Below are 241,026 nucleotides of genomic sequence, written 5' to 3'. Positions count from 1 at the left end.
ACCAATTGTACAAAGCTGTAATAGAAGTACAGTTGTTAATTTATAAAAACAAACGATAGCAGGAACCGCAGCCTGCCTAGAAGCTGCAGGTCCTAAGGGATGGGGCTTGGTTTTTGTGTTATGAGGGAAAAAATGCTCACTGCACATGCTCCAAAGTTCTCTTGCATTCCACTGCCAAGGTTTATTTTTGGCAATAAGAAACTGGTTTCAGGACTGAGACTGGCTCAGATTAAACCCTGCTAGAAGCCTTATTCAGTGTATACAAGCAACAAAATGTATAATTCTGTAGTTTGTGATGTAGGGCATGTAGGGGGTGGGGGGTTCTTGCTTCCCTGCTCCCATCTTCGATGGAGGCTTCTTTGCCCCCTGACCCCAAATTAATTATGTTTTCTGCCTGAAAAGTCATGAAGCACTCGGAGATCTCTCCCTCTCTGCGATCAGGGTCCCCTAAAGCGATTCAGCCCAGCTGGCTGTAAAAAGGCCATGCGATGGGAAGGGGAGAGTTTGCGAAGCGGGGAGCGGGCGGGGAGGAAGCTGATGCTAGACCCAGCCAGCCTCCTCTCGGCAGTGGGAGTCAAAAGGCGCTCATTTGTAGCCAGCAGAAATGGAGCCCAGCTGAGAAGCAGCCAAGGAGACAAGGATTTGGGGGCGGCGAGGAGTCTCAATTCAGCTCCCGAGATAATGAGCGAATAGACAGGAGAAGGAAGCTGGGTTTGTGTGTCTCTGTGTGTGGCAGCGTTGGGCTTGCACTCAGTCACACACAGTGCACGGTCTGTCTGTGATGAGATGACTGTGCAAAGCTTGGTGTACTGCCGGGGCCAGATAGCTGCAGCTGCAACAGCACACCCACTCATCTCCCTGCTGCCAAGGCAGGCTCTCAGAGCCCACCCACTCCCGGCTGCCTAGCACACCCACGCTCGGCGACGAGCGGCGGCACGTACACACAACCAGTTGCTGGTCGTGCCTCTCCGAAGGGTTTGCCACTCAGCAAAGCAGCTGTGCAACAAATGTGCTCATCAACGGGGGGACGGGGACTATTAACTAACAGCTGTAGCTCTGTGAGGAAATTAGCAGCATTAGCACTTATTTGCAACATCACAACAGTAGCGAGATAGTAGTTGAAGTTATTTGCATGATAGCAGGGGCGTTCCAGGGTCAGATCCCCGCACAGCCATCATGCTGCGCCTCTTAGCCTACCTCACAGGGTTGCATAGCTGTCAACTTTTCCCTTTTCTTGCGAGGAATCCTATTTGGAATAAGGGAATTTCCCTTTAAAAAAGGGAAACGTTGACAGCTATGTTCCAGGATAAAATGGGTGGGGCAGAGATCTAGGGATGCAGCCATGACCTCCTTGTAGGAAAATGTGGTATATACAGTGGTACCTCAGGTTACAGACGCTTCAGGTTACAGGCGCTTGAGGTTACAGACTCCGCTAACCCAGAAATAGTACCTCGGGCTAAGAACTTTGCTTCAGGATGAGAACAGAAATCGTGCTCCGGCGGCGCGGCGGCAGCGGGAGGCCTCATTAGCTAAAGTGGTCCTTCAGGTTAAGAACAGTTTCAGGTTAAGAATGGACCTCCGGAACGAATTAAGTTCTTAACCAGAGGTACCACTGTAAATGCAATCATTCTCAATATTTATTATTATTTATTTATTGCGTTTAGAGCCCGCCTTTTCTCCAAGGAGGTGTACATAGTTCTCCTTCTCATTTAATCCCCACAACAACCCAGTGATGTGTGGGAGCACCTGCTGTGGTGGTGGCCTAAAGGGCCATAATGAATGTAATAATGTAAACCACTATAAATCCTTGAATATGCTTCTAATAGAGAAGTTATGGTAACTTGTTGCTTTAAGAAACTGATGATTTTGCAAGATGCCGTCCCCCACTGGGAGAGAAGGACAGCTAATACAGTGGACGCTCAGGTTGCGAACGTGATCCGTGCGGGAGGCACGTTCACAACCTGCAGCCCAGTGTCTGTGCACACGTGGGTTGTGATTCAGCGCTTCTGCGCATGCGCAAAGCGCAATTTCTGCACATGAGCGACTGCCGAAACCTGGAAGTAACCCGTTCCGGTACTTCCAGGTTTCGGCGTGTCTGTAACCCAAAAAACGCAATCTGCAGCATCTGTAACCTGAGGTATGACTGTATTTAAATCACAAAGATACAGCTCATAAGCTAGAACATAAGTTGATACATGGTGCAAATGGCTACACGTAACACAGGTTCCCAACATGCATACTAACACTATGTAACTGATCACTGTGAGAATCAAAGTTTAGTTAGCAATGCTTATTATGCATGTGTATTAAACATGAAATGAGGTAATGATGTATATGATTGGTGGAAATACATCTTGAGGTGAAAGGCAACACGGCCGAAGATAATTCCAGCCTATGCCTCGTGAACCTGTAGTTCACACATATACCCTGTCTGTTCCACCAACACCCCCCCCCTAATATACCAACGTACCTGTTACTGTAGTTTTAGTTACCTCAGGCAACAAGCAACTGGGAGATTGCATATTTACTAAGCTAAGGGCCCCTGATCGTCCAATTGGATTAAATCAGCTCCAAGGTGCCCACAGATCCCTAGAATAATGCTTATTATAATCCTGTGTGTGCTTTTGAATCTTTCTTTCCAGGGTTACTCAAAGGACTCAGATATAGTGCTGGCAGGTCTCCAGTTCAATGAACAGGTGTTTAAACTAGAGGAACAGGTAAACCAACTCCTAAGCTTCTTGAAAAGGGCAAAATGTGGCAATTAGAGACCTGCAGCTAATCTTGCATTTCCTCTTGTGCCTCTGTACACATAAACATGCCACATACGCACCACCCCCCTCAACACAAAGAATACAAATTCACAACATATACAGGACCTTCAGGTTTGAAGGGAGGGAGATATGATTCAGTTTGCATTTAAAATTGAATCTATGAAATCTGCACCCTCTGAAATGAGACCCAAATCGCACACTTCTGAATTTTGTGATGCAGTTCTCCAAACAAAGAATGTTTACTAAGATGCATATTTTAGGGGAAAGAGTGCATAAAAAAACATATTAGCAAAAATAACATACAAAAATGCATCATATTGTGAAAAACTGCTTCGATTTCTCCAAACTGCATACACAAATGTGTTTATCCGGAGAAATTCACACTGAAATGCTGAAGAGATTTCACAAGGATTTTTTTTTAAGGCAACCACAAATGGTTGAAGAAATATGGAGAACTGAATTTGTGACTGGAAAAATAGGAATCAGAGAACAAACTGACAGATTCTACCATCCCTCACTGGGCAATAGGTATAGGTCACAATATAGATTTTAACATCTGGGGAAAACTCTAGAAAAGTGACTTGAAGTTTGCAGCATGCTATTCTTTGAATAACTACTTGAAAATGATTTACAGATGGCATTTAACTCTGAGTAGGCTTGCTAAGATGTATAAGACTGAATCAGATAAGTGCTGGAGATGCAAAGAGGTGTAGGGAACATTCTTTCATATGTAGTGGACTTGTAAAAGGGTAAAAGATTATTGGGAAATGATCCATAATGAATTGGGGGGGGGGAATGTTTAAAAGTACTTTCCCCCAAAAAAGTGTCTTTTCTGTTGAGGATAATTCAGACTGAAATTCCCAGGTGTCAAAAAAGGTTATTTATGTATGCCACTACTGCAGCCCATGTTTTGTTAGACCCAAAATAGAAAATGAGCAAGGTCCTAACCAAAGAAGAATGGCAACTTAAGTTGACAGAATATGCGCAGCTTGCAGACTTAACATATAGAATAAGCAAACAAGAAGAACATACGTTTAGAGAAGATTGGAAAACGTTTATTGAATATACAGGAAGTAATTGTGTACAGTTGAAAATGCTGGCAGCATTAAGATGAATTCAACAGTGTAAATAAGTTTTGATGGATGCTATAATGGGAGACTGAATGGTATAGTTTTTGTAAAATATGCAGGGATTTATGATATGTAAAATGAACCATGGAAAGAGAAGAAGGGAAGACATTGATATCTTAAGGTTGTGAAAATGAGTACATACAGGAAGGAAAGGCATTCCCGTCTGCTCCAGTGTTTCACAATTGGAACAGATCAAAGTCCTGTTTCCAGAGTGCTTTGCTGAGCTCTCTCAACAGTGACAGCTTGGTCAGGTGAAACTCACAATAAAATGGGGGGGGGGTTGCCAGGGAGCTGACAGCCCATTAACAATGGCTTGCAGGCTGGCTCTAGTGCACAGGCCAGAGGTTCACTGCCCCAGTTGAAAAGGTTATGTCCAGATTAATGGGTTTACAAGTTTTTGGCACTCTCATTAAGAATATTGATAAATAGCAAGCCATATGTTTAGGAGGAGTTTCTCTTTGTTGGTCCATATGGATAAGCCTGGAAGACAAAGCTAGCAGGTGGACTTGTTTGTGACTCTAAACTCCAACAACAACAAGAACCTCTTTTAATAAAGTAATTCTGGTTGCCCATAATATGCGGTGATAATTTGGATGGTTTATGAGTATGCTTCCATTTTTCAATAACCCATTATTGGCCTAGCTTCCTGTTTCAGTTCAGCACAATGTTTGAAATGTAAATGCTGTGCCAAACTCTGTTTTCTCAATTCTCAGGGCACTTTGGAACTTCTTTAGTATTTTGTTACCATTTTGCTGGGTGTGAGGAGTTTGAGAGCTGCTTATTGTGGCAAGTTGGCCAAAGGTGTTTCTTCCCAGTAAATATTTGTCTGGCCCTCTGCAGCCTCCCTGGCTACCTGACCTCCGTTATCTGGATAAATCCCCATGGGAAGAGTTGTCTCAGGACATTTTCCCCGGGCCTTAATTGAAGCCCAGGCACCTGGGAAGGCTGCAAAGAGCAGACCATTAGTAAGACTATTTCTGCAATGAAGGGTACTCACAGATACCCCTGACCACCTCAAAAGTAGCGTAAGCACAAGAAAAACCCCTGCACCTGACCCATGAAAATTTCACAGAAATTTTCTCTGCATTGATAATTTTTGAATACAATTTCTTTTCTCATTAGTTGATGGAGAATGGGGTGGGAGGAGCACAGGAGAAATATTAAACACAGCACTTAATAAGAAAAAAACCTGGCTTGACGCCCTCAGAGATTACGTTTAGAACTTCTTCTCAATATAGGCTAATTTTGATATATAGTTATTAGGATTCAGAGCCACACTAGATGATTTCCGAAATAAATGAATGCATTTCACATGAATGGTTTTTAAAAAAACTTAGGTCTCTGCTGAGGTGGGAGGGGAGGAATCAGGACTGGAACAATGACATTTGGGGAGGAGAAATTTAACCCTTTTCTTTCACGTCATTGACTTAGTAAAATTCTCTCCCCGACTACCTGTTCTTGCCACCAAAACATGCACAAAAAGCACCCACCCATTTTACAAGTTGTCTAGCTTGACCCTCAAGCGTTAAGATTATACTATTTTGTTCCAGTTAATGAAGTAATTAATGTAGGGCTGCTGTCCAATTAAAGCTTTCTTAGTCAATTAATCAGTTGAATGAATCAGTTAAAACGATGTAGATTTGCATACAAAATTACTTTTTTATTTTTCCTAATTGCTCATGTTATTTCAGTATTAGCTGCCTTGAAGAACCTTGGGTGAGTGGAATATCAATATATCTTTTTAAAACAAGGCCCATTTGGCGTGTTAATGCTGTTAAATTCTCCATCACGTGCTCATATATGTCTAAATAAACCATATATCATAAAGTCACCACAGTCTCCGCTGACCCTCAGTCTGAAAGGAAACATGATCCTTGCTCAGAGATTGGGGTGATGTGCCACATTATTTTAGCTGTTTTTAAGGATACGTCTGGGCATCACAGCTTAAGAAGGACATTGACAAGCTGGAATGTGTGCAGGGAAAAGAAGAAGAAGAAGAAGAGGAGGAGGAGGAGGAGTTTGGACTTGGTATCCTGCCTTTCACTTCCCTTAAGGAGTCTCAAAGCAGCTTACAATCTCCTTTCCCTTCCTCCTTCACAACAAACACTCTGTGAGGTGAGTGAGGCTGAGAGACTTCAGAGAAGTGTGACTAGCCCAAGGTCACCCAGCAGCTGCATGTGGAGGAGCGGGGAAGCGAACCCGGTTCACCAGATTATGAGTCCACCGCTCTTAACCACTACACCACGCTGGCTTTCAAGGGACCAGGGTGATGAAAAAAGGGGTCTGGAAGCCATTACTCTGAGGGACGTTTGAGGGAGTTTGGTATGTTTAGTCTGGAGAAGAGAAGACTGAGAGGTGATAGGATATATGTCTTTTAATATCTGAAGGGCTGTTGCATGGAAGATGGAGCGAGCTTCTTTTCTGCTGCTCCAGAGAGTAGGACCTGAACCAACGAATTCAAATTGCAAGAAAGGAGATTCTGACTAAATATTAGGATACCTATTTCTGACAGTTCAAGCTGCCTGACAATAGAATGTGATTCTTTAGCAGTGATTCCTGTGTTGCAGGGGGTTGGACTAGATGATTCTGAGTGTACCAACCCTCTGGTTCTCTGATTCTAAATCACCTTAGGATCTACAGAAGGCAGGCATTTTGCTGTTAAAACCATGCTGCTCACTTTTGCAGTTCATTTTCTCTTCACACTGGAGCGGGAATCAGAATTAGGAGGCCTTTCTCTTTTCACGCTGAATTTTTTCCTCAGGCTGCAGCCCTAGCTCCTACGTTGTGGTTTTATTTTCTGTTCCCCGCAAAAGTAAAAGTAGTCATTTGTTAGGAAACTTCTGGGTTTTTTTAATGTGTCAAATGGAAGAAGTCGACAAAGCCTGGCTTTTCTGTGCAGCTAAGGCAGGCTAATAAAGGCCACGTGCTGCTTCTTAAATAGGAAACGGAGAGCCTAGCATAAGCCTGGTTCCATAATACATTTCCCTCCCAGCTCCTGAAGAAATTAGATGGTAAAATAGGAAGAGAGGTAAGAGAGAAGAGATAACCCAGGCAGGCAGGCAGGCAAGCAGGCAGGGGATCCTCCTTCACTGGGTGTGTGAGATAACCTATCACTTTCTTTACATGTTGGTGGGGAAGCCTTCAGAATTCAATAAAAGCTAGAAATGTCAAAGGGTGGACCTGCTTCCCGGTGTGGTGTAGTGGTAAGAGTGCTGGACTAGGATCTGGGAGAACAGGGTTCGAATCCCCACTCAGCCCTAAAGCTTACTGGGTGATGGGGGGGGTCACTGTCACTCAGCCTAACCTACCTGACAGGGTTGTTGTGAGGATAAAAGCAGGAGGAGACAAACTTTGTATGCCACCTTACGCTTCATGGATGATATAAAAGGTGAGATAGAAATGCAATAATAAACAAACCATGAATACAGATTGTGTCAAGGCCAGATAGGCAGGGTATAAATAATAAATTATTATTATTATTATTATTATTATTATTATTATTATTATTATTATTACTACTACTACTACTACTACTACTACTACTACTACTACTACTAAAACAAGGGTATCTAACCTCTGGGTCTTCCAGCACCAGCCTTCAATAAAGGTTCTTGCTGTTTTCTCTGTGTCTTGCCTTGTGGGAACCCACCTACACTTCAACAGCCTCATAAGATGAATTCCAAAACCAATTCTGTTTGTTTTTTAAAAAAATAATTCAGGCATGGGAGATTGTCTTTAATTTTCACCATGGAGGGCCTACCTGGCTCAGGCCAAATATCAATCCAGCCCACCATCTTGCTTACTGCAGTGACCAAGCAAATGACCCCCTGAGAAGGCTACAAGCTTGGCATGAAGGCAACGACAGTCTTCCAGTGCTGCTTCCCAGTAGCTGATATCCATTGATGGACTGCCTCTGAGCATAGAAGTTTCATGCAGCCATCTTGACTAATAGCCAGTGGTTACCCTCTTCCTCCATGGAATGATCCAATCACTTTAGATAGGGGACATTGCCACATCTTCCTGTACAGAATTACATTGGATTAAGCCGGCATTCTGTCAGGGATGGGGAATCTGTGGTCCTACAGATGTTCTCAGGCTACAATGTCCACCTGTCCCATCCGGCACGGTCAACAGTCAGGGAGGATGGGAGCTGCAGTTCAGCAACATCAGGGGTCCTGTAGGTGCGAAAGGTTTCCCAACCCTGCATTGTCTGAGGAAATGCTTTATTGTTGTCTGTCCTGCAACTGCTGCAAACCAGCTTCATTGGATGACCCCAACCTGTCGACCTGTCATTTCTCTCTGCAAGCTTCTCTTTTCTATTTGAGAGCCTTCCTGGGTCCCTCTTGTACATGGCTTTTATTCTTAGCAATCTCTCTCCCTGCAGTGCTTGGCAGTCTGTGTGTGTTAGTCTAAAAGGCATGCTTCTGTTTCTGCCCTAAGATTCTAGTGAACCAAAGTAATTTGTTATCAGCTGGCATGGTTGCAAGAGTCTGGGAGGTCAGGAGCAGAGCTTGAGCGGATCACAATGCACTGAGATGATTTTAATTGGACATGATTCCGCCCAAGAAAGGTCTGAGCGACTGGTGTCCTGCTGGTCTCATCGGCTACCAGCTTTCCTGCTCCGCTAATGCCTAGCTGAAGGAGGCAATCAAAAGGCAGCTGCATTTTAGTGTTCCTCGCTTATTTCTTCCCTCAGCAACATCTCCAGAAGCGCCTAAATTATGGATGCTGCTCTTGCCCGCCTTGCCAGTGCCTGTCGTTCTACTCCTGTCCTGACCCACTTGCTTGTGAGAATCTTAGCTGTGTGCGTTGTGGGGCAGGCGTGAGAAGTGGTGCAGCTATATCTGTACAGAAACTGTGCTGCCGATGGTATAAAATCGAGTTAGTTTGCGGAGGTGTTTAAGGAGCCCTTACTATGGGGGCTTATCCATGTTCAAATGCGGCCCCTTATCTCTGCCACAATTATGGCCTCCGTGCCTCTGCGCCACTTACTCTTCATCATTTATAAACCAGGCAAATAGAAGTTTCCAGCTTTATAGAGTGATGTTGAGTGGATAACTGTGTTAAAGATTACGAGGCATTCTGATGCTATGGATACAGTGCCAGTAGGAGACAGATGGAGGGGTCGGGCCTGTCAAGAGTGTGTTGTGAGAGAATTCGTGCATGCCTAGGTACAGCTATGGGAAGATTTCCTGATTAAAACCTCTTTGTTTTTCTGTTGATGAGTGTTGGCAACTACACCTACAGAAATCACTCCCAGCTGGTTTCTTCTCCACACAACAGTCTCTAGTCATGCATGTCCTTGTAAGTGACTGTATGGATCCGTTTCTCAGTATATACCGCCCTTAGCAAGTCAGTGTTCTCCGGAGACCTTGGCATCCTGCATTTTTTTCTTCCTCTCTTTCTTTGGACTAGGTTATCTGCACAGACCCACGCAACAACAAACAACAACACCCCCTTCTGCCGTGCCAACACACACATAATATGAAACGAGACAGTGGTTTTTGTCTCCACCGCGCTCTCTTTTAGCAAACAGAGAGGTGCTCAGCTGGAGCGAGCAAGAGGCAGCATGCACCCCTCTGCGCAAGCAGCATGTCTCAGCCTGCGAGCGCATTGTCAGGAAATCAAAGCAACCTGCTATTATTTCTGGAGCCCAGGATATACTCAAATCAAGTTTGCCAAACACTCAAATAGCACTGTCCCTGATTTGAAAGAGCTCACAGGTGAGAGAGAAGAAACAAGGAGTTCCTTCTTGGGTAGCCAAGAGAATTTACAAGCTTAAGGAATTGAGGAGACTCATGAGAATTTATGAGCTTCTGAGGGGGAAATGCCGTATGCAAAAGGCAACAGTTTCTATGGTGCCAAAACAGAACATTGGCACAGAACTGCTGCGAAACAAACCGCTAAGAGAGCTGGTATGTTGCCCACAACCACAAGCTCCACTGGTCACTGGTTCCTACATCATTCTGCTCACTGCTGGTTCATTTCCTCCTGCATCAAAATCCAGACGCATAACTTCCAACATGGGGGACAGATGGAAGTAGCCCCTCATAATGTGGTACATCACAAAATGCAACCAGGGGCCATTTCTGTCATCTGACACACCCACCAAAGAAGTGTGAAAACCTAAAATATAGAGCTCCCTACCAGCAAATATTAGAGCCTATTATTCTAGGCTCTAACTTCTATATTTTGTTGTTGTTGTTGTTTTAAAACTTAATATACAGCACACTAAATTGCAGGTCACATAGCAAAGTAGAGGGGCAGCTGTTATTTTCTGTACAAGAGGACACAGCATGTACACCACAGTACAATGTGCAGATGTGGTGTATACCAGGTTCCCCCAGATGTCCCTGGGCCACAGCTTCCACCAGTCTGGCCCAGCATAGTCAATGGTCAGCTGTAATGGGAGCCATAGTCGAAAATATCTGGAAACCAGGCACCAGCACCAGGATTTTGTTTTGTTTGGTACAGATTTAAAAACCAGAGCAGCAGCAAATGATAATGCATTTGGATGTTCTTTATTGTACATGACTTTGAGGTAGTAGGTGGGCTACCAATGGGTGGATTGACTGGCGGATTTAGACAGGAGGAGCCCGAAGCACTTTCAAAGCTTTCCAGAAAAACTGCCTGCCATATTTTCCTCAGACCCACCCATGAGGCAAGGTGCAGTGATCACCACAGGTGGCAGGATTCATAGGGGCAGCAGACCCCAATACTGACTTTTATTGACCTTGGACAATGTCATCAATTCCAGGCTACCTGGGTGGCTTCTCACTTGTGTTGATGGATGGATGAAGTGCTAGTGGGTCATCGTCTTTCTTTCTGCAAGCTTCTTCTTCCCTTGAGGTCTTTCAAGTGTACTGTGGGCCAGCCATCCCAAGTGTGCTGGCTGGAGCTAATGGGAGTCATCATCCAAAGAATCTGGAGGGCACCAGGTTGGGGAAGGTCACTACAGGTCAAGTTGTTTCCTTCCTCCTTTCTTTTCTCAGGCTGTTGCTTCCCCGTGGGGTTTTTAGAGCATGCTATGGAGGCTGCGCCGTCTCCTTTTTTATTTTGTGCTTCCTTCCACTGGTGATAGTGATAAATTATAATTAGACCTGACTGGAGCATAAAATTAACTGCATGGTTTTTGTAGTTTTCAAAAGCTGTATATTATTTTTTTTTTTGCAAATAAAGGCAGAGCAGTGTGTTTCCTGGAGTCATGTGCATTCTTAGTCATGTTTGTTTGGACAAATGCAGATTAATTATGAAAATTCCTTATGATTCCTTGTCTCTCTCACATTTCTGCTTATGTGCACAAGTGCTGCCTGCTGAGTTGTTTTTAGGTTGCCTTAGTAACTTGCTTCCACTCTCTCCTTACCCCCCACAACCTCTCTCCACTCGGTGCTGTTCAATTCATGATGAGTTTTGAGAACCCTTGGTCTGGGTTAAAACACAGTCACTGAAACTGAAGAATAAGACAGCAGTGGGCCATGTCCTCCACAATCAAGGTATGACTCCTGTGATTGCAAAGTTGAAAACATCCAGGTTTTAAAGACCTAATCTGAGGAGTGGTATTTGGGATGCCATTACCCATTTGACTTTGCTTCATCCACGCCTACAGCATCGGTGCCCCTGATCCAGCTATGAAGGTCAACATGTTTAAGGCTTCCTAAGGCTTCATAATACCAATTTCTTGCTGGATGAGGAAGCACCGGTATAACTCTGGTGTGCATGCAAACATGGATGTCACGTGTGTGCATGCCGTGTTGGTTTCAAAGGCTTGCATGTACTGATTCACATTCCCAAGTGGGCTTCAAAGGGATGTACGTGTATTCTAAATGTTCACTCAAATAATCAAACCCATTCACATGTGGGCACAACAAGTAAATCCCTTTTAAAGAGTTACTAGACCTTGAATCATAGAATCTTAGCGTTGGAAGGGACCTTGAGAATCATCTAGTCCAACCCCCTGCAATGCAGGAATCTCAACTAAAGCATCCATAACAGATGACCATCCAACCTCTGTTTAAAAACCTCCACGGAAGGGGAGTCCACCACCTCTTGTGGGGGTCTGTTCCACTGCCAAACAGCTCTTACTGTCAGAAAGTTTTTCTGAACGTTTAGTCGGAATCTCCTTTCTTGCAACCTGAAGCCTGTGGCTCGAGTCCTACCCTCCAGAGCAGGAGAAAACAAGCATGCTCCCTCCTCCATGTGACAGCCCATGAGATATTTGAAGATGGCTATCATATCTCTTCTCAGTCTCCTCTTTTACAGGCTAAACATACCTAGCTCCTTCAAGCGCTCCTCATAAGGCTTGGTTTCCAGGCCCTTGATCATCTTGGTCACCTTCCTTTGCACACGTTCCAGCTTGTCAACATCCTTCTTAAACTGTGGTGCCCAGAAATGGACACAGTATTCCAAGTGTGGTCTGACGAAGCAGTTCTCATGACGGAGGGCCTCTTTTGACACCAGCACATTCTGGATGCTGGGGGGAAGTCACAACCCATCCCAACACGGAGCCACGTCAGTCCTTGACAGGCAACCATGTGTCCTGCTATTGCATACTGAACTTAGTTCAGGTTGGCTTTTGCAAATGAATGAGCACCTAGAATTGTAACCGCATGCTGAAAATTCCCCCAGGACAAATGGCAGCATGTGGTGATGGAACGTGCATGATCACCATGTTGCACAATAAAGGGCTTGGGAGACAGAGCATTTGGGGAGTATTCATACAGACATCCACACACCGAGATGATTATTGGGAAAGAACCATAGAAGAGTAATAGAACATCTGCCTTTCGTGTAGAAGCTTGATCACCATGCATGATCACCATGTTGCACAATAAAGGGCTTGGGAGACAGAGCATTTGGGGAGTATTCATACAGACATCCACACACCGAGATGATTATTGGGAAAGAACCATAGAAGAGTAATAGAACATCTGCCTTTCGTGTAGAAGCTTCCAGTTTCAATTGCCCACAGCTCCAGGGAGGGCGGACAGAGAGCCACTGTCTGCAAACCATGGAGAGCCACTGACAGTCAGGCCTGGTGTGGTGAACCTTTGACCCTCCAGATGTTGCTGAAGGACAGCTCCCATCATCCCCAACCACTAACCATTCTGACTGGGGCTGATGAGAGTTGTTGTTCAGGAGCATCTGGAGGGGCAAAGGTTCCCGTACATCTGGCAAACATAGTACTGAACTAGTGGCCTGGCCTGGGGTTAGGCAGCTTCCTGTGGGAATATGACAAAGTGCTTTACATGCAGACTGTACATAAACAAACTTGGTGTACCAGTCATGTGAAACCAAGTGCATACAAGGTAAGTTTTCTTATCCAAACAATGGTGTAGCGATTAGTGTGTGGAACTGGATGAAAGTCAAATTTCCTGATAGCCATATAGCTCAGTGGGTGACCTTGGGCCTGTTATGCACATCTGATCTATCTCACAGAATTGTTGTGTGCATAAATTGGAGCGGAATTGCGTATGCCATCCTGAGCTTCGTGGAGAAAGGGTGGCTGACATCCCTCTGTCTTGGGAGACAATGGGGGAGTGTGCTTTTGGGGGTGAAGTCAAGCTGTTGGACAGTTGCCTGCTGTGGCTGTAGAGACTGATACGGGAGACAGACGTTTTGTTGAAGCTGGGGTAGACGAAGGTTGTGCTGCTGCAGATGCACTATGGCGTTTCATTTCAGTCTGGTCTGATTGGCAGCAGCTCTGTAGGGACCCAGGCAGGGGTCTTCGCCATGAAGCAGTTACCTGATTGGTTTAATAACTGGAGACATGAAGGAAGCCTAAGCCAGCTTCCTTCTGCATGTAAAGCATGCATGCTGCCACTGAGCTATAGCATCTTCCCATCATAAGCTATAAGCACTATTGATTTTAATTTAGTTGCTCCTCTAACTCTGTTGTTAAATTTGGCTGACTTAACAAGTGCCTTTGGAAGCCTGATCTGATTCTAAAAAGGGTTCTGGGTCCCTCCTACTTTGCTTGGTCAAAAAAAGAACTTCCTTTTTAGATTCAAACAGCTTTGAGAGGTTAGATTTCACCCACTATTTAAGAAACAACAAGAAGCTGTGCCAATGGGTAGTTTTTTAGCAGTGGGTTGCTAAAGATTGTGTGCCTTTTGCTGTGAAATAGATTTTCAGGAGAGGAAACACAATTCATGGGAATTAATATGCAGTTTGTTCTTGCTTGAAATTTTCGTGTGTCTCCCAGCATTCTTGTGTCAGTTTATAAATATTAATAAATAACCATTAGTTTTGTCTGACAGATGCAATTAATTAGTGGCTTGTTTTTTCGAAAGTATTTGAGCAAACACACCCAGACTGTTTGGTGAATTTCATGTGCTCATCTGCTTTCTTTGCCATATATATTAGGTTAACATTTCAAAACTTCCCTTTCCGTTCCTTATGTCTTCCTCACTTTCTTCCTCTGCCAAACTGTGGAACAAAGTACAGGCCGGATGTTATCTTCCCATGATTAATGTAACTAAAATAAACTTATGTCATGGATAAATGTGAGTGATTCTGTCCCATCAACATCTACAAAATGAATCATTCCAGCAGAACTGGCATTATTATTATTAATGATTTGCTATTTGAATTGCTTATTAGAAAAAAGGTTTGAAGAGAGTCTCTCACACTACTGGCACTACTCAAGCTCCTGTTAAGACCAGTGGCAGTCAGTAGCAATGGCGGTTCACTAGGCCAAACTACAGCCAGCATAGCACAGAAATATGGATGGAAAGGATCTTGCTGCCATTGCCTTTAGGGACCAGGAGGCAGTGCTAGAGGTGGGGTGGCATAGCCAGCAACATATTGGCATCTGTCTGTCCATGAGGCAATGGAGTGCGCCTCTGGGGGTGGAGTCAAACCACGGTGTTAGCAGCACTGAAGTACCCTCTCCGAGGTGCAAGCCTGGGCAGTGTGTATGGAGGTCCTGGGCTGCCCAGATTACAAGACACCCCCACCCCCAATCTCGACCACACTGATGTGGTCGAAAGGAAAGCAGAGCAATCCATCTGGTACCAGCTTGGCTGCAGGAGTTGCCAGAAGGAGGAGTATAAGGTGCCATCAAACTATCTTAGGGCCTCCACTCCAGATATGTGTAGAGTTTATGCTTTAACTTTTCTTCTCCTGAAGCTATCGCACAAGGCAAGAGAGGTTTAGGATCTGAGTTTTCCTTTTCTTTTTGTTGATGTTGCTAATGTCATGTGTATTTTTTAAAAAAATATATTTATACTTTTCAAGTTTATTTATTTCACTAATTTTACAATCATTTTGACATTTCAAAACTTGACGTCCTTCCCCCTCTTTCTACGGTCCCTTAAATTTATTTTTAATATCTTCTGCATATCCAAATTAACTTAATTTACTCATTTATTCATCTTCTTTAAATATACAGTAGAATCTCTACTTACGACTGCCTCTACTTGGGCCCGATATAAGTCGAGACTGCGGCAAACCCGGAAGTAAATACTGGGTTTGCCGCAATTTGCGCACGCGCAGAAGCAGCTACCGCCGTCTGCACATGCGTACAATGGTGCTTCTACCAGCGACCCGTTTTGCCTAAAGGACAGGCTGCCAGAATGTTCCACTGTATACTCTTATGAAACTGCAGGTTAGTACAATACAGTGGTACCTCGGGTTACATACACTTCAGGTTACACACGCTTCAAGTTACAAACTCTGCTAACCCAGAAATAGTACCTCAGGTTAAGAAGTTTGCTTCAGGATGAGAACAGAAATAGGGCGGCACAGCGGCAGCAGCAGGCCCCATTAGCTAAAGTGGTGCTTCAGGTTAAGAACAGTTTCAGGTTAAGAACAGACCTCCAGAATGAATTAAGTTCTTAACCCAAGGTACCACTGTAATTCTGCCAGTGTTTTTATCTGTTTACAATATCTGTAAATATTCAATATGAGTTTTACTTTTCCTAGATGGGCTACCTTCCCAGGCTGACTAGCCACACCTGCCCCTCACTTCCTTCTACAGCATGTGCATGTGCCACCTTCTTGACCATTGGAGCCACTATTGGCTCAATCTGCCAGAGCCTGTCTTCACATGCAGCGGAAGTCCCTAACTCACTGAGGGCTTGGGACCCACTGGGCTGCCCTCACCCGGTTTAGCCGGCTAGTTGAAGCCGTTCCCGGGGTGTGGCTGCTGTCGCATGCTGACAGCTTCTAAGAGCCACAGGTGAAAGCTGAACGCAGGGGCCAAAGGGTCTTTCACTGTTGTCTGGGAAAGGGGATATTATTGCTGACTGGGGATGGGTTATTAAGAACAATAGACTCAGATAATGAATTGGCACAAGTACAGCCACTGTCTCCCACTGCACCAGAGTCACCTGCATTCCTTAGCCCCTCAGGTCATGTTCAAGAGGTGTCTCCTGTCCCTGGCAGAGACTGAGCTTAGATTTCTGAGGAAGTGCAAAAGTGGGCACTTTCTTTTAAACTGGGGCAGACTTTGCTTGCTGGAGGGAGGCCATCACTTGCAGAGGATAAATAATGGCTGGATTAGAGGCATCGCTTGCCCTGGATGTGATGCTGTGACTGGGATTTTTATTAAGGGAACAAAATCATGATGTCATTCACTGGGGGGAAATGTCTATTTACATGAGTCAGCCCTTGTAATTAGGCAACCTTTGGGGATTCCCATCAATATATGCAACATGGCTCAAGCTTCCTCCTATCACTTTCATTTCGCTCTTTGCTCACAAGTGAAGTCATAGTCTGGAACTGACACTCCCCTCTTTGGGTGCAGTTGTCCACTGTGAAAACAGGATGCTGGACAGGATGAGCTATGGGCCTGATCCAGCAGGCTCTTCAGCAGGTTCTAGGGACGTGGGTGGCACTGTGGTCTAAACCACTGAGCCTCTTGGGCTTGCTGATCGGAAGGTCGGCAGTTCAAATCCCCACGACAGGGTGAGCTCCCATTGCTGTCCCAGCTCCTGCCAACCTAGCAGTTCGAAAGCATGCCAGTGCAAGTAGATAAATAGGTACCGCTGCAGCGGGAAGGTAAACGGTGTTTCCGTGTGCTCTGGCACTCATTACAGTCCTCTCTGCACCAGTGGCGGTTTAGTCATGCTGGCCACATGACCCGGAAAGCTGTCTGTGGACAAACACCAGCTCCCTCGGCCTCAAAGCAAGATGAGTGCCGCAACCCCATAGTCACCTTTGACTGGACTTAACCATCCAGGGGACCTTTACCTTTTTACATTTACCTTCAGCAGGTTCTGATGGTTCTGATGGTCCCCCTTCTCACTGTCTCAGAATTCATGTACGGCCAATGTTCTGGTGGCCGCATGCCAAAAGTGGGTGTGGCTACCCCATATTTGTCTACACACTCCTGCATGCACACACAGCACACACACACACCCTCCCCTCCTCAGCTGATTTGTTGCCTGGCAATGGGAGAGGAGGGTTTTTTGAACCCCTTCAGGGTGCTTCCCCCACCCCAGTGTTATGTCTGTTTTATTTATTTTTCTTTTTGCTTCTACTACCAAAATCAAATGGGTCTTGAATTACCAGAAAAAAGACTGCTTTGTTGGGATCGATGAAGCCCCCTAACTATGTGTTGGCCACCCCTGTTCTATGTTTTCAAAAGCATATAAATCGGAGTCCTTAAGCCACTTGTCTGCTTATGTAATCCTCCTTCCTCCATTTTCTTTTGCATTGCTTCATTCAAAGCCTTTGAAATGCAGCTGACAAAGGAGGCTAAATAATATCTAATGCATAAATAAAGCATTTTCGATGAATCTAAAATTAGATCTAATGCACAAGAGAAAGAATGCTATGCAGTTGTAAAATACATAAAAACGCACATTTCTCCTCAGTTCGTAACATGCTGCGTTACTCCTTCAAGGGTCATTTCAAAAATGGCAGTCATAGAGGTCTCCCTTTTGACTTGCGCCTACTCAAGACAGATCGTATGCTAAGGTCAAAACATGAAGGGGAAGTGGGAATATCAACCACCAAGTTGTTAGGGCGGAGAACAAGACAGCTGGCAACGACCTTCACTGGGAGAAAAGTGGCTGGAAGGAGACCAAATGTATTTATTTATTTAAAATGTTTTTACCTAGCCTTTCCTCGAATAGGTCAAAGCAGCTTTAAAACCCACCACAACCATCAATTTTTAAAAACTGCAGTAAGAGGCATGATAAAACACAATAAAAAATGCATTTGTTGAAAATGGTGAGGATTGTCAATTGTTATGGCAGGCAAGCAATCATCCACTGAAGCCTCCTCCACAAGAGGCCCAGAGGGTGGCCTTTTCTGCAGTGGCTCTCCATTTGTGAAATGCTCTTCCTGGGGAAGCTTGCCTTGTCTGGTGTCTTCATTACATCTCTTCAAGTGCCCGGCAAAAAACATTTTTCTTTTCCCAGGCCTTGGGCTAATTAAACAATCTATGGATTTTGAAACTGTATGACGGGCGGGAGGCAGGAGGTGGGATTTTGTTTGTTTGCTTGTTATGTACTTTTGTGCTTTTGTATTGTAAACCCCCCTGTGAAACTCAGATGAAGGGCAGCATAGAAATTTAATACAGTCAGACCTCGGTTTCCAAATGCCTCTGTTTTGGAACCTTTTGGCTCCCGAACGCCAAAAACCCAGAAGTAACTGTAACGATTTTCAGAAGTCAAACGTGTTACACAGCTTGCGTTTTGAGTTTCCCTACAGTGGTGCCTCGGGTTAAGTACTTAATTCGTTCCGGAGGTCCGTTCTTAACCTGAAACTGTTCTTAACCTGAAGCACCACTTTAGCTAATGGGGCCTCCTGCTGCTGCCGTGCCGCCGGAGCACAATTTCTGTTCTCATCCTGAAGCAAAGTTCTTAACCCGAGGTAATATTTCTGGGTTAGCGGAGTCTGTAATCTGAAGCGTATGTAACCTGAGGTACCACTGTATTGTATTGAGGCTTCCGCTTTCAGTATTCGGTTGTCGAATGTTTCTACAACCGAGGTTTGACTGTAAATTACAATAATAATATGCAGCCTTTGAGGGCCAAGGGGCCATTCTTTATAAAAAGGTCTGAATGCTGCAGCAGAAGGCAGGCAAGGAGGGGTGGGCAATGGGAACCACCCTAGGTAGGCCGCTCTAATGTGTGGCTGCAGCATCAGAGTAGCACCACCCCGACCTTTCCCCCCTGTCCCAACCAAACATGGCCCTGGACCTGACGAGAGGTCCTCTGCAGATATATTGCAAGGGCCCTGTAGGAAGCAGGAGCAATGTGTGTCCCTTTGTGCAAATTCTATATTTATAATCAGAAGCTTCTTCAAAGCCCCGGTGCCAAGTATCACTGTTACTTCTTGTAATCCCTTCTTCAGTGAGCTTCCAGCAGTGCTTTCCTGCCACTTGCAGCTTGCGCAGAACGTGGCATCAGAGTTGTTTACTTTACTGTTTTTGACAACTGTGACCATATTTCTCCAGCTCCGTTCTCTGCATATGCTGCCTGGAGGTGACTGGATTAAAATCAGCATTGCAGAGTTTGTTTCCAAAGCCACAAACTGAATAGATCCTGGCTCTGTCTGAGCACAGACACCATACATGGTTCGGGGACCCTGCCATCATAGGATAGAATCATAGAATTGTGGAGTTGGAAGGGACCCCAATGCAATGCAGCAATCTCAACTAAAGCATCCACTACAGATCCATCATTACCTCTCAAGTCAGAGGCTTTTTAGGTTTCCCTTCTGTATACGCTGACCTGTGAGTAGGAATGGGTGAACTTGTCAGTATCTCCTATTTCCATTCTTATATTCAGTTATCTACATTTCCACACCAATCTAATGTCCTCATAAAAATTCATCAGCCTTTTTCGTGCAAATCTCTCCTAATGACACATTTTGTGTGCAATTTACACATTTTTGCAAAGCATATTCCCCGCCGCACTGCCAATTCAATGCATTTCTGTTCAATTTATTTTTCACTCATATATGCGGTTTTTAATGCAAACTTTACCCAAGTGTATGCTGTTTTGTACACATTACCTAGCTGGAGAACAGCATTTCAAAACTGGAAGAAGTGCAGTTTTTGAAGGAAGGCTGTGCTTCGGCTCCTTTATGGTTTCAGGAAGTATGAATTAGGAAGTAGGTTCACTGTTAAAGGGGACGCGGGTGGTGCTGTGGGTTAAACCACAGAGCCTAGGACTTGCTGATCAGAAGGTTGGCGGTTCGAATCCCCGCAATGGGGTGAGCTCCCGTTGCTCAGTCCCAGCTCCTGCCAACCTAGCAGTTCGAAAGCACGTTAAAGTGCAAGTAGATAAATAGGTACCACTCTGGCAGGAAGGTAAGCGGCATTTCCGTGTGGTGCTCTGGTTCGCCAGAAGCGGCTTAGTCATGCTGGCCACATGAACCGGAAGCTGTATGCCGGCTCCCTCGGCCAGTAAAGCGAGATGAGCGCCGCAACCCCAGAGTCAGCCACGATTGGACCTAATGGTCAGGGGCCCCTTTACCTTTACTCACTGTTAAATGTGAACTGAACAAAATCCCTCCCCCCAGATCATCTGCAGCATCAAGGTGGCAGGAAGAGGTGCCATACGGGCAGCAGAAGTGACCTCATGTGCCCCCCCCAAAAATGTGGTGGCAACTAGTAATACTAGAGGTTGCCATGTCATTAAAAAACCAAGAATTTGTCTTACCAAAATCCATACAATCCAGGATTAATATCTGTTGGGGATAATAATATAATCTACTTTACTTTTCCATACTAATTGAAGTTGGAAGTGGACATGAGTCCCCAGAGATTTATGCCATGACAAATTTCTTATTCTTCAAGATGCCAGAAAACACTTCAGTATTTTTGGTGCTGATGACGATAAAGGGTTTGAGCAGTAATTCGGACAAATACTGATCATGGCTCTTGTAAGATGAATCCTCTGTTTCTAAGGTACCATAATCTTGCTTCATAATTGTTTATTTTAATTTATTTATTATATATATATCCCACCCTTTTCTGTCTCCAAGGAGCTCAAGTTGGTTTACAAGGTTCTCCTCCTTCCCATTTTGTCCTCACAACAACCTTGTGGTGTAGGTTAGGCTAAGAAACGGTGACTAGACCAAGGTCACCAGTAAGTTTCATGGATGAGTGGAGATTCAAACCCTGGTCTCAGAGGTCATAGTCCAACACTTTCCCCGCCACATCACACTGGGTCTCTGGTTGCTTCATAAATGTTCACGTAGTTCTGAGGTGTCTCTTTTTGCAAGGAATACCTGCTCTTCTTGCTGAACTGAATGGTTTCTACTCTTTCAAATCCTGTTCTGCTGCTCGATGAAGCTGCTGTACGCACAACTCCGAAGGCTTTGGAGGAAAAAAACCTTGCAGACAGCCTATCCCTAGAAGGACCAGGGAGGGGGCATGAGGGAACCACTGCGAAGGAGAAAGAGCTACTGTGGGATTTGTCCCCTTTTAGGAACATAAGAAGGCAAAGGATCAAGCAAACAATGGGAGTGTTATCCCAGCTGGCAGACCCTGGAAAAAAGCTACTGCTTGTATCAGCCAACACTTCTCTTAACAGGCTCTTTGTGATTGCAGCAGATATGTAATATCCCTCTTCATAACAACTGGAACATTTCCAGCTATTCACAGAAAAGAGCTGGAAGAGCTGTGTGAAAAACATCGTTATTACAGGGTTTTCAGCTTTTCAACCCCCCCTTTTCCCCAATCATTTAATTATGCCTTTTACTCCTGCGTGTCTCTCTCTGATGTCTCATAGTCACTGTCCTAACCTAACCCCGTCAATTTTCCCCACCCTCTCTCATTACCATTCTCTTTCATACTCATTTAAAATCTTTTCTGCTGCACTCTGCTGCAGTTGCCATCGAAATAAACAGGAACTGCACCAATTTGTGCTTGGCTTTCGCTGTGTTGGCCGTGCATCCCTCCATTCCTTTCATTCAGGCTTTCCTTCCCCCTTCCTTTAAAAAGCTGCACCATTGCATCCCTTCTCTATCTCTCTCTCCCTCCAATCCACTGTTTTGGATCAGAGGAGGCTTTCTGTTCCTCAGATCAAAGTATCTTTTTCTGACTTCTGCCACCTTATTATTATTCATTCATATTGCACCAGATGTGCATGGCGTTTTACAAAGTATAAGAATGGTCTCTTCCCCAAGGGTCTTCTAATCTAAAATAGGAAGCAGGAAAGGCAATACTGGAAATGGAGGGAGATGGGTGTCAGGGATGTAGACAGAAAAAGAGCATGGCATACAGCAATATTCTTCAGCGATGGATCACCAGCAAGTTGTCAGGTTACAACTCCTGACCATTGGCTAAGTTTGCTAAGGATGATGGGAGCAGGAGTGTGGTGGCAAATTCAGAAGTGCAGGATCCCCCCCACAGCCACACCCCTTCTAAGATTATGTTGTAATCTCATCATTATACAAGGGGTGTATGGGATCTTCTTCTCTGGCGATCATTCATAGCCGAGTAAGATTATCTTCCATGAACATGGTCTTAACAGTGAGTCCATAAGTGACTGCGGAGGCCAATTCTGGATCCACACATCCTCCCACAGTGGGTTTTCCGGGTGGGAGTTGATCACGGTGAGGGTTTGCCAAACATGCCTTTCTCTTAGCACATTTCTCCCTTTCGCCCTGAGTTCGAGAGTCTTCAGAGTCCACGACACCTTTGATAAAGGCTGTTCTCCAATTGGAGCACTCGCAGGCCAGTTTTTCCCCAATTGTCGGTGTTTATACTACTTTTTTTAGATTTGCCTTGAGAGAGTCTTTGAACCTATTTTGTTGACCACCAGCATTACGCTTTCCATTTTTAAGTTTGGAATAGAGTAGTTGCTTTGGAAGACAATATTCAGGCATTCAAACAATATGACCAGTACAACAAAGTTGATGTTGAAGACCCAGCACTCAGCTCTCACATATGGCTCCTAGAAGCTGCCGGTATGCAGCAGTTCCCGCAAGCACCAGTGGACTGAACGGATAAGACCAATAGTGGGCCCAGTGGTCAAGGAGGTAGTTTCTGCATGTGCTATAGAGGGAAATGAAGGGCAGATGGGGTTCATGAACCTGGGAAGGTAGTCCATCTAGGCCAGGGGTCTGCAACCTTTAAGACAAAAAGAGCCACTTGGACCCGTTTCCGAAGAAAAAAAAACTGGGAGCCGCAAAACTTGTCATTATAAAAATAACTTTTTTGTCACTTTTTTATTATTTCTTTGTTTGACCCCTCAGAGTTACTCCTCCTCATAGAAATAAACGTTAAATTAACAAGTTACTTTTTTGTGTGTGTGTTCTTCACTCCCCTTCAAAACAGTGACCAGCGTACATGCCCCTTACAATGTAGCGGGCGGGCGGGTGGGCAGGAAGGTGACGTCGGGACGGTGCGTGACTAACGCAGGCACCGCCCCCATGCAACGTCACAGCCAGTACAGCACCCGCCACAGTGGGGAGTGTCGGGGCACACAATGCGCCTCCTCCCCTCACTAGTATCCGCCCTGGAGCCGCGGCAAAGGTGTAAAAGAGCCACATGCGGCTCCGGAGCCGCGGGTTGCAGACCCCTGATCTAGGAGAAGGAAAACTCTGATATTAAATCTCTGCTGTATTCCATGAGAAGAAAAGGCGAAGGAATAAACCCTATACAAATCCAGAATGAAGTCCCTAAGATGGTTGCATGACACCATTGTACACCTTCTTCTGGCAACTTCTGCAGCCAGCTGGTGCCAAACATTTTGCTCTGCTTTCCTTTGGATCACATCAGCAAGGCTGAGAGGGTTTTTTTTGTTATCTGGAGAGCACGGGATCTCCATATACACTGCCCAGGCTTGCACCCCGGGGAGGTCACTTTGGTGCTGCTAGTGTTAGAAGTCATTCTGCAAAGAAACAGAAAAGATGATTGTAACTTTAAGAACTGTTTCTGTGAGTTCTGGGTGCGGTTTTCTAGGCTGATTAGGTACAGCTGGTGATGACTACAAAAGGATGAAAAGTTGTAGTTTGAATTTGCCTGCAGAGAGAGAATACCCACATGCTTTGTTTTTGTGTATAACTGTAATAAAACCTTTGTTTGAGTGTTTTACACCGGTCTTGTGGTCCTGTCGTCTGCCACCAGAAGAAACCCCCCCCCCAACAGCTAGCACTACAGTTTCATTTCACCCCTGGAGGTGCACTCCATTGTCTCTCAAGACAGACGGATGCCAACAACATACAATAACAATAATTAGGGATGTATTGCAACATTCAATGCAGATCTCCATGTTTGGCCTTTCAGCTGGATCTACTGTTTTCTGCACATGCACCTGGGAAATGATTTGGAGTGCTCCAATATAATTTTTCAGAGTTGTCTTCTTTGTGAAGTTCCGTTGTGTGTAAGAGAACTTGCACACCATTCTTTTGAAGCTGAAGCACCTTCAGTGTTCTGAAATGCTTTGTTTTGCAGCCTATGGTGGCTAAAAAGAACCATTTCATGCCAACTGGATGGCTCTTGGATGCTGTAGACAGAGACCCTGCTGCAGAAATAGTCATGGGTCTTCAACCCCCTGAAACCCCAGAACACTGCACTCTTGGGTGGGATTTGTAATCCAACAACATCTGGGGACCCAAGGTTGAAGAACAATGATTTGAAGGAAGTGGTTGGAGGTTCTTCTCCCTCTCACATAATGCTAAAACTCATGTTGTTGAAAATAGCAACATATTGGGAAATGACCTTCAACAACTGAAGGAGAAACAATATAGTTGAGTGTGAATGATGCAGAACATCTCTCATTGTGGAATGTAGATCTGCAAGGGAAATGTCAATGTGACACATTGTAGAAAACAGCGAAGGGTTGTGAATATGGTTGGGAACAACAACAGAGCCTCGACAAACAGTGACAAGGGCAGGATTAGACAACAGATGGGATTAGAACAAGTCATGAATTGCTAACGTCAGCTGGGCGAGGGGATCAATTTGGTCATGATAGTTCTTCAGATGAATAAAGCCCTGGAAACAAAGCAACAGAAAAAGTCTGCTGGCAAAGGACAAATAGAATTAAATAATGGGTTGCAGCAGGGCAGGAGGGAAGAGACATGGAAGGAACGGAGCAATGGAACTCTCAGCAGAAGAGAGAACAGTAAACCTGAAGGTATAACTAGGTTCAAGAGCAAGCAGAAGTGGAGGCTGGTCCTTGAGGATGAATGGGGCACTGCCCCACCAACCTCTGTCTGCCCTCAGCCAGCCCCCACCATCATATTTACAAGCAATACGAGGGTGGCTCTGCCTGTCAGCTTCCTCCTCCTTAAATCCAGTGTTGCCCCTTGTAGAACTCAGCAAGGAGGAGGAGGGACAAAATTAGAATCAGGCCACCTTCACATTGCAGATTTAAAGCACTATGATGCCACTTTAAACAGAAATAGCTACGCCCAAAGAATTCTCGGAGCTGTAGTTCGTGATGAGTCCTGAAAGTTGTTAGGAGACCCCCCCATTCCCCTTAGAATTTCCAGAGTTCCCTGTGAAGAGGGTTCAAATGTTAAGCCACTCTGAAAATTGTAGCTTTGTGGGAGGAGCACTCAGCACCCCTAAGAAACTGCAGCCCCCAGAATTCTTTGAGGGAAGCCACAACTGTTTAAACTGGTATCACAGCAAGGTATGAATGTGGCCACAGCTGGCTCTGCCTGTCATTGGTTCTGGCTCCACCTACCAGCTCCAACAGCCGCCACTGAAAACAAACACCTGAGAAGGGAAAGAAAGGAAACACCTGCTTGCAAAAGAAAGGAGAAACGGGGATTGGTTTTTGAGAAACTGCATGGACTTATTTCCCCTCCTGGTCTGAAAACAAGGGAGTTGTTTTTGCCACATGCTTGCTCTGAAGCCATTACAGAGGCTTCTTAAAGTTGCAGCCTACTTCTCCATATTGCTCACCCGGCCACCAACAAGACCATCGCCACTGTCTCTGCTGAGCGTACAACTTGTGTTGTGCACTTGGAGGTGTCTGTCTTTGTGCCTTCTTTCTGTTTTTGCGCCTGTCTGAGGTATAGAGGACATCCAGTGCACTTTGTGTGCCACGTCTCACTCACAAATACCGGTTGCTAGGGAACAAGAGCTAGAAAGGTCTGTCATCCTCTGGTTCTGCTTGTGGGCTTCTTGGAGGAATGCTGGTGGTGACCACCATGAGAACAGAACACTGGAAGAGAAAGGCCTTTGGTCTGATCCAGTGGCGTAGCGTGGGGGGTGCAGGGGGGGCCGGCCGCACCGGGCGCAACATCTGGGGGTTAGGGTTAGGGGGCGCAAATCCACGGGTTAGGGGGCGCAAATTACTTGCCTTGCCCCGGGTGCTGACAACCCACGCTACGCCACTGGTCTGATCCAACAGGGTCTTTCTTGCATTCACAAAACCTGTGAATTGCTATTCTTGACTCCGACTCTTCCTCCATCTCCTTCTCTCTCTCACACACAAACTTTCCCTGTGGGGTATGTGAAGTAACTTAGACTCAAAGATTATGGCTCACTAAATGCCACCCCGGGATTTTCATGGCTGAGCAGGAATACAAAACCAGATCTAAGTCCAATATCACACTACACTATCTTCACAAGGGGACCCCTAAGTCTGTGCACCACAGAGGACTCAGGCACAGAATACACACAGTAACAACAAGGGTGATGGTGCCTCTGAGCATGTGCAGGGTGCCTTTCGTTTCCCATTCATTCCCCTACACAGGAGCATCAGGAAGTGAAGTTTTCAAGTGAAACAGCATTGCACTCAGCCTCTGCACTGATTTTTTTTTAAAAAAAGAACCATTGTTTCAGCAGCTAATTATTCCATCTGGAAAAAGTTATTTTTAATGCCATCAAAAATACAAGCAAACAGAATAATACGTATTGCAAGAATTGAGTCCCTGTCAGTCAGCAGATAGCCTGCCTATCTCATACTTCTGGCCAGCCAAATATAAATGAAAGACAAACCCTGATCTTTCGGCAGCAGCTGTATTTCAGTATGGGGTGAAAGGCACCAGTGAGTGGCATTCAGGGTTAACCTGGTCATCACTGGAAAACAGAAGTCTGTTTGTGTTTCATTTGTTTTCACATGCCCAAGAGGAACAGATAAGCAATGGCACCATTGTCTGCAATGTGTGTGTGCCCATCCAGTTGAAAACACAGGATGGCATGGTGAGAAAACAATTAACCCCTGATTAGATAATAATCCTGCTACGCAGGTTAGCCCTCCACTTCCATCCCATCAGCATGTTAAATGAACACACATGGAGCAGGCAGCTGTGAGGATAAGTATGGTAGCACCATCCTCCAATGCAATGGTATTCCCATCAACTTCCCTGAGCTGGAGGGCAACTTTGCAAAGCAAGGAGTCTCCCATGCTCATGGAACCTCCCAGCTCATTTTAGAACCCTGATTTTTCAGGATTCTAAAATGTGCAAGGAGCCTCCGTGAATACAGGAGGGGGGCTATTGGGTTGTTGTTTTTATTTTTATTATGTATTTTGTGGTTTTAGATCTTGATTTTATTCTGTGAACAACTCTGAGACCCCCGGGTATAGGGCAGTATAATAATAATAATAATAATAATAATAATAATAATAATAATAATAATGGAGACTCACTTTAACAGGCACTCCCCAACTCGCAGACAGTAATATGAATTGTGGGGCAGAACTTGCATGCTCAATCCAGGTCCTGCCTTAATCTGTTTCCTGAACAGGCTCACATAATTTCTGAAAATGCTACAGTCTGAAAGCAATGAAAGACGAAGGCTTAGAATATACAGCGATGGTTAAGAAATATACCTTTGAGAACTCATGGTGATTATTACCCCTTTTCAGTTAAATATAAAGTTGAACAGCATCCTGTAATTACTGGAGGTGCCAATGGTTTCTCACTAGTCCAAAATATATATTTGCCCAAATCCATCAGCTCAACATCTTTCTCTCACTTCAGAAGCAACTTGGGTACCTGCGTGCCATTTATGAATTAGGAGCAGAAAATCACCCACTTTGTCTTCCAGCAAAATTCTAATTTAGGCAATTATTATTTGTTGTTGCTTTTGTTGTTATTAATCCAAATTAATTGGAACAGATGGAATTTAGCAGCATTCGCTCCATCTCCAGAGTCAAAAATTGCTACATGTAAGTTGCTGAAAGGTTTGTAAGTCTCATGGGTAGACAAAGATCTGTCTGGTTTTATTATAGGTGTGATCAGTCAGTGCGCTGTTTCTCAGATATCAGTGGAGTTTTGTTGGTGCCTGAGGGTTTCCAGATATGGAAGAAGAGAGGAGCGATGAACATACAGGCCAAGAAATAAATAAGATGGAAGAGGCCAGAACAGATGAAAAAAAAAGATGTTAATGTTTCCCCTCACTTTTAAAACTGACTTTACTCCTTGCAGATTTCCCAGAGCATTTCTGTGGGAATACGCACCTACACAGACTGCAAGCCAAGGCTATTTTCCTTAAAAACTATGGCTGATGGGCCTAAATCCTCCCCCCCAGCCCCCTACCCACACCCCTTGCTAAAACAGGGAGTTCCCAAGAGGGGAACTTTTTTGTTGTTGTTGTTTAGTCGTTTAGTCGTGTCCGACTCTTCATGACCCCATGGACCAGAGCACGCCAGGCACTCCTGTCTTTCACTGCCTCCCACAGTTTGGTCAAACTCATGCTGGTAGCTTCGAGAACACTGTCCAACCATCTCGTCCTGTGTCGTCCCCTTCTCCTTGTGCCCTCCATCTTTCACAACATGAGGGTCTTTTCCAGGGAGTCTTCTCTTCTCATGAGGTGGCCAAAGTATTGGAGCCTCAGCTTCACGATCTGTCCTTCCAGTGAGCACTCAGGGCTGATTTCCTTCTGAAAGGATAGGTTTGATCTCCTTGCAGTCCGTGGGACTCTCAAGAGTCTCCTCCAGCACCATAATTAAAAGCATCAGTTCTTCGGCGATCAGCCTTCTTTATGGTCCAGCTCTCACTTCCATACATCACTACTACTTCCCAAAGCCCTCCCTTCCTTATCTACCACTGAGCAACTTCTGCAGGGGCAGCACAAGCCATGGAGGAAAGAAGCCCATGCAGAGAGGAGGACCCACTGAGAGCATCTTGCCTCAAACCTGGAATTGGCATGGGCTATGACAGTAACCCTGGTGAGGGGTTTGTTATGTATACAGTGGTACCTCGGGTTACATACGCTTCAGGTTACAGACCCCACTAACCCAGAAATACTACCTCGGGTTAAGAACTTTGCTTCAGGATGAGAACAGAAATCGTGCAACGACTGCGCAGCAGCATCAGCAGGAGGCCCCATTAGCTAAAGTGGTACCTCAGGTTAAGAACAGTTTCAGGTTAAGAACAGACCTCCGGAACGAATTAAGTACTTAACCCGAGGTACCACTGTAATTGGTTTAATTCACACTGAAATGTGAACGCCTGTGTGTATTGCAGAAAGGGTTTAGCTGGAAGATTCAATTGAAGCCAAATGAAAGCAAAAAGGGCTCTCTGAGCTGCCTTGATGGGTTGATAATTAACTGTTATTGTTCTCTGGTAGCTCTGATGTGGCTTTTAACCTTAGCTCACATGAGAGGTATTGAATTGCAAATTCACCACCTTGGAAGGGTGGTGGCAGAAGGTCTTTGTTCCCAGGCTCTGTGAGAGTAAGGATGTAAATTAAGATCTCCAGGTAAACTGCCTAAGGTAGGATGCAGGCTGGAATGCAGGCTGTCGGAAGAGAAGGACCTCTGCTTTTAGGTCTGTTGGAATTATTAAGAAGAAGAAGAGTTTGGATTTGATATCCCGCCTTTCACTCCCCTTCAGGAGTCTCAAAGTGGCTAACATTCTCCTTTCCCTTCCTCCCCCACAACAAACACTCTGTGAGGTGAGTGAGGCTGAGAGACTTCAGAGAAGTGTGACTGGCCCAAGGTCACCCAGCAGCTGCATGTGGAGGAGCGGGGAAGCGAACCCGGTTCATCAGATTATGAATCCAATGGTCTTAACCACTACACCTCACTGGCTCTCTCATTAAGATGCTGAGCCTATGCCTTGAACTGCCATATGTCTTATGGAACTGTTTGGATGTATTGTTTGATGTTTCCGTTCTGTTTTGAAGAAAGTTCTGCAAGTACAGTTTTGAAATAATCTCATGGGCCTTAACAATGTTTTATTTCCAAAAGGGCTCCGTTTTTATGTCTCCAGTCACTTCAAACTGTGCAATACTAATATCAGCAATTGCGTTTTCTGTGTGAATTAAGCAACACACCTTTCTAAACTAAAACAGTGCCTGGACCGTATGAATGGGATACAAAGAGAGCTCTTCTTACTGGCAGGCCAAACTCATTGACAGTCGTGTGAGCAATGCTAGTTCATTGAAACAAATGAAAACTGTGGCTTGGTATATGGATGCAGAAAGTGAGAGCTAGCCTGTTGCTGGCAGGAATTCCAGTACAGCAAGTGAAGTGCATTTTTCCCACTTATTAACACAGAATGGCCTCTTTATAGTATGCAGACCTTTTAAAACAGTCTTTAAATAACGGCGTTTTTAAAGCTCTTGGCAACATAGAGATGCTGTGAAAACACTAAGTACCCAAACAGAATAATCTTAAGAGGGAAAACTTATGGTGGCAGAGCAGCCAGGAACGAATAGCTTACCAGAAATTTCAGTTTTATTGCCAATCCATTGAAATGCCATAAAATTGTGCTGAATCAGCCCCCACAGAAGAGTAACTGAGGCTACTATATCATATTGGCCCCTCCATCCAGTCATGGCTGTGCTTGCTGAATAATAACATAAGACCCATGAGATTTACAAACCTTTCAGCAAGTTACATGTAACAGCAGTGGTGGACTTGGGTACTATGGAGCCTTGTAGAGGTTAAATTTGGCGCCCCCCATCCAGTCTTTGTGATTCCTTCCCAAAGGCAGCTAAGGAGATTCCAGAGAATCTAGACAATGTTCACCCCAAACTTTTGCATTCCTATATATTCTCCCATTTCTGCCCCTTTCCACACACACAACCCAAGCACAGAGTTTTAGGTTGTATTCAAGCTTAGGCTAATTTTCTGTAATTGGAAGGATTTATCCTTGCATAATGACACTCCACCCCACCCCACCCCACCCCTTGTTCCCAGCTCTTAAATATCTTCTGTAGTTTCCTCCAACCCCCTGGAACAGATTTGGTGGTAGTCATGCATGAGGAGCACTACTGGCAATCCTTTTGCACATTGAATGCCATCAATAATCTTACGTAACTGTAGCACAATCTTTTCTGGTGTCCACAAACTCTAGTGATATTGTCTTACCTAGGGACAGAGAAATGAGTTGTGTTCTTGCTGAGAGCACAGAATCCCACCTCTCCCGTTCTAGTAACCCCTGAATTTTCTTTTCCACTGCCATTTCCTTCAAAGCAGTGTTGCATCTGACAACAATCCCTCCCAACCCAGTTTCTAGCACTAGCTCAGGGGTGGCACTTATTTCCACTTCTGAAACAAAGAGTTCACAGGGAAGAGAGGGATCACATGGGAAACATGTACTAACCATAAGGCTCGTATATTTCTTTGGGAATTTCTCACATGGTTTGCCCCTCCTGTTTTTATATATTACCGGAGTACAGTGGTACCTCGGGTTACATATGCTTCAAGTTACATACGCTTCAGGTTACAGACTCCACTAACCCAGAAATAGTGTTTCAGGTTAAGAACTTTGCTTCAGGATGAGAACAGAAATTGTGCTCCTGTGGCGCGGCGGCAGCAGGAGGCCCCATTAGCTAAAGTGGTGCTTCAGGTTAAGAACAGTTTCAGGTTAAGTACGGACCTCTGGAACGAATTAAGTACTTAACCTGAGGTACCACTGTAGTATGGGGTGAATCATCTGGACGCTCTATCCATACTACCAAGATGCCATACTAATCCTTTTCCCAGCTGATGTCAATTGCTGGTCATAGTTTAGTGGTAGAACTCAGTGGCAGAGCACGAACTCTGCATGCAAAAGGTCCCAGGCTAAAGCCTCAGCATCTCCACATAGGTCTCAAAAAGACTCTTGTCCGTAAACCCGGGGCAGTCAGTATCAATAGTACTAAACTAGATAGACCAATAGTCTGACTCAGTTCAAGGCAACTTCCTATGTTTCTGAATGTTTTGAGTGTTACAGGCTCAGAATCAATAAGAGCATAAGTCCATTGAACTTGCGTGACATAATTGTTTTGAATTTGGAAAATAATTATGTAGCTCACCCCAACTGGAATTTTGCCCAGAACCAAGATAAAGTGAGTAACCTTTCAAAATTATAAATTATCTCATGCTTCAATGGTATTAAAATGGAACGAGATGCCAAAACACCCAAGATGTATGTGTGTGTGTGTGTGTGTGTGTGTGTGTGTTAGTTAATGACTAAGAAAACCGGTTTTGGTCTCTTTAGTGATCAGAAGCGATTTTTTTTTATTGAATTCAAAAGAGCTATTAGAGTCTATTCTCATAGGAAACAGCTGCAATCTCTCCATATTTTTCCATAGCAACTGCCCAGAGCTGACTGCATAGCTGTTCCAAGTCTATTAAGAGAATGAATTTTCAGATATCAAAAAACCTGCTTGTATCCGACTTGCATTTGATGAGCCTACTGGATTATGCTGGGCCTTGTAAACCATCCAGGAAAAAATTAAAGTTGTGGATATACCTGGAACCTATCACTGGAATCTGTATCACAAGCACTTGATTTTGAACTAGCCAAGGAAATAAATCTTCAAAAGGATAAAATTCAGTAAAAATCTTAACATTTAGCATATCTGGATCTGAAAGCTGATCATTTCAGCCTTGGAATTCTAAGATCATTTGAACAGTGGTCCACAGAGGTGACATCAGGACTGAGTTGTGGGGAAGACGTCTACCCATTGCCAGCATAATTAGTAGGAAGCTGTCCCACCCCACCCCCCGCCCCCCCATCCCCGGGCAGCAGGGCTCATTTACCAAATTGTGAAGAGATTCACATTACCATCTAAAGAGCTTTCTATTCCATAATAATAATGTTGAATGTCTAAAATTTCCTGACTGTACCATTGATGGCCAACATTGCTGGAAAGTTCCAGGAGATGGATTTTTGGACTGTACAAAATGATACGAGCCATAAACAAAAATCATAATTAAACTGATAAGAACAGAGGAATCTCTATATTAGAGGATACTTGGTTCCAAATCTATGTACAGGCAGTAAAGCAGCACACACCATTCTTGGGAAATGCAAGTGCACGCAAAAAATGGTTTTAGTGGGCAACAGTAGAAAATAGCACCTAATATGGTGTACAAGTCCTTCCCAGGGTTGAGGTCTGGAAGTGAAGGTCAAAGTCTGGTTTGCAAATGTCCCTAAAGGGAGTTTGGGGGCATGCCTGGGTTTGCTTTTTGTGTGGCTACACTAATCTTCTTTCCCCATATGGGTGCTTGGCAGCAAGAGTGTGTCTCCAGGTTAGGGGGTACTCTGAGGTGGCTCCTGGGAAGTCTGGCTTTGCCAGAGTCACAGTGACGTAAGGGATGTGGTATGGTGCACATAAACTGGGCTGGTTTATGCTTGTCATTGGAAATGCACTAGAAGTGGCGGCATTCCGTGAATCTTCAAATTCATTCAAACTTACAAATCAAATATGGAGGCCAGTGTTTCTATCAAGAACTATTTGTCACTGGGTTGGGACAGGTCTGAATGGTTTAAATCCCCCAAAGCAGGAAATATTCAGCCTACTGTAAATGTGTTTTGTCTTACCAAAATGTGCCTTGAGTATGGAGTGTATGTTTGATCTTCTGCGTGTTTTGATACTTGCATTAAATAAATTTAATTTTTAAAATGATACTAATAATTGGGCTCTTTGGTTCTATACTTTGTTCAGAGGACAGGAGTTAGAAAGCATCTGCCTACCATTAGATAAAAGAGGAAGGATGCTTAGTTCATATTGCCTTGGAAATCTATGTGGCAGTTTTCTCTTTCTTTGCTTACAGAACAACGTATTGTTCCTTGATCTGGAGTCATCATTACCTAAAGAGTCCAGCTATTGCACATCCCTGGTTGATCCGCCGGTTGACCCCTATATGGTGCAAGCAGAATGACAAACAATGAATGAGGCAGACTTGGGAAATCATTTGATTGCCAAATACTGCACTAATTGCACAATATCTGCTCAGATGTAAGTCCCACTGAGGACCTTTCACACGGGTATGATTAGCTCCCTGTAGTTTTTTTAATAAGCCGCTTATGTTCTTCCAGATATCTCTGTGTTTTCCTTAAGCTTTGATAGTATGTTTCTTTTCAGAAGCAGATCTATTCTTTCCCTTGAAAGTTTTGTCGCTTTCCTGGTGATTGACTGCGGTTTAGCGTTAGGGCGTTTTTCACACCTGGCCTTTCAAGTCGTTCTTGTCATGCCGGCGTTCAAGCTATATTAGCCAGCATGCTCATTTGAATTACAAATGTAACTTTTCCTGCTTTCTGTTCTGCATCAACAACAATCAGATGTTCACACAAATGAACACACTTTCAAAGGCTTGAAAGGCGTTTAAGTCTCTTGTATGAAAATGCTCTTCATCTTGAGATGGGGAACTCTTATCGAGTGTTGCCGGTCTAGACTCTCTTTCCTGTCTATATTGTTACAAAAGTTGCATGCCACCCCAACTTCTGCAGAGCGGTGCATGAGATTCCAGGGGGTTCCAGGCCTTCACCCAAGGTCAAGACACAGCAGAGACTGCAGTGCCTCTGAAATATACAGTAGTACCTTGGGTTACATACACTTCAGGTTACATTCGCTTCAGGTTACAGACTCTGCTAACCCAGAAATAGTACTTCAGGTTAAGAACTTTGCTTCAGGTTGAGAACAGAAATTGTGCTCCAGCGGCGTGGCGCGGCAGCAGCAGCGGCGGCAGCGGGAGGCCCCATTAGCTAAAGTGGTGCTTCAGGTTAAGAACAGTTTCAGGTTAAGTACAGACCTCGGGAACGAATTAAGTACTTAACCCGAGGTACCACTGTAGTTTATTAACACACTTAGGAATAGGCAAAGTGAGTTTACAGCATTCTCAGCTCAGCAGCAGCTTGTTCTTCATAGCAGCCCAGCATTGCAGAGACATTCTTCTTCTTTTTTTAATTAAAGATTTTCTTGATTTACAAAAGTGTGTGCAATGTCTCTCTCTCGTATTTTTTTCCTCCATGTAACATTTTTACAAATCAGTTTCATTTGTTGAGACATTAGGAGGAAAAGGGGGAAAGGGGAGGGGAGATGTGTGGGGGTGGGGTGATGATGTTTCTATTTTACTTACTATATGTGGGGTTTGGTGTCAGCATTGCTTGTGCAGGTTCTTTGCTGTTCACTTGTGTTCCTTTGGTGCTGAGAGAGGTTGGGGTTGGCCTAGGGTGTGGTTATTCATTTGTGGTTGGCTGTGGTAGTCTTTGTTTTCATGTGTGAGAGGGGTGTGTGTGCGTTTTGGATCAGGTTAGCCATATTGATTTGTATGCTGTTGGTGGATTTTTGTCGTTGTCTGGTTGGGCTGTGTATTTGATAAAGGGGAGCCATACCGGGGTGAAGGTGTCTTCTTCTATTTGTCCCCGTGCCAGTTTATTGGTTAATTTTTCTAGTAGGGCTGTTTCCCAAGACAGAGACATTCTAAGCACCACCCCTGCTTCCCAGCCAGCTATAATAGCTACAGCCCTTCAGCCCCCACCTAGTATCCTCCCTTTGCTCACCTTCTCCTTCCCAGAAAACCCCTGCCAAACACCGTCCCTTCTCTTTGGCCTCAGCCATTCCAAACCTGGTGCAAAAGGCCGGATTTTCCTGTGAGAGTCACGCCCCTTCCTGTCACCTTGGCAACCCCTGTTTTTCCCCCAGACCCCAGGATTCCTCTTGGAAGTGATGGTGACTTCCTGTGGTTAGGCTAATCACTTCCTGGTCCCAGGAAACTGGTCTCACCTATATTTTAGCACTTTGCTAAGTCCAACATCTGGCTCCAAGCATTTATGAAATTTACAAACTTTGGGGAATCTGCCCACCACCTCCAGAAACCTACACCACTTTATTCGGGAAGACTATGGCTGTGATATATTATAAACATCAGAGGTTAAAGAAACAACAACCCCAGGTCCTAATCTGGATCCTTGCAAATGGAGAAGATGCTGATGATACTAATCACTGCCACTGCCATCACAACTACTTCTTAAGGAGCACTTACCCAACCTCATGTTCTTACCTAAAATATTAGTTAAACGTGTTTTGAATTAGTTGTTGTTTAGTCGTTTAATTGTGTCCGACTCTTCGTGACCCCATGGACCAGAGCACGCCAGGCACTCCTGTCTTCCGCTGCCTCCCGCAGTTTGGTCAGACTCATGTTTGTAGCTTCGAGAACACTGTCCAACCATCTCGTCCTCTGTCGTCCCCTTCTCCTTGTGCCCTCCATCTTGCCCAACATCAGGGTCTTTTCCAGGGAGACTTCTCTTCTTTGAATTAGTATATGCTGTATATTGTTGCATGCCACCCCAGTCTCTGAGCAGTGCAAGATTTCAGGGTTTCCAGGCGATTTGGGATGAGGCACAGTGCAGACTGTGGTGTCTTAATAGATCATGTGTATATATGATATATATCTGAGCCTGCGATGGAGGGATTCCATCGTCTACACCCCAGGTGAGTCTTGCTTCTTCCTAGGCCACAGCTTTTGATTCCAACAGAAATCAAACATGGCTCTCTCTGTCTGTCACTCCAGCCTTCTGATTCTGCATCCAGCTTTTATCTCACATAAATCCAGCCTCCACTCTGGCCTTTTGACAGGTGGGGGGACAGACCCCTTTGCCCTCTAGCACAGATCCACTCCCTTGGTTACCTTAACAACCTATATTTAATAGGCCAGCTATTCCAGCAATGGTGGATCCAGGAATTAGAGGGGGTGGGGCTCGTGCATACAGTCTACCCCCCCGCAAATTCATAACAATACAGAGCATTTGGAAATGTCTAAGGCTCACTTAAGACTGCCACCCTCTCTGTATGCAGCACAAAGATAGATTGGATGACCCAGTATTGTCTGACTCTTCTTTCAAAAATCTCTGTAATTCTATTTCAATAAAGGTTTGAAAAAAAGCTTACATTTCATAACTCCATCTGAAGTTCAGGGGATAAAAACGCTTACAAGCAATTTACAAGAAAGCAGCAGCTACTCTTTTAGTGACCCAGCCGCAAAGTATTTTTCATGACTGGAGGCTTGTGGAGGTAAATTCATCCTGGGGTAAGAGTAAAATTATTCCAGCCACAGCAGGAATACCCAGTCAAAGCCTCAATAAAGTGTGTACCAAATAGTGTGTTCACAACAGTGAACAACACTCTCACAATTATAAGATTTCAGTGTGCATTAGCTGGTGTTTGGTACCATAAACAACACAATCTGTGGTAGCATCTGTTTTTGTTTTCTGTAAACTTGCTTGGGTCACATCTGTGCCATGCTTATAGTGACCTGGAAGACTTGTCATTTTAAATATTTTAATATGCATAGTTAATTTCAATATAATTTCACTCTGTTGGCACTGCCTTAATACTGTAAGTGTGAGGACAAGTGCATCCGATGGCAGCTTAGAATGGCATCCAAGATGCTCAGTCTTCAGATGGCTTTGCTTCCTCTTCCTTATCTTCTTGGAATAGATGGTTTCACAAGTTTTTAATAGTAATTGCAGACCCTCATATTCAAAAGCTGCAGTGGCTCCAGAGAAGGAAGGAACCAGAGGACTCTGTGCAACACAAATGGGACCTTCCGACAAACTGTGGTGGGAACTCAACAGTTAGAGAATTGCTTTGGAAAGAGTGACAGGCTGTTGACTGGAGCCCGATGGCAAGTACGTGATTCCCAGGTTACAGCAACTACACAAATCCAAGTGCTGGTTATGCCGTATAAACAGTGGCAAACTTCAGGCTCTCAAATTTCAACAATGCCCAGTGCGATGCTAAAATTTGGCACCCCTGTGTCTCGTGCTCCATTCCACAGCATTGTTTTAACACCCCCTGCAGTGTGGTGCCCAGTGTGGCCAAACTGCTCACACTACCTCAAACCTACTTCTGCTATGAAGTCCTAAACGGCTTGGACCAGGATATCTGAAGAATCACCTTCTCCCATACAAGCCTGACAGGATGATGAGCACTTTTGGAGAGTCCCTTCTCTTTCTCCCAATAACATCTGATGTGTGTGTTGGTGGGAACTTGATACAGCATTTTCTCAGTGGCTATGCCCAGACTTGGAAATTCCTTCGCAAAGCACCTTTCTTGATAGCCTTGGCTGTCATTCTTTTATTTATTTATTTCAGCTGCTCTTATCTGAACTTTACATTACTTTACATTATTTTATTGTGATTTATTCTGTTGTTGCTTAATATTTATCATGCACCAGGTTTATTGTTAGCTGCCTGGGGCACTTTTTCATGAAAAAGTGGGATATAAGTGTAAGAAATTCTCACTTTCTTTGGAGTGATTGACACTGGCCATCACAGTTTTTGAAATACAAGTCGCACACCAAGTACCATTCTTGAAGCAGAGACTTACAAAATACATACTGTCATCGCATAATATACATGTAACAAAAGTAATAATATTGCAATGCTATGTGCTGTGGCAGCGGCATAGCTTCATAAATATGAGATTGGATTTGGAAAATAAGCCGGTGCCAACTGAATACGTGGAATGATAAATAGGCAAGGACCCCCACTTTCTTTAACTCAAAACAGGAACTGCTAAAGAAAGGGTAAGTGCTGCTTTGTTTTGCTTTGAATGATGAACACTTAAATTACTCTGCATTCATCTTTTCATTTTCATTTAGTTATGTTGCAGGGACTCGCTGAAGAAAGAAAATAAAATGACAACTCTGATTTTTTTAAAAACAACAACAACAACAACAACCACGAGCCAAGACATTATGAAAATACCTCGTCCATATTTACTCAAAAGTAACTCCCATGTGTGCAATGGGACTTACTCCCAAGCAAGCATGCACAGTTCCCAGCCTAAATCATGACATTGCAAACAAAAGAGTAACTTCCTGTTGCACAACAATCTCTGACTTTTCCAGTTTGCAACAGACGCTTCTTCTTCTGAAGAGGTAATATAGATTAACTCTGTTGACCTCCCATAGAAGCCAAGATTTTCAGAAACCTTTTGTTTACGTTGAATAAGCCTCACGTTCCCCTGTGGGTTCATTAACCGGCTTACCTCTATGGGTATATAAATGCCCACAGATAGAGATAAATCGATACATTTCTGTCATGTCTGGCATGGTATGTGCCAAGTGTGAATAGCAAATGTATAAAGGGTATTGACTGAGGAAATGTAATTGATAAAGGAGGGTTTTAAGACATATTTATATATGTATGAAGTTGGCTTACACTGAGTCAGTCAGTTGACCCATCTAGCCCAAGTGTGGGGAACTTCAAGACTGGCTCTTCTTTGCATTCAATGTGTTTTCTTTTGCTGGAAAGTATCCTTGAACTCTGTCCTACTTGCCTAGATGGAGCCTAGAGAGGCCGGTGTGTGTACAAACCATCTTACCATACAAAGACTGCTCCGCCCATTTTTGCCCCTGGCCCTGCCCACCACTGGCACACGGCCCTCAGAAGTTTGCCTAGAAAGGAATGTGGCCCTTGGGCTAGAAAGGTTCTTCCCACCAGTGAACCGAAACACAGACATCCTTTGACATTCACGCTTCTCTGAATTTTGCAATATGGTTTGCCAGCTAAGTAAAAGGTAAAGGGACTCCTGACCATTAGGTCCAGTCGTGACTGACTCTGGGGTTGCGGCGCTCATCTTGCTTTATTGGCCGAGGGACCCAATAAAGAAGCTAGGCTATCCTTGTCCAGATAGGGTCACAGCTGGGACACCAACTAAAGATGATGAAGGTACTCTGCACAATTTGTGCCTCTAGTGATGGTAGTGGATCCAGAAGTATCCCCGAACTGAATACCTACTGTGGTGTAGGGACTGCAACTTCATCTAAAAGGTAAAGAGACCCCTGACCATTAGGTCCAGTCGTGGCCGACTCTGGGGTTGCAGCACTCATCTCGCTTTATTGGTTGAGGGAGCCGGTGTACAGCTTCCGGGTCATGTGGCCAGCATGATTAAGCCGCTTCTGGCGAACCAGAGCAGCGCATGGAAACGCCGTTTACCTTCCCACCGGAGTGGTACCTATTTATCTACTTGCACTTTGACGTGCTTTCGAACTGCTAGGTTGGCAGGAGCAGGGACCGAGCAACGGGAGCTCACTTTGTCTCAGGGATTCGAACCGCCAACCTTCTGATCGGCAAGTCCTAGGCTCTGTGGTTTAACCCACAGCACCACCCGCATCCCTATTGCCAGCTAAGTAGCATGTACCAAAATACATATTCAGAGGTAAACTTATGCACATAAATGCATACGTCAGAGGAAATAACTTACAAAAATGCATTAGATATGTGTCTATTGGGCAAATACATGTACAAATGTATTTCTGTTAGGAGCAATTCACACCCGAATGCTGATGAATTTTTATGAGGAGTGTGTCCATTGCAAATGAATACACGGAGAACTGAATTTACAAGTGGAAGAAGGAGAAAATGAGGGAATCCAAAATTAACAAATTAACCAATCCCACATAAAAGGAGACCTGCTTGATCAGACCAAGGACTTGTATAATAAAGGCTCAGGAAGCAGATGAAGTAAAATAACTTTGCCTGAGACCAAGGAGAGCTGTTGCCAGTCAGAAATGCCCCCAATTTGCATTTTGTGTGTATGCTTAATTCTAATCTTATTTCAGTCGTATTGTCTGTCCTTCTGCCCATCCTTTTCTGTCTATCTTGCATATGTCCTTTCTTTCTTTTTTAAAAAAGTAGCTTGGCGATGTTCTGATGTTAACAGGCTCCACGCTGTGCCTTTCTTCAGCTGCTAATTTCTTCCCCAAAAGATGCTCTGGAATGCTCAAGAGCAAACCAGGCCAGATTATTTTCTGCTTCGTTGACAATGCTCCTTTGTGCTGCACCTGTCACATTTCTATCTGTCACCCAGTAGTTAAAAATCAACAGCAGCCAACCCAAAATCGCAATATACAGGCACGGCCAGCTGAACAGACTTTCAGCCGAACGAGAACAATCCCCAGTCCCCCCCGCCCCCCTCCACCCACTTCAGTTCCTTTTAATACTAAATTATGCCATCCCTAGCCAGATTAAGGCCACCCCATTGTGCCTTAGGCTGAAAACGGAGTCTAAAGAGCAACAGCAGGTGGAGGTGGAGTGCAAAAATCGTTACTACTGATGGCTGGCCACCTGTGCAGCTGGAGGAATTTTAAAGATGAAAGGATTCTGGGAGGGAGGGAAGGAGAGAGAGAGAGAAAAAAATCTGGCTGTGAAAATGTGCAAGACTTGGACATGTTGAGGATTGATTCCCCCCTAGTGTGTGTGCGACAATACAGTTAAGTGCTTCCTCTGATGTCTTCCATTAGCTTCGGGCTGCAATCCTAAGCATATTTACTTGGAGACAAATCCCATGGAACTCAATGTGATGTATGTCTGAAGAAACGTGGTCAGGATCAGGCTATTAAAGAAATGGCAATCATGCATCTTTGGGACTGAGCTGCACCGAATACAGCCGGACTTACTTCAGGCTGAACACACAGAGGACTGAGCTGTCCTTCTTGCTTGTTTCATTCATTTATTTATAAGTCTCTATGCAGATTATAAAACTTCACTCTGCCCTTCTGATGCATATGCATTATTTGAGGCAATTTACATATGTTCGAATTGCAACCTCGCAACAGAACGTCGACATCAATAAAATATAACAAATAAAGTCATGAGATTTTTTTTAAAAAAATCAAATGTTATCTACACAGCAAGGATTTTTTAAAAAAATAATAATTATGGTAGGTGTTCTGAAGTTGGTTTCAGGACTTATTCCCACTGGCCCCATATTATTGACTGACTAAGCAAAACTTAAATAATAAAAAGATGGAGCCACACGTCTGATCAGTCTGAGGAACTTTTGAAACTTGGACTTCCTGACATTCTGCTGCAATCATTTCTCAGGAAATAACCTGAGCGGCTGTTGGGGATGCAATTACTGTGAGCGAAATACTTGTGACGAAAGGAATGCCTTGGGGATGTGTGACTTTGGGCGCAGGGCACTGGCAGCAAAAATGCTCCCCAGCTGCCAGAGCACAAGCGGATCGTCTCATAGTGTAACAGAGGACTGAAGTGTGTCATCTGTTCCTCCCTCCCTCCCTCCCTCCCTCCCTCCCTCCCTCCCTCCCTCTGTGTGTGTTTCTGCACTAACACACAGCTGCACAGAGAAGACAGCACAGCACTGACATACTGTGTAAGAAGTCAGAATTTAAACAAACAGCATCTTGCTTGCTTTTTTGTCAATTTTTTTTTAATAACCACATTTGTCAAATTTTGGCAATAGGACCCAGCTGTACAATAGAGATCTGGATTTCCCACAGTTGCAGTTTGGTTGGCGCAAAGGTTCGGTGATGCAGTGTGCAGCTGTTGCTCCTTGCATTTTGCAAATGGCAGCTTTCGTAACCGGCTAATCAGTGCACCAGGAAGAAGGCTAATCGAGTGGCATCACTTTCTCTGAGCTTATGCCCCCCTCCCTTTTGTTGCATCAAATGGTACATAGTGGCAAAATAATATTCCACAAGATGTGCCTTTGAGATACGTGACTTTCAACACAGGGGCACCGACAGTGTAATGCTTTACAGCTGCCAGAACACAAACAGGACTTCTCACAGCGTAGCAGAGGGCTGGAGTGTGCCGTATGTTCTGCGTGGCCAGGGCTGGCAGGGACCTTTCTGGGCAGCCAGCTTGGCATCAGCTCTGAATCAGAAGCGGAGTCATAGCACTTGGTAACAGAGGGCATCATGTTAACACATGCTGATGAGCAACCTCCTTCTATGTGGGCCTTTGGCAGACACACACACACACACACACACACACACACACACACACACACACACCATGAAGAGCAGCAGAGGGAAATCTGCAACTCCACTGGTGTGGGGGGTGAACAGATGGAATCAATACAGTTGCTGGGTGACTTGCACAGAATAGATGCTCTAATCCAATATATCTCGCCCCTGACAAAACCCTGTTCCAGAAAAAGAAGAAGGCCCTGCTGGCACTATTTGGTCTTCCTCTTGATTCACTTGATATTCAGTTATGGAAACCACTATTTAAAATGAGAGGAGTAATAGCTGCACAAGGCAGCATGTGCTCTCTGAGCCAAGGTCTCCCCCTAAGAGGCTATGGCCATATGAAATCTTCATCCGTTATGCACTGACAATTTGATAAGTAGAAAGCTAATGTGACTTTTAATCTGTGTTTAAAAGGTAAAGGGACCCCTGACCGTTAGGTCCAGTTGCGGATGACTCTAGGGTTGCAGCGCTCATCTCGCTTTACAGGCCGAGGGAGCCAGCGTTTGTCCGCAGACAATTTTTCCTGGTCATGTAGCCAGCATGACTAAGCTGCTTCTGGTGAACCAGAGCAGTGCACGGAAACGTCGTTTATCTTCCCGCCGGAGCGGTACCTATTTATCTACTTGCACTTTGATGTGCTTTCAAACTGCTAGGTTGGCAGGAGTAGGGACCGAGCAATGGGAGCTCACCCCGTCGTGGGGATTCAAACCGCCAACCTTCTGATCAGCAAGTCCTAGGCTCTGTGGTTTAACCTACAGCACCACCCGCGTCCCTTAATCTGTATTTACTCTACTGTTATTTTAACTTTTGGAAGGTCTTAAATTATAGCTGTTACAATTTCTTATTGATAACTTTACTGCTTTATCTTTTTCGCAAACCATTTTGAGGGTTTTATTTTTACAATCAGGTGGTATATAAATCTTAAGAAATAAATAAATTTATGAAATAGAAAGCAAGGATGCTCTTCCTTGTTTAAATCTATGTAACCCTGCCCACTGCTCGCCACACAAATTGCACATCTCAGGCCAACATAACTAACGCTTTATAGTTTTTTATCTTGAAAAACTTTACTGATTTTTATAATAAAGCAAAGATACATTTTTTGTACACAATAATACAAAAATGATGCAGGTGTGGATGGCAGGAAGGGAATAATAATAATAATAATAATAATAATAATAATAATAATAATAATTTTATTTATACCCCGCCCATCTGGCTGGGTTTCCCCAGCCACTCTGGGTGGCTTCCAACAAAAGATTAAAAATACATTAAAACATCAGTCATTAAAAACTTCCCTAAACAGGGCTGCCTTCAGATGTCTTCTAAATGTCTGATGGTGTAGAAAAGGAAAAGGGGGAGAACAGTAAATAAATAAATAAATAGGTGCAATGCATCTTTTGTAATGGAAGTCCAAATTAAGATAGAAAGCTTATGTCTTAGGTTATTAGCAACATACCTTCCCTACAGAACACATACCCAGACCACATCAGACTGAACCAGCAGAGGCCAATGGACTTTTGCTGCTGGCACCACTAACACTTATGAGGTATCACACCAATCATGCATCAGGTACACATGCCCAACTCCACTTTTCTTCTCACTGCTACCATCTTCTCCTTGGGCTGGAAGAACATCAGTGGGGAAAAGAACTTTGAATCCTAGCATGGCACTTTCATAATCCTAATAGCCTAACACAGGAAGAAACTAATGGGATTAAAAAGAACATCATTGTCAGATCATGCTTTTCAGCTCAGGGGTAAGTACAGAAGTCAACAGAGGTGGAGATGTCTCACATTGACACAGTTTCTAGTTTAGGACTCTGGAATTTTCAAGGTGACCCGCTGAATTCCTATTGGTTCATGCACATTTGTGTCATCCCATAGAATTATGGCATGTGGATGGTGCTAATCCAGTCCTAAGTTTTCCATGAGCAGAGATAGAATCATGTTGACCTGTTCTTGCCATACATGACATCTCCCTAGGGGTCACATACAGAAGTTGTCAGCATGGCCATCATAGGACCTTATCATGACTGTGACAGGCCTGTGACACAAACTCCTCTGCAGCCTCTCCAGTCTTCAGGAGCCAGGAAAGACTAACCTCTCTATTCTTAATCTGATGGAGTCCTGAAAAAGCAAGGCAGGAAGGCCCAGCACTATAAATAAGGGCTCTTGGAAATAAGAGGAAACAAGTGGAACTTGCAGCAAAGTATTGCAGCATGGAGTGCTCTTGTTAGTTAGTTATGCCTCCTTCACCACCACCCATCATTTTCCACTACAGCCACCACACATGCTCAGCCATCACTGGATTCCCCACCTCAAGGTATTTCTTCTGCTAAATATATTTTGGCACTGCTGCTACCCTGAGGATTCCTCAAAGCCAGTGTGGTGTAGTGGTTAAGAGCGGTAGACTCGTAATCTGGTGAACCGGGTTCGCGTCTCTGCTCCTCCACATGCAGCTGCTGGGTGACATTGGGCTAGTCACACTTCTTTGAAGTCTCTCAGCCCCACTCACCTCACAGAGTGTTTGTTGTGGGGGAGGAAGGGAAAGGAGAATGTTAGCCGCTTTGAGACTCCTTTGGGTAGTGATAAAGCGGGATATCAAATCCAAACTCTTCTTCTTCTTCTTCTTCCTTCCCCTTCTGTTGTGTTATTTTTTGTTAATAAGGAACAGCACTCAAAGTTCAAGCCCTGGATATGTATGAGATGTAGCTGATTGAGATAGCTATGTTCATCTCAAACATATTTCAAGGTCGCAGGAGCAGATTAGAGATCTTCACCCCACTTTGCCCCAGTTGAACCTAGTGCTGTTTCAGAAACCACCAGTTTCAGCAAACAGATGTGGTCAGCATATAAAATGCAGTTCTGCTCTTTCTTGGGGAACTTCCCGGTTGAAAAGCGAAGTTGGCATCAGTTCCGCTGGGCCCCAAGCACAGCTACTTCTGGTTGCCGTCACTAAAAACAGTAGAGATGGGAAGCCTGTAACAGCTTTGCAAGGACTGCAAATGAGCTGTTTTTCCCAAAATAGCAACACTGCCGTCCATGTGGCATCAGTCCAATTTACCGTACTGAAATCAGCTTGTATGGAGGAGAAAGCAAACATTTCTGCTGGCAAATAAGTTAGTTTCATTTTTAAAAAAGGAACAAGCCACCCTAACGTGTAACAAACATATGGAGAACTACAAGACATGTCCCACTGCTGCCTGGAACCCAGGTCCACTTGATCTAAAGACCTCCTGTTTCATCCAAGATGCATAAGAGTTGTCAGCGGCTGCTCAGGAGTAAGGAAAAGGTACACAGCTATTGAGAGGCAGTGCAAGCAACACTATGTGTTGAGAAAAACAATCCAAGCTAACAGGAAATACAGGACTTCCAGGATGACTATGTTAAACCACCAATGTTCTCTCCCACCCAACCTGCTTGGGATTGGGTTCTAGATTCCTGAGCTGCTGGATTCTAGATTCCAAAGCTTTCAGGTCAGGATAAACCAAACATACCGGCAACAGCACCCTGACTCTGTAGCAGGAACGGGGTAGCAGTGGTCCTCCAGCTGTTGCTCAACCACAATATTCATCATCCTTAACCACTGGCCATGCAGGAAGGAGATCATGCAAGTTGGAGTGCAACAACATTGGGGACAAGGGCCTGATCCGATGCATGTTTACTCAGGAAAGTCCACTGAATTCAGATTCCCAAGTAAATGGGCACAAGACTGCAGCCTCATCCTGCGCGTGTTTATTCAGAAGTGAGTCCCGCTGAATTCAGCCTGAAGCATTCATGAGTTCATCGCCAAGCAAGCCTGCCCAAGGGTTCGGCCTAAGACGGGCTTTCGCCACCCAGTTTCCCTAATAACACCAAATGCTCAGTGCATTATTTTCTTCTCCCATTTGTCTAGGTAATCTGAGCTGGATGATCACCTTATCCCACCAACATGCGGCCGCCTAGAATATTTCATTATTGCAGAGTGACAAAAATAGTTCTTAATTTTATTAATCATATGGATTGAATCCCTTCCCCTCAGACACAAGCACTGGGCATGAACTTAATCTGAAGTGACTGATTTAGCTTTAATGCTGCTTCTGTTTCCCACATTGATCCATCAGTGGAATAAATGACATGGATAATTGCTTTTTTAGAGCAGGCTTTTCTGCTGCTATGGCTGAGCCCACTGTTAAGCTTGTGCTTTTACAGAGCACTGTGTCTATTTGTTGGCTCAATAATGAGGAGGGGGGAAGACTCTGGTGCACCATTGTGCCATCTTACTGCTCTGTGGATGTGCAAAGCTATTTGCAAAGCCCGGATAGCAAATACAAAGTCATATACAGCTCTAGATGCAGCAGCAGTAATTACATCTATAGATCAAAGGCACAATAGGGCTCAGCTGTTTTATGGGCCTCGGCAATTACAAAATTGACAACAGTAGCAAGCAATTGTAGAGCTGCCTCTATTGATGAAATTACATTAAATGACACTTCCATATGAAATCTCACATAGACGGGCCTTGCACCTTAGTCCCAGTTAAGAGAATTCCTACCAGATGCCGGAAGAAGCTTTATATAGCATCCCCAGATCTGCTATAGCAGCCTTTACGAGGGAGAACATTTCCCTGCATCAACATCATAAAGGTGCATTTTCATGTTTTGTCAACTAGACTCCGTTGGCCTCTCTCTCATTATGAAACTGGCCCTGGGTCGCCTTACACAAAAGATTCCCACCGATTTCATCAAGTGCGAGCTCACAATGGCAGCCAATGGTAACAATTGGATGCAGGGCAGGGAAGCTGCTTCTCAGATGTTAAAAGTCTCCAGGGAGATAAACAGAGAAGGGCTCAAGACCTATGGAAAAAAGCTTGCCTGGCATTGATTGAGCTCTAAAGCGCCAAGTCAAACCTTTGCCACCAATTTATATTAGCAGTTTTCAAGGCCACTAAGGGCCCCCTCCATACTGGGCTTGTATTTTTTCCAGGGAGGGAGGTATTCTGCAACATGTCCTTGGTGCAGTTAGAGTGCCCCAGTGATTTATTCTGGACCATCCACACATCGTTCTGCTTTGTTGGTTGTGCACTGATGCTTCCCCAACGTTATCTCTTTACTGCCATCTGGAGGGGCACTCTTGCATTATAGCGCAACAAAAGAGGAATTGCAAATAAACGGGAACATTGTGGTATAAAAGGTTGCAGGATTTCAGCACCAGTTTACCAACTGGGATCAAAGCAGTAGGTCCGCCCTGAAACATTTGCAGGCGCAGGAAGTAGCGAAAGTGGGATCATGTATAACCTTCATGATACCATCATGAGTACATGTGTCATGAGTGCACAATGGAAAAGATATTTGGAAGGGCCTTTGCTATGTCAGCTTCTACAAAATGGGGACAATCATACTGACTGAGACAATATATGTGTAAAGCACTAGACATCTGCTAAATATTATTTTAAGTGGTCTGACTTTTCCAACATTCAGAGTATATTATTGTTAAAAAGACAAGACTGTGATTTAGCCTGCTCAGCCTTAGCAGAGGAACATAACTGTGTCCTATAATACAGGAGATGGCTGAAAGAGAAGGGAATGGCTCCACCCACTGTCTGCACAGGACCTCCGAGGGAACACCCCAAGGTTATGTAGCCCTTGATAGGAAAAAAAGCCCCCCACCCCTGGAATATAAGATCAGAAGTCTGGAGCAGCCTTCCCGGCTGGCATTTGATGCTCACATTTGACTCTTGCAACATATCACAGGCTTGGATCTTTCACCGCTTTCTGCTTTGAAAAATGTAGGTAGGCAACATTTCATTGCTATCTTGCCATTTCTCCACTGCTTGCCCATGCAATTTATTTAGTTAGCAAGATTTCTATACAGCATAATCAACAAAAAGAAAACTTTGAGGTGTTTGCATAATATAAAATATCAATTTTAAAAATATCAACAAAAGCAAATGTTAAAAACAGTAGACATAGTGTTATCAAAGTATAGATTTAAAACCATGCAAAATCAGATTACAGCCCTGTGCACACCATACATTAAAAGCACATGACATCCCCCAAAGAATTATGGGAAGTGTAGTTTACCTCTCACAGAGCTATGATTTCAAGCACCCTTAGCAAAATACTTCCCAGGGGAAGCTGTGTACTTTAAATGTATGGTGTGTGCACAGCCAAAATATATGGGTAGTCTTGCCTAATCAAAAAGGGTTTTAGCTCGAGTCAAACCCGAAACAATGAATAATTTCATCACATTGCCTAACAAATGTTATGCAATGTTAAGCTAAGCAGTGGTGGTATGGTGCAAGTCATTAAAAGTTATGTGTTCCAATAATTACCTCACATGCAAATCAATTTGAGCTGTGCACTTGGGAGAAAACTGTGCCAATGTCACAGAGCTGGAGGTGCAGCTGTCAAGTACCACCATTCAAGTGCTTAACATTTCCCTGAAGTGAAGCAACAGCTGTATGCTAGGAGGCCTATGCAGCTGTATAGCAGGACAGAGAAAACCTATGACTTTAAAATTTTAATATTTTAATCTTTCGAAAGCTTATTTCTATAGTAACCTGGTATTCGGGTTTGGTTTTTTTAACATAAAAGTAAGACTTGATATTTGCATTTTTGTAGGCTCAAAATGAGATACTTGCAAATGAAAAAACCTGTAGCTCTCCATTCTGCTACTGCCATTGTGTTCCGAAATACAGCTGACTTTGGGTTTTAGTACATTTAGTTTTAGGAAGATAGGAAATGGCTTTGTTGAAATCAGGTCTGAATATACATCCATCTAGCCAATTTCAGGGGTTCAGCCTGAGGGGGGGGGGCAGGACAACAGATGCATGCCCCACCCCAAACATCCTCACACATACGAGCTCAACTTCAGACTTACGGTACCTGTGCTGGGCATGAAAGCATGAAGGGGCCTTGTAAGTAAGTTCAACTCAACCCCCTTAGAAGTATTCTCTCACAGGGTTCCAAGTTACAGGAAGACTTCCAAGCATGAGCACACCTTTGGGCAATAAAGATTCTGTCTTACTTGTCAATTCCTAATCTGTGTTTGTTTTTTGCTTATGGCATCCAAAGTAGCCATAAGCCACCAGTCTCCATTCTCCAAATCTATACAGGGCAAATAGGCAGTTATTTCTATCTTTGCAAGAGCCGTTTTCTGTCATGCACAGGGTCATAACATTTGAGGGAGCTGGGTACGTTTAGCCTAGAGAAGATGAGACCACGAGGTGATGGAATAGCCACCCTCAAATATCTGAAGGGCTGTCAAATGGAAGGCAGAGCAGACTTGTTTCCTGCTGCTCCAGAGCGTAGGACCTGAACCAATGGATTCAAGTTATAGGAAAGGAGATTCCGACTAAACATCAGGATGAACTTTCTGACAGTAAGAGCTGTTAGACAGTGGAATGGACTCTCTCGGAAGGTGGTAGACTCTTCACCAGAGGCTTTGAAGCAGAGGCTGGATGGCCATCTGTCAAAGATCTGTAGCTGTGCTTCTTGCATTGCAGGAGGTGGGCCCTTGCGGTTCCTTCCAGCCCTACAGTTCTATGATTCTATATGTGCTCAGTATATTTAGACCCAAATAGAAGAGGTCAATGTCTCCCCTTCAGATGTTCTGTGGTCCAAGAGTTAACACTGATTTTGTGAAGGAAAGTCAAGGCTCTCCAATCTACAGCAAAATGTTTGGCTGCTTTCAGAACCTTGAGATAATCTCCCTCTATAACCAGTATCCACTCGCTGATAAGCTAGGTCTCAGAAGCACAGACCTTCTCATATCCAAAACAAATTATTTGAGAACAGTGCAGATAGAAATGAAATAATAACATTTCAAGAAGCCCCATTTCCATGCTAACTCTTTCATGCCGTACCTCATGAAGCAAATAAAAAATGCTGCACCTCATTGCACCTTCTCATTTTATGAAAATCAAGTGGCAAAACAAGACGCCCAATACACGCATGCCCTATCTGGAAATGTAGTGATAGCGAAAGAAGGAAAAAGGCCTATCTAGTTCAGCCCTGCTGTCTGAAGGCCAGTCACACATCTTGAGGAAGCTACAAGTAGGAAATGCATCACAATAGGCCTTTCTTGTGGTTGCCTCCCAGCATCAGGTATCCAGGGGCATATTACCTCTGAACTTAAAGATACAATATAGAAGTAAAATAAAATTATATGGTTATGGACCTAGTTAAGAGCTTGGAGACACCATATACCCATCATGAGCTGACAGCCTTATTCTTGTCAGATTCCGTTTCAAAGCTAAGCATGTCGGTGTCTGTCACCTTATTCTGTGGTAGCAAATTCCAGTTTGCTTGTTTATTTAATGGAGACGTATTTCCTTTGATCTAGTCTGAAACTTCAACCACTCAGCCACACTGGGTGACCCCGAGTTCTGCTATCACAACAAATGGGGAAAAAACCTCTTTAAAGTCAGCAGGGAACATTGTACATTTTTGTGCCATCATCAACACATACAATCGGCGGAGCTGCTTGCTTGTGGTCAACGCTGTCAAGTGCTTGTCCTTGTAGCCACACTGATGGGAATATTGCATTTCTTCACAGCCAGCGCTCATAACCTTCTACAGCACAGGTGGAGAGCTGTGTTTCTTTGGCTAAGAGCGTTGCCTCTGTGCTGTGCACAGACTCCAAGAACAGAGGTTGCCGACTGTGGAACAGTACCAAGACCAGGGAAAAGCAGGGGGAACTATGTCTATGCAAGTCGTAGGAACATAGGAAGCTGTCTTCTACCAAGACAGTTCTCTGGGGTCTATCTCCCTCGGTGTTTTCCAACCTTGGGTGCCCAGATGTACCTAAACTACAATTCCCATCATCCCTGGCAATTGGGTAAGCTCACTGGGGATGATGGCAGTTGCAGTCCAACAACATCTGGGGATCCAAGATTGAAGAACACTGATTCTTGCTCAGAAAAATTTTAGTAGTAGTAATAAGAAGTTACTACTTGTATTCCACCCATTGCCCCAATTATTCTTGGAGGCTTCCAACAACAATAATAATTAAAAACACAGCAAGACATTCATCATTAAAAGCTTCCCAGTACTTGCATAGGCTGGCAGCAGCTCTCCTGGAGATGCAATTCATTGAGTCTGCGGCCTTCTGCATGCAAGGCAGATGCTCTACCACTGAGCTGCAGCCCTTTGTCAAGTCATACTTGGGCACGGTAAGCCACACAAACGCCAGTGATGTTAGATCAAAGCTACACAATAACCCAGGGCTCAAGAAACGCAATGTGCTAGATGAGAAACAGAAAGCGGTAGCCATTTGTCACCGAAAGGCTCCAGCAAGAAAAGATCCAAATCATTTAAGGACAGATACATTCATGAAAAAGTGGGAGTATAAGAAACCAAAGATTCATTAATGCCCAGTTTACTCTTAGCCAGATCACATCATTAGATGTTAAGAGTCAAGCAGACCTGGAATCCTCTACCTCTGCAGCTGAATTCACATCTCCAGCACAGAATGGGGAAAAGCCCAAGTGTCATGTTTCATTATGAAAGACAACCATTATCATGTATATTTCAGATTATTTATGATGTACTTCACTTTGCACTTACATTAAGGCTCAAGTGTGTGCGCACATACGTTTTAATCTTCAATTTAGAACCCCAAGTGTGATTTGCGCTATATATACATTTGCCCACACAAGCTGTCCAAAATTCTACAAATGCACACTCAGACGGACTGACATAATGGATTAACTGGGGGCCAAATGAGACACAGCAGATTTATTAGGGGTTTTTTGTTTGTTTGTTTGTTTTACTAATTAGAATCTACAGGCTTTGAAAAACTGTGGAAGAGGCGCTCTGGGAGAAAGTGTTGAATCCTTTCCCTGGTGTAAATCTCCCACCGCCAGCTGCTACTAGCCCAACTGGGATGGATGAGAGAGACCAGAAAGAGCATATTTATCTGTCTTCCCTTCCTTTCCCCTCCTCTCCTCTCCCCAGAGGAGCGAACATGGAAAATCTGGATCACAGATTTGGGCTGGCTGTGCGCAGTCCACTTTTATAGTATGCAGCAATTCTGGTGATTTAGTCTGCTAAAGAATCTGCGGCTGCTTTTAACATAACCTTTTATGGACTTGTAAGCATAGCCTTGCAAAATACACAATGAATTGAACTGATCTGGTTAAGAAGGCACTTAATCATCCATGCAACACATGCTTGCAGGTTTTCTGCTCAAAATTCATTTTTTCTATATAGGGTGAGATTTGGTATTCAGAATACCTAAGCAATCACTAATAATATATAAGAATAAGAAGAATCATCATAATCTAGTACTAGTGATTAAGGAGAATGGCTGGAAACAGGTGCACAGCTGGTCTTAGAGCATCCAATGACTGCTAGGAAGTTACTCAGTATGTCATGGGGTGGAAATCACCAGAGACCCATCATCAGCTACTACTTCCCCCTAAGACTTGCCATTTAATTCTTGTTGCTCAACCAAGTTTGGGAATAGTAGTAGTAGTAGTAGTAGTAGTAGTACCCTGCCCATCTGATTGGGATGCTCTAGCCACTCTGGGCAGGGACCACTGAAACAAGCTATAGTTGGCTTTAGTTTAGAAAAATACACCATGATCCTTACATCAGCTATTAAGGTACCTTAGCTCTAGTTCATTCTATTGTGTAGAGATATTTTAAGCTTGGAGTGGTGCACCTCTGCACATTCAAGTACGGCAGAGGAAGGAGAGATGCTTCCTTACAAGGAACTTTTTTTAATCATCAGATGATTCTCCAAACTCATTAAGAAACTTCTTTCTGACAGTAAAATACAACCACATTTAATGCAGATACGTGACAGCAACATTAGTCTAAATACAACAATGGAGCTCAAGAGTGAACGTAATGAGCAAGTTTGTGTAATGAAAGTGGGAGGATTTAAGTAGGCAGCAAAAAAAGAAGTTTGAAAATTAATTCCTGAAATTAATTCAATTACTTAGCATGTATTGTGGTTTAATCCACAAAAGTTTTAATACAAGCAATGGAGGGGAGAGACTGAACGAAGGCACAAAAGCGGTAAATGACTTGCCAAGCAACACACACCCTGAATGGATGGATATGGCTGTGGCCCCACTGCATCCCAATTTAGGAAACAGCCCAAGACATTTAGATACCAAATCAGAAAATCACAATAGACCCTCTTATGTGGATGAAGATGTAGACTAAACCATTGTCAATCTGCTGCCCTTTAATGGTTTCCAAAATCTGTTGTTTGACACAGGCAGCCTGCCTGATGTTAAGGCCAGCCTTGCACCAATTGTGTTTGACCAGATGAGCTACTTGGCCATGTTAGGAACATCTGATGCACATGATTCACCACTTCACTGTCTATTGCCACAGAAGGAGTGAGGACATAGAGAGCCCACGCCCTGCAGTTCATACAAACTGTTTCATTGTAGGAAATGGCCTTCACATATGTTGCTTTTATCATTATGTGAAAGTATTATTGGGTGGGAAAGTTTGCATGCTGAGAACTCGCTTAATGATCACCAGAGAACTAGTCATGTGAATTCAGCCCCAAGTCATTGCTGACCTACACTTGGCACCATTTAAACTCTACTGAAGTCAGCTGAGCTACAATCCAAAGAGATGTGACCTAAGCACTGAAGCAAAGGATTGCTTGTAGTCCAGAAACTACCGGTACCTCTTTTTTAAGCGCTACATCAACAAGAATGCTTTCTTGCTTGAATCTCCAACCAATGATTGCTTAAAGGAACAGGACATGGTACTTTCAACTGAGCAACTATAAGAGACTAGGAAAATCAACAGCAGCTGGATGATGTCAGTTTTCCTGGAAACCTCGTGGTAAAAAAACAAACAAACCCAGACAGAGGAATGTGTTGGGGAAAACCCACTATATGAAAGGATCCAGGAAGCAAAATTATAAATGGCTAACAATGAAGCACATTGTTTCAGTGGACACACCTCACTGTTAGGCAAGTCACATGAATTTCAGTTACTTTGGAAGTGTTAATTTGTTCTGAACACTTGCAGCCGCTACACGACCTCCTACACCAATCCTAAAACTTTTCTTGCTGCAAGGATGTAATCTATATAAGTGAAATAGGTTTTCTAGAAAGCACACGCAGCACCCAGCCCAAATTGATTAAGGAAGCTATTGCAAGGTTAAGACAAGTTCCCAGCAATGTCAGAATTTGCATGCAGATAATCAAGAGAAATTTGAATTTTTTACTGTACATAAGGGTTTAAAAAGAAGCCTTTAGTGCATTAAAAAAGGCCTTTAAGATAGCAATGCTGAGCACACTTAGCTGGAAGCCCAACTGCAAAAATGTCTGACTACATTCAGGGCGGGGGGGCGGGGGATGACAGCAGCCTAAAATCACCAATAATATTACATTAATAAATCAAGTGCAAAATACATCACAAATCAGTATATTAGATAAATACATTGACAGAAATGACTCACCTCTCAGTGAAAGCTTGAGTTTTAATGGATGAGTTTTAAGCAAGTGTCTAAATGCTTATACCAGTGTTCTTCAACCTCAGGTCTCTGGGTGTTGGATTAAAACTCCCACCATATCCACCCATCGTAGCTGTGATGGCCTGGGACTCGGGTTCGGATTCGGAGCCAGAGGAGTCTCAGGCCGCACCGGATCCTTTGCCCCAGGCGCTATCTGAACCTAGTCTGGGGCCTGATTCTGAAGAGCCCCAGTCTGCACAGGTTCCCCTGCAACAAGCACCAGCTGGGCCGAGTCAGAGGCCTGAGCCTGCCCTGGTTCCAGATGCGAGGATTACCTCGTTTCCTTTAGCTGGGCAATCACTTACAGCTGCTCCACTACCAATTGGGTCAGGAGAGGCTGAGGTGGCCTCTGGGTCTAGTAACCCATCGACATCTCCCGAGCTGCAGAGACTGAGGTCTGAGAGAAGGAGAGACTTGAGTACTTGCAGGAGGACTGCTCGCCTTTGGGCGAGACAGGGAGGTGAGTCACTGGGGGATCAGGACCAGCCGTTACTCCGATAGAGATAAGACTGCTGGACCCCGCCCCAGGCTGCAGGAGCAACGTTGCTGTTTGCCAGAACCTGCCTGTGATCCTGTGCCTGACCTTGCCTGGTTTCCTGCCTTGTGAACTGCCTTGGCTCTGTCGGACTGACTCCTTGCGGAACCCTTGGACTCGGGACCGGACCTAGACCACATTAGTCGGGTTACCCCTGGGCCCTGCACAGTAGCCAAAGGTCAAGAACAAAGTGGGTTGAATTCCTGCAACATCTAAACACACTGGCCTATAATGTAGGCACCTTCCTAATGTTCATTGGGAGAATATTCCAAAAGGCAGGGGCCACCACACTAAAACTTCTAAACCAGGGGTTAGCAACCTTTTTCAGCTGTGGGCTGGTTCACTGTCCCTCAGACCATGTGGTGGGCCAGACTATATTTTGAAAAATAAATTTTAAAAAATAAACGAATTCCTATGCCCCACAAATAACCCAGAGATGCATTTTAAATAAAAGCACACATTCTACTCATGTAAAAACAGCAGGCAGGCCCCACAAATAACACAGAGATGCATTTTAAATAAAAGGACACATTCTACTCATGCAAAAACACGCTGATTCCTGGACCGTCCGCGGGCCTGATTGAAAAGGCAATCCGGCCCATGGGTCTTAGGTTGCGTACCCCTGTTCTAAACGGACACGTATAGGATTGCACTGTAAGTGTTAGGCGAGTTTGCCAAAGAATGTGTAGATTGATTCTGAGCACAATCCCTTCCCTGGTTGTAGCTCTCTAGGTTGCTTTCTGGCGCATGTAACCATGTTTAGAACAAAGGAACAATGTTAATCCACTTTTTAAAAACCTTTTTTTAAAAAAAGAAATAGGTCTGATCAGCCAAACTATCCTGATCTCACCAGCAACTAATAATCTTTCCTCCACTTTTACAGCCCATGCAACCTCAAATAAAGCACAGACAACCATGCAACAGGCTGGCCTGCCCCTCACTTCATGCAAGGCATCAAGACCTCCAGTTGCCAGGGCAAAAGGGCTGTATCACACCTTCACAACAATACTGGGCATTGGGCTCATTACTGGAGCAGTGGGTGGGTGCCAGGCATCTGCCATGGCCTGCCTTTTTCAGCCAGCTACTCTACAGCAGGTGAAACTGGGCAGCTGATGGGGGAACCAAAAGGGAGCAATCAACAGACCCCTCCTCACTGCTTTCAAACAAGCAGTGTGGACTCAGATAGGAGGAAAAACAGCAGCAAGCTCAAGTGAGTTTAATGACAGGTCTCTCTCACATAAGGACATACCCAAGATCGAAATGTTGCAACGCAACGCTCTGCATGTTTGTTGAAAATCAAATCCCACTGACTCCCAAGTGAGCTTCTGTAAGATTGCAGGTTTAATGTATGTTGCTGAAGAGCCAGCAAGGAGTTTCTCAACAGAGCCCAAGGTTATCTTGGACACAGCGGGAGGGATGCTACAGCGTTACATTCATTATCCTCCACAGCTACAGATGCACATTTCATGGTTCTGCTGACAAATCCCATACAAATCAGCCCAGGCATTGCTTCAGAGTCTCTACTTACGTGCCTATCTGTGAAGTCAATTTAGTTGACGAGCCCAAGAGACAGGGTCACTTTTGCAGCAGCTCCCCAGCTGTGGAACCCTCCCCCTCAAAGGTGTACATGGCTTTTATGCTGCAGATTAATAAGTGTTTAATAATAATAAGCAGCTTTTAAAACATCTTTTTCAAACTGTCTTTTGATCAATGGTTTTTCTACAGAACTGCATTACAAAATATAGTTTTTCAGTTGTTTTATTAGTCTCTGAGACTGTTTTAACTGACCTTTATAATAATTTTGATTTATTTTAAACCACTGTATTTACTGTTTTTTATTATATCATGAACTGCCCTGGGTGGGCTATGTCCAAAAATGCAACATATAAATTTTATGAAGAAAATGAGCAACATTCTTTATTAGTGTGCAAGGATGTTTCAACTTCGCTGACTACTGTTTGAAAAAGGATGCTACAATTAACTGGGCAGATTCCCAATTTTTTTTTGTAGAGATATGTGAGAACCTCAATCAAGAGGCACTACACCTTTGACTCTGCTTTATTTTTGTCCACTCACCCATTCAGTTTTTTGTTAGAACTATGTGGTTTTTTTCTCTCTCTCTGTATAGTTTATTGTCCTAATATTTTAGAAGCCGAACATACACGGCTTTCTTTTATCTTTTCTTAATACGCACAAAAATTAATATGTCTATTTTATTTACAAACCTACAATTCATTAGTAAGTGAATTTGAATGATTCTATCTACCAATTGACTAAGCATGACAATAAATTAAAATGTGTTTAATCAGGTTAACAGCTGCATTTAAAACCCATTAGACTAATGGGGCTTGTGCACAAAAGGCATGTCAGCTCAAGCTACAACCCCTTCACTCAGAACAGGAGAGATTTAGGATCTATTCTGTAGACAAGTTCCTGGGAATAGGCATTCAACTCAAGGCAGAATACAGTGTGCTTTAATTCTGAGCAGACTGCATAGGATTGCTCTGAGTTTATTAGTCACCTTTAAATCAATGAGATCTGAAAAATGCTTGACTGGACAGTGGCATAATTTCTGAGGGCTCATTGCTAAACCAGCTCCTTTAAACTAATTAGGTAACTAACCCTGAAGATAGCTCAGTACTCTGTGTAAAGTAGACTTCAGCAGGTCTCAAAAGGCTGAATACAGTCCCTGGGCCTTATAGTTTGATAGTCCTGATCTGAAGCCTATGAAAGAGAAAAGGCATCATCTGCCTAACTGATTGCTTAAAGTTTTGCAACAATGCATTTTCACCCCAGATTTTTGCTTTCCAATACATCCACCACATTCAATCCAAGTCCTTTGGCCTAACATACTAGAAGCTTGTGAATAATTTTTTATTAATACTTTTTATTTCTATTTTTTTTTTACAAAAAGTGTTGTGTAATAAATCTTAGACACAAAATGCAATATGACTGCATTTATACAGACAGAATTAACAGATCTGTAACATTCTATGCAACATGAGATACATAATGTAAAAAACAAAGTACAAAATCAGATTTGCCTAGAATAAAAAAGAAAATCAAATAAATTTAATAGGTACCAACAATGGAAGAATCTGGAATTATAGTAGCATGCATATCTCTAGTCATATTTGATTTTTCTTTCAGCTTTGACTGGAGTAACGTGTGTTCCACCACGCCAATTCGTATGTCCATCTGAATAGTTTCTTGCTTCAGTTTGGTTAAAGCTTGTTTAATTTTTACTAAGGGAGCTGTTAAAAAAGAAAATGCAAAACAGTAGAGTTTCCTGCTAGCTTTCCACACAAAGAAAGGTATTGTTTTTTCTTCCTAATTTGCTCTCTTTGTTAATCGGGAGAGAGACTTAAATGAACAAAAGAATGACAATACTCTGGAGGCATGACTTTATGGATTCATAATTTCACATGGAAGCTATATTAAAATAAGGTTATCAAATTTTTGACATTTTGGATCTCAAAATGTGCATTAAAGGGTACATACATTTTTTAAACACAGTTATAGTGACAGTATTACATTTTGCACTGGGGAAGGAATATATCTTCTACAGATTTATTTTTCTGCACACGCTAGTACAGATTCAATCAGTTTCTCAGAGTACCAGATGCAGCAACCTTACAAATCCTGAGGCTACAGCTACACACAATAAGTTTTTCCCCCAAGAATGTGATGCAAGCCCAGGTAAGGGTTTAGGCTTATGCGGATTTTAAAATGGAATTAAGCCACAACTGACAAGTCCTATATGCTTTATCTTTTTACCAGCTGTGAGCATACGTCTCCCCATATGAATGATAGAAAATGCTCAATTAATCACTCCACAAAGGCCCCAGCACAGGGTTTCATGGCCCAACAGGGCAGGAAATCTTTTGCAAACCTGCCATTCTGGTTTTGTTGCTCTGTATTAAGAGTTTTTGCTTACTAAGCTACTCAGAAGGTGGGAGCTTTGTCTGAGGAAGGACCTGAAAGGCGAGCTTACCTCCATCAGTCATACTGCTTCCCTTTTCTTCCATTTCCTGCTTTATCTTCTCTAATTCTTCGGTAATCTTAAGAGAAACGTAAGCAATGAATCATTTGCAAAATCTAGAACACTCTGAAACCAAAGATATCTCCACTGGTTTTACAAGGAACAACATGAATTTAAGCGCTCACAGACATAAAAAGGTGAGAGATGGGAGGGTTCATTGTTCTGTTTGTGGAATATGGGTTAAGACAGGCATAGGCAAACTCCGACCCTCCAGATGTTTTGAGACTACAATTCCCATCATCCCTGACCACTGGTCCTGTTAGCTAGGGATGATGGAAATTGTAGTTCCAAAACATCTGGAGCGCCGGAGTTTGCCTATGCTTGGGTTAAGATGTAATTGTGACAGAGGGCCTTTTATTCTTCTCTTCTTATGTTTCCATTTCTCTCCTTTCTTCCTTTTCTTCTTCCTGTCCCCCCCCCCCCTTATTTTTCTTCGCTAGATTATTTTGGCTTTTATTGTATTTTATGTTGAAAACTTTTAATAAAAATTGATAATATTTTTTAAAAAGGTTTCCTGTGATGCCACTACCCTAATTTTTTAGTCTCGTGGCTTTTGTAAAATGAAGGTACCCATGCAGATTTTAATACTATGAGCCTCAGAATAATTTAAATACAAGCCAAAAGTAAAGTGACCCAAGAGATGATAGCATCATTGTGCACAGATAGCTCAGTTGGCTAGAGTGTGGTGCTGATAATGCCAAGGTTTCAGGTTCAATCCCTGTATGAGGAAGCTGCATATTCATAGAATGCAGGGGGTGGACTAGATGATCCTCAGGGTCCCTGCCAACTCCACAATTCAATTATTATGATTGATTAATCTCTCTAGGCTACTAGTTGCTGATTGTTAAGTGCATGTCTGAAATGAAGAATGGCTAAACTCGATGTAGCCTCAGGATTAGTATCATTTTGCCATATTAATTATGTATCAAGGTTTGCATAACTGAAGTGGATCTATCCAGGAATCTGTAAAAGTGAACTAAACTTGGTGGAAGTTGCCCTCCCAGCCCTGCGAGAAGTGGAGAAGGGAGTGGGAGAGCACAATGTTTCTCCTGGGCTTGTCTGGGCCTGCCCTTCTATTGGAAAACACAGCCAAAGAGAGAAGGTTATTTGGCTTTCACAAGGCCATTTTGCTTTATCTTGAGACACAAAACACTAATAAATATTTGTCTGAACTGTGAAAAGTAAGGGTCATTTTCCATCCTCACATTTTGTGGAATAAACCTCAAGCACCCAGTCTCAATGTGTGCCCTAAGCTAAATGAACTAACAAATTATTATCAGCCCAGGCAGATCACTTTCAAAGATACTGTTGCCAGTGATGTGTGTTTACTCAATACAGTGGTACCTCGGGTTACAAACACCTCGGGTTACAAACTCTTCTGGTTACAGACTCCGCTAACCAGGATGTAGTACATTGGGTTAAGAACTTTGCCCCAGGATGAGAACAGAAATTGCGGCGCGGCAGCAGCGGGAGGCCCCATTAGCTAAAGTGGTACCTCAGGTTAAGAACGGTTTCAGGTTAAGAACGAACCTCCAGAATGAATTAAGTTTGTAATCAGAGATACCACTGTACTATCCCAGCTGGATTTGTTTCATATACAGCCAAGATTTTCATTTACTCATTCCATAATGGTTAAAGGCAAGAGCAGAAAAGAAAATATAAATGTTCACGAAATCATGACAGTAGTGCAACCAAACCACTATTTTGCAGTTTAACTGGAGGTCTTGAATTGGATTCTGTTACTTTAATTACCTGCTCTTACAGGAGCCCTGGTTAAATGAAGGCTTCATACCTATCATTTCTTTATTGTGCCAGGACTGGCATGCAGCCAAGATGAATATGCATGCTTATTCACTTTTCCATCCAGTATCATCAAGAATGCAAAATGGATTAAGGGAACAAATTCCATTAACTGTGATTTGGTGCAGATGAAAACACTCATCTGTGGCCCATCTTGTCATACAAAGTTATGCACTCCTGTCATTTAATATTAGTCATCTCATAAAAATAAAGATTAAAGCTTAGTGCTTATAAAAAAGTAATTTGGAAAGGAATGGTAACTCATTCAGCCTGAAAAACTTTACAGAAGTCAGCAAAGTAAACCACTTAACTAAGGAGTTAAGTGATATTACCTCAAATGAGAGAAATGCCTGATGAACTAGACTGATTAAGTCTTTGCTCTCAGTTTGTTTACGATTTCAAACATAAAACTTCTAAAATACCGAGTCTATGTCCTTACTTGGGAGTAAGCCTTAGAACTAATTGCATCACAAACGTACTAACACAGTAGATGAAGACTGAAATGCTTGTCTTGTCATTATTTTAAGATTTTAAGATTCTGGAGAGAAAACACACACAAAACATCTGGACTGTAAAATACCACCAAGAAAAGTTCTACCTCAGAAAGAACTCTAGCCCGCTCTGTTACTCCTCCACTTCCTTGTTGGTATTTCTCTTTGGCCTGTGAATAAAAGAAACAACTTTTTTACCTTGAGAGGAAAATGAAGAACCCCTGAGATATGTCCTATTCCACACAAGCAACTTAAATGAAAGACTTGTATGATCTGATCTATAATTAAAAGGCCATGAGAGCAACCTAGAGAATTCTTTATGTTTACATCATTAGTAGCACATGAGTAAAAGTCACAGCTTGAGCTTTAACAGTAGAAACCTAGAGTTAATGATGGAAGAGGCAACACTACAGCCTCTTAACAGCAATCCAAGACTACAGAAAAACAAAGAGACATTCAGCTTGTTACCTCACTCAGAAGTGCCTGTGCAGAACGATACTCTTGAACCAAATGCTCCAGCTGGTTGTTGATATACTTTTCTCGGCTGCTCACTTTTTCCAGAGTTCTGCTTATTTCATTGTGAAGTTTGTCGAGGTAACCCTGTCAGAGTTTGAAATGGGTCAGTTCTCACTGAAGGCTAGGCAAGGATCTAAAGACCTACTCAAGAGCTTGGGCATGCCCAGTAGGACTTCAGACTCTCTTTTCCATTGATCCCATATACAAGCAAACTTTTGGAAGTTCGCTCACTTTCAAAACCAGCTCGCATAGTTCTTTGGACCATGCCAATGCATTACTGAAGGAACATAGAGAGTTGGCGGGGAAAATATTTCAACTGCTCCTCCAAAACTAGATCCAAAGTTCTTAAGCAACAGCACTTCTGTTACAATTCAAGCTTGCATGTACCCCAAACTTCTACTGTATAAGAGGAGTGGCAGCTAACAGAGAAAGTCTAGCACAGGAGGAAACCAAATGCCTAGCAGCAGTTCATTTTACTAACTAGTGAATCAGAAGCACTTGAGACCGCACATACACACAAAGGGGAAGTTCTCCAATGAGAATCCCCTGAATGGTCACAAACTCATAACCACCTCCATTGTATGTGAATTACTTATATGTATCAGAGACTCACCCTGGTATCTTTTAAAGCATATTCAATTCCATCTTGGTGCTGGTGCATTTGATCTACATGGATTCGCCAGTCCTGCAAGTTAAATAAAAAGGCTTTATACAAGTGATATGCAAGCTTGTAATTTACTTCAGACCTGTCAAATCATGGCTTAGCAAGTTTGTGGCATACTTGTCTGCAGATTGTTGTTTGTGACGATTCTTGTTCCAGAAATAATTCTAGCCGAGTTCTCTGAACACTGACATTGATTCCACCTCCACTCCTTCTGATACAAGAGGTTGAGATTGCATTTACTATGCAATCAAAACCTTCATTACAGCCTTCACTACAGAATAGTTAAAGTTTAGCACTGGCAGAATTTTAATCACTTTAAAACAACATACTATTGTATGTTGTACCAGCACCAAGAGATCTCTGAAGGGGAAAGGACTGGCCAAGAGTAACACACAGCAGGCAGCATAAGAGAAGCTCTCCCAGGCATAGGAGATGGATGCATATGGACAATCGTCAGATCAAAATAACCAGATAGAACTATGCTGTGTTGGAGATATCTGAATGTACTAGCTAGAGAAGAAGTGAGAGAAGAAGAATAAAGGGGTTGCACAGCTTCTCTAAGAAGCCTCAATGTGTATTACAACACTTTAGTCTTACAACAAGTCATCACATTAAGATAGAGACAGACTGCTAGTGCCCTCCATAGCTCAGTGGAAATATGAACCTAGATTTCTTATCTCCAAGCTCAACACTCTAGTCATTGTGCCACAATAGATGAACTTGTGTGAAACACAAAAACAAGAAGCTTACACTTCTCTTAAACAGCAGATGAGGTGTATAAGTCTGTGTCAAAGCTGAATACTCCTTGACTGTAAAGAAAATTTCTCTATACTAAGGTAGAAGGCTAGGCTAAACCTAGAGATTTTTTGTATTTAGCAGCATTCAATCACGCTCACACACCCCTGTACACCAACCTGCACTCCTAAGTGGGACAGGTCAAACACAGGTTGACCACCTCATGTCCTGTTTATGAAAACAAGGTCTCTCAGGAGGAAGCGGAGACTGAGGGAAATAACTCAAGGTAAAAAGGAGTCATTTCAGGCTTAAGAGGAGGAATCTTTATAGCAACAGGGAAGCTACCAGATTTTAGCAGATGTACTTCGGAGAGAATGTGGAAGAAAGAAGAGCAAGACAAGAACTGTATTTGTTGAAAGAGTGAGGTGAAATTAGAGAATAATCCCTTTAAAATCTGAAATTTTTACTCTGCTGCTGTCATAGTTTTGTATAGACTGTGAGAAGATGTAAACTGATTTCAGCACTTTTAATTTGGTTATTTTAACTCTATTTTTTCTATCTACATTAGTTGCAGCAACCATGAAAACTGTAGAGGTGCGTGCTAAGAACTAAGCTTGTATTTTTATATGTTTGAGAAACAGTATCAGTCGCCTGGCATCATATGAGAGGAATATCTGAAGACAATCCCAAGGTTTTGATGCCTTCCAGACAGGATGTGGGGGAAAAGATGGAGGAAAACAATTTGGATATGAAGAAGAGCTCCAAATTCAGAATGTTCAGTTTGAAAAAACCCATCAAGGAATCATGAGTAAATGTTAGCAATACATTTAAACGTAGCTAGATAGAAGTGAAAAGTTACATGTAGGTGGATAAATGACGGTAATTATACTCATGTATATGGATGAATACAGCCAGAGTGTTCGTGTTGAAGAAGGAGAGTAGAGCCCTGACAGATTCCAATGAAGTCTTACAAGTGTGAACAGAAGAATACAGTCACATGTGTGTGTGTATAATACACAAACTGCAGAGCGATCAATACTACTAAAGACAGCTGAATCCAAAAAGAATACAGATGAAAAAGAGGCCCTAAGATTTGGCAGTAATAAAATCAACAGGAATACCTGATGGCTTACATTTTGCTTTAAGCAAAACAGATGCTATAAGCAGAGAACTAGATGGAGACTGGAGGGCTACACCGGGAGAAAGCTGATATAGCAAAATGGGGGCAGTAGAGCTCACCACAAAATGCAGAAGTCAAAGATGGTTTGATGCCAACTGTCCAACAGTGGGGCTAATTTGGAGACAGCATCATTAAAAGCTGCTCTCCTCAGGAGAGGCTTAACCAACATAAATCTGAACATCCAAAGCATGGGTAGTCAACGTTGTGCTCACCAGATGTGGAAAACTCCCTTCATCTCTGATTAGTGGCTATGCTGACTGAGATTAATGTGGTTTGTGGTCCACAACACCTGGAGGGCACTACATTAGCTCCCCAATCTAATGTTTAGGTAGTTGAGGGAGTCCATTTAATGCCCTCCTAAAAACTATTTGTTTATACATCTGCACCACTTTCAATAGGATCATTACATCTAAAAACTGTACAAACATGTTTATGCTGGGTTTCAAGTACTTTGCTTGTAGACACTAATCTATTTAAAGTGCTCAGATGTCAAGTAGCTTTAAAATAGCACTTCACATTGAACTGTGAAATTTTGCAGAAGAAAAGGCAACTAGGATCTCTAAATCAGATTTGGAAATGACTGTTTATAGTCATTTATAATGTGTTGATTACAGTCTTGGCCTTTAAAAACACACAAGGGAAGGTCATTCCAGGAATTTGGGTTACTGCATTAGCAGCAGCACTATAGATATTTATCTATCTATTGCATTTATATCCCACCTTTTCCTCCAACGAGTTCTCTCCACCCTTATTTAACCCCCACAACAACATGAAGTAAGTTAGGCTGAGAGGCAAGGTCACCCAGTGCGCTTCAAGGCTGAGAGGGGATTTAGCACTGGTCTTCCAAGTCCTAGTCTGGCACTCCAACCACTACAAAACACTGTCGTTACTCACCTTATTATCAGTTCTGATTGTGACTTTCAACTGTGGTAGTACCCGTTCCACTTCAAGGTTCCACTCAGCTGCATCTACTGTGGATTCTAAAATCTCTTCTTGCTTTGATTCAATCATATCCTATCAATAAGTTTACATTATGCACATCAGCAAATGATGAAACTGCAAAATGCAGTAATACCAGAGAGAACAAAAATTTCAAAACCTGCAGTGCCAGCGCAAACATTGAAGATGATGCATACCAACATTTAAATAACCACTAATTCACATTATCAATATTATTATTATTATTATTATTATTATTATTATTATTATTATTATTATTATCATCATCATCATTCCACCCATCTGACTGGGTTGCCCTGACCACTCTGGGTGGCTCCCAACAAAGTATTTCAAACACAATAAAACCTCAAACATTAAAAACCTCCCTGTACAGATGTCTCCTTTGCCACTGCTTGTAAAAGCCATCAAATAATTAACATGAGGAAACTCCTGAAATTAACTTTTGTATTACTTAAGCACAAATTATAATGCTAGTTTGTTAAGTTAGCATGTGTATACTTGATTTGTAAGAAAGTAAACATAAGAGTAATACTACAATGATGTCTTTAAAGACTCTATGCGATGCATAATTCATTGTGCATTCTATTATTATAGTCAAATTAAACATTGACTGAAATTGTTAACACAGTCAAGATGCAATTCATAACTACTACTGAGAAGTTGTAGAATTTATGGTACATAGAATTAATGGTATATTGTAGAATTTATGGTATATGGTAGATGGACTAAGCAGTCATGTGTGCTTCCAACGATGCATTAAGTGAAACTCAAATTGCATGCTGAGGCTTTCCACATCTGCTAACTCTTGTGCTACACACACACACACACACACACACACGCAAATGGCTTGAAGAGTGTGGACATCCTTCAAAGGATGGTGAAAAGCTGTACACAGCGATGCAGCAGCAATGGGCACCATGAATGAGCAGAAGTGTTTTTCACTTGCACAACAGCACAATGTGAACTGAAGAGCAAGAACGCTTACCGATTTGTAAGTTTGTGCCTTCAAAACGTTCAGATCAATGTAGTTTTCTTCATTATCTGTCTCTTCTTCCTTAAGAACATAAAAAATATTGTTCAGCAAGAAATGCAGGATTGTGTTTTAAAAACAGTTTCTGAACTGCATCACAACCGTTGCCAAAGGAAAAATGAAAAATGGTATTATGTACTGACCCTGGGATAGCTCAATCAGTACAGCATGAGACTTAATCACAGGGTTGTGGGGTCAAGCCCCACGTTGGGCAAAAAGATTCTTGCATTGCAGTGCACTAGATGACACTCATGGTCTCTTCCAACTCAACAATTCTGTGAGTCTACTACCCATGGAGCTTTTTAGGAGAACCATTCTTTTGGCAATAGCTACCACAACTGCATTGCCCCCCTTACGTTAAAACATCACTGGTGGTTGGCTCACACAATAAATTTTGCTCCATGTATGAGCAATTCTGGACACCCACCGTACATGTATTTACATGAACAAGGCAACATGGCAAGGAAACTGAGCAATCATGGAGGCAGCAGGAAGAAATTTCTATGATTATGACAGCTGGAAAATTGCTGCCACATTAACATGAACTGTTGCAAGCTGTATCAGTCCTTTTCATTCTATATACTAGCTTTTGGTTCATGCAAGCATGTGCCACAGAATGGTTTGGACTGCTAATATACAGTACAAAACATATAGCGCATTGAACCCTTTGATTTGCAGCAATTTAAACTAGAATTTTCACAATTGTTTAGGCAACAATTCTAGCCTACTCTGCTAGTTTCTAAAGGTTTCCACCCCCTCTGGGGCAACATGAAAAAAGGGGATCATCCAGAATGAACACTACTACCACACTCTGCTGCCATATGTAGACAAGCCTGATTGGCTTTTTAAGTGACAAATCTACTAAGCATATGTTATATCAACAAAATATCCAGACTACACCTCTACTTTCTCAGACTGACTATTTACACTTCTTAATTCAAGACAGTACTACAGAAAGAGCTAACAGTACTCATAAGCCTTTCATGTGGAACACAAAATTATTCCTTTACCTCATTTCCACTTCCTAAGAAAAGTGTCTTCACATTTAACAATAAAATTAATGTCAACAAAAAATTACCTATACCTACCGCAATTACTTCTTCCACTTTATTAAGGGTCAGTTCAGCATCATCTTCTGTTATTGCTTCTTCTTCTAGCTCCTCTGTTGGATATGTTGCTCTAAAACAATGAATGCAAGCCTCTGAGAATGTTACAAACAGATATAGACAGACAGCTAATGTAAAAATGCAGCTGTTTTGAAAGCAATGCTAGGCAGTGATATGGGATAGAAAAATCTTCTGCTGCTACATTTTTCTGTGGAAAGTTTCTAAAAATGCATTGTTTCATAAAATGAATTTGAAAAATATGATATCCATCAAATTGGGCAATTTAAAAGTTGTAATTAAGTTTTTCAGATGTTTATGCCTAGGAAGCATCTATGCAAATACAATAAACATAAATGTATAGCTCTTTTGAGTGTACTAAAATTAGTATGTTAATAGCTCCAGCGCTTTAATTTCTTTTACTTAGAAATCTAAATAATATAAGAAAAGTGTATGGTATTGAATGGCCATGCCTTAATTTTTTTACAAGCATTTCGGGGTGGGGGGTGGGGAAGGATTACCAAGCAAAGCATTGAGTTGGTTTGAATATAATGTTTAAACTAATTTGGTTTCTTCTCTTAATCAAATACTTCAGTTCAAATACGTTGGGCTATTGGAAAGCTCTCTGAGATATTTATGTAGCATGTAAAATTAACATAATATGTTATAGTTTTATATTAATTATAAGTCAAACACGCCAGCCGAGCAACGCTAACTCCCAATCCGCATTGCCAGAGGGTGTGTGGGTGTGTAGGTTTGCCCTTAGCTATCTCTGCTGGGCTCATGTGTGTGTGTGTGTGCACATGCTCCCCCAGTGAGCAGGGTCCCCTGCATTCATTAAAAGCACGGGCTGCTGACAGGCTAATACTGGTGCAAGGGCCTGAAACAGGCTGTGAGGGGGTAGAGCAGGGCCAGCCATGGATCTGCTGGATCCTAAGCTACTCCAGTCCTGTCTGCTGCGTCAGCCTGGACCTGGTGAAGCAAAATCTGGGTAAAATATTCCCCGCTTTGCACTCTGGTTGGCGGGAGCAATAGGGCTTTGGATGCAGCTGTGGGTCTGCCACTCCTTACAGCCCACTGTTCTCTGGTTAGGAGTTAGGATTGCTCCCTAAATCATATTCTGATTTAGAGCATTGGGAGGCCCAATTTTTTTAAAAAACATGCCTCCCTGCTGCTGGCATGCTTTGGGCCATGGTGTTGAACCAGGACCTTTCAAAGGCTGAGTCCTCCAACCACTGCAGTTCTGAGGAAGAGACTGATTTATTCCCATGTAGGTCTGTTGACACCAGAGCCTTCCTTAGCCCTGAGAAGAGACCTTTGCCACCAGATTTGGATGGCAAGACTGTAGATTCCCATGGGATCAAGAGAGTCTTGGGAGATCACCACAGCTGGAAATTCTGTTACCCCAAAGGAACAATCGGCTGCAGCAAAAGGCACCAATCTTTCAACTAGCCAGTAGGCAGCACTTGTGGGGGTGGAGCCTCCAGTCAATGACTACCTAGCCCTGCTGTAAAACCCAGCCAGTTGCTTCAGGATATCAGTGAAACAGCTTGGAGGTTTTGGTTTCACCAAAACCATGATCTTGAACCCAATATCCAATATCCATGATCTTGAACCCACACTTTGGACCAACTCCAAGGTGGCTTTGGAACAGGAGACTACTGAGCTTACCTTGCTTAGGCCATCACCTTAGTGGTGGGTTTCCCTTTTAGAATGACAGTGATTAACTTTTTGTGCTTCTGAAAGCTCACAGGGAAAAGGGAAACAAAAGCAGCTAGTTTGAAATCCGCATATAAATATTTCTATGCAATGCTCAACATTGCTCTTTTGCTATGAGTCATTGCTATTTTGAGAGGTGACAGAGACACCTGTTGTGGGGAAAAAAATCCAGCCCATGCCATGTTATTTTTCATCAAATTCAAGTAAAGGTAAAGGTACCCCTGACCATTAGGTCCAGTCGTGGACGACTCTGGGGTTGCGGCACTCATCTCGCTCTATAGGCCGAGGGAGCCGGCGTTTGTCCACAGACAGTCATGTGTCCACAGACAGTCATGTGGCCAGCATGACTAAGCCACTTCTGGCAAACCAGAGCAGCACACAGAAAAGCTGTTTACATTCCCGCCAGAGCGGTACCTATTTATCTACTTGCACTTGACGCGCTTTCGAACTGCTAGGTGGGCAGGAGCTAGGACCGAACAACGGGAGCTCACCCCATCGTGGGGATTCGAACCGCCGACCTTCTGATCGACAAGCCCTAGGCTCTGTGGTTTAAACCACAGCACCACCCGCGTCCCTAAATTCAAGTACAATCCATTAAAAACAACATTTGTGGGATATCTGTTAGCCAAAACCATCAACCAATCTACACGGTGGATCATGGGAATATCTGCTTCTTGGTTTTGGGGTTTATTTAAGTTTGCAGTACTTGCAGTTGCCAATAAAATCTTGACAATTTAAACCAATTTGTTCATGTTTCATATATTTGATTTCTTCTGCATGCATCTTTAAATGATACTTTGTTTTCTTTCTCTTTTTTAATGTGTACACCACTTTCACCATCTCTGCATGGCCTGGTATACATTGCCTGGTTTGTATTGCTGCAGCTTGCCTTTAACTATTATAGTATTGTAGCTATTTTGTATTTTAATGGCACTTGTACTGCAATCTTTTTGTAAATGGTTTTTTATACTGTAGTTTAAATGCTTTGTACATCATTTTTACTACCCTGGTATGAAAGAGGCAAAGAAACATATTAAATAAGATCTGGTGTGTGTGTGTATCTGTAACTGAATGAGGCTGACAAATGTTATCATTTCCCCAGAGAAGGAAGGGAGAAGACATTGAGAAACAGTGTGACCTGCCCAGTAAGCTTGGCACTGAGCAGAGATTTGAAATCGGAACCTACAACTCATGTTCTTAAGCACTGCCCTGCACCAGCACTTGTGATGCTATGAGCACTAGTTGTTTGTTTGCAGAGCTGTGGCTACAGTGTGTGTGGGTCTTGGGCATGGACATGCCAGATTCAAGTCTCTGCTCAATACTTCCACATGAAGGTATTGAAGCAAGCAAGTCTATCTCAGCCCTAACCTATCCCACAGGGTTATTGAGACAATAAAATGAGACAACCCAATATGCTCCACTTAAAGTTCCTTGAAGGAAGGGTGGGCTAAAAATTTGAGAGATAAGACAGTCGTGGAAATAGGTGTTCTTGCTAGGGAGAGCACTACAGTTTACCAGCATCAAAAATACTATGATTCACATGGTAGGAAAACAAAACATTTATGTAATAGAGCCTCCATCATGAGAAGGACATCTGGGTCTCACACAACAACTGAATAAAAAGTGCAGACTGACTGTGAAAACATACAAGAACAAAAACTAAAGTGGTGTGGAAACTTAGGCATGTATCTCAAAAGACAGCATTAGAAGATGATAGTTGGAAATGACCTGCTTGCATTGCTCTGGCTCTCTCATTTTATACAACTAATGCCTGAATTCCCGGAAAAGAAGAAATGTAAGAGATTATCTTGTTAGGATACCTTTTCCATGCAAAGGATGTGTATTTTAAGGCTTCTTCAGCTAAACAATCAAGAACATAGCATGCCTGCTCTCCATAACCTGCCTTTAACTTTGAAGGAGGAAAATCCACAGATCTGCCCTAAAACAAAGATAGATATCATTACCAGAAATGCAAAATCATTACATCTACTAACTACATTTCTTCATTCACAAAGGAGTTGTTTGAGTGTGTGTGTGTGGACACAGCACCAAGAAGCAAAAGTTTATGTGAGTGAGTCATCACATATGGAGCCAGTTCATACATTCAGCTGGAAATATCAGGTGATGAGAAATCAATTGTTGTACATATATGTGTGAACCAGACCTCTGATTGCTGCAATCATGATCCATACTGGCTTACGTCTGAGTTTTCTATTTGGATGTACTGTCTAAATGTGAGCATGACAGCCAAACATATAATAGTTTCTCATTGGCTTTTAAGAGACCTTTCCTGGCAATAATCCATAGCTACACTACTTGGAGTGGTGCTTATTCAGTTTCATCTTTGATTCCTGGAATTACTAAAATAGCAATTTATTCAGAAACTAGGTGAACATTTTTCTCCCAGTACTAGTCAATTTACATACCACATCAAACGGTAGTTAAATCAACTTAACTATGACTGGTAGGATGTCCAAGCTGAGAAATTATGGTTCTGAATTGGTTGGCAAACCAAAATTAGAAATAATAGTTTGCAGTGGGTTTCCAAACTACGGGTAGTGCTAACTATGATTTGGTGTGATGTCCGAATTGACAAGTCAAAGTTACGGCCATCACTGTGCCTCCAGAAGCTTGCTGCACCATGAAAGAAAATTAAAACATAGTTCTAAAGTATGTTTGTCTGCTGTACATTTGGAATTGCAACGCATGATCTCAGTTTCAAGCTATGGTTAATTCCAACCACATTTTGATATATTGTTTACATGTAGCCAGAGGTTCACTTAACACATGAAAAAGCGTCTGCTCGGGCTTTGTTTCGAAGAACTGAAAACAGCGTGAGAATAAAAAATTATATTCAGAACAAACTCCCCCACCCACTTATTAGAAGCAACACTGAAATGAACTGGTGTTAATCACTCCCATACAAAGCAACTGCTGTTGCATCCACCCACCTGCTCCAGCAGAGAGACAGAATCACTCTTGTTCAGGAGGAGGCGGATGACAAGGCCCTGTCACTTTTTCCACCCTGCAACTCTATGATATGACAAATTGCACCTGCTGAGGTTCCCTCTTCCACACAACTATTCAAGGAACAGGAACTAGTCCTGTCTTCCAACTGGTTGTCCTAACAGTAATAGTGTGGTTTGGGTCTATTTTCTAAGAAAACTTCTCATTTAGTCAAACTCTGTATCAGAACAAGCACACACATTAGTGGAAAAGCTTTCAAGAAACAAAGTAAGAGAAGAGAAGCTCAATTCTTAGTCACCTTCCCTTTAAAAATATAAATTCAACTGCAGTATACAAGCATCTCTGCCGTGTTTTCATTTCCACTTGATCCTTAAAAACAATTCCATTTTTCTCTCCTCTTTTTATTTCCAAAATCTTCAGTAATCCAAAATGCAGCCGACCCAATAGAAACTCAGCATGATTACTTCCAGGTAAGTGAAAAGATGGGAAATGGAGTGTCAATCACAGAGCACATATAGTATGACACTTGGGTTGTATTGATGAACTTGGGTGTTTGACAATCATGATTTAAAATCAGCCCAACCACACATGATAAGAGTGACAAAACATATCCCTGATCCTAGACCATGGTCTGCAAAACCATTGTAGCTGTTTAAAAATCAATATAGTTCTACTTAAGGATCAGTTAGAAAGAAGTAGCATATAAGTCACCTACAAAGTGATTATGATAGACCAAAAAATTTCAGATACACACAAAATATGATCCACTTACAAATGACCGCAGTTCTGATAGTATGCTAGATATTGTTGCATTTGGGTCATCGTATTCCTGTGGCTGCTCAAAAGGATGCCCTGCTTTATTAATTAGCCAGGCAGCAAGGGTGCAGAACATGTAGAATTGTTCACCTGGGTTAATGGGCAATGCAAAGTAGTGCCTGTTTTAAAAGGGAAAAAACAAAAAACAAAGATTAGCCTCCCTATCTTGAAAAATCTTGCTAGCTAATAGAACTTATCTGTATTACTATAACCCTCTATGCCCCCAAATTGCTTTTCTCAAGGATGACATTAGGGCTGGTATTTCACTGACAAGCAATTTCCCAGAAAGATGTGCTATTTTCTTTGCAGTACTTTCAAAATGTTATGCCATAACGAGCCATGACTTCCATTGTGTATGTACACCCTGCAGATAATTAATTTGAGTCAAAAGCTGTAAATGCAATTCTCAAGAGTATTAAAGCTGCACTTGAGAGTTCAAAAGGGATTTGATTATCAGGTAGTTTATAAAACTTTTTGCAGCTTGACCTTCTATGGAAGTACACAGCAGTTCAGACAAACGCACAATACTTCATATCGTCAATAAAACAGAAATTTACTTTAGAAATATTGTTACAAATAAGAAATGTTCAAATCGGGGCGTGAGGGGCACATTTGTTGGCTTCTGTCTGTCTTGAGAGACAGAGAATGTGCCCCTGGTAGTAAAGGCAAACCACTGTGTTAGAAGCACCAAAGTGACCTTCCTGGACAGTACTGTGTATGGAGGTCCTGGGCTGCCCCAATGACAAGACTCCCCTCTCAGCCTTGCCGATGTGGTCCAAAAGAAAGTAGAGTTATACATCTGGCACTAGCTTGATGGCAGAAGTTGCCAGAAGGTACAAGGTGCCATTCAACTGTCTTAGGGACTCCACTCAGATCTGTGTAGGGTCTATTCCTCAGCCTTTTCTTCTCCCGAAGATATCCCACAAGGCAGCAGAGGTTTAGGATGAGAATTTTCCTTCTCCTAGATGGGCTACACTCCCAGGCTGATGAGCCCCATCTGTCCAACATTTCCCTCTGCAGCACATGCAGAGACTGCCTTCTTGACCACTGGACCTACTATTGAGCTTATCCACTCGATCCACCAGAGGCCTGTGTTTGCATGCAGAGAAAAGTCCTAACTCACTGGGGGTTTGAGACAGATGACAGATTCTAAGAGCCACAAGTGAGAGCTGAGTGCAGGGTGGGGACCAAAGGTGGACAAACTATCCCCAAAGCAGCATTTTCTACCCTTCCCCTAACACCCCATACAGGTATCATTTCCTAAACTACAGTGTCCATAATTTACAAAGCAAAAAGAGAGATTAAACAAACAAACCCTCCTATCTTAAAATGAAGTTCTATCTGCTAAGTTCAAACAGCAGCTTTGGAAGTATTTTGAAAAACCTGTTATTTCAGCTCACTTATGGATTCCAAGGTGATGGACAGTTGATTATGTTAGTACTAGTGACTATTTAAGGTATTCATTTAATTTTAATTGAATTTTAACAGAGTATTTATATTTGTTTTAAAAATCTACTGTTACCAAGCCTAGGCCATCAACATGGAGTATCCTAGAAACTTAAGCAAGTAGAATGAAAAAAGAACAAAATATTAAAAACTCTTTAACAAAAATGAGGAAACAAGAGACACAGGGTACATTAATATTAACAGAAAGCCCTGCTAATGGAATGTTTGGAGACAGCATACCAGAGGCTACAGATCCACAGATCCAAAGCTCTCAGGTCCCCTGAGGTCCAATAATCAAACTCCTTAGCTGTGCCACCTTGGAACTTGCACAGCAAACAATTAAACCACCAAGTGACCTTCCACCATCTGCCCTGCCCTGCATGGTTTTGAATACGATAGTGCAGCTACTGCTTTTATTAAATAAAGTGTAGTCAATACAGTGGTACCTCGGGTTAAGAACTTAATTCGTTTTGGCGGTCCATTCTTAACCTGAAACTGTTCTTAACCTGAGGCGCCACTTTAGCTAATGGGGCCTCCTGCTGTCGCTGGGCTGCCGCTGCACGATTTCTGTTCTCATCCTGAAGCAAAATTCTTAACCTGAGGTACTATTTCTGGGATAGCGGAGTCTGTAACCTGAAGCATCTGTAACCTGAAGCGTCTGTAACCCGAGGTACCACTGTATCATATAATACAGTGGTACCTCGGTTCTCAAACGTCTATCTGTTCAGAAAGCCTGTTTGGCTTCTGAAACGTTTGAAAACCAAGGTGTGGCTTCCCATCAATTGCAAGAGCTTCTTGCACTCAGCGGAAGCCGCATCGTACGTTTGGGTTCCGAAAAACGTTCAAAAACAGAAGCATTTGCTTCTGGGTTTTTGGCGTTTGAGACCCGAAACGTATGACAACAGAGGTGTATTGTTGTTAGCCGCCCTGAACCCAGCTTCGGCTGGGGAGGGCGGGATATAAATAAAATTTATTATTATTATTATGATTAGGGAACCGAGGTACCACTGTATAAGCAAGTGACACCTTTCAACATGCCAGTGTTTTTCTTTTGGGGCAAGTATAAAGAGTTCTACCAACTATAATAACAATATGTACTTCTGCAGTGACATTCTTCCCAAGAAACAGAAACATTGACTTGTCTCTTTAGGCAATACTTTAAACTCCAAACTCCCAAATCCTGCCAGTATCTTGAGAACAGGATACTGTATAGCAATCAGTAGTATTAGGGGGCTGTATTACTTGAATCTGATTTATTCACATGCAACAATATTGATTCAATTCTCATATTCTGAGTGTCTTAAATCTGCAATAAAAATGGATTATAATTTATTTCAAAGAATATCCAATTCAGAAAAAGAAAGTGTTTAATAACTTTACCTTTTCATTAAAAGCATTTCCAAATTAATGCAAGTTTTCTATTTAAACTGAAGTAATGAAACTGTGAGACATATCTCAAAACTGTTAATTGGTAGATCTGCCATTTTTGCCCGCAACAAACCAAGTCTGCAAATCAGCTACACCAATATGCTAGTGAATAATATTCTTTTGAAAGTCTGCTAATTTTGGGCACAATCCAAACCCTGGTTTCTGCCTGGTGGGGCTTAATGGAGCAGCAGGGCCACCCATCCCTGCTGTGCAAGCTGGCTGGGGCAGAAAGGTAGGGGAGGGCAGGCACATATCTGTGCCAGCCTGGAGTTGGTGCAGCAATTAATCCCAGATGGGGGCTGATGCCATTACACAGACAGCAGTGAGGCTGCCTTGAGATCCAAGGAATCTGGCTCAGCCCCATGCCACCCCAACACCCTATAGGGGGAAACTTTCCAGTCACCCACCCATTAGACAGGCAGAAAGAGGAGCTCTGAGTCAGCTGAGTGACACTGGCATGACTCTGCAGGCAGAGGCTTGCAGGGCTGAACAGAGGGACACCTCTCCACAATTCAACCCCCTCCTATTCTGGGGGCCTGGACTGCCCCCTTGTGTGGATGTGTGCATGATGTGGTGCAACATCAATGCTGATGCGAAATCATATTTTCTTCTATGAGCCAGAATATTTTTTTTTATTTCACAGAAGAGAATAGATGATTTCATCTGGGTGTTATAACCTGGACTGAAGGGAGTGCATAAAGTGCAGTTTACTAGTTCAGACACCACAGGAAACTGTAGTCTTAAGAATCAAAGACAGCTTTGACAGAAGTGGACATGGGAGGGGAGGTGGGAAGGGGCAAAAGGAGGACTACACAGCTCATTTCAAAACAAACAACTATGGTTTGTTTATCAGGTGAAGGATAATGATGTCTGGAACAAGCCAGCATCTCATCTTGCATTTTCATCAACTATGCTTTGAAAAGCCGACATGTAAAGTGTAGTTGGAAGAATATAGCTCAGCAAGGTGAGAACAAAGGTTTTACCTTCCACAACATAGAAAACATTTTAATTATAGCTGAGAAGTCCTAGAAGTTGTAACTTTGATGCGGATTACACTGATGAACAAAAAAGGACTAAAATGTGCGCAACAATAATCAACTGATGCAACGAGGTGCTTTGAAGAGCTGTTCAAGATAAAGCATCGTCGTCTTCTTAACCTAAAACCTCATTCAGACAACAATTAGTTTCTGGCAGTGCAATTCCTTGTGTGTCTACACAGAAGTTCTGAGTTCAATGGGACACTCCTAGGTAAGTATGTATAAGTCAAGTGTACTACATATATTCCCAAGTATAAAGCCTAGGAACATTTAAAAAGAAATCATGAACACAGAAACTGCAAAAATTCTACTCTGCACAGCATTTGAGCAACATACACAAGTTCTCTGAACACAGCTTTCATCCAAACTGCAAAAGGATTGACACTAACAGTCAAGCTGGCAAAAAGCCTAATTGGCCACGCTTAAATTAAATTATTCCATGTTTACAGCCACTCTGCTAGAGTTACAAGAACAATATGAACAAATCAGGCTGATTAATGAATGAATACTATTTTGTATTTTCTTTTATCTGTAGATGAAAAGAGTGCTACAATTTGAGGATGAAAATAAAACCCCTAAAACATGACTTTGGTACTTCAAAGATGTAACAGACTCTAGTCAGAGCTAGAGCTTAAATTCCTGCAAAACTTTCACCAGTCACAGCACAAACAATTCTGAGCAACAATTACCCTTAAGGAGGAGTGATCAGCAAGCCACAGTCTGATAAGGTTCACCTTTTATAACTTAAGACAATTATTTGTGATTCATTAACAGTGTCTCCCACTAGGACCTACTATCTTTGGTGTATTATAGAGCACTAGAATTTATGGTGTATATCCAACGTTGTCTAAGGATCAGTCTTAGGGCTACAGATGAGGAAAGCGGAACAAAACAAATGGAAGCAGGGTACACCAAAGGTATAAGACTGCAATGAACAAGCAAGTTCCCTCCTCATAAATATGACCAATTCTGCTGACTCTCACAGAGAGAGAATCTGTGCCTGATGCACATCCAATGTACAACCTCAACACGACTCCCAAACACTAGGCAAATTTAGGTCACTGACATTACAGGATTGAGCACTGTAAATGGAACACCTCAATGTCTAAGAAACTACTTATTCACCTAATAAAAAAATGGCATTATTTATCAGTCTGAGAGGAAAGACCTTTCCTCACCAAGCAAAATCTCAAGAGTTCATCTAGAAAAGCCCCATCTTAATACTGGTTGGATCACAACCCCCTGCTGCACTAGATGGCACACTTTTATGAGCAGATTCCTCCATAGAAAAAGTTATTCGCCTTCTAAAATTTAGAAGGGCACTAATGTCCCAAAACGCATACGTATATAAATTCAATAAATAATAATAACAATAATACATCCAACATGTCAAAAACCAAAATCACCAACTCTTGCAGCATAACCACACGCATGTTCCATCAGAAGGAAGTTCCACCAAGTTTAACAACATTTTTAAAAAACGTGCAGCCGTCACAGTCCTAACTCATCCAAAATGAAAGTTTTTAATCACTTGGCTTCTCAGGGGCTGCAGAAGAAAACGCGTGCCCTGGAAAACGGACGAAGCATGCAGACATGCAGCACAAAGCCTATGCACGTTTTATCTGGCAGCGAGTTCTCCTCTGCTCCTGCGGAGTTGCTCACCCCGAAGTGAGCGCGGGCAGAGACGAAGCACTCGGCGGCCCCGTTCTCCAAACAACATTACTCGTCCAGCGCAAACTTCAGCGTGCGCCGCGGCCACCAACCGACTCACCTGCAGGGGGGAATCGCAAACCGCCAGCGTTCCCAAGAGACAAACTCAACTGCCAGCCACCAAGAGGAGACCAACCAGGGGCACGGCTGACCCAGCAGTGCGCGCGCACGTGGGAACCATCCCTTGCCGCGGACACGTGTACGCCTCGCGGGCAGGGCCGAGCCTTTCGCTCTTCGGCCGGGAGCTTCCTCACCACCCCTTCCGCGCCGCCGCCCGGGCTGCTGGACGGGAGTTAGGCCCGCTTTTACCTGGAGGGCGGCCTCATGTTGTGGCTCCGCAGCGCCGCCTCCTCCTCGTAGTTGAGCAGCTTCAGCTTCTCCAGGAGGTCCTCCATCATGACGAACATGTGGTAAACCGCGCCGGGGCCTCGCTCCACGGCCCCCGCCGCCGCCGCCGCGGCGTCGCCTTCCTCAGTGGCCGCCATGACCATCCCTCAGCCAGCCCGGAGTTGCCCAGCACAACAACACGCAAGCTGCAAGGCCGGCGGCGGCGTAGCCGGGGAAACAAACCCCGCCCATCCGAACACTCGCCTGCCAATCGCTTCTCCCCTGGTGCTTCGGACCCAATCGTTTCGTCGCCGCCTTAATGCGCGTGCGTAGAGCGGCACGGCGCTCCCCTCCCCCAGTTGCCTCGCGCGTACGTCTCCCTCCGCTTCGCCTCCTTACCGCCCTTTCACGTGTCGGCTGAGGTTCTATCGTTGCCAGTGATCGCGAAAGGGGCGTGTCCCCGGAGGCGGAGTCACGTGCGTTCAGGCCGCTTCGCCGACTCCCTGCAGAAGGAGAGGGAGGCTGCGATGTTCGCGGCCAAAGGGCAGCGCTGAGGCGGAGGCAGGCAGGGGCGCCGTGGTATTAAAGGGGCCGAAAGAAGGAGCCGTTTCTTTTCGGTCACGGCGGAAGGGAACTGGTTAAGCCCTTTGCACGTTTATAACGGCTGGTGACGTGTATACGCACCGCCTTAAAAAGAGGGAACGCATCAAGCACACACGAACCCCGCAAAAATTAAAAAGGGGTGCACAGATTTGATGTGCGGGGTAGAAATAAAATTATTATTATTACTTATTATTATTTGCACGAGCTGCATTTTATTCCCATATGCAGATTTAGAAGTCATGACTGTAATTTAAATAGATGTATTATATATTTCATTGTAATAGAGTGGTCAGCTGTCCAGGCAGGCACTGTTAGTGTGCAGCTTTCAAGGGCTCCTGCTCTCTCCTCCCTTCTTATTATGCTTCTCTCTCCGCATTTCCTTTCCGCCTATGGATGTTGCAACTGAAATGCCCTGTAGTTTTGAAGGGAGACTGACAGTTGAAATAAAAAGTTCAAGGTAGCTATTTTCTTATAATGCCTTTATGGGCACACTTAAACCATAGGAATATAATTTTACATGTTTTAGACTGCACTTAGACTGCACCGTGAGCTAGCCTGTAAGTTCCATTGAACAAAGTGGGGACTCCTTTCTGAGTAAACTAGATTGCACTATTAAAAATAGTCCCGATTTGCGGACAAAAATGGAGATACATCAAAATCAAGGCTTAAACCTATGCTTTTTAGTGAATCTCAACAGTCAGTAGGCTAATACAATTCAATTGGCATTGGACTGAATACCACTCCGACACTACCAGCATTGTTGTAATAAATGTCAATTAAAAACGCTAGTTGTACATTTTTCTCATCATTAGTGTCAGCGCCCAGAGAATTTTAGGAACTCTTCAGCCCAATTGAATGCCATTCTCGATTCTAAACATAAATTTCCATCTGGGACTTGGATGCGCATTCTTTCTGCAGTTGACTTGTCAGAACACGACAGTGCTGGTTGGCATGGTGTCAAATGACTTGGTCCAGTTTCTTCATTGCTGGAAAATGATGGACCACATCCCCTGCCAAATTTCTTCCTGGCCAAGTCAGTGACATTTGTTGGCCATCTGCATATGATAGCTAAACTGGCAGATAGCAAACTTCTGACTGCCTTCAAGAATAGTGTTCTGTTGTCAAGTCTCCATGAGCAAAGGATGCTTATCTAAGATCATATTATGAATATTGCTGAATACAAGCTGTCCATAGGTTTTGTTTTATATAGGAACATATATATAGGAACTTATACTAAGTCAGACCATTGTTCCATCTTGTTCTGACTGGCAGTGGCTCTCCAGGGTTTCAGACAGACATGTCTCCCAGCCCTGCCTGGAAATATTGGAGATTGAACTCACAACCTGCCCCCACAGCAGATGCTCTACCACTGAGCTATGGCCCTTGTTAAGGATACAACTTTTCTCAAGAAAACTAATGGCTTGGGATGGCTGGTAGATGTTTCACTAATGGGAGCTAATTGTTGTAAGATGGCTTAATGAGAAAGATGGCATTACAGAGAAAACTGTAATGAATCCCCCAGCAGCCATTCAAACAGGGCTGAGATCTTTATCAGAGCCAAGAATAGTCTTCTTCCAATGCCAGCCTGGGCAGAACTAACAGCTACAAACATCAGAAAGGAAAGTGAAACTAAATAAAAGTAGCTGCTTTGCCCCTATGGGATAATGTCAGCGCTATTAAACTGTTTAGTTAGGCTTAGAGAACATTCCCAGATGTCAAGGATATGTCAGGATGCAACGAAAGGCATCACTTTGGAGAAGGCGTCACCCGCTCCAACTAAAGGAAAGTATCCGTGGTTCAGTTCAGGGTAACAACAGAAGCAGTTTTCAAAGCAGAGCGAGCTAAAGTGTGAGAATAAACTGAAGGCACCTTGGGATGCAGGTACATCTCACATCCACACACTCATACAGGCAGATACACCTTTTTGTACACACTCCCCTCGTCCTTAGCTGTTTAGATCAGCTGGAGGGCACATCATCCCCTTAACACTCATTAAATGCTCAATCTAATGCACAGGGGTGCATTGCAGCCCTGGGCTCAGCCTACTCCAGTGCTCTGTGTACTTTACTTTTATTTAATTTCAACCTTTTCACTGCCACTGTTAAAACATGGTTGGGTCTTTCATGCCAGAAAGGTTTGCTTGGGGCATATTAGACCTCCAAACCACCCCTGTTCTACATACATATTTAGAAATAAATCAAATACTTTGAACATGTCTAAAGTCTCCAGCGATCTCCAAAAGGAAGTGAAGCCTTAGCACTGCTGCCCCTGGAACTTCTCCCAAATTTGGGAAAGTGGGAACTTTGGGGCAGAGGGGAGGCACAACATTTACTGATATTTCATCCCCTGTCCTGGGCAAACAAGAAACCAGGGCCAAACTGGACAAGACAATCTGAGATTTCTGATTTATTTGTTTTTTAAATGGTTGGGGCAGTGACTCGGGGCGAGACCTTGACCATACCTTTTCCTCATGCTATTTTCCACTTCAAAATACTGCTCTCCAGCACTTGTATGTTTCCATATATAGGTCAAGTAGCAGCAGCGGGGGCGGGCAATTTCGATTTGGAAAATGACATAGGGCGAAAGAGGTTTGAAAAACCCACCTCGCTTTGCGCTATGGCCTCCCGGGGCTGCTTTTTTTTTTTTTTTATAATATATTTATTAAAGTTTTCAAATAAAGCATATATTAGATAAGCACAACTTATCATTGTCCATTTAACATCTCTCAATTGTTACATGGGACTCCCCCACACCTCCCGCATACACTTACATCATTATTAAATTAATTTCAAACAAATTATCATTTAACTCATCTTAATTAATAATCTTAATTTGGTTTGACATATAATTCAGCCTTAAATCTAATTTAATGGTAGACAATTGTCTGCACTGGCATCCAATTCAACACTCAGCCAAATTACAATATTTTTGTAAATAAATCTTAAATTTCCTCCAGTCTTCTTCCATCCTTTCTTCTCCCTGGTCTCGAATTCTGCCGGTCATCTCGGCTAATTGCATATAGTCCATCAGTTGCTTCTGCCATTCTTCCACAGTGGGTAGCTCCTGAGTTTTCCAATTCTTGGCAATTAATATTCTTGCTGCTGTTGTTGCGTACAAAAAGAATGTTCTGTCCTTTTTTAACACGCTCTGGCCGACAATACCCAGGAGAAAGGCCTCTGGTTTCTTAGTAAAGGTGTATTTAAACACCTTTTTTAATTCATTATATATCTTCTCCCAAAAGGCCTTCACTCTAGGGCAGGTCCACCAGAGGTGAAAAAATGTTCCTTCATTTTCCTTACATTTCCAACATTTGCTATCAGACGAATGGTATATTTTAGCCAGTTTAACAGGGGTCATGTACCATCTATACATCATTTTCATCACATTTTCCTTCAACGCATTACATGCAGTGAAGTTCAGCCCAGAGGTCCACAACCTTTCCCAATCTTCAAACATAATATTATACCCAATATCCTGCGCCCATTTTATCATTGTTGATTTTACCATTTCGTCATGTGTGTTCCATTTCAGCAGCAAGTTATACATTCTTGAAAGTACCTTAGTCTTAGGTTCTAACAGTTCAGTTTCTAACTTTGACTTTTCCACTTGGAATCCTAACTTTTTGTCATTTTTAAACACTTCTTTAATCTGAGCATAGTGTAACCAGTCTCGCACTTTGTCTCTCATCTTTTCTAAACTCTGCAATTTCCAGTTGTCACCATCCTTTTCTATTATCTCCCAATATTTTGGCCAGTTGGCCTCCATATTGGCTCTTTTCCGAGCCTTAGCCTCCAGGGGTGACAGCCACCTCGGAGTTTTATTCTCCAGTAAGTCTTTATATTTTGTCCAGACATTAAAAACTGATTTTCTGACAATATGGTTCTTGAAGGCCTTATTTATCTTAGCTTTATCATACCATAAATATGCATGCCATCCAAACGCATTATTAAAACCTTCCAAATCCAAGACATCCGTATCTTCAAGAAGTAACCAATCTTTCAACCAGCAGAAAGCTGCAGCTTCATAATACAACTTTAAATCTGGCAGGGCAAAGCCCCCTCTTTCTTTCGCATCTGTTAATATTTTAAATTTGATTCTGGGCTTTTTGCCCTGCCAGACAAATTTAGAAATATCTTTCTGCCACTTCCGGAAACACTCTGTCTTGTCTACAATCTGCAGTGTCTGAAACAAAAATAACATTTTTGGCAATACATTCATCTTGATGGCAGCTATTCGGCCTAACAAAGAAAGTTTTAGTCTTGACCAACTATCCAAGTCTCTCTTAATCTCTGACCAACATTTTTCATAATTATCTTTAAATAAACTCAGATTTTTTGCTGTTATGTTTACCCCTAGGTATTTAACTTTTTTAACCACATTTAGTTCTGTCTCTTTCTGAAGCTGTTCCAACTCAATATCTGTCATGTTTTTCCCCAAAACTTTAGTTTTTTGCTTATTTAACTTAAATCCTGCCACTCGACCGAAGTTTTGAATCAGTTGTAGAACTCTTTTCAAACTAGACTCCGGCTCCTGTAATGTCAAAACTAGGTCATCTGCAAAAGCTTTAAGTTTATATTGTTTCGCTCCGACCTGAATCCCTTCCACCAACCGGTCCCCCCTAATCATATTCAGGAGCACTTCCAGAACCGAAATAAACAGTAATGGGGAAATCGGGCAGCCTTGTCGTGTACCTTTTTCAATTTTAAACTCTTCTGTAACCACATTGTTAACTATCAGTTTAGCCTTTTGTTCTGAATATATTGCCTCAATCCCGTTCTCAAACCCCCGTCCCACTCCCATTTCTTTTAAATTCCCCTTCATAAATTTCCAAGATATGTTGTCAAAGGCTTTCTCCGCGTCTATAAAAATTAAAACTGCTTTAGTGTTTATGTTTGTTTGTAAAAGTTCCAATATGTCTATGATGTTCCTTGTGTTAGTAAACATATGTCTGCCCGGGAGAAAGCCTGCCTGGTCTTTATGGATTATCTCACTTAAAACTTTTTTAAATCTTCGTGCCAAAACATCTGCAAATATTTTGTAATCCACATTTAAAAGGGAGATGGGACGGTAATTCTTGAGTTGTGTCTTTTCAGTTTCTGACTTTGGAATCAATGTGATAAATGCTTCTTTCCACGATTCAGGCGCCTTCTTCCCCTCCATTATTTCATTACTGACCTCCAACAAAGGTTGTATCAAATAATCCTTCAATGTCTTATAGTAGTTAGAGGTCAGTCCATCTGGCCCTGGTGATTTGCCCTGTTTCAGACTCAGGATGGCCTGTTCAATCTCTTGTCGTGTTATTTTGCCATTTAAAATTGTTCTATTTTCTTCTGACAGCTTTGCTAATCCATTTCTCTCCAAAAATTGTGTAATCTCTATTTCATCTTGTGGCCCTTGAGTATATAACTTTTTAAAATACCTCTGGAAGCACTTTCTAATCTCTCCCGGGTTCTGAATGTTCCTTCCTTCAACCTCTAAGTTTGTTACTGTATTTAATCTTTGTCTCCTTTTCAACTGCCAAGCTAGCAGTTTCCCACATTTATTTGCCGATTCAAAAGTTTTTTGTTTCATTGTTTTAATCTTCCATTCTATTTCCTGATTTATCAGCTTGGAATATTGCGCCTGATAAAGTTTAATTTCTCTCAGAATCGGTTGGGACTTCGGGTTAGATCTTAACTTCTTCTCCAACTCTTTGATACTTTCCAGAATTTTATCTTTCTTTTCATTTTGCAGTCTTTTCTTTAAGGAATTCTGTTGAATCAAGAACCCTCTCATCACAGCTTTACTTGCATCCCAGATAGTTCTTTTTTCCACCGTAGTGTTCAAATTAATCTCAAAATAATCCTTTAAGGTTTTTTGGGCCTTCTTTACAATTCTTTGGTCTCTAAACAGGCCATCATTCATCTTCCATCTAAAGGAGCCGATTGGGATCAATGTCATATCCATTCTCAAGGCGTTATGGTCGGAGCATGTTTTGGGGCAGATTTCCACCTTCCTCACCTTAGGTGCCAGACTTCTAGTTATCCATATTTGGTCGATTCGTGTCCAAGTCAGTTGAGCTTCAGAAAAGAATGTTCCTTCTCTTCCCAGGGGGTTTCTAACTCTCCAGATGTCAACCCAGTCCATATTGTCAGTCATTTCAAAAAAGGTCTTAGGTAGTCTTCCCTCTTTAGTAATGTTCTGGTTCTGTGACTTATCCATATTTGTTGATACGACCCCGTTCATGTCCCCCATCATGATGACGTTGTTGTAATCCAGATAATCCAGCATGGTCTCGTGCAACTTCTTATAAAAATCCGATTTTCCTTCATTTGGAGCATAAATTCCTAATATCAAAATTTTTTCTCCTTGATACTGTACTTCTATTGCGAGGATTCTTCCACTTTCATCTTTAAAGAGAAATTTTGGTGAAAGGCTCTCTTTTGCATAGATCACTACACCTCTCTTTTTAACTGTATCCGATGATATAAATTCTTGACCAAGCCTTTTATTTATTAACACCTTTCTATGGAGCCTAATCACATGTGTTTCTTGTAAGCATATAATGTCCAATTGTTCCTTTTTTAAAATATGAAAAATTTTAGACCTTTTTTCGGGACTGTTACAGCCATTTATGTTCCAGCTCAAAAGCTGCAGAGACATCCTGGATAGGTCTGGTTATTCTTTCTGGGGTGGTACCTTGTTCTCCGGTCCTTGAGGATCCGAGGGGGCGGGCTCCTCTGGAAGTTCTGGCGCTGGCAATCCAAGTCCTTTGTGGAGGTCTTCTCCGTGTGCTCCCAAAAACTTGTCTCTATCTTCCACTGTTTTGATTTTGATCTTTCTCCCTCTGTAGGTAAAGGATAATCCTTGTGGAAACTCCCACCTGAAGATAATTGCGTTGCTTCTCAACAGTCTTGCCAATTCCGTGTAGTTAGATCTAAGGTCCAGCAACTGCTTAGGAATGTCCTTGTAGATTTCAATTCTCTTGCCCAAAATGTCTAGTGACTTTTCGTAGTGCAGGCCCAAAATCTTGTCCCTTTCCTCCTTTGATCTCAGTGTTATCAAACAATCTCTGGGCTTCTCTGTCCTTCTGACTCTGCCAAGCCTGAAAGCAGATACAATTTTAAAGTCTTTTTCCTCTAACTTCCAAAACTTGGCAAATTCCTTAGTTAGAAATTCAATAAAATTATCTTCTTCCACCTCTGGTATTGACCGTATCCTCAAGTTGGTCTCCCTGTTTCGCAGTTCTGTCATCAAAAAGTAAATCTGATGTTCTCCAACTTGTTTGCTGAGTGGTCTTACTTCTTTCTCAAGTTCTTCCAATCTTTGACTAGTATCTTCAGCCAGTTTACGATTTTCACCTACAGCCTCCTTTAATTCTCCAATAGACTGGGCATTCTGTGCAACTTGTCCAGTCAGCTTATTCAAGCTTTCTGTGTTCTGTTCAATTTTAGCTGTATGCAAATCAGCCTTCTTGTCCAGAGCCTCCAGTTTCTCCAAAATTTTCTCCAAGACAGAGCTACTTGTCCCTGAAGCCATATCTCCCAGGTGCAGCTCCTCTGTCTCACCCTCCCCTGCCTGTATTAGGGAGGCCACCTCTATGTCTGGAGGATCCCGGGGCTGCTTTTAACTCAAAACAATTGATGGCAGGAGATTCAATCACAGATCTCTCACCATTTTGTCTAGTTGAGCCCTGAGAATGAGTATGTGATGCAACTGAAGCAAGGATGATGCAACTGCCCCTCTCTTCCCCTTAATAATGTATTTTTAAAAGATAGAACGAAAAACATTATCAGAGCACCAACATTTAAGCGAACAAACAGTTCTTCCTCTGCACCATCACATCCAGACGAATGGTTCTACTGGCAGGTTGCATTTGCAATTTAGGAAAGAAATGCACCATTTCTCTCTCTAAATATTTATATCTTTCTACATTGCCTTTTAAAGGCTGTAGAAAAGGAACAGGGCAATTGTCTGGAGACTATATCCAGCCTTGGTCTATTCTGGTAATGACAAAAGCAATTCACTGGAAGAAATGTGTGCCGCCACCATTACAAGCAAGATCAGCTCCTGGATCAAAACCCCAAGTACAAAAATTGAACAGCCCTTTTTTCATGCAGAAATCCCTGAGGAAATGTACGTGCAAGCACATTAAAATTGCATGGCCCTCGGCTGAGTGACAGCAGCTTGTACAGCTGTTATTGGAACACAATTCTGGATACAACAGAAGCAATGGTTAAGCCGGGAAAACTGATAGCAGGCTGAATACACCTTAACTGCATTATACGTGTTGGCAATCGCTGCCACACACCTTGGGCCATACATATCGCAGCATTTCAGGCATTCGGATAAAAGGAATGTAACTGTGGGGGTAGTGATACAGGAAGCACAGTGCATGGATTTTGGAAGGAATCCAGTCTGCAAGGAATCCAACCATGGACTTCCTGCTAGAATGTCATAGGTAGGGCTATTCTATGTAGAGAGTAGTCAAAATGTATGCAGAACTGCCTCACAGCCCTCTGCTGCAGCCATGTCTGTGGAATGAGTGTAGGTTGGAGCCCGCCAAGGTGCCTCTGAATGGATGCTAATTCATAAAAGAGCCCTGTTGGGTCAGCCCAAAGGCCCTTCTAGTCCAACATTACAGGGCCCAACCGGAAGCCTTTAGGGATTCTCCAAGCAAGACCTGTTGTAGTTCTCAGCCTCTGAATAAGGCTGGTAGCTGTTGATACTTATCTGCCACAAATTTGTCTAATCCTCTTAAAGCCATCCATATTGGTGACCATCTCGTGGGAGTGAATTTCATAATGCAACTCTGCACCATGCAAAGTACAGTGGTACCTTGGGTTACATACGCTTCAGGATACATACGCTTCAGGTTACATACGCTTCAGGTTACAGACTCTGCTAACCCAGAAATAGTACCTCAGTTTAAGAACTTTGCTTCAGGATGAGAACAGAAATCATGCTCTGGCAGCATGGCAGCAGCAGGAGGCCCCATTAGCTAAAGTGGTGCTTCAGGTTAAGAACGGACCTCCTGAATGAATTAAGTACTTAACCTGAGGTATCACTGTAGTGCTTTGTTTTGTTTCTTCCAGCATTCAGTTTCATTGGATGACCATGGGCTCTCAAGTATTATGAGAGAGGGAGAATAATCGTATGGACTTCTATTGTATTCTTCCTTACATTTTCTCCAATCTGAAAAACCTGAAACATCATGACTTTTCCTCATAGGGGAGTTGCTGCTCCAGATCCTTGATCATTTTGGTTGATCTTTCCCACACCATTTCCAGCTCTACGGTATCTTTTTGAAGTAAGGCGACCAGAATTGACCGCAGCATTCCAAGTGTGGTCTCACCATAGATTTGTACAATGATATTGCCAGTTTTATTTTCAATCTCACAGTAATATGGAATTCACCTTTCCACCGCTGGGTCAACATCTTCATCAAGCTGTTATCCACTGTGACCCCAATGGCCAGTTTTTGGTCAGTTACTGCCACTTCAAACCCCATGGACATAGATGTGAAATTTGGGGTTTGTTTGTTTACCCACTGTGCATCGCTTTAGACTTGTTTACATTGAATGGCTTTTCCCTTCCACTGCTTATTCACTTAGTTTGGAGAGAGCCTTTTGGAGCTCTTTGCGATCATTTTGTTTCGACCACCGTGAATGATTCGGTAACTCTGGGAAATGTGGTTACCACAGTGCTAACCCCTAGCTCTAAATCTAAACGAACAAGTTAAAAAGCACAGGTCTGGATACTAATCCTTGAGGGACTCCACTTAATGTGCATCTTAATTCACATTAATGTGTTTTAAATGTGCAACTCTTTACTACATTTTTCTTGGCGTTCATCCTAATGTGCATGCAGCAGAGCCTCTGTATCCTCCACTGGCAGATAGAAGGGCCACAGCTTAGCTTTCCATACAGACAATCCTAGATTTGATTCCTGGCAGGCAGGGCTCGAAGAGACCTTGGAGGGCCACCACCAGTTCATAAAACATTACTGTTCAATGGCCTGACTTGGTGTTCACATTGTATTTAATGCTTAGAATTAAGATGACCAGGAAAGTTCATTTCAAATAGGGATCTCTCACATGAAGAGGTGTGTGATAATTGCATGGATCTAATGCCAAAACTAATATTACTCAAAATCCTCTATTACAACATTTTAAACAAAATTGGCTTAAATATGTATTTATTTTAAAAAATATACCCCATGAGTTTTCCCCATACTTGTGCTTGCAAAGTTTGTTTCTTTTCCTTGTGCTGAACGCTGGCAATCTAGGTGTTTCTAAATGTAGAACAGGTGTTTCTAAATGTAAAAACATATATAGTGCAATTTTTGAGAAAAATAAACTGTGGTTGAATTTTTTTGAATGCAACCTTCATCCTCCAACCTCTGCTGTATTTGCCATATACTTTCTTTTTCGTTTTTGCCATTGATTTGCAATGAACTTTTATAGCTCAAGCACAGCTGGCTGAAATTTTTCGGAACATGCAGTACAGAAGTTTTCAATTAAAATGTCCCTGGGGGTATGTCCTATAGTACTAGCTCTAACAGCTCTTACTTTGTATTTGAGGGAAATGATCAGATGGAACAACATCCCTTGAATGAAAACAGGCAGGGAACTTCTTCAGGAAACAGAATGACATTTTGAAGCCATTGGGGGAAAACACATTGCTTTCCAATTGTCATAGACAAAAAAAAGAAAAGAAAAAGAAATGCAGTCAAACTTCACTCATCCTAATATAATAGAGATCGCTCCCACTTGTACATATCATATCATATCATATTGGCATTAATTATGTGGGATACTGAATATTAGATCATAGAATAGACTAACTGAAATCAATAGACCTACATAGCAAGGCATGGTCAGTAACCTTGTGGCCAGGCCCTAGTCTAGAGATTTCCCCTTGATTCTGGTAATTTGGTGGTATTATGCAACTTCCAGGTTCCCCTGAAGAAAAATCATCGGTCTTTATCAGAATAAGACAGATAACCCAGGCAGCACAGGTCACCAGTGCTCAGCCAAAGTTCAAATCCAACTCCGATCTACTTTTGCAAAAAAATGTTATCAGCTACCCTTTATACATTTACAAGGCACTATAGTGAGGCAGATTATTCTCTTGCCACAAGGATTCATAATATAGGGCTGCCATACATCTGGAATTTCCTGGATATAGCCGGGATTCATCTGTCAAAAATGGCGTTTGGGCAGAATTTTCAAAAAGCAGTTAAAATGTCTGGCCATATCGGAAGTGTTAGAAGTGTTGATTTTTTTTGCCTAATTTCCTTAAAAAATAGCTTAAAAACAACAACTTTTGTATCTGGTGTGGATGAGTGAACAACAGTTATAACTACCTATACAGAGGAATAGCCATGATTGATTTATGTACTTATTAGTCCCTTTACATGAAGGAAGATTGGTGCAAGTTCATATAAAACCTAAGAATTCCCTAGTCTTTCTGGAAGTAGGCACCCATTTTAACTCCCAAATCCTTAACTGCTTTGTCAGTCATTAAGAGCAGCCTTCCCAAACTAGATGTCTTCCATATTTTTTGGACTACAACTCCCATGATCCCCAGACTATGACTATGGCTGATGTAAGTTGTAACTGAAATCATCTGGAGGACACCAGTTTTGGGAATGCTAGTTAAGAGAACAAAGAGTTTAAATCTTTGCCATTGTGTGGACATGTGTGTGACAGAGTGCTAGTTGAGTGCTGGCTCATATTTCAATGCAAAGCTTTAAAATCCCTCGTGGCCATTAGATTATGCATTCAAGCCACTTTGTCTACTGTCAAGGAAGAATGGAACGCAGTGACAGAGGTACGCTTTCCAAAATTAAAGTCTATGCTTTCTGTTTTGTCACTCACTCTCCAAAGAATCCACTAATAGTCTGGAATCATTAGTACATAATTAGTTCCTCATGTCTTGTCAAAAGGCACGCCTGACTTATGTTTGACAAAGTGGGTGGAAGAGCATTGATGCTGTCAGGGCAAATCTGGCAAAACCAAAGAGGCTTCCACATCTTCGCCTTGGACCTAGTGGAAAGGATGGAGGCCTCCTTTTCCTTCTACTCTCTCCTCCAAACCCACCTTTTCTGTGGAGCATTTGGCACAACCACCTACTCCCCTTGCCCTACTGTTACGAAACCTAAATACATACACAGTCATACCTCGGAAGTCGAACGGAATCCATTCTGGAAATCCGTTCGACTTCCGAAAACCAGTGTGGCTTCTGATTAGCTGCAGGAAGCTCCTGCAGCCAATCGGAAGCTGCGGAAGCCCCGTCGGATGTTCAGCTTACAAAAGAACATTCGAAAACTGGAACACTCACTTCCAGTTTTCGATCGTTCAGGAGCCGGAACGTTCGACTCCCAATGCATCTAGGAGCCGAGGTACGACTTTACTATCTACATACATAATAATGCATATTCTCCCTGTTTACTGTGCTACCATTTCACCTTTCTTTCATCTGTCACCTCCCTTTGCAAAGTGAATTAAAAACCCTCTGGGCAAAGGCCTGTCCTTGACTATTAGTCATACTGACTGGGGCCAATGGAAGTCCAGCCACAATGGGGGTCTCAGGTTCCCTACCACTACTGTAAAGAGTCATGCACCCTGAAGCCACTATCTAAGATAAATAAGAAAAATAAATTAACCTTTTTTGTCCACCAGCTACTGGTGGCAGCCAGCTGTGATGGGAAGTTCCTTTGTAGGACTCCTGATATATGAATGATTATGCCTGAATATATACTATAGATCCAGGCTATGTCCTCTTTCAATGAAAATCTTCAGCGGAAAGGTCAATGGAAAGCAGAAAATATAGTGTGACAAAATTGGTAACATGTATAAGTCTAATAAGAGCTATATTTCCCTTGCTGCTTTTCATGGAGTTCCTGGCTCCTTTATCTGAATGCCTCAATCTCTCCATAAACTGGGTGACTGCTGAGTTATTACCTATCTCTAACGTCTTGTCATCTCACACACCTGCTCATGCGTCTCACATCTTTCCTCTGCAGCAGCTTCATATATAGAGGAGATCTGAAGCTCACAACATCAAGGAGGAGATGCTAGAAGATTTAGCCTGCTGGAATTTGAGATTGGTACAAGCCTTTGATTGGGAGTTAGGGCCATGTATGTGACAGACTGCTCTTGGCTAAGGTAACTCATTACAAAGTCTTCAAAGGGACTTCTTAAATAAAATAAAAAAACTATAGCTCACCTTTGAATTCCTTGCATTTCCAAAAACAGAAGCTTGGCATGGGAGCATTTAGTATGCTTTACTGTGTCTTTAAACCAGATGACAACCTCTAGATCATGAATAAGAGGCTATCTGACTCATAGGTCTAGGGCAGTGGTTGAAATCTGTCCTGTACAAGTCACATCAAAAGGCAGTCATTAAGCAATTTCCAGATATTTCAATGGGGATTCCACAAAACATGTTTTCTGTCAAATCTGCACTTTATCTTCCAACATCCTAAATACTAATAAAAAGTGCTGAAATTGTTTTTTTCACATCCAAATACCAAGCCTTGTGAAACATAACTGAAAACACATATAACAAGGGCATCAGCAGATTTTAATTTGATATTTGTTTATTTGTTAAGATGCCTGTTTTCTTCTGCTTCAGCGGTGGGCTGCTGGTTTCTATGTAAGAACCAGTCTAGCCAGCAGCTACTCAAGGCATAATAGGTTTACTCCTCATCGTGAACCTGAAATACATTATAAAATATGACAACACAGTTTAGGCTCAACAGAAATGACTGCATGGCTTTTTAAAGCAACAATCCTTTACACACTTCCTAGGAAAGATGGCCCACTGAATTCATCCTTAATTTCCTATGTGGAATGCATTTTTGTGTAGGAGGAATGTACAATATAGACAGAAAGTTCAACTAATTTATTCTTTACTCTGGTCTGCTGCTTTAGCTCCCCACTCCCCGCAATTGGCCAGTTCAAATGGAAATTTTGGTGGGCAATCCCACAAGCCCTTTCAGCCAGCCGGGGACGATTAAACTGGCCAGCCATGAGGAAAATAATGTTTTCCATTGTGCCCCAGGGAGCGCTGGGTTGAGCTGCAACCGCTGCCCCACCAGAATTGGGGTGAGTGCCCATTCTCTTCTGGTGTGCAAGTCAGGGGTGGAGCTTGCTATCCCTGCCCCACACATGTATGTTCTACCTGATTACATTACATGTAAGAGGGCCAAGTGTAGGAAGCAGATGTGTAGGTAACTGAGGGCTGCCACATGGAAGATGGAACAAGCTTGTTTTCTCCTGCTCCAGAGGGTAGGACTCAAACCAATGGATTCAAGTTATGATAAAGGGGATTCTGACTAAACTTCAGGAAGTACTTTCTGACAGTAAGAGCTGTTTGACAGCAGAACAGGCTCCCTTGGAAAGTGGAGGACTCTCCTTCCTTGAAGGTTTTTAAACAGAGGTTGAACGGCTGAGATTCCTGCATTACAGGGGGTTGGGCTAAGTAAACTGCACTATAGGGAATGAGGCTATGAAGGGGACTTTTTGAGCCAGTCTGTCCACATACCATGGGAGGTAGGAAAGGGAGATATTCTGGAAATATTTGGGCAGAAAGTTTTCCTGGCTTTAAAAGGGAATCTGTGTCTTTAAGAACTGTGTGGAATGGAGAGGCTGAGTAAGGGTCTAGTGTTGTGGTGATAAACAAAGTTGCAGCTTCCTCAACGTTATTAAAAAGCATAGCATGTTTCTTCAGATATTAGGTGCTGGCAGGATTAAAATGTAAGAATTATGAATAACCTCCATTTTCAAGATATCAATAAGTTGTTTTTTTTTAAATGTTGTGTTTTCTATTTGCATTTTATCTGCATGGATTTCTGCTGCCCAAACAAATGTGGAAAAGTAAAATGAAGGATAAATCTCTTTACTAAAACTTGGCTTTGGGTGTTTGGTGGAGTGTTGTTTTTCTTGTCGCCTGAAAAACTTCTGGAAGAATTCTATTAATATTTTTTGCATAATGATAAGCCTACCGTGCATGTGATTATTGTTTACTGTGTCACCTCTCTCTATTTGGGAACCCTAAAAGGCAAGAGCGTGATAATGACTTATAGCTACATACATTATGCTCATCCCACAGGATTTACTTCTAAGAGCAGAAGCAGGCAATGTCGAATCTTTTCATATGTTTGAATGATAGCATGTACACAGTCCCCCATCTATTAACCAGATCTTGCCCCCTGTCCAACACCTGCATTTAGCACTGCTTGACCTGCATGCGGAAATGCACTTCTACTTGTGAGTAGCATTCTTTTGGTAATGTTTGAAAAACAGGAAGAGGAGCTAAATGGTTTTGATTTGGGGGGGAAGTTATCCGCCTCCAAGTTTCCAAAAATTGCTAGGAACTGCCACCTCCACTGTGCATTACAAAATCACAACAGGGATTTATTATAGCGTTGTAACTGCTGGTAACAAGAAGCAACAGGCAATGTGGGCACTTTCCTCACCTGCAGTGGAAATGGTTGTGAGTCTCTGACTATTACAGACATCATGTGAAGGAGGAAGTTTTGCTGCTTCACTCAGGTTGAAAGCGATTATGTTTTCTACCTTAGTGTCACCCCGTGGAGCTCTCAGAATGGTGGCCATGACAACAGCATCATAGGATTATGCAATATGGATGTCGGCCAGAACAGGCTTCCTTCTTAGCCTCTACTGTTCTATGGGGACTTTCATTTATATTAGTGAATAAGATTTTTCTCAATACCCATCATTAGAGAAAATAATGTTGATATAACCAGAAACTATGAGTTGCAGCTGCCAAAATAATGCAAATAAACCAAGGTTGTTAACTGCTAGTTTTAGCTGGTTTTAGGATGTAATCCAAATCCTAACAAAATCATTGTCAACCCTCCACATTGATTTTAATAGATCTGGATTGCACCTTTGAGGATTAATTCTTATATTAATTACAGTAGCTCCAAAGGCATCATTACATGGGCAAAACATAGAGTTTGTGTGATTAATATGTGTTGGGCATTATCCGGTTTTGCCTAGACTAAATTAATATATTGATACCATGCAGTTTGGCTTGGAATAACAAGCATTCCACAACAGAATGGCTTCCTGGAGTCTGCAGTGTTTCATTCACAGCTGTGCCTTTGTAGTGTTATTTGCTGCATACCTTGCTCAGCTGTAAACTGTCAAGAAACATTCAGCCTTCAGTGCTTCTTGGCTGCATTTTGGGACCTCAGGAGTCAACCCATCAGGCTGGAATTGCTGCCCCTTCTCCCAAACTGGGCAGGCAGAGGAGAAATAGGAAAGACTATTCCAAGTATGCAGGCACATAGATGGGTTGTCTGAGATGCAGGCCCGCAAAATCCTCACCTCACTCCAATGTCCTGCCCTGCTTTTCTGAAGGTTCTACCAGAAACATTCTCCCCCGATTCGCTTGACATACCTTTTTTATGCCAATATCTCTTGACTTGGTCCTGAGCTTATTGACCTGGGATTCAGCTATTTCGGCTCGTTCTTCAGCATCATCCAACTCATGCTGCTGCTTCCTGTACTTTGCAAGGTACTGGTTGGCTTGAGCTTCCTGGTAGAAGGGAGAAAAGAACATCAAAAGTGCTTTGCCTCCATAATCTAGCAAGTAGTGGACCTTCCACTATTTGTGAAAAGCATTCGTGAGTCAGTGGTAAACATTTCATGGAACTTTGTGGGATTTGCTACACAGGAAAGGCAATTTCATCTTTAAAAGTCTATCTGGGAGGCCATCAGTGATCAGTCAGAGAGTTTTGTAGATGGCCGGTAGTGATTTCAAGCCTTTAATTGGAAAGCAAACAGCGTAGAAAAATTCCACATTCTGTGGTGAAGAAATAGCAAATTGCTCTAGACCAGCCTTTCTCAACTTGTGGGTCCCCAGATGTTGTTGAACTACAACTCCCACCACCCCTAGCTAGCAAGGCCAGAGCTCAGGGATGATGAGAGTTGTAGTCCAACAACATCTGGGGACCCACAAGTTGAGAACCACTGCTCTAGACCCTCAAGTTGTGCTATTATCACAAAGGCCTCCAAGACTAAATAAGGCAACCTTTGATGCCCTCTAGATGTTATTGGACTACAACTCCCATCATCTCCAGCCAGCAAGGCAAAAAGTTAGAGATAGGAATGGAAGAGAAATCTGATTCAGTTTACATTTAAAGATGAGCCTATGAATTTTTCACTTTCCAAAATAATGCATGAACTGAAACACTCATCCTTTGATATTTGCACATATCCAACTTTGGCAATGCAGTTCGCCAGCCACGTAATGTGAACAAAAAATGCATATAACTGTAGTAAAATGTCCATAAAAACAAATGCATTAGTAAACATAACATAACCATGCATTATATTAGGGGAAATTATTTTGCAAAAATGTGTATTTTAGACAAAATGGCTTATTAAAAAAAATGTAAATTAAGAGAAATTCACACTAAATGCTGGTGATCTTCCGCAAAGATTTTTTAAAAATTGCAGGCTGATGTGGAGATGTGGAACTCAAGAGAGAAATAAGAATTGATAGAGTCACCCATCTAAAGTCAGGGATAATGGAATTCAAGAACATTTAGAAGACACCAAGTTGGGAAAGACATATCCATAGACTCCATAAACAGTTCCATAATCATCCTTGTGACTTAATCCAGAAATGTAAGCATCTGAGTTTACAGGAATGCTCAGCAACAGATTTTACTGCTGTAAGTAGGCCTGCCTCGCCCTTTGAGAACTCTCATTCTAGGCAGAAAGCCATGTGAAAGTTGCTTGTACAGCCAGTGGCTGTGCTATGGAACTCCAAATATGTTGAGACACTTTTAGTAAACACATACTACTTTGTTTCAGATCTTTAGTGCATTAAGTCAAGATCTGTCTGTGATATTCGCTGAAGCGAAAACGGGAATACAGAGTGAAATGTTTTCTGACAGCAGCATCATTTTGTCAAGCACTGGAATGCCTAGACAAATGATTCTGTACCAAAGTATCGTTCATTTTCCATTCTGTGAGATGAAACTGTATTTAGATTTGTTGTAGATAATGGAATGCAGCAGAAACATCATCCTCTCTGTTTTTGGTAAGAGATGCAGCATGCGTGCTGTTGTGTATGAAGCCAAAACTTCACCACTCCCACGTAAGACGGCAGTATCAGCAGATGAGAAGGAATGTGCAAGGTTCCAGGAGTACAAAATAACTGGAGAAAGTAGCCTTAAAGGTTGTGAGAACCAATCAAGACGGCCTAGTCAGGACTGAGTGTGCCCAGTGACCATGAAATGCTGCCTAACCCTTTTTCCAAGGTAGGAGAGAGGTATACATAGAAAACTAGCAGGGAGGAAAATGGAATGAAGTCTGACAGAATGAGGCATGATTGACAGTGAATTGGGGTGCTTCACAGTACAGCAATTTGCTGAAGGTCTGCATCCTTATTTCTTAGGGGGAAGAGATGGGATTTAAAAAAAAAAAAATACAGCAAATATTCCAAAACTGAGAAGCTTCTGTGCTTTTTTTTTTTTTTTTAAAAAAAACTGTTTATGGAAACTGAACAAAATTATGTAACTGTGCCTAATTTATTTGTGCTTCCAATTCAAGTTTTTCTTGTTGTAAAGTTAGATCTTTTGGAAAGATCTGGTGTGGCTGAGGAAAAGAAACCATGTTAAAAATTGGAGTTTGGAAACATTCTGGACTTAGGATCAAAGCACAGCTCTCTGTGCCCCACAGTTTTCAAAATCATTAGTAGGAGATTTACATGTACTCTCTAAACTTTCCTCCATGCTTTTGAAGGTACAAGAAATGTACTTTTCAAAAAGGGAAGAGAAATTGCTGCAATGTTCAGGATTCTGAGGCGATTTGATGATACCATTTTGTGCGGCGTTGTTGTCACACATCAGCAGTTTCTTCCTTTCCCAGTTTGAATAATACAACTCCAGTCAGAAATTAGGTGAACTGCTGATTTGATAAGAGCCACACATTACACTGTACCAACTTACAGCTTCTTCTGCTTGATGCTTGTAGCTTTTCACTTTCACCTGCAGCTTATCAATCAGCTCCTGCATCCTTGTTAAGTTCTTCTTGTCTTCTTCTGCCTTTGTAGAACAAATAGGAAAAAAATAAGTTGAGTGTTAACTTGGTAACCATCCACTTCTCAGAGTTAGATAGCTTGTTTCACTGGAACTAAGAAACTCTATCTAATTTTTATCCTAGCCTTCCTCCAATGAGCTCTGGATGACTTAAATTGGGTCATTCCATTTTATCTCACAGAGATCCTCTTGAGATTTCTGCTGATAGTGAGTTGCACAGTGAACTTCACCCAGAAAAATGTGTGGTTGAACAAAGATTTCGAACCCAAATTTTGTAAGTCTGGTACTCAGCTGCAACTTTTGTAAGTCCGGTACTCAGCTGCAACATACTAGCTATAGGGATGCTTGGAGAATTCCATTGACCTCTCAGCTACCAGTCCTCATTCTCATTTCCTTGCTTCAGTGTTTCCTGGAATGAGTCAGAGGTTCAGGCAGAGGAAGAGACAGAAACTGAGGAGTGCTGGTGAGATAAGAACATTTCCTCCTTTGACTCAGACATCTCTCTGTCCTTCATCCCACAAAGCTATTTTAGTCAGCATGGAGATGAAAGAGCCAGAAGGAAAAGAAAAGTGGTAGAGAATCGCCTGCAGGCTGTTAGCTGCTGCCTATAACATATAAAGTCTTTGGTAATGCTGCTTTACATCAGAACAAGTTTCTGTGATTGGAAATTACGTGTATTTGTCCTAGCGCAATATTTCAGCTCACCCACTTTAGTTATTATTACCTGGTATGTCAACTCTTTGATGCGCCTTTCATATTTGCGGACTCCTTTCTGAGATTCCGTATTGCGGCGGGCTTCTGCCTCTAGTTCATTTTCCAGCTCGCGGACCTGCAGCAGAATCAAAAGCGTTTATGTGCTCCTGTTGGGCTCTGCCTCATAGGAATAGCTCAAAGAACTTAGGTCTTCAGAATGTGCTTTATAAATATCTATTCAAAAGCTTTTGGCACGTTTGTTGAGTGCTCCCTTTACATCATTCTCCAGCACTTAGCATTTCAAAATAAAACATTACTACTCTAGCCAGAACTGAGCTCCCGTTTTAAAAATGAACATGCCAACCATTTTCCAAGGAGGCTGACACAACAGGTTCTAAAGGTGGACTCTTAGAAGCCTACCCTGGATTCCAGTTTTTGAATCTGCTTCTTGCCCCCTTTTAGAGCAATTTGCTCTGCTTCGTCCAGTCTCTTCTGTAGATCTTTAATGGTCTGTTCCATGTTCTTTTTCATTCGCTCCAAGTGAGCACTGGTGTCTTGCTCTTTTTTCAGTTCTTCGGCCATCATTGCTGCCTATAATAACATAAATGTGTGAAACGCCACCCCAAACAAACAACGAGTCCCAATGATTTTGGCAATTTGAGACAACTACAAAATCCTGGGAAATATCTATAACAGGAGGAAGGGCTACAAATCCTATCATGCATGACCATTGTACATGCTGGCTGGGCCAATGGGAGTTGGAGTCCAACAGCATTTGGTGGATCACAGGTTCCCTCGATCTGGAGAAAGTAATGAACCATTTCTAGGACTTAGGGCTCATCCAGCCTTGCCTTTGCCCTACCACTCCCCCCCCCCAAAAAAAAACTGAATTGGAGCAAACATAAATAAAATTTTCTCAAGATTGATGTGGGCTCTGATTTATTGCCAAAGGGTGTGTTTCCCAGGGACAAAACCTCTTGGACCCATGCTTCTGAGGCATGGGACAAGCACAAGGCTGGATGAGCCCTTAGTCTAAAATTTTATTTATAACTTCATGTAGTATAATTAAGCACAATGTGAGTTGTTGTACACCTTGGTATTATGTACGGATATCACTTTATGATATCCCTACACTTGAGCCATCTTCTATTTAAGCTGTAACTGAACACATTTGTAATTATCACGAGAGGTGACAATAGGAAAAATCCAAAACAGACACAGTTAATATTTCAGAGAGGCAAATGCTTCTCCCACCCAATTTAGGAACACTGCTGTTATTCTACCAATTTTCACCAAATTTCACATCTGGGTTTTTGAAATACAGTGAAAGCCAATCTGCATGAAGATATATGGGGAGAAAAGGTCACTTTCACTATAAAAATGCCAAACATCCTTCTAAATTATGATAGATGTTCTAACATATATGACTTCTGATGACAACAGATCACCACTGCTAGTGAGTCTAAATAAATAAATTTTCACCATCCCTGACTTGCCAGCATGCAAAGCAGTACTTAATTCAGAAACGAAAACCATGGGCAACAAAAGATCAGCAAACCAGGAAGAATAAGACTGGACATCTGTGCAAGCAGGAATAAGCTGTCTACTTACATCAGTGATTGCTTTTTTGGCCTTTTCTTCGGCATTCCTGCACTCCTGGATGGCTTCCTCCACTTCATTTTGCATTTGAGAGATATCAGTCTCCAGCTTCTTCTTCTGGTTGATCAGGCTTGTATTCTTGAGTTTGAAAGGAAGAGGAGAAAGGAAGATCCTTCAGGGACACATGATCATCTTTATCACCTAGGACTAATGCTACACTGAGGCTATTCACACATTGTTCCTGGGGGTGGGTGGGTATAATTCACAAATTATACTTGGGTGCACAAGCGAATGTGTTTCATTAACTACCTTTGTAGTTCCTAGGCAGACAATAGAATTAGAAATATAGAACAGACCAAAAGTATCACTAATGCCACGTTTTTGATTTAAGATAGAATCAGAATATCTACCATTGGTCATACTCAGAACAGACCTAGTGAAATGTATGGACATGCAGCTTAAAGCCATTGATTTAAATTGTCTACTCTGAGCAAGATTAGTATTGAATATTACCCTCGGTTTTCAGCATCAGAATTTATGAGAAATTAATTCAGTAGTGTAGGTATGTCTTTTGCTTTTTACACCTGATGTGAAAAAAATGACATCTGAAAACATCCCTCATCAAAGTAACCCGAATATCACTTAACCCACTTCTCTGGGTAATTAAGCACACAATCAGTATTGAACAGATACTTTTATGCTAATCTGTGAAAGAGAGAGCTAGAGTGTGATTGAGCCAAAATGATGCATTTGTAAATCTCATTATTTCCATAAGAAAGATTTACAATTAACTGTTACCTGCTAAAATAATTGGATTTAAAGGTAGTTAATATTGGCTGGATCATGTCCTGATCTCAGTATGGTTGACGACAGCAATAAGGAACATAATGTCTGTGCCAAAACGGCTAATGTTTTATTATCAACTCAGCTGTTTCATATTGGAAAGTTCTCAGAAGTGGTGGTCGCTGTCATATTTTTGAAACTTGGACATTGAAAACATTTTTAGCAATAAAGAAAGGCTATATTTATTGAGAACAGTCCACTCTAAGGCACAGTTCACTCTGAACAATATAGGTAAGGCCAATTTTAAAACAATGGAACCTGGGTAAATACTCTAAACTCTCCCTTGACAAGGATGAGTCTTTAATGTTATTGTAGCAGAGACTGGGATAAGCGAAGAGTAAAATCATGAAAGAGATCATTTTGACAGAAAGAGAGCACAACGGGAGGCAAACTAGACAATTTTAAAAGGTGGTAGATGTCACAGAAATGTTCAGCAAAGCCATTTTTCTTTTATCTAGAGGCTTTCGAACTATAAATGTGTTAAAATTACTCTTTTCCGCTTTAATTTCTCCCCCCCCTCAAGAATGAACAGTCTTTGTGTACCCTTGTTAATGGGGTCATACTTTGTCTGAAACCTGCATTGCTCTGAATCACTACTCTATGTAAGAATGTCTGGTTTATGATCTAATGTGATGGGGGGTGAGGCAGGTTAGGGAAACAACATTTGATATAACAACCTGGGTGTGCAGAAGGTTCACACGTTCAGTGGCTTCCAGCAGCTCCTGCTCTGCCAATTTACGGCCACGTTCTGTCTGGTCCAGCAGAGCCCTGAGCTCATCCAACTCAGACTGGAGGAGAGTGTTACGTCGGTCAGTGACTGCCAGCTGCTCTTTGAAGTCTTCATTCAGGTGTGTTGAATCATCAAGTTGTACTTGCAGTTCCTGGAGAAAAACAGCAGCATGGTCACACACTGGGCCCAGTGAAGTCAGGCTTTACTCCTGTTATGCAGAGAAGGAATCTTATAGATGGAATCCCTCATATCGCTGTCTTTCAGCGTTAGGATCGACTGTATTGTAGTGCAGGGAATCCTATTCCTCAACCAAGGGGGCACTGTGCTTTGAAGCCCTGGAAGTCAGCCGATGGTTGGAGCTTCAAAGGCACCCCTGATCCAGGCCAGGAGTGCCTGGAACCCCCTTTCATTTTCCTACTGTGGTTTCACCTGTCCCATATGTGGTTTTCACCTTTACCATATATGATGTCAGGTGTAGGGCAGATGGTCATGGCTTGGCCAAAATGACCTGGTAGGCCAAATGGGTAGACCTGGCAGGACTAATCAGGCTGTGGAGGGAGGTTCCCTATCCCCACCTAGCACAATGAATCCATTTTTCTTTGCAATGGACTTTTTGCTGTTAGGAAAGTGATGGGGAACTGCATTGAAATGTATGAAATGGTTAACATGAAGGGATATAAACACCTTAGAAGCAAATAATGATGCTCATTGTTGTATAATTGCCTTGCAAACAACTCAGAATGAATGCTCAATAAAATCGGCATGGGGGAAAGGACAGGAAAAGGTTAAACACCTTCCCTCACATTCTCCCCAGGTTGCAAGTATTCCCCAGAAACCACTTTAGTACTACAAGGGAAAGGTAACTTCTTGTTTGCCTTCTAACCCTAAGTTTGAAGCTGAAGGAGCATCCCCATCCCCATCTTTCAGCCCGGACATTGAGGTCTAGCTCCGAGGGCCTTCTGGCAGTACCCTCACTGCAGGCATAGGCAAACTTGGCCCTCCAGATGTTTTGGGACTACAATTCCCACCATCCCTGACCACCGGTCCTGTTAGCTAGAGATCATGGTAGTTGTAGGCAAAAACATCTGGAGGGCCAAGTTTGCCTATGCCTGTCTCACTGCAAGAAGTGAGGTTAAAGGGAACCAGGCAGAGGGCCTTCTCAGTAGTGACACGTGCCCTGTGGAACGCCCTCCCGTCAGATGTCAAGGAAATAAACAACTATCTGACTTTTAGAAGACATCTGAAGGCAGCCCTGTTTAGGGAAGTTTTTAATGTTTGATGTTTTATCATGTTTTTAATATTATGTTGGGAGTCACCCAGAGTGGCTGGGGAAACCCAGCCAGATGGGTGGGGTATAAATATTATCATTATTATAATTATCATTATTTTGAGTGCAATCGCTCAGAATACTTTTTGTTAATGCCCAGGTCCCACAAGCAACAAGAAGTACCTTTATTTGAGCCTGAAGGATGCGTGTGGTCTTTGTTGCCTCAGAGGCATGCCGGTTAGCATGGCTGAGCTGGATTTCCATCTCATTGAGGTCTCCTTCCATCTTCTTCTTCAGTCGAATGGCCTCATTTCTACTCTTGGCTTCCGAATCCAAGGTGGACTGTAATGTGTCTATGGCACGTTGCTGGTTTCTCCTGATTTTGAAATCATGTTATGTAAGCAAATGTAGGCACAGGCTTCTCTTTTCCTAATTTTCGACTTCAAGCAATGCCCTGTGCTGCTAGTGAAGTCTACCTTTTCACATATAGGTTTTTAGCATAAAGAGTAAATAGGAAACTCCAGCATTCCCCTCCATTCCCATCTCCAGATCTTCTTACTTCTCTCTGTAAAATCATTTCATTTTGAATCTCTTCCCTGAAATACTCTCAACTGTGAAAGATTCCAGGTTTTTTTTTGTTTATTGCCTCTTGTTTATTAATGTATCTTTTGTCAACATATTGTGCAGACAGTAATTATCAATCAGCCTTAACAACATTCTTGCAAATTAAGACAGCATGTACAGATGGCAAAACAGATACATAAGCAGAAGAAAATTGCCCTCTTCTACATAATGTGTTACTGCCAGGACAAGTTTGAGAAATTCTGGTGATTGGTAAGAGACACACTGATCATTTGTGTCTAGTTCTTAAAAAGAAAAAAAAAAAACCTGTGTTGGAGCCAGACTACATTAGGTTCTATTGAATTCCATGGGGGAAGATATTCAGGATTCAAGTCCCATTAGTTTAAACTACATCTAAGTTCAGTTAACCTACTCTGGATGCTGAGAAATACTAAAACTAGAAATCTTGTTTTCTTTTAGATCCAACCCTGTTCTTTTTAAAAATCACACTTCATATATAACTTGGCTCTGTTAATTGCCTTGTGTGCATACTATACCTGAAATTATCAACTTCTTCATCTTTTTCTGCCAGTTTTCTTTCAAATTCTGCTTTAATTTGGGAAAGTTCCAGTTGAAAACGCAATGTCTTGCTTTCTTCATGTTCCAGAGCCCCCTAAAATATATATAATGCATATTAACAACACGGATATAATAACTTTGAAATATGCAGCCTAATCCTATGCTTCATTGTGCAATGGAACATACATAGGATCCAATTCTAGTGTCTAAGGAATGAAGCTTTCTGCAGCTGCATGGGTCTCTAGGAGTGAGAATCAAGGGATATCAACAGCTATGTTTATCACACCCTAACAGTGCAATCCTATGTATGTCTACTCAGAAGTAAGTCCCATTGTGCACAAAAGGACTTAGGCCTGCAATCCTATGTATGGTTACTTGGAAGGATCTCCCAATGAACTTGGTGAGACTTAACCCAGGTTAAGTCTATAGGATTGCACCGCATCTCTCAGGCAGGGTGTCAGGGACTGGTAGGACGCTCTTGAGTGTGCACCGGAGAAGTCTGACTCAGGAGAGGGGTACCGTGATGGCAAGAGTGAGAAGCAAGGGAAGTTTCAAGAGCTAGAGGAAAAGGAAGAACAGGTGGGTCAGGGAAGTGAAGCACTGGGCTCTTCCTCACCCTCTCCTGCACCACTGTCTCCCAGAATCAGGAGCGGGTGGAAGTGAGAAGAGCAGTGGCAGCTTCCACACAGGCGTAGTCTCTGGCTGTGTGTGCCCAGCCTGTTGGGGGAAGATACATAAGCTGGTGGAGGGGACATGGCTCCCTGTTGCTGCAACTGCTCCATAGAGCTCAGACCTGGGAATAGCTGCCTAGATGCTAAACCAGCCTGTGTGGTACTTGGAGCCTACTGTAAGTGTGAGCTTTGACAATATAGAGTTAACTATCTGCCGTGTGCATTCCTTTGGCCAGGGAGCACCCTTGTCTCAGGGCTGGCCCTAGCATTAGCTGTGTGGTTCAGGCGGCAGATGAAGCTGCCATTGCCGCTGTCACCACTGCAGTTGCCACCTAGTCACTAATCCACCATGAAGCACTTCTGCTTTTGCTTCTATAGCAAGCATTAAAAAGCATTTGCCACTGCAGGGAAGTGGAGCCCAGGCCTACATCTCCCCTTCCTAAGATTGAGGCAATGTGGGTGAGGTGGCCTAGGGTAGGAAAGACTCTTAAATTTTAAAGCAGCAATGGGAAGTCTGTGACCCCCAGATGCTATTGGACTACATCTTGGGCCATTGACTGTGCTGACTGGGGCTTGCTGAAGTCCAACAACACCTGGAGGACCACAGGTTTCTGTAAAGAGTAAAGGTAAAGGGACCCCTGACCATTAGGTCCAGTCGTGGCCGACTCTGGGGTGGGGCACTCATCTCGCTTTATTGGCGAACCAGAGCAGCGCACGGAAATGCCGTCTACCTTCCTGCCGGAGCAGTACCTATTTATCTACTTGCACTTTGATGTGCTTTCGAACTGCTAGGCTGGCAGGAGCAGGGACCGAGCAACGGGAGCTCACCCCGTTGCAGGGATTCGAACCGCCGACCTTCTGATCGGCAAGCCCTAGGCTCAGTGGTTTAACTCACAGCGCCACCCACGTCCGTAAACAGTATTCAGCTGTAATTTCCACCACTGCGGCAAAGCAGGGGCAGCACAAGCACTCTCTGGGGCCACCCAGCAAACAATGCTTTGCTCTGATGAAGGACCTCTTTCTTAGAGTTTGACACTGAGGTGTGTGGTGATCCTGGTTATCTTAGAAGTGATTCTTATGCTGCTGTCAGCAAGTGTTTGACTAGGTGAGCCTGCATGTTAATGTGGGACAGGAGGAGGCAGCTGCAGTGGAGGCAGAGGAGCAAGACAGTGGCAACAGCCCACCTCAGGCGGTGCAATGTATTGCACCAATGCTGTTCTCAGGTTAATGAGCATTGAGTAGCAACCAAAGTGATGTCAGAGCCACTTCATAAGTAGCACCAGCACAGCTTTGCTAAAGTATTTTCCTTTAGCAAAGGGTGCTCCGGGAGCTTGCCTCGTGTAAGACACTGCTTGTGTTGTTCTAGCCTCTACATCAGTGGACTCAGGCGGGGGACTCAAGATGTAAGTTACAGTCTTTCGTTTTATTCCTGCACAAATATCCTCTTTAGCTGACAAGACTTCTTATTGATCCCCTAAAATATCAATAAGAAGAAAGTCTGGTTTTGCTATCAGAAAAATTGATGTAATTTGCTCCGGTTTCAACTTCTATGATATGGGATGTTGTGGCAGGATCTTAAGAAGTGAGACTGGAAGGAGTAACCTTTCTCCACAGCTACTGTTGTTAAAGTTGGAGGGGGGGGGATTATATTAATGCATTCACACATTTCGCCTGCAATCCTTCTCATACATACCTGGGATCATTGCAATCAGTGAATATTGCAATCTTATACCTGAGTAGACAGGTATAAGATTGCACTGTCGTGTCTGTTTTGGCCATCGAGTTCATCTCTTTTCCCTCTTCTTGCATAATCTTTTTGCAGAGTTTATATTAAACATGCATAAGAGTTCTCCCCTCCATCAGCTGAGAAGCAAAGAGGCATGGAAGGTGATAAAAAAAGAAAAACTTAAGTGGTAAGGCTGGGGGTTTGGGGACTGACACTGAGATAAGTCAAGGAAGAACTTGGCATTTCTGCAGTCTAGAGACTGCAAAAGACATGGAGATTTGGCTGGACTGTGTGTGTTTGTGAATGTAAGAGCGTTGTGGAGCTAAATCTATTCGGTAAATAAGGTTAATGGGTTATAGGGGCTCTAAGGACTGTTTAATTCTCTCTCAACATCCATAAAAATGGAAATTTGTTCTTCTTTGTGTACAGTTTAGGCTACCATACTATGCACTAGATAATTCATTGCCCACAATATGAAGATCAGTTAGGGTCTGTGGAGTTCTTGACTATCCGGTCATCAGCAGACGCCATCCAGGAAATCTGTGCCATTCAGTTATTAGCAAAAGCAGTGCAAATGAAGCAACAAGTTCACCTGATTTAAACAATCTGACAGACAGAATCAAATAAGGTCTTTATATAGTTATTGGATATGGTTTGGTATCTACTACCTTTAGAAATAAAAGACAGAGGCAATATCTGGCTGAATGCTGTCCAATATTGCTTTTGGATTGTGACAAAAGTCAGAGAATTTTGAAATGTTCTATGAAGGATAGAGGGGTTTTTTTTTACTCCAGGATAATAGCCAACACACACACACACACAAATACATCATGCACTATTTGCATAAGTAATATTTCACGCATGCGCCTCCTAATAAAAACCCATTTGTGCAAGAGGGGAAAGGAGGGGTTTCTACTAAATTAGCATCAAAAGGCAGCCACTTAATATTGGCTGCCACATATCCTAAGCAAATAATTTGTTCTTGGTGGGTCTCAAATCATAGAAGCAATAAGGTACATAATTCCTGAACTGAAACTGTTGGTGATCTACAGCTGACTCAAGCTTTCTAATATTTGGGTAGTGCTCAGAAGCAATGGCTGTGAACTTCCCCCATTTTGAGTTAGCAAGGGGAAAGATGTATGGCTTAGCCGGGTGATTTCTGTACAATAACTACCACAGCAGAGTAATGGGGCTTTTGGAGAGGGAGAGCAGGGTGCTGGTAGAGTTTAGAGGATACGTGGCTGGACTGTATCAGGCCTTTGGAGCTGTTCTCTTTAGTGTGGATGGCCAGGAATACCAGACAACTGGAAAACAAACCCCCACCTTTGTAAATAATATTGAATGTTCCCAAATGGCTTGCAGCTTTTTTTGGTGTTTCCAAGCACCAGTCCCTGGCCCAGAACCACCACCACTACTAATGCACAGCCCCTGCCTAAGACACTTGAATCCCAATGCTGCCACAAAAGAAAAGCAGAAATTATGCATCAGCAAAGGCCAGGGGTTGGATGATACCATATGCAATCCAAAGAGCTAAAGGGCTGGGAGAATGCCTTGAAAGCATTTCTGCAGTTAATGGAGACCTATAGGATTCGTCTGTTAGTATGACACACTGCTTAAGAAGTGGGGAAGAGCAAAACACTTCCCCTTCCATTTTGTTTACAGATCTGTGGCTGTGCTGCTTTCAGCACTAATATGCCATGGCACATTCTAGGGTGATCTGTCAAGGTAAAGCTCTTGAACACACTACAAGCTGATGCATTATGACCAATCAGCTAGAGTATATTCGCAACATATATTATATATAAAAATATAATATATCTATCTATCTATCATGCTTAGCTATTCAAAGCAGTGGGATGAAACATGCTGTTCCTCTGCTCTGATAGCAACACCTTTTTATTTGGAGGGGAAATCCCTGCAAAGTACAAAACAGCCTGCAAGATGGAAAAAGAAAGAAAATATTTTGATAAAAATTAAATAGCTTAAGCTAAATCTTATTTTCAAGTATTCCAAACATTTCTAACAGATGAAGAAATGGAACTTTTAAAAAAAAACTAATTATGTGTGATTTTTTAAGGTTAATTCATGAAAATCCCCTTGGTGATGTTAAATTATTCCACAATATAAACAAATCATGTTCCAGTGCACTGAACAAACCTCCAGATATCACAGCAAATGCAGGTGCCAGGTGGGGAAGCCAAAATGTTTCAGGCGCTCATGAGAATAACTGATGGCTTTTAAGAATATATTCACTCTAGCTTCATAAAAATAAAAGTGATTTGGGGGGTATATTAGCTTTCCAGTCCTCACATTATCCTGATGGCATTGGCTGTATCGTAGTAGATATGAGCAGCCATTTTTCCTCCCTCCAAAAACACTCCTGGGAATGAGGCTGATGGATGACTGTAGTTAGCTTTGGACAGTGGCCAGGCATAAAAGAAAATTAAAAGAAAGGAGAAGAGAAATCCTAGGCTCTTATTTCAAGGTAAGCCCCTACTCTCCCCAAAAGGTGCTAGAATTTTGCCTGCATCAAGAGTCCTCAAATATTCAATCTCATCCTACTTGTGTAGGGAACCAATGATCTCGTGAAAGTCTTGGGGGTACATTCAGCGTATCTTTTTTAAATTCCATGACTGAGATTCTCATCTCTTTTTAACTAACAGCAGGAGAAGTTAAGTTAATTCTGATTGGGAACATGGTATCAGGGGGAGAAAGATTTAACAGTTCCATCAGCCCCATTCTGTTTTCCCAGTGAAATTGGCCCTTCATGCCACTTATTTGAGGCTAACCAGCAGCATTCAACAGTGTTTTGTTTTGTTTTGTTTTGTGGGGGGATTTCCAGCAGGCAAATGGCAGGGAGGGGAGATCAACGTCCCTACATCTGCTCTAAAAAGAGAAAGAGAATCTCAGTTATGAGATTCATATAATTTGATCCTCAAGATCACTTGATTCTCTAGACTGTGTCTGGAAACCAGGAATGGTCAGCACCATGGAGCTACAAAACCTTCACAGTTATGGAGAACGTACTGTACAGCCTCACATTACATCCAGATAGGTCCATTTCCATATTGCATTAAAATCCAAATGAGAGATGTGATATGAAGTGTAGAATCCCTCTTTCTTACATATGTGTTTGTTTATTATTGTTTAAAAAAGATTTTTTATTGTTTCTAATGTATTGTGCATGTGTGTGTATCTATATCTATCTATCTATCTATCATCTATCTATCTATCTATCTATCTATCTATCTATCATCTATCATCTATCTATATCTATCATCTATCTATACTATCTATATCTTAATTGCATTGTGCAGACACAGATAAATAAAACAACACTTGAACATGTTTTGGCAGGGTCACCAGGGACCAGAACCTTGCTTTGGGGTACTGCTGCCTACAAGCCATTACTTGTCCATCCCGGTCCAGGGTAATAGTCTCCGTTGATGCAGCACTCTGTACAGACTTGTAGTGCTTGCTCATCACCATATGCTAACCAAGGATAGGGTGCCTGTGGTGCTCAAAATGTTATGGGACTACAACTCCCATCATCATGGCCATTGACCATGTTGACTGGGGACAATGGAACTCGGGATTGGGCAATGTCTGGAGGGCTGCGAGTTTCCCATCGCTGTCCCAGAACATGCCCAACACTCCCCTATGGCTGTTTATTACAGGGTAAAATAGGTAATGGTGGAAAAGCTACCTTCAGGGAAACTTGTCTGCCATTCCTGATACGCCCAAAGATTTCTAGAGTCCATAGCTCAAATGTCTAATCTGACTGGGTTTTTTTCCCAAAACATTTTTTAAACCCACACTAAATTCAAACGGAAACTTCAAATCGTAAAAGTTGAAATCTTTTGAAAAGTGTACTGCAACAGCACTTGTACATAGCCTACCCTAGGATCCCTACGTAAAGAGAAGGGGAGGAAGAAATCTAAGTAACAATAATATTCCGTATAATAACTACTACATCATTTTACCACACTTTATTTTCCCCGCCTATGCACATGAAGCAAATCTTGCTTATCCTTTGTTTCCTCTGTTTTTCTTTTGGGTGGAAAACTGACAGCGATTCTAGACACCTCATTTCTTGTTCCAAACCTTTGTCCTACCTCAGCTTCTTCCAAGGCTAGCTGGACTTCCGATTTTTCTTGTTCAATCTGCTTCTTCATCTTCTCCACCTCATGAAGGTTCTTGTTTCCTTCACTGATCTGGTCAGTTAGATCTGAAATCTCCTCTATTTTAAAAAAAAAAAATTAGAAAGAAAGACCAAAGCGTCAGAAAGTCCTGAATGCACCAAGTTATCTTTTCACAACGGCAATTTAGTTTTTCCTATCTTGCTAAAAACTGAGAAATTTATGTTTATCTATTTATTTAAAAATTGGTGGGTGCGTGTCATATAGAATCATCAAATTTATTAAACAGGCTTATGGGGAAATGAAAGCTATCAACTGCATTTGAAGATCACATAGGTTAAAACACATTCATTGCCCTGCTTTTGTGACAGAATATTTATATGATTTTTTTTTTTTACGGATAATGTATTCTGCATGTACTTACTCTGAGGCTTATTTTTGCTTTGTGATGTGTGTATTGGTATGAGTGTGTGCATGCTCTAGGCTTAGTTGGTCAAAGAACAATGAAATATTTCTTATATTTATGATTGTTTTTTAATGATAAAAAGTGATAATGATAACAGTACAACCAGTCCTCTAGAACTGGGTTTTGATCTCCTTCCTCTGTGGTTCCCAGTTCCTGAAAACAGAGGTGAAAACTCTTATTTGACACAGCTGAAATCAGGGAAAGCTACATGGCTGCATTTTCATCCTGACAGAAGCGCTTGGAGCAAACATTGATTGGTTGGCTCCAGCTCTGGCAGTTCTGTTCACAGTTGCAGACAAAACAGGGTGCATGCCAATCGACTGGAGCAGGGTAATTGCGGTGCCAATCTTTAAAAGGGGGCTTAGAAATGATCCAGCCAATTCCTGCCAGTAAGTCTTCTTAGTACATTATAAGCTAAACACTTACACAATAAATGAATTGACTAGATAGAAGCACAAGGTATATTATTTAATGAAGGAGCTGTCTTTAGACAAGGCCAGTGTATCTTATATCATTGCTCTCTACTACCCCATTCAGTTGAGAAGTATATTCAAACAGGGGCCAATTGACCTGAAATCTGCTCTTGCCACAGTGGCCTGTGAAATTTAGTGGGATAAACGGACAGTTACCAGTACTCCACTCCAGGTGGGATAAACGGCCACCTTACCACTTCATCCAGCACTTATCAGGGACTCAGACAGGGGTGCACACTGGCACCAATTATTTTTAAAATGTGTTTATTAAGATCCAGTCTTTCCTCTTGCAGTTGTCGATTCTTATCCTCCTGATTTTGTTATATGCTGGCAATAATGTCTTGCTCTCAAAAACTCTGCTTAGTCCGGAAAGGCTGTTGCAAATCTTGTTAAGCTCATTATATTAATGAATGGCTTTTAATTATCATTAAGATAGATTCTATCTGGCAGAGGGCGAAAGATCCTCCAAGCTCAGTTCAAACGGCTTCCTTAAAGTTAGGGAATATTTTGAACAATCACATGCTATTTTATTATAAAATGGTCAATATGCAATTGTTATTAAAGAACATATTCTGTGGAAGGACAAAATATTAAATATATTGTGTCAAAGTGTTTCAGTTTAGTATATAAAACAGCATTAACATGGGTCATAGAAGAGGCAATGAGAAGACAGTCAGGTTTACTTATGCACATCCCTGTCCCATCCACATGTAAAGCATGGCTGGATATCTTAATGGATATTGAAATGGGCTCATGGGTGAGAACAGCTGTGCCTTCCATCCTACACTGCCTCACATTCTAATGTTCCATCACTTCAGGACCTTTTCTTCCCTGTCCACCTAACTTCTGGTATTGGGAGATAAGAGAGGCACATGCACATTTTCAACTCTTTTCACCTGTACATCCCTCTTTGTATTAAAACAAGACCCATGACTTTATATGTGAATGGGGCAGGCAAATGAACAGCATGGCCACATCTAGTTTGGCCCCTAGCTATAAGCAATCTTCAGAGGTGGTAGGGGTCTTTAAGTTCTGATAAGATTAGTTCATGCCCCTAGATTATTTTAGACTTTGCAGGAGATTTGTCCAAGTCCCATCTTATAGGGACAATATGATACTAAGCCCATACATTATTGGTAGCCTTGCTGTAGGAGAAGAAATAGGCAACTGCAGTGTTATTCCTATCCATTCCTCACTCCCATTCATCATTTCTATCATATCTGGTCACCACCCTCTCACCCACCAAGGAAAATTAAGGTTGCCCATGCCTGCTTCAAGTGAACCACTTCATATGCTTCTGAATACCAGTTGCTGGAAGCCACAGGGGAGGATAGTGCTGCAGTACTTGGGTCCTGCTTGTGGACATCCCACAGGCAACTGGTTGGTCACTTTGAGAACAGGATGCTGGAATAAATGGGCCATTGACCTCATTTTATGTTCTTACGATTACATCTATGTTGCCAGTCTTTGGAGTAGCAGGAGGATCTGATACCAGCTGGTTTCACTGGAGAAAAGCTAAGCTCTTAGACTAATGACAAAAGGCATCTGGCCCCAATATATCTCTCAGTCCTCAGAGCAAAAATATTTTATGATGTAGAGACTGTTTCCTTGTCTTGTTTGTCTTGTGCAATGGTGAAGCTAAACTGCTAGGACTCATGAGCTCTCTTTCTTTCACCATCTGGCTTCCCCCTCCACTCTCCGATTCAACTCGCTTGACTGTCCCACGTCTCAAGTGCAGGACTTACCTTGGAGATTCTTGTTTTCCCTCTTCAAGGTCTCCAGATTGTCCATGCTCTCTTCGTACGCATTCTTCAGCTTAAATAATTCCGTGCTGAGGCTTCGGGCTTCCTTCTGGGCACCTTCAAGCTCTGCTTGGGACTCCTCATACTTTTGTTTCCACTCATTAAGGATCCTGTCAAAATTGCGCTGCTTCTTGTCCAAGGACCCCGCTGCTGCGTTGGACTTTTCCAGATCAATCATCATGTCCTCCAGCTCATTCTGCAACCTGTGCTTTGTCTTCTCCAGAGAAGAGCATTTGGCATTGGCCGCCTCGATGGCTTCCTCAGCCTCTTGGAGACGAGCTGCCAACTTTTTCCTAACAGAACAGGTACATGGTAAAACGACCCACAGTGAAAAGGCTCTTAATATTACCAAATCAAAACAGCGTGAATTTCCCTTTGTGGCATTGTTATTTGCTACATTTAAGCAGTCAGAGTGGCTTACAATTTAAAATAGCAGCTTACAGCTTAAGATGCATGATACAAAAGGGGAAAGGAAGGGGTTGTAAAGGATGAAAATAAGCAAATTTGTTTCCGTATTTCATGTTGACTTTCTTTATTATTGAGCATTCTTATATACCGCTTTGTGTAAAACAGGATAACCACTTCCAAGCAGTGTACATTGAAACCAAGAGTACCAATAGGGACCACACACATGCACACACAAGATGAAGAATACAGTTAAAACCCACCAATAAAATAAAATCATGTTACATTATGAAGCTACATTGTGAAACTGCCAGAGACAGTTCTGGGTCAAGAGTAATCAGATGGCCATTGGCCCTAGCCAAGCCAACAGAGGGGGTCTTGCTGTCTCATCTGTGCCTCTCAGGCAGCCAAGAGGAATGAAAACTGGTAAGACATTTCAAGGAAGGGAGGAGCCAAAGGGCAAGCTGATGGAGAGGGTTTTGCTGTCTCATCTCTGCCTCCAATGCAGCCAAGCAGAAGAAGAATTGATGAGACGTTTCTGGGAAGAGAAGAGCCAAATAGCAGTTGGGCCTAGCTACCCTTCAAACGGGACTTCACACTTCAGCGGGAGTGTGTGCCACAGATCAGGAAAGGTGCCATGAGGATGTCACCTTGGTTAATGAGCAGAGTTAAAGAAACTATTAGAGGTGAGAAGGTTTCCTTGGAAAAAATAAATGGAAGCCTTGTCCAAATGAAGAGAACAAAAAGGATCATAAATTTTGGTGAAACAAAGTGCAAGTGGACAGTTGGGGATGCTAAGATATTGGGCACATTGCTAAAAAACATGGAATTTGACAACATAAAGTTCTTTAAATAAATTTGAATTGGAAGACTGTCTAAGGAGGCAGGTGAACCCTTGGATGACAAGGGAATCAAAGTTGTGCTAAAGGAGGATTAGGAGAGAAAATGAAATAATTATTTGCATCTGTCTTCACAATGGAAGATATAGGGTGATCCCAATGCCTAAACTAACTTTTGTTGGAAAGGAGTCTGAGGAACTGAGGTGGATAGAGGCGATGAGGGATGAAGCTCTTGGTCTAACAGACAAAATAGAAACTGACAAATTACCAGCTCCAGATGGCATCCACCTGAAAGTTTCCAAAGAACTCAAAGGTGAACTTGGTGATCTTCTAACAAAAACATGAAACTTGTCCCTCAGATCAACCTCCATACCTGAGGACTGGAAAGTAGTCAATGTAACATAATTTATTTTATTTTTTTTTAAAGGGATCTGGGGGGATCCTGGAAATTACAGGCCTGATAGCTTAATGTGTGCCCTGGGAAAACTGGTGGAAAGTATTGTGAAAGATAAAATAACCAAAAACAGCCAGCAAGTGTCAACAAGTGCATAGGTAGATGCAATCCAGTTGATATAGTGCACTTGGACTTTAAAAAGACTTCAACAAGGTACCTCACCAAAGATTCCTGAGTCAAAAAATAAGAGGAGAGATCCTCTTGTAGATCAGGGATTGGTTAAGCAGCAGGAGAGTAGGAATAAATGGGCAGTTGGAGAGATGTAGAAACTAGAGTCCCCCAATAATCAATATTGGGACCTGTGCTTTTCAACTTGTTCATAATCAGTCTAGAGTTAGGAGCAAGTTGTAAAGTGGCCAGGTTTGCTGAGGACATGAAATTGCTTAGGGTCATTAAAACAAGAAGAGACCATGAAGAGCTCCACAAGGACTTCTCCAAAATGAGTGAATGGGTGGTAAAAAGATAGCAGTGACAGGGCAAGGGAAAAATGTCTAGAGAGTGAGTTCTTTAACTGGGGCACCACACGCAGCCACCAGTCTTACCACCCAAGTCAGGGATGCCTTAGATCAGCCTTTCTCAACCTGTGGGCCCCCAGATGTTGTTGGACTACAACTCCCATCACCCTTAGCTAGCAAGGCCAGAGCTCAGGGATGATGGGAGTTGTAGTCCAACATCTGGGGACCCACAGGTTGAGAACCAATGCCTTAGATGAGTTTCTCAAGTAATGAGCAGGCTCACATTGGTTTTCCTGATCATCCTGGATTAGTGACATGATTGCAACAGGAAGCCATAAGAAATAAGACGTTGATATGTTTGGATTGTAATTTATAATCACATCTGATGTAGATGCTTTAGCCAAGGTTCCTGCATTGCGGGGGGTTGGAGTAAATGACCTTTGGGTCCCTTCCAGCTCTGAGATTCTATGATCTCACTGCATGGAACTGCATGCAGTCTGTGATCTAGAATGTAACAGTTTAAAACAAGAATACATGTGGAAACGTAGGATGGCATCTCTTGTATATCTTACTTGGCATCTTCTAGCTCCTCAGTCCTTTGAATAGCATCGGTTTCATATTTAGTTCTCCACTGTGCCACTTCCGCATTCCCCTTGGAGAGTGCCCTCTGAAGCTCTGCCTTGGCTTCTTGCTCCTCCTCAAATTGCTCCCGCAGGAGGTCACAGTCATGGCGGGCAGCTTGCAAAGCATGGGCGAGGGCATTCTTTGACTGTAGGAGAGGGGGGCGCTGTAGTTAGCACATTCAGCTGTGGACAAAGCAGCTACTACAAGCACTGAAACTCGTTCTGATGGTGGGTTCGCCACCTGGAAATTTCCCCTTTTCCAAACTCTGTACTCCTATTTCTTCCATCACACTGTCTCAATCCTTAATAGCAACCACAGCATTTCCCAGTCATACTGCGACTATTGTATCCCCAGCAGCCTGCATTTCACTAATATCTGCAGACTGAGGCACATCCTCAGCTTATGCACTTAAGTCCCATTCCACTGCACTTACTTGAGCGCATGTGGTTCCATACCTGCTTAAGGGCAATACCTTAAAACCGAGTCGTCGTTTCAAGCTGAGTCAGAATCATGTTGGGAGCCTCAATCAAAGCCTTACCTTGCTCTCTTCCTCCAGCTGCCTTTTAAGCTCTTCTATTTGTTGAGTGAAAGACAACTTCCCTCGGGAAAGTTGGTTTATAAGCGATTCTTTCTCTTCCAGCTGTCTTGTAAATTCACCTGCCGGAGGGGTAGCACAAAAAAAGATGATGAGCATCAGCTTTCCATGACAAGGGAGGAGGAGGGCAAGGAGAAGATATTCCCAGGAGTTCTGAATAATTGAAAGTAACCTGTGACCCTTTTGCCCTTCAGGCATACGGGGGTGGTTTGATGAGGTAGATTGGGGATTTTGTGGCATTGGACATAATTAGCTACGTCCACATTTTGCCTATGCCAGCATGACAGGAGACATCCTAAGAAGTCCTCTGGACACAGCCATAGGACCTGGGGAAACTGTAGTATTTGATGATGGACTTGAAACATGCATGGGAGAGTCCCACTGATCACAATATTAAAGTGCTCATATGCTATGCTGCACACTCTACTGTAACATGCTCTATGCAGGGCTGCCATTGAAAACCATTCAGAAACTTCATTTGGTGCAGAATGTCGCTGCTAAAATCTTGGCATCTGGGGTCATGTGATCCCCCCTTATTCTGTCAACTCCCAGTCAATCTTCTAGGGCCGTTTACTGTGCAGTCACTGTACCCCCTGTGCTGAGTCTTTAATCTGTGTTCACATGACTTTATCCAAAATGCATCCTGTACTTTGTTATAAAATACTACAGTTTGATGTGTTGTTTTCAAACCAGCTTCATGCTGACCGGAGTCTTTAAGCCATTCCTAATTCATCTCTAGCCAAGGGGTGAACACCTTTGCATAGGGTACAAACATCCCGGCCCCTCAATGTCTCCCAGTGTTTACACAAACAGAAATGAATCAGAAGCTAATGATGCATTCAGGTGGGGGGCAGGGGGGAGCTGGAAATGCACCAGAAAAAACAATAATGTGAACACATGATTCAAGGTGCTGGTTATTAGCTATAACAACCTAAGCAGCTGGGATCTAGCTTGTCCTGTGTGAATCTGGCTGTCCTTTGATTAGCTAGCACACCCATCTTCCCTGCCTTTGCCTTCTAAGGCAAGGGTAGAAACAACATGCAAGAGGGCATTTTCTATGGTGACACCCCATGTGCAGAAGTAACTTCCTCTTGATTTGTGATGCACCCCACTCCAGCAACTGAAAACATTTCTTTTTTTCAAACCAAGTTTTGTCTCCTCTGTTGCTGCTTGTTAGTGCTGTTCTTTGCATTTTTGCTTCTTGCCATGTTGTTAGATTTCTCAATTTGTGTTTTAATGATTGGGTCACTGTTGTTTTCATGTTTGCTTTTTATTTGTAAGCCACTTTGAGTGAGTCATGTCTGAACATGCCCAGGAATCTAATAAAATGATATCATCCCTTCAGGAAAAAGAAGTTGCCAATTGGGAAAAGATCACAGAAAGCTGTTATTGCAAGCTGAACCGGAATGAGTCCTTGGTGGGCAATGAATGGAGTGTTGTGGAAAGACAAGTGCATTTTGCATCAGGAAAACTTCTACTGAGCATCCAGCATAAATCAACAGCAGCAGTAAAGGTTGGGAGTCAATGTGATAAATGTTGTATAGCCATGAAGCTGGTCCTCCCTCCCTTCCCATGTTTCATCATGTGGACAGGTATATAAGGAGAGGACAGAAAACTAGATGGAAAGGAAGAAGCAATTGACCAGCAGATGAAAGGGATCTGTTCTTATGTAGGGGAAAGGGAGAAGAAAGAGACGTGAGTTCCTCATGAAAATATTGCACATGTGCAATTATGTGGGGATGGGCAGATCAGTGTATTTCTGATATACATATTTCTGATAAGTTTTAAAAAGAACAAAAAGGATGAAATTTAAAAATGTGTGTTCATCATATTTCTGGCAAATCTTTATGTATATTGTGTGTGTGTGTGTGTGTGTGTGTGTGTGTGTGTGTGGAGTAGAAAATTTCTCACAAAATTTGGAGAAATACAGTATCCAAATGATAATTGCACTTCATTCCACACAGTGGTTCAGTGAGTGCAAATCAGATTGTTCTGCAACCACATAAAGATGTGGACTGAATTAAATCTTCAAGCATCCCGCCTGACTCATGTAAGGTGTTGCCATGCTCACACTTCCTATGGCTATAACAGTGTTTGCCCAACCTACCATTTTCAGTTTGCAGCTTCCCTTTTTGGGCAGTGAGGTCATTCACCACACGAGTCATCTCGTCCACTTTAGTTTTTGCCTCATTGAGATGGTCTTCCAGAGTACGACAGAGTTTTTCTGCATTTGCCTAATGTGGTTAGAACAAAGGTAATCAAACACCCAATCCCAATCAAAGTGCATTGCTCATCTCATTTGTCCCATAAAAAGACCAATATCTGACAATTAAGAAAGATCATGACAATCTTTTTCTATGTAACAGAAAGATAAATCTTGGCATATGCCAATTAGTCTAGAAATTCAGGAGGCAAAACATAAACCATCCAACATTAGGGCCACAATTTCTGTGCAAAGTGTAAAATTTGGTTTACAAAATTTGCAAAAATGAAAAGGGCCCACCAACAATTATAATTAGAAAAAGAGCAATAGCTGCAATGATATATTTTAAAAAGTATTTTTATATGCATATACCAAAGATTCAGTTTACTGGAAGGAATAATAAAAACAGATTCTTTTAAAATAATTAATTGTGTCCAACAGTTTCAAAGTACAGTAAGACTTACATAATCTTGCACGCAAGACTACGATAACCTTTTGTCTTTATCACATACATACTCACCAGTTTGCTTCAGCTATATAATATATTTTGACAACAAGAAGAACATTATTTTTTGTTGTTAATATCTTACTGGAGTCATACAAAAGCAAAAGCAAAAGCAAACACACTGAGCTACTATATGATTGTTGTTTGCACTGAGTCTTGTGGCACCTTAAAGATGGATAAATTTATTATGACATAAACTTTTGTGGACCAGAGTTCACTTCATCAGCTGCAGTGTTCCCTGTAGGCCACAAAAGCTTATGCCATATGAAATTTGTTAGTGCTTAAGGTACCACAAAAATCTTTGTCATTTTTTGCTACAAAAGACTAGCACAGCTACTTCTCTAGTAGAAATCGTTACATGACAGTGTGTGGCAAATGGAAGGGAATCAATCATGTAATTAATAACAGCTCTGAATTATTGAACTGAATTGATGCGATAGAAAAAAGTTCACACTGAAAATTACACATCTGTGAGCCATAAACACATCCTTCTTAAGAGATGCCTTAAGAGTTGCTTGGGAGTTAAATATCCCCAGAGGAGTATTATTCAATTGTTCTGTATATCATTTATAAAACCTACGCAGGATGAGAGCTTTCCAAAGATCATAATGTGGAAAAAAACATACTCCACCTTCATTCCCCCTCCTGCCAAAATCAGAAAGTATACTAGTTTAGCATTCTGTATGAGAATAGTGTGATCTGCAAAGCCATCATAAATATATCAGAATATCTATGAATTATTAGAGGATGCAAAAGCTTGCATGCTATTTGGTGATATTTTGGTTGGCCTAATAAATATATTGCCCTAATATGGATTTTGACATTTATTAATAGCGATGCATTATGGTTTGCCAAAAAGCTAGTACCAAGTACGACTGGAGGAGTTTTAGAAATGATTACAGAATGATATGTGGAGAAAAATTTGGAAAACCCAGTGTCTGATTCAACATGGTGAATATCCTAGAGTTGTAAGGCATAGTAAGATGAGCAAAAGTAAATACAGTGGAACCTCGGGTTGCAGATGTAATCCTTGATGGAGGCACGTCCGCAACCCACAGCATTCGCATCCTGAAGTGCCGCGTCTGCGCAGGCACCGGTGCGATCTGGCGCTTCTGTACATAGCACAATTTAGCGCTTCTGCGCATGTGCGAGCAGAGAAACCCAGAAGTAACCCGTTCCGGTACTTCCGGGTTTCCTGCAGTCCACAACCCGAAAACACATAACCTGAAGCATCCGTAACATGAGGTATGACTGTATATAATTAATTTAAGAAGTTAAAATGGACACTTGAAGGCTAAGAAGTTAGGCAAGCATGATTCTCAGAGAAGGCAGGCACTCAAGGGAGAAATTGTTATGAGTTTGTGGTGGGATCAGACTCCCCTAAAAGGGTTGAGCAAAGGTTGGAAATAACGCTGGCCAGCTTCCTCATGAGGTAACCACTTGATAATGGCTGAGTCTTTAACCCAACCAAAGGTACCAGATGGATCATCTGGAGATTCAATGCCAGACAGCCAAATGGGTGAAGCCCCTCCCCAGGCTCTGATTTTAGTTAATAAGACAAAAAGCTAGTCTTAGTTTTTTAAGGATGGCAGTTAGTAAGGATGTACTGGCAAAACTGTGAAGGGAGACAGAGAACACGGCTGATTTCTGTTTAGATCCAAGGCTGTGGGAGAAGCAAAAGACTCTCTTGAAGTGTAATGCTGGGAACCTCTTCATTGTAGGCTCCAGTACTATATATGTGTAAATAAACCATATATCATAAAAACACTGCAGTGTCTGCTGTGCCTCATTTCCAAAAGGAAACATAAACCCTTGGTAAGTGCCTGGACCCCTGGAATCTCATACTGCTCGGAGATTGGCATGGGGCGTAACAATATTTTGTCATTGCATCTCCACACACACTGTACTTCCTCTCTTACTCCTTCCTGTGATTCTTGATTGCCTGCTTTACATTTGCAAATTCTTGGATTGAAAGGTTTCCCCTTCTGAGAGCAAAAGGTTCTTCTGCTTGTATCTGGGAGTTACTGATCCCCCAGGCTACAGCTCCCCTCGCCCCCCAGCAACCCCCTGAAAAGCTGTTCCAGCAGATCAAGAGACCCTCCGGTGTGTGACTGACACATAATGTGACGCAGGAGGGCTCAGCCAGGAAAGAAAATCAATGACATCCCCACAAGAACAGAGAGATTTTTGGATCCAACCATTTGTCATATTTTGCTCCATTGTTTAACCACTTGGCATTTCTGTGTGGCCTTTTCTATATGCATACCTGATGTATTGCATGAACATTGTTTGCAGCTATTCAAAGAATGCAACTCCCCTAAGAAATGAGTGAATGTGACTAACTTGGCTCTATTCATTTCAGCGAGCCTACTCCCAGCAGAACTTGGCTGGACAAAGCCTCCTATTTTTGATTCACTGATCTGACTTTGTGGAACTGAATGGTTTTAGTTTTGGTTGTAGCTAATCCAGGTTGGCTTGAAAATACCCCTATCTCCATCCGCTCTGTCTTCACAGTAAAACCCAGAGGCTTTACCTTTCCCTTGATCACTTGCTCCATAGTGGAAGACAGATCGTCCACTTCCAACTTCAGCTCACTCTTCTCTTTCTCCAGCTTTTGTTTGACCCGCTGCAGGTTGTCTGCTTGTTCCCCAAGCTCTGCCATGCTGTCTGCGTGCTTCTTCCTGAGTGTAGCTGCGGTTGCCTCGTAGTGCAGCGTGGCCTCTTCAAGGTCCCGCCGCAGCTTCAGAAACTCGGCCTCCCGCTTCTTGTTCATCTCCAGCTGTGCCGCAGTGGCGCCCCCAGCCTCTTCCAGCCGCTCACTCAGCTCTTCCAGCTCTCGGGCCAGGTCTGATCTTTGCTTCTCCACCTTTGCGCGGGCAGCTCGTTCTGCTTCTAGCTCTTCCTCAAGTTCCTCTATGCGGGCCTATCAGACAGAGAAGCATGTGAGCATAACAGCACAGCCCTAGACACCACAGTGCCTCCATCTTAAGACATTGGAAGTAACCTTTGTGGTAACTCTGAACCCTCAAATTCAGAGTGTTCTCTCACTCTGAATTTGGGTCAGAACTTTAAATCATGAATTGCAACTTGGTTAGATGTTTTTAATCATCTGGGGAAATGTTCTCTGCCATCTTTCCAAGACATCAGACACCCAGGCTGCAGTCCTACTTACACTTACCTCCATTGCCCACTGGGAACTACTTCCAACTAATATTGTGCAGGATTGCTCCAACAGTATGGCAAAATAGAAATTTTTAAAAGCAAGATAATATTGGAAGTGGAGTATTCCGTTACAAAGAGTGTCCCCTGCCACTTTAAAATTGTGAGTAGGGGGTGAAATATAGGGTAGCAGCAAGCATTTGTGGTCCCTTTCCGTAATTCACCTCTGTACTAGAACTGTCAAAACTGGTTAGTCACACATTCTGCCTCTGGGCAGCAAGCAAGTTGCAGAATTATTAATGCCACATCCCACCCCCTCCAGAGGGAAGAAAGAGCAACTTTGGCAGCTGCAAAACCAAGGAGGTCATAGAACCTCCATAGATCAGCAGCCAAAGGGACTGTTTTTATTCTTGACAGAGTTTCTTACTTCTGTGCAAACTTTGTTGCCAGTGTTAACACATCGCTGCAATTCACATTGTCTTCCTCTGAGGTGTATTCTGTTCTTTTACTGACTAGCAAGCCCCTAGGTGCTTGTAACTAAGGACAATACAGTCAGAGGCGAATGTTCCCTTTCCATTAAGGATATACTGCCTAGAAGCCAATTTCCCTGCTTCCATCCCTTTCTTCTTAAATATCTTTCCTTCAAATGTGTCTCTTATTATCGTTCCCAACCACCAACTCAACAAGGCACCTTCTGTTATTAGGATTCTTGTTGCTCAAGAACGGAATTTCATTTAAGCCTGCTTGTGATCAATGGTTTCACCCTCAAAATCCAGCACAACAAGCCCTGTGCTGGTGAACACACGCTGAGAAGGGAAGAAAGCAGACTCGTGCCCACTCTCAGCCTATAGACTAGGGATGGGAAATCTGAGGACCTCCAGATAATGTTTGGCCACAACTCCCCTCATCCCCAAGCCTGACTATGAACTGGGGCTAATAGGAGTTGGAATCTAACAATATCTGGGAGGACTTAGGCTCCACATCCTTGCTCTACATGTTCACTTGAAGGTCTGAAAAGAGCCAATATGCATAAACAATGCACACACATAGCCTCCAGCTGCTCTCCACAGAGCATCTTATAAATTTTATTTTCTGTGTTTGTGTAGATTTGGTTTTAATTTTTTTTCCCCTTAACTTTTATTTTGCTTTAAACAGGTACATGTAAACAGGTACATATAAATATAGACAACCAAAATTACAAAGAAAAATTCCTTAATAGTAATGGGGGGGGGACTACAAAAAAAAATCGAAGTACATGACACAGAACATAAGCAATTATGGGAAAGATAAAAGAAAAGAAAAAAGAAAAAGAAAAAAAGAAAAGGAAAGGAAAAAGGAAGATGAGCCAAAGCAGGAAAGCTCATCTATTGTACACTTCCGTCAAGCTCACAACAGATCATTATTCTTATCAATTAACTCTATCTGCATTCCAAAGGAATCCCTCATCTTGGTATCAGGGAACATTTCTCTATGCGGTATCATTCTAAACATAGCCAGATCTTTCTTGCTGAGCCCTTGTCCCCTAAATAATTATTTAAACATTCCCATTCTTCTTTCACCAATTTTTTAGGTTTATCTCTTATTGCATCTGTCAGCTTTGCGAGCTCCAAGTACTCGCACAATTTGACTACCCATTCCTCTTTAGTGGGTATATTTTTATCTTTCCAGTGTTTTGCCACTACATTGTGGCAAAACATTGGTTTTAATTGTTTAACCTTTTCTGAGCCTTCAAAATAGGTTAAGAAATCAAAAAATAGAAAAAGCCAAATCATATGTCCAAAAATCTTACTCCTCCTCCTCATTCTTTACTAACATAGCTCTTCACATGACACGTAACAAAGTTATAACATTTGCTAGTTTTTTAATCCTCATGAAAATTCATCAGAATATTGTTGTGAATTTCTCTGAATTAAACCCATTCTTGTATGCAGTTTTGACTGACCTACATCTTTTGCAAGGATTCCCCTAATAGAATGAATTGTTGTGTTTTATTTTCACTAATATATTCATGTTTATGCACACTTTCACCTAATAAGGCACATTTTTGTAAACACTGGTTGGTTGAAGAATTTCATCACAAAATTCAGAGAAGTGTGAATTTTGAAGGCTGACTGTGTTTCTGTTCTCATACTGCTTGGGAATATGCAAATTAGGTAGGTCCACCTTTCAATGCACAGTTAATTTAATTTCTCCGTCATCTATAGTCAATGGCTGTTGGTTCTGGTAGCTAAGTGATAGCTACAGGTTTGGTGGTAGTAGGCCACTGAATACCAGAGGCTGGGAAGGAGGAGGCCAAACAATGGGAGAAAGCTGTCACCTTCAATCCCTGCTTTCAAGATTTCCCAGAGCTGCCCACTCTGGAAAACAGGGTGATGAACGAGTTGGATGTCTAATTGGGCAGAATTAGACTGATCCCAGTATTGTATAAATATAAGTTTGTAGGGAGGTAAAAAGAAATTATACAAGAAATATGTAACTGTGTGGCATAAAGTAATGGATAGACAAAGTACAGTGAGATTAACTGGAAGTCAGTTTTAAATTTCTTTTCTATAAATTTTATAATTGTGTTCAATACCAGGAGTATATATGATGATAATTATATTAATCTTCTTATATCTTATAGTGTGGTGGTTTGTTTGATTTTTCTGTTATTTTTTTTTGTTTGATTGTATTTTTTTTACTTGTATGTGGGTCTGTTTTTCATAAATGTATTTATTTTAAATTAATAAAGATATATTAAAGAGAGAGAGAGAGGGGCGGATGTCTAATCTGATCCAGTAGAGCTTTTCTTGTGACCTTAAAAGATTTCTAATAACCTGGAATTCAGATCAAATAGGATTACAACCTGTACAAAACGCAAGGCTTTCTTATAATACAATGTCCAGTATATCCAGTACCGAGAGAAACTGAGCAGGAATAATTACCTGAAGCTCTTTTATCTTCTTTTGGAGCTGCATCACTATGGCCTGCTCATCCTCAATCTTGGAGCTCATCTGACTGATTTCAAATTCTTTCCTATTAATGCAATAGATTGGGTTTGAGTACAATGGAGTAATTAGTTGGTTGCTTTTAAGCTGAAATGCCATCTCAGAACAAACAATGACTATAGCCCTATTCAGGTGTTTGCATAGAGCAACACATGCATGCATGACTAACCTTTCCCCCCCCCCTTGCAGGAGGGGTGTTCATGTGTACAGCAGCACATATGAAGTCTTCTCCCCAACCACACAGAATTCCAGGTTGGATGGAAGACCAGCCACCACTGTACATTCACACTGTATGCAAGGATGCCAAGGACAGGACTAGTAGTCAGCACACACTACGAAAGGTGGACTGGCTACTTAGTGTGGCTCCATTCCTTACCCATCTGATGCTCCATACAGGAGCTATAAAGCCTGAATATGACTCATTCCTGCTACGTTTCAAGATCCTTAGGAAATTGCTGCCTGCAAATTTGCAATCTAAGTAACACAGAAATCTGGTACCTGTTAGAACTCTGTTGGAGGGAAAAGCTGGTTAAGTGAACTACATTTTGATCTGCCTGCCAAAGCCCAATCTGCTATGACGTGGAGCACAAAACCATACCAGATGGAAGGAAGAAAAGCAGACTGGAGCATGGGGAGTTGAATCTGGCTGGCTGGCCTCCACTTGGAGGTAGCAAATTTGGTCTACCTTTCTATTTTCTATGTTGTTACTGTTTTATGGAACTGTCTCACTAGGCAACCCTATTTCTAGTTGTGGGGTGTGTGTGTGTGTGTGTGTGTGTGTGTGTGTGTGTGTGTGTATAGCAGGCCTACAGAACCTTTGACCCATCAAGCTAAACACACCCACCAGTCACATATGGCAACTCACCAGGGACTAAACAAACCTGTTTTTGGCTGCTTTCCTGGGACTGAAAATATAGTGGCACTGCAAGATATTATTGTTACTCGCTTCTTGCGTTTTACACAGGGTACAAAGCATCATAGGGCAGTGAATGTTTTACAGTATAAAAACAGCCTCTGCCGCTAAGAAATCTAACACCACCTTACTTCTTTAACTTTTCATCCAACTGCAGCTTATCATTTTCCAAGTCCATGACACTTTCTTGAGTCAGCTTCAAGTCACCCTCCAGTTTGCGTTTGGCTCTTTCCAGATCCATCCTCACTTTCTTTTCTTGTTCAAGAGAGCCCTCGAGCTACAGAAATGAAAAGGGACAGATATGGGAGAAAATAGCCACTCAACTTTTCAAGTTCTTGGCAGACCAGACATTTGGCAGCATCTTCAGGTACTGTAAGCCGTACTGAAGTTTAGAGAAACTGAGTCCTCTTTTTATTGATGTAAGCAGACTGACCTCTTTCCCCATAAGGAACATGCTGAACAAAATACTAGAAAGGGGTGTGGAACTACCTCCCGCTCCCCACCATTCATAGGAACATATGAAGATACCATGCTGAGTCAGACCACTGATCTATCCAGCTGCAAATTGTCAACACTGACTGAGTCTGTTGGTGACTCTCCAGAGCTCCAGACAGGAGTCTTTTTCCAGCCCTACCTGGAGACCCAGGGATTATACTTTGGTGTGCTCTACCACTGAGCTATGGCCCCACCACAGCATCTCTATGTGAAACTTGGAATGCAAATGAATTCCTTGCCTTTACCTTCTATTCAGAAATTGAACAACAGATCGACTTTCATTGTCACCTATTTCAATAATAGGTCCAACATTTATAACGGGACAACCAAAGCCACTTGAATGTCCAACCCCGACCCCCAAACAACCTAGGTGAACGAACAGCAGTGCAAACATACATCATCAACTTGCTGCTCCAGTTTCACTTTAGCCTTGCTCAGTGTGTTGACTTTGTCCTCCTCTGCTTGCAGGTCATCCAAGGCCTGCTGGTGAGCTTCCTGCAATGACTTCTTTTCCTTCGTCAGCTTGCTGATAGTCTCATCAAGTGCTGCCATTTCTTCTGTCAGATTTTTAACCTGTTGGGGAAGGAAGACACAGGCCAGAAGTTTTTGCAAAGAAATCTTAGCTCAAAGGTTTCTCTTCCCTGCCCGCGCTGTGGTTGAAGTGGACCGAGTGCTATGTATGAATGTGGGACTGATTCCCACAAATAATTTTTCATCCATGCAAGTGATGCTTGGTTTTCTTGGATTATCTGGTCATGTGAACTGAATTCCAGATATCAGGTGGGGAAGCAAGGAAAGCAAGTAGCATACATCAGGTGTCTAATGTGGTACTGTTCAATTCCCAGTTCTTAAAACATGAAAATTCGGGCACCGAATATAGGGCCAGAAATACCTTGCACAACAACTTTCTAGTCTAAGGGACATGATGTAGCCACCTTGTGAAAGGTCCGGGTCTAGTCAGTACCTAAAAGGAGATCTGGGAACCACATGTACACTGTCTTGAGTTCCATTGTAAGAGAAAGACAAAATATAAATATATTAAATAGACCAGGCAGAAGGTTGCTGATAGCAAGATCACAGATCTCCTGGTTCATAAATTGCATCAGTCTTTATAGGTACTTTCAAAGAATCCCTAGACTGTTCCCATGGGCAAAAACATAGCTGTCTTCTTATTAGCCTGACATAGTACAGACGGAGCATGTAGCCAGATCTTTTCCCAGCCAAGAGTTTTGGAAAATTATAGACTTGCGTATTGATCACTGCCATAAAGCTGCTCTGAGGGTGGATTTTTTTTAATGGCCAAGTATTAAAGCTACCTTATTTTCAGTGGCATGTTTTTCTTTCTCCACTTTTGCCAGTGTTATTTCAAGGTCATCAATGTCCTTCTTCAGCTCAGAGCATTCATCTTCCAGCTTCCTCTTCTTGGATGTCAGCTCAGAGTTCATCTCCTCTTCATCTTCCACCCGCTCAGTCAGCTCTTTGACTTTGGCCTCCAGCTGGATCTTAGATTTAATCAGCAAGTCACATCGTTCTTCTGCATCTGCCAGGGTGTCTTGCTCCTGTCAGGATTTGCAAGGGACTGCGTTAGTGGTTAGGGAGAAAACTTATGTACCAAACGACTTCTCATCCACGAATTTTCTCTCTCTTGAGGATGAGTGTGCTCTCACACATTGCGAGATTGATATATCAATCTTACGCACAGATGAACGATCAGATATGAACAGCTTGGGAGATAATTGACATTAATTGTTCAGCGCATTAATTCTGGGCACCTTCATAACCCTGTAGATAGATAACAGGCCTGAATGACTGGTATTCATTTCTGCCCCCTCACCAAATGTACCCATTATGAGTCCTCTTGGTAAAGGTTAACAATGAAACACACCATTGGAAGATAATGTAACAGCTGAGCAGAGACTATACAGTGGGATTACATCTGTGGCAATCCAGATGTTGTTAGGCTGCAGTTTGCATCAGACCCAGTCAGCATGGCCAATGGTCTGGCATGATGGGAGCTACAGTCCCATAACTTGTGAAGAACCACAGATTCCCCATCTCTGTTATGCAGCAAAATAAGAGATGTTGGGCCAAGATAGGACCCATATCACTGCCTCTATCAACCCTGCAGGTGACAGAAAGGTTCTTCTGAACATAACTGTTTTCCCTAACCCCCTGAAAAAGCCAAAGGATTGCTAAGCAAGCCTTCTGAGGCAAGACGTTCCTCCTGGTGAAAAAGACCTGCTTTAAATAACAGCAACAACATCTCTGCGTATGCATAGACATGAATGAATATATTAGTGACATAGGGGATGCTTCCAGATGGGGGCCTTGGATCTAATTTTCCTCTGTGTGCATTTGCTTCCACACATTCTCATTTTTCAGTCATAGCTATTCACTGCTATTTTGTCACTTGCCATCCAAACCAGTGGGCAGAGCTGGATGGAATTTATCTGGATGTTTGTTTGCTGTCCCTTCCCTCAGTTGCTCTTCCTTTGCACTCCACTACTTCCCCCACCCTTCTGTACTGCCTACACATGCAAATATTTCTACATGAAGAATGAAGTCTACAAGAGCAAATGTTATCAGCCTTAGTCACCATGTTTCACAACAGGCAAAACGGAAAGTTGCCCTTTGGGTGGAGGGGCAATATCCATTTCCATTTGTTTTGTTAATATTGATGTTTTGTGCTAGAGGGCTATTTTATTTTTAGCTAAGTCTTTAGCTAAGACTGACACTAGAATAATCTCATGTAAGACCTCTGCATTATTTAAATAATAATATTTTAAAGACCATTTCAGTTACAGTCTCCGACAGAATCCCACACGTTCTGTGTGGAGATCTTGAGAGAAGAGCTCCTTCTGGCTTGGTTGCTGAAATCTGAAAGTGCCTTCAGCATGCAGCAATTAGGGGAAATAAGCACACTCAGACTGTGTGGGTTGTCGCAAACAACATAGCTAGGTGGTTCACAGGTGAGGAGCAAATGGCAGTAGGGGTTTGCATTAGAGGCCACTGACTGAAATGTCACCACCTATGTGACAAACTTCTCACCACAAAAAACACGCAATCGAGTTTACACCCTAGTAGTGACTGCAGATATACAGTATAATGGGTTATTTTTATGGATTTTCTATGGTAGGGGGAAAACTGATTATTATTAAGGTATGGCCTGGCATTCTGATGACAGCATTGTCATGTAGATGTTGAAAAAGACTTGTGTACATGAGTAACACTGATTGCACAATAAGCTGCCATCTGGAAACAATTCAATTGACTGTTTCAGCCACAGTTCCTCGTCTTTTGAATGAAAATAATAGTGTCCCACAAGGGATTTAGGAAGATGAACATGATAGTGATTACAAACCACTTTATGTGTTAAAAACATTCTGTGTACTAATAATAAACAGTCACTCAGTTTGGAATGTGCTGTAAGCTCTCAAAAATTTAAAATCTGCATTCTTTGTCATCTTTTCAAATAATTTCTTTGCTAGTTCAACAGCATGCTTGCAAATTGCATGTAAAATGCCACATCTCCAAGTTTAACATCTCCTTGCTTCAGTGGTTTGCCATGGTAACCAACTCAACTGATTGGAATATAGATGAAAAACATTAGTATTTATATCCAAGCCTTTTAAGTATTGCAGTTCTTTTATTTGCATGTAAAGTAATGTAAACTAATGCAAAGCAAAACTAAGACACCAGTCCTTAGTTGAACAAATTATGGAAAGCAATTGTTATTTTCTTTTAATGTACTTATTTAGAGATAAAGATTCCCGAGAAGTCTAAATTTAATACAAAATATACACGCTGACATCTCACAACTGAATATGAATGTTCCTAATGTCTGTCTTTTACTGTGAGGAAGAAACTTTCTGAATATTTAATTATGAACTGCAATACTGTAATATAAAAAGAACTTCTTTATTCCAGATTTTGTAGATCAAAAGATTGACAGTGCCCCTTTGTTAATTTCTACATATTATCATGGTTTTGCTAGGTAGTTTGTACATCTCTCATTGCACATGTCCACAGTTTTAAAGAGACTTTCCAATATGATTGCTCTGAATATAATAAATGAAAGCATATTGCTTGTTTCTTTGCAGGAGAATTGGAGTTTATGTTTCAAGACAGCACATCTATTGCAGAAAATCACATTCTCTCAACATTCCTATTGCAATATTTAGTCACTAGAAAAACTGCTATTCTTTCCTAAATATTGAGATCGTAATGTGATGGTTGTCTGTCTGTCACAAGGACCTATGGAGCAATCCCTGTTACACCACCAATGAGAAGTGGCATAATTGACAGTGCCCCTTTGTTAATTTGTGTAATTGTGTGTGTGTGTGTAATATAATATAATCACTGGGGAATTATAAATATATCAACTTTTTTGAAATAAAATAAAATTATGGTCTTTATTACAGCAAGTCTACTTCTACTGCAATGCCCCATCGTTTTGTTAAGTTTTAGGGGGTTTTTTATTTGGAGTTCCATGAAGAAGCTAGGTAAATTTAACTATGCACCTAGACTTGGGGCTGGTTCACACATGTATGTGATCTCTTGATTTTGCCTCACTTGATTACTCTAAACAGATGCCTCCTGGTGGAATGTGTGAACCAACTCTAACAATAATAATTATTTATTTTTTGTACCCCGCCCATCTAGCTGGGTTGCCCAGGTCACTCTAGGTGTCTTCCAACAAGGTATACAACACAACAGAACATCACACATTGAAAGATTCCTGATACAGGGCTTCCTTCAGATGTCTATGGAAGGTTGTGTAATTGCTTATCTCTTTGACGACTGACGGGAGAGCGTTCCACAGGGTGGGCACCACCACCAAGAAGGCCCTCTTCACTCCTTGCAGTGAGGGAACTGCCAGAAGGCCCTCGGAGCTGGATCTCAGTGTCCAGGCTGAATGATAAAGGCGTTCCATGTCAATTCTACTTCTCCACTTTGGGCAGAAAAAGTGAAATTGATAAAGAGTTCATATGAAGGAACTCAAACTGTTTTTTTTTAAGGTTAATATTTGGGAATCCTGATTCTGTTGCTGGAGCCATCCTTAATCTGGAAGCTGGCCTGAGCTCTTCAAAGTGCCTAGTGCAGGTTTATTCTATCCATTTGGGGCTCCTTTGCTATCTTGCATTAATTCCTTGGTATTTAAAAAGCAATGTTCAATTCTATTCCTGGATCCAGCAAGGATTAACATATAATGGAGGATCCCACTGTTGAATGAAGCAGCCAAGGGCCCATAAATATGGGGTTTTTTACCATAAGAAAGTGGCTTTGTGCCAGAGGGCAAATGAGTGGGCCCCCCTCCCTCACCTGGCTGGTAGTGAGAAGCACAAGAGTTGTGTGTGAGAGCTGGACTAGAAGCAAGCTTAAATTCAAGGCTCTGGCTAGGGGGAAAGCTATGGGGTGTTGATGTTGTAAGTTAATGCTGTGTAAAGAAACCATATATCATAAAAACACCACAGTCTCCACTGTCCCTCATTGCACAGAACCCCTGGAATCCTGCATTGCTTGGAGATTTGGGAGGCGTGCAACACTTTATTTATCCCTAGTGAATTCAGTATGGTGCTGCTGGTGCTGCTGCTGTTAACATTATGGGGTGATATTCTGCCTACTTGTTACAACCTTCTGATTTGACACCTCATCGGGGAACAAAGGGTCCTTGGAGGGAAATTGCCCTCTGAGCCAACCTTGGAAGTCCCCACTGCCCTGGAAGTTCAAGCAGAGGAGGAGTCCATTCTGTCAACACCAATCAGACCTGAAGAGGACCTTTGTCACCCTATGACTCCGATGCCTCCAGCCCAGAAGTCCTAGCAAAACCACAGTCTTGAAAACAGGGAAGCCCCTTTGAACTAAAAAAGCTTCCATTATTTATTCATTTCATCTATGAATTCCTTGCTACAAGGCATTCAAAATAAATTTGTAATAACCTGGGGCAGAGCTAGCCTCCCAAACTGTGTAATATTTCTATTTAAGATTCAGTCTGAGGTTACCTGTTGGCAACCCCTCCCTTGCTTTCTACTGGAGCCATCATCACCTACAGCATGCGGACCACTGCCCCGGGCCACCAGCAAACGAGTCAAATCAAACAGAAAGTGTTTGTATTCCCCTTGGCATATCTGGAAAGGTTCGAGTTATCTTCTCTGTTCCATCCTCCCCCCCCCTCCCCAAATGCGGAAATGTTTGGCAATCTGTTCTCAGTCAGAGCCAGTTCTTGTAAACAACACGAGTGCCTGTAGATTCTATTTTTACTAGATACTGAGCAGCATATTAATAATTGCTCGGGCTAAGTCTTTAGAGCTCTGTTTCACTATTCATTCCACTTCATGATTCATAGCAAGTGCCATGCAATAAAATGTTATATGAATTGTATTCACCACGTTGTTGTTTTTTTTAAAAAAGTGTGATTTTTCAGCTTTAAAGTGAGGCTCGCACTGTGCGTCTGATGCTGCTGCCCCCAAACGGGTCTATATTCCAACAACAAAATAATTTTGGTCCACTTACTGCCTGCAGCTGAAGAAGCAGGTCATTCTTCTCCTGCACCAGAGATACTTGCTTTTCTTCAAGCTCCTTCCTCCTGGCTTCAGATTTTTCCAGGGCCTCCTTTAATTTCAGGAACTCTTCTTTCATATTGGCCATTTCTTTTTCAGTTTCTGCAGATTTCAGCAGAGGCTTGATCTTAAAGAAAAGCTTCATCCAAGGCCAGTTTTTCACAACCATAAAAGCTCGGATATTCCACTGGATCACAAGCAGGGCATCCCTGGTTTAAGAAGAATAAGACACTCCCCTGAGCATGCTTCATAGGATCTCTGTAATGGGGCAAATTTATCTATGGTCCTTTGACTTCCCCACATCACAATACCATTTTTTATTGTTATTTTTATTTTTTCCAACAAGTACACACTTGTTACCCATTTGTTTCCTCTTAGGTTACATCCACCCAATACATATAAAGCACGATTATACTACTTTAGCAGTCATGGAGAATCCTGAGAACTGTAGCTTGTTAAGGGTGCCAAACTCACAGAGCTACAATATCCAGCATACTTAACAACTACAGTTCCTAGAATCTCCATGGCTGTTAAAGTGGTATAAGAGTGCATTACACGTATGCTGTGGATGAGACCTTACTAAATCTTACAATTTTTGAAAATATTTTCATGGTTCTCATTTGTAGTTGGTCTAGCCCATGCTGGAACTGTCTGTTTCTTTTCTACATTTTTTTCATTTTTAAAGCAATGACTGCATGGTTACTTATTTCGTCTCCTGGATCCGAAACAGCTTCAGTCATAATAATGATAATTGTCGCTGGTTAGCAAGCTACCTGTATTCTCCTTTAATCAATATTTATCATATCATGAGTTGCCTTGTCCTTCAAGGTGAGAAAGACAGGAGATAAATGGAACAGGACTGGCAAGTGTCTAATGCTTTCTGTTCTTCTCCATCTGTGCAAAATCCTTTTCATCCCACCGTGTAAGGAAAGGCAAAAACTGCCCCCACACTTCCCCATCTCCCTTCTGAGGGTTATGCCAGAAGATCAATTTCTAGAGAGATGTGCATGTGAAGAATCAGGAAGCATAAAACACTCACATTTCCTTTTCTCTTCACATCATTATAACATCCAAAAGCCTTGTCAGAGTTTTCCCTCAAAGTACCACTTATGCTACAAGGACATAGTCCCTTCCCAGCAAACTTCTACTGTTTCATCACTTGGATTTTCCCCGATCTTAAGGAAGAACTTGGAAAGGCATTATCAATTATAGAAAACATTATGATTTTGTGTCCAAATATGTATCTGTCTACTATGGGAAACGCGGGTGGCGCTGTGATCTAAACCACTGAGCCTAGGGCTTGCCAATCGGAAAGTTGGCGGTTCGAATCCCCATGATGGGGTGAGCCCATGACAGGGCGGCAAATACATCCCAGCAGCTCTAGAAGTTTTTCAAGCCAAATCTGTGATGCAGATACTTTACGGGGCCCAAATTTGGACGGGTAATCATTGTAGCATTCTTGAAACTGTCCAAATCCAAATTTTTAAGGACAGGGTGAGCTCCCGTTGCTTGGTCTCAGCTCCTGCCAACCTAGCAGTTTGAAAGCATGTCAAAGTGCAAATAGATAAATAGGTACCGCTCTGGCGGGAAGGCAAATGGTGTTTCCGTGTGCTGCTCTGGTTTCACCAGAAGCGGCTTAGTCATGCTGGGCACATGACCCGGAAAAACTGTCGGCGGACAAACGCCGGCTCCCTTGGCCAGTAAAGCGAGATGAGCGCCACAATCCCAGAGTTGTTTGTGACTGGACTTAACTTTCAGGGGTCCTTTACCTTTACCTTTACTATGACATAAGCAGTCCATACATAAATACCTTCGCTCTACAATCTTCTGGAACTCAATGCGCATCAATCTGCCTCGGGCTCTTGCTTGAATTAGTGTTAAAATCTTGGCTAATCTTTCATCCCGCATTTCTTCCAAATGTCCCAGAAGACCAGCCTTAAAGAAGACCTGAAATGTATACCATGAATCTAAGACTTACAAATTCAACAAACCCTTGACGTGTAATATGGTCCAATTCAATCTTAGATTTCCAAAACAACAGTGCTAACTGGGTCAGATTACTAATGACGCAACTTATACTGGCTGGTTTTTGAATAGCGTAAAATCTTGTACCAAGGGAAGGTGAAGTGACATTATAGTGTCCTGTGTGCTTTGTTGCTCACAAAACAACTCAAGGCTCCATTCCTACCCACCAACCCCTTTCTGGTAATATGTAGCACTTAGTTCTGTGCAGACATGGCTAGGATTGCATCATAAATTTCTGCAGAATTGGACAAAATGACAGGAAGGATTCGAACCCTGCGGGACCAGAGATTTACAGAAGATTGGAAGAAGTATATGAATTATTTGAAGAGAAACTCTAATCAACGCTAGTAGGACTACAAGAAGTTTTGTAAGGAGAAATATACGAAGTGCTACAAAGTAGAAAAAGATAGTGATATTGGTTATGAGTTTGAAATGTAATAGGGAAGATAAGAAATGCATAGATTGGAAGATAAGAAATGCATTAGATTGGAAAATTTTCAGACAGGATTGATGGAAGTAAAAAATTTGAATAAGATGTAAAAGTATGTTTAATTACTGTTGAAAATGATATGTTAAAAAAACTAATAAAACATTATGTATATAAAGAAAGGATTGCATCATAAATTTCTACAGCTCTATGCATGTTATTTTGTAAATGCTTCCAGATGACCTGTTTACTGAATGCTCATCCTGATGTGTTTGCAGAGAGATTGGACAGCACTGGCTATTTAATGAGCATCCATTCTGGAGATCAGGAGATCAGATGATGTTGCATCAAACTGTTTTCCCACTCTTTCCAGTGAATTATACCACCCTTTTCCTTATTGCAAAAAGCCTGGGGTTGGTTTTTTTTGGGGGGGGGAGCAGATTTGTTGCACAAGGCTTCCCAATCAACTATAACTGTGCATCCTGAACTTACCAGTATGCGATTGAAAATAGTGACAGACTATCCTATATCTACCCTATATTACAATACTCTACCTTGCAAAAAGCATATTTTTAAAAAGTCAAAGGAAAAGAATAAAGACATATCTGGATGTTTGAAAGCTAGGGGGTATGTCTCTACCCTTGGCAAGGTTTAAAAAAAATATTATTCATAAAAGTGGCAATTAGTTCTATTCTTTTACATCAATTCCTTTGAAAAATCTAGCTATTAGTAATGATGAATGGCAATTGAAGCATTACAGGTACAATCAGAGCTGTGAATTATATATCCTTGGGTGGTAGACAATTGGTGGTATTTCTGATCTACTTCCTTCCTGTTTTATAATTTGATCTGACATTCACCATTATGGGGTGCATTTATTCTGGCCATTTAATCTGAAGTGCTAGAAAAGGTGTTTCCCTTACTTCTTCACATCGGTTTTCTGAACAGTGCTGGAGATTTTAGCATGAGAAGAGACCTGCTGGATCCAGAGGCAGTTTTAGGGTAGCATAATTGGTGTGAGCTGCAGGGGGGCCCCCGGTGTTGGACTGCAGGGGGTCACACAACATTGCCGTAGAACAGAATGTGAGAGGCAGGGGGCGCAATTTTAGTGTTGCGCAGGGCACTGATGAAATTTGAGAGCCCAAAGTCCACCACTGACTGGATCAGGCCAGAGGCCCACCTGGTGCAGCATCCCATTTCTCACTACGGCCAACCGTGTAGCGTCTAGCACAGAACTAGAACACGTCGCCCACGAAAATCAACAGCATTTCCAGCTAAGGTTTATTGAAATGGGGTTCCTTGCATGAGCCCAGGTCCTCTGCACACTAATTCCAATAAGCCAAGCAAGCTGCATGTGAAGGCAGCAATGGTGACTAGATCAGGGGTCAGCAAACTTTTTCAGCAGGGGGCCGGTCCACTGTCCCTCAGACCTTGTGGGGGGCCAGACTATATTTCGAAGAAGAAGAAAAAAGAACGAATTCCTATGCCCCACAAATAACCCAGAGATGCATTTTAAATAAAAGGACACATTCTACTCATATAAAAACACGCTGATAACTGGACCGTCCATCGGCCGGATTTAGAAGTTGATTGGGCTGGATCCGGCCCCCGGGCCTTAGTTTGCCTACCCATGAACTAGATAGCCTTCTTTGTGTGCTTTGGAACACTTGTCACATGAGATTCTATTTGCCCCTCTCTTTCATTTCCTTGAGTGACGTGGGTGGCGCTGTGGGTAAAACCTCAGTGCCTAGGACTTGCCGATCGTATGGTCGGCGGTTCGAATCCCCGCGGCGGGGTGCGCTCCCGTCATTTGGTCCCAGCGCCTGCCAACCTAGCAGTTCGAAAGCACCCCAGGGTGCAAGTAGATAAATAGGGACCGCTTACCAGCGGGAAGGTAAACGGCGTTTCCGTGTGCTGTGCTGGCTCGCCAGATGCAGCTTGTCACGCTGGCCACGTGACCCGGAAGTGTCTGCGGACAGCGCTGGCTCCCGGCCTATAGAGTGAGATGAGCGCACAACCCTAGAGTCTGGCAAGACTGGCCCGTACGGGCAGGGGTACCTTTACCTTTACCTTTACCTTCATTTCCTTAACTAACTTGTATACTGTTCTATATTTCAATAGAAATCTTAAGTGGTTTACATAAATACAACACAGAACGGAAGCGAGAAAATGGCAGTGGTGCCATTCTCTTGCTGTTTTCTGTCACTTAGTGAAGACTGTTTCACTCCAGGGGCCATTTGCCAGGTAATTTTTTTGCTTTTAAGGTTGTTTTTATATGCCATGCCTGGCTGTGCTGACTGTTAGTCGTGCTGCAATTTTATTGTTCAGGGGTTGAATTCAGGGGGACTAGGAAGGCCCAACCTATCTAGTTGTTTTAATGGGTGGATCCACCCTGCCTAGTTATTACCATGGGGGTCTCTGTATTTAGCCTTCTACTTGCATTAATCTTTGTTCTTGTTGAATATTTGTTTGGCTTGCCCCTTGGCCTGGGTGCTTAAAGCTGAATAATGACACACAAGCAGCCTCAATTTGGTGTAATGTGTTAGGTGCCACACATCATCTGTGGGGAGCTACCTTCTTGATTTCCACTTCTGATTGTCATGTTGTTATTTTAACTGATGTAACGTGTATGGGATTGATTAACACTCGTGATTAATCAATGCACAATTCTATACAAGGCTACTCAGAAGTAAGCTCCAATGAGGTTTTTTTTTATCCTTGGGTAAGTGGCTATAGGATGATAGCCTCTCTTTAACCAGATGTCATTTCCTACTTCCCCACAACCACCACTCTTTCATAGATGGGACAGAATAGTGTATATTGATCTTCTAGTGATCATCCATCCATCCCTCCATCCAGGCCTTCAACAGTGTTATAGCATCAGATTCTCTCAGATGATTAACTGAGCTCAAGGAAAGATTGAAACCATTGCTTTACCTTTGTGTGTCCAAACTTGTACTGGTTATGATCAATATCTAAAGAGGCGAGCAATTTTTCAGCAGCTTTCCTGCTGTCTACAAACTTGTCCTCGGGAATTGCAGAAGGATTCAGAATGCGATACCTGGCAAGAATAGATTAAAAAATGTGTAAGCAGATGAAACTCTGGACCAGGTTGCTTTGCCTCTCTTTACACTGGAATACAGGAGGTATGTCAGACAGATTCTCTGCCTTTCTGACCATTATATGGGGGTTTCTCTGGGTTTCAGCTGAAGCCATTTTCATCAGTTGCTACCTACTTCTTTAAACTGAAGATGCCAAGGACTGAACATGGGACCTTCTGAATGCAAAATATATGCTCTGCCACTGATCTATGGCCCTTCCTCAATTAATGCACCCAATTAACCATTGAAGTCAGAGCAGTCATTTGTTTTTCCCCCTCATTAACCCAGCCCCCAACACATTAGCTAGATAATAATGTAAAATAAGGAAGATTAGGGTGAAAGGAGACAGCTTTGAACTTCCAAGGCTTCACCCCAACAGCCAATTGAGCAAACTTTGCCCTGTAACTCTAAGTTATAGAAAGCATTTAAAGCAGCAAAGGGTCATAAATATTCCCTGTATAGCATTGCTATTAACAAAACATACTTAAAAACATTTCTCCTTCCAGAATCTAAACATAATGAGCTTATCTTTCTCCAGATGAAGATTTATATAGCTGTAGTTGCAGCAGCAGCAGCAGCAGCAGCAGTAAACACTGAACAGCTTCCTTTTTCCCGAAAGGAATGGCACAAACATTGACATTTAATTGTTTCCTCAAAACTAGGGTAGACAACACTGATTTTTTTTTAAATAAAAAAACCACTACAACATAGAGGCAACCAGGCGCAATCCTGTCTAGATTCTCTACCCTCCTGCCCAAGTCCCAGGCGTGCAGTGGCTGGAGGCAAAGAGACATATGCTAAGTACATGTTCAAAAGCATACATTTCACAAGCTACAGGGTTAAGGCAGGCATGCTAACAGATGCTGGGCCAAAAGAGAGCCCTGGCCCAATGAAGTTGAAGTAGGTAGGCAGCTGAACTTCCATAACACCCAGTATGAACTGGTGGTCCTGAAATACTTTTATGAATAAATAAAATTCTGGGCCAAAATCCACACATCTGCCAAATTTCCAGCATGTGCAAAATTTTTGATTCAGCTCAGCTGCGGAAAGAACAATCAAGTAAACAAAAGAAGCCATCCAAAAGTGAATTAAGAGGATTAAAAAGGAAGGTTGCTTATTGGTTTTGGGGGATCAAAAGAAGTAAGAACTTGGCTAGGCCACTGATCTTCACGATACCTTTGTTTAAAGTCGGCATAGATCACCCTGTTTGGAAATCCCTTGCGGCAAATACGAATTCCTTCTAAGACACCGTTACAGCGAAGCTGGTGAAGGACAAGGAAAGGGTCCATAGCACCTGGAAAGAAAACCCAACGTAAGGATTTTATTTCAGGGTGGCTTTATCACATGTCACCGGAGATAATGATTTGTATTGTGAGACCTAAGAAAAGTGCATCGTTGAAATGTAATAAATCCAATAAGATTATGCTGGATTTGCTTTACCTGGAGTTTTTGTTTCATTGGGAATAATGCAGCGCACAAAATGGGGAGCTGTGGACTTCAGATTAGTCATCAGTTTGTTTAAATTTTCCTTTGGAGAGGGGAAAGAGAGATTAAAACAAGCAAAATCATGGAACATTTCAGAACAACAAGCACCTGATGAACAAGTCACCCATCTCCATGGGATAAAGAAGTGATTCAGTAGGCAGGTACATACACTGGGACTACTGTAGCTCCTTTGTTGCCCACAACTTCCCGGTGCCTGGTTACTTCTTAGTACACTTGCTTCACAATCACTGCCCTGGTTTGGATGTCACACTAAACCATAGTTTAAGCTACGTCAATGAACTTGCTCGTGCACTTGCTTCTCCTCACCTCCCATCTGATGTAGTCATGAGAAGGAGGCTGGAAGCACCCAGGTCTTGGTTTAAATTAAGCACAGTTCGCAGTTACATCTCAAGAGGGCCAAATTGTGGTTAGTTTAAACTATGGTTTATTAAACTGTGCCAGTATCAAACTGTAGCTTCTGATCCCGATCCCAAAATAAGCAATTGATGTTGTCAAATCCAACCATGCCAACCACCTGCTAAGTTTTGGATACAACTTCTAGAGGGCTAGGCATATTTGACAGTTGCTGCAAATGCAAGAGTTGCCACTGTTTGTCTGTTATGGTCCCTTAAAGGTTAACAAGTTCATTGTGACATACGGTAAGCTAAAGCATACTCTATTCCCTTAAAGTTTATGGAATAAAACCCTGTAATTTTTTGAAGTCCTCCTGGATGTGTTGGTGGTTGTATTGAACCCCATCCTTGACGAGCTATGACAGCTGAGTATAGTTTACCCATCTGGTTTCAAGTGCTGAATCAGAAGAGGAAATCAATAAAATGTACAGCTAATGACTTAGGAAGCTAGAAATTCAGGTCTTGTAAGGAGTCCTGTTTCTAATATTTTAGGTTCTCTGTTAGGAATATTCCAGCTCGTTGGTGTAAAATGACAAAGACAACAGACAGGTTACATTTAAAAAAGAAATGAAAAATTACTTTATGCATGGATGACACTGTTTGGAAGGAAGCACCTTTCTTGCGTTTCTTCTCTCCACCTTTATCAGCTTGTGCTTAAAAAAAAAGACAGAGCAACTAAGTTAAATACTGATTACAGCACTGACATGAAGCAGAAATGTTTAATACAGTTTGCATGCTTATCAATGGCTTTCTGCAAAGCCATATGCAGCAATGTGGGTCCAGTGATGTTTTCAGCTGCTACAAGCTGCAATGCAGCTTTCTTGTGGCCCCTTGGCTTGGTTCCTTGTGTTCTTCCTTGTATGGAGGAACCTCCTACACCATCCTAAATCCAGCACTGCTACCAGTTGCTCTCTAAGGCAGAGCTTTCCAAACAGTGTGTCACGACATGTTAGTGTGTAGGTGTGTCGCGCGAACGCTCCTCTCAGGGCTGGAAAGGTGTTAGTTTAACCTCTGGTTTGCTAGTAAAACTGAATTACTGTGTTGCGAAATGATGTACATCTAAAAAGTGTGTCACCAACATGAAAAGTTTGGAAAGCTCTGCTCTAAGGGTTCAGACAAGGATAGTCTCAGCCCTATCTGGAAATTCCAGCAATTGAAACTGAAACCCTTAAGAATGCAAAGCAGATGCTCTCCCACTGAGCTATAAGCCCAGGCAGCCGTGAGAATTGGGCCATCAGGTGAACAAGAGGCAATGGCAGCAAGAAGCAACAATGGGGGCTGCAGGCAACTATGAGTCCTTCCATAGTGTTGAGGCTTTAACAACTGTCCAGTAATACTAGTTCCTGTGCCACTTGGTAGCTTTCTGGGTATTCTCCATAAGAATGGGATCCATACATTGGAAGGGATTCACTTACCAAACCCTATCAGATGAGGCCTCGTGCAGGGAATGTTGAATTCCACCCAGAGACTTTCTGGCTTTATCTGCAATGTATGACTTTCCCTAATATGCTTGCATAAGGCTCCCAAGCTTAGTAGGCCAGGGACAATATAGGCATCTAAACTGATTAATAAGGGGAACTTCATGGAGGGGACTTTCCATGAGGCATTTGCTTTGGTTATAAGGTAAATATTATGTCATAGGAAAAGTGTCCAAAGGAACATTTTAGAAAGGAAAGGCAGTTTTAATAGGTCAGCCATATATTCTGGTGCTTAACACCATGTGTGGGTTACAGATAACATCAAGAACATTATCTTGTTGTGGTGTAAAGTATCCTCTGATCATCCTCTAAGCATACCCTGATCATGCTCCAAACACTCTTGTCGGGTTAGTGTGATGTCGCCTTATATGCACCCTCACAGAGCTACAATTCCTAGAGTTCCCCAAGTTCCAGAGGAAGAGGGATTGACAGTCACACCACTTGGGGAACTGCAGTTCTGTGTGAGGGAATAAGGGTCTCCTAACAACTCTCAGCACCCTTAACAAACTACAGTTCCCAGGAGTCTTTGGGGGGGGGGAAACCATGATTGTTTAAAGTGGTATGACACCGCTTTGAAGGTATACTGCACATGGGACTAACTGGAGTCAGTTCTGAAGACCTGCAAAGAATCTGAGAGGGCACCTGCTATTTTCTACAGCATAACATTTCAGAACTGGATGAGATCTTGAGGGTCATTTAGTCCAGTCCCCTGATCCATGTAGGGCCAACAATGCAGGATGCGACTAGAGAATCCCTGGCAGATGGCCGTCCAGCCTCTGCTGAAGCCAGCAGGGAAGGAGACCTCACCAGCTCCAGATGTGTTGGTTCTGATACAGAACGGCTCTCGGCATTAGGAAGCTTCTCCTGATAGTAAGCATCCGTGTAAAAAAGACCAGAGTTGTGCCATGTGTTTCATGTTGCTACTAAGACGGCCATGCCCTTTGGCAGACATAGTGTGAAAACCACATAACAAGTCCCAGGAATAACATTCCGTGGCAGATTAAAAAAAGCAAAAAATCCCCACAGGCAAGATGACGATTCCTAGTTACCTGCAATGATGTGCAAGTGGCAGGTTGTGTTATTTTGGCTCAGCTCCTTCTCCAATTTGCGTTATGGAGCCTGCATTCTGGCTGCGTCTTCCAGACTCCCTCTTATGATTCATGACAACTACATCTACTCACATGAGGTTCTTAATAAATATTCTGTAAATTGATTGTGGCTGTAGGATATAACAGCTAAATCTCTGTAATGAGTCACACTCCTACTTATTTAACATCATTTTATGGAAACCTGCAAATTGCTGTGGTGCCCAAAGAGGACAGTTGCAAATGCGGTTATTTAAGAATTATTTCTGCTCAGTGGGGCAGAACCTTCAAAACTAAGAGATTTGATATCGAGAACCACCATTTTCTTTAATTATCAGGTGCACAATATTTTTTATTTCCTGAAGCTGCATTTACTTTACTTTATACTATAAAAGATAGGTGGGGTGCCGCAATTTTTAAAAATGCTTTATATTCCAATAAGTGACACAACATAGCCTATATCTACAAAGAAACAATTCATACTATTCCTTTTTAAACTTTGGGTGACAGCCAAGTAAACAATTCCCCTAGTGCAACCACCTTGTTACACAACAATGCTTCCTCTCCCTCTCTTCTGCCCATGTGCCCCTTAAAGATGTTCTGGAGGGTTTAGCTGGATACTGCCCCTTCTTTCCAATCCATATAACCATTCTTCCATAGCATCCATTATAAGCATCAACTGCTGGGCTGAGGTGCAATGAGCTCACACATTACTTGTGCTCAAGGCAGTAACTTGCGCTCATGGTTGCTGATTCACACAACCAGTTCACTATGTGCCCACTCAAACCCCTACAGAAGCCGTGTGAAGGCATTCAGGCTCTTATGTTCATCTTTGTGGGAGTGGTGACATTTCAAGCAGCCTCATCCTCTAGCCTTTGCGCAAAGAGCACAACCACCTGTGGCAGTGGAGCCTTCACACGTGCAGCACTACGTATGAAGGTTTCCTCAAAACATGGACTCCCAATGGTGCAGAAGCCTAGAAGCCTTCATGTGCACAGCTGTGGGCAGAAAGAGTCTGTTGTTACAAATGGTCATGCTTTTCACATTTCAGGACTAGCGGAAGAGGTTAATTGGTACATCCTTGTGCCCATGTTGATGAGCACAGGAGCATTCATGCCCAAGTAGGCCATGACTGAAAAATGACATGGCCCCAACTAGGATATATAATTCCAATGTATTGGAAAATGCATACTATTTGTGCGTAGTACAGGTGTCTCCCCATTTACGTTATGTTCCAGGGCCCGCACGCCCTGTAATGTAAGTAGGGAGCTTTCAAAAAAAGCCCATTTTTTCTGCCCTCCAGCTCTCTCTGCCTCTCAGCACAACTCTCTTCAACTAGAGTTGAAGCTCTGGGGATGCCTAGAGGCTGGAGGATGCGAAAAAGAGGTGGCTACCGCACGCATCATCTGCTAGGCGGGGAGACTCAACAAAGCCCCACTGTGCCTGCAGTCTCTTTGGGGCTTCCTCCACCCTCTCTGAAGACCTCTTTGGGCTCTGGGGAGGGTGTCCTCATGAACCACAAGGACTCTCCAACTCTCCCGCCATTTCCTGGATTGAATATATCTATTTATTTATTTCCCAGCGCCATGCATATATGCGGTCACACATGTGTCAATCTCACATAAGTGGGGGCATGTCTGTAATATACATTTGCTACTTCCAGTATTTTCATGATTCATGGTTCTGACCTCCCACAGTACTCCAATCTGTTCTTTGCAGAGGTTATTTCACTCATCACACAGTATCATTCCCACCAACGGTGTATTCATCAGGAGTGTTAAAGACATTCCTAACTGTCTAGCATTTAAAGATGTACCTATAAAGCATTTTATGGGTGCACCGTCAAAATGTAACTCATAGTGCCTATGGCTGCAGCTGAGTGATGTACCAACATCTGAGCCAGTAAGAAAGCTGAGTGATGCACCAACTGTTTGAATCAGTAGAAATAGTCATCCCACAGAGATGTTATGGAAAAAAGTACATTTAAGGCAGTAAGACCTTCAGATCTCATGAGATGGTATATTTACTCAACATTTCTGCTAAGCTTTGATCTAGGAATTAAAGGGAAATGGTCATTCGACTTACCGCTGTCAGCACTGACATAATTTTCAAATAGGCTTGCCAGAAGTTTGTTGGAAGATTTTTGAAAAGTGCTCACTACAGTTTCATTGAGTGGGTCTTTGTTTTTCTCAAGCCAACCCATAATGTTATAGGGCACCTAGTGTGTGTGTGTGTGTGTGTGTGTGTGTGTGAGAGAGAGAGAGAGAGAGAGAGAGAGAGAGATGATAGACAAAACGGAAGCAAAACAATAAAATAGATTAAATAATCAAGTCTAATGCCTTTTGCTTTTACCTTACAACCATTTAAAATTCTGGTTTATCTATTTATGTATTTATAAACTGCACTTTCATTTAAAAAAATGGAAGGGAAATGCAACATTTAAGAATAAAATCAACAAAAAGCATACATAAAAACATAATTAAAAAAAACAGTAAATACTGGTTGGTTTGAAAAGAGAACATTCATATTGCAAAGGTCTGTCTGCACAATATAGTTTCCAAAGGACATCTGAAAGAAGGGAGGTAATTAAGGGGGATTTTATGGGTCACTTCAGGAGTCTTCCCAGTAATATATTCATCTTAATATCAGATCTCCATTTTCCTAAATAATCACCACATCTTTCTTCTATGCATCCCCCCAGTCTTTCAGTTCCTCCTATCCCTTAGGAACATGGGAAACTGCCTTCTACTGAGTCAGACTACTAATCCATTTGTCCACACCATGGCTAGCTAAGATGGTGACAGATGTTCTTGGATTGCAACTCCCATCACTCCTGATTCTAGGATTGCAGATTGGGGTCTTTCCTAGCCCCACCTGGGGACAACATGAATTAAACCTTTTGCACACAGAGCATGTGCTCTACCACTGAGTTTCAGTCTTTCTTTGTAGAGACAATAATAATAATAATGCCTAGAGATGAAGACAGGGACTCTGTGGTTGAATTCTAAGGCATATGTTTCAAGAGCAGATAATTTCAAACTGCTTCCAGCACACTCAGAAGCTCAACTGACTTCACCCTCAAGTTAACTTTTCAAAACTCAAAGTGTGGCATTCCTCTCGTGCCATTGCAACCACTTTGGCCCATGGCTCCATTCATCCCAACAGGGCTTCATGCTTTGAGGTTAATGCCATTGTCCCCATCTGCAAATGCCAAAAACTTACCGCTCCAGCATAGTGCAGGAGTTCAAAATGAGCTTCATATTTCCGTTTTTTGTCAGGCCTGGGTTTCTGCAGATTGGGTGACTTGCCCAAATGATTGTCGTACAGCTTGGCTTTGAAGGTCATATCTGTAGCCTTCGGGAACATGCATTCTTCTTCTAGGATAGACAAGATCCCCAAGGGCTATGAACGGCAATAGGGAGATAAATGTTAGGGTTTTGTTTTCCAAGGATGTCATTTAGGTTAGCATGAATGAATACTGCATCTGCAGAATCTCCCCGCTCCCAATAGCTGTTAACATATTACTCTTTCAGACTGCTATCAGACTTGACGACACAGTGTGAAAATATTATATTTTATACAGATTGCTGACACAATATTGATGCTTTGGTTTTCAAAAAAAGGCTTGGATTGACTTACTTTTCTCAATAAATCAGTCAGAAAACAACCCAGCGTTATAATAGCTGAGGTCTATATAACTTACTACACAGCATAATGAACACATACCACCAGCTGTGTCTCGTGGCTTGCCAAGTTACTGACACCCATCCCAGTCTTTTTCTGCAGTTCTTGCATTATTGGTGGGGCAAAAGTTGTTTAATGGTCTCTCCTAACTAATGGAAAAAACTGGTCAAGAAGATTTATTTGTTTTGAATGTGACTGCTACATCTCTGAGCATGGGCAACTATGGAAAAATGAATAAATATAGATATATCTGTATCTCCAGCAGAAACATCAAGAATCAAAAGGTACCAGGTATATTGCTGTTGTTTAGGCTTGTCATGGTGCTAGTAGAAGAAATCAATCTTCAAAAGTATGTTTGTATTCCTTCTTTCCTTCAGAGAACTCAAGCTGGCATACATGGTTATCTTCCTCAATTTTACGGTCAAAACTAGCTTGTCAGGTAGATTATGCTCAGAGGCTATGACTGGCCCATGAGTCAAGCAGTAAATTTTACAGCTGCACAAAGACATAACCTAGTTCAGGGCCTAGTCAGACACGCTAGTCACTACATCACATCACTGGTAGACCTTGGGGTCTCAAATTTCAGTGGAGCCCTGTGCAATGCCAAAATTCTCCCCCCTCGCATCTTGCCTTCTGTTCTACATCATAGTTGTGGCGCCGCCTGTGGCATCCCCAAGTCTCCACTCCCAGTGTGACCAAACCAGTCACGCTCTCCTAAATCCACCCCAATCTCATTGTCTTTATGGTAAGCCATTCCTGCTATCAAACAGAAACCCCAATGATGTTTTCCATACCTTTTCAATGAGATCAATGCAGGCTTGCAAATCCAATCCAAAGTCAATGAACACCCAATCGATGCCTTCCTTTTTGTACTCTTCTTGCTCCAAGACAAACATGTGGTGATTGAAAAACTGTTGCAGTTTTTCATTTGTATAATTGATGCAAAGCTGCTCAAAGCTGTTAAACTATGAGGGGGAGGAAAGACATAAAATTAAATTTACAGAGGAACAGGAATGAAGGCAAATATATGTAAAGTCTGTTAGTATATGATCTGAATTCCTTTAAGACTAACTTCAGTGCTAATGTGCAGAACACAACTGCTTAATTTTCAGAAATGGATAGAAGAGTGCCACTCAATTCCCAAAGTGTGCCAGACATAATATGCCAGGCATATTTTTTTGAAGCCCTGATTCAGAGAAGTTCCCCTTGTGCCTAAGTCCCATTGGAACTGCTGTTAGATGAAACTTTGAGCAGAACTGAAGTCAAAGCCTAACCAACATTTCCTGGATTGAGGCTGAAGTAGACTCATTATGAAAGGTATCTGTCAAAAGGCAAATATTTTCCACTTTCCAGCAACAGAAGAATTGAAGTCCTGCAAATGTTGGGGCTGTTTGCTAAGAACATGAGAAGTAAATTTGTGCAAACTATGGCATTTTCCTTGGAGTAGATGGTGCTAAGTTATATAAATACTATCCACAGTTCACTGACCCTTCTAATTTTTATGGTTAAACATTTATGTGCATCTTCTCTGCCTTTGTGTGTGTATTTATATGTGCATTCCTACTGCCCTTGGGTGGATCAAATAAATTAGGTCAGCTGAACACTGGTAAGCCTGTTGCAAGTATAAGTTTGCAACTTTCGTATGAGAACTTGACTACTGCTTATTTCTTACCATCACCAAAAGATCAAAATTGTAATACTAGTTGCAGTTCCTTGCTTTCCAAGATGGGTTTAGGAGTAATGTTCCTCATGCTCTTATCAATGATAAATAAACTATACCTATACATTATCGACTAGTTCTCATTGCTCCTGATAAACTCAGCAAGCTGTACAACATGGGTGTGTAATCTGTGACCCTCCAGATGTTGGACTCTAACCCCCATCAGCCCCACCCAACATGGCCAGTGGTCAGAAATGATGGGAGTCAAGCAACATCTGAGGTGACATTCCTGCTAATACAACATTGATAACTGATTCTTTCAACAAACATTATCTTCTAGCTAAGAGACATAATAATAATTTATAATAATAATTTATTATTTATACCCCGCCCATCTGGCTGGGCTTCCCCAGCCACTTTGGGCAGCTTCCAACAAAATATTAAAATACAGTAATCCATCAAACATTAAAAGCTTCCCTAAACATAATTACTTTAAATCAATTTATTGCTATCATGAAAATTTTGGGAGGCAATTACTCACATCAAAGATTTCAAAGCCAGCAATGTCCAACACCCCGATGAAGAACTGTCTTGGCAACTTGGTGTCCAAGGTCTTATTGATGCGAGTAACGAGCCACTTGAACATCCTATCATACACTGCTTTGGATAAGGCCCCAACAGAATAGGAAACCTGTAGAAGAGAGGTAGAACAATCACACAATACCATAATAATCCTTGTAATCAAAAGTCTGCGGAAGGTACTCCCTTTGAGCATCCTACATGCCAGGTTCAGATCTATTGACATTCTGGGTTTAAACCTAGCATACAATTATTGACCTAAAACATAGATCAGTGTAGCTCAATATAGAGGGTGTTGGACCTGGGATACTAGATCCAACTATGCAACCTTGATAAAGCAAATCATTTCTCACCCTTAGCCCCTGACTTATATTATAAAATATAGCTACATATGAAATCTACAGGAGGAATTGTATTTTTTCATCACCAAGCAACATATTTATTGGCTCAACGACAATTTATCTACTTCCTTTTGCACTTGCATAGTTTACTGCTTTGTCCAATGGCAAGGACTTCGGTGTGGTAATGTGTGCTTTAATAATTGCCCAAAGCCATAGGTTTTGCAGTTTCAACTCGGCATAAATATGCTCACACAGCTGCATGCAAGATGGATTTCAATATAGCTTTGGAATCTTTGAAGCTGGATTTACAGTTTTGTTTTATGAAAATCCAGCTATGTACTTTCCTGTTTCATGATATTGTCGTGGGAGGTTTTAAAATTTTCTACATTAAGCCCAACTATCCCATATCGAAATCAGTAGCACTTATTTCTGAGGAAATGTGGTAAGGAAATGTGTACTGAAGAAAGACAATGGCTTGTATCCAAATAGTTCTTGCATTAATTGTTTTTTGAGTTGGTTTGGTTTTGCTTCACTTATATGCTGTTTTGTTTTTTCATATGCTGGAAGTGTTGTTTGCTAACTTTTAACACTTTGTTATTATTGTGAGCCAATCTGAGCTCAATGTATTTGTTGGAAAGGGTCAGACAAATAATAAATCGAAGCTCAAAAGAGTCCCCCACCCACTTTTAGCTCCACTGCTGGCTTCAGCCCCCCAGTAGCGTGCAGTCCCAGACAGATTGCTCCCAAGGGAACTGCAGCCCTCAAAAGAATGATGGTTCTCCATCCCAGCATATGGGTTTGGTATCATGCTGGCTCATGTAGTTTAAACACCTCCTTACCTGTTCCACACTTTGGCCTTTGGTGACATACTCATTTCCAACTTTCACTCTAGGATGCACCAAACCCTTAAGCATATCAGAGGAATTAACTCCCATCAGGTAAGCAGCTTTGTCAGCACCTGATAGAGAGTTACAATATTTCAGCAAGTTCATTGACACAGGATAGGACTGGTTTAGATTTACAGATCACTCATTTACTGGGATAGACACTAGCATTTTTTAAACAGCAACAATGGAGCATGAAAATCAAATTGGCTATATAAATCCTAGCTAACACCTACCCTGTACTAGAATTTAATATATTTAAAAGACTGCAGACCTCTACATCATAGATCCTTCCTGAATTCATTGTGTCTCTCTAACCCCAAGTACCTGAGTCTGAAAGTCTAGCTGTTGCTCTTGCTGTGTTTTGACATTTATTTTCCCCCAGGAGAGTAATATCAGCATCATGGAAAACACAGAAGTGTCATGATATGTATGTTCCAATCGCATGGAAATGACAATCGCAGAAGTGAGAGGACTAAAACTTGAAGATTATGTATGATATGAATACAGATCATACTGCAATAACAAGGCTTATTCACATGTTTCAATGAACACAGGTATAAGCTGGCCCTACAAATGTACAAGTGTTTGTGTGAAAGATTGTACCCTTGATGTATAGCTTAACTATTGCGTGAACAGTCTGTACACTTGCTGAACATTACTTGTGAATAACTGTACATGTGCACAGCTCAACTATTTGTGTACACAGATTGTGCACTCGTTGAATGTAACTTGTGAACATCCCTGAGTCAATTTAAAACAGACCTTGCCTTGCAGCTCAACACAGGGCATGAAACATTGTGAATGGGCAGATACGGAAGAGCTTACTTTCAGTGCCATCAGCTTCTGCCTGCTCCTCCCTGGGTCTCTGTTTAAATTTCATGTTTCCAAAGTGCATAATGGCACCAGTGAGCTTGTAGGCACCATACTTTTCTTCCGCCACGAAGCCCAAAATATCCATGGCTTGCTGTGGAAAGTAAAAAGAACAGGACGTTTTGTCACTTGCCTGTGAAACAACATGCAGCTTTATTTTCTAGAGCTCTTTCACGGCACGGCTGATGTTTGTGCTTGTTCTGGTATTGATCTTTCAAAAAATAAACTAGAGGAACAAGAAGCCTCTGCTATTTATTTTGAATCTGCCCTATTCCTCAAAAACAGAGAATAGTTCCTACCACTAATAATCTACTGAAGACAGAGAGAGATTTTTTATTTTTAAGGTAAGCAAATAAAACCATCAACCAAAAAAATAGCCCAACAAATGCAATGGCATGACAGCTGAACATAATAGTGCTACACACCAACCCAATCTTAGCCGAGCGGCTACTTGAGGTTCCAGGGGTTCCAGGAGCTCAGCCAGGGTTGCATTTCCATTGGGAAATCAAGGCACAGTCTTGAAGAAATGTGGTTTATTGTACCCATATTTACACCTGGGTCTACTTTGGAGAGAGTTCAGAGCATCACATCACAAGAGGGACTTGCTTCCCACAGCAGCGCAGCATTGGAGTCTCTGTCCCAGCCTGCCAAGATGGTTCTGCCCTACATGGCTTCTGCCTGGAGTTCTGGCTCCACCCTTCTCCTTCCCAAAGACCCTTGCTAGGAAAAAACCCCCCAAGTCTCATGTAAAACAGCTATTTTTTTCTGTGGGTACAGCCCCCACTTCTCTGTTTTCCTATGCCATGGAAGCTGAAATCATACACCCTTCTCCACCCATGATAACCATGGGAGCTTCCCACTAGGTCCTTGTCAGAAAATCTCTTGCCCTGTTGATGGTTTTTATTGATGGGTTAATGACTCACTTCCAGCACCTTTTGCCATCCTTAATAACTTCTATCTTAAGTGAGGCCCTGGCCTGGCACCTTTCCTTCAATACTCCAAACATTATCTAAATTCTACCATTTATTAATTTCTAGCATTCACTAACTCTAGCATTTATGGGTGCCCTTGCACCCCCAAACTCTGTTGCCCCAGACCTGGAACAATATTCTTTTTTGCTATGGGACTAATACAGAAGAAGACAATCACTGCTATCATATTCATCAATCAGGGAGACTTAAGGCATCATAAACATTGTTGTTTCACTTGTCTCTGCTTTCTCTTTTTGAGGAGACGAATAAATATATTAATACAACAGGTCTGTTCAGAACGTTAGTAGTGAGAATCTTTATAGTCCAAACTTAGTGAAATTTACAAGGTCTATAGGGCTAGATTTATGGTTTAGCAATGTATGAATAGCTCCTTCAGGAGAAAATAACCCATGATGTAGCAGTATAGAGGGGAGAAAAGAAGCCAGATACTTTCTGTGCCAATTAGTGGCCATTTTTTTACACGTGTGGAATGGAGAACACTATGTTGGCTGCCATCAGCACAGAACTGGACTTTCTGGCTGCTTCCTCCTTGTTAGAACTATGTTTGTGTATGAGTTGTCTCCTTTGATTGATGGAGATGATGGTGATCATATGATATAGAAGATCCCTGCTTGAAGGATTGACAAAAATAGACAGTAAGTGAATATGATTGAAGAGCATACAATATAATATGAACAAGAACACTTACTTCTGGCAAGAGGAGGGTGGACCCTTTCTCACTGTGTGGATTTAATTGTGTCCATTTAATATATATTATTGGAAAATCAATTAAAATATGGGGGGATAAAGAATATTGTTTGTAATGCTTTAAGTCACCCTGATTGACAAATATAACAATGCGTCTTCTTCTGTATTCCACCAATGAGAATTCCCCACAAATTTAAATCATTGATTGTTTTTTCCTAAATCACTATATATTGTCATGTACTGTCAATCTTATTAGCATTAAAAAAGCTACTCCTTTCTGTAAAAAAAAAAGGCTTTGTTTTGTTTGCTCCTTGATGAAATGGATTTGATATATAAACTTTTCTGCAATGGTAATTTCCCAAGATTTACTGTAACCGAGATGTACCGTGAAAGTCCTATTGCTCTTTCCACAGTTCCATTATCACAAATCTTTCAGCAGCTAAAATGAATCTAATCAAGCCCTTAAATACTACGTTCTCTCTCCCCCCCTCCAAAAAAAATCTGCTTAGTTATTATATTACTCTCATTGAGTACCCAAAATCTCACTATCTGTTGCCGCTCTCAGCCCTGTCCACAATCCTGCCAATGGTCTGGAAACATTGTGCCCTGCATGTGTGTCAGTTTCACTGAGGTATAATACCACATGTGGGCTATTCTAATGTATTCCCTTTAACATATGCAGAAACCAGGACCCTCTGATCATTTACCGTATCCAAAACTACATTCTCAAAACGCCTGAGTCCTCTGGTTGCTTGCTGCTCACTTGGTCTGTTGGAAACAACATAATTTATCTGATAGATACTAAGCAAGTGACTTTTGCATTGGCTTATCTTTCTCTCAAATTGTTGTTCCCATTGTTCAGATGAGGGGTGTTAATACAGAAGTACCTTAGCCAGTAAGATACCTCCCCTTTCCAATCCCTAAATACACTATAAAAGGATGGATGGTTTAATACCAATATCAGAGGAAACTTATTGGGAATATTCTGGATTGCTATGTTCTCCATACCAAAAATATGCATTATGTGCAATGTGAATGCATTACAAAGTACTTGAGAACATCAAAAGCGTAGAGAATAGCATTAAAAACACATTATAGGATAGCATTAAAAATCCATTATGGGATATGTGCACATAATGATGTCAATATCTTGTGAATCCCAGAGGAATGAAATTTTACAGCTCGGGAGCAGTCACCAAGAGTACCTCAGAGAGGCATCATTCACATTTGATGGGAACTCTCAAAAGGTTACTTGAGGTTGACTACAGCGATTGCAATGAGCAAAATAGTTGATCTCTACATATATATCTACATCAAGAGGGGGAACCTTCAGCCCACGCACAACCTTCTGGGGCCTCCATGCCAGTTGTGGGCAAGACAAGAGATAGCAAAGTGAGTGGGATCAGAGACAACAGATTTGATTCTTACCTTTGTACAATAGGCTACATTCCAGCCACGTGTCTCTCCTTCCTCTATGCAGGCAAGCAAGAGGCATTATCACAGCCCAGACACTTGAGGAGGCTGCAGAGCATGGAGATTACCCACCACTGCCCTACATCAAAATGGACTTCTTATACCTGGTGTGTTTTTCTTAGTGCTGCTGTCTATGATTCTATGATATGACCATCGCGTTGTATCAAATGTTCAATGGAAATCCCTTGTGGAACAAAAATTTTGGAAACCACCTACTGTCTCTGCCAAGTTTTAAAGAATTATTAATGCTGATACACAGATTTAGTGTTGCTTTTTATAATATCTGTACATATAGAGATAAGACTTATTTTCCTATGTACTCAAGACCTAATGGAAAGCTACAAAGTGTAATGGAAACCATAGCCCTAAGGCTATGTCTGCATTTCCCCACTCTTCCTACTCTGAAAGACTTAAAGCAAGAAGAGAGGTTTGGCTAAAGGGGACCCTATGCTAAGAGCATCCTAAATACTGAAATGCACCAGATGCCCTGACTTGGTAGCACAGTTGTGCTCAGCTACTCTATGCTACAGCACATTTCCCATGGGCTGGGTGTGCAGTGCTTCAAATCTGCTGCCACAGTTTCAGTGAGAACAAAAGAAATATCTAACCACAGCAACGTCTGCAACAGATTATGGCTTGCAAGATTTTGCAGTCTTTAATCAAAATGAATCATATCTTACATCAGTTGCCAGCAGCTCTTCCCCATCATCCAGATTGTCCACAGTAACTACACCTTGTGAGCAGAAGTGGAAGTCGTAGGGATTTGTTGACACCAGGAGCATATCTGCAAATAAGAAAAATTAAAATAGCTTCTCTTCTTGAGATCTGGTCTGTTACTGAGTATACCTCATGAGCCAACATGTACCCATAAATGCAATGTCATAAGACAAGGTTTATGGTGGCATCACAATGACAGTGGAATATCGTTGGAAGAAGTTAGACCTGCAGAAATGTGTAGAGTTTAGCTCCTAAATTGGATCACTTATAAGTGCCATATGCATGACTTCCACAGGAAAGACCAGGAGAAAGAAGTTGGACACCACCACTTGAAGTCTGACAATTATTTCTTCTGAGCCAACCTGCTATTTGTTCACAAAAGTACATAAAAGTTTCATCCACCACAAACCACTTTGATATGGGCTAGGGAACTTGTTGCTCTTCAGATGTTGCTAGGTTAAATAAGTAATCCACTTCTGACATCTTGCAGTGCCTGGATTTCATCTTGAGGTGGAACTGCAAATGATCTTTATTTCTGTGCTCAAATAATCAAGGGTGGTATTCAACTCTGTTTTACTCAGAGTAGACCTGTTGAAATTAATGGACCTTGCTGCACAGTGCCACCTAGTCGCTCTTGTGCTCATACAGCTAATTCCACTTGGCCAAAAGCCCCCAAGTCTCACACCTTGGTCAACTTGGTATCATACGGTGCCATGCTTTCAGATCCTCCCTCTTCTGCAACACATAAAAGGCAAGAGAAATTGCACAGGGCCCAACAAACTCTAAGTCAACTAAAGAGCCTCAGCTGATTCCAGTGCATTGATCCCCTGTAGAAAAGCACTGGAAATTCAAATGACAGTCAAGAATATTAGCCAAATAGCAAGACAAAAGGAAGACTCAGGAGATTTGTTAAGACAACAGGATGTGTGTGTACTATAGACATTATTACCGACAGTAATTTCTCTCTCTCAGTAGGACTACTTATGAGCAACTGATTGTAATAGTTAAATAAAAATTTGGGTGGTGACTGATGCATGCAACCATCTCTGCGAATGTGTGTAGCAGAGGAGTAAATTCACCATGGAAGGTACATTTTCACAGTACAATATTTGCGTTCAAATCCTGTTAGCACAAAATTACTTTGAAACAGTTCCTTTAATCTTCCTTAATTAGACCACAGCAAAGGCTAACTGGGTTAAGGGTTTAGCAGATGGACCACTCTGCCGGGATAACAAGAACTCAAATGAGATTATTACTGCTTTTGCCAAGCAGCAATTTAGCGCATGGATAAAGGGATGCTTCGCTATATTAGAAGAAGCACTGCCTAGCTGGGGATTTCTAGCAATCTGCATCAACTCACAATCAGCATGTATAAATGTCACGAGGCAAAGACGTGTCTTAGGCAAAACCCTATCTACAGATTCAAAAAGAATAATATATTAGAGGATAATATATAAGAACATAAAAAAGAAGATGGCTGGATCAGGCCAATTGCCCACCTAGTTCTAGCATCCTGTTCTCACAGTGGCCACCCAGAAAACAAGCAGAACATGGGCATCTGAGCACTGTAACCTCCCATGGTCTCCAGCATTTGTTTATTGAAAGGAATTCTAAACTGCCTGAGAGGACACAATGCCCTTACAAGGCAGTGTACAATTCTAAAATGAAATGAAACTATATATAACATTATCGTTTGAACCCATGTACACATTAAATTGATCCCAAGTATAGCAATTAATGAAACACAGATTGAATTAAAATGGTTTCCGTTTTTTTTAAAAAGAACAAGTGAAAATATATGGAAGGGAATCAAGCAAGGAGATCCACCCAATGGGTGGAAGCCAGATACCCTGGGAAGTGTTGCCAATTTCTTTGTTTAGCACCAGCACCAATAACATTCTAGGACATCACATAGCCCAAAGGCATTTTAAGGGTATGTTCACACAAACCCTGTCTTATTATGTTTTTATATCTGTTGGAAGCCGCTCAGAGTGGCTGGGGCCACCAAGTCAGATGGATGGGGTATAATAAATAACAAACAAACAAATAATAGTTCCACACCCAGTGTGCTCCCACTGTTAGTATGCATTAACACAACATTAGTGCCAATCCAGATCAGCCCTGTAGCTTCTCAAACCAGTTTCAATCCAATTAGAAAAAGTAAGCCACATTTGCTTTATACTGCAGAATGGTTTGAACATTTGAGACAGCCATTGCACAGGTGACAGCTTCAGTGGTGGGGTGTAGGGGGTGATGTTGCCGAGACAGGAAAACCAAAAAGCTCCTGAGTATTGGGTGAAGAATTCTCTCTTAGGTGAACAAAACCATGTAAATTGAGGCTTCAAACACAGCAGGGGAGGGGAACGACCTTGCCGTGTATTGAGCTGTCAATGTGAACATACCCCAAATGAAAAAATGAAAAGCAGTGGGGCTCACTCCCATAAAAGTGTGCATAGAATTGCACCAACAAGCAGTTACAAAAACTGTAAAAACAACAACCGACCACTGAACCTAATTGGGTTCTGCAAGTCACCTGTCTTTACTTTTTCATTCTTTAATGCAGCAGTGCTGATCATAGTTGCATTTCTTAATTTGGACACACCACGTCTTTCCTTTCTCTTACCTTGTAGCTCTGCTTTTTTCCCAGACAAGATCTGGTAGAAGATATGGTAGTCTCTTTCACCTGGTTGTTGGAAAATAACTCGGGATTTCTCTAGCAGATCTGGTTAGGTAATGAAGAATTACATTGAGAAATAGGTTGAAACATGGAATCTGAATATATAGCTCAAGTAATATAGCTCAAGTAAGTATAGAAAATAGCATGTTGCTTACAAATTTCAATATCCGCTGAAGATAGCTTGCCTGTAGTTCCAAAATGGATTCTGATAAATTTACCCTAATTTGTACAAAAGAGAATATATCAATACACATAACCGCAACAGCCAACAGATAGAAAAGGAATATAGAACCAATTAGAAATATGAACAAAAAAGCAAGGGCGGGCATCTATTTGGAGATGCTTTAGATATTGGTTGTCATGGTTTAAGGTGGGGGGGCCTAAATAATGAGTGGATACATTCAAATAATTTTAAACATTCCTTTCAGGTAGGCAAGGTTTATCACCTCGTATGAAGTGAGATTAAATGGGGGGGGGGGACCCATGTAATCTGCTTGAAACAGATTGTGCAACCTCCAGGTGTCTAAAGATTCTCATATCTCCTCTGTCTTTGTTAAGTACAGGAACCGGGAAACTGTAGAGACAGACTATGGTTTCAGTAGCTTTGCATTCCGCATACCATAATTATAACAACAAATTATAACCCTTCTGTTGACTTGTGACCAGCTTGCTTTGCATCCTTTGGGCATTGTTCCGCATGACTTGTGTGCTTTACTTAACACAGTGTTACACAAGAGCACAGCGGTGTGCTGTGCTGCAGTTGTTATCTGCATCCCACTCATCCATTCAGAAGATGTAACCACCTTCCATCTGCTGGACAGGAGGATGCAGCACTCAGTTCATTGATACGTCATTGCTGTACTTGATTAATTGGTCAAATTATCCCCTTGACAACCTTCTTGCATGGATATATGCACCTTTCTGCTTTCTGACATTTCCTGTGGTTTATGCATGCTGCTATGTCCATCCCTTCCTTGTTCCAATTAGCAAGCTCCGTTATTTTGCTGTGAAGTGCTCCAAAAATATCTGTATGGAGGATGTAACGGGTGCTTTATAAATATCAAGTGATTGTCCAAACAGAACTCAAGTCCGCTGGCTGACATTCAAAATATGTACAATGTGTTCAATAAACACCTGTTGTGAGAGGGAGAAGCAAGATCATGGCAGCAGCCTCCAGACAAATCCAACCTGTGTTCAAAGCTTGTCCGCATAACTCCTGCCTCTCAAGTTTAAGAACTCTGCACAAAAGCCATGTCTTCAGTTGTATGGATTGTGTAGTTGGCTGGGTGAATGTTTGGTGAAGACAGGGATTGCTGCTTCAGTCCTGTTCCACCCACTACACGGCAGAGACTACTGCGAAGTGCTTAGTCAGAAGGGCAAAAGGTGGGACTGGAAGCAACATCTGTAGATGTTTCAATAAGTGCCTTTCCACGCTTACCATTTTATAGTGGAATAGCTAATTGGGGATTTAGATTTGGGGGCATATTGCTAGACAACATTGGTATCATTCAGCTAGTATCCCAGAATAATGGCCTCACAACCCCATATTTCTTGGAACGCAAACCACCACTCCCCCAACTTTTGTGAAGATCCAGAATGGATTCTCAATATTTTCAGTTGTGTGGCATGTGTGCAAGCAGCATCCCAGTTTCTGTGAGGAGGGTGGGTGGGTGGGGTTGGGAAGATGCCTGTTTCATGCCACTTCTGACGGGTGCAAGCTGTTGGTATGCAAGCTCAGTTTGGAGAAGAAATGTGGCAGAAAGAGATGAAGATAACTGAGGCAAGATACTGGCCATGACAGCAGCAGACCAAATTTCATCAGAGGAACTAGGCTTGTTATCGCCTCAGGCAGGCATGTAGTTCCTCTTCTAAACTCCTATACTTCCACAGGGTCGGTATTCTGGAATTAGTTAATTAAATAGCCACGAAAGAGCTATCCCCATGCTCATGCTCATAACTCTGACATTTACTGGCTGGCAGAACACGAGAGTTCATTAGGGGTGTGACTACAGTTACTGAACTTTTCTCAGCTCAGGCACAACCTGCCAATCACGTTGACAGGAAATCCCTACACTGCTCTCTAATAATAGCGAAGTGTGAGCAAAAGTGTCGATAACTAGCTACAAATTCACTCTTACAAATGTCAGATCAAACAACAACACTTTCACCATAAATGGTAGGTGTGAAAAGGCCCTAAGTATCAGCCGTACAGCTGTCTATGTTGAATGCTGAACATTTTTTTATAAATAAGGTATTACTAATGAAGGCAGACTGGTAAAGCACCACAGCAATAAGGCATACTTACAAAGCGTGAGGAGTTGTCATTTCTCAGAGTTTTGGCATTCCCGAAGGCTTCCAAGGCTGGGTTGGCTTGGATGATTTGATCTTCCAAAGTCCCCTTACAATGCAAAATATGGAAGTACATTTAGGGCACAACCCTGCACTCATAATTTGCCAACAAAAGGGCTTTAAGATTTGGTGGAAACTCCACGATTTTGGCAGAATGCATCTCTGCCATTTAAAAAAAAATGCACTTGTGGAAACTCCCAAATATCTATTTCATAAAATTTATGCACTGCTTGACTGTTAAAGAAAGAAAGAAAGAAAGAAAGAAAGAAAGAAAGAAAGAAAGAAAGAAAGAAAGAAACCTAAAAGTGATTTACAAAGATGCCAAATGTGTGGTCTCTTTGTATGCTAAGGGAAGTGGGGAACTTTGGAAGCAATTTAGAAGGGGATATTTAAAAAGTCTTACAGGCTATCTTTCCACGCTTTACTTTGCTGTATATTTTGTGGTTTTAAATCTCTGCTGAGGCTCTCTCACCAGAGAGTACATGCCCAAACCTGAATCTCAGGCATCCAGGGAATTCTCCTTTTATTTTACCTATAGTACTTTCCCTTAAAACGAAATACAAAATATTAAAAACCAACAGATTTGATGTGTAGTCTAATGCCTACTGGAAAAAATAAAGTCTCTTGCCAGCATACTTTATGCTGAAGACATGCAGCGAAGCTGAAGGAAAGGGAAAGAAGGGGCAAGTTTGTGTAAAAAGGGAAAACAACAACAATCATGTCACTGAATGAAACCTGTGCTAATATTCTCCAGTTGAAATCAGCAGAACGTAAGCACTTCTCGCTTAGGCTGACCCCAGCTTCACAAAATGAAAGAAACACTAAGTATAAAAAGATGCAATAGGATTGGTCTAGAAAGCTAAAAATGTTTAGAATCATACAGTTAGATTGCTCAGAGCCAGTTTCTATGATTTTGAGTTGGCTTTGTAACAAAAATTAATTTCAGCTGAGTTCTTCTAGGTTTAGAAGCAGGGCAAGTGCAAATGAAGTTTTACATACACCTGTGAACAACATTCACGGCACGTCAGCAAAATCTGTGAAATACAAATTCAATTACAGGAAAGTCATCTACTTACCCCAGTCTTGGTTGCTGGTTGCTTTCAAAGAAAAATGAAAAGACAATTAAACAAACAGTTAGTCTAAGTGATTAGAAAATATCATTTAACATTGCTTATCAATCCCGCTCTATTTGTGATTTCAGAAACCTTTTTTATTCTGCAACTGCTTTTCTACAGAGACTTCTAGAGTAAATTTCCCAACACTTCTAAGCTGCTTGTCCTGAACCAAGAGGCATCCAGTCCTAGGATCATATGTGGATCTTCTGTATGGCTGCAAAACCAGTTTCTATATCCATACTCCCCATTCTTCCCCTTCCTTCACATTCAGAACCCTTTTTTTTTTTTTTTTTTTTTTTTGCACATGCTTTGTTCCTACACCTATCAAGTTGTTCATTATTGCTGTCGGTATTAAACCATCAGTCCCTGCCATGTTTTAGATCCAACCACCCAGAGTCTGAAGTCCAGCCACTGACCCAACATACTAGATTTGCAGGGCTCTGTCCCTATCCACACTATGCTACTCCTGATGCTTCACCGTGTGTCCAGATGACTCTGTTGCAAAGCACAGGAAAAAGAGGTGACAGATCAGAGGTGGAGAATGCTTGTGCTAGTACAGCAGAACCAGGAATGGCTATAGCTGTTAATGGAGCATTACCAGTTACAGCACTGTTCCATCTCCAGGTCCCCAGGGTACATTTACACTGCAGGCTTGAACTGGATTTATAATCATTCACTCTTCCCTGGGATCTGTCATCCTGGAAGAAGGACTAGAGATCTCTAATATAAAATTCTTAGGAACCTTCTGGAACAAAATGGACGTAAATGTACCTACCCACTGAAGCCTAATCCATCAACAGCATTGAAATAGAAGACTGAGCCTTACAACTCACAGATAAAGATACTACGCAAACTGTAATAATTAAACAGAATTAAAAGCAGCTCAAGTGGACCTTTGTCTTCTGAAACACTGAACCAGTTTCAATACCCCTACTCTCCATTCTGCCCCTTTCTTCACATTCAGAACCCAAAATAAATAAATAAATGATGATATGATGATAAACAACAGCCAGACTCATTGGGCAAACTCCCAAGAGCTCTGCTTCCCCCGAATCACTTTGAAATATTACAGCTTCTTCTCACATATCCCCATGCAATTAACAATCATGCTAACTGGTGCTTACAGGGCCTTGGAAACAGAATGTCTTCCACCTGTTGGGTAATAAATATTATTTGCGCAGAAGAAGAAAACAGTCATTTGAATATTTACATTCTTTTTTCCAGGTTCACCGATTGCTGCTACTGTGGCAAAATACTGAATGACACGTTTTGTGTTCACAGTCTTGCCGGCACCAGATTCTCCACTATGAAACAGAAGGAAGATGACATTATTAATCTCAAGCTTTTCACTTCAATCAGCATTATACATTTGCATTTTCCCCCCAAACTCTAAAATGTGCTACATTTGAATGAATCATGTCCAGCAACCTCAAACCTCACCTTTAAGGAATTCACTTTTGATCCATGTTTACAGGTAAGTCCACTGGCGCTGATTCAACACAGGCTTGTCGTGATGGATGATTCCCAGCAGGCGGGAGGCCAGATAGGCCTCCTCACCTGCCAGGAAGTTTGAATCCATGCCTGCAGCCAAATTGGCCAATGGTGAGCAGGCTAAGGAGTGGGTGCTCAGCTACGGAGCGAACCCAACTAGCTGCAGGCTTCACTTGGGTCTGCTCCTTGAGTATAAAAGGAGGCCAGTTGTGGCCTTATTTGACCCAAATACACTGCATTATGTCTGATTTTGTTCTCTAAGTTGGGATGCTGAGAACTGTGGCATCTGGGCACACAAGAGGATAGGAGTATGGAAAGGATAGCGCTATCAGGGCAGTATCCCACTAACTCATTCCATCAGTGCAATAATTTACATTTGGAACTTTCTCCCCCTCTCATTCACCTCCTAAATCTGTTATGGGGCTTTCTCCTAGCCTTCTGGAGCAGATTTGAGGAGGGCAAGGGGGGCAGAGAGAGGGGAAATAGAATTATTCGAGGGCAAATCCGTGTGCTAAGGGAACAATTATTCAGCATTACATTAGATACAAGCCTTAGTCTTATTGATGGCCATGTGAAACACCACTGAATAGAATATGGCGGAGGCAACAGTGGGCTACTGACTCTCCTTGTAAGTCTTCTCAAAGCCACCTGGTTGGCCACTGTGGGAAACTGGGCCCAGACTTAGTACGTCTTTGGTCTAATAAAACACAGCTCTTCTTCTGGAACAAAGGTACCAACAAAATATACACTGACTAAAACCGGAGTATCAAGACCTGAGTTGTGACGCAACAGAGCTGTGTTTCTTAGAAACAGACTCAAGGCACCTCAGGTAAATCCAATCAGGAACAGCAATATTTAAGCACAGTAGCCAGGGAGCCCTGGTTAATCCTTGCCACCCAGGCCCACACTGTCTTTCTGCTCACACTCACCCCTACCAGGCATTCCCTCTTTAAGTACTTACTCTTGGCCTAATAACTAACTTTATACCCAGAACCCAAGGGTGAAATTTACTTCTCTTAATGCCCATGCTGAAAAACCTTGCAAACAAGTTAGCAAAGGCGAATATGTGCTTTGAAATAAAATGTCTTCAGTTTTGTGTGCTCTCGTAAGCATACTAGAAACCAATTGCTTTTGCTGATGTTTGCATTTGCTGATGTGAGGCATCTGAAAAGATTGGGGTGGCTATGTGTCCTATTTTATATAGAACAGTCCTCTTCTGAAGGAGTCCTCTGTGTGAAGGACCGTCTGATCAGATTTGAAGAGAAGAAGGGAGAACTGGGCCTTGAAGTACCGTATTTTTCGCCCTATAGGACGCACTTTTTCCCCTCCAAAAATGAAGGGGAAATGTGTGTGCGTCCTATGGGGCGAATGCAGGCTTTCGCTGAAGCCTGGAGAGCGAGAGGGGTTGGTGTGCACCGACCCCTCTCGCTCTCCAGGCTTCAGGAGAGCCACAGCGCCAGCCCCACAAGGTCGGGGGACAGCGGGGAGGCGGAACACCGCCATCCCGCTGTCTCCCGATGTGGTTTGGAGGTTGACGGCGGGTAGACGCGTGCTTCTCCCCGCCGCCAGCCCCGCAAGCTCCGGGGACAGCGGGGAGGCGCAGCGCGTCTTCCCGCTGTCCCCGGACCTGGTCTGCAGGCGGGCGGCAGGGAGAAGAGCGCTTCTCCCCGCTGCCTGCCCCGCAAGCTCTGGGGACAGCTGGGAGGCGCAGCGCGTCTTCCTGCTGTCCCCGGACCTGGTCTGCAGGCGGGCAGTGGGGAGAACAGCGCTTCTCCCCGCTGCCTGCCCCGCAAGCTCCGGGGACAGCTGGGAGGCACAGTGCATCTCTCCGCTGCCGGCCCCACAAGCACCTGGGGGGGAAATAATTTTTTTTCTTTATTTCCCCCCCAAAAAACTTGGTGCGTCCTATGGGCCGGTGCGTCCTATGGGGCGAAAAATACGGTAACTATAAATAGTTACTGAATAGGCACATAGATCAATTGGTCACAATCTTTCCCACTGTGGTGGGATATATTGAATTTTTATTTATATTATAGCAATTATTTCTCGATTTGTATCCATACTATAATTAGCATATAGAAATGTTAAGCGAATCTGTGTCCTCTTTTGCCCTTCTTTTCGAAGATGGATTTTTCCTTTTTTGGCATTGCATAAATAACCTCCCTAGAAAAAGATCCACTTACGTGATCAGCATTGACTGGTTCTCTCGATCTGTGCAGAAGGGAAAAAAGGAACCTGTAATTGCACTTGCTACGTAGTCAACAGGGAATAATTTCTTATACAAACAGAAATAAACAAGAAGAAACCCATTCAGGCAAACTTCCCTCAACATGGGAAATATCTTGTTTAGTATATTTTGAGTGCTTTGGCAAAATGCATTGGCCTGCAAAACCAATTCATTTTGGGTTCTCTCCATTATTTAGTGCCATATCCCTGCTGTGGAGGTAGCTGCAAAAGCCATTGCATGACTCCATCACAAGCAGAGAAAGACAATTTAACCAGATCAGTTTCTTGGTAGAAATTCCAAGAGCAAGGTTTGCTGTTGAAATTCATTGGGCTCTTCAAAGGAAGTAGGAATGAAGAGAGCAAAGAGAAACAAAGGAGGGATGGGTTTTTGACAGGTTGGGGTTAATTAGCATATCAAAGGCTCTGTAACATGGAAAACACATTCAGCTAAAGACATTCAGATTAGAGGGTTTCTAAACCTGTTGTGTTAGATGCTTCCCTTCAACCTGTTCTATTCGTGTTACATGGAAGAAACGTAGTGAAGTTTCAAGTTTTGCATTTAAACCAAAAGGTTTGGTTGCCCCGCAACAATTTCGAGAACATGGGGCTTCTGTTTGCTTTCTAATGAAAGGGCCTGTTTTGAGAATTAAAAGGAAATCAGCATTGGCAATCCAATTGGTCAGGGCAAGGATGGAGAACTTGTGGCCCTCCAGCTGTTGCTAGACTACAAATCCCATATTTCTTGACAACTGGCTGCGCTGGCTGGGGTTGATAGAAGTTGCAGTCCAATTTCTAAAGGGCCACAGGTTCCCCTTCTTTGGCATAGAGATTGTCTCAAAGTACCAGCTGTGTAACATGTCGGCTTAGCAATCTTTTTTGTTTGCAAGTGATTTGAGAGAGGAGAGAACCTAGAGGAATTTATGTTATATTGGGCAAGCATGTGCTTTATTTGCAAATGACCGTCGATGGAATTTGAAGTACTTGCCTCCCCTACCAACCCCGCCCAGAATGGTCATTCCATACAAGAGTAGCAAACAAGACCCATACAGCTGAGGTATTGCACTGACTTGATAGGGGTAAGGGAAAAGTTCTTAGTTCAGGGGATCTAGACAAACTAGCTCTGTAACAATAGTGCATGCCTCTTAAGGGCAGGCACCTCGCATTTAAAGATGCTATAATTATAAGGACCTAGAAAGCCGAACACATTACTGTGCCAAGCATAATTACAGATTTTGCTTTGCTTTTTATGCTTCAACTATTATTATAATTCAGCCAGCTCCAACAAAAAGCACAAGACAGGAAAATGTCTCATACTTTGATATATTATTTTAATGTTATCAATGGCAGTATACCTATTGTGCTCTGTGCAGAGTCACATTTGAAACAGATGAGCACAAACCCCAAGCTCCCTTGGTAATGTTCCAGAATGTCGATGGCTGCACAAATATTAGTGCTCCAGATAATCAGGCATGCATCACCACTGCCCTCTGATGGAAGAAATCTGCTGCTCGGACATGAATTTGCAGTGTGCTCCAGTTCTGGTGGCATGATGTTATATCAGTGCTCCAGTGCTTGAGGGAGGCTAGAGTCAGTGGCCTTTAACATTTGGCTGTAGTGCAGCCAAAGCCAGGCAGTTTTAGCACACATTGATTTCAACAGGAGAGCTAAGCGCATGCTCCTTCTCTTAAACAGCTGCTCCAGTTATTGAGATCACTATTTCTGCCTTGTGGTTTCTGTTCAAAGAAGGCTCATTTGTTACAGTACATTCCTTTCTTTCAGCCAAAGGGAAGCAGGACTGTAAAAAAGAAAAGAAAAGAAAGTGCCCTGACCTACTGGCTGATTATTTCTCTGTGTAAACAGGGAGCAGGCAGGGGTAGGAGCAACAGAAATGTGCACATAGAGATTGAAGCAAACCAAGGTTTGCCATTCACTTTACTGTCAGAAAGAGTTATGTGGCTACTGAGTACACAGATTCACCCTCTGACAATGATGTCCATGGAGAAATTCTTGTTTATGGGTGGTCCATGTGAGCACAGGAACACAGGCGAGGTGACCTGGATCATTGTGTTGTAAGATTGGAGGTTTTGACAAGAGAGTGTTAGAGACTAGAAAGCAAGAATGACTGCTGAAGCTCCTTTAAGACACAGTTGCAAAACCTTTTTTTAGGCAGATTGCTAACTGATTGCTCTTGATAGATGGATCTCCCTTAAGTCATCTGAAGTGGGTGGGTTCTTTCCCTATCCAGCTAAGGATGGTGTATGCTAGGTCTGTGTGTGCCTGGGAAGTGAACAAAAGGGATAAAGTCTAGTTTCTGAGAGATAGGCACAGAGAGCTGAGTTTTTAGGAGCACAGTAAGCAAACTGTGTCAGGGAAGTTGGAGACTTGACACATGACAATGAATTTGGCTTTCTGTTGGAATATTAAATCTAGATCTGCACCTGTAAATAAATTCAAATGCTTAAAAACTGTCATAACCTTTCATTGATCTTCTTCCAAATAAATTAACTCAGAGTGAGCGCTGCACATCCCTGGAGTTTCTCACTGCTCAGAGACGGGAAGACTGTGTAATGATGGTTTTAGTGTCTTATAAAACCTAAGCATTACTGGGGGGAAATAAAAAAATTCTCTCAACAATTTCTCTTTCTTTCTTGTAAAGCAGGAGCAGGGAACCTGTGGCCCTTCTGGCATTGTTAAGCTACAAGTCACTTCAAGGATATACAGTTCCGACAGTCAGGAGTTCAGTAGATATTATCCCTAATCTGAGTGGCACTGAAGATCACAGATCTTACCATCTCCAGGCTCTTTGCCCATGATATAGTGCCTAAATGCCCTTCCTAGAAGCTTCTCTTGTCAGCATTTGGAAAACATTTGAAAGCAAGATTTAGTTGTAGGACAAACAAATAAGGGCCATGTGGGCAAATGACGCTACTTACTACGCAGCATGTCATGGTAAGCATTATCAGCTATGGAGAAGATGTGAGGAGGAGCCTCTGAACGTCTCTTGCCCTTGTAAGCTGAAACAACTTCTGTCTTGTAGACAGGAAGCCATTTGTAAGGGTTTATTGTCACACAGAAGAGACCCGAATAAGTCTGGAAAGGAAAACAGAAGAAAATCACTAAGAACCTTGGTAAAGAACATGAGGATTTCACACTGTGTCCTAATGCCAACAGTGCAGTTGTTCTAATCCAGTTCATTTGTAGGGTTTGTCGTTGTTGTTTTTAACAAAAGATGGCTTAACAGAACCAGACTGCACTGGCATGGAAATTGAGAAAGAAATTTACTCATATATTAATACTAAACACACAAAATGAAAGTGAATCCCATCGATAGCATAATGATTTGTATCAAAGTTGTCTGTTTCATTTTGGAGCAATGGATATGTTGGTCACAGCCAACCATTTGTAACTTTCAACTCAAGATTTCCTCGTAATCCCAGCCTCCAACAATTCACCTGAAAATGCAAACCTCTGTAAATGATAACATTTTTAAGGGAAAGCAACATTAGTTGATTGGGACTTGTATAACGGTAAAAAGATGGGGAACATGTGGCCCTCCAGATGTTGTTGGATTAAAACTCCCATCATTTCTAGCTATTGATTATGCTGACTAGAGTTGATGGGAGTTGGAGTCCAACAACATCTGAAGAGCTACAAGCTCCCATAGATGGCCCATAGTCACTTGATGCAGCAACCTTTCTAAAACTAAATGGGATGGAAAGCCACCTGAGAATCATATCCATGCCACCTGGAATTCTACTGAAGAAAGGTGTGAAGTATCCCCAGACTTTGATGATGTGTAGACTGAAGCCCACTAAGAAAATCTCATGAATAAAAAAAACGCATTTCATTAGTACAACTCAATTAGAAATTAGTTTAACCTTGGAAATGAGGAACATGGCCAGTAACAATGAATTTCATTCTAAACTACTGTATTTTTTGCCCTTTCGCAATTTTTCCCTCCAAAAATGAAGGGGAAATGTGTGTGCGTCCTATGGGGCGAATGCAGGCTTTCGCTGAAGCCTGGAGTGCGAGAGGGGTCGGTGCGCACCAACCCCTCTCGCTCTCCAGGCTTCGTGCAGATCTCCGTAAGCCGTGGGAGCCCGCGCCGGGCTCCCGCGGCTTGCGGAGAGTTGCCTGCATGCCGCACAGCTCTCGGCAAGGCGCGGGAGCCCTGCGCTGGGCTCCCGCGGCTTGTGGAGAGTTGCCTGTTCTGGGGGCTGGGGTCGGGGGACACTCGGGCTTCCCCCACTCCAGCCCCGCGCCTGGGGGGGGAAATATTTTTTCCCCCTTTATTTCCCCCCCAAAAAAACTAGTTGCGCCTTATGGGACGGTGCGTCCTATAGGGCGAAAAATACGGTAGTATGCATTGGAACATGATTTTCCAATACCAAACACTTCATCTACAACAATAAAATTATGCACAAGGCATTTAGAAAGGTAAGCAATCTTAACGGCTAACAATATTTGTTAAGAAAGGCGTTCAACTCCTGTAGCCATCAGGACTGGGCACACGCCATGCTATAAACATCCAGATTCTGCAGCACTTACCCAAACTTTGCACTTTAAAAGGAAACTACTGCATTTTGATAATATTATGCAGCATGTGTCTTTGCTTAATATGCCTAGTTTATTCTGCTTCTGCTGGTGTGTAAAGCATGAAAACCTATTGTCCATCTAGAGTGAAACCAAGAGGTAAAGCCACAGAGACAAAGTAAACAGATGCCTGGTGTACCCAAATTATAGGGGTGCCCTCATTTATTCAAATATATTAGAAAGAGAGCTGCTCCCTGCATATTTAGAGACTGGGTACACAGAGGCAAGTTGTCTACTGTTTGATACCACCTGTATTTCAGGAGACAGAATTAGGAACATTCTGACCTCTATCAGCTGCCCAAGGCACAGACACAGTCATAAAATGGGTGAATTAAGGATGTGACAGACATTAAAAAATGAAAAAGTAGCCCTCTAGTCAACCTTTGATCATTTAATGTGCCATAGCTATGCTGCTCGACATCTGATAAGACACAGTGACAAAAATTTAATTCACTTACGGTGATATAAAAAACCACTTTAGCTTGCTAGAGGCAAGGTTACATGTTAGTACAGTGGTACCTCTGGTTAAGAACTTAATTCGTCTGGAGGTCCGTTCTTAACCTGAAACCGTTCTTAACTTGAGGTACCACTTTAGCTAATGGGGCGTCCCACTGCTGCTGCACCGCCGCTGCACGATTTCTGTTCTCATCCTGAAGCAAAGTTCTTAGCCCGAGGTACTATTTCTGGGTTAGCGGAGTCTGTAACCTGAAGTGTCTGTAACCTGAAGCATCTGTAACCCGAGGTACCACTGTACTGAGCATTACAAACATGGGAAGCACCAGAGGGGAGACAGGGGGTTAGCACTCCAAACAAGGTGATCAGTCATCCTCCACCCCCACTTGGACCGTCATTGCAAATAACATATACTGCTACTGTAATTTTAATTCAGAGAAGAACTCTTACACCTAGAAATATACTTTGCCTCTTCTATGCCCCCATTTTTTTTCTGGTGACACCACAACATTTGAGACAGGGATGCTAAAGAAATCACATGTCTCGTTCCTGTCTTCTTCCTAGTAGGCAAAACCAAATGAGAAGGGTAATGGTTTTGAATACCAGTTTCTGGAATTTTCTGGACACCAGTTTCTGGAAGCTGCAGGAGGGGAGAATGCTGTTGTGCTCAAGTCCTGCTGCTTGAAGGTTTCCCATAAGCAGCTGATTGGCCACTATGAGAAAAGGATGCTGGACTTGATAGACCACTGGCCTGACCCAATAGGCTCCTCTTATGTTCTTAGGGGGGTTTCCAAAATAGCAACCATTCCGTAACATGTATTCTGAGCAATTGTAAAGGCTCAAATGACAGATCATCCATGTTCAAGGAGTTGCCGGAGAGCTCATACAGAATTACAATTTTATGACACAATCTACCACTCCTTTTAACCACATACTTGACACTATGTGCAGCAATAACCTCCTTACCCCTTGACAGGGGTATAGAGAGCTAACCTACTTTTGGGGGAGAGAACTGAACCCAAGGGTACTTTGGTTGTCTGCCTGTCAACGGTTATTCTGGAAACTTCTGACCAGCAGCGTGCACCAGAAACTCAGTTTCAAAGGAAGATCACAGAAGTGAATATACAAGGGAGCGGAGAGTATACAGAGGAGAGTCCCTCATGCATAATAAGCCAGGAGCAGGAACCACAAAGGGGTCAAAGGTCAGAATGTCCATCTGGCAGTATTGATTCTTATCCTGCACAATGGAGATGCAATTCAACATGCAGTTTTAAATGAAAATCAATGAATGACTCATACATAGATCATCCAGTTACTGTAGCGTCTGTTCAAATTATGCAGCACAGATGCCTCGTTGAGGTGGGTCAGCATAGCCATATCTTCAATCATGTCAAACTTGGGAGGGTTCATCTGTTGAACATCATCTTCCTTCAAAGTGACTGTCTGCAAGAAAAGGGAACATTGTAACCACAGCCTTTCCAAACTTCCTGTACTACAGAGCGATCTGACAACACTTTTTTTTTAAATTAAAAGATGGTTTAAGGATTACTTTCAAGAACAGGCTGCCCACAAATGGAAACTCAACTTTGAAGGCTTCTGTGCAACCCTAAATATCTGGTCTCTTGGGAGACTGATCGAAAGGAAAAAAAGAAAATGCATCTCTTATCCATTTCAGTTTGTTGGATACTGCCACCCACTGTTGCAAGCAGTAGAATACATGATTTTAAGAAAGCAATAATGATGATGGCCATCTGAAGTTAAAAAAGCAAGATGGGGAAAGTGGTCAAACACTGAGAACTGGTTATAAGCTAAATGCTATCCCAATTTGCCTATGAAGCAAAGGATGTAGCAAAGCATTAACCTGAAGCTGTTGTGATTTTAAAAAAAAAACAGGAACCAATGAAGACATAACAGTTACTAAGCATTATAGTTTGTGGATAAATTACTTGCAGAGGAATAGCAATATTAGACCATGGCAGCAAAAACAATGAAGACCTGAAGACCCTTGTGGCATCATAAAGACTAACAAATTTATTATGACAAAAGAGTGGTGTGGGTTATGGTCCATTTAATCAAGTACATTAAGTGTTGTCCTGGGTTGTAGGTAGATATACAAGTGGCGGTGGGATAGTGGTGATTGTAAACAGTGAGGTCAGAAAAAAAATTAAATGCAGAAAGTACAGACCACAATGATTACATTAATAATTTTAATTATTCACAAAGGACAGTTGTTGATATCAGAGACATCCTAGCATTGGCAAGTCAATTAACTCACATGGACCTGATTCACACGTAATGCTAAGTCAATCCATGGCTAAGTACAAGCCATGACCAGATGTGCAGGAGCATAGGTCATGATCCTGGAGAGAAGGTCATGGTCAAAGGAGTAGCCCAGAAACCCACATGTTTGCTCACTCATGCTAAGCCATGGTTTGGCTTAGTGTTATATGTGAGCAGGACCATGGTGTGGGGTAGAAATTAAATAAATAAAAAACCTACGGTATGTCCCAATTCAGTCTACAGGTCATAGCAATGAAGCGTTTGGTGAACCTTAATTCAGTGCAGCTATTTCATGTATACTTGAAGAAGCATCTCCACCCCCATTGTTCAGCCTGGACACTGGCCCAGCTCCGAGGGCCTTCTGGCGGTTCCCTCCCTGCAAGAAGTGAGGTTACAGGGAACCAGGCAGAGGGTCTTCTTGGTAGTGGTGCCCGCCCTGTGGAATGCCCTCCCTTCAGATGTCAAGGAAATAAACAACTATCTGACTTTTAGAAGACATCTGCAGGCAGCCCTGTATTGGAAAAATTTAATGTTTGATGTTTTATTGTGTTTTTAATATTCTGTTGGGAGCCACCCAGAGTGACCAGGGTGTAAATAAATTATTATTATTATTATTATTATTATTATTATTATTATTATTGTTGTTATTATTATTATTATTATTATTATTATTATTATTATATTTTGCAAACTCATGACTAAACCTCTCTCAGGTTGTATTCATTTGTTTGTGTCAACAGCGATTTTAAAATACTTTCTTGCTTAATCCTTTGGGTCCATGCATACAATATAAAAACAAATTAAATATACTAAGGGCTTGTTCATGTATTCCGTATGAATCACAGGGAGGTGTTTGTGGCTTCCATATGTGCCATATATTCTCAGTCACCCCAGCTGCCATGGGTAGAAGCTTAAACAAAAATGCTTTCACATAAATGCAGGGGGCTCCTCATAAACTACCCACATGCAGGTACAATAAATGGCATATTTGTAGGGTCCCCCCCCCACAAGACTGTGAGTCTCATAAGCCCATGTGCACCTATAGGCAATTGCTTAATAGCTCCTGGATGTATGAAGATAACATACACACAAAGAGCTAGGAGGCTTAGGGGAAAATAGCCCATTGTGAACTTTTTTGCCTAAGCTTCCTAGCTATACTGGAAGAGGGGGAGAAGATTTTCATCGTGAACATGGCTGGGGAAAGAGAGATAAGCCTCCCTTTCCCTTGTGCTGCGGTCTGGATAGCTATCAGGCTCTTCCTCACACAGCAAAAATGAATTAAACAAAATCTGGAGGTGTAGCTGTATATATACGCGTTGAGCTTAACACGCATTTTGGCCCTTGGTTTTAGAAGCACAGCGAGATCGTACATGGAGGAGCAGCAAGGAAATCTCCAGCTCTCTCTACGGTTCTCTCTTGTGTGATCCTCCGTCCCTTCCTCGGGTTGTTGCTTCTTTCTGTTTAACTGATTCTGGCCTAAGTTTGTACGCAGCAAAAACTGTTTCTCTGTCCTCATTATGTCTAGAATGCTTTATTCTTGTGACTAATCAAACGGGGGGGGGGGGCTCTTTACCTTCCCGTCCGCAGTCTCAACAGTGACTTTGCCACCGCCAGTCTCTTTTATCTCAGCTTCAAGATAAGCTTTCTTCTCATCTGGAATCCAGCATTTCTTCTTCCCTAGCATAGAAAAATGAGTCCTTCATTGTTATGCAAACATATTTGATACTCAACATTGCAAAATAAATTACGAATTGTATATAATAGAATATTAATTAATAGAATAGAATTGTGTTGTTTTTGTATGTGTTCAGAGCACATTCACAAACTCAAGTAATCCTTACAACAGCCCTGAAAGGTAAGATGGCGCTTTGACCCTCCTTCAGACAGGGAAGGTGTTGAAGCGGGCAGTGGCCTTGAACAAGACCAGGCATAGGGAAACTCGGCCCTCCAGATGTTTTGGGACTACAGCTCCCATGATCCCTAGCTAACAGGACCAGTGGTCAGGGATGATGGGAATTGTAGTCCCAAAACATCTGGAGGGCTGAGTTTGCCTATGGTTGCACAAGACCATCATTTGTGTTAGCAGCTCAAGTGAGATTTTAACTAGAGATGTTCCAGCTCATAGTTCATTTTCCTGAATACTATATTCCACTTGCATTGGTCCTTCCAGACAGAAGATGAATAACCTGTGCCTACTGCACGCAGCAAATGCTCTGGCACCATTTCTGCACTACAAAAAAAAACCAACAACCCAAATGTGCTTTTGGTTAACCTCAGCAAAATGCAAGGAAGTGTGCAATTCACAGGTTACACTTTGATTGTTTGGAATTTGAGTAATTTACAAGTATGTTCCACTCCCCATTGCTCCACCCTCTTACACTAGCATACTTTTTACTTGAAACGCTTTTGGAGCATTCGCTTTTATGAATTGCTCAAATCAAAGAAGCCAACAAACTCAAGCTGAAAATTCAAGAATCAGGGATGCAATAATTGACACATTTGCACATCATCACAATGTAACAGTGCCAAATCTATCATACCACAGGGTAGAGTATACTTCATGGATGCATTTATACTGTTGATCTTACAGTATGCAGTGCAAGTCATAAGAGCTGCAAATGACCTCAGCCATTTCTTATCACCCTAAAGGCGTGGCATCACGCTCTGAACTCTGCTTTTAAGTTTTTTCTGGTTCCAGCTAGTTGGTGCTTATAGAACAATGCCTGGAAGCTGTGTGTTCTTTGCTTTGATGTCTAAAAGCACACACTGAAACCAGGCAGGCCATATGTCACCCACATGCAATAGACGTACTTACCTTCTTAAAATACCATTAAGAACAATACATGTTCTCCGAGCTGGCTAAGAGCTGCTGTGCTATTTCCAGACAATGTTACTTTTTACTTTGAGATGGTGAACATCAAAGTTCTGCAACCCTTCTTGCAAGATCTTGACATCAGAATAATCACAACATCAATGCGGAAAAGGGGGTCTTGTCAAGTAAAATGGAAAGGTTACCTATTATATATTCAAATTGCAGTGCAATTTAAGCTACATATGGAACATGCAGCTGGTCAGATCAGCAGAATAAATGCACATTTTTTAAAAGTGCAGAAGTATAAGGGTCACCAGTCTAAACAGACTGCTGTAAAGACATTGGCCCTTTACGATAGAACTTCTAATCATAAGCTATAGAAGTATGCATCATTCAGCCTTCCTGGTTGATGGCAGAATCAACAACTAACACCTTACCTTCAAAAGCCACAGTCTGCAACACCATCAACTCCTTGTCACTTTTCCGGAGGAAGGGAGCAGCTTCCCCGAATTCCGACATGTCCATCATCTTGGCGAGCAAGCTGAAAGTTGTACTCCCCAAAAGAAAAACAAAGCAATCTAGCCTGTAACAACAACAAAATTACTATCTATCTATCTTATATCCAAAGCAGAGCGATATATAGCACTTCCACATGGCAGCTGTTTCCAGGGAAAGCTGAACTATGCATACATTTATTTTTTAAATGTGTGTCTATCACTCTGTTCTGCACAGCTAAAAGCTGCCTGCAATGTGGTATTTGAGAGATAAGTTGTAGTTGTACAGGGTTATGGAAAATTAATCCCACACATTTTCGGAGTTGGTTTGTTGCGTGCCCAGGCAATGCTGCTCACCACCCTCTTATCCACTGCAACAATTAAAGCAAGGACTCAGAGAAGCATCATGGGTACAAATTAGACCAGAACTTTATTGAGTACGGATGCAAGTCTGGCATGGTATTGAGCATTTCTGCTATTATCCAGCCTGCCTGCTGGTCAGTTAGTGGGTCAAGCCTACTAAAGGATGACCTATGACATACATCAAATGGATACCATCTGACAGTTTTGCCATGCTAGGGAGTGCTATGGCCCTTAACTGCCACCTGGGTGTATGGACAGAAGCTCCTCCCCCTGGATTCATTTAATAGAATACCTCACTGCCACAGAGGGGTCTTCCCCTTGGGCAAAGACTAAGGATCAAACCCAGTGCCATAACCACCAAGGTTGTGATGATTGCTATGAGGAAGGCAAACAAACCAGACAGGCCCAATTAGCCTGAGGGTGAAATTCCTCCCTGGCCCCAAATACGGAGACTGAAGCAATCCATAGCAAGGTCAATCGAATACCAGTACAAAGAAAGAAGCCAAGGGGCAAGGGAAGGAGGGAGGGAAATCTGAAAGGCAACTGCAGTGCCAGGCAAGGAGGTGGACCACTTTAAATGGCCAGGGAGCAGACCTGAGTAAAGACTTCCTCTAGTGTCTCAGTCAGCTCCGCCTGCCCACCCACCCACCCCAGCACCACCTACAGGCCCACCTGTGATTGGCCAGTTGGCAGGCAGGCCAGTTTTAATTTCCTCAGCTGATGGGAGAGGCAGCACATCTCCCATTGGCTGTGGGAGCCTGGCACATGGAAGCCAGAAGGTGGCAGCAGGGCTCTGCCAAGCTGCAAATGCTGCCCAACTCTCAGGTGAATGCGTAGAGATTTGTGACTTCAGGGCTGAAATCTGACCTGGATAACAGGTTGTTTCTTCAATCTGATTAAGATTTGCAAGAAATAAAGTGTGTGTGTGTGTGTGTGTGTGTGCGCGCGCGCATGCGCGTGCGCGTGCATGCATGCGTGCATGTATAAAGATACAAAGACTCAGGTCTAAAGGCCCTTTCCTTAGCCACAAATGCAGGAAAACTCTGTGATCATTCACTGGTGAAGGAATTTTAATTTATTTCTTTAAAATATTTCTATTCCTTTCTCTGTTTTTTGCTGCACTCCTATGCATATTTATTGTATTTACTTATTGTAATTAATCTTCACTGAAAGCTTTAATTCATTTATATTCAAGACAACTCACAACATATCCAAAAGACAATTCAATAAACATAGACAAACATAGCTTGCGCTCCGAAAATTCGTCTCTACCTTATTCTAAGTCAGATCATCAGTTCATTTTGCCTAGTATTTGTCTATTCTAGACTGGTGCTGGCTTTCTAAGGACACAGGTAGAGCTGGCAATATAAGCCATGAACACAATGTTCTTTACGAGATCATCAGTTGCTCTCGTGGGTCAGCAATACATAGACTGCTTGATGAGGAATCTGTGTGTGATTAAAGGAGTTCACTTTTTTATAAAACAGTAGAGCAGGCCAAGTTGAGCAAACCCTATGTCTGTCTCCCATCTAGTGCGACATCTGGTAGATTTCTCAAAACAAGCTGCAATAGTGATCTATAGTCAGAAAATAAAGAAATGCTTCTGGAAGGAAATTGATTGGGAGTAATCAATTTTCTCTGCATGCAGAAACTAAGACATTTCCCAAAAATGCAGCCCTTAAAGAGTAGCAGATTAATGGCATTAAGTTTATTAACGGTACAATCCTAAGGATACCAACTTTGAACAATGTCTTGTTGTGTTCAGTGGGGTACGTATGCACAAGATTGTCACCTTTAACAGGTCCTTTTATCTTATTCATCCCAGAATACTTGTGGTAGTCATGGGTGGGGGGGGGGCGGGAATCCTTGTGTGTTTTGCTTTCTAAATAATAAAATATTTAACCCTTGGATAATGAGCCTTCTGTATTTAGTGAGGTAGTGTATAGGTAGAAGGACAGAAGAGCAATCTGGGGGAAGATAGCTAACTTTAACCTTCAGTTAACACAAGATTCAAGACAGAACAGTCTGTAGTCATGCGATACTTGTGTTTTTCCATCTATGTAGGCCAGCAGAGACCAGCTAGAATGAAAACCATTTACAGGTTTATAATGGAAGTGCTGAAACATCACTCTCCCTGTGCCTGAAATCACAGCCATCTTTAAATGAGAAGTTTCATTTAAAGGGAAATGAAATAGCCATTCGGCTCTCATTCATTTTTGTGCATTATTCTCATCCTGCACCGAAGTGAATTTTGTATTAAAACTGTCCCTTCGGATCTTGCTGCAGCAGGTTCTAGCACTGTGATATATTTTCATCTCCAAAATCAAGTACCAACTGGGAGAAGAGTTGCACTGGGAAACATTAAATTGGCACTGGGTTTTTCTCAACGGGTACTATATTTGGGTGCAGCGAATGCTATTTTATTATTGAAACAACTGAGCAAAATATTCTGGTTCAGTTGCAAGATTTTTTTTCTGTTTTGAAGTGTATGTGCTGTTGTCATTCATCATTAACTTTAGACAAATGCTCTAACAGTCAATGCATGATGTTACACCAAGACAGCCTTGTTAAAAACTAGAAGGCAGAAAGCTCACCTAACCTCTATGTACCAGAGGCCTCATTAACTTTAGACTATATCAATAGCAATTGGCCCAAGCTTGCAATCTCATTACCAAATATAAGAACACTGCAGGATTTCTTTCTCGTGTCTTCACTGTCTCAAATCTGTATGTGTCCATGCATCAGAGACTGAAACTGCACTCTTAAATGAGTCTACTCTGAAGTTAGTCCCAGTGAGTTCAGTAGGGTTCATTCTTAGGTAAAGGATTGCAGACTGAACCACCTGGAACTGAGTTGACTCATAAGAGACTCTCTCATTCATTGATGCTCTTCAGTATTAGTTAAGTTTCACAGATTCCCAGGAAATAATGCATTGCATGCACAGAATGAATGATGTGATGGTTATAGAAAGTTTAACTAGGGCATACTTCCTGGGCTAAACAGGTATTGGGCATGAATGCTGGTGTGGGTATGAAAGCTCAGGACTGAAAGGGGGAGGATTAAAATTTATGGGGCAGCCTATAGTCTCTGAAAGAAATAAAGCCTCTGGAGGGGGCGGGGAGTGAAACACAACGAGAAGTTAAAAGGAATGATTTCCCCACTGAAACCCAAAGCAAAAATTTGTATTTTTTTGCCCTCCACAATCCCAACCAGTGTTTTCTTGTCTGCAATATCACTGAAAACTGGCTTAGGCTGTGCATTTTCTAAGGTGCTCCAGCCTCGTTTTCATCTAAGCATGTTTTAGCTAGCTGATCCACAGGAGCATTTAAGTTGTATAACTGAAAAGCTCCCTAAGGTATTTGGGAAGATAGAAAACATGACTTGCATATAATAAATGATCAACCCATCCTCAGCATACAAAGGACAGGAATCTCCTTTCAAAAGGAATATGGTTCTTTCCAGCTGATTGAGCGTTTGGCTTTGTGGGTCTCAGCAGAAAGATCTCTTCCCGGAGCCCCCATGCTGGCTGGCAGCATCACAGAGCTACTTAAACACGGCTATCAGAACTAAAACCTTTACATCTTAGCAGCATAAAATACAATACTGAGAAAAGGTTACAGCACTCTGGACTACAAATATATATATATACAATTAGAAGAGAGATTGGTACCTACCCTGAAAAGTAAAGGACCAAGTAAGGGGTTTGTGCTTGCTCTGGACTTTATATACACCTTCTACCAAGGTCATTGATGATAACGTTGTACAGGGCATCAACAGTTCCCCTTGTTTCTATATTTGTCTTCTGGGCCCTGGAAGAAGAAGAGGAAAAAAGCCACAAAGCACTTCAGCATGTGTGGCATTCTAAGGGGAGTGGTTTGCTACTTGATATGTGGTTTATCTTCAGCATCCTTTCATTAAGGCAATATACATTGTTTTTATTTTTAATTTGGGGAGGGGGGCAGAATTTTGTCTAATCATAGCTTGCTTCAACAGAAAAACTACGAACTGCAAGCCAGTAACTTTCAAGGATTGTTGAGATGTTACTTTTCAGGAAGGAAAGCTCAAAACCCTCTGCAGACAAACAATTCAATGAGAGAACATGCATGGAGGAGAGGAAAGAAGAGCATGTCAAAAGATGACCCCCTCCCCAACACACACACACACAAACACACACACACACACACACACACACACACCCCTACAAGCATTCATTAGACTGCATGAACAGACCTACATGCATATGAACTGAAAGACTGCCTATCCCTGTATCACTTTGATCACCTGGGAAAATTCTACTCGTGGTATTGCAGTTTACAGAATAGCATAGGAGGGTGACTTGGAAAAAGATGTTTTCCAGGGCCTACTTGGAACTAACAGCACACCAGTTTGAAAGAAACATCCTTCAAGCTACTATTCATGTGCCAGAATGTGGATAGGGGGGAGCATTTAGATGCTACCCACTGTTGCTTCCAGTCCAGAAAAGTGGGTTTTGCAAGAAGAAGTCATATCCATATCCTGATATGTCTCTCTAGATTGGGATGAACAAGTGTGCTCCAAAATAGTTTATAAACTTTCAAAGCCATTGGACTTTAATACACGCATAGTACAAAGTGTTTTATTTACTAGTAAAGTCAGAGAATTGGATAGTTAGATTATGTAGATCTGACTGACATAGAGAACTTGTGGTCCAGACTGTGCAACTTCTGGCCACATCCGTAGAGTACCCTGCACATAGAAAACAAGCCTATCAGGAGCAAGTCTGGGCTCAAAAATACCATACGTTTTCTGTGCAGAGGGCATGTTTCGTATGGTACAGTGTTCAATCAAGTGAGCCCTTATCTGCAATGGTAGCATCCAGACACAGATTTACCTCCTCAATGAAATTATTATGGACTTCACACCTGATGTTAGTCAAGTTGAAGAAATGACAATGATTGTGTGTTATGCTGATGTAATCAAACAATCAGATAATGATATGTCTGGGGCTGAGGTTATCTAAGATAATATTTATTGGGAATTGTTCTAAAGGAGACTACACTATATTAGTGTATTTTTGGTCTTTGTGGAAGCCACCCAGAGTGGCTGGAGAAACCCAGCCAGGTGGGCGGGGTACAAATAATAAATTATTATTATTATTATTATTATTATTATTATTATTATTATTACTACTACTACTACTACTACTACTACTACAGGTGCCTTTATAACAGAAACTGTTTTGGACAGCTTGAGTAGATGAGATTACCAGTTGGGAATCTGCATGGTCAAGGTTATGATAATGGGAGTGACATGAAAAGCAAAGAAAATGGCATATGAAAAAGGGTCCTGGACATTAACCCATGTGCCCTTCTTTTGTACCATGCAATGCATTCTTTTTAAATCTTTAATGACACAAGCCTAAAAGGTTTTCAGTGGTACCTCGGGTTACATACGCTTCAGGTTACATACGCTTCAGGTTACAGACTCCGCTAACCCAGAAATAGTGCTTCAGGTTAAGAACTTTGCTTCAGGATGAGAACAGAAATCATGCTCCGGCGGCGCAGCAGCAGCAGGAGGCCCCATTAGCTAAAGTGGTGCTTCAGGTTAAGAACAGTTTCAGGTTAAGAACGGACCTCCGGAACAAATTAAGTACTTAACCCGAGGTACCATTGTATCTGGAAATAATTCCCAAATTGAAGCTAAGGTTCTTGGTGATACAATTTGTAAGTTCAAGTTTGTGAGATTCCCTTGTTACATGGGACAACATCCTTTTTTGAAGTCAAACTTACAAGCGATTTAAATTCAGCTACAATCCAGTTGCGAGTGATCAGTTATTACCTTGTGGGATGCAGAGTTCTCAAAGTTTTGATAAATGCTACTGAGATCGCAAGGAGCTAGAAATACCACCAAACCTTGAGACAGATCAAGTTAGAAAAGGGAGAAAGAAATAGCAGTTTGAATATGAGGCCCAAGAAGAGGCACCACAAGATCTAAAGCAGAAAATCAAAGTACAGTAGGTTCCTCCTGTGTTTTCTTAGACATGACCATACAATCTGTTGATATAACAGATGCAACAATATACTAATTCCCTATTTGGAATTATTTTTTAAAAAATCTACTAATGATGTACTTAAGGCCTGCAAGAATTTGGAAAAATAATCGATCCACAATGGAAACAAAGATATTGATGCTGAAGAGCTGTGCTGTGAACTTATAACAATAGCCCAAAGACTTTCAAAGTCTATGCTGCCACAAAGAGTACTTCTCTTCATACTACAGCAAACAAAAACAAATTTTTTTTGAATATTGTGCCTAATGTTTCTGTTGCTGTAAGGATACTTCTCACACTTCTAGTGTTCAATGGCAAGTGGTGAATGCAGTTTCTCAAATCTCAAACTTATAAAAATGTACGCTCCAGATAAGGCTGCCATTGGCAGACCATTCAAAGATGGTAGAAAGCTCCTGGTCCAAAATCCTTATTAATATAGAGGCATTCAAGTGTATGAGTTTCCCACATCTTTGAATGCCTTAGGGTTCATGTGCAGTCTGGATGTCCTGTTGGAATGGAAATACTGCAAGTTATGTTAAGTTGACTAGAAGCCGAAGTGCTAACAAGGCTCCAAATAGTCTGCTTGTGCAAACGTTGAATGCTGCTAACAGTAAAAAAAGAGAGAGAGCAAAGGTTAGATGTTCTATTCCTAGATTCTACTCAGAAAGGCAATTAGCTATTTTGAGCCAGCCAAGTATAAAGCCATTGTTTACGGATTATATCTGCTCTTGCTAATGTGCTCTTTAAAACGTCTTGCCCAGGGGAAAGAGTGCTTGCCACAATAAAGATTTGCAGAAGATAGGACTTTCACAAAAAGTGTTGATTCAACAGGCTTTGAGAATTGGTGACCCAATAACAAGATAATTAGGTTCAGTAGGAAAGGGACTGGATCTCTTTGAAGGAGGTTGTTATTTACTTTTTAAACTGTATCGCACCAATTACTGGCAGGATTCATGGTGCAGACCTTTCAGACAATAGCTGAAATAAGACTGCATGAATGTGCACCTGATCAGGGAAGAAGCCACATTCTCTATAATCTATCACCACAATTTAAATTCCCATCGACTATACTTCTTTCTCCACTGAAAACACAAACTCAAAATGATAGCTTTTTTCTTTTGCATTCAAAAGTGCCTTGAGCAGCCAAATTGATTCAACATTATTCTACCAGAGGAATGTCCAATGTGATGTAACCATGAAGTAAAAGCAGAGCAGATAAATTAGGGAAAGCCAGTGTAAATTAAGTAAAGCCTGTTTTCAACATATTTCCCCTAAGCATGACTGGATCCAATGTCCCTGAAAGCAGCCTTGGAATGGAGACCCATCTCCAGTTAGGTTGTTAAAAGTATCCAGAATGTGCTGAGAGCCAACACTCCTTCATCCGGTTTTGTAAAACCCAAAACATTTTATACCAAAATGTTGCAGTGTAAAAACAAAGTATTCCACTGGGTTTAGGAACTGCTTATAAGCAGCTGAGCTTCCCACATGGCATGGTTACATTCTTCTTTTTAATGAGCTGAAGAGCTTTATGGATGTATGAGAAGTTCCCCTATTGTTTGTAGAAAACAGCATAAAAAACACCAAGTTCCATATGCACAGAGTTCTTTGTGAGTCATGTACACCCTTGAGAACACCAGAGCCACAGGGGGAAGGTATCCCACTCCAACATTTAAACACAAACAAACAAGAGGAGATGAAATATTATTATTTTCTTATTCTCTGATCCTTGAAGCTATTCCACACACCCTTCCCAACTTAGAAAAATCAGGAATAGAGAACTTTATTTCCTTTTATGGGTGTATGTATATTTATCCTTTTTATTCACCCTGTTTGAGCAATGAATTATTGATCCTGTGAGAGCTTGATTAAATGGTGCTACCTCAAACAAGATGGGCTGCAACCCCCTCGTTTATAACCAGGAGAACATTGTTGTGAAGGCAGGGTGTGGGACAGAAGCCCTGTCAAGAAGTGTAATTAACCTGTACCTCAAGTGCCTCAAGAAGGCAGTCTTCAAAAATAATGAAAAGATCCCCACAAAGTTCTGAAATCTGATTGGCTCCAACAAGTTCTGAAGAAAGACAATCCTAATTGGTTGGCCACCTTTGCCTTATTTAGATGTCCAAATTATTTGCATGTGTGCAAATAATGCTCTGCTCCCTCCAGTGTGTCACCTTCAGTCCATTTTTAGCCCTCTGTGAGTTGGAGGGTGTTTTATGAAGCAGAGCCAGTGTGGTGTAGTGGTTAAGAGCGGTGGACTCATAATCTGGTTAACCCAGGTTCGTGTCCCCGCTCCTCCACATGCAGCTGCTGGGTGACCTTGGGCTAGTCACACTTCTTTGAAGTCTCTCAGCCCCACTCACCTCACAGAGTGTTTGTTGTGGGGGAGGAAGGGAAAGGAGAATGTTAGCCGCTTTGAGACTCCTTGGGGTAGTGATAAAGCAGGATATCAAATCCAAATTCTTCTTCTCTTTTTTTACACCTAGAGACTCCACACAATTTAGAGTCTAGAACATAAATTGCTCTACACAAGTGGAGAGAGGCTTCTTGCTTCAGTTGCCCTCACTCGGGGAGAGTTGATGACTGACTGAAGGGGGCAGGACTTTGCAACACACTTCCTACTCTCCCTACATGCAAGTAGTCTGAATGCCCAGATGGGACCTCTAATCATCAACATTTCAAATTTCAAAAGTCAGTATACAGCAGCAAAGTTCTTAGACTTTGTATCCACAGGATGTTTAATGCAATATAGTGAGAAAATCAGATACCGCACAAATAAGTACAGCTGGTGGAAACATTTCTACCATTTCCCCATACTGAGACGATAAATGGTTCCTTATCTGTTGGCATATGTATCATTTCAAGTTCTAGCTGCTGTCAGAAATGGCTAATTTGCTTTCTTTACTAACTTTGGCTGTTTTCAATGTGATAATATTTCAGTCATATTTTTATGTTTCCCGTTGTTTGAACTAATTCATGGGAAAGGTGACTTTTCTTTGTTAAATTTGGAAACAAAACAAACACCATAACTAATTATGTGGAAAGGTCAAAATTCCTTTAATTAGTAGGTTAAAACAAGAGCGTATAAGAAATGCTGATAAATTATCCTGCAACTAGTTTAGTCTATTTTTAATAACATTGCCTCTTGGAAAAAGAATGTAATAAGATTAATCTTCTCTAGGCACAGAGATAGTGTGAAATAGAGTGCCACAATCTTCGAGTGGTTGTCTGGATTGTGTAAAATCTACTTATGACACCTTACTCCTTTCTAAATGAAGAACTAGATGCATTTTTTAAAAATTGGTAACTGACGTCAACAGTTTTGTTCTTCCATATAATGCCCTGGGTATAAAACATCTGTTCCAGACTGGGTGCTGAAGCATGTTTTTTATTAAAAGACCAGCACTGAGAAACTGCAATTGCCTACTATTGTCAAGCATTGTCCATGCCAGTTTGGACTGCCAGTTCATTTCTATGCCCAATTCAAGGTGCTTACATTACTGTTTAAAACTCTGAAAGCTTCAGGCCCCCACTATAGGAAAGACCACATCTTTCCCTACAGATCCTCTCAGGAGCCATCTTGGTAGTTGCACTGCCCTCATGTGTTCGAGGGCTGGCAGCCTGGAAGAGGGCACTTTCTGTGGCATTTCCTCCACACCGAATGCACCTGGTACCTTCATTATACAGTTTCTGTCATATGCCGAAAATGCGCCTCTTTACCCTGGTCTTTGGCATGTTTTCAGGACCCATCCTGTTCCTGTGATTATACAGTGGTACCTCGGGTTAAGAACTTAATTTGTTCTGGAGATCCGTTCTTAACCTGAAACTGTTCTTAACCTGAAGCACCACTTCAGCTAATGGGTCCTCCTGCTGCCGCCGCACAATTTCTGTTCTCATCCTGAAGCAAAGTTCTTATCCTGAGGTATTATTTCTGGGTTAGCGGAGTCTGTAACCTGAAGTGTCTGTAACCTGAAGCGTCTGCAACCCGAGGTACCACTGTAATTTGTTTTGAACTGTTTTGAGTATTGAATTTTAGATGGTTGTAGCCTCCTTCCCTGGGACCAGATAGTGAAGGGCCCATGAAAAATTGAAATAATAGTTGTAATAATGATGATAGTGATGCAAGCCACTATATCTTGAAGCAGCACATGGAGATGGAGAAGCACTTGGTGACAACCAGGCTTAGTGGCAGATGTGAGTAGATCTTTGGATAGGCCCTCTCCTCTGGGACCTGGGAAGCCTACTTCATAGAGATGGCAGTGGTAGCAGCCAGCATCAGCACTCTGAGCAGCAACCAGGTGCCTAGCAGCTGCCATTTGAACCTCACAGAACCAGGGTTGGCCCAAGACATTTTGGAACCTGTTCACCAAGAGGCTGCTGCTGGAGAGGCAATATTTGGGGGGGAGGGGCTGCCAAGGAAACAGCAGGTCCTTCCTCTAAGGAGCATGCCACAGCTGTCACGGCCACCATGGGAGTGGCAGGCAGTGGTGGCAGCAGCAGAAGATGCATTCTGGATCTGCTGCCCCCATGCATTCTGCTGCCTGAGGTGGTTGCCTCACCTTGCCTCATGGGTGGGCCATTCCTGCTCAGAGTGATGCTACAACATAAAATTTAAATGACAGATAGACTCAGTGACCAGTGAGCCAAAATAAAAATTAAAGGTGGGTCCCACACAAAGTGCTGGATCCCTGGCAGCTGCCTAAGGATATCCAGTGCTGATGTTGGTCGCATTAGCAATGATCTCTGCATTTTAAGTCATTCCCCTACCCCTTGTAAAAATACAAAACTGTTAAGTGTGGCTTTCAAACCAACCATATGGTTAATGCTTAGATTCAGGAAAGTGTTCTCCTGCTCATTCTGTTGAGTGCTGTCCTGGGTCCTAGGGCCTCTGCCTCGAAGTCCTGTTCTGGCAGCATGATTCTATTTGAGCATCTCTTTAAGGCAAAACCTTAGGGAGAGAGGTCCATCCACAGTAATGAAATGGCAGTATTTTGCTGGCTGATCGTTTGGTAATTTGCAGATCACCCCTACTGCAGGTAGTTGCCAAAACTCACAGAAATCACAGAAAATCTGAGAGCAGCCCTCCACCATTTTCTTTGGTTTAGCCCTGGGAACCAGGCCATCTGTAGAATCGGCGCATGCAGACCTTGCAATGGAGTCATCATAATTAGCAGTTTTCGCTCACTGTGAAATCAGGTCAGCTTGTCACTGAGGCTCTCCTGGGCTCTTTACTCAGCCTATGAAAAATGCATTGAAATGGTGCCCAGGTGGTGAGCAAATGGCCGGATTTACTCTTGAATGCCACCTATCGAACGCCTGATTGACAGTTTGCCCTGCGTATGCAAAAGCAATTAGATCTGTTTCATGCCGTGTGAAAATGCCCTATTGTTCCTTGGCCTCAAAAAGGCCTACAGTTTGGAGTTGCATCAGGAGAAGAGATCAAAAGAAACTCTCAGGTCGCAAAAGGAAAATAATGCTGCATACTTCGCTAGTTCCAAGCAGACAAAGGCACGCCTAATCTCTAATGTGTTTTCAAGTGGACAAGAGTGCTTGGCAGCATAGCACACAACTGTCTACTGAAACACCCTATGCAAGTGCCACTCCTCCCTCCCACCAACCCCAGCTATTCCAGTCTAAGTAGGGATAAATTTCAAAGCTGTCATTACTCATTCTGTCCTGCTGACATTTGATCATTATTGTATCTTAAGAACTTCTAAATAGGTCATGCCTTTAGCGGGAGAACTCAGTTGCAGGAAGCGAGGTTGATGGAGCTCTCGGAGCTCTTATTAGTCATCACCAACACTCACGAAGCAACTACTGGGCTCCAAGTACAGAAGGCAAAAGCCAAAGCTGGATCCAAAGGGACGTGTGACATTAACCTCCCCCCACCCTGCAAATATTGGTAGGGACCTGGGGGATGAAGATCACCGCTGATGTTAATCCAAGAAATCCATTCATTTATTAAGTATTTGGGGTTTGCCATGTGTATCTACTTCTCATGCTTCTTGTGGTTCTTTTAAAATGAGATTCAGAAGCAAAACAAAATATACAAGTGAGTGAAAAGTTTAAAGATTTTATTCCAAAACAGCAAGCAATGTACACATACCAAGCAAGCACTTCAACCTGCCACTTGGAAGCCCTCAAGAAGCAGCGAAGTGACTCTCCCAGGTAGCCCCCGTTTGCACGGCCCTGCAGCCAATCAGTCTCTGCATGAGCTTCAGAGAAACTCTGCCCAAACCGTCTAATTTTACAGATAGCCTGTGGGGCTTCCAAGACTGGTTACGTGCAGATCATTAGCCACCTGCTCCCAATGCCTCACTTTCTCAAAACAATGTCCAGCATCAAAGAAGGTACCCAGCATTATCCTCCACAACTGATTAAGGCAGCTGTGTGGGGGGCTTCACGTCCTCCCAATGTTCTCAGGACATTAAAGACTGTTCTCATAGCATCAAAAAACTTAACAAGTGTGCGGGAGGGGGAAGGAACAGAGGGAGGAAGTGCTCCGTGTCAGATCACTAACTCCTCAATACATTTTGTCGTCCGAATGCATTTCCCATACACTTATTCAGCCATTTGGCAGAAGAATCCTAGCTAGAGTGCCTAGCTAGATTCCCCAGCCCTTATCAGAGAGTACTAGTCGGGAGCTAGCCTGGTAGAAGAGCCAAAACATTATTTTTCTGGTTTTAAATCTGAGAACTGCATGAGTTGCCTCACAGTGGATGAAAAGGCCTTCACATATACATGGAAAGCAGTCTGTGCTGCCTGAGGCTGATGGTTGCCTGAAGGACATCATGATGGTGAAGGCCGTCCTTCAGTTCTCTTTCTCTTAAAGTTGATTTCATATCATGTTCAAGAATGTAGCAAAGGACAACAATTTTAATTTTAAAAAATTAAACCAAAATTCTATTGTTATTGCAGATTGTTAAATTAACCAAAACAAAAAATCATAATGATGTACAGTAATATTTCCATGTGCATTATATAAAAAAAGACTCAACATGCCTCTTTAACACATGTATGCCAACCGTGAGAAGAGCCAACTTAGCCATAGGCCACTTCAGCCTTACAGGTGTTTCATCAAGCAGCACATCATGAGTATTGTGGGCAAGATATTGCTAGGTGCAATAGGGATATCAGGTGTGCCAGGTTCCACCCCACATTGTGGGTGTCAGCCATCTGCATGTGATGTCACGCATGTCACACTGGTGACATCACACGGCGTGCCACAGCAAGTGCATAACATTGTGCTGTGTGACGTCATGTGCACGCTACATTCGGTCAACCAGCCAGGCACCCACAGTAAAAAAATTGTGGGTGTTTCAACACTTAGGGTCCCCCCAAGTTGACACCTATGAGGGGTATTAATTAGGTCAAGAGTCCAAGGGGAAAAGGACCCCTTGGAGCTGTGCCAGCATCTTGCCCACAGAATTCTGAAATAAAGGCGACAGACATTCCAAGCAGCTGGTATGGCCTGATATAAAGGGCTGCTATTTAACTGAAAGACATCAAACAGATGCACAAATCCTTACGGAACAGCAGGTCTGATTGACAGGTTGGTCCCGTGCAAATGAATTTCTATTCATAAGTTCCTATAGGGTTTGTTTGGGAGGTTTTTTGGTTTTAAAAAAATGAAATAGATTTGTGCAGTCCGTTCACACTGAAAAATATTTATTTGCTATAACTTTTTTTTGCTAATGAGTGCTCTACTACACCAGCAAAGATGTTATTACACTGAATGCATTTTATTTCTGTTTTTAAAACTCATCCAGTCAGGATTAGAATTTGGAGAAAACAGCTGATCTGTCTAATCAAGAGGGAGAATGTTTGTGTCTGCATTGCCTTAATCATCACCCACTGATAGTGCGCTTGTCTATTGTTACCACAGTGTCCCCCACCCAGTCATGTCACATGCATCTATCACCCGCCAGTCACCCACCACTTGAGTTTTCTATTAGCTTGCCAACGTTTGCCTAGTTTTAAAAGTGGCTCTAAATAAAATTGAAGCTTGCTTTCAGAATCTTTAGAAGTCTTAGAAATGAATGATGGTACTTATCCGAACAAGTTGCAATATTTACATTTCTATAATACATTCTATATAACAGAACAATATGAGCTGGGGCCTGGAAGGTGCAGAGTAAGGAGTCCTCCATTGTCTCTGGGCAGATGCTCACAGGAGGGTGATGGTTTTCCTTTTTTCCTTTTTCTTTTTACTGCACTGGTTCCAGGCAGGCACAGTTGAAGCCCAAGCCCCTCAGAAGGATCATCCCCTCAGTCTTCAACACCAGGAGATTAGGCAGGATTGCACCCAAGTTTCTCAAAACTTTTTGCAGTGTTAAGTAAGCTTCATAATAATGCCACTATTCACTTTGCCCCAACGGACTTTTGTCCGTTGAGGCTACAGAACAAAATGCCTCTTCCACAAACGCATTTCCTAAAGGCATCCTTACTTGATCATTCCCCTGCTAGTTTGTCTATTATAAATTAAGTGTCCTACTCTGCCACACAGGCAGGGCTGATTGTATGGGTTTCGTTGAAATGATTTTCACTTTACCAGGAAAAAAGACAACAACTGATTGGGAAAGACCCAATCTGCTCAGCAACATTGTGGTGATATTCATTCATATACCACAGGTATGTGAGATCACACCTCGCTGCAAGTGGGCGGGGGGAGGGAAGTGTTACTACATAATTTACAGCATTGCTTAAATCTGGGTGGCCTCAGGATTTTCCTCTTGTCTCTTCTAAGCCTTCTATGTCAAAGTGTTCAAAGCAGCCCTTATTCAAATAAATTCAGTGGTTTTTTCCTGGGAGGACACAGGGGTACGCATACCCCTAAACATTTTGTGAATCTAGGTTTGGCCTCATATTTCAATATGGGTAGGAAAATGAGAGTACCTCTAAACATTTTTTTTTAAAAAAAAAGCTGAATAAATCTATTCACCGTGTAGCTTGTTAGATTGTTAGAACCATTTTTTCTCACAAATAGAGAGTACTGGGATAGGATTTCAACTCAGAAGAAAAATTCTTGCCTGGTATTCTGCTCCAAATTCAAAGCCCCTTCTTTGAAGGACATAAGTCTCCAGGTTAAGTGGTTTATGAATGCACTTCTACTGGAGTCCTCCTGGTTTAACATTTTTCCTCTTCATCTTGGGCTCTCAAACTTTCCATCCTCAGGGCCCACTTGGGAGGGCTAAAATTGACTGAGGCAGTGGTGCAAGGGCAGAGCTAGTCACAGCATGGATGTGGATGGGGGCAGAGATTGGCATAACCAACCATAATTACTGACTTTTAAAATAATATCTACTCCCTCTTGGAAATTGCTAAGCTCTTTGCCGCTGTGATTTCCTTGTAGAGAAGTGAGTTCAGTTTTCTTCATGTACATTTGTTCTGGAGACTGCATGACATAGCATGCCCAATTTTGTCAAAATTTACTGATCTAGAGGCTTTAAGCGGAAAACTTTTTATATTGACACACAAACACACTTTCCCAATAATTTTTACTCGTCTCTTGACATTCCTTCTTTCACACTTAACTTGTACCCCATGACCTTCGCCAGACTGCCATTTTCTTTCATCCTTCCTCCATGTGACTTCCACATTCACTTCATCCTGCTTCCACTTCCCTTCTTTGTCCCTAGCTCAGAATTTGGGAAATTTTGCTTTCCTTTCAACTGATCAAACTATGGCACTTTCACATAGGAGCCAACTCCTTGGGGCCAAGGTCCCTTCAGCCCCGCCTAAAATATTTGAGGGTGCTGCCCCCCCCCAGTTAATGGGCATTGCCATTCAAATGGTGGGCATGCGCCGTGTCTTGTGATCAATTATGCAGGGTGGGGCTTAACTGGGTATCCCTGCACTTTCATGTTGTCAATAATCCATATTTCGTTTAAGATCTGTTACATTTTTATTGCAGAAGTCTTATCCTAAATGAGCAGAGAAGGGTTTAAAATACCACAACCACCCAAGCAGCAAGGCCATGAGCCAATGTAGGCCTCCCTAACGCTGCTTAACATTTTGCAGCTCTCGCACACCTTGGCTACTAATTTTGTCCTTAATCTGTTGCAGTACGAACAGCAACGTATCTAAGGTGCAACAGGAATCTTAACACCATCTCATGTACTTTATATCAGGGAGAGAAGTGGATTCTAAATGCCAGAAATAAAAAAAAGGCACATCTATTGTGTTGTAAGTTGTGTTCTATCGAGAGCCTCCTTCAGCAACAGCATGAAGTGGTCTAGAAATGAGTGGGATTCATAATCTGGGCAAACTTTGAAAGCAAGGGGGTGAGAAAAGGCAATTTCAAAGGTTGGGTATGAATTAAAAATTGATTGAAATGTATTTCTAAGCCATGTCCTCTGGAGGCAGAGTGGGAAACAATAAAAGCACTTGACACAAGGCAAATAAAGGCACAGCAATGACCCCCTGACCTTTTTCCCCTGCGATGAGGCTAGACTCGAGTGTAACTGATAAGTGTTGCTTTTCAAAGTTTATCATATAAGCCTTTTGAGTCTGAAATTACTATGCCCTTTTATTTCCTTTCAGATGTTAAAGCTTTTTGGCTGTCTTATAAGACAGTTGAAATGTAACCCTTGAATACTAACATAAACAATATAGCCAGCTATTTTACCGTAATAGCCAGCCAGCACAACAGCTGCCTCCAGACAAAATTAGTTTTTAATAACATAATGCAGAGCTGGAGCCCCGAATGTATTGTACTTGCCATTACTTTGAAACCATTATCTTGGCATATTGTATTTACCTTATTTTGCAAAGACTCATTTAAAGCACTCCTCCTTCCTGGCTAGCCAGTTCTGATATGAAAGGGATCCTGGAATGAAGATGCTACTTTCTGAGGCTGGGGCAGCCAAATGACACTTTCAGAGATCTTTTGCCTCAGGGATGGGGAAAGAGAGCTTACAAACTTCAAAAAAATCCCAAGAATATTTTTTTGGTAAGGTCAACTGAAACTGAAGCAGATTAAAACCATACTAATTATTTGTATTCTACCACATAGTTTTATGCATATATAAATATATACACACACTCCACGCGGCTCTTTAAAGGGAGCACTGAGCAGAGCCTCCCACCTGCATTCGCTCCATAAGACGCACACACATTTCCCCTTACTTTTCATGAGGGGGAAAGTGCGTCTTATAGAGCGAAAAACGCGGTAAGCTTTTTCTCACTATACCATTTTTGTTGGTTAGCTAAAAATGGCCACGTGATGCTGTCAATCAGCACTTTTTAAAAACACTAACAGTGCCCTCTTAATCATAGGTTTTATTTCCAGATAAATGGGTAAACAGTTGGAAATCAACCTCTTTTTCATTTTCTTAGAATGTACCATTTGCCATGGCTGATGCAGATCCCTCCACACATTTGGGCTAGAACAATATCTATTCTTAGCTATTCTTATCTGTAAGCTGTCTTGAGTCCCTGTCAGGGAAAGAGACGGTGTATGTATGTATGTATGTATGTATGTATGTATGTATGTATGTAATAACAATAATAATAATAATAGCAGCATTCATGATCCCCAGCAACTAGTATTCAGAGACTTAGAAGCTCTGATACTGAAGGCAATATATAGCCATTAATAGCTTTATTTTAGATGGAAATAACTTTCAAAGTTATTTCCAGAAGTTTGGACCACAGCGGTAGTCATCCCTATATTCAAAAAGGGCCTTACACCCAATCTGGGTATATATAGACCAATTAGTTTGCTACCTATAATTAGCAAATTATGTGCGAAGCATCTTTACAATAAGCTAGTTGACTGGATAACTGATGAAGCTATTCTTGCCGAAGAGCAAGCAGGATTTAGACAAGGCAGATCCATTATAGACCATTGCTTTGTACTAGCCCATTTCATAGATAAGTATTGTTAAGAAACCAGGTGGTGTGCTACACACAGCTTTCACTGATCTGAAAGCTGCATGCGATTCAATCTCTTGAGTAAGACCATGGGATAAGTTGAACTCTTCAAGTATAGATAACATATTGTTGTTCTTGATTAAATGTCTATATAAAAGCACTGCTGAAATGCATTCCTCTACAAATGGGCAGCTCACAGGATCTGTACCAGCTACAAAGGGAGTTAAGCAAGGTTGTATCCTGGCTCCGGCACTGTTTAATGTATATATAAATGATATTGTCCAGAGTTTAACATCCCCAGAGTATCATGCCCCTAAACTGGCCACAAAGCCATCTCTATATTATTTTACGCAGATGATGCCATACTTCTCTCAAACAAAAGTGTGTTTAAAAACATTGCTGAGGGCATTCTCAGGATACCACCAAAGAGAACAGCTGGCTCTGAATTACAAGAAAACTAAAGTCATGGTGTTTTCAATAAACTATAGGGCCTATAGACGGCATAGGAACCATCAGTTGATCAAACAAGTTAAAGTTTTTCAATACCTCGGCCTTATTTTTCAGTCAACAGTGTAATGAGGAGCACATCAGAAATATGCAAAGGAAAAAGCATTTAGTATTGTAAGATTGCCATGAGGGCACTTGGACTAAAACTGTCAACCAAAAGCTTTACAGTGGTACCTCGGGTTACATACGCTTCAGGTTACATACGCTTCAGGTTACAGACTCTGCTAACCCAGAAATATTACCTCGGGTTAAGAACTTTGCTTCAGGATGAGAACAGAAATTGTGCTCCGGCGGCACGGCAGCAGCAGGAGGCCCCATTAGCCAAAGTGGTGCTTCAGATTAAGAACAGTTTCAGGTTAAGAACGGACCTCCAGAACAAGTTAAGTTCTTAACCCGAGGTACCACTGTACTTTTCTGGTTTATCACCACAACAGTTATTAACACTGGGTTTCATTAAAGCAAATAATTTAATTAGACAGTGCCTATATATCAAGCAACAGAATAATTTGGCCACAATAAGGAAATTTTATCCATGGTATGATTATTTTCCACCTAGTCAGTTTGATACGTTGGCACCCTATTTGCTAAATTTAGCAGTTCCAAAATACAGACACGCTTTTACTTATGTAAGATTAAATACACTGCCTTCAGCTGTACTTGAGGGTCAATTTAAAAAACCCCGCTGGAAAAACGGTTATGTCCATGTAGAGATGGCAGTACTGTATTGAATCAGTAGCCCACGTGCTTCGAGCTTGCACTCTTTATAAAGATTTGAGGAGTGAGGTTATTCCCCCTCTACTACTATCCTTACCAGGTCGCTCAACCATTGCTACTGTGTCCTTTATTCTAACAGATCAAGATAATCAGGTGGCAGCAAAAACTGCTAAAAAATAGGAGCAATTAGAATAAGATTATTTGAATATTGATGCCTAGAGTATGTATTTTGTATAGTTAAGTTTTTACCTCTATCTTCAGTACATTTTATTTTATTTCTATGGCTAGTGGCTGATGCAAATATTCTTCTTCTAACCTTCTAACTTTCAAAGCCACCAGAATTGGCAGCCATTGCTACATCTTTTAGAAGCAAATTCCATAGCCTTAACCTTCACTGTGTGAATTAGTACGTGCCTCAGTCTGCCCTAAATCTCCTGCCATATGGCTTCATTTGTAGAGAAAAGGAGAAAAACATTTCCTACTTACTCTCTTTACTCCATGCTTATCAGGTACAGGCATCCCTACGCATGTTCTTTTACATGGGTCACCACAAAATAAATTTAAAAAATTGATTGAAACAGCACTCCTTCCCTCCTTCAGTGCTGCTCTTGGTTGCTCACTGCAAATTAATTCTCCTTCAATTAACATCTCCCAAAAAACCACTTTCCCCTTCCAGGTAACCCCATTTCCCTCCTCCATATTTTCTCCTCTTTCTTGACAGATGGACTGATGGCCTGAATCAGTAGAAGGCAGCTTCTCCTATGTAATTGTCAAGTTCTGATAGAGAAGAGATCAGCCTGGCTCCAGCTATTTACAGTCACTTGTCGAAAAAGCTCTCACCCTTCTAACCATCAAGTAGAGCTGCATCTTAACTGACACATGCCCTGAGGACAGATGCTTCTAGCTAGTGCCAAAGGGTGTAGAGTGCTTGGGGATCATTAGGAGAGCATTTGGGGAAAAGATGTAATTCACCTGCAGCTGTATTCGAGCATTAAAAAGCAATGACGTTTCCTTCAGCATTTATGAGTTCTGATAAACCATATTCGGATGAAAACTGCCAAGTCTGGCATTTGAATGGGTAGGGGCACTGAAAGAACAGGAAAATAAGTTGGTAGCACTAGCAAATAGATAAGGAAATAAAATGAGCATCAGTAATATAGATCTTTTTTATTACAAATTTGGTTTTTCAAATTAAAAATTTACAGTCACATATCGAACATACAACAGAAAAACAAGATTCCAAGGAATCTCCTGGACTTCCCTCCTCCCCTTTGTGGGTCCTATTGTTAATCATTTCCTCCTGCATCTTATTTGATAATCCAAATCTTTTACATCTCCATTGTGTCGAAAATTCACCATTAAATGATATTCCAATCCTACTAACAATTTTAACTGTTTACAGTGGTTTTCAAGAAAGGTTATAAATTTCCCCCATTCAACAATATAGATCTAATATATTCTTTACAGAAAGGAAATCCAATTTTACATAGTTGCTTTATTCATTATTGGTAATGTGGTGGTGGGGAGGGAATTGCCCAGCATATGCCAGTTGTTTTCCTTCTCAAATTTAGAACAGTGACTCATCTTGGCCATTGGCTGCACAAAATATTCTAATCCGATGAAGATGATTTTTCGGAGCTAGCCGACCTGACCGGAAGAGTCCACGACCAGAAGGAGGAGGAATATCAAGAGGAATGAAAGAAATTCAAAGACTATTTAGTTAAATATTGTTAAGATAACGTAAATAGAATTACTTGCGAGTATCAGATTGGCCTAGGATTTAAATATGTGATGCTGTAGAATACTAGGGATAAAAGTTAAAATGAAAAGAAAGAAAGATGTTAATGGACTAAGTAAATTTTATGTGAAATCAGTTTTGGAAAACTGCTACAATGATTTATATGGAAACTCAGCCGGGGGATTCAAGAAAGTCACTTAACAATGATAACAAAAGTTAAATTTCTACAGTCAGGATATATGTTTGTGTTTTTTTTATGTTTGTGGATATGTTTGTAATAAATTTGGAAAACTAATAAATTTTTTTGAAAAAACCCCCCAAAATATTCTAATCCTAAGGAACAGCAGTTAGCTTAAAAGTACTTCCTAGATGCTTAAGCATTTCCTTGCACATGCTGCTTTGCAAGCCCCTACAGCCATGATCCAGTCAAGGTTCACCATTTTCAAGTCTTGCTGATTTTGGTGGAGGATATGCGATGTATGCTCAACACTTTTATTTATAATAGTCATATTCCACATTTCATCCAAGGAGTTTAAGGTGACATGCATGGTTCTCCCAATTTTATCCTCCCTCAAACCCTGTGAGGTAGGTTAGGCAGACAGTGACTGGCCCAAGGGCATCCAGTGAGCTGCATGGCCAAGTGAGGATTTGAATCCTAGTCTTCCAAGTCCTTGTCCATAGGAGCCAACTCATTATGGGCTGAGATCCCTTCGGTCCCCCCAATAAAATATTTGAGGAGGCTACCCCCCCCCCCAAAGTTCATGGGCAATGCCATTCAAATGGTGTGCATGCTCCACATCTTATGATCGATTACGCAGGGAGGGGCTTATCTGCCCCCCAGATCCAAGTTGGCACCCCTGTCCTAGTCCAACAATTAGACCATGAGACTTATTTGGATTATGCCAAATTTGTACCGATGAACTATAAATGTATTTCACTCACAAATTATTTTTCACTTGTGAACCCCTCTACTGATTATTGGAATTGAAACTGAGAAAGCAACTTTTAAAAAGCTCTGCTCAACTGCAAATTTTGTGACTTTTGAACAAAATAAATATTTACTTTAAAATCAAGTTATGATTGCCGGGTGCTGGCCTCTTCTTATTCTCCTCCAGAAATATATATTCACACAAATTCTTTAGTTCTATTTCCTGCAAAATAATCTACGTTTCTCCAAATGCAAATTTGTTTAAACCTGTTTCTGATCTCTCTCATGCTTATTCTCCCAAACAGCCTATGAAGAAGTAAATCAATTCTCATGAAACTGCATGAGAACTCATGGCTGAATTTTGGTCAGGGAAATAGCTAGGCTAGAACCTTTCCCCCTAGACATTCAGTTTTCCATGTACAGATTTGTACATCGAAAAGATTTGCAGGAGTGCTCAGGGAACTCCTTTATTAGTGGGAGATATCATGTTTGCTCTCACCCGTCTAAAGTACAGTCCAGAGACAGATTTATCACCTCAAATGCTTCTTGTGAGAAGTGCCTCAATGATCGTAGAGAACAGCTGCTCTTATTCTTTAAAAAAGGAAGCTTATTTTATCATCAGCACGTAACAAGTGTAGCTTAAGAGAAAGTGAGGTGATAATTTCATATCATCCAATCATGCCTGTGTAAACAAAACATTTGTGCTTTAAATTATATATTAAACACACACAAACACAAGAATCCAAATAATTTTTTATTTCCCTTCCCAGAGACAAAACACAACATTTAAAACAATATTACAAAAGGACAAATATAAGCCTATAATAAATATTTTATTAAAATGACAAAAGCCACTATGGAGATGAAGACAATAGAAGCAGTTTTTGGAAATGCAACTGATGACATTAAGGCTACATGGTTAAGCAGAAGATTAAAGGAGCTTAAAGTTTAAATGTATTTGCTGACATTTTTGGCTAACTATCACTGTACTTTAAGTGGCATTAGTACAAATGGAGTTTCATAATTTAAATGTCTCCAAATATCATTGGTTCTTTTATTAAAATACATAAGGGACATACAATGTAGTATATTTTAGCAAAATACATGCCTGTGCCTTCACATCCTAAGTTAAATATAAAATGTATACTGTATTCCCATTAAAGTTAATTACTTTTAAAATACTCAGGCAGTGCTTGAAACTGTAAACTCTTTTTCTAAATGTAGCAAAATATGGCTATATTTAAAAATATTCAGGCAGTGCTTGAAAATATAGAAACTTTTTGTAAATGTAGCAAAATATAGCTATATAAATATTCCGAAGTGTAGAGAGGAATTATATGAAGAAAAGTTAACAGCAACCAAGTATGATCTCTAGATAAAAATGACAAATATTTTCAGAAATCTAAAGAATTGAAAGTGAGTGGAACTAAATAACATTTAACACTGGAAAATAAAACAAAGCTTACGATATATACTCACATATTTACTAATTCCTAGAAACTATAAATTAATAGTCCAGAATTTTGGAGCCACATGCTAACAGGGCTAGGACATTTCTGTTTTCACAATTCATTTAATACATTGTAGTAATTTAAAATCTATGCATTACTTTAAACACCTAAATCATGGTATACTTTCAAGGTTTTATACATTTTCCTTCTAATCTCTGGGTGTGTATGTTAGTCAGTTAGGTTTTATACACACGGGTTTTAAAACAGAAGAAAATTCATACTTGGAAATTTGCCTAAAAGTGCAACATCACCTACCCTAACCCAACTCTTATTATCAGTGACAGTATGTGTATCAAAATTATCTCAAATAATTTATTTCAAAATCAGGACACAAGGCCTCCCACAGCAGCTGGTTGCTATGTGGACATTAGTGTCAACATGAGCAGAAGTTAGCTTGCATCCAGTAAAAAGTTTTTTTCTTTTTTCTATATGTAACAATACTTGAGGCTTGCCTTAAGTTTTGGTTGGCCTGTGAAACGCAGCACCAGATAACCAAATTCTATAAACTGAGATTCACAGCCTCTGCATTTAGTTTGCCACCACTTAAGCTATGTATCATTGCTATCATATGAGAATGTTTGTTTAGCTCTTCCTGCTGGACTTTGACTAAAGCTTCCTTTTCTTCCAGTCGTCCTTCCAGCTGTGACTTCTGAACTTCCAAGGAAGATGCCTAAAGTCATATATTAAGATACTATTCAATCATATTTCTCCAAAATACGTATTTGCCATCTAGTAAATTGGGTGAAATAGGGTGAAATAGGGTGAAATTGGGTAAAATAGCAAGGAGAGACAAGAAGGCCTACTTAAACGAGCAATGCAAAGAAATAGAGCAAAACAACAGAATGGGAAGAACCAGAGATCTGTTCAAGAAAATTGGAGATATGAAAGGAACATTTCGTTCAAAGATTGCCATAATAAAGGACAAAAGTGGTAAGGACCTAACAGAAGCAGAAGACATCAAGAAGAGGTGGCAAGAATACACAGAGGAATTATACCAGAAAGATATGGATGTATCGTACACCCCAGGTAGTGGGGTTGCTGAGCTTGAGCCAGACATCCTGGAGAGTGAAGTCAAATGGGCCTTAGAAAGCACTGCAAATAACAAGGCCAGTGGAAGTGATGGTATTCCAGCTGAACTATTTAAAATTTTAAAAGATGATGCTGTTAAGGTGCTACACTCAATATGCCAGCAAGTTTGGAAAACTCAGCAGTGGCCAGAGGATTGGAGAAGATCAGTCTACATCCCAATCCCAAAGAAGGGCAGTGCTAAAGAATGCTCCAACTACCGCACAATTGCACTCATTTCACACACTAGCAAGGTTATGCTTAAAATTCTACAAGGAAGGCTCAAGCAGTATGTGGACCGAGAACTCCCAGAAGTGCAAGCTGGATTTAGAAGAGGCAGAGGAACCAGAGACCAAATTGCAAACATGCGCTGGATTATGGAGAAAGCTAGAGAGTTCCAGAAAGACATCTACTTCTGCTTCATCGACTATGCAAAAGCCTTTGACTGTGTCGACCACAGCAAACTATGGCAAGTTCTTAAAGAAATGGGAGTGCCTGATCACCTCATCTGTCTCCTGAGAAATCTCTATGTGGGACAAGAAGCTACAGTTAGAACTGGATATGGAACAACTGATTGGTTCAAAATTGGGAAAGGAGTACGACAAGGCTGTATATTGTCTCCCTGGTTATTTAACTTATATGCAGAATTCATCATGCGAAAGGCTGGGCTGGATGAATCCCTAGCCGGAATTAAGATTGCTGGAAGAAATATCAACAACCTCAGATATGCAGATGACACAACCTTGATGGCAGAAAGTGAGGAGGAATTAAAGAACCTTTTATTGAGGGTGAAAGAGGAGAGCGCAAAATATGGTCTGAAGCTCAACATCAAAAAAACGAAGATCATGGCCACTGGTCCCATCACCTCCTGGCAAATAGAAGGGGAAGAAATGGAGGCAGTGAGAGATTTTACTTTCTTGGGCTCCATGATCACTGCAGATGGTGACAGCAGCCACGAAATTAAGAGACGCCTGCTTCTTGGGAGGAAAGCAATGACCAACCTAGACAGCATCTTAAAAAGTAGAGACATCACCTTGCCAACAAAGGTCCGTATAGTTAAAGCTATGGTTTTCCCAGTAGTGATGTATGGAAGTGAGAGCTGGACCATAAAGAAGGCTGATCGCCGAAGAATTGATGCTTTTGAATTATGGTGCTGGAGGAGACTCTTGAGAGTCCCATGGACTGCAAGAAGATCAAACCTCTCCATTCTGAAGGAAATCAGCCCTGAGTGCTCACTGGAAGGACAGATCGTGAAGCTGAGGCTCCAATACTTTGGCCACCTCATGAGAAGAGAAGACTCCCTGGAAAAGACCCTGATGTTGGGAAAGATGGAGGGCACAAGGAGAAGGGGACGACAGAGGACGAGATGGTTGGATAGTGTCTTCGAAGCTACAAACATGAGTCTGAACAAACTGCGGGAGGCAGTGGAAGACAGGAGTGCCTGGCGTGCTCTGGTCCATGGGGTCACGAAGAGTCGGACACGACTAAACGACTAAACAACAACAACAAATTGGGTGAATCCATACATCACAACAAAGAACAGTTAAGGAAACTTTATTGGTTTGGTATCTAAATGGACAATCCATGGGTTATGACTGGACAGAAAACTTGAATCAAACCAAGCTTTGAGATGAGTTTTTGGAAACCATAGTTCATGCTAATTATATTTTGGGGTAACAACTGCCCTAGAGACTGTTGCACGATGGAAGTAGGAAATAATTTATGAATCATAGTGCAGAAAGAACAGTGTGATGCTTCAGAAAGAGTCTGGTAGCAGCTGGTGATTGCAAGTCCAGGACAAACTATAAATTGCTGGTCAGAAGAATCACCATACTTAGCCGATTCCACACATGAGATGAAGGAAAAGCTGGAGGACACAAGACATGCCTCATGTGACCAGAACTAGTGACAAAACTCGCTGTCAGAAGATGCTGACAAGAAGGTGTGCATATCTGTCAGTGGATCACAAAAGGGGATACACAAGGGTGTACATTGCCATGAACAGGAATGGGAGAATTCAGAAAGGAGAGGATGCAATGGACTTGGTAGGAGAGGGACAGAATGTACATAGCAGGGAACACAATTTGCGAGACAGGTTTTGGCGATTCATTGGCCAGCAAGTTGAGGAAGATTTACTAGAATATGTTAAACTATAGGCTTTATTACTGTCCCTCCCCACTATGAGAACAGTAAGGCCTTATTATCTTTACACTATGGGTTCAGAATTGGAAACACCATTGCTCCACACAGAAGAGTCAATGATAAAATGCATTTCCCATCAGCCTCAACCAGCATAGCTAATGGTCAGGGATGATGGGAATGGTAATCCACAACTTCTGAACCACCAGTTTCCCAACACCTCAATCCTTCCCATCCTACATATGACTATGCAGAAGCTCGTCTTATTGAGTTCAATGAGGTTTACTCCCAGGTAAGCAAAAACAGCATTGCAGCCACTACCTACTCCACTTAGACAAAAATATTTATTTGCAACTGTAGTAACTAATTCCTTGATACCATCAGAATTTTTCTAAATTGACGAACTCCAGCAGAAAGCTTACCTTAATGCTCAATTCTTTTCTTGCCTGTTCCGTTTTACTCAGTTCCTTTCTAAGGATGTCTACAGTCTCCTCCATATCTGATTTTTCCTTCTGCCTGGCTTTAAGTTTTTCTTCCTGAATCTTTACCTTCTGTTGCAAACCTTTTGAAGAATTTGTGAAAGAAAAAAGTTTGGGTTTTTCTTTTTGCCAATTTACAAAACTTCTCTAAAGCGACCACTGAAAGAGTTACACCACAGTGCCATCTACTGAGCAAATGCTAATAGTTTGTGCTCCAGAGTTAAGTGATTGCCTGCCTAAGCAGATATACATCTTTCAGTTGAGACAATTGAGTTCAAAAGGGTAACACAGAGCTTTCCCCCATTATATTTAGCCTTAAAAAAAAAGTGTCACCTGTGCTTTTTTAAACAAACATAATTTACTCTGAACACACAATGGAAGCTGCTTGCATCTAACAGGTTACTGTAGCTACAACATGACCACCTTATGACCAGTAAACAACCACAACAATGGTTACTGCTGTTTCATAGACTGCAAGCAGGGACATACTGTTCTCAGGCCAAATGAAGAAAGTAGTTGTGACATCTGTACAAACCTGTGCTTGTGACTGTGCACCAATAAGGTGACTGTGATGATTAATGGGAGTTTCCCAAAGTAGCAGCAGAAAATACCCATGAGCCATTAGAGGCACGCTACACTTGCATATTTGGTGGTTTATTTTGAGAGTTTGAATCTGGGTCTAAATGAGAGAACATGCTGTTCTTCAAACATCAGCAAATCCAAGAGCGAGCAAAGGAAATTGGGTAAAGTAATAGTATCATAGTGCTACGGAGCTGTAATTGCAAACTCCAAAGCAAAAATGATAGGATCACCCAATCCATTGAAATAAGAGGTAGGTCTGTGTATTTAAAGATGGTTCAAATGTAGCATAGCTGGAGAAAAACATGTTCCAGGTTTTCGCTATAAAGCCAGACTCCTGATGAAGCTAATATAGAACTTACTTGATATTTTCCCATCTTTCTCTTGCAAATGTTTGTGCAATTCTTTTCTATGCTCTTCTGTTTCTAGCAACTGACTGACAGTTCTGAAAAATTGAAGGATACAAACATTAAAGATCTTCCAATGGAAGAAACATGAGAAAATTGCTCCCCTTATCATTAGTGTCATATTACAGCAACATTTGCCTATCATTCAATGTGATTAGCTAAGAAAGTCAAATGAATTTTTCAACTTTATTTCTTTCTGAATTTCATTATTTCCATATCTATTGTAAGCCAAATAGTATTCCACCATATTGTCAATTGCAGAAAAGGTACATAAATAAAGCAAAGTACAAACAAAACACCCACCACAGACATTTGCAAACAGCATACCGAGCATTAAAACTTCCTATGTGAAAACAGGGGAGATACTATTTTTAATTTAATTGTACTTACAACATCCCTGTAGATTGATTTTTTAATATATATGTTACTTAACATTCAAACACTATGTATTTGAAACTCACACAAGATAACCACAGATCTTATCTCTCTATTTAACTGAAAACAAGAACAAAGCATTCTCCTACCCATCACCACCATGAACGTCAACTGGCATTTCCCACCCAATAATCATTTAAGAAAATGTTAAATGAGTCTAATTCTGAGATACCTATATGAACACATGGTTTCAATTCTCGTTTGTTTGGACAGGAGCCAGGAAATATATATAATTTATCAGATAGAGAGATGAAACAATGTGAATTTGCTGCCTTAGAATGGAGAGGTGAAGGTATACCTGATTTTCACCCTGCATCCTCTTTACGAAACTCTTACACATAATTCCCAAAGTGGGTTACGTTCCGGGGTTTACGTTCGAGTGACCCATGTGCATAAGTGAAAATCACATAAGTGAGGAAGTACCCTCTAAATGCCCTCTCAGCCGCTTTCTCTCCAAAATACTACTCTCCCAAAATAAAAAAAATACAGTGGTACCTCGGGTTACAGACGCTTCAGGTTACAGACTCTGCTAACCCAGAAATAGTACTTCGGGTTAAGAACTTTGCTTCAGGATGAGAACAGAAATTGTGCAGCGGCAGCGCAGCGGCAGCAGGAGGCCCCATTAGCTAAAGTGGTGCTTCAGGTTAAGAACGGACCTCCAAAACGAATCAAGTTCTTAACCCGAGGTACCACTGTACTGTACCAAGAATATCCACAGCTGGAATCGAAGCTCTGGGACTGGCTGGAAGACATGTGAGAAAGCTGCTGCTGCATGCAACAGCTATGCCTCCAGTCTCTTCTCCGCGCTCACAGAAGGGTCTCCTTGAAAGCCACAAGGACTTTCCAACTGTCTCCAGCCATTTCTGGGCTTGAATTTAATTCTTTTAACTTTTTCCCAGTGCCACGCATATACACGGTAGCAAACAAGTGGGGGGATGCCTGCAATGCACTATTCTGATTTCCAGCATAATTGTATCTCTAATGCTGAAGTAGACCCAAACCATCATCAACAGTTTTGTTTGTATGCTAGCTTTCCATGGTGAACCACGCTCAACCATCTCCCTTCCCCCCAACCCCCAATACTCCATTCCACGCTGTTCAGGAGGGGCCCCCAGAAAGCCTTTAGAAGGTGGTGACAAGGAGCCGACAGGAATGTCCCAGTTTGCAAGTTTCCTTCAGTTCGCAGTACTCAGGAGCCAAATCATTTTATTTTATGTAGTTCTAAAGGCAACTAACTGGACTATCTTGCATTGTTGAGTTTGTTGGAAGAGCTGTATTAATTTTTACTATTCATATATAAATATAGTCAGAAGGAAAATGAAACATTCTTGCCCTTCCACAGTTTTGAAAGCTTTTGTGAATGTGGGAAATGGGTGAAGTGAGAAGTTGAAAGTCTTCGTCAGAAGTGTCAAACAACTTCAAGTTGTGCATTTGACACAGATTCAAAATGATCTGCAACGAATTACACCAGAGATTAAGTTTAATTTAATAAAAAAAACCCCAAACCCACAAAAGCCATAAACAATAGTTTCACTTTTACTACACAACTATATGAACCTGCTTGATTATCATCTTCATGATTGTTCTGTGCATGGAAAGGCAGCATACAAACCCTTTGAAAAACTGCAAACAAATCATAATACACTTCAGAATATTTCCAAGTATGTTAAAAAAAACCCCACTTAAAGCAGTTTTGATTAAAAATGAAGGTTTTCATTGAAACATAGCATCCTTTTAACTTAAGGTAAGAACTGAACATACTTGTCATTCTGTTGCTTGAGAGATTCATTCTGCCTTTTAATGGTCTCAAGTTGTTTGTTCAGAGAATTACACATTAGCTGCAGGTCGTTATATTGTTTTTCAATGGTTTCATGCCTAAAAAAAGAAAAATATTATTATTAAACATAATTAATTTGAAGCGCTTTTCCTAAATGTGTTCTAGAAACATGTGCCAAAGTTCCTACTTTCAAAATTACTGGATTTGCTCACAGGTGTGTTGACAGATGTGCAGCTTTCAGTATAAGCCTTAAAAGAGGGGTTATAGTGAATCATGATCACAGATTTTAAACATTTGAAATCTGTGATCAGGACTTCTTTTCGCGGTTATACTAAAAGGCAGTTCATGGCCTAGGGAACTACTGCTAATTTCCCATGTATATATAGCAATAAGAAACCTTGCACAGTAGGAAAAAGTCATAGAATTGTAGAGTTGGAAGGGTCATCTAGTTCAGCCCTCTGCAATGCAAGAATAAGAATAATTTTTTATTTATACCTTGCCCTTCCCGGTTCAGAAAACTGGGCTCAGGGAGACTAACAACAAATTTAAAACACTTAATTGTAACACACAGCTAAAGAACCCCTAACAGATGGCCATCCAACCAACCTCTGATTAAAAGCCTCCAGTGAAGGAAAGTTCTTATTAATGTTCAGTCAGAATCTCATTTCTGGCAGTTTGAAAGCATTGGTTCAGATCCCGCTCTCTGGAGCAGCAGAAAGCAAACTTGCTCTATCCTCCATGTGACAGCCCTTCAGATATTTGAAGATGGCTATCATATCACCTCTCAGTTTCTCTTCCCCAGGCTAAATATGCGCAACTCCCTTAACTGTTCCTCATAAGGCTTGGTTTCCAGACTCTTGATCATTGTGGGCACCCTCTTTTGCACAGGTTTCAGCTTGCCAATGTCCCTTTTAAAGTATGGGGCCCAGAAGTGTACACAGTACTCCAGATAGGGTCTAATCAAAGCAGAATACAGTGCCTTTGATTTGGACACTCTACTTCTGTTGATGCAGTCTAGAATTGTCATAGGCTTTTTGCTGCTGTATCACACTGTTGACTCGTGTTAAGCCTGTGGTCTGCTAACCCCTAGATCCTTTATGTGCTGCTGTCAAGCCAGGTGTCCCCCCTCCCCTATCCTTTACTTGTGCATCTGATTCTCATTGCTTACATATTCCTGCTTAACCTTACATTTGTCCCCAGTGAAATTAATTTCAAATTCATCACCAAGGACTAGCTTATTTTCTGGCAGTTGTGCCCAAGTGTCAACACACAAACCTGCTTTTGACAAGTCCTGTTCAGGTGTTCAGCCTAACCAGCCAAGGACAAAAAGTGTGTAGGAGTCAGATATATATATATATATATATATATATATATATATATATATATATGCGCCAGCCCCACCTTCAACATCTCCATGTGCACCTCATTTCACCCTCCACTCCAACCTTTATGTGAAGGTCAGCAGTGGAGAAGCAGAGCTGGAATCCATGTCCCTAGCCCTCTACATATCTGAAGAGGGCTAAAGACTGCAGAACCTAATTTGAGATGCCAGTTCTATAGAGGTGGAAGCTGCAAGAAGATGTTGCAACATAGTCTCACCTCCTAATAGAAGTGCTCTTTTTCCTGTGCTCTGGGCAGCCTGGATATTTCATCCCACACCTCAAATTTTCCATTTCTATTTTCAAACTGACACTTTGCATTCAGACACTGCTGGGAAAACTTAGCCTTCCTGGGCTGTTTGGTGTGGAGAAGAATTTGCACCTTCCTAGTATTTCCCCCCCAGATGCTTCTATGCCGATACCTCTCTTGTTTCTCTTGGTGGCTCCATTTCATCATAGTTCCCTATGAGACAGTTGCAAGCAAGCAAGGACACGAATTACCAAAATAATTCCTAGCCGAGATCAACCGTTGCCACCTAATTCTGCAAGCTTCCCTGAATATATAGATCAATCTGAATAATCTAATCTTATGAGATAAACTTCTATCCATATGTGTGAGGTCTTATATAAAAAATCACATTCATGTCTTACAACTAAGGCCTAAATTCTCAAAACCACAGGTCATGGCTCATAGGCATTACCTGCTGTTTCTAGAATAAGAAGTGGTTATAAACACCAAGCCCCTTACCTAAAGGGAAAGTATCATCCCCCCCCCAAGACTGACTGTGCACCAGACTTGACCCCATGTTGTGTGCTCTGAAACCCATGCCCTGAATTCCTACTGTTGGATACTGTGGTTTTGGTTTGGCATCTACCAGATGCCCACCTCCATCCCTGCAACAACCAATACAACTTTTGCAAGCCTAACACATATCAGTTTTGGAAAATGTGCATATTTGTATAATCATCAAGTACATAAGGTTGTGGGGTTGTTGTTGTTTTGCTTCAAAGACTCATTTCTTCACACATTTTTCATGGTAGCTTAACATCTTACTTCTGAAGAAGGTCAATGGAAGATCTTTTCAGTATCTCATGTTCCTCTGCTATTGTCTGTAGCTTCCTATTGTGTTCAAAGAGTTGTTCAATATCACTCTGGGCCCGTTCAGATTCTACTTGCTGTGCTTTCAACAATGACTCAAGTTCTTCATTTTTTCGTTCAGTTTCCTTCAACATTGAAGCAAGTGTTCTAGCCTTTTGGAAAGACAAGGAGAATGTATTTCACTAGTGGCTTATGTTTGCTGCTCCATTCCATAGCTCACTTAAGGAACATTATCTGGTCAATGAGAAGTCTACATTCCATCAGTAACTTCCGAAGGGCACCAATCTATTCTTAAACTGGATAAATGTTAAAATTTTAAGGCTTTAGAAACATCAAGTATTGTGGACTGCAAAAGGATTGCAGTTATGCAAAAATTTAATATCAGTATTTATTCCACCCCCACCCCCAAGTAAGTATAACCTAGTTTTCAAAAACAAGGCATACTGATGTACAACAAGCTTGCAGTGGTAGCTATGGGCAGACAGCAAATTAATTCTTGTGCAAATTTTGTTTTACATACCTCTGACTCAGCTTGAGCTCTCTGGCAACGGTACTGGGCAATAAGCCTATCAGCTTGAGCAAGTGCTAAAGCCTTTGCTTCCAAAAGGTCTTGCAATCTAGTTTCTTTGGACTAAAAGAAAAACCAAAAGCAAAAGTAAATTGAAATACAGGTATGGACAAAGCAATCAGATGAAAAATTGTGCATATTAAACATGTACTCACTGCTAATGCAGACAGTTTCTGCTCATACACATCCATTATGTCAGACACCCTTACATCAGTGGATGATTCTTTCACCTGTGGAAAATGTTAATAGCATAAGCTATGACAGAATCTTTCCTACTCGGGCAAATGAAAAGCTCAACAAAAGCAACAAAAAATGACTACTATATTGGCAGATAACATTGGTTATCATTCCTGTATTAACAAAACAGTAATATAAATTGTTAAAGGATTTATATAGAATCCATATAAATATATTTGTGCTTTATTCTCTGGCTGCAAGAAAGAGGGCTAGACAGTATTGCAGTAAGTCGTGTGGGAGATTCAGAGGTCTAACAGAAGTTAAGCTAGGTATAAGCTAACAGACATTTTTTTATAAATTTTGACTGCCTTTCTTCAAATCATTGATCACTTATTTTATGTAATTATTGTATACCGTATACTATAATTTTCAGTGTGGCAAATTGTGGTGGTTGGGATTGTTATTGCCTTTGGTTACTACAATAAACTTTTGATTGAACAGAATATAAATATACTGACATTTCATTCAACTAATTCTCCATGATCTTAAGCAATTTACACTTCAAACAAAATTATGGTAGAATTCAGCGTCGCACTATGATGAACATTTGCTTTGTGCAAGCAATTCAGCTTGCCTAATGGAAAAAAATTCCCTCTCCTCCCCCTCTGCATTGTTCCAGGTGTTCTCCTAATGCCCCACCAACAAGGCCAATTTGGGGGGGGGGGAGGGAGCCCTGTTGCGAAAGTCTAAGTCTTTGTGCAGGGCTTCTGCTGCTGGGACTCATTAGGTGAATACAGACTACAGAATTTAATTCTTAGTTTGTGACATACTGATATCTGCTACAGAAAGCACATTCATTTCAAGTTTATCTAGAACGCTTCTGTTCAGAAGTGTCCTGTTACACGTTATGTACTTAATCTACTTGCCAATAGGCTTTCTTGAGTTCAGTGGAGCTTGGCCTAATCCCTGGTCATTGTGGGTTCGGATCCCATATGGAACCTACTGCTTTGTAACAGTTTGGGCTTGTACTGTCTCTATCATGCCTTTGTGCAAAGCTTTCTATAGAAACTAGTCAGACTTCAGAAGCCTGAAAAATCCGATTGGAGCAGACTGCTTTGCATTTTACATATGCCAGGACAAAGCTGCTTTTATTCAAAAGCTGTATCTTAAAGCCATTAACCTCCAGGCTAGACTGGAGTTTCTGTATCAGGTCCTGAATGTTGAAAGTTGCAACATCGTCATTTGGAGCACAAGCAGCAGAACATTTCATTGGGTTAACACAGGTAATGGATGCTTGCATGTGGTTCCTTTTAGATGCGTGCTCTGCTTCCTGTTGTCTGTAAGAGTTATTGGCCGCAATACTTTCACCAAGCCTATATGAAAAACACATATAAGATTAAATCAGCAGGAAGGAATTGCAAATAAAATATAAACAGCTTTTTAATGAAGCAGGATCAAAAACTGACAACAAAAGCCCAGAGTAAACTTTTAACACAAGACAATTTTTAAAAATATGAAGAATAAGAAACTCACTCTATGGCAGGAAAATCTGGCAATGGTGCTGCTTCAAACAGAATTCTAAGTCCTGCCTGCACTTGCTCTCTGTGGTCTGATGTTAAAGCAAAAGCCAAAGGTGTAACCAAACGTTGGTCCTAGACACAAACCACTTGTGAGTGCAGATAAGCAATTATTTTAAGCAGTTAGACAAATATATTACACAAGAAGGAAAAACAAATGATAAACACGTTCACTTTATCTGTTGCATTCTTAATGAAGCATTCTTTCATTCAACCTTTAATGCCTCCTGTGGGATATTTTGAGTTGAAGCAGAAGATGTGGAAAGTAATCAGATCTGCTAAATTCTATTGGAAGATCTCAAATGCTGCCACTGTACAGCTACACTCTGCAACCAGGCCTTTGGATGATTAACACCCTAGACCCTTTAAAGTTTCTGTGGGAGGGGTTATTGGTTTGTGGGATTTTTTTGTCCTTGGTTTTATTATATACCTTGTGTTTATATCTTGTATTTTTATGTTGTAAACTGCCCTGAAATCTATGAAAGAAAGGAAGAATAAATAAAAACATACCCCATGCTATAGGCAATACTCTTCTAAAAATGAAACTGCACTAAAATTAAATTGGAACAATTATGTTGAATCAAAGGAAGTGTGAGCAAAACTCCACTTATACAGTGGGGCTTTCCTGGCCACTCCCCTTTTGCTCCCACAAAAGCTCCTAAAGGTTAAGTGATCCTTTAGAACAGGACAGATGAAAGCAAGGAATTGGGAGAGTTTGGAGGTAGAGGCCATTTTTATGCATACAAGGCACCTGTGGATTCAAAACACTGCCATGTACTACTTAAAAAGGTATGACTAAATTGCAGTCTGGCTATGATGGAAAAGGTAAGTATTTGAAGAATGGCAGCTAGTATGTTGTCTGTGGATGCTGTTAGTCACTACCACAGAATGAGCATAATCATGTACACTGTCTATCTTAACAGGCATTTAAATGATCAAGCAAACCTTACCTGAAGAACTTTGTAAAAGTTGACTTCCATGTTAGAAACCAGCTGCTTAAGCTTACTCATAAGATCCAGTGTTTTTAAGATTACATCAGCAGCAAGCTTGCTGAAAAAAAGGTGATAATTAAAAGAAAAGTTATTGTACACCATAAATTCCAGCAATGACTAGCATGTCACATCTACACACTGCAGCCACCTACCCCAAACCTGACATCTGATATGGGGCAGATAAGGACATGTCTTCAAAGGAACAATTAGAAGCTTTAAGAGCTTCAGATTATTCCTTTGCAATTGGGGCTCATTGATCAACACTGACAGTGAGCCCCACTGTGATTGGCTACATTGCAAAGTCCTGTCCACCTGACAAATCAAAAAATGATTAGAATTATTAAAACCACCTATGAATCAAGCCAACTTAGCCATATGGTAGAATTGATGTCATCCAGTAAAAGGATCCAGTCGTTCTCTGTTACGTTGGAGAGGACGCCAAATTATAGGTACATACTAACATATGTGGTGGGAATGTTCACAAATAGAACAATTTTAGAAGGAAGTTTCAAAAGAGATATCTCAGATTACAGCTCAGACAATCCCAATAAAGCCTCTTCAAATATGGACCAAGTAAGAAGCAAGGAATTTATTAACAGCAACTAGAAGAGTTATAGCCAGAACTTGGGAATCCTTGCAATTAATGAATATTGATCACTGGTATAATATAATCTGGCAAACAGCCATAATGGACAAGCTGTTGCAAAAATTCATGGTGCCAAAAGGAGAGACAAAAACAAGATTATTTCCATGCTGTATTGTGTGATTTTATTAAATACAGTAAGCCCGCAACTTACTCACATTTAACTCGGGCACATTCAGCTTTATGTGCTTGGCAAAAAATAAAAAGGGGGTGGGCACCCAGGAAAAAGGCTCTGGCAATCCCACCTGCCACTGAACCCAATGTGTTTTGACTATATGAGATTTTGGCTTTAGGCAGGATTGCTGGAAGGTAATCCCTGCATAAACTGCGATCTTACTGTATACAAATGAAACAACACAGAGACAAGAAATACTCACAACGTATTTTGCAATATGGCATAGATAAGCAGGCAGTTCTCATTAGCTCACTCCTATTACTCTGTGTTTCTCCAAGTTCATTTCACTAGTTTACTGTTATCACCTCATTATTATGTACTGTAAAATAATGTTTCATATCTCCCCTACCCTGCTGTGACCCATTTTTTCTTAGTCATGTCATGCTTTATGATTTGTGTGTGTACAATTTTGTAACAATAAAATATTTTTTAATAAAACTACTTTTGTTTGTTTTTTTAAAACTGAAATGCAAAAAACAAAAAAGTAACAAACAGATTTTCTTTTGTGAAGAAACTTTGAACCAGCTATTTATATCTTACACTGCTCTTTGCTCTGACACTGGGTCTTTCATTTACATAGCTTTTGCCCTTGGAGGTTAAATCAAACGTTGCATACGTAATAGTCAATCTGCCTTGCATACCGAGATGTCTTGGAGTTCTTTTCTTAATTGAAAGAGGCCTGCTCTGATGAGTATTACTGTGATGATGCTTACCACATTCCCCCACCCCACCCTATTTGCCTGTTTAAAATTATGTATAAATGGAAAACTTGAACACAACACCTTTATTCCTTTCAAATGCATATCCATATAAATAGAAACTTCAGAATATTGTAATTAAAATGAAGGCCTTCAATTTCAAGGATATCTTGCCAGCTGCTAGGGCTCAACAACAAGAGTCAGTGTTAAGCCACCAGGCATGCTCACTTCCCCTCTCATGCAGCCAGGCCTTCTGCAGTGTTTACTTTTATTTTCATTGGATCCTGGCTGGTTGTACTTTACTAAATTAGTGGTTTTAAAAAGCCAGCGACATAACCCAGGGTTTGAAACTGGTTCCTTTTGAAATTGATTACAGTTTGTTTTAAAACATGGTCTGCTGTCTGTAGGACATGAGCAGTCAAGCTTTGCAGAAAGTGAAACTAAAAGTTGCAGAACTTGACCGCAGGAGGGGCAAAAGGGGAAGCGAAGTGCATGAACCTGAGGCTCCACTCAAGCTTGTTGTAGCTTACACGTGGCTTGGTGTTGTAAATGAACAAAATCTATATGTTTGGGCTATTTTTCCCCTAAAGAAAGATAATGTAAGTGTATCCTTAAGAAGACTGAACCTAAGGGATTGGTCCAGGGGTTTTTAAACAAAAGGTGCTTACCTCAGTTCAGAGTCCATTACCTTTGTCCCAAAGCCGAAGTCAATCCCACTGCATGTAAAGTGGTATTCAATTAAAGATGTACATTTGTTAGCTGTTAGAGCCTTAGTAACATGCATTTTTAGCGTATCATCTGCACAAAGCGGTAGGTTCTGTTAAGGATAAAACTGACTAATGAAAGAAGATTTTTTTTTTTTACAGAAGGAAATATTTAGCAGGAGAACATTTGTACTTTACTAGGAGTCTCCAAGTAGTGTTCATAAGGGCTGATGCTATTCCTTAATTACTTTTCAGCAATTTAGAGACTGGATAACTATATGTATTTAAAAATAAATAAATAAGCCAAATTTGCAGCTCTAAGCTAGTCTAATCGATCTTGATTTCTGTCTAAATGCCAGAAAAACTCTGATCATATAATCATGAAATTCAGGGCACTTTTTGGTCCATACTTTTCTGGATGTACATTTCCTATAATAAAAACCCAGTGCATGAAAGGAAAATGCGTAAACACAGAGAATACATATTCAAGAAGTGCAACTGTTTGATTTCCAAACATTCCCTTCACATATTTAGACACATGACTCTTCACACTTATGTTTGTCATGACAAATGCTAGCTTTGTGCAGAAAATGAATCTGTTGTGTAAACTGTAAAGCAGTCTTTAGCAAACACTGTTCAAACATGTATCACCTTTCTAAAGTCCCTTTTAACCGTTACATTGTATTCCAGTTACAAAATATAATGCATAGACACCGTATTTTATCCTGAACCATTTTAAGAGCAACCTTTTCTATAGTTTGCCTGTTACCCAAAGTCTTGGGTTTAAAGTATTATTTAAATCAAATGCACTTCATCTATTTTACAGAATACTGAGTATAGTTTCATGGTAAGCTCATGATAAAAAAAAGAACGTGGATCAAGGATATTTCTCAAGATATCAACAGCCCCGATCATTCTTTCACACTTCTTCTTTGCCAACAGGTCTTCTAAGACATGATCCGGCAAATGAATATGGTCAAGAAGAACAGGAAGAAGAAGATCCACAAAGCGCTCAGCTGCAGCACTGCAGCCTGTATCAATAACATCCTGTAGTAGAAGAATGACATGCTTGTTGGCACCCAGGTAACTGATAAATAATATATACTACCCCCTCCTCAAATCTGCTTTCTAAGTCCAAAGCCACTCAGTCTTCATCTCAAGGTCCATGAAACATACCATTCCCATGATTAGTTTTTTTCTCACAGAAGATAGATTCTGAAACATATTCCAGTCCAATCTGATGAAACTTAACTACAATATTTTGCAGTGGCAAGTGCACTACTGTTGGTCTTTATACTGTAAGCTTAAGAACTTGCAAAAACTATAAGTGGCAGACATTTTATTACAAGACGCATAAGCCTTGTTAAGCAGAGGCTTAAGATCAAGGGAAAAGAAAGGTTGGAGGATCCACGTACATCTTCTCCCTCTTCCTTTAAAAACAATTCTTCCTTTCCACCCCGTGGGGAGAAACATCAGACTTCACTTCCTTATCAAGGAAGTGATTGGGGTACTGGGCTGATGCAGAGGAGTCCTAACCTGGCTATTCATGAAAACACCCTGAGCCAAGATGAGGCAAATATACTTACAGAACACCAGGTGTAAAGACTGCCCTCTCAAACACTAGTAGAAGTAGTTTACCCCAAATTTCCATTAAAGTTGATTTGCAAAAACATGCAAATAGCTAGCAATAACCTAATGGGAGTGGCCCAAATGCAACATGTATTTTTTTTTAAAAGTTAAATATGAACCTTTTGGGATATTGTTTATAAAATATAAGAACTATTTTTGCATTGGCTTCATTTGCTATTTTCATATACAGTTACCAGCTACAAAACTAGCTAAGGGCTTAACGATATTACCAAATGACAAGGCTAAAAGTGAAGCAAGTTGTTTCTTATTGGGATGTGTGTGGCACAGCTATGAGGCTGGAGCAAGTGCCTCATTTTCACATTGAATGGACTGGCTCGCTGAGAAGACATTTGAAGCCAATTGTAAAAGAAGTCGGTACCTCAAATATCTCCCTGAACAGCTCCAGTGCAAGAGCTGAGCAGTTTTCAGATGCTTCCAGCGGTTGGTTTGACCAATGTACTAAGAGGACAGATGGCTCTGAAGGCTTAGATCGAGTTGCAAGTCTTGCGCTCCCACAGCTTGCCTTATTTGGCTCCAATATTGCCTGACGCAAGATGTGACGGAGTTCCGTTACCGAACAGAAGGAAAGTAGCAACTCCAACACCTAAGCAGAAATGACTATATTTCAGATTACAGTAATGGAAAGTTTCGACTCACAAATAAACTGCTTGTTTTACCCATGTTACAGCTGTAAAGGACCTGCCAAAAATCTGACCTCCTATATACAAGTCTGTATTATACTGGAAACACACCATTGATGCATTCAGCCTACAAATGCCAAATGTTCACAGTTCTCTCGCTTCTGCCCTCAGGGATCCTTTAAAAGGAGATGTCAGGGCCTGAACTTTCTGCATGTAAAGTTTGTGGTTTTCCACAGACCTACGGTCAGTCAGCGCCTGTACCAGGGAGATCTTATACAAAAGCATGGTGGAAATAGTGTTCACAAAATATGAAGGAACTGAACAGAGCATAAACCTCACAGCCACAGTTCAAACACACACATTTTCCTCACATGAGGATGTAACTTTCTACACAATCTGCAAACTGTTTTATTTGAATACACACACTCATTCATATAATGTGGCTTACTTGGCTTGTAAGTAAAGTTTAATCTTACTGTAATAGTAAGCACAACGTGATCCATACAAGCCTAGCTGCCCAAAATATGTAGGTATCAACATTAGTGTGTTTCACCATATTTCAAGGCATTTACTTAAAGTTAAGGATGGATGTAAGAATGCTCAGTATCTGGATTCTGTTAAGGCGTATCACCACAAAGATATTTAGCTGTAAAGTACCTTTGCTGAAGAATCAGAATCCCTTCCTTGAAGGAGACCCAATACCTGAGTGACGCAGGAGGTAAAATGTTCATATCTACATTGTTAAAAGAAAAAAAATGTTGAAATGCATTTTTCATTTTGGAGACATTACTCAACATTCAAAAGGAGGATTTCTTGAGTATTGCTCATAACTCATTTTTAGTTTAAATATTGTAGCTTTAACTATTGAAGAATGTCAATGAGTCACAGTAAGTGGTGCTAGGAAAAACTGGCTACAAGGGCTAATACACCAACTAAAAGAGTAAAAATAGCCCAAACACAGCATATCAATGCTATAAATCAATATTATCAAACAAGTGTTTTTGAGTCTGGGTGTCAATCCCAATGTCTAATTCACAGCACATAAAATAAAGTTCAAATTCTTACATGTTGTTAAGGCAATTCTAATTAAGCAAGACATAAAACCTAATGCAAATATGACAATTCTATGCACAGATGTCATTTAAGCATTTTTATCTTGCTCCTCGGCCAAAGACTTACATAAGATCAATAAAAACAAGGTTTCCCTGCCTACAGGCTTACAAACAGAAAGATGTCATACAAAAGGAAAAAGGGATGGGGAACGGGGTGGGGGAAGCAAACAAATGCAGACACCACTTCTTAAAATTTCAATGCTCTGGTAAGGACCACTCGAATAGAAACACTATGGGAGAGGAGTCAACTGGAACTTCTCTCTCAGCAAAACATGCCTGTATGAATACTGAGGACCTATTTGCTTTCCATTTAGAAAGCCATACATGTTTCAAATATCTATTCTGAAAATTAGATTCTGCTGCTCCTGGAATACAGCTGGAGACCTGCTGTTGATTATAGCATTATAGGAACTGACTGCAAATAAGAAAAGGAGCATAATTTCATTTTCTGTTGATTCCAATATGGTGAAATTTCAGATCTAGCAGGTGATAACAATGTAGGCAAAGCTAAGCACATTCCACATGTGTTGAATGGGCACGAGTGATATAAAATTATATTCTGGTGCAAGGGAATAAAGATATTTATTGACACATCTTCCTGGGAATAAAATGGATGCTAACACCAAAAATGTCAGGCAGCTGGATAATCTACAGCTCTTTCTCAGTGGCAGCAGGAGGGAGAAATGACATCTAAGGGCATGATTATTGAAAATGTCCACTCCGCAGGCCTGTTTCACAAACAGAAGGGAATACATCTTCTAAAATGGTGCTGAATGAAACAGTGGCCGTCATCATCTTTTACTATACTTTGAAATTTAGAAGCACCACAGGTAAAAGTGCTCAAGAGACAAATCCAGCCTGCCTCTTGCCTGACATTGGGGTGGCTATAATCCCAGTCTTCTCACCATAGACAGTTATGCACAAAGGGTTACAGGGAAGACTGAAGTAGAAAACTTAGCTTCTGTCACCCTTAAAGCCACATGATTACAGAGCTTAGGACAGAAAAACGTGCAAAAATGGGCACACAAATTAAGGAACAACAACAGAGAGCCCCCAAAAGAATATTTGTAGGTAGGTTTATTTTGAAGACATACTTGGTAAGATAAACTGCAATCTTGGGATTTTTCAGAAGATCCATGAGAAGATCAACAGAGTACTTTCTTGTTAGTGTTCCATCACCATTCACAAGAATGTTGAATATCAACTGGAAAGTCTGATGAATATTTCTGGAATGGAAAAGCTAAACAAAGAGCTCTGATTTACAATAATGAACCATCACACACCCAGTTATATCAATGCAAACCTATAAACCTGAAATATGATAGCAATAAATATGATTCAACTGGATGATAAAAAGATATGCATAGTTAGTACAACAGGCCTGCATTACTTGATTTGCACAGATTGCTGGTGTAATTCCACATCCTGCCACAAATATTATTATCGGCAAGATTAACATGCCTGAAGTAAAAGCTATTTCTTTAAAAGAAGAAGAAAAGAACACATCCTTACCTTTTCTCCAACTTCTTCATTTAATGTAAGACTTGACAATATTGAAAGTGCGAATACAACCATTGTTAGACTACTGTGGGCCAAGAAACTGATCAGAGTACGATAGAAACTCTTCACATTTGTCTAGTACAAAGAGAAGAAAAAACATTCCTAGAAAAAGTTGCACTTGAGTGTAACCTGTTGCTGCCTAAGTCAATATATTCTATTCCTTACCATTTCACTAGATTAATTAAAAGATTGCTTTCCCATGCAATGTACATGTCATTTCACCAATATCCACTGGAACCGATAATGCATTAATGTTTTATTTTAATGTTACTTTGGAATTATGTTTAGAAACATTTAGAGTGTGAAGGACAGTAGAGATCCAGGATGGCCAACTCAAGAAAATAAAAGTTTACACTTCATCTCTGAAGTTATTTATATGCAAATTTCCACTGAAATCAATGAGATTCATACACATTTGTGAAAGATTGCAAAATATTGGTGTTCACTGAGAAGTGAAGTGTATTTTTTGAGGATTTGGATTTCAGAAATATTAGCATAGCTAAAGGGAAAAAAATGAGGAAATATTAAATCTATATAAAAGACCTTTACCGAAGAACTTGGCCAAAATTAGATCTAGTGTTTGTTAAAATAATCAAAAGCAAGAGGAGTCATATCCAAGTGCTGTGGAAAGTCCTCATTCTCGACTTCTTTTCTGCATTACATTAGTGTAATCATTTTCTCTGGGCTCATTAGCATGAGACTATAGTCCTGTAGTTTTGAAGGTACACAGGAAATGTCTTTACCACCTCTGCTAAATATGTAAATACAGAAGGAAATTTCCCCAGATTAACCAACCATTTCTTGAAATTCTAATTTCTTCCATGTTCTTTGGAGATAATGGTTGTGCTCATCTGCTATATAAGATCAAGAGAAAGAATCAACTCCCACTTGCTCACTTAAAGTGCTAATGTTTCACACGCTCAAATGATTAGACTCCCCTTTTTTCAAAAAGATTTCAATAAAGAAAGTTTCTTACCAATGACTTAATATGTGCTTGAATGGATAGATTGTGTCGACACAGATTTGCCATAAGTCCTAGGCATGGTATTGTTAACTCGTCTTCTGTAGACTGACTAAAATAAAAGTCCATAATAAAGCAATCTGCTTTGTTAACATGTTTATTAGAATTCCATACTTCGTTTCTTATAAAACTGATTCCTTCAATTTAATCGTTATCCCCTCAGAGCAACTTTCACTTTGTTATCCAAATCTGTAGAATGATCCCACATGCAGAACACAAGTAAATCACTGCATTGGAATTGCTGTATGATTATACCTATCATTTATCAAACTATGTGCTGCTCACTTTATAATTATGCACAGAGTGCAATCCTACAAAAGTAAGCTCCACTGAGTTTAACAGGACATACTCCAAGGTTAGTGTATACAGGATTGCAGCATAAGCCGTTCAAAACACTTATCAGTTTGCCCACCCACATACAGCTGCTGGTGTCATAATGACTTCAGTGGTAGGACTTAACACTTCTTGCAGAAGAGAAGCCACTAAAGAGAATGAAAACCCAAGTGTAATTAGCTTTATTAATTTTACTGAAAACAAAAGTTATATGTCTTCTTCCCCTGCCCAAATGCATATGCTACTCTTATTTTAGTGCATTTTATTTTATTTTTTTAACTTCTTTTTATTCATTTTCTATAACCAAACAACAGCAAAGAAAGAAAAAGAAAAATAGCCAACACATACCAAAAAAAAGAAAAGAAAAAGAAAACATCAACCAAAACAAAACACCTAAACCAACCAAAAAACAAACATTAATTAACAATAAATAACGTTTGACTTCCCTCCATCTCGGTTTTGGGTTATGTGAATGTTAAATCCATTCTGCAGTTTTTTTATTTTTTAACGTAAACACATCACAAGGGTTATATTAAACCTACTGTGATTTTTATATCTCTAGAATTTGTTTCCATATATGTTATGAATTTAGACCAATTGTCGATAAACCTTGTACCTTTTTGCTGTCTAATGTTCTGCGTCATTTTTGCCAGATCCATATACTCAAATAATTTAATTTGCCAATCTTTAACGGTCGGGGTATTTGGGGTTTTCCAATTTTGTGCTAACAGAATCCTGGCAGCTACAGTTGCATATTGAAACATTATATAATCTTCTTTCTTAATCTCCTCTCCAATCATTCCCAGAAGGAAGGCTTCGGGCTTTTTGACAAAGGTGTATTTAAGTATTTTCTTTAGTTCGTTGTAGATGGAGTCCCAAAATTTTTTAACTTCTTCACATTTCCACCACATGTGGTAGAAGCTTCCCTCTTTAGATTTACACTTCCAACACCTTTTGTTGCCAGTCTTATACATTTTTTGCAATTTCACAGGGGTGATGTACCAACGATACATCATCTTTTCCATATTTTCTCTGAGGGCAGTACAGGCTGTAAATTTCATTCCTTTAGTCCACAACTTCGTCCATTTTTCAAAATCCAAATTATATCCAATGTCTATTGCCCATTTTACCATAACCTCTTTAACCTCTTCGTCCTTGGTGTCCCAATCTAATAGCTGATTATACATTTTAGATAGCAGTTCAGTTTTACTTTCTATTATCTCTACCTGGAACTTTGATTTTTTCTCATTCATTCCAATCTTTTTATCTTCCTTCCATAAGGCATTAATATTTTAGTGCATTTTAGAGACTGACCTGAAGGTGGCCAATTAAACTCTCCTCTGAAACTAAACAGGAGTGGTATGGCAAATATCTGCATAGGACTCTCATTCCTTGGAGGTTTTTGAGCAGAGGTTGGATGGCCGTCTGTCATGGATGCTTTAGCTGAGATTCCTGCATTGCAGGGGGTTGGACTAGATGACCCTAGGGTCCCTTCCAACTCTATGATTTTATGATTCTATGAAACCACCTGGGAAGTGGAGAGGAGGGCAGGGAGTTTGCTTATTGCAAGTTCAGCTCTACCCACCAACACTACCTCTGTCCCATCTTCCCATCTCCTAACTCAATCGGTAGAGCATGAGACTTTTAATCTCAGAGTTGTGGGTGTGCGCCCCATTATTGGGCAAGTTTCCTGAGTTACAGGGGGTTGGACTATATGACCCTCGTGGTCCCTTACAACTCTACATTCTACGATTCTATGAATATACCTCTGCTGGAAAATATTTGGTCGTTTTGTTCTATCATCCTCAGTCTAACAGTCCTCTGTTCCTTAAAATGCACCTGCCCTTTCTCTCGCTGCCCCAAGGCCTTAACTACCTCCCTGAAAACAGCTCAGCAGTTTTTGCTCCAAGATGAGCAAGTATACAACTGTAGCCTTACTGAGATAAAGATTTAATCCTATGAGGTACTTACATATGGTGCATAAGAAATGAAATTAAGTCATCAATATTAGTACTGCCATGGAACACTCTTGCATTGTAGGTCAATTTCTGCAGCAGTTGAATACTCTTGAGGGGGAGAAAAAAACAAATTATGATACAACTAAAAGATGTAACTTCTAGATATTAGGAAAGTATTTATCTGTATTAGAGCCATTGCATTCCATTTTCAGATTAGGAACTAGACAATATACTATTTCAAAACTATTAAAATCATTTCTCCTTGATGATTAATAGTCTTCTCAAAATTCAGTTTATACAACTAATCGGTAGGTTAAGGCAGAGGTTTTCAAAGCTTTTGAGTCCGCAGCTCCCTTGACCATCTACATTCTTTCTGTGGCACCCCTGTGGGACTCAGGAGCCCAGTTATGTCACCCCTTGCCTATGGAGCTGGCAGCCTCTCACCCTTTTTTAAATACCCTCCCTTGCGAAGTGTTCCCTTAGCCTCCTCTCCTCTCCCCTCTCCTTGGGAGTCTTCCAGGCAGCCACTCTTGGTCTCTGAGCTGCCTGCTCCAACCCCAAAGAGAGGTACCTCCTCATGCCACCTACCAGGGTCCTGGGAAGAGGGTGCCCTCAGCCTAAGTGGATCAACAAAGACTGTCCAAAGGTGAACGTGAGGCCAGCACCTTATCTTGGGAGGCTGCAGTAGCAGCAGCAGGCGCTGCTGGGCCTGCATGCTGGAAAGGCTCCCCTTCGGCACTGGACACTCAGCTCCCAGGCAGGCCTTGCACTCAGCAATCACAAGAAAGGCCAGCACAGTGCCTACCTGGCCTCCCACTTGTCTGTCCAACTGCAAGGGCTGATGGACTGACTGGCTGGCTGGCTGGCCTCCCTCACCTACCTGCTTGCTTATTCCAAGGCCGCCTCAGCTCCTGCAACCAGCACCCCATGGCCAACCCCAGAGGCACCATTCGCCTGGGGAGTTTGTAGCCAGGGCTGCTGCAACGTAACAGCCGCACAAGCCTTGGGGAGGCAGAGATGCAAGAGGACATCAGAGAAGGGAGGGAGGAAAAGAAGGACAGAGACCAATGTTGCCCGTGCCACCTCTGACTATCATTCAAGGCACCCCAGGGTGCCACGGCACACTGGCTGAAAACAACTGGGTTAAGGGTTCAATTATATGCACAAGAAGCTGCCATGAAACAAGCTTAAGCCTGGAAGAGGGGAAACATGCTGTACTGTTTTTAGCACTTGATTGGGAGCTGCCCAGAGTGGCTGGGGAAACTCAGCCAGATGGGTGGGGTATAAATAATAAATTATTATTATTATTCAATGTTCTACACCAAGTTGCAAGATCACATGACCAAGCTGAATGGGCTTAGGATCCAGCCTAAGTCCCCACTCTATGGTCAGGCTCCTGCCACACCCCAGAACACATTTTTGGGACTTACACAGGCCTAGGTTCAGCCAGCTTAGGCTCACTTGGATGAGCAAGTTATGTGCTGGGGCTAGGGACTTAACATTAGCTGAGCCAGAAAAGCGCTTCACCCTAAGGTGCTCATCCTGGCTGATTGCACCCTAAGACTATTAATCATCAAGGGGAATTAATCACTGAAGTGCCGATGTGAAACCAGTAGTTGGCCAGGGGAGGGGGTGGAATAAAACCAAAACTGACTCTAGTCAATCAAGACTTGGTTTTAGTGAAGATGAGATTAACCCATTATTTCACACCAAAAAGAACATGAAGCAGAAATAATTGTTCCATGGCTATAGGATACAAATCTATTTAAATCAAGCAAGGCAGGCGTGCCATTACTTTTCCACATTTTATTAGAAATTTCTACATTTGCATTTCAGCTATAGTCTGATGGCATGGACACCTAAGCAGGTTTGGATCTCATGTGTGCTTGGGTGGGCCCCCCCCCCCGCCCCCGGAACCATGTGCACATAGCTTTGAGTTCCATGGAAGAAAGGCAAAACATAGCTAAAAATAATTTTAAAGCTTTACATTACTTACAAAAAATAATTCCCACTATATGAAGTGTTAAGCATTACATTATGTTACCTGTAATAATACTGGATCAAGAGGATTGATAGAACTTCGATGAATCACACCTGCCAGGACGCTACACAAATTGTAAGTATTCAGAAGGGCTTCTCTGATCTCATTATCTAAAACTAAAATATAAACAATACGCACATAGTCACTAGAAGCAACATGTCAAGAACAAAGGCAATTAGAAAATATTTCAGAAAATTTATTAAGCAAAATTTCCATCCAACAGCCAATTATATTTTAATAAAGAGACTTTGAGCCTATTTTTTTTAATTTTCCTGAAATGTGCTGGGATATAAAGTAACTTAATTAAGCAAATTAAGAAGAAATGCTAGCTGCTTCTATAGATCTAGTCTTACACACTGGAAACAAGTAAATTTCCATCTTAAAACAAAAGGTCAGTTAACATATTCCTCCAAAGTCTGGCATATCTGCAATAAAATCTCCTAAAGTAATGTTGACATATCTCTAGCTTTACACTACAGTGGTACCTCAGGTTAAGTACTTAATTCGTTCTGGAGGTCTGTTCTTAACCTGAAACTGTTCTTAACCTGATGCACCACTTTAGCTAATGGGGCCTCCTATGTAACCTGAGGTATATCGCTGCTCACTCAGAAGCATTCAAATCACCATACCATTTATTTAAAAATATTTTTTAACCATTCATCAAAAGTTTGTGTAAGTATACAAAAGTGTGAATAGAAATAATTCAATACAACTTATAAATACAATGTAAAAATAAAAAATAAACAAAACAAAGTAAAATAAAAGATATAACACAGCACAATTCCAAAGGCCATCTAAAATTTAAAATGCTTGGTCAAATAGGAAGGTTTTCAACTAGCACCAAAGCTTGTAATTTCAGTGCCAGCCATGCCATCATAAGGACGCCATTCCCAAGTTGTGGCACCATTGAACAAATAGCCTTCTCCTTGTGGAACCACAATATACATCTACTAAAGAAGGTACTTGGAGCAGAGCCTCTCCAGAAGATAAGACATGGGGAGGCTGCTATGGAAGGAAGCACTACAGAATGTAGGTTCCAATTCTTACAAGGTTTTAAGATGCATCAGCATCTTTAATTGGACTTGGAAGCAGATAGGCAATAAATATGGATCTTTCAAAATAGGTGCAATATGAACAGCTCTGGCTAAACCTGTCAAAATTCTAGCAGCTGAGTTATGCACTTCCATATACTCTTAAAAGGACAGCCCCAACATATTACAGAACTCCAACCAGGCTAACAGAGTGGCGATCAGCATGGCAAAGCTATGTCACATGTGGTGAACCAGCCATAGGTAATAAAAGGCACTCCAGGTATCAAGTGACAATGATGGATCAAGGAGTACTCCCACCCTGTATCCCTGCTCCCATCCAGAGCAAGTGAATACCAATTTCCTGGACTCCAAGTACTACCCACCCACATCCACCTTGTTAGGATTGTGCTTCAGTTTATTGACCTCATCCAATGCATTACTAAGTCCAGACACTGATTTTGTATTCCTGCTTTTCTTACAATAACTAAGTTGTTGCATTCATGAGCTGCACAAAAGCAATAAATTTAATATTATAAAAATTATTTTTTTAAAAAAAATCCAGCCAAGAAATTTAGGTTATGACAATCAGAACACTCTAACATTATAGTGTGATGTCTGAGAAAGTTATATACAAAAGTATGCAAGAAATCAGAGCCAATCATAAGCTTTACACTACACTTTATCTGTAATTATGAAGTATCTTGACCTATAAAGTATTAAACAGCTCAGGATATGCAACTCAAATGTATTTAAGGCTTACCCAGTTGAGAGAGCAAGCCTACCACATTCAGGGTTAACTGGGGGCTTGTATTTGGATCTTCAATGAGTTCCACTAAGCAGCATAGACATTCACTTGGTAAAATCTGGTTCGATGCAAAAAATCTTGTCAGCTTCAATCCTGAGATGACCTGGAAAAATGTATTTAATATGATAACTACTAACTGAAGCTAAATAGTAACACTGAACCAAAGACTCCTTAAGTATATTGGAACTCTAGTGAATAGACAGCAGTCTTCCACAAAGCTAAGTGAACTATGAACTCACTTTCAATGAAGTGAAAATGAAGTGATGAAGTTAAAGTTAAGTATCCTTAACTTTCTCTCGCAAAAATCAACAGAACTTAACAGGGCTTAATTTAAAGTGGAGCCATTCTTTTCAAAGATCATTCTTTGAAATAAGAACATAATCAAATACATACACAACTTATTATATGTTATGTCTTTACCATACTTCTAAAAAGAGTTCTACGAGTAGTATAAACACACCAGAGCTAGATAACATGTTAACAGCATCTTCCAAAAGTATGACAGTTGAACAAAACTGACAGTTGGAAAAAAGTGTCCTTGTGAATGCACCCTCAGAAGAACACTTCAACCTAGATGCTTACAAAATTGAGGCTCTCAAGAAGTGGCTAAAGGTAGTTTTTTTCCTCTGAATTCTATCAGATCTGCAAGAATTCTAACTTGAATACTGTATGCATACAGAATTGGGGAGCTGGTGAAAATTTTACATAAATTTATTAACTACAATAAGAGTATTTTCTGACTTGTTCTATACATTTTAATTAATTAAAGAAACTAACCAAGTGGCTTCCAACTGAAAATAGGCAATATAGGCTCCAGTGCTACAAGAACTGCCAAATGCCTATGGATAAGCACTTTCTTCCATAGCACCCACATTCCAGAGTGGGTCAAGGTTACAATTAAGCGAAATGTAGTTCAGATAAACAATGAATTTTGGTGTTCCTATTTAAGATTTATCTCCTCCACCTTTCTGAACATCAAAAGGGGTTTGTAAAGAAATAAAAATAAACAAACCAGAAAGCCAAAGCAATCAGAACTAGCACCTAAACAAAATTTCCCAAATCAGTTGATTCTGAATGCCTTTTTTAATACAAGTGTACACAGGCAACCATCTTAGACGTGTTTGATGTGTTCGACCATGCAATATATGCAATTTCATTTAAATGTGTGGTGCTTTGGAATGTAACCGCTGTATAAACTGGGAGTTGCCTGTATAGATTTATTTCAGAACGATCCAAGGGAGCCTCAGTAGAGATTAAGTTCCATAAGTCTGGTGGTCCTCTCCCCTGTGACCACCTTCCATAACTCTGAAGCAGAAAGTATAGAGCAGTCTGCATAGTTAACCACAATGTGTGACCAGGTTCAGATTGTGAATCCCACAGATCAGGGCTTTTAACATTTAGGGGGAAATTACGTAAGCCATTCCAAGTCCATGGAATACAGCAAGCTATAAAATAAAGTGCAATAAATAAAAGAAAAAACCCATGATGAGATCCTGAGTTAAGGGGTTTCAGAATCATATGCTCCTTATGATATGCCATTATAGCCCTCATATGTTGCTGGACTCCAGCTAGATAAGTTTCAATCCACAGGTCAATCATCAGAGTGGAAATTCAGCTTTGCCTGGAGGGCCACTGGGACCCCATCCCTCCTTTAACAGCTGTGCCAAACAGCACACATTGCAGTAACCACTGCAAACACACACTGCAAATAAACATGCTATACATTTCCTTGATTGGATATGCACTCATAAGAATCTTTATTTGCAACAGCCACTAGCCATAGCAATAAAATGTAAGAACTTAACTATGCAAAATATATTTTGGAGGTTTGCATGAATAATCAAATAATATATCTTATTCTAATAGCCCCCGCTAAAAACCTTACAGTTTTTGCTGATGATTGCGTATGTATGGCAGCTTCCTTTGTTGTGAGCAGGCCTGTTATAGGCCTGCCAACTAAAGAACCAGTAGAAATCAAACGGGGGTGTATTTCCCCTCCCCGCTTCCAATCTCCACCCCTACCTCTCACTTCTTTTTCAAATAATGTAGAAAACTGCACTTTGGGTCCCCACGATCTCCAAACAGGGCTTACTGCCAGGTTAAGTTTGCAAAGGTTAAGTTTGCCTCGGCCGCTTTATTTGCAAGGCACTTATTCGCTGTGCGCATCGGGGTTTGTTTGTTTGTTGCAGTTGTTTTGCTTTCGAAATAAAACTCCTAAAAACAGAAATCCCAAAGGAAAAGGGCCATTCCCAGACGCTTCGTCCACTCCCGGCCAGGCACCCGCGACCAGCCGAGCCGAGAGACGGAAAGCCGCACACCGTGCAGGTCCGCTCGGCTGCTCTCACCTCCAGACTCCGCTGCAGCAGCGCTGCGTTGGGCGGGGTCCGCGCAGCCCGGTACTGGGAGGCCGCGAGGAGCAGCGACTTCATACAAGCCGGCGCGTCCATAGCGCTGGCGTCCCAGCCGCCTCCGCGGACCTTCCCTCGCAGCGCCTCAAATCCCGCCGTCAGAAAATCGTATTTGGCGCCTTGGCCGCCATTTTGACGCGAGGAGGAGCCCCCGGCGCAGGCCGGAAGCCCCGGTGCATGCCGGGAGGTTGGAGAGGAGAGCCGTTGAAGTCCTCTCGTCACAGTCGAAAAGAGGAACGGGTGGGGGTGGGGGGGAGGAACGGGGGCGACAAAACAATAGCACGAGACACCCCCTCGTAGCCTAGAAATCGATGCTAGACGGAGTGGGCGGCCGGGGCAGAGTTATTTCCGTCCACGGCGAAAGACTTGGTTCTTTCGCGTCGTGTGGCGAAGTAGCAGCTCTGGGAACCAGGGCGAGCTCGAGAGCGAAGCAGCCCTTGCCCCGGTGCATGCTGGGAGGGAAGGGTCACAAGCGGCGCTATTTTTGTCCTGCGGCTGCTGGTGAGGTGATGCTTTTCTCCTCGCGTGGGAGCTCTCGTGGCGGATGCGCACGCGAAGCCGGTCCGGGGTGGGCGCAGCTGTCCGGTAGGAAATGAAAGATAACAGCCGCGGAAGAAACGTGGCTGGACAAACGTCACAACAAGCAGCAGTGAACTGGCCCGTTTCCTATCGTGCGTGCGTGTGTTGTGCCAATTTGGTTTGCGTGTTTGCATCAAGATAGGGTGCTGCTCTGTGGCTCTCGTGCAATAAGCGCAACAGTGCATTGTAATTCCCCATGCATATACAGTACCGGTTTATTTAACATCTCAAAGGAATGCCCAGGCTACCTAGAAAAGGCAATCAGATCAGGCAGGAACGTCCAACAGGTAGATCGTTATCTATGATAGATCACTGGCTCCCCCCAAAGAAGCTCAACAGCTTTGGCTCCCCAAAAAAAAGCTCAACATTTAACATTTTAGCCCTTTACCCCCCCAAAACGGGACTTTCCTCCCGCCTCAAAAAATCTCAACAACTTTGACCTGAACCCCTAAAACACGGGGCTTTCCTCCTCCCTAAAAAAGCTTAACTTTGACCTGAACCCCCGAAAAGGGGGTAGATCACTGTCAGTTTTTAACTCTATGAGTAGATCGCAGTCTGTTCAGAGTTGGGCACCCCTTAGATAAGGCTTTATCAGGTATCCTGGCAGACAGAAGAGAAGCAACACACTCAAATTTCTGCTGGGGACCACCTGTTTCTGTGATGCATGTATGATGTTTTGGGGGGTGATCTTGAGCTACAGGGTAGGCAATTTCAAAAGTCTATATAAGAGCTTGCACCCCAATGTTCTAGGTTCCTCTCCTCCCTCCCTGCGTTGGGTGAGCGGGGAACCCTGTTGCAACAGTTTAATAAAGATTATGCCTACTCGCTGCTTTGCTTCTCAATATTCTCTGGTTGGCCTCTGCTATTTTCTCCTACCAATAGAGAAACTACATAAGGACTCTATACGGGCTCTTGGATACCTCATAAAGGAAAAAGGAGCAGGTTTTTCTTACAACAGTGACTTACTACATACAACTGATGAGGTGGACTCTAGTCTAAGGTATTAACTTTGCTGCAGTTTTTTTTCCTGCCACTATTTAAAATACAATTTTCCACTATATAAGGATACTCATCCAGGCCTGTGCTCAGTGAAATGAATGGTGGAAAACAAGAAGCATAAATAGAAGCACTTAAATGTACCTCACAAACCAAAAACATCATGCAGAGATGTTCAGGACGGTGCTCCTTAATCTTCCCTGGAGATGACGGGGTTATTCATTTTTTGGAAATCCTCTAACGTTACAACAAAACACTGCTTCTGAGTGAATGTGGATGAAATGTTCTGCTAGCAGCTGTACAACTTCCTGCTCACATTTGCTGTCCATCTTATCTCTCCTGATCAGTTTTCATGTGTTGAGATTATTCTTGAAATTGTTGCACTGAACTTTGTTCTGATTTTGCCCTTTTTAATTCCAGCATGGAATTTGGTATTTGGTACGTTGATTGACCTGCAAGGTAGGTTTCTTCTCTTATCATTGCTTACTATCTTCATATCATAAAGAGGACATCTACAAGGGTCCTCTGGTGTTTGGTGAAGCCTAAGGCCAACCCTTTTGGCAGCCCCAAAGACACAGCTTCTGGCTCCTCTCCCTTGGCCAGTTAATCCACTTTCCATGTCTTGTTATTTCAGTTTCTGCATTCTTCTCTTCCAGATACCATTCCCATGGTCTTTAAAATTGTGTAGATGCCCTACATCTGTGGAGTTACTTCCATGGCTACAGGAACTCTTAAGTTTAATTTTGAAATTTTATTGTGCAGATGAAACTATGTATTGTTCTGACATGGTGGCTGTGTGACTTGGTGCTTACATAGCTACTTTAACTCTGTTCCAGCAGGAAGTATCACATTGGATCAGGGATGGTTAACCTATGACTCTCCCAGTATTGTTGGATTCCAATTCTCATCAGTCCTAGCCAGCATGGCCAACAATCAGAGATAATTGGGGTGAGGGGGAGGAGAGTGCAGCAACATCTGAGCTCAATAGATGAACCAGCCTTGCCTGGGATAGTATGACTATAATAGGACTTATATGGAGTAAATAAGTAGAGGCAGCCAAAATAGATATGAACTGCTATTTCCTGTGGGCACAGATAACTTTAAAGGGGTATTGACACGCTAAAACAACCAGCCACTATGAAAGTGCTAAATCCTGTGTAAGCTAGGTGCTAACATATTTTCCACCCACTTCTGACATTGTAATGTGTACAAAAGAGTTGGGTAAATTGAACAAGGGGTTTTGCAGTCAAAAACTGTGTTGGAAGTAAGCCTGATATACAGGAATGATAAGTACAATTATGACTTGAGAATAAAAATTCCAGTAAAATTAAGTTTAAAATATAATAATAATAATAACAACAACAACACAACTTAAAAGAGAGCAGCATAAAGCAGTCAGCAGAAAGAAGGCAGCATAAAAGTAGAGATAAAACAGGTCATATTAAAAATCCTGGGAAAATATAACGGTCTTTGCCTGGTATTAAAACGACATCAAAGTTGGTGGCACTTGAGAGATGTGTGTTCAGTGCATTAGTGCAACGGAGCTTTATTTCTTGCCATCTTACGATACAGGTAAAGTGGCACAGGTGTCCTACAAGCTGAAAAAATAGGAGGAAAGCTGTTGTGTGCAAGTGAATCACATAGCACCATATAGTTGTAATGTACGAGCAAACAATGGATTTTGACATCTGGCAGCCTCAGATAATGAGCATCCTAATGAGCATCCTAATGTGGTACCTTAAATTCAAGCAGAGGCTTGACAACCATATGTCAGGAGTGCTCTGATGGTGTTTCCTGCTTGGCAGGGGGTTGGACTCGATGGCCCTTGTGGTCTCTTCCAACTCTGTGATTCTATGAAATTGGTGTATGCCAACTTAAAACAATTATGAATTTAATATGACCACAGGTTGCATGTTAAAATCTTCATGTAATATTTACAGTCTTGGCTACGTATAGACTGGCTACATATAAACTGCTTTCCTTTTCACTAGAATAGGGGCATTGGGAACTTAAAGCTATTCTGAAGGAGAGACAGAGCCTTACTATCTATAGAAGGGAAAAGTCCTATTTACAGTACTGGGTTTTTCTAAATGCACTGACCTCCATTAGGCCCAAACTAGTCAATTAAGTGATTAAATTAATGAGACTGCAAACTGCACTATGTTTATTGAATGAAAATATGCCTTTAAAGCACTAGCTTCTACAAACTTTTTCTTCTTTACCACATATAAGTAGAGGGGGGGGGGCTTTCAAAAATAGTTCCCAGAGTGTGCTATGCTTTTAGATCAGGTTCTACAGTAGCTACCTGCAAACACTTGCACCCAAATGTACATGTGTATTGCTGTAAAACTGGTTATACTTCTGGGGAGTAGTTTTGGCATTTCCGGGGTATAGCTTGGAAGTCCTTTGGGAACTAAAGCGGCCTCTGACCTGACTAGAGATTACAGTGAAACATTCAAAAATAATTAACTATTCACAGTGACAGCTTTATAGTACTGTCTTTGAAAATTTAAAGATCCTTAACAATATAATTATAAAATTGCTGTGACTTACTTCGTCAGGATAACGTGATACAGTTGAAGCAAATTATCATTTAGTATTTGATATATTGTTATGGATATCAGCAGAGCTCTATGGTGTATATCAAACTTAATCCCCAATTATTTCAGTAGGATTTAATTGCAAGTAAATAAGTTTAGCATTATTCTGTTCAACATGCTGCTACTGATGGTGGTTGTGAATTGCCAAAATAAATAAGTGAAAATTTAAAAAATAAAATCAACCGGCACTTGTGTTCATGACTATTCACAAAGAGTTGCATAAAGGAAACAACTAAAGATTAGAAACTAAAAATTGTTACAGAATAAGCTTTTCTGGTCTACAGTCCACTTCATCCTTGATGTAGCAAGTTCAGACTTGAATCCATGTAGGGCAGGCATGGTCAAACTTGGCCCTCCAGATGTTTTGGGACTACAATTCCCATCATCCTTGACCATTGGTCCTGTTAGCTAGGGATGATTGGAGTTGTAGTCCCAAAACATCTGGAGGGCCAAGTTTGGCCATGCCTGATGTACGGGATGCTATTAAACTTGCTTCTCTTAAAATGGAAACACCTTAAGCACTGCAGCTTTTATAGTGGCATAAGCTTTTGCAGCTCAGTTTCCATTTCATCAGGTCTATGAAGTGGTCACTTAAGTGGGCAGGTATAAGTAACACGAATACAGACAGGAAAAGGAAAAGTGTTGGTTTTTTTGCTGGAGCAAGAGCCAAGCAAGCAAGAGATAACCATGTGGGCAGTACTATCTAGAGCACAAATGAAAACAAAATCCAGTCAAATGGACTATCCAGTTAGCAAGAGTGTGACCCACTCAAGACTAGTGTCTGTGTTGAGAGATGAAGCAAGTCATGAGAAATGGTCCCTCAGCCAATCACTCAGGTAAGACTTCAAGATAATCCTCAGCATCTTCATTTTCTGGGGAGGAAAAAAAAGCAAGTCATTTGATTATTTCTCTAATTCCTGAGTGGAGAAAGATAATATTTTATTGGCAGACCCAAACAGATGATGTGATGGCTTGTATTGGAATAATTACTTCTGACTGAAACTCTGGGCTTTTTTCAGCTGGAACTCAATTCTGGGACCTCTCAGGTGGGCAGCATTGCCATCCTAAGAAAACAGGGGAGTTGTTCGTGTTGAGTTCTGGCACTTCTTTTTAGGGGGGGGGGGAAGCACTGCGGAAACTGAACATTTGCAGAATGATGTGGTATAGAACACAATAAGACATATTGCTCAGTGAAGAAGCTATAACTACACATTTCGTTATCAGTGTCCTGTAATCCCAATATCTACTTGCTACCTCTCTGCAAAGCAGTATTAGGAGGGGGAAACTGCAGCAGAAAAGGTACTGTGACGCTTATTTATCCCAGTTGCAAGTTGCTCCCTTCTAATTCCTCTTTTCCTGAGAAGGGTCTATCAAGGCGAGGCTTTTGCTCACAAAGTTTCAGCATAATATGTGCTTCTGCGAGCACATAATAATTTTGCCCAATTTTGGCTCATTCCTTCCACAAAGCTGCAATGGGAAAGGTGGAAATAAAGCCCAGTTGCTCAAGCAGAATAACACTTGCAGTTTATTAGATCCAAACCAAGTCAGGAAATATTTCCATTTAGACCAAGGGTGGTTAACCTCTGACCTTACAGATTTTACTGGACCATAGTTTACATATCCCCAACCATTACTTGCACTGGTGGGGGGCTAATAGGAGTCTTAACAACATCTTATTTAGACTGTTCAACTGTTGCTTTGTTTTTTAATTCAATTTTGGTCCTTTAAATTCGAAGTATTGCAAATATCTAAATTGAACATTTGTGATCTAAACTTGGAACAAATGGGGAATTGTTCAAACATTCACAGAATTTACTCCCTCCACTTGCCAAATATATTAGTAAAAATATTCAATAAATTACAAGGCAGGCAAAGGTTGCATGAGATATCTTTCCCTGCCAGTGATATAGCTTCGTTCCTAATTAAAGCAAAAGTATCACTCAAATTGTAAAATATTCTAATTCATTGCTTATGTAATGGGAATAGAGGAAAGTCATGATGGACAACGTTAATATGCACCCAGCACACTACAAACAAGTTGACTCTTTCACTTAAAGAAGGGATGGAAATAATTCCAATTTCTTCCTCCTCCTGCAGTCACCTATTGCTCTCGTGATTCCACAACCCTCCTGAGTGAATGTTTACTCTGGTGAATGTACATATGGCTACTGATTCCATTTTCAAAGTTCTGAAGGGTAGAGTCCAAATAATCCAACACCTCTGGGTCAAATGTTTTATTTCCATCCCAGGATAGATTAACTATTTAAAACAGGCTTTCCATTTTGAAAATGTTATAGTTCCTGAACAAACATATATATCTTACTGGTTACTACAGTCATTAAAATATAGCGGATCGAAAGTAGATAGAATCATTTGTACAACTGATACTGAATTTATTGCTATTTATTGCTTCATTATGGGTTTTGGAAACAATTTCTAAAAATTATTTTATAGTAGAAAGATGGTAAATGAATGAAAGAAGTATGATCAAAAGCTCTTTTTGTGTAGCCTACGTGCATTTTAGCATTGGGCCATAAGCATTATGTATTCTATGAATCTTTACAAATTTAATATACAACTGTGCTATAATTTTGAAACAAAAATTAAGACCTGTATCCAGTGTTGCTCATATGCTAGTGGAAGAGACTTGCACAGTGGAATTTTCCTCTTTTAAACGCCTCTAAATAAGCTCCAGAGGGTTGGGAGAGTAGATTATGGGGGAGCAGATTATAGGGGCTGCAGATTGAAGAAGTGCACAAGTGGAAGTCTGATCATGCTGTATTTTATTCCACTTCACAGATATTCTCAAACTGACATTTCAATAGCTCCAGTGACTTGAATCACAAATTCCTTGACCTATCCCATTTTGCATTCATTCTGCAGCATTTGCAAATAGAAGAACAAATCATTTGTTACCTTTATTCATTATTTAAAATTTCATCTTCCTTACCTAATGCTTATTTCTCAAAGCCATATGTGAAAAGGAATGAACATAACATAATGTGTAAATCAATTTTCATTGCTTTATTAGCAGGAATACCCACAAAGAGAAGACCAGGTAGAATACATCCCTATTGGGTATCTCTTGATAGAGTAAGATTAAATTATATATGCTCATTTGTTGTTACTTTTGCTTTGGGATTGGTTAAAGCTATCTAGTTCTAAATATTGAATCATAACAAAACTCCAAAACTTGAAATAGAAAAGGGCACTCAACATTATCAAATGCTTTTTTCAGTGTCTATAAAGACCAAGAGTCTCTTCTTTAGCGGGATTCCCTTGAACTGCAGTCCTGTTCAAACTTGCCTGGAAGTCTCATTGAGCACAATGAGAATTACTTCTAAGTAAATGTGTATAAAATGGCACTGTGTGGCTAAAATCCAATACACATTCAAATGGGGGGTGGGGGTGGAATTCCAACTGAACTTAATGAGACCTAATTAAGAGTAGACATTCCTGTGATTCCGTAAATATATTATTTCCCCTACATTATCTGTATCCTCTTACATATAAAGCTAATTGTTCTAAATATTTTATAATAATTATTTAAGAGTAATATTTTTCTGTAAGAAGTAACTTGGAGACAAATTCTTACCATGCTTAAATGTAGGCTATATAAACTTCTATTCAAAAGTTCTTATTTTTTTTAAGATCTCATTTACAGTACCTCTTAATGCCTCAGTCAAAATTCTGCAAAGACTTTGGAATAGCTAATTAGACCAGTTAAGCTGAGAGCAGTGCAGTATAATGTTTAGAGTATTGGACTAAGCCCTGGGAAACCAAGATTTTAGCCCCCACTCAGTCATTGAGCTCATTGGGTGACCTTGGACCAGTTGCTGTCTCTTAGTCTAACCTAAATCATGTTGTGAAGTGAAAATGGGGAGAGGGAGAACAATGTACACCACCTTGAACTCCTTGGAGAGAAGGTGGAATTTAAGTATAATAATCAGATCCAGGAATTTTATGGTGCCTCACTGTTGTTGCAACCTTTTTTATTTCCTCTATGGTAACTAATGAATCTAGTTCTTTAGGCTCTGAAGCTGTCAGTTTTGTGATTTTTATTAAAGTAAACTTTTGTATATGTGATTGATATTACTTTTTATATAGAGATTTGAAATAATTCCTCTGATATGTCATCATATAGCACCTTTAAAGCTGCTGACTACTTCAAATAGGACATTCTTACTATGTTCTATTTTATAGCTCTAATTGAATTAAATAGACCATTGACATTGAGCAAACATGCATAATTTTGCATATGAATTATGAGAAAAAGCCTATGTGTTTTTAAATTCTGTACTCACATTTTAAGGATAGCCATTATCTCCTATGTGTGAGATAAAGGATATTATCTGTTCTAAGATGGTACCTGCTGGCCTTGGTTTTAGTGAGTATCAATTAGAATCTGCTGCTTGATTGAAACTTCCCTTTTTACTCAGAAGGTGTAATTGCTTAATTGACACAGCGCTGCTTTCAGAACCTCCTAAACTATTCTATGCTTTTAATGTCAAGTTCCATGGAAATTCATGAAGGGCATATCTGTTAATACAGTGGTATCTGGTTAAGAACTTAATTTGTTCCAGAGGTCCGTTCTTAACCTGAAACTGTTCTTAACCTGAAGCACCACTTTAGCTAATGGGGCCTCCTGCTGCCACCGCACGATTTCTGTTCTCATCCTGAAGCAAAGTTCTTAACCCAAGGTACTATTTCTGGGTTAGCGGAGTCTGTAACCTGAAGCGTCTGTAATCCGAGGTACCACTGTACATGTTTTCTTATATTATTATTTTATATATTATTATTTTCTCTGATTTTTTAAAAAACCATATCTATTATATTTTAACCCAGCTCTGCCTCCTCAAAACTCAGAGCAGATACATGGTCCCCTTACCCCAATGTTCCAAGTCATGGGTACATTGTGGCTGAGAGGAGATTGGTGTTTAGGTTTAGATCTCCAGAGTGCTAGCCCTGCACTCTTAAACTACCATCCCACACCAGGCTTTCTTTATCATTTTTTAAAAGACAGAGCATTCTGATAGTAAGGGCTGTTCAAGCTGTTTAAGAGTGGAACAGTCTCCTTCGGGAGGTTGTGGGCTCTCCTTCCTTGGAGATTTTTAAGGAGAGGTTGGATGGTCATCTGTCATGGATGCTTTAGCTACGATTCCTGCGTCGCAGGGGGTTGGACTAGATGACCCTTGGGTCCCTTCCAACTCTATGATTTTATTTATAATCAATCCTCTACTGCAGAGTTTATTGACCTTTCCCATTACAGATCATGGGTAATATTCAATGTTAGCCATACCCAGAATAGACCCATTACAATCAATGGTCTTTAAAGTCTTGATTTCATTGGGTCCACTGTGAGTGAAACTTAATTGGCTTTCATCCCATGTTGTTTCACTACTTTTGTTAATTTGAAAAAAATATATATACCCGTAATTTTCCTGCATTACAAGAATTGTTATACAGCATAGTATTAGTAGTATGTCATTCTTTTCTGATTATTATTATGTGTGTCTTACCAGGAATCAAATATGCTTCACCTTTAGTGACGTAGACGGTCTGAGATCTTTGGGATGTTGTAGGTCTATTTACTGGATAGCGCAGGTTGCTTACTAGCCCTTGATTTGGTTTCTCATAAGTAGCAATTAAATCCTTTAAAGTTCTGAAGTCCTGTTTTGGAGCACCCTCAGAAGTCTGCAAAAGAAGTAGATTGTTGCCACATTATCATTTGATTATACTATTTGTAAATTGCTGTTCCTCACAAGAGCGAAGATTAATTAATTTCACTGAAATGGATAACTAGAATAGTACTCTCCTTCCTTGGAGGTTTTTAAGCAGAGGTTTGATGGCCATCTGACATGGATGCCTTAGCTGAGTTTCCCGCATTGCAGGGGGTCAGACTAGATGGCTCTTGGGGTCCCTTCCAACTCTACAATTCTGTGATACTGTGAATATGAAACTGATACATATTGTGCTCTTGGCAGAGTTCCATCCCGCTGAAAATTAAGGTTGTCGTGGTGGCCACCAACTGTTAGAATGAATGAATACCCCCAAAATAAGGTCATCCAGAGACGTAGATTTTTTAAAAAAGTAGTTAAATAAACAAAAAGGTTAAGCAAGGTGGCATATGCGTCTAGTAGGACCTATTAAGTGCATATTTATTACATTATTTTACTCTAGATGTAGTCGTTTTCTTACCCAATAAACACACAAGATGTATCTGGCTATACTTTTGAATCAAATTGTAGGTTTCAACGGAAGTCT

General features: G+C 41.6%; 3 protein-coding genes and 1 long non-coding RNA gene across 5 annotated transcripts; 1 reads left to right on the top strand and 3 right to left on the bottom strand.

Moving 5' to 3' along the window:
• Window positions 1–58,579: 58,579 nt before the first annotated feature.
• On the bottom strand, window positions 58,580–79,937 carry IFT57 (intraflagellar transport 57). Its single transcript, XM_083611663.1, has 11 exons — window positions 79,673–79,937; window positions 73,699–73,861; window positions 71,780–71,898; window positions 68,226–68,316; window positions 67,093–67,161; window positions 66,042–66,161; window positions 63,182–63,253; window positions 62,521–62,652; window positions 62,160–62,222; window positions 59,714–59,780; window positions 58,580–58,973 (listed from the first exon to the last, which is right to left on the bottom strand). The coding sequence occupies exons 1-11, from the start codon at window positions 79,852–79,854 to the stop codon at window positions 58,792–58,794; spliced, it is 1,260 nt and encodes a 419-aa protein (XP_083467789.1). The 5' UTR covers window positions 79,855–79,937; the 3' UTR covers window positions 58,580–58,791.
• Window positions 74,889–80,481, top strand: LOC310761664. Its single transcript, XR_014547647.1, has 2 exons — window positions 74,889–76,102; window positions 76,181–80,481. It is a non-coding gene; the product is annotated as an uncharacterized lncRNA (long non-coding RNA).
• A 13,378-nt stretch (window positions 80,482–93,859) lies between these two features.
• On the bottom strand, window positions 93,860–189,090 carry MYH15 (myosin heavy chain 15). 2 transcript variants are annotated; one of them, XM_083611367.1, is made up of 44 exons: window positions 188,696–189,090; window positions 181,533–181,667; window positions 177,439–177,584; window positions 175,763–175,866; window positions 173,209–173,352; window positions 169,797–169,953; window positions 166,821–166,848; window positions 164,357–164,450; window positions 163,108–163,128; window positions 161,988–162,080; window positions 159,838–159,901; window positions 159,629–159,727; window positions 156,969–157,072; window positions 153,092–153,230; window positions 152,219–152,337; window positions 151,001–151,150; window positions 149,594–149,764; window positions 148,338–148,517; window positions 147,201–147,333; window positions 143,132–143,205; window positions 142,095–142,182; window positions 141,831–141,948; window positions 140,491–140,614; window positions 136,912–137,048; window positions 135,055–135,310; window positions 129,858–130,100; window positions 128,938–129,114; window positions 128,178–128,323; window positions 127,071–127,161; window positions 123,521–123,910; window positions 120,387–120,513; window positions 118,223–118,341; window positions 117,633–117,829; window positions 114,851–115,200; window positions 112,143–112,267; window positions 105,609–105,724; window positions 104,674–104,866; window positions 103,171–103,374; window positions 101,663–101,788; window positions 100,472–100,642; window positions 100,083–100,187; window positions 99,269–99,364; window positions 96,709–96,846; window positions 93,860–93,994 (listed from the first exon to the last, which is right to left on the bottom strand). In XM_083611367.1, exons 3-44 carry the CDS (start codon window positions 177,527–177,529, stop codon window positions 93,977–93,979), a joined length of 5,820 nt encoding a protein of 1,939 aa, XP_083467493.1. In that variant the 5' UTR covers window positions 177,530–177,584; window positions 181,533–181,667; window positions 188,696–189,090; the 3' UTR covers window positions 93,860–93,976. The 2 variants fall into 2 exon arrangements, with proteins under 2 accessions (XP_083467493.1, XP_083467494.1); XM_083611368.1 differs by having other exon boundaries at window positions 177,439–177,554; window positions 188,736–189,061.
• Window positions 189,091–200,385: 11,295 nt separating this feature from the next.
• CIP2A (cellular inhibitor of PP2A) lies at window positions 200,386–230,657 on the bottom strand. Its single transcript, XM_083611519.1, has 21 exons — window positions 230,525–230,657; window positions 228,135–228,282; window positions 226,347–226,459; window positions 224,316–224,410; window positions 221,967–222,063; window positions 220,943–221,065; window positions 220,525–220,670; window positions 218,976–219,051; window positions 218,057–218,281; window positions 216,936–217,095; window positions 216,013–216,154; window positions 213,787–213,886; window positions 212,793–212,911; window positions 212,440–212,632; window positions 211,238–211,312; window positions 211,035–211,145; window positions 210,470–210,666; window positions 208,021–208,134; window positions 205,780–205,862; window positions 204,782–204,921; window positions 200,386–201,825 (listed from the first exon to the last, which is right to left on the bottom strand). The coding sequence occupies exons 1-21, from the start codon at window positions 230,624–230,626 to the stop codon at window positions 201,655–201,657; spliced, it is 2,730 nt and encodes a 909-aa protein (XP_083467645.1). The 5' UTR covers window positions 230,627–230,657; the 3' UTR covers window positions 200,386–201,654.
• Window positions 230,658–241,026: the final 10,369 nt, after the last annotated feature.

Source organism: Podarcis filfolensis (assembly GCF_964270895.1).
Source record: "Podarcis filfolensis genome assembly, chromosome: 4".
Classification (NCBI taxonomy): Eukaryota; Metazoa; Chordata; class Lepidosauria; order Squamata; family Lacertidae; genus Podarcis; species Podarcis filfolensis.
Note: the sequence above shows the minus strand (reverse complement) of the source record. Positions and strands in the feature narration are given on the sequence as shown.

Excerpts from the sequence above, each read along its gene's own strand:
- IFT57 (XM_083611663.1), bottom strand. The coding sequence starts at position 79,854 with ATGGTCATGGCGGCCACTGAGGAAGGCGACGCCGCGGCGGCGGCGGCG. Across the intron at positions 66,162-67,092 it reads AGGCACAAACTTACAAATCG|GATATGATTGAATCAAAGCA; the intron begins GTAAGCGTTCTT and ends ACTTATTGATAG. Across the intron at positions 58,974-59,713 it reads AAGCAGTATGACTGATGGAG|CTCCCTTAGTAAAAATTAAA; the intron begins GTAAGCTCGCCT and ends CTTTTTTAACAG.
- MYH15 (XM_083611367.1), bottom strand. The coding sequence starts at position 177,529 with ATGATGGACATGTCGGAATTCGGGGAAGCTGCTCCCTTCCTCCGGAAA. Across the intron at positions 141,949-142,094 it reads CAATGAAACAAAAACTCCAG|GTGCTATGGACCCTTTCCTT; the intron begins GTAAAGCAAATC and ends TTTTCTTTCCAG. Across the intron at positions 127,162-128,177 it reads TTGGATGAAAAGTTAAAGAA|GAAAGAATTTGAAATCAGTC; the intron begins GTAAGGTGGTGT and ends TTGCATTAATAG.
- CIP2A (XM_083611519.1), bottom strand. The coding sequence starts at position 230,626 with ATGGACGCGCCGGCTTGTATGAAGTCGCTGCTCCTCGCGGCCTCCCAG. Across the intron at positions 212,633-212,792 it reads CCAGATTTTCCTGCCATAGA|GCTTGGTGAAAGTATTGCGG; the intron begins GTGAGTTTCTTA and ends TTTTTCATATAG. Across the intron at positions 205,863-208,020 it reads CTCAAGCAACAGAATGACAA|AACTGTCAGTCAGTTGCTAG; the intron begins GTATGTTCAGTT and ends TCAATTTTTCAG.